The sequence below is a fragment of the Cinclus cinclus genome, chromosome Z (genome assembly GCF_963662255.1).
Source record: "Cinclus cinclus chromosome Z, bCinCin1.1, whole genome shotgun sequence".
Classification (NCBI taxonomy): Eukaryota; Metazoa; Chordata; class Aves; order Passeriformes; family Cinclidae; genus Cinclus; species Cinclus cinclus.
The window spans coordinates 77,336,298-77,623,342 of record NC_085084.1 but is presented as its reverse complement, the minus strand read 5'-3'; the positions used below and the strand labels follow the sequence as shown (position 1 = coordinate 77,623,342).

Below are 287,045 nucleotides of genomic sequence, written 5' to 3'. Positions count from 1 at the left end.
TTTCCTGAGTGACTGCCACAATCTACAGCCAGACCTGCTGGAAGCATTTAACAGCCTCCCCAAAGAGACAGCTCTCCCAGTCAGCTCATCCAGCATCCTCCAGTTTCTCTTCAAGTAAGCAGTCCTCTTCCTATCAGGTTTCCATAAGAGTTGCTTAGTGCTGACCCCTTCAGAGACACTGAGGCTCTGTCCCCATGCATCTCCAGCACCTTGGCAGGTGCTGAAAAACTCTGTTCAGCTCTAGAAACCACTTCCAGCACTGTGTGAAGGATTTCAGACTTTAAAAATTCCATTTCCTACCCACATCTACACCTCTTGGCTGAAAAGTGAGGGGCTTGTTTTGATATGACTCCTCAGACACCAGGAAGGAAAGTGAAAACAAACAGTTCCAAATCTGCTTTCTCCTCCCTTTTGAAACCCTTGTGAAGGATGTTTCTCCCCTTCCTTCTTGCCCCAAGAAATCCCCCTCTCTACAGCATGTCTGCAGGACCTCCAGGTCCATCTTCCTTCTCAAAGGGAAGAGAGAAATGGGCATCTCCCCTCCCACATGTCCTTCCAGCTAGAGGAAGCAGTGCTTTTTGCAGGGAAATTGTGTGACAACTTTGAGATCCTCCTCAGTTTCATGAGGCCTTTCAACACATCTCTCAATTCCTAACCATCCAAGATTGTCCCAAGCTGCTGTGGGTGACAAGAGGATTAAGTGTGCACCTTGGCAAACCTGGCAGCTCTGATGAAGCCACAGCAGATTCCCATGGGCACAGGTTATCCTGCACTGTGGTTGGCATGCAACTTGTTGGGGGGGGGGAGGGGGGGGCAGGTAACAGGGCTCTGCCCAGGATGAGGAAACCTTCAAAGAAACCCCTGCAAGTTTTCTTTGTCCAGCTCCCAAGGTAACTGGTTAATGTGAAAGGGGAGCTTGCACTGAAAGTTCCCAGAATCTTCCAGCATAAACTGGAGTTTCAATTCAGGCACCATTTTTTCAATGGTGGCCAAACATTGGGGCAGGGAAGTAGGAAATCCCCATCTCTGGAAACAGACAGCATCCAGCAGGACTGGGCTCTGTGCAGCCTGCTCTAACATGAAAGCTGGCTCTGTCCTGTGTGGGGAGCAGGGCCAGAGACCCCCCCACAGCCCCCTTCCTGCCACAGGCAGCCTAGATTCCCATGCTTACAGTTCTGACACTGCTCACAGAACTCCTACCACTAAGGGATGATGGCACTCCAAAGTCAAGGCAGGCTTTGACAAGAGAGTACCACAACCCCACCTCTGCACAACCGACACCAACATATAACCCAGTTACCACATCTGAAGCTGGGAAGGGCCAAAGTGCCAGGTGCTGCACAACTGCAAAGCACAGGCTGTCTAGATCCAGGAGGATCACTGCTGTCATTAGGCACCTTGCATACCTCCCTAGCTTGGCAAAGCTTTGACTTGGCCTCATGGAGGAAAAGAACATGGCTGATGACTTTGGATACTGACGTTCTCCATATTCCCACATTACCAACTTCCTCTGTTGTTATGCATGTGGCCAGACACAGAGAAACCCCTCCCTGAACAAAACTCATCTTTGGCTCACAAAACCATTGGCCTAACAGCAGAAAGCTTATTGGGACCATGTCATGGATACCTGTACATCCTGCCAGAAACTGTGTGTGGTTACTGCCCATCATGCACACCAATCAGTGCAAGAAGCCATAAAACGTTGAATTAACTGACTGGAGACAAATGGCTTAAAGACACTTTTGTTCTGAATAAAATGTTCTTCAGCAAAAGCTCATGGTGGTTTGTATCTGAGCTCATTCTCACATCAGAGCAGCACTCCCATTTCCATGGAGAAGGTGGTGCACTCACCAGGCTGCTGGAGAGGCAATGCCCGTCCCATGCAAATACCTAAAGACATCACCAGGTATGTCCTGTAGCAATCCAAATGCCACAAGGGTCATGCACCCCATCTGCCTCCCCAACAGTGCTTACTCTCAGCTCCTGGAGGTACAGCTGCACAGGGTCATAATCCACCACAGGAAAGAGGATATTCATGGCAGAGCTGTTCTTCACCACCCCACGGGAAGTCGATTTCACCGGCCGGTCCACGCTCTCCAGGTGCCGAGGAATCTGGTTTGGATTCAGGTGGATCAGGACATCGTAGAAGTCCAGAGGAGGGCGGAAGACCATCTGCAGGGAGAAACAAACAGTGCTACTCAATACAGGACACAGGCAAGGAGAGGTAATAGAAGTTTCCCAAGTTTGCATTTTGTCTCGTTCTCCTTAGAAAGCAGTAAACCAAAAACAGAATTTAGTGGGATGAAGGTTAGAAGTTTGCCACAGATCCCAGGAAGCCCACCTGAGTAAGTGCTAGTGGGGCGAGCAATTGAGAGAGGGACAAGGAAGTGAGCTGAGATAGATAACTGCACTGCACATGGCAGAGTCTCAGGATGAAGAGGGGAATCAGGAAGCCCACAGGAGCTGAACAACACCCAGGGGACACAAGGAGCTGTTTAACAATGGGATAGCCCCATCTGTCCACCAGGATTTGCTTCAGATGACAACAGCACCTTCCACAAAGCAGAAAGAGGGTGAGAGCAAAACCTCGTTAATGGAGGGGATCAATCCCAGACACATAAATATTTGGACAGGGAGGATCTAGCTGTGGATACAGCTGTATTAAAATGGAAAAAACTTAAAACTATGTGTACATTTTCAAATGGAACAAATGATGCAGAGACATGAACAGAGGCATGGAACACTGCTCATCTTGGCAGTGGAAGAAAACCCACTGCCTGGAACTGGTTTATAGCCAGGCTGGGGAGATCACATATGAAGAACATCAGTGACCAGCACTGAGTCAGTCCTAGCTCTGTTCCACACAGACCCCCTGTCCCACACAGTGACCAAGCCCATGGCCTCCTGTGTATGCCTGGGGAGCAAACCCATGTCTGCATCTTCATGACAGCAGGCATGTGCCCATGGGACCCAAATGCAAACACAAAAAAAAACCAGCTTGCATCACTGTCTTAGATATAGGAGGCAACTGTAGAGGAGGCAACTCCAAACTAAACTCAAAAGGCTTTTCCCTCCTCCCTGCCCCAAGCTCTGCTCTGGAAACAGCATCTCATGTTTATCCCTAAGGAACATCATACACCTGAGGGGAGACTGGCCTGAACCAGAGGGATGCTATGGCAATGAGAAATGATCCCACTGCAATGGAAGGGAGGAAGAAGGAGGATCCAGGCAGCTGAGTCAAGGTGTTGGGAGGCTGCTCTGGCCAGGTGACAACTTGTTTTAGAAGCTAACCATCCCCAGCTCACAATGTGCCTCCTGAATTTCTGTCTTGGGCCAGCACTGTGACTGCAACACACTAGACATCCCTCATTCCTTCATAGCCCTGTAAAACACACTGCTAATGCCTCAAGTACATCCTCACCTCATAATACTTCCAGTAAGTCTGCTTTATTTAAAGAAAATAAAGCAGAACAGAAAGCAGTTCTTTTCATATTTCCTAGGCAGAAAAAAAATTTCCATGTATGTGCTGCTTTCTGGTTTCAGTTTTAGTTTGGGATTTTTTGTCCCTGATGTCAATCTGCCATATCTAACCACTGCTTGGCTTCTTTAGTCCTTTGAGTTTCAATCTCCTGGTTCACTACCTGGTACACCACCAAACTACCCTTCAAAACACATGTATCTCCCTTCAAAGGGCAAATAAATGCACATCTCTCTGGTCCATTGCAGCATTGGATGTTTTAGTTTACTTTAAAAAATGAAATTCCTGAGAAATGGAAGAGAGTTAAAATACAGAGGGCTTTACTCCTCCACTCAAATCAAAATAACATCATCCTAAAGTGCCTGGTACTGTCCTATGAAACACCCTGGGGTTGGTTAGACTTGAGCATACAAGTCAGATTTCCACAGCTACTCCAAAACAGTCTCCCAGAGCAACCATTTGATCCACTCATGGCAATACAACTGGTTTTGGCATGAAAATACTGTGGGTTTGATCATGTCCCAAGAAAACCAGAGAATACAGAACATCCTAGTCACCCCAAGCTGCAGAGCAGAGCTGGGTCCCCCAGAAGCAGGGTGGCACAGAGGGACACCAGCCTCCCTCCTCCCATCCTTGCAGCTCTGCATCCCAGGGCAACCACATAGCCACAGCCTGAAACCTCCTAACACATCCCAGCAACCACCACCAAGGTCCAGTCTGCTCAGCCAGAGCCTGGAAACCCTTGTGCTGCTACCCCAGGGGTTTACCTTCACATCCTGGTCACTGAGTGGGTCCATGAGCTGCTCCTCCAGGGCACGCCGAGACTCCGAGGCGAGCAGGACAAGGCGCTGCAGGATCTGGGGAGGGAAGAAGTCAGAGGGTAAAATTTGGCAGCCTTGGATGTAACAGGGACACCCCTCCCTCATGGGGGTCTAAGAGCTGGCTCCAGCACTAGGAGCGGGGAAGTGCCCCAAGCCAGCAGCCACTAGAGAGAAGGGGACAAAGGGCCCAGCTCACCTGTGCTGAGGGGCGCTCCCGGGTCCACATGGAGCTCCACTGGTCTTTAGGAGTGGCCAGGAACATGATAGGGAGGCGAGAGCGAGCTGCTACAAACTTGTTCTTGATCTCTGTGCAGTCAGAATCTGGGGAGGGCAGGCAGACAGGTGAGATGCTGTGTCCCATGCACAGCCCTCTGACCTCCTAACCCCCATCACAGCCAGGAAAGGGCAGCACAATAGGATTTAGCCTCTCCCACCCTCTGATCCCACAGTCCATGTGAAACCAGAGCTCCTACACCACAGGCTTGTGCCTCACTCCCATTAGATGGATCTTTGCTCTAAATCCACTCAGGTGGGCTCAGGCATGTCACTAAGACTGGTGACATAAGCTGGAAACTCACATCATAAACTAGTGACAGTTTGTATCACACCAAAATATTTTGTCTTTTATTTCCCAAGTGAGGGAAAAAAATCGCTCTTTAGTTCATTAAAAAAAAGTTGGAGAGCACTTTGGAAAATATCAGTTTTTGAAACCCAATTCTCTCCCAAACACCTTTACCTTTTTTATAAATCAGCTTTAAAAGCTGGGTGTAACTATCTCCCCCACCCCATGACTTTGCAGAGTCAAGACAATCCCATGGTCTCTTGTGGCTCCAACCTGCACCCAAAAGACAATCAACAGACAAAACACTAGAGGGCAGGAACAGAGGGCTTCAAAGACAACACCACCCACACTTGCCACAGATTTCAACAAGACCAGAAGCAGCAGAGCATCATCACTGAGATCCACCTCTTCAGAGGCAGGCAGGGAAAAAAAAGAAAACCACACATGGCATAGCCAAACCCATCCTGCAGGCAAATGAAACATGACGGGACAGGAGCTAGGGAGTGGAAAATCTCCTTACCCCCAGTACAAGTTATGATGTCTTCCTGTATCAAAGAGATCTGTAGCCAGGCACTGACCAAGGAGGGCTCAAGAATCTCACGTTGCAGCTCTCCTACCCCCTGCCCTGCTCACCTGTGAGGCCAGTGTTTAGGTTGACAATCAGAGGGTTGTTTTTCCAGTCAAAGGTTGCCAGCAAGTTAAGGAAGCGCAGGAAGCCCACCTGTGGAGAGCTGCAGGCAGGACAAAACAGTTCAACATCAGCATTTGCTGTCCTGGCAGCAAGAAGGGCTGCACTTGGGGGCGACTTAGTAAAGGCCCAACCCACATGCAGCCCAGCAGGGATATCTGCAATGGGAAAGGGAAGTTCCGAACAAAATTTGAGACACTTCCCCTTTTCCAAATCTCCAGGGAAAGTCTTTTCCCCCTTTTCTCTCATTCCTCAGGAAAAAGAAACCAGCAAAATGTAAATCACAGTCCCACCCCACTGCCCAATCTCCTGATGGTCTTCCCACCCAGACTCCTGGGTCTGAAGCAAGGAAGAGGTGGAGAGAGGGCTGCTCCTATCTCTGGTGCAGGTCTGAACACCAGCCAAGTTCCCAGTGCAACTCTTCCCTGGCAACACGACATGTGCACAAAGCCGGATAGCTATGAAGATGGGGATTCTGTTATTTTAGGAGACAGGAAAGCATTCTAGGCATCAGACTGCTGCTGTTCCTGCTACTTTGGGAAAGGAAACTGCATCCCAAGAGCAGAGCAGAGTAACTTTTTAACTCCACACAGAACAAAAACATTTCCTTTAACTTCATTTCACTTCCTCCAGGCCTCGTAACTGTCTGCCAGGGGCCAGCAAAAAATTGGTTCTGTGGGATTATTCACCAACACACTGTTCCATTCAGTTTTCAGGGCCCACCTCCTCATCCTTCCCCTGGAAATCTCCAAATAGAAGGGAGGCTGGAGCTGCCATCACCACAGTAACATCCTTCCTAGGGGACCCAGGAGCCACAGCACAGCCCTCACCCTGCTTCTCCTGGACACCTCCCACAGAACAAGGGGCCTCACCAGTCCTCCAGAAGGCACTAGACAACCTGCAGCTGTGCCACCAGCACCTAAAGGCCACATGGACACTCGCCCCCAGCCTTACCTGCTTCCCCCCTTCCTCTGCAGTGCACAGCGTTGGGAAAGCCACAGCCCTCAGTGCTAAGCATCTTCATCTTTGGCAACTTGCAACAGGACTTGGGAGAGTATTTTGGCAGCACAAAGGCTTCATGCTCCCTGCTGTGAACCCTCCCAACACCTCCTGGCTGAGCAGCACCCCATCCTTCCTCCATGCCAAGTAATGAAAGGCACTAGATCCCCTTTGGGCCACCCTAGGCTCCTCATCCTCACCTGGGTGGTGTGAATGGGGCTGGGTGGAGGAAGAGAAATGCCACAAGGAGGTCCACACACTCTTCAGAGATGCTGTCACTCAGGAGCTGGGCGCTGATCCAACGCTTGGCCAGCCGGGAAGTGCTGCCAAAAACAGGGTGCTGCTGCTGGAGCCTGTGAGGAGGGAGACATGCCACTGCTCAGTCCACACATCCCAGGACCCACAACAGCCTCTTGGCATTTGGCAAGAAAGAAGAGAGGGACAAAAATCTGCAAGGAACACTTACACAGCCTAACAAGCACAGATACTTTCAGTAAGTGCTGAGGTTTTGGGGGCAAGAAGGGAAAATGCTGCCTCATGCTCCTCTCTAACCACACTGCATTTCAGTATTTGTCTCCCTACACCAGTGACCTCAGGGGAACAACTGGTGCCACCCACACCCACATCCCTCCCTTAATCCTTCTGAAGAGCCTCACAAGGTTGGCTGAAGGGCCACTTCCCACATCATCTCCTCTACCCACCATCACCCTCCAGGATCCAAGGGCACCTCCATGCTGTTTTTCAGCCATGTCCCACATTCTGACCCCTCAGGCACCTTCTGCCCACCTACCCATGCAGCGAGCTGGTTAGGTAGGGAAGATGCAATGTTTCCAGCTCCAGCTGCCGAGATTCTTCTGTGTCCTGGTACTTGAGCATCCCTTCTGGAGTGACCACTTCCTTCAAGATCAGGGGCTCCCGGTGGTAAGCCACTTGGAGACGGAAAACGTAGCCATCCTGAGACGGGAGCACAATGCAAAGTCAGGTTTGATGGTGACACAGGCAGTATGATGTGTGTTATGTTGCCCCTCAGGGATACAACAGCACCATCCTGACATCAATGCAATCGCACCATGCTCTTTCCTAGGCCCACCATCCAAATACTGGTTCTGTCCAGTGGGACCACTGCCACAGACCCCCACCTTGGTAAGGTCAGGCCTGGAGAAGGTTCTGGGGACCCCCTTACCTTGTACACATCAGTGTGGGTGACTGCAGGTCTGCAAACCAGCTGGTGCTGCTGCCGGAGGAGCTCAGCCAGCTGGAGGTGGAAAGCAGCCTTGATGCGCTTGATGGCTCCTTTGTCCTGTGGCCACTGGCCACTGCCTTCCATGTGGCAGATGACTGGGGGCAAAGGGATAGCAGGAGGTCAGTGCATGCCACACAGACACAAGGTGTTGCATAGGGGTGTTTGGAACTACAGGTTTACAGCAGGAGAGCAGAAGGAGCCAGGGTTCTGATCCTGCCTGCAGCACACCAACACAGCAATAACAGAGCCAGCATTGCTGCTTGCCTCCATTTCCCTCCACCAGATCAACTCCCACTCACATCTCACCCCACTTACTCTTCAAAGGGGTTATGTAGGCTGGGCAGGGTTTCTCCTCCGAAGGAAGCAGCAAGTGCTTCTTTCTGTTATGGAAGGAATAAATTGGCTTCACAGGAATGGGAGGAAAGACCTGAAAGAGAACAGCCACCCAGCAACTGAGAACAGGGAGCAGAAACCTCTTGGCAATGTGTATCCCCCCCACCCAAACCTCCCACACCAGCAAAGCCCTCCAGTACAGAGGGTTTGGTCAGCTTGTGCACAGCCAGCCCAAAGGATGGAACAGCAAAGAAGAGGCACCATATTGCCCCAAGGGCTCTCAGGAGCCACAAAACCAGAGAGTGACTCATTCCTTCAGTCCTCCCCCACCCCAGCACCCTGCAGGCCCCATGCCCTGGGACACTCACATCTGTGTAGCGGAGGGCTGGATGCACACCCTGCACAGCCGTCACTGTCAGCGGCAGCTCCTTCAGGTTCCAAAGCTTGCGGCTCAGGTCATCGTAGGAGCAGACAACACTGACCATGGCCTCCTCGCCTGTTCCCCATGCCTACAGACACACAGAGAGCCTCTCCATGCACCTCTCCTGCTCCTGCACTCACCTCACCTCCCTTGTGGGCTGGCATCACAACCCAGCTCCAAGGAGCCAGCAAAATGGGGAGGTAAGAAAGAGAGCAAAGACAAGGGCAAAGCTTGTCTGTGACTCCCCAGCAGCCACGGGTATCCCATGGGCAAAAAACAAAATATGTCTTCAGCACAAGACAGCACCAAGAGCTGTACTGCCAGCAGACACTACAGTAAAGGAGAAGCCAAGAACAATATGGCAATAAAGAGATCACACATTGGCAAGGTGAGCCCTGCTACTGTCTCCCCAGCAATTACCATGACACCAACAGAGGCAGCAGTTAACAGAAAACTCCACTGACTACATCCTTAGCCAAGGCAGAGCTGTGGTGCTTGGCAAAAACAAAGACAGAAAACATTCAGAGCATTACAGGAGCACTGCAGAGAGCAGTGGAGAAGCACCAGAAGGGAGAATTAGTGTTGCCCTTGCTGCTTCCACCTCCCCAAATAAGAGTAGAGCAGCCTGAACAGGAAGGACACATTGGTGACACCAAAACACCCAGCTCAGAGGCAGCTGAGAGTCACACAAGGAGCCAGCCTGCCTGGAGTTTTCCAACCTGGGCTCTCTGGTGGAGCAGCAGCACCCTCTGCGGGGTGTGTCATGTATGGCAAACCCATCCTGCTTGGGGCTGCACCCTTCCTCTGCCTTCATCCTGTACATCCTCACATTGCTGGCTCCCCAGGCTGTCTGCATACAGCAGGAGGAGCAGAAACCCCTGTACCCACCACCCTACACTCAACAGCAACTTTCCCCTTTGTTCCTCAAGGACTGGAAACAATGGAAATCCTAAGCACCCCTCAGACTCCAGGAAAATGCATCCCCTTGTCAGACTCAGGGTCTATCAGCCCTGCTAACCCCAGACCAGCCTGAAGGGACACAGCACACAGATCTTCCTGCCTCAGCACACAACAGGCTGTGAAAACCAGCATCTCATCCCAAATCTGAGACCCAACTCCACCCAGACTGCAATTGGTCCAGGCACAGGAGATCCTTTCCATCAAATGTGCATCCCTTTCATCTTAAAAAGTGGAAAGGAAATAATTTCTTCCTCCATCCAACAACCAGGTAAAGAGCAGGCTGTACCGTTGCCTTTTTGGGACTACCTAAAAACAGAGGCCAGACAAAATTAAGGGAATAAAAAGTGGCTGTATTTATTGAAGGGCCTTCAGGTACATTTTCTGCTAGATGAATCTCCCCCAGGGGCTACACCCAAAAAACAGATGATGGGTCATGGTTTTTCATACTTTTAAAAGTTTGGTCCATCTGCATACTGGGGTTAATCTTCCAGTTACAGCTTCAGGTAATGAAGTAATTTACCCCAAGTTTGCTGCCAACCAACGCACTTTTGTTTATACTTTTTAGGACCTGAGACAGTAAGGTCTAGAGAGGAATTGTTTTGTCTGACCAAAATGGGAAGACAGTAGCTAACAGCCTATATGGAGTTTAGAGTAACACACTGAAGAATAGCAGGATTACAAATATATGAAAAATATAAACACTAAAATCCTAAGGAATCAGTACAGAAAGACCAATGAAGTGTGCCAAAGTGCTCACAGCTTATCTCCAGACTTTAATTTCACAAGCTGGAAAGCAGAAGTTGTAAGGAGGGACAGCCTCTAAGATGCACCTTTTCTGCCAGAAAGTGGAGTTTGTTTCAGCTACACGTTCAGATGGAGCACAATGTAGCACTTTGCAATATGCCGGGAAATACCCTTTTCCTGGATTTGCCAGCTGGACCTAAGGGATGGCAGCACAAAATTGTGTGGCCCATGTCCTGCAAGATGCAGTACCTCAGAGGTGCAGCCAGAGTAGCATTGTAGGACACCTCAGGCAGGGGGACAGAGGGGCAAAAGCAGAGAGAATGGGACAGTGGGGTGCTCACAGGGGAAAATGAGGTCTGTGGGATGCTAAAGCAAGAGGATTTCAGCAGTTATGCACTGGCTGCCATGAAAGACTTGGTAGATCTTTACCCTTACTACATTCTCTTGGGAGCCACCCAGCTGCCTCAGTGCCACTCAAATGACCACCCTGCATCCCTTCCCTCACTGGTCTTCCTGGAGAGAGCCCCAACCCCACCAAGGAAGCAATCATACCTCTTTCCCAGTCCTGATCACAGATTCCAGCAGAGCTCCTGTGTAGCAGATGGAGGACTCAGGAATGTCTGCATGGCTGTGTGGGAAAAGACAGAGCATTAGAGCTAGGACACGCCATCCTATTGATCCTATTGACACTGCAAGGGTCAGCCCAATGATGAGTAATCCCTCTCTAAAGGAAGGTCCTGGTGAAAAGACAAATCTCTGTGCATTCCTCCCTGCCCAAGATATCCACTCAAAGTGAACCAGTAACTTGTGCAGCTTCACAGGATACAAAGCCAAAGCACCAATGTGCAGGCTTCCAAGATCCATCCTCCAGTCAGGACAAAGAGGCACAGGCAAACCCTCCTTTCTGTGCAAGAGGGCCCCACTTTTGGCAGATGGTATAAACTGCTGCAGGGACTTTCCAATGCCACAGGGAAGACACAATCCTGTGAACCACTACAAGGTCTCAGAGGATTTCACAAAAATGTCCTGCAAGGTCCAGACTGTCTCTTCCAGCTCTAAGGAGTGTCCTGGCATCCCATTCACATGTAAGGGCACTCCTTGCCCTTTGCATTACATCCACAGAAGCTACAGCTGCAGGTGCTTGCCCTCCCCATCCACTCTTGGGAAGCAGCGCACAACATAAGGACAACTGAAATGACTCCCGGATCTCACAAATCCAAAACAACTCACAACACCCCACAAAGCATGAACCTGACAGCGGGGTCACCAGGGACAGGACACATGGCAGGAACGACACATGGAGTGACCCACAGCTGCTGCTCAGTGCAACCTACAGCTTCAGCAGGTGCCTGATGATCTGCTCAGGAATGAGGCGCTTCTGGCAGACAGTGCTGGCCTCCCACACCACAGCCTCACAGATGCTCCCATCCTGGAACCGACGCAGCTCTGACTTCTCTCCCCAGAAGGTCCGGAACTCCAAGGCCTGTGGAGGGACATTGACCAAGCCAGAGCAGGAACACAGGTCACTTCTGGGCCAGACAAAACCTTCCCAGGATCACTAGCCAGCCTCCCAGCTGTCTTCAACCACAGCACCAGCTTTGCTCTTACTCAGCACAAGCAGGGTGCCCCTTACCTCGGGGTGATCAGCCTGAGGACCCTTCTCCAGCATGCTAGCAGCAAACTCTGGGACAAACAGGAGCCCAAACGTCAGGGGCCCGACATCCTTGTGTTTTGGGGGCTCAGCATCAATTGGCCACTGTGGGAAAATGAGGAACATGAAGCACAAGGAGAGATGAGCTGTCTGGAGCAGCAGCTGCTGGGATACTGGGATGCTAGATCAACCCCCTGCTACATTCTCCCAGACAAGCACAGCCGGGGTAAGTCTCATCTAATAGGTCTCCCCAGTGACAAGAAAAGTTGTCATCACCCTGCCCATTACTGCACCAGGACTTGTGTCCAGACCAAGCAACACAGCTACATCCCACAGCCCAGTGCATGGCCTCAGATTCTGTATTCCCAATAAAGGAGACAAGCCTGTATCCTTCCCCAGTGAGCAAGGATGCCCTCCCTGTGCCCTGTAGTGTCACAATAGACAATGGAGACCCCACAAGCTACAAAGGATGCAATGTCATTGCCAAGCTGCATTACCTCAGGGATCTGGGGCAGGGAGTGAGCCACAAGCTGTGCTCTCTGGGACAGACCACGTGCCAGCAGAGAGACAACGAAGGGCAGGGCTGCAGCCACATAGTTCCCACCCCGATCCATCAGCTCATTCAGCAGCTGCATCTTCTTGCAGGCACCCTGCAGCTTGGAGACATGCTTCAGGCTACAGAGAAGAGAAGATGGTCACCTACCTCTGCCACCAAATCCTTTCTGAGAGAATATGTTAGAGGATGGATAAAATGGGGAACTGTGGGTCCTAGTCCAGGATGGGTGCTACAAGAATGCCTCTGGCACCTTGGTCACTGCTTCCAAGGCTTAAACATTGCTCCCCTCCTCTGGGAGGCTATCTAGACCAGTAAAAGTGGAAGAGCCCAGTACAAGGAGGCACCAGTATGTCTATCTCAGATCTTAGAAGACCCACTTCCCACCAGGTAAGTTCAAATCTAACCCAGACCAAAGCCAGAAGTTGCTCATTTATCTTTGAGCAGGCTCCCTCAGCACTACCCCACCAGCACAGTGAGACTCACTGGAAGACATGGTCAAAGGTCCTGAGCATGGGCTTCGGGGTCATGAGCAGCACCTGAAAGCCATCCACCATCCGGTCATCCAAAATCTCCATAGAGCGCTTGGCTTCAAACTGGACCTGAGCAAGGAGGGAAGGCAGTGCAGGAGCATGAGTGCAAAGGGAGAAGGAAAGCAAATCACTCCAACAGCGCTCACTTGTGTGCCCCCATCAACCAGGGCCAGCCCAGTTCCATGGTCCCAGTTCCATGGATGCTGATCCCAGTCTCTGTCCTTAGCATGAAGCCAAGCAACAAAAAGCTCTCACTGCTGGCCAGACAGTCCCTTCTTGATACCCCTGACATCGAGGTGATTTTTTTTCTCTCCTTGAGAACAGTTACATCTGCTAAACAGCTGACTGGCTTCACCCAAAGGTGCACACAAAGAGGGAAACAACTTCCCCACACAAAGAGGGAAACAACTTCCCCACACCACTCGAGCAACACTGGTGAGACAGTATTACATCTAAATCTCCAAATTCATTTCCAAGCTTCAAAGCTGGAGATGTTAAAAGCTTAGAAAGCCATAATGAATGCCCTCCCTTGGTCCTACGCCCTCCTCAAAAATATCTGACCATTCAGCCTGTCTAAGCTCTCTCCCAAGACAGCACCTGAAGAAGCCACCACAACCTCCTCAGTACCTGGTGGTATTTGCTGGCAGTCATATCAGCACAGAGATTCACCAGTCCAGAGGGATCCACAAAGACCACTTCAAATGCCTGGTGGAAATCATCCAGGACAGGCTGGAAAAGCAAACATTGTCCTTAGTGTTGCAGCACATCACACACACACCAAGACACCCCAAGATTGTTGCCATCTGCCATTCCTGCAACAGCACATCCCTGCCCCAACAAGCAGTGGCAGTACAGAAAAAGGCACAAGACCCCTCAGAGGGCTGCTTACCAGGGAGGGGTCAGCATCCTTGGCTAGACTGATCCCTGTCACACTCAGGTCTGTGGTGGCTGTGGACAAACAGGAAGGAACAAGTCACACCACCATCCACATCTCCCCTCCTGGTGACAGTGGCACAGTTATGTGTCAATACCACCAAGGTCTCACAATGCCAACAGTGCCACAATACAGTGCTGGCTTCCACCTTATGATGGGACTTACCCACCTCTCTGCAAGCTGCAACATCTAGCCCTACTCTGTTGACTCATCCCCTCCTGTCCATCCCACCCACAGGGGCTCAGCACAGTGGCCTCTCGGCCTCTTCCCCCACTGTGTTCAGGCTTTGTGCAGAGACACCAACCTTTCCCTGTCCAGACAGGCCTCTGGAAACTCACCCAGGAACTGCAGCGTGCTCCTCAACACCTGGTACCCACTCATCATCTTGACAATCTTGCGCTTCATCAGCAGGTAGGCAACAAGCATGGAAACCAAGAAGCCACTGAAGCACCCCAAGCCCTGTGAAAAGAGGTACCACAAGCCCATGGCAGCCCACAGGTTAGGATGGGGTCTCCATGAAACCCTAACACAGCTCAAAGCAAAGCCACAAGCCACCACTTCACCCACCAGGACCAAAGCACCACCCTTCTGCCCTAGGATGAAGAGCAGGCCAAAGGCAGGTTACCCACATAAGCTGAGCCCACCTTGGCACAAGACATACCTTGCTCAGCTGCCGCTGGTTCAGCCAAACTTTGAGGAGGGCTAGGCCATCTTTCATGCCTGGGAAGTCTGTGGCTGCATTAGACAAGAAATGCAGGTGGGAGAGCATCACTGTGTCACAGAGGATGGAGTTGTTGTAGTGCGGGGTCGGGGGCTCAGTGGCTCCTGTGTGGGGAGATGATAGCATGCTGGACCCAACCACCAACTGCCTGCTCACAGAAAAGGGCTGCAGAGAACCCACCTGGAGGCATGGTGAGCAGTCTCTGCCTGAAACGAACAGTCCCATGTTCCCCCAGCCCCAGGCCATACCTTCTTTGGGGGCGCTCTGCTCCATGAACCAGGCGGTCCGGACGTTGTTCTTGCTCGGATAGAAGCGGCTGGGTTTGAAGAGACCCGACTCCGGACAAGCATGGAGTCGGACCGTGACCATCTTCTCATCCTTGCCTGTAAGCACACGAGGGGAGATGTACAGGAGGAAGAAATGTCAGAGATTAAACTGGGGAAACACAGAGCACCCCTAGCCTGGGCAAAGGCTAAACCTCCTTCCCAGCATAGCTCCACAGCAATGGAAATCATCTCAGAGCAGAGAGTGACCACATCCGAGCCAAGACACACAGGTCATGTCCCAGTCCCACCTGCCTCCCCACTGCCCAGCCTAGCACCCCAGCTTGCCCTGGCCTTGCCACGCCACATCTGTCCCAGACTCCATCCCGCTGTCTCCTGAGGGCTGTGGGAACAAGCAGCATCTGGCAGCCCATGCATCTGACATCATCTCATCAGGGAAGAAACAGACTGCACACAGGTTCCTGGGGAAGGCAGGAGGATAGTGGGAAACAGGGCTGGGGAGAGCAGGAAGGAAGGGCAGCGCTGGATACAGGTGTGTTTTGTAGGGTTTATAGTGAGGCCAAGCCTGGAGAGCCCAACCAAGCTGCAGAGGAAGACTGGGAAGGGGAGAGACCCTGAGGACTAGACTCTGGGTGAAGAGAGAAAACAGCTGAGAAGCACACAAAATTTATCACCAGTTGTGATGACACCCCCAGACTGATCCCTCTCCAAAGGACCCTTAAATGGTATGAGACCACCATCACCACCCTCCACCCATCACCAGCTACACCCCACACCAGACCAAGGCTCAAGTGCCACCTTGAGGCCTCAGGAGGAGGATGGGCTTCAGATGGTTGCTGTCCATGTAGGCAAACTTCACGCTGCCAAAGAGTTTCTCCTTGGACAAATGCTGGGCAATGTGGGACAGGTACAGGGCTCTCTTCCGGTGGTAGCGTTGATTCAAGTTGTCTTTGTCCTGAAAGATTTCCTGGGAAGAGAGGAACAGGACAATGCCACCTCACCTGCGGGCCAACTTCAGTTCAGCCAAAAGCACCCCACCATCCACAGCTCTCCTTGGCCCCACAGGCAGCCCTCTCTCAGTTCCAAGGAGTTCCAAGCTGGTCAGGAGCTTGCTGCTGGCTCATCAGGCTCCAGGACTGCAGGAGGCAAGAGCAGTCATGGAGCCAAACAGGGTGTGCTTGGTCTCAAGCTTTTCTTACAAGCAAGTCTGGGCAGCAAGGGGAGGTTACCAGCCTCCAAACATCTCCCTCCCTGTAACACAGTCTTGGGAGCTGGGGTAAAAGTGTAATTGGGTACAAAAATAAATGGCCTGTATCTCCCTGACAATATTCAGTCCAGGCAGAGAGAAGGAAGATCCTGATGAGGAACTAAAATAAAACAGCTGCAAGCTCTGACAGAGCAAGAGGCCAGACCAAACTCCCCAACTCTTTGTGGGAATCACTCTGCATATCGAGATGCTGTCACCTCGCTGAGGAGTGGGCAGGGCAGCAGTCACAGAGGACAGGGATCTGGCAGGCCCCAAAGCCATCTAGGAGGTGTCATGGCCAGACTCACCCGTGGCATGGTCACTGCAATGTCCACATTGATCTCTGGCCTAATGCAGGTACCCAGCAGGTAACTGCCCACCACCTTCAGCTCGGCTGGGGGCACAAAGTGGAACCTTCCCTTGACGTTGAATGGCACTTGCAGGAATGGGACCCTCACATCCTTGGAAAGCCAGGCCTGGTCAGTGAGCTGGGAACAGACACGACACACAAAACACTCTGAGCATCAACAATAGCAGATGTGCAAGGACCAAGACCCCGCTCCCCACACAGATGCACCCAGAGCTAAAGACAGTTTCCCCCTATTTTCCTCAAGGGAAAAAAAAAAGCAAGGTATTATTTTTTCAGCCCCTAAGGGAGACAGTTCACAAGTAGCTCTGCTTGCAGAGCAACAGCAGACCCTGCTCCTGCTCCATCCAGGACAGGGGTCTTGCCATATCTCCTATAACCCTGAAACATACTTCAGTTTCTGGAGTCTCTGGGATAGCACCCAACAGGCTGTTAATTTCATGAAGGAAGGCATCAATCTTCTTCTTCTTCGTCTCCTTCAATGTCACCTCCTTCAAAAGCTCTTCAATCTGTAGGGGGAAAGGGGGTCATCAAAGGCAGCTGGAATTGCTCCTGACTTTTACCTGGTCCTCCAGCACCAAACATAAGACTGCTGCAAAGGGCAGCTGGTGAGCTGATGAACACACCAAACTCTCCATAAACCCTGCCTGGAGCTGGCAGTTTCATCAGTTACTGCTATCTTCTGTGAGTGCTAGATTGCAATCATCTCCATCCCAACCAAGGTCGAGGCAAAAAACCCTGACATAATTCACACAAGTACAGGTCTCAGGAAGGCTGTTTGCATGACAGAGAATCATCTGCAGAAAACAACCACACAGTTCCCCACCACAAACCAGCCCCTAGAGATCCTGTCAGTGACACCAGCAAGTGGCTAGGAGATCAAAGCTGTTCCTCATAAAAATCACCAATGTTAGAACCACCTGAAGGATGGGATGCCATCCAGAGGAACCTGGACAAGCTCAAGGAGTGGGCCCATGAGAATCTTGTGAGGTTCAACAAGACCATGTCCAAGGTGTTGAATCTGGCTTGGGGAAGGAACAGACCCAGAGCAGCCCTGCCCAGAAGGACTTGGGGGTGCTGGTGAGTGAGAGGCTGGACATGCCCCAGCCATGGCACTCACAGCCCAGAGAGCCAAATGTGTCCTGAGTTGCACCCAGAGCCCCATGGGCAGCAGGGCAAGGAGAAGATTCTGCCCCTCTGCTCTGCTGAGACCCACCTGGAGCACTGCATCCAGAGCTGGGGTCCAGCACAGGAGGGACAGGGACCTGCTGGAGTGAGCCCAGAGGAGAAACACAAAGCTGATCAGAGGGACGGAGGATCTCTTGTATGAAGAAAGGCTGAAAGTATTGGGATTGTTCAGCCTGGAGAAAACAAGGCTCTGAGGAGAATTATTGGGGCCTTCCAGTACCTAAAAGGGCTACAAGAGGGCTGGAGAAGGACTTTTTATGAGAGCATACAGTGATAGGAAAAGGGGCTTTGAACCGAAAGGGAGTAGGTTTAGATGAAAAATTGGGATGAAACTCTTCCCTGTGAGGATGTTGGGGCACTGGCACAGGTTGCCCAGAGAAGTTGTGAATGCTGCATGTCTCAAAGTGTTCAAGGCCAGGCTGGATGGAGCTCTAAGCAACCTTGTCTAGTGGAAGGTGACCCTGATGGGGGAAGCTGAAACTAGATGATCTTTAAAGGTCCCTTTAGCCCAAACTGCTCTATGATTCTATGATCTAGTTACAGCTGATCTTCACCTAACACAGCCTGATAACCCAGATCATCTCCGAGTCCGCACTCCCCACGCTCCCCCCCTGGGGCAGCGCACGGCCCTCCCTGCTGACCTGCAGGCGGAGCAAGCTGGAGTGGAATAGATCTTCCGTCTCCTTCAGCTGGGTCAGCTCCTCGCTGGTCGGCGGCTTGTAGAGCTCGGCGCGGCTCAGCTTGGCCGGCTGCGGGTCTGCGGCTGTCGGGGCAGTCCTCTTCCCCCGCCGCACCGCGACCCCGGCTCGGGGTTCTGGGCCCTGCTCCGCCTCCTCCGCCGCCTCCGGAGAGCCCTGCGGGGAGAAAACAGCACAGCATAGCATGGCTCGGCTCGGCTCAGCCCCGCGATCCCCCCCGGCCCGGTCCCGCTGCGTCTCACCGCCATGGCCGCCGCCCACGTGGGTCCCCGTCACCACGTGCGGCGCCGCGCGCCCCGCCGAGCGCCGCTCCCTATTGGCCGCCCGCGACAGCGCGGCACCTCCCATTGGCCCCGCCGCCTGTGCCCGCCCACGAGGGGCGTGTCCGCAGCGCCACTCTGCTTCCGCAGCAATGGCGGTCCCGCTAGCAAGGAGCGTGGGCCGCGAGGTTGCCGAAATCACCACCTTTCACCCCAAAACTGCGGCTCTCGGGGCAGCGAGATGGACTTTCGCCTTCAGGCAGGCGAGCGCGGGGCCGTCTGCGCGCCGCAGATCCCGGTTGTGGTACTTGATGATTAATCGGGGTGGTCGTGCTGGATGTGGCCTGCCTAGAGCCTGAGCCGGCCTCGCCCCAGAAACGGACACCGGGAGCCAGGGAAACCCTTCTGGCCTGGAGGAGCGGGCACCAGGAGGCACCATCCTCCTGGCCAGCTTCTGCAGGGACTGGAAGAGACACCAATGGCATCCTACGTGCAGATTACTGGAGTGGGAGGGATATCCCTTTTATATAAATTAGATATACGCGCCTTTACTGAAGAAGCTCTGAACACCGGGTCCGATCAGGTTCGGGTTGTCAGGGCGTTTAAAAGACCATGCCATGTGTGCCTCTGAACAGATTTTGGGCCCAGGTAATTCTCTTTCCATCTCTTTGGATGGCTTTTGTGTAGCTGTAGTCAGTTAACTCACTTTTCTACACCCTCCCAATGAAACAGGGATGCTGTGTCTCCAGTGGGACTGTACTTCTCCAGAGAAACTGCTCTGAGATAGCACCTCTGGAGTCTGTCATCCCCATGCCAGGTTCAAATTCTTGAACCCTGACCACACTCAGCACCACTTTTTTCCTGCACTGTGCAAACACTTACAAGCAGGGTCTCTTCAACAGCAAATGTGTAGGCATGTTATGACAGAGAGTAGAAGATCAGGTATCCATCCTGAAGGAAACCATGGGAGTTCAGAGGGTGAAGTAAGATGAGCTCCAGCCACCTCAGAGGACCCCTAAGCCAGATCAGCCCACTGCTCATAGGCTACTGGGGGCAAACAAGCAGTTTTAGGGTAAAAGCTAAGCTCTGTTAGATGCAGGGGGTGGGAAACAAGCTGTATTCAGAGGATGTTTGCAGCTGATACTCTCTGCCCTGCAGGTCTTTCCTATGTCTGACTTGCCTCAGAGCAGGGCAGGCTCTCACCCGTCCCTGTGCCAGGGCAAGCAGAGTTATGCTGTCCTGCTCAACTGCAGAGCTCATTTCCACACTCTGCAGCATCTCTGCCTGGGACATCAAGGTGCCAAGCTCCTGCTCAAGGCATTTTTTTCTGTTCCCAAAGAAGGCTGGCACCTGACCCACTGCTTGGCTGGGGCAACCACCAGCATTGTTGCCAAGTGCCCCTCAAGCCTCTCATCCTTTTGTCATATTTCATGAGTTCCAAGTAGGGAAATCAGCTGCAAGTGAGGTCTCAGCCTTGTGTCAATTCAGCTACAAGGACTTCTGCAGGTGGGTATTTGGTTCCTGCTTTCAAAGGAGAGTGTCTGGAGACCCGAGCACTGCATTTGTGGAGCACATCCCTCACACAAGCAGCTTGTAGCAGGCATGCAGGTGGTGGCTGTGATGCCTTAAGTTTCGCTTTCATGTTTCTCAGATTCTGTGCTGATTTGGTATGGGAATCTGAACTTCATACTAAGTGTTAGTGAGTTCTCTTCACAGGGTAGTTGGGCAAAACAATCTATTTCCACCCAGAGAATCAAGGGCAGACATTACCCAAAAAAGCATAAATAATGGCAAAGTAAAGGGAGCAGACCAGAAGGATGGGACATCATAACTTGAAGCTGTAATTGGACAAGTAATCCCAATATGTGAATGGACTAAAACTTACAGAAGTGTAAAAATTTGTGACCAGGATCAATCTTGGTTCTGTTCTGGGTGTAGCCATGGTCAGGCTCTTGCACTGCCTGAGATGTATCCTTTTAAGGCCTTTTAATAAATACCTACTTTATTCTTTTAATTCTGTCTTGTCTCTGTTCCAGATAAGCCTCTCACAGGCATCAGTTCTAGGTGTGACAGAAGGTTCCTGGTCCCCTTTACTGCTCATGGCAGTTCCTGCTTGGCTGTTGTATTGCAGCCTCTCTGGATCCCAGCCACCAGCAGCAACTTCCCCAACTCTCTCCAGAGGATCCCAGGAAAGGATTTTTGCTGATTATCACTTCCAAATCATTTTTTCCCTCATCTCAGTGGCCTGGGTCAGATTCCTCAGGCTTAACCCTGAACCTTGAGCTGCACAGACAAACCCCCTTCATCCATCTGCATCCATGTACACACTCCCCTGCATTCCAAAGTTGCCTTCAGAATTGACTTCAAGGTAGTCAATACTTTACCTCCAATCCAGTTTTGCAAGTAATGCCTGAGTGCAGCCTCAGTAATTCCACCAAGTAACAAACAGCTCCTAACTTTGGAGGTCTGTATCTTCCCAAAAAAATCCATTTTCTGTGCTGGAGGAGCTCCTGTTCTTCCCCCTTCCTGACAGCACCAGGACTGCCACACTCAGCTCTGCTCCACCTCCCCAGTGATTCACTGTCAGAGACCTGCAGGTGCTGTGGCCATACCTGCAATGTCAGGCTCCTCTCTTTTTTAAGGGGAGGGTAATTACAGCCTTGTGCAGGATTTTTAGGAAGGCTGGGTAAACCACTTTGGTCATCCCTGTCCCCAAGGACATGTCCTGGTATTGCCTGAGAGGAGCAGGGGAGGAGGGACTCACTCAGGGGCAGATCCAGGGTGAGTTGCTGGAGTGTCCATTATGCAAATCCCCCAGCATCCCCTATACACCCCATCTGATCCTGGGATTATAGTTGTAGAGTAAGAGATCGCAGGCGACCTTGCCCTTGATAAATCACAGTTACACTAATTACCAAAGAAGAGGAACAGCCTTGCCCTTAATGGGTTGCAGCTGTGACTATATAAAGATTAAGTGTGATAAAACTGGCTGGGGGGGGGGAATGGATGGAATCTTGGATGCAGAAGGCCTGGAGAGAGAGGAGCAATGTAGAGAGACTCAAGAACAAAACAAGGAAGAAACTTCCTGCTATAAAAGGTCTACCATGAGGTCAGTCTGGGTCTGAGAGAGTTAGAGCCTGCAGTCATAGCTGAGTTAGGTGAAAGTCTGCATTCAGAGTCTGCAAGCCAGTACTTGCTGTCATAGTCCAGTAGGAAATAGCCAACAGAATCTGCATTTGGACCCTACAGCAGGAGCTTGCTGTAGTTAGAGTCAGGATGGCTAAGCTGTAAAGAAGAATAAACTGGGACTCTTTTCACATTGTTGAATGAGAGTCTGTGTTTTGGCTCATTTCTACCCCTAATGAGAGGTCTGCTGCCATAGGGATGCCATGTAATGCCCAACTGGTGTGGAAGAATGAGTTCAGGGTCTGTTCTGGGGGCATGGGGGGTTAGGGGACTGGGGGTAACAGGACAGGTCAGTTCCTGGATGTGTCACTTCAGGGCAGCCCAGCCAGCTTGGCAGTGGGGAGCAGGACCACTGATGCTTGCCCCAGAACAGGTTCTTTAATAAAGGTGTTTCAGCGCATAGTGAGTCATTAATTACACCCAATCCTACAATGCTTATAGTAGTAATATTAATTTTTTTAAAATTTACTGTATTCTGTAGCATGTGCTGGCCCTTGCAGGCATCATGCACCTCCTCCTATCCTTTCTTGCCCAAAGAGCTACTGCTGAGCTCCTGCTTCTTGTTATGCTTCATACTTGCTGCCCAGAAACACCTGGGGCATTGGAGGAATGTTCCCTGCACTCTGTCCCTAGAAATCTGGAACTTTCTGTCTCAGATGAAGCCATTCCCAGGTGGGTTTTCAATGGTGAGCATCCCCAAACTCAGTGTAACAGCATCGCAGCATGACCTTTTGGAGCTCCAGCTTTCCCAAGATTCACAGACAGCAATGTGGCATCAATGCGCCCCTGGGAAAATTCCACTCTGACAGAGGGACTACTGGGAGCCTGTGGAGCCACATCCTCCGTGCTGTTTCCTGGGAGTAGCACCTAATTACCGCCAGCCCTCAGCCCACCACAGTGGTGACACCCTCCAGCACACAGCTCAAAGTGCACGAGTGCAGCCCCGCACGCACACCTGTGTACGCACACCTGTGTACACACACATCCCTGCTCCCTCGGCTCCTGACTCAGGAATGCTGCCGGCATCACGCGCAGCTGCCAGGAAGAGGCTGCGGTCGACGTGGCTGCCGAGCAGGTTTAGCGGTCACATTGATCCCGACTTGTGCTGTGTCTGCTTAACCCCCGCACCAGCTTGGCCCCTACTGGGGTCTTCCCAAAAATGCCACTGCTGTGGAAATGTTCTGCTTCCCTGGCAGCTGTGGAGAGCTAAACTTGCGGCAAAAACCTTGACACAGCCCTGTAGCTTGGTATCACCTGCAGGTGTCTGCACTTCTGTCTGGCAAAGCCAGTTCCTGTTCAAAACTTCCACCTTCCAAGACTTTTGCACCCATCGCCTAACTCTCTTTGGCCACTCCATGGTCGTGGCTGATTTTTTTTTACCAAGTACTCATCCCAGTGATAACAACTGGACATGACACTTCTCACTGCATGGCAGCTTTCACCCAGATTTGATGGAGTTTCTTGTTTCTTCTGCAGCGTGGGGGCTCTGTCCCACTTCAATAAATCTGCATTTCACAATAGGACTAAGTAGTTCTTCCCTTTGGTTTCTGTAGTGTTTTCAAATATCTTATATTCTCAAGTATTGACACATGACAGCGTAATTTGTAACTCCCAAAAATAACCTGGCACACAGGCTAATGACACACTCCCATAATGTTTGACTGTCCATCCTAGGTATGGCCATATCACAGAAACACATAGCCACTGAGCAATCTTCACAATGGCCAAAAGGTGGAGGACTTAATCAGGGCAAAAGGGTAGGGTAGAGAAGATGTTTGTAGCTTTCACTTTAAAGCATTGAAATTTTAAACAAAAGCTTGAAGGCTTCATCCCGGGGTTCAGGGGTGCTAGATACCTAGCATGTTCCTGGCAGCCAAAAAACAGTAAGGTCCAAAGAGAGCTGGAGCCAGTACACTGCCCATGAAATAGGGTCAGAGGGATACCCAGGGCTCAGGGACCACCCAGGCAAAAAAATGGCGCTGATTAAAACGAGCTTCAATCATCACTCTTTTCTTGGATGGATGATTGTTTGCTAAGTCTCACCTGTTTCATTAAGTCTTAGCCATCTGCACTGGGACATTGAAAGTACTTTGCATCCCGCTGCCACCAGCAGAAGCAGCAGCTTCAGGGCTTTACAAGGGCAAGGCTGAGGTTCACAGGATGGTACAACAGCCACAGCCCTCCTGGGTGGGTCAAATGCTGAAATGGTATGTTAGACCCTGTCTGATGAAAAAAAAAAAGCTTAACCAAACCAATCCATATATATATATATATATCTGGGGTGGAGAGGGAGAGACTGATTTTGACTGTCTGAAGTCAGTCTCTGGCAGCTTTATCTCAAAACTGGTGATCTGAGTTACAGAAAAAGAACTAATGGGAAACCGATATGCTTTGAAATGTACCGGCAGTTTTGCCTCCTCTTAAATTACCAATTTGCCTTTTGCATAGATTGTTTTGTGTGCCTTGTTTTTATTCTCTGGTCACTTTGTTTGCTTTATGCAACAGGCAACAGAGCAAATTTACCTTATTTCCTGTCTGTTGCTGGGTTGGCTTTACACATAGCAACAAGGAGGAGAAACCGTTTTCTTTCCTTTTTTTTTTTTCCTGGCAGTAAAAAACAGCCTGCATCTCTAAAAATCACGTTGGAGACACTGAAGGAGTTCTCTTGCAGTCTTGCTCTGTTTTATCAGACGTGTTGGTATACCTTGCCTGTCCCACCAAAGCACCCCTCGGCAATCTCCCTGCAGTAGAATAGCACTCTGTTTCCAGCCACAACAGAAAAAAATCAGTCTTCAGGGCAGCTCCTGAAACAAGAAGAAGTGGAGAGAGAGTGAGGAACATGCAAATGTGAGTTTTATTTATTTATGGGTTAAATCTCTAAGTGCCAGACCTGGCAATGTGAGTGCTCCCGCTGCCTTTCATCCAAACCTAACTTGCATATTGCTGAATAAATATCAGCAGAGGTGATGATGATGATGATGACAACTTGATTAATTGAAATCTTCAAGCACATCTGACTCAGATTTAACAGCTCTGGCCTTTTTTATTCTTTGGTCCAACCCCCCCCCCCCCCCCCCCCACACACACACATTCCAATGACTTTTCAAGACAGGTATGTTACATCCTCATTCACCTGATGGGGAATAGAGGCAAGGCAGTGGAGGGTTTTGCTGGAATGCAAATTCAGGAATTCAGGAAGAGCATTCAGGAAATCCCCTCACAGTTCTCCATTTTCCTTTTGCTTCACATAGAAACAGAGATTAAGCAACAGTGTTGACTGTGTCTCTGCCACATCCCTCCTAGTTTGTGATTTTTGAGCCCACAGGGGCTGCCTCACCTCCAGATGCAGGTGTTTCAAAGCTGCTCTGTGGAATTTGGCAGCTCAGCTGGGTGGAGGAGAAAGACCAATGTCTTCCACCATGGGGAGGAAGATAGAGAGGCACTGAATCACATTACTAGCCACTCAAAGCTCCACCTAAGATGGTGCTACCAGAAATCAGCTTCAAAGCTCTGTCACTCCAAGAACACCTTGCAAAAGACTTACCCTGTATGTGTTGAATCCTCCTTTTGCACTGAGATGAGTCCCAGCATGTGGTCTCATGGTATGCTTTTGGGCTGGAAAGGAGAAGCACTCTGGCTTTGGACTGGGATTTCTTTCCTGGCCCCTAGAACCCCTGCAGAGCTGCTCTGTGAGCCAGAGCTGTCATCTGCTTAGATGACAGAGACACCTTCTTCCCCAGCAGGGAAGACACCTTTCAGTCCTGCATGAGGGTTCTTCCATCAAAATTAAAACCGGGCATCAGCTTTGGGCAATCTTGGTAAATCTTTTCTGACCTTTAGCCTTGTTTGACCTCAAAGAATAGGAGTTACCTGTCCTGGCTCAGAAACTGGGGAGAGACATGTCCCAAGATGAGTCAGGGGAACACGAGGTGAGGCCAGATGCCTCCTGGAGGTGCTGGCAGCTGCAGAGAGCTGAGGGCTTTGTGCCATCCAACATTCAGGTGAATCCAAAAACCTAGGGATGACAGGCATGCTCCCAGCTGAATGATACCTCATCCCACCCTTCTGTGTGCTGCCAAGCCATGGGCAAAAGACTTCCTTGCCCCCTGGGGGACAAGCCTCTGTCCTGAAAAAGGCTGGTTATCATACCCAAGTTTTGTGCTGGAGATGGATGGCTCTGCTGTCATTTGGGGTTTCTTTTGCCTGCCTTCTACCTGGTGTGGGAGGAAACACAAAAACACAGATCTCACAAGAAGCAGATCTTGCAGTCTGTGTGAGGACAGCAGGAACATCCAGGGAAGAAAGTATGGGCATGGGACAATTTGAACTTGTCTGGCAGACAGTGGGCATCTCACTTTGGGGAATTTCCATTTTGTTTGTTTTTAAATGATCTGTGGAGTTTTATCCGAGACTCATGGAGCTTTTTATGAAAGAAATGGAAACAAAAGGGAAACAATTTTCAGTTGATCATAGCACCACAAGGTCTCAGTGTCCATGGGAGGAACAGCTGTGCAGGCTGGGAATCTTCTGCAACAAAAAGACAGCACATGAAAGGTTATAATACAGCCTGCAAAGTTACAAGTGGCAGAGTGTGATTGGATAGAAAAGGACCATTTATTTTTTTCTCCACTGTGAGGATGAGGGCATCAAAAAAGTTTATCAGGTGGCAGGATCAAAACAAGCCCCAAGGAAGTGATTCTGCACCTGAGCAGATCATTAGATTGGGCAGCTGTTTGGCACAGGATGTTGCAAATGCCTAAAATTCATCTGTCTTCAAAAATAACGATACAAATTAATGGTAGAAAAATTTACCAAAGGCTATTATGTGTAAGAATGCTTCTGGCTCAGGGAGTCTGAGTCACAAAAAAGTGTTGGAGGTCAACGAAATATTTTGGGGAAGTATCACTTGTCCTTACACCCTTCCAAGGGTGGACTTGCATGAAGACAAGTGCTGGGATAGACAGGTCCTTGTGGGCTATTTCTAGATTCCAGAACAGAAAAGCACTCAGCACTGAAACTTGGTGTTGGCCATGACAAGTTTGCTATCTACCTGTGTGAATCTGCCCCAAGACCTCACTGCTGTGCTGTGCAAAGCACCTCCTGAAGATTCAGGGGGGACAGGACACGGGGCTCCCAGCAGGTGGGGAGAGAAGATAGTGCCTATCAGGACCTGTGCAAGCAAGTCCCTGGAGATAAGGCAATGTCTGGGAAATGACTTAGTGCAGTGCCTTGCTAGAGCAGCAGCTGCTGACTCTCAAGCCAAGAAACCAACCCTGAACGTGATGAGATAAAGTGAAGGCAGAGGGAAACCATGACCTGTCAGTGAGAATTTCCAAATTTCCTTTCTCGTTCCTGTGACACAGGAAAATTGGATATAAAGGGAAAATATTCAAAGCAATGAAAACTCAAGCAGGCACAGCTCATCCCAGCTGACCCAGATGCAGCTGCAAGATTGGTCTCTGAAAGCTTATGCAATATCTTCATGGTATTCATGGTCCAGATGCCCTGAGAGCTGTGTGAGGAATGGACTGGCAGGAGCAGAATTCAATGTCAAAAGACAGGAGCACTTTTCAATCTTCTGGGCCATTTTTACAGTTGTGTCTATAAAAGAGACAAGTTCACTGTCCCCAAAACAGCCTTCATGTTTTCAAGCCTTCTATTACCCCCATATTAGTATTTTCCATTGGGTGGCTGTACACTATGCTGTACACCAAGGGCTCTGCAAAGCATTGTCATCCCTCTCTCTGTATGCAAAGCATCTCTGGTGCAGCCGGAGTGCTGATAGAGAGCCTCAAAGTCTAGGGTCTCGCTCAGCAACCACCTCCAATGTCAATAAAATATGACTCAGATAGCCCCATTGCCAAACTAATGACCACAAAACACCTGAAGGATGGGATGCCATCCAGAGGAACCTGGACAAGCTCAAGGAGTGGGCCCATGAGAATCTTGTGAGGTTCAACAAGACCATGTCCAAGGTGTTGGATCTGGCTTGGGGAATGAACAGACCCAGAGCAGCCCTGCCCAGAAGGACTTGGGGGTGCTGGTGAGTGAGAGGCTGGACATGCCCCAGCCATGGCACTCACAGCCCAGAGAGCCAAACGTGTCCTAGGCTGCATCCAGAGCCCTGTGGGCAGCAGGGCAGGGAGGGGATTCTGCCCCTCTGCTCTGCTCTGCTCTGCTGAGTCCCACCTGGAGCACTGCATCCAGAGCTGGGGTCTGAGGTATAAAAAAAGCACAGACTTGTGTGCTGATTTACAGTACAGTGGCTGGGGTAGAGTTAATTTTCTTCACAGTTATGGGGCTGTGTTTTCAGTTTGTGCTGAACACAGTGTTGATAACATAGACATGTTTTTGTTATTGTTGAGCAGTAACAAAGAGCCAAAGCCTTTTCTGCTTCTCATACCACCACACTGGCGAGAAGACTGGGGGTGCAGAGGAGGCTGGGAGTAGACACAGCCAAGACAAGTGACCCCAACAGACCAAAGGGGTATGAAATCATGCTCAGTAGATAAAATGTGGGGGAGAAGGAGGAAGGGTTATTTAGAGTGATGGTTATTTGTCTTCCCAAGTAACCATTATGTGTGATGGCATTCTGCTCTCTTGAAGATGGCTGAACACATGCCCATGGGAAGCAGTGGATTCATTCCTTGTTCTCCTTTGCTTATGTGTGTGGCTTTTGCTTTTCCTATTAAACTGTCTTTATCTCAAGCCACAAGTTTTCTCATTTTTACTGTTCTGATTCTCTGCCCAATACCATCAGGGAGAGTGTCTGCCTGGTGTTTGGCTGCTGGCTGGGGTTAAACCACTACAGTCAGAGAGGTGGTGGACACCCCATCCCTGGAAACATCAAGACCAGGCTGGAAAAGACTCTGAGCAACCTGCTCTAGTTGATGATGTCCATGCTCACTGCTGAACCAGATGACCTTTAAAGGTCCCTCCCAGCTGAAGCCATTCTGATTCCATGATTCAATAAGTGAGAATCCTTTTGTTTTCTCATGCTTTATTTATTAAGGTTTTGGAAATACCTCCATGGATATGGAGGAACAGCCAGGAACTTCACAAGCCCCTATTTTCCAAGAGCCAGATAAAATATTACCCAAATGGCTTTTATTATTTATTAATCATTAGAATATGAGGAGTAACAGCAGGGTAATTTTATTGAGCTCCATTATCAGAACTTTTGCAGGTTTCTAGACAGCAAGTAGATGTGAAAGAAGCATATATGTATAGATATTTAATCTATATGTGAAAATCAGTATGTGGGTGACTGTAAACAAAAGGTTTAGAAAGTTAGGGCAGTAGAGTCAATGGGATAATATTTTCACATGTGAAGAAACCCCACAGAAAAATGCCCTATGGCATTGAAAATTGCTCTGAAAGAAGCAGCTTTATACTGTTACAGGAGAGGCAAGGCACACTGTTTGCAAACCCTTTCTTCTAATTTCTTTTGCTCATAGAGTTCAAGTAAATGAAAATGTGTCTCACTCTAGGGAAAAACTCTGTATTTCTGAAGCTGAGCATGTGTTCTGATGCTTAGGGAAGGATCTGAGTGTTCTGGCAATGCTCACCAGTGCTGCACTTAAAGAAAAAAAAAAAGAGATAAATATATTAAAAATGGATGCTGAGAAGAAAACATGCTTGAGGTAGAGAAAGGCTTTTATCTAAATTTTGTGGCCTTCATGGAATGTGGAATGTTTCTCTTGTTTGCAGAGAGAAAAATTCACTCCTCAGAAGGTCCTTACTGATTCTTCTGGTTCCCATCTTGCATTTTGCATCTGCTCTGTACATTTTTCCTGAGGAGGGAGAAGTTTCCAGGCCTCCACCCTACAGGGTTTTCTGCTTTACCCCACTCTCAAACCGAAGGGTAGCATGAAGAGAGAAATAGCTAAAACTTGCCCTTTTTTGGTTCTTCTTGACCACTGGCAAGTACATCCACAGTTTTTTTAACTTCCCCAGGGCAAAAGCAAAGAAAGGGCCTTTAATTATCTTGGAGATAAGGAGATGCAGGACAAGACTACAGCCAGCTGATCCATTTGAAAGCCTCCCCTGCAGCACCACTGAATGTGTCAAAAACAAGAAGCAAAGCATATTGGTTTCAAGCACTGTGCAAACGAGGGTCCAGATGCAAAGGCTTAGCTCTCATACTCCCTTCCTTCTGCCCCTTCTAGATCCTTGAAATGTCCACACATAGGAAAAACAAACCCATTTGAAATGAAAACCACAACTTATTGTTTGGTACAGCATAAAAGCCTTCTCCATCTTTAAAGTAGGAATTCTGTAGAATGGACTGGCCCTGATGCGCATCCAGACACAAACATGGCTGTTGGCTCTTTTTGCACGGTTCCTGTCCTTGAATTGACAGGTGAAGACTAGAAGAGGTGAAGAACCCATCCTACAGGCCAGGCAGAAGATCTGAGATGTGCTAGATGGGACAAGGAAATGGGATGTGCCAGACCAACTGTGGATTGAGAGCTTCAGGTTGGTGCAGCCAATGGGTTTCCTGCAGGATGGAGAAGCATGAAGTTAATTAATGGAAATCTCACAGCAGGTAAACAAGTCTAGAGGAGATTTACCTGGCCCTGCAGGCAGCTGTAGATGGGGATTGAGATGTTGGCACAACAAAGCATTGAGGGACAGCACCTACAGGGCACAGCCATGCACTACCTTGTCCACATGCCCCAGGGATCCTTTTGCAGGTCTGAGCCCTCCAGCCTCAGTCACAAAAATAAGGCAGGAATACAACTGCGGTTGCCCTAAGGTCTGCAGCAGGGTGCTGATGGAAATGGGGTAACCAGGATGGAGTGGTTGGAGGGGACAGGAATGCAGAGCAGCTGGTGGAGTCAAGAGGAAGATGATCAAACTCCTGAACAGTCCATGCAGGCTCCCATCCCTCCCTTTTCCAAGAGGGTGTGTGAACATTGCTTTCCAACATGGACAATGCTGGGGGGTTCCAGCCTTGTGGGCTCTGTGGTTTTCTACTTTTTTTAAGACCCCAGAGAAGTTCTTTCCAAATTTCTATGGGACAGCAAGCCCCAGGGTGGAGCTGACAGCACTTCTCAGCATGCTCAGGCCAGGCAGGAAGGCTTCTCCAGACTTGTTCACCTGTCTGAGAAATTTGCATTAATTACCCTTCTGGTGGTTCAGGCTCCTGCAGGAAAGTTCAGCCTCTTCCTTTCTACAAATGAGTGCTCAGAGCAGTTTTCAGGATCTGTGCAAGGCTGTTCCCCTGCCCAATTCTGCTTCACACCCACCACAGAGCAGTTTCCAGAGCTCACAGCCTACCAGTGCACACAGCTGAGCGAGACATTGTATATGCCACAAAAGCCTATAAGCAGTTTTTCAGAGGAACATTTCTTTGTTAGGAAGTTGGAGGTGGAGGTGCTAAGGGAGGATCCCTTGCCCCTACCCCTCTCTGGACCTTTTCACCCAAGAGATTCTCTCTACTATTCAGCCACCCAAGCCTGCTGTTCATGCCTTGGGCTTGGTGCTTATGCTGCAGTTTGGTTTTCTTCTTCTGGATCTGTTAATATTTTCTGTGGGAAGGGTTATGAAAAGGCCAAATTCAGCCTCAGCAAAGCAAGGTCCAATTAAACTCATCTGGCCCTGTTTCATAATGGAAAGTCTTCTTGTGGTCAGTTTTCAAGGCCTTGGGCAGCACCTGAGCTGTGCATCTTCATCTGTGCCTTTCTGGGCCTGCATTTTAGTTACTGGCAGAAGGTGAGTGCATTGCTGCTGGAGACCAGCCCATGGAGACCACCCAAGGTATAGCAACGAGTGGCAGCATTGTAAGCTCAGCTGATGGCAGCTGATACCATGCCATTCAGCACAGAACATGCTCTTGGTGTCCCCAAGCCAGGAATGATGTGAGACCAGAGAGCTACCTCGTCCCCCTCACTCACCTTCTGTAAAATGCTGTCCATCCTCATCATGGTTTCTGCAGAAATACAAAGAGCTGCCTGCTCTGAGGGTAAAAGCAGGCACTGGTGAATTGACCAGGTCGCTGCTCTGTGTACTCCAGCTCCTTCACCCTGCTGCCAATGCCTGCCTAACACAGATGACTCATTCCCAGGAAAGGAGATAGCTGTTAGTCTGTCCTTGATGGGCACCCACTCTCAAGGGATTGAGTCGCACAGAGATGACCCTGCAGGCAAGGTGAATGTGAAACACTGGGGATATTGGCTTAGGCTGATGTCTCTTGCAGAGCATACCCCATGCTACCTTATCCCAGTGATGCTGGCCTCCATGCCATCAGCCACACCAGAATGCTGGAGACAGGGATGTCTTGTGCAACAAGAAGAACCTAAAACTCCAGCTCCCAACACAGAAACCATTCCTGGGACTGAACAAAATGGATATCCCAGTAACAGCCCCATCAATAAAGAATTATGTTCCACAGGTTGCTGCTTTGTAGGGGGGTAACAGTCACTTCAGGCTTCAATAGAATCCTGATGGGTACCTTCAGTATTTTCTATGATTCTCTGAGATCATAAATCTCTAAAGATGACAGCACATACCACCACCCCTGTGGGCAGCTGGAGGACTGTGCCTATAGCTGGCAGCTTGAAAAAGCTCAGATATTCTGCACACTGAGCCAGGAATGAAAGTTGTAAGGTGACCTGAACAGCCAGGTACACAGACTCTTGGAAATTCAAACCACTTAGGTCACAGTCACCACATTCCTCAGGCCCTGGAATCACAGCTGAAACAGCATTGTAATGCACTTATAATTTATTCATCAGCTGAATGGGAGCAGCAGGCATTGTGATGGCACTCTTTTATCAAGCCCTTGTGATGGACTTCATCCATTTTAAAAGAGCAAACAGGAGTCAAAAGGCAAAAAAAAAAAGTAAAGCAAATTTTATTCAATTTAAAACAAGCAGAAAAAAGGCCAAATCAAAATAGGGAAAAAGAAAAAGCTTCACTAAAGATATGGTTTTTTCTTCATTTTTCTTCCCCTTTGCTCTGAATCTTCCAAACATTGCCTTACTCTGCTGGTAGCTGCTTTAATGTAGGAGGCTCCTGTTAACCCAGATGCTGCTGACTGATGCTCAAAAGCAACTTTTTATCCCTGTGATGAGTTCTGCCTGAGGATCAGCTTGCCCCATTTTGAGGTGAAAGAGAGCCAGAAGGAGAATTGTGGACAGACTTTTATTCTCAAAGACTGACAATTCCCTTGAGTACTCTAATGCTCTGCTCCCCAGATAGAGGAACCTATATAGGTGTCAATGTGAAGGTGAGGGCACTTGTACAACTGTTCTTTTTTTTTTCTTTTTTTTTTAAATGCGACTCACCCCATGCAGTAATACTGCATTGTTCACTCAGGCAGCAGACCAAGTAATCACACTTTGATTTTCCTCACTAAATGCTCAGGCAGTTTTATGGGGACATCTTTCTTTGGTATCAGGGCATTTGTATCAGGCTGAGATCCATCATGATGGTGGTTGTCTGTTGTCTGGTCTGGGACTGAGGTATTGAGTGTAAATAAAAGAAGTAACCCCAGATGCCTCTGTTACTGGCCCTCCAGGGCAGCAAAACTAGCCTGCAAACCCCAGGTGATGTTTCCCTTCATTGAATGGGCAATGTGTGCTGCTGCTAGAGATTTGCATTCAGCCAGGGCAAAGGAAGGAGACAGAGGAAAGAACCCTGACCCCTCCTTCTATCTTCCATACCCCTATACCCCTTCCATACCCCTAGGTCTTGGCAAGAAAAAACAGGGTAAAATTTGGGTGGTGGGGAGACGTATGAACTCTCTAACAGGAAGAGGAGCTGAGTCCAGAGCTGAACCACATTGACCTAGGAGCACATGAATTTTCACCTTGGGCAGTCTGAAGGACAAATACTTAAATAACTGGTTGGACAAATATATCTTAGGCTGTTAGAACCAACTATGGGGCAGGACAATGGTGAGGTGGACCTCCAGGTGTCCTGCTCTGTTTCAGTACAGTCCAAGGAATAGCTGCTTGCTCTTTGAGCTACAAAGGGCTCCTGGTGGAGCTAAGCAGAACTGTAAGCCAAGCAGAACTCCTACCCCCTGTCTGATCCTCTTCATCACTTTGCCATCTGACTTGCTGGGGGTAAGAATGTGTTAAAATGAGTCCAGAGTCCTCAGGACTCTGCTGATGTTTCACCAAAGCACAGAAGTAGGGAGGAGGCAGGAGGAGAGGAAATGGTGTATATGGCATTTTCTTTTAACTTGTGTGAATCTAGTTCCCCTGGGGAAGGAGCAGGTATCTCATCCTTTGAGCCTCCCAGGAAAGATATTAGATAAAGCAGTGAAAAGTATCACATGAGAGGATTCTGTCCTAAGAATGGAGTCACACAGGCACTCCCACATCTTCCCACCTCTGTCCTCTCTCTCTGACAACTCATGGAGCAGTAACCCTCTAATATGACACCAAGACAGGTTTGCATTTTCAAAGCCTCTGCTGTTGCTAAGCAGAGGAGTTAGCTCTCCGTTTGTCATCCTTTGTGAACACAGCTCACAGGAAGAAAGGAATAAATGAGGAAGAGAGATTTTAAAAACAGCAGATAAGAACAAATCAGAAAGGACTTGGAAGTTCTCAAGTCAGATTTAACCTATTGCACTGGTGGCACCTTAAGGTCCAGTTTACGGCAACAAGTTCTGCTGCTGGGGACTGAATTAATGGTATGTGTAGCCTCCTCCTCTCCCAGTGAGACTTCCCCTTCCTGGAACCCCATGTTCTCACATCAGACTCTATTTCTTGTTCTCTGAGCCCAAAGAACAAACTGATTCATTCAAGTGAAAATAAAAGAAAATAGAAGAACAATACTGTTTGTGACAGAGCACACCCCATGTAAAGCTCTGCTTGCAGGTGAGCAGTGACTATCCGTGGGAGAGTAGCTGAAGGAGGAGAGAAGGCTTCATCCTTTCATTATGATATACCACAAATGATTGGAGGGGAGACATGCTATATGATAAACCAAAAACATTATGCTAGCCTCAGGGCAGCTTGGGTTCAGGGACACCAAGCAGAGCAGCTGAGCCTCCCTAGAAGCACAGGCAGAAATGCAGGCAGGAGCCTTGGAGGGGGCTGCCAGGCTGCAGAGGCTTCAAAATGCTCTGCTGCTTCAACAGCTTCTATTTTCTTTGCATGCTGAATGTTTTGCAGGAAAGAGGGAAAAAAATTGAGGGAAAAAGACCAATATCCTTTCTAAAAGCAGACCCAGAGGAAAACTTGCAGTCTGCTCTCTTGAATACACCAGGGCCTGCTTTACTTTCTGCCTTGCATGATTACATCTTGCATTAACATTCAGGACAGGCAGCAGGTGGAGATAATTCATGAACAACTCCAAACTTTGCTTCTTCTATCTCTTCCAGCATTAGGCGGGTTCAGACAAAGCCTGTGCTGGAGGCTGGAAGCAAGAAAAAGTGTTTTGAGGGCAGTGCAGTACCAAAAGAGCTTGGCTCCCATACATTTTTCTGCAAGCATGAGCAAATCCATGTTTTACCAGCAAGCTGGGATGCCCTGTTAAAGCAGGTCTTTGCTGGCTGGTATCAGCACTGAAGTCACAGCATATGCTATGTACATCAACTAAAGACAATTTAAGAAGCATGCGAATATGTCCATGAATATGTCCTAAGGAGTGCAACAAAGGTGGTGAAAAGGCTGGATGAATGTCTTTTGAGGAGCAGCTGAGAACTTTTGGCTTGTCTACTCTGGAGAAAGGGGGCTCAAGCTAATGCTCTCTACAGATTCCTGAGGAGGAGAAGTGGAGAGGGAAGTACTGAGCTCTTCCTGGTATCCAGTGATGGGACATGTGGGATTGGTTCAGAGATGTGCCAGGAGATGTTTAGACTTGTCATCAGGAATCATTTCTTTGCAGAGTGGATGGACAGACATTGGAATGGGTTTCCTAGTGAGGTGGCTAATGCCCCCAGCCTGTCAGTGTTTAAGGGACATTTGGATAATGCCTTGAACGACATTCTTGAACTTTTGGTCAGCCCTGTATTGTTCAGGCAGTTGAACCGGATGATTTTTATAGTCCCTTCCAACAGAAATAGTCAATTATTTTCTGTTCTATTCTACCGACATAAATAAAAAGGACATGGGATTGAACTTCCACCAGAAAACATGCACAGCATGGTACTGTCCAGCCTCCAAGGAGTTTCTCTGACAGGGTATCATGATCCAGCCCTCCACCCCTGCCCCACCCCCCTGCACTGAGGAAATGAGAGCTGAATTAAGCAGTTTTCAGTAAATGTGAGACTCACTACAAGGGGGTGAAGAGTGAACCACAGCTGCTGACCTGTGCCAGTGGCTGACTTGTCCCTGTAGGGGAACTTTATTTCAGTGTCAGTCAAGCTGCAGGTGGATGAGGGATATTCCTCTGTATTACCCCTGTGGTGCTGAGCAAGAATTCATCCCAGCTTCATGAGAAAATTGATGCCAGTCCCAACAGGGACATTGTCCAGGGTGAGATGGGATTTTGCAAGAGCTGGAGTATTTTATAGCTTGGAGGCAATCACAAGCCCTGGACTGGGTACCACTGACAGTGCTGGGGAACCTTTGGAAAGCTGAATGGGGAGTGACTGTGGGGAAAGCTCAAGAGGATGGAAAAGGGCAAGCAGAGCAGTCTCAGGACAAGGGGGAGGATGCCTTGCTTTTCACTGGGAAATGGCAAATTTGTCCCGGGATCAGCTGGAGCTTGGGGAAAACCCTCTGCTTCCTGCTCATCTCCCTGGGCCAAGGTCTGGAGAAGGAGCCAGAACCAAGGCTGCCAAGTGTCAAGGAGAGACTTCAAGGTCCTCCTTGAAGGAGGGCAGGCTGCCCCAGCTGTATGATCTCCCACCAACACACAGGTCCCTGGCTGTTAGTCCTGTGCCTTTGAGAAAGTCCAAGGCTTTGGAAAATGCAGGAGATTGATCCAGTGGTCACTCATGTCTACAGGGTTGTCACCAGCATGGGAAAGAATGGGAGGTGATGGGGGCAAAGAAGAAGGTTAAAGCCATGTAATGACATAGGGATGATGGGACACATCATCCAACTTGTTTGTCCAAGGAGCAGGCGCCTCTGTGAGGTGGCCTGAGCTCTGCCATGTGCAGAAGGATGAAAGAAATGCCAAGCAGAAATGGGTCATCCTCCTCCTGGACAATTCCTTTATTTTTCTTATTTTTTTATTTATTTTAAAATTAATATTATTTATGTAATTCATCAAATACTCACTAAGGGACAGATGCTTGTTCATGTTTATTGGTTAATATACCTCTACACTTCTGCAAGCATTTTTCACCCTTAGCCAAGCCAGGGAATGGCAGGAAGACTGGAAATGGCATGCTCTGGTGTGACTACATGGCACATCTGTGGAGAATGTGGGAACAACATGTTGGGGTGAAGGATGGCAGCTGCCTGTTCATGTCCTACTGCAGCTTGGGAGCTGCTGCAAGAATTTTACAGGCCCCGGAGTCATGTGAATTCACTCCTCAGAAACCATGCTCTGTACAAAACCATCTGTTTTGTGATCATGAGTGCCTGTCAGTGGGCCAGCCATGCCCTGCTGTACCCACTCATGACTTGTGACTATCTGGGCAGCCTGGATGGATGGACCAATTGTGTGAGGTTCAAAAAGGCCAAGTGCCAGGTCCTGTACCTGGGTCACAACAACTCCTGCTGGGATAACAACAAGCTCCAGGCTGGGGATAGAATGGATGGAAAGCTGCCCAGTGGGAAAGGACCTGGGGACTGCTTGATAGGAGCTGAACATGAGTTTGCCCAGGTGGAGAAGAAGGCCAGTGATATCCAGGCTTGGATCAATAATAATAAAAGCAGCGGGTTAGGGAAATGATCCTTGCCCTGTACTTGGCACTGGTGAGGCATCTCAGGTGCTGTGTCCAGCTCTGGGCCCCTCAGTCCAGGAAGGAGATTGAGGTGCTGAAGCAAGTCCAGAGAAGGGCAAGGAACTGGTGAAGGGTCTGGAATCCATCTCCTGTGAGAGGGAGCTGAGGGTGTTTAGCCTGGAGAAGAGGAAACTCAGGGTGTCTTTATCACTGTCTGCAACTCCTGGCAGGACAGTGTAGCTGGGGGTCAGTCTCTTCTCCCAGGCAACCAGTGACAGGATGAGGGGATGTAGAATCACAGAATAAGCTGAGTTGGCAGGGAGCCACCTGGATCATCAAGTCCAACTTCTGGCCCCGCACAGGGCACCCCAAGAGTCACACTCTGTGCCTGAAAACATTGTCCAAACCCTTCTTGAATTGCATCAAGCTTGGTGTTCTGTCCCTTTCCTTGGGGATCCTGTTCCAGAGCCTGACTACCCTCTGGTGAATAAGCTTTTCCTGATATCCAAACTAACCCTCCCCTGACACAGCTTGATGCCATCCCCTCTGCATCTGTCACTGGGCACCACAGAGCAGAGAGCAGTGCCCGCCGGTCCCCTGCCCCTCATGAGGAAGCTGTACCTGCAGCGAGCTCTGCCCTCAGTCTCCTTCTCCAGGCTGAACAGACCCAGTGCCCTCAGAGCTCCTCACACGGCTTTCCCTCAAGGCCCTTCACCATCCTTGAGGCCCTCCTTTGGACACTCGCTGACGGCTGAATGTCTCGAGCTGTGGAAGGGAAGGCTTATAGGCTGGACATTAGGAAGATTTTCTTCATAGAAAGGTCATTATACATTGCAATGGGCTGCCTGGGGGGCGATGGGAGTCACTGTCTCGGGAGGTGTTTAAGGAAAGACTGCACGTGGCCCGCAGTGGTGGTGCTGGGTCACAGCCTGAACTCGACATTGTCAGAGATCGTTTTCGAAACGGCTTGACGCTGTGATTTTGTGACCCCCACGCTACACCACAACTCTGAGCTCCACTCCCGCTCCACCACGTGACTTCTACCCCACACGGCCGCCGGCGAGAGCGGCCCCTTTAAAGGCACGCGGCGAGGGGCGTGGCGCGCGGCAGAGCGTGCGGCGGGGCGTGGCCTGGGGCGAGGCAGGGCGTGGCCTGGCTGCGAGCCGGGGCACAGCAGCGCGTGCGGCGGGGGCGTGGCCCGGAGCGAGGGGGCGTGGTTAACGAAGCGGCGGGGGCGGGGCCGGCGCGGCGCGCTGAGGTCAGCGCGAGCGGCGCCGTCACAAAAGGAAGTGGCGGCGGCGGGGCCGTCAGCGCGGGGAGGGGCGGGGGCGGCACCGGCACCACCGGCACCGGGACCACCGGGAGCGGCACCGGCAGCGGCACCGGCAGCGAGGAGGCGGCCGCGGCGGGGGCCGCGCCGCGCCATGGCCCAGCAGCAGATGAGCAGCTCGCAGAAGGCTCTGATGCTGGAGCTGAAGTCGCTGCAGGAGGAGCCGGTCGAGGGCTTCCGCATCACCCTGGTCGACGAGTCCGACCTCTATAACTGGGAGGTGGCGATCTTCGGGCCCCCCAATACGCTCTACGAGGGCGGGTACTTCAAGGTACGGGCCTTGCCCCCGCGCCGCGGGCCGCGGTGTGGGGCTCGGCCGGGACCGGGCCTGCGGGAAGGGGGCACGGGCACGGCCTGGGTGGAGGGGGAGCCTCGCCACAGCCGCTGCGCTATTAATCTGCTCCTGTAGCCCCAAAGAGCCTCCTGTAGGAACCTCGGCGCAGGGTGAGAGTTCTCTCCTTCCGCCCCAAGTTGCCCTCTGGGCTCTGCTCTGTGTGTATTTCACAGAATTGTTACGGTTGGAGGGACCTCTGGAGATCATCTAGTCCTGTATTTCCAAATCCTTTCAGTACCTGGAGGGAACTTAGAGGAAAGATGGGGCAAGACTCTTTACAAGAGCATTTAGGGACAGAACAAGGGGGAATGGGCTCAAACTGAAAGAGAATAGGTTTAGTTTAGCTATTAGGACGAAATTGTTCATTGTGAGGGTGTTGAGGCACTGGCACAGGTTGCTCAGAGAAGCTGGAAGTTCAAGGCTAGGTTGGATGGGGCTTGGAGCAGCCTGCTCTAGTGGAGGGTGTCCCTTCCCATGACAGGCGGGTTGGAACTAGATCATCTTCCAGATCTCTTCCAAGCCAAACATTTTATGATTCTGTGATACTTATTTCAGAGACAGGACTTTCTGAGACATCCCTTGATAGCTTCACTCCTTGATGGCTTATTTGAGGTAAAGGCTGTTTTCCTCAGACTCCATGGGCTTCAGGGCTGTTGGGCACAATTATTTTTCTACTTCTGTGTTCTTGCCCTCCGCACTTTAAGATGGTAGCCTTCAAAGGGCTGCAGCAACACATAATGGGTGAAAGTAGATTCAATTCCTTTCTCAGCCTTCCTGTTAATACAAAAAAACTGTTGTGGTTGCTATTTCCACTCTATTTCCACAGCAAGTAAGAAATCTGGCACAGCCACCCCAGAAAAGAACTGAAGGGAATGCACTTAAATTATCAAAACAACTGGAGGAGGAGTTGCACTTTTTTCTTAAAACAAGCAATTTGAAAATCTTTGTGTCTTCAGAAGATGTGTTGCATTAGGCACACTCCTCTACACTTTGTATCTGCTTGATCTCTGGCAAAATATAGTCCCCATGAGCTTGCTTCCCCCAGCAGTTAACTGTTTGGTTGTGGCTCCTGCATCTCCCATTTCATGCCCTTTGGCTTCTTTCAAACTGAAAAAAAATAAAATTGGATGATGTCTTTGCTTGACTGACATGCACCTTCAGTGCTTCTTGGCCTCCACAGGTCAAGGTTTAAGAGCTTTGTTCCACAAAACCAAAATAACCTGTAGCTTGGGGAATAATGGATTTGAGTCATGTTCAGTTTGGCTTCATTGTTTGGAAGGAAAGGAAGGCTTTGGCATAAGACTAGCCTTTTGTAATGTGTTGGCTGGCTTACTCATGTAGGTGTGATAGGTGTATTCTTAGACTCACCTCCATTATTACTTATTCAGGAAGTCGCTCAAGCCTTTGGTTGGTAACAGTGTCATCTTTACATCCAAATGGTCTGGTGACCTCTTCCTGCACTTATATTACTCATCCATTTTTTTTCAAAGAAATCATGGCTGATCGAAATTGGTTGAGTTCTCTGGACTGCATATTTGCAGCTATTCCTGGAAAGAAGCTGAAGCTACCTGAAAAATAATTTGGGTATATGTGTTCACAAGTGTAGATTTAGGCAAGGCTCCCAGTTGCCTTACCTCAGCACTATGATTGAGTTTTGGGGTATTTGATGTCCTTGAACTGCCCTGCCTTTCTTCTAAGTTCTTTTGACCAACCCTGTGATAGTTGTTTTGAGAGTGGGAAGATGAGGTCTCATGATGCTTCCATCCCTCCCCAGCAGTGGTATTCCTTTCAAGTGCTGTGGCTGAAATCTCTCACATGTTGTTTCTGTCTCATTTTTCCTCCATGAGGAGCCTTGCATGGAGCCCTGGATTTTTGTAGTGTCTGATCTTTGGTTATGCATCTTGACTTCCGAGACACTGAAAAAAGAGTGAGTCCTGTGAGAAGTTATATTCTTGGTTCTCTTTGTCTTAGGTCTTCACATGTATTAGACTCTGCTTATGGGATCATTCGGATATAAGAATAATAACCTAACTTTATTTGGTGGGTGGCTTCTGGAATACATTAATTGTACATGCTGCTCTGAACTAGTGCTCATCTTGCATGTGTTTCATTTCCCAGATCTCTTAACTTGATGAAATATTTAGCTTAATCTTGTTTTGTATTTTCAGTTTAGTAAGGTTAGGAAAGTAGGATTAGAAAGATGCAGTTGTGGTACGTAACGTTTTTCAACCTCGTGGCAGTGAGAGTTTGGGAATTGTGTTCCATGCAGGAATTTGAGGGAAAGTGCACAGGTAAGCTAGAGCATAAATATTTCAAGGAAAACTTGTGGTTAAGGTGACTTTAATAAAGAAAGTATTAAGGATGGTTGATTAGGGAATACAGTTGCTTGATTCGTGTTTTGGGAGCTCTTGGAGGTGGTCACATCAACTTTTGGCACCTTGTTTATTCTTGGAGAAATATGACCTTTTTGTCAGGGTTGAACTGGTGGCATAAACTGAAATGAGGGAAGTGATCTCTCTGCCCCTCCTTGAGAGAAGCTGCTGTCTGAAGCTGGTTCAAGAGATTCTGGTTTCAGTTGCAAATCCTGTAGCTCTCCCACCTGATAAATTGAAGCAGAGAACAAGTCCTGTTGAATGTTTGTTTAAATGGTAGGTTGTCAACATGCTGGCTACAATGAAGTCAGGGACTTCTTAAAAATTCAAGCACAGCGTCTAAATATATTTTATCAGCTAATGCAGCATGCTCAGATCTGCTGCAGTGCTTTCAGGGTTTAGGGCAGCAGCCTCCAGGAGCAACAACTATATGAAGAGCAGCTTGTATCAGCAAGGAATCATGCAGCAGCCCCCCCCCACCCATTCATGTGATCAGCTTCAGACGCTTCTTGTCTGAAGTGCAAGTCACATCAACCTTTGTCTTAACTAGTGACAATATTCCCAGTCATGCTGAACAACTTTTTAATGTTTTGAGCAACCTTTTAAGTTCCTGACTGCCATCCTCAAGGAAGGAGGTAACCTATTTCGTACACTGGTCACCTCTCTTCTTGGCTGGCAAGGGATAGTTCGGGGGCAGTGGTAACACTAAGTCCTTCAAAGAGGTTGTAGTAAATTTCTGTCCCTCAGCTGCTGGCAATAAGAAATTGCCAGTGTGACTAAAGTTCTAGCAGAAGCAGTTCTGTTGGGCCACAGGTATTGGACTGCACTAGGAGAACTTGGTCTTGGAACTAGACTAATTCACAGAGTATAAAGGTGCAATATGAGTAAGCCTTATATATCTAAGATGCTGCTTACATCTGATTCACTTGCTCAGGTTTTGGAGTGACTAAGGGAAGATTTTTCTCAGAGTGAAATGCTTCATATACAGGTCACATATAGAGGCAATGCTTCTTTCTTATCTCAGCTGCGAAGGACATGGTGTGATAAGATAGGCCTTTAGATCAGATTTCACAGGGCTATGTGGTGGTCTTGACCTGCTCTGGAAGTGATGGAAATGTGTTTTTCTGGTTTTGCAGGCAGTGCCTGAGCAGTAGAGAACCAGAATGTGCCATAATCTACAGGACTAAGTGTGAGCAGTTCAGCAATACCACCTTTATACCATAGGCATATTTTGTTCATCTGAGAGGGTCCTTTGCTACATGGCAGAAGTTCTTCACCTTTAATTTTGAAGCCAGTACATAAATGGGTGCCACGACAGCAAAGGTTATTATGCTGTAATCTGGGGTTGATAGATGCCAGTTAGGATAGATCTCAACGGCTGAGGGCTGTGCATGGTGAAATCTTTACCATCTCAGCTGACCATTCTTCTCTATCTCAAAATCCAGTATCTTTCTTTAATGCTTGAGCCTTCAGGGCCTGAAGCTTGATGAACCTTTGCCCAATGCTTTGATCAAGCAGTGGATACTTGCAGGACTATTAGAAAGTGTTTCCTGGTGGCTTGCTTGATGTCCTGAATGTTTGCAATTGCACCTTAGCAGTGGAGTTTGTAATGGTTTTGAAAAAGACAGGTCTTCAGATTTTTTTAGTTGCGTGGTGTTCTTGTGCTGGGAGCCAGGATTTCAGGGAAGGTGCAACTGAGAAATTATACAAATAGAAACTTCATTAGCACTGCTGAGAAGCATGATTTGACCAAGTACACTGCATCAAGAAGTGTGTTTAATGAAGACCAAAAGTCAATGTTAAAAACTCCTTCAGAGGTGATTCAGGCTGGGTAAATTAAAATTAATATACCTAGCATGAAAGGAAACAAGAAAAATTAACTACTATTAGAGTTACTATTTTGTAGTTCTTAAGGCAGTTTAGTTCATAAGGAACTTTTCCTACTTGAAGGAGCAAGCCTTGACACATCAGTTGGAAGGGGAGAAAAACACCAAGCATTCTGATTAGTTTTGTCAGGTAATTTAGGGGCTAAATACTTGTCAAGGCATTGTTATCCTTGCTTTTTGTAATTAGTTAGCCTTATGCTGTATCGAGTTCTGTATTGTGTCTCAGTTTCTTCCTGGTGATTTTGTTTCAAAGTAACTTGCAGAATGTGTTAAGATTTCAGAGCAGGAAATAGAGAGCCAGTCAGTTACCCATAACTGAGGGCAAGAATGAGCACCACATTTAAAACTTCAGTATTGTAGTCTATTCCTCATCAAGCTTAGAATTAAGCAAATGTAGAAGTTTTTTTAGAAGTAAGACTTCTTAGAAGTTTTCTAAGAACTTAGAATTATACTACTGGTAGAACATTTAGTTTCACAAAAATATCCTCAATGCCAGGATAAAAATGTGAGATACTCTCAACACAAAAACTTTGCACTGCAAAGTCCTGCAGTTTCTCTCTGTGTATTTGATCTATTTTTTTTCCTTTTCATTGATGCTAATAAGCAGTGGTTTGGTGCAGCAAAGGGACATGAAATTCCATGTCAGAAGAGCCCTGCTTGCTCCAGGTCTGTGTAGCTCCTGCTCAGTCTCAAAAGCCAAGGAGCCTCTAAGTTGTCAGAAGGCAGGGAAGCAAAAGACTTCTTCCAATGCTGGTTCATGGATCAAAAGCACAAATATGATCCCAAACTCTCAGGCCTGTGGAATACCTGATTGTTCCTTACTCTGCTGTTGCATGCAGTTTTTTGGATAGCAGTGCCTCTGGCTGCACAGACTACTCTCCTGTGCTGTAGGCCATTCTGTACATCAGTGTATCATCAGGAGGAGATGGTTGAAATCATGGTGGCAGCACCAGTCTTTTCCCTGGGGCTCCTCTGATCCCAGAAGGACTGTGCGTGCTGAGAAGTGCAGGTAGTGGTTTCCAGTTCTGATACTGCCTTAGCACAGGAGATATGTGCAGTCAGGTCCTGTTATATGGCAAGAGGAGAGCTGTAGCACAGCCCAACTCTTCTATCCTATTAGAATAAAACAGAAAACTTTTCAGATAGGTAAAGTGAGCACTGTTCATTTGCCTGATTTTTGTACAGTGGTCCATGGAAAAGGTAAAATACAGCTTGAGTTTCAGTTTTTTTTCATGTAACAGTGCAAGGAACTATCTCAACTTCTTGTCTGTCTGTTCAAGAGACAGTAACTAAAAGCATGTAGACTTATGTGGTTCATATTATAGGAATTAATCAAAGGTTTTGACTACATAGTGTTAGAAGAGTGGGGGTTTTTAAAACTCATTTTTTTGTGTAAATCTTTTAGATCCATTGTTGTAGTGATATTATGCCAGTGTCTGAGGGTTTTACACATTTGTAACTTTTAAAAAACTTAAGCATGTTTTTACCTTGCTGTTTCTGAAGTCACTCTAATGCTGCCTTGCTATTTTATGTAGTAATATATTTCACACAGGGTACCTTCTTTTTAGTAGCACTTTTGGTACTATACAATGCTTGTTTTGCATCTGGAGGGCAGGGAATACCAGAAAAAAAAACACTTGCAGAACTTTAACTCTGATCTTTGATGTGCAGTTTTGTTGTGTTGTTTATAGCATGTTTATCAGATGTTTGGGCTAATGAATAGTATGAGCTAAATGATGAACTTACATGTAGCTGAATTCAAGTTGGGAATGTCACAGTTACACATTGTCTGCAATGTGGATGGACTAGAGGTGATGTGACTCCTAAATACAGCTATTCTTAGGATTTGGGCTGCACGTGATCAGACGTGTACATACACACAAGCATGTACACAAAACTAGTCAGCTATTTCCAGAATGCTGCTTCATATTTAGGCTTAGTGTTTTTATCCAGCATTATGAGTCAGGGGAATTGCAGTTAATCTTGCTAAGCTTTTGTGGTAGTGACTTGCTGAGAACATCCCATCTCACCAGGCCAATTTGATAATAATAAATTTGGCATTGTGCACCCACCCTTGAAGCACTAGTAGCCAAGAGTAACTAAATTGATTGATTGCCTATTGTCATAGTTACTGAAATATTTTAAATGTGTTTGCCCAAAGTGGCTTACAAAGAGAATAAAAATGACAGCTACTAAATTATGGTGTGTTTATGATATTTTGGAATCTTGCTTGACTTGAAGAAATGTGACCTTGTGACTTCCTGGGTATTCATCTTAAATTGAAGCCTGTACCTGGGGAACAGCAAGAACAGAAAGAGGCTGAATGTTCAGTGGGTGACACTTAAAGGCATCATAGCATTTGTGGTTTAGAAAGAGAAGGCTGCCTGGCAGGTGGGCTGTACCTTACTACCTAAGCTTTTCAATACTAAAAGCTGACATATGTTTCTTTTTGAACTGCTTTGCTGTCTTAAAATTGTACAGGTAATTTAGATATTCAGATAGGTTTTGTTTGAGAAATCCAAGCTGATTACAGTAAGGATATGTTTGCAGTAGCTTTGTGACTCTTCCCTGAGTTATGTATCCTAGTTAAGTGTTTAAAACATATGTTTTAATGTTCATCATAGCAAAATATTTGAAGAAGTTAAGATGCCAAACCCTCTGCCATGGTATTGAAACGGTGCAAGGACCGGTGTTTAATCAGTTGTGTCACTTGGGTCAGTTTTTGAGTGACAGAAGCTTCTCCATTGTGCAAAAATTCTTTTGTTTTAAATTAACCTTCAGACATCTCTGCAGCTAGAAACCTTTTGCTGTCAGACCTAAGTAAAAAGCTGAAATAATATTATTTTTTTGCAGTACCCTTATTTGCCTTGTTAAAACAAAAGCCATGCAATGGAGTAGCTTTGACTTACAATACATTCTCTGAATACACATTTGTTCTTGCATGAAGTCTGCTTGCATAAGCCCCTTATTCATGGATGTAAACCACACTGGTGTGCAGGTGTTTGCTTATCTTGGCTAGAATAACTGTCTGTAAAATCACTCACCTTTATTAAAAGAATGGGCTTCTTATAATGTATTGAAGAAAACTGAATTTCATCTCTGTGGTGCCAGCTACCTCTCTGCAAAAGAGTAACTGGACCCACACTTGGTAGCTGACTACCTTTCAGCAGTGCATTAAGCAGTATAACTTGAGAGGCTGACATCTCTTCTGTACTTTTTAAGTATCTTGTAGCTATTATTTAAATCCCTTCTAATTTGTTATTCATGTGGTAACAAAATGCCCCTACCCAGATGCTTCAGATGGTGTATGGCACTTTTTGTTTAAAGGGGAAAGAGAAAGCCTGGTCTGTTCTTAACCATTCAGTGGGCTCTCTGTCTAACCTAATTTTTTATTGCTGTGTCCATATTTATTCAGAATGCCAAGTAGGAAAGATGTTGAGAAACAAATCTTATTCAAAATTTACTGTTCAATTTCAGTGGATGATGGTGCTGTTTCTTCTCTTGTATAGCTCTCTGAGTGTCAGGTGGCTGTTTCTTGAGTCGACCACAACCATGTTTAAACAATTCTCTGTAGAGAACCTATTACTTTTTTTTTTTAAGCACTTCTCAATGAAGCTAGGCAATTTGTATTGCTGTATTATCTCCATTGGAACATCTAAAAATTAAAATTTTGAGAACAACATACAGTGTGATTTCCGTTTCTCAGTCTCTGCCAGAAACCTGAAAGCTTATGTCCTTCAAAATTTGACTAAAATACTTTCTGTGAAATTTAACTAATTTTCTTTATTTTTCATGCTGGTTGCAGTCTTTGATTTGTGTGGATGAAGCTTGACTGGCTCTGGCCTGAAGTACAACAGTAGTGGCACTACTGGGGAGAACTAGGTTGGTAGGGTAGACTTGATTGAGACTGTGGACATCTGGGCTTTTGAATTTTGAAACATGCTGTATTATCGACTATTTTTTGATAGTGAATATGGTTTTGACCTTCAGAGGTTTATCAGCAGACTCACCAGGGGCTAAAAAGCAGATCTGGAGATCTATTTTAAATTACAGTAATAACTAAGTAGATGGTCTTGTACCCATATCATCCGTAATGTTGCTCCATTTGGAAAGAGATCGGACTTATACTGGCTGCCGCTAAGGAGGGATGGAGTAAGAAGTCTGCTGGTCTTGACCACTTCCTTCTTAGTTTTATGAAATAAGCCTGGATTGTGTTGCTGTTAGAGGTGATACTCCAATTTCACGGATTCAAGGCAGCTTGCTTGATGTTCAGCTTGGATAAATGACTGTTAATTTTTGCCCAACTTGCAGGCTTATCCCACACCTACTAAGAAGTTGTTCACTTTTTTTCACATCTCTAATGTAAGTGATATGCTTGGGCTCTTCAACCAGGGACCAGCTGCAAAAAAATACAGCTAAGTAACTTGGCAGTCAAGAAAAGCTGTGAGAAGCTGTGGTGGGATGGCTGCTATAGGTATGTGGTACCTTCCTCAGCCAGGGAGCTTCCTGTTGGCAGTTGTGGATGTATTCCTGAAAGATGGACTTTGTCAGGTTGGGGTAAGAATCATGAATAACCATCCCAAAGCACAGCATTGCCCATTCCTTTGCCTCATGAAATGTCACATGGGCATGTCTTCAGCACATGCACCACACCTGGGATCTCATCTGCTGTCCAGATAATGGCACATCCTGTGAGATCAGTTCTGTGTGTGCAATGGCAGAAGCACGGAGGAAGGCTCTGGTATGCTTGGCCGCAAAAGATCTGTCATTGTCATGCCACCAGGCCTCTTCATGTGTCTTGGAATCCAAGCCCACCTCAGGCATCTCTTTCTTCAATTCTTCCTAAACTGGAATAACTGTACTTGAGTCACAACTCTAGGCTCACATGAGGTCACCATATGTGACTTGATTGGTGCTCCTGGTGTCTCAGCCTTGTTCCGTTTCCTCTTCTTCCCTGCAGCTGAGCATGTGGATAACTTTCACCTCCTTAGAAACACAGAATGTTAAGGTTGGAACAGACCTCTGAGATCAAGTCCAACCACCAACCCAGTACCACCACCACGTTCACCATTAGACCATATCCAGAAGTGCCACATCCACACTTTTTTGCAAGAGAACAGTCAAGTCTTTTTTGACCTGCCTACATCTAACCTGTACTTCCAAGATGGCTACCGTCTGCTTTTAAAATGAAAATTATTTAAGGAAGAGCATCTAAGTTATACTATAGCAAATCTAGGAAAGCTTTGGCTGGAGGTCCATTCTGTTTGTGTCTTTAACTCTTTTGTCCTCCATTTTTTTTTTGGATTGTGTAGCTTTCTGTTCAGGTTGCATTAGTTCATAGCTGGAGTTATAATTAAGTCTTGGAGGTTTTTTTCTTTCCTTTTCATGCAAAGTACTGAACAATGATTTCTTGCTCTAGGAAAAATGTTGTGCAGAATCAATTAGGTTAGAAGAGATCTGAGATCAAGTCCAACCTGTGACCTGACACCACTGTGTCAACCAGACCCTGGCACTGAGTGCTACATCCAGTCATTCCTTAAATAGCTTCAGGAACAGTGACTCTACCACCTCCCTGAGCAGTCCTTTTCAATGCGTAATCACAATTTCTATGAAGAAATTCTTCCCAATGGCTAACCTAAACCTCCCCTGGTGCAGCAAGACTGTATCCTCTTGTCCTGTTACTGGTTGTCTGGGAGGAGAGCATGACCCACACCTGACTACCCTGCTGTCAGGCAGTTGTGGAGAGCTGTAAGGTCACCCTGAGCCTCCTTTTTTCCAGGCTGAACATCCCAAATTCCCTCAGCTGCTTCTCACAGGGCTTCCCCTGTAGCCCTTCACCAGCTTCACCGACCCATGAACCTGCTCCAGCGCTTCAGTGCCCTTCCTGAACTGAGGGGCCCAGAACTGCACACAACACTTGAAGTGTGGCCTTACCAGTGCCAAGTACAGGGGGAACAAACTGGAACCAACTCAGTGTAACTAGAGGGTTTTTTTAGTATGGTTGTCATCTAAACTCTGTGCTGGATCTCCTTCTAGTAAAAAAAATATATACCATGAAGGAGGTGTTTTATGGAAGAGGAACATAATGATGGTACTAGGAAGGAGTTTTTCTGTTCTCAGAAAATGTTTCATCTTTGTTAAAGTACTTTTGTGTGATGCAGAATTTGTACAACTGTAATAATGCAGAAAAACTAGGGACAGTGATGTTTGGGCTGAGCCTAAAACCTACTTTTAATGCTAGGTTGGTGCATTGCATTTGATTCTTAATTTGTAGATTAGTTGTTATATGATGTCAACTTGAAATATGAGGGTTATGAGAAACCAACTTCTAAGATAAGTTTGTCTATTACTAGATGCTTTTATGGCCAACCAGATACCATCTTCTGCTAGGTAGCAGCCAACAAGCCTGCTTTGGTACATGTTTAGCTGGGCTTTATATGGTGAAACTTTTAAATATTGTTGTGTCACATTTGCTCTGAACACAAATTGCTACTATCTGATGTTAGACTGGGTGAAAGGGATGCACAGTCCAGAATCTGTTTTCTGTTAGGCCCTTTGTGTGGGCAAAGCACGGCTCTTGTCCAGAATAGTCTATAGATGCTACACAAACAGGATGAGAGAGCCACTGAAAAGCTTTGTTCATCATCTGTAGTGACTATAAGAGGTGCTCACGTGAAGGACACTGGGCTGGTATTGAAGGAACCCTGTAGACACACTGGGCATTTTGCAAAATTTTCTTTTTCTTATCTTGTCAAAATGTTCTTTGACAAGAGTAAGAGTAATTTAGTGAATAGAGACTAAGCCTTCTATCTGGTTTATATTCATTATTCTGGATAAATTAACACTTTTATGTAAAATACAAATATCTTATAATAGTATAACTGACTAAATCTGTAGGTAGAAAGTGTTTGCTTTTTATAGATAATTCATGGGAGAGCTTTCTTCCAAAATAAATTGGACATGTATGTTTACAAGTACAGTATTTAATTTTGGAATAGCTGAAGAAATTAAGTGAATATGTTTCAGGCTGCTTAACCACAAAGGCAAAAAGATTTTTTTTTTTTCAATGAGAACTTCTGCTTATTCCTAATTTTTAAAAATAAAAGCCTGAGCAGTTTCTTGAAGCGCCCAACACAGAACCTGATGTACTGACAAGTCACACTCCTCTGCACAGACTTTGTCCATGAGGCAGCTGCGGCAATTCTCTAAGAGCAAAAAATAAAGCTGGGGTTGTGTAACTTAACCTGTGGGAGGAGGGGGACATTCCTGGTGCTGAAGAGAAAGCCATCAAGTCAGGGCCTGAGTATGTAGGCTTGTGAGACGAATGCTATGCAGGCTTCACAAATCTCAGAATGTATTGTGGAGAATCTGGGTAAACTCATTGGAGGAGGCAAAGTAATCCTTTGCCTTGCCTTGTCATTTGAAATGTCAGAGGGACCTGCACTGAGTTTGAAGCCACACTGCTTTTTTTACTTCCCACCTCTGGGATTTCTTTCTTACACTGTATTAATTGCTCCAGCCTCTCGTGCCCTTCCATTACAGCTGCCCCAGGTCTTCTCTCCTGTGCTTTGAAGGGTAGGTTCAAAATAAAGCCTCCTGCCACAGAGAAAACAGCATGTGGGATTTGATGTGAAGTGTGGAAGTGTGAAAGGGCTTGCAGCTCTGCAGCACGGCCAGGGAAACAGCCTGGTGTGGCACGTTGTGGAGCTGGCACGTTCTCAGGGCAAGTTTTGGCTCTAGTCAGTAAAGATAGGGTGACAAACACAACAAAACTCAGAGGCATGTCAGTAATAGATTTCAAACTAAGTGCAATTACCCAGGCTATGCCACAACACTGAGCTTAAAACACATGGGCGGAAAGCCAAATTCTGCACTTAGCAAACACTTTAAATAGAAAACTACAGCACAACTGACATGCAGGTACTTTTCCTTTTATAAGAAAACTGGTGTTTATGACTAGTTTAATTATAAATTCGTTGATAAACACTATTTTATTTATTCTCTAAAATAATGTTTAGTCACAGGTTAATGTGATTACTATGTATAGTTTGAGTTTTAGGTAAAATATAAAGCCTTTATGTTCTCTAATTTTGTTAACCTTGTGCAGATAGGTACAGCAAAAGGAATAATTGGGGTGTATTCCAATGATACTGTGGCAACCATGGCAAATCACCAAGGTCCACACTAATAAACCATTGAGATAATTTTGTAGTGTTTAAATATCTCTGCAATGCAGTAGTGGCACACTTGACCTGTCTCAGACACAGCGACAGGATGGTATTTAACACCAGTTGTGAACTGACCCAGCTTAGAGCTGGTTTTGCAGCCCATGCTTAATCCCACGTTGCCATGGTTCAGCCACCACCTGTATCCGTGATAATGGATGCAAACCCGGTACAGTTGCAGCTGTAAATCTCTTAAGACACAGCAGTGAGGGCTGTGTAGACAAACTTGGGAAACTACTCTGATGTAGCTTCTGATGCTGGTAGTACAAAGATGCTGGTAACTTTTTTTGGTGTTAAAACTTAACCAGACCTAACTTAGTTGTTTCTGTTGTCTCATCCCGTATTTTAAAACGTAAATTCTAATCAAAGCCCATGTTGTGATTGAAGTTGTGAAACCTTCTTGTTTGTGTTTAAGATAGATGGATTGGGGGAAGAGGAGTGCTATGCAGGATCTTACTGCCATACTTTATTGAGAAATTCCTGGAAATTCTATTATATTGTGCTAAGACTTGGCTGCCTGCAGAGCTCAGCTGAATTTGCCATTTGGTTTCATGGCTGTCATGACTGGGAAGTTTAAGAGCTTAAGCCTCACTTAGTTAAAACATCCATATAGTTATGGGGATTATCTACCTGCTAATTGCTTTATGGAGGTTCTGTGACCTTTTTTAGGGAAGATGTGTATTGTTGTGTATTTAAATACCTGGATGAGTTTAAGAAATCTTGTGTCACTTTGTTTCTCTTGGTAACAGAGTTGAAGGAGATTTCAGGTACTGAGTTATTGGAAGTGACAGTATAGGTGCATAAACCTGGTGTGGATATTCTGTGATTGCCTCAGCGCCTTGGAATTTTAGCTATCAGAATTTTTACAGCTTTACAGGAAGCCTCACTGTTGAGAGCATAATTAAAACAAAGCTGTTCCTATGTCAGAAACTTGAGATTCTTAGGACAGAAGAACCCAAAGGCTACTAAAATTAAAGAAACACAAAAGCCAGATTTCAAAAATCACTGTTTCTGGCAACTGATTTCCTAGAAGTTATGGTGAACGGAAGGGAAGCCCAAGATAGATGAGCTGAGGTGCTGGTGTTGATGAAGTGGTTGTCTTGGCAACTGCAGTTACTTAAATATCCTGAGGAAAATAGCAAGGAAATGTTAAGATTGAGAAATGGCAACGGATTGACAGAAGAACCAGGAGCAATGAGCAGCTTGAAGCTTAACACAAGGAGTTGATATGACTACAGTAGCAAGTTGATGTTTTCAGTAGTGAGATTCTTGAGTGTGGTAATCCTGATGGTTCTTCTCTTGTAATAACAATGTGTCTGGCTCCCTACTTGCCGCATGAGGCCAGATCTCTGCAGAGTCACCTTCCAGGGTCTGTTTGCCCCCCAAGAGGTGACTGATGAATGTGGTGTCAATTCAGGTTCTGCTGGTGTGCTTCACGTGGCAGCTCCTCTGCTGATTGTAGCTATACAAGTATTGCAGCAAAATCCCAGTGCAAAATAAACCCCGCATGCAAGCAGGTTCTAGTGTGAGAATTGCATTCCATGTCAGATGAACTGCTGGAGCTGCAATTGTGATAGGGATTGCTCCAGGTCCCTGTAGTGCTTTCTGTAGTGAGAAATTGAGCCACCTTGCTATGTGTGTTTTGCTAGTTGTGATTACACGTGCTGATTTGTGGTTCTGTAGGTAAAAGCTGGTAAGTTTTAATCCTCTGGTTCCCTCATAAAGTACTTAATTCTCCTTCACTTCAGCACAAAAAGCACAGCCCTGAGAAAACCCAACTGAGTAAAACAAGCAGAATTTGAGCCAGTTTTTTCCTGCTGCCACAAGCATATTTGCAACTGCCAGCTATGACAGGTATTTCTACAGGCACTGAATCTTAAGCAGAACACCAGGTGCTCAGAGAAGTTAAAGAAGACTAGGTGTACTCTTTCTGCCTTTTATCTAATCCTTGGTTTCTGAGTGTCTCTTTGTGTTGTAACTTGTGAAAAGTCACAGTTGAAAACTTGATTCAAATGAAAGTGAAAAACTCATAAGCAGTCCCTCTATCTTTTTTTTTTTAACCTCCATATTTAAAAGCTGCCTGGCTCTATTGGTAGTGATCAGGGTACCAGGTGGACTTGATGTTCCTGTGATGCAGGTCTAGCTTGGTGCTCTGGTTATTTCATTCAGTCATTATGACCATCTATTTCTGCTTAGCCACATTTTTCAACACAGGCAAAATCTCTGCTAACTTTCTCTAATAGCAGTGTAGGCCTGTGCTACAGTTAATAGTTGATTTACTTCTGAAGCTTTGCCTAATTGGAGGTTTTCCTTGGCAAGTAATACCAGTTTCTGCAGTACTGAAATGTTAGAAATTATGGTCCCTGGTGTAATGCAGATACTGATGATGTTTTATTTGTGGGTAGCTTTTGCTGAAGAAGCAATAGTGGAAATACCTATTTAGGCTTTCCCCCCTTCCTGGCTTATAAGTTTTTAACCTGTATTACATCTCACTCTGACCCTTCAAGGGTTTTTTACATTGAAAGTGCTAATCTGATACAGGACCTCTTAAGGTATCTGTAACCATCTGACACCAATCAACAGATTAATGTTCACAAATCACTTCTGAAAGTAGTGTGCTATGTTTTCCAGATATTTCCTATCATTGCAAAGAATATTTAATTAAAAAATGAGGGAGTACGAGATGAAACCTGGATCACCTTATGTAATCACTTTGACTTGCGTGCTTATAGTGGTATGCTCTGCTGTTAAGATCCACTATTTCTATCCTTCTATTTTCTCTGCTTTGTCAGCTAAAAGTTCCAAATATGCCTGGTACAATCAAAGCCACCCTTTTGTCAAAATGAAGCTTGTTATAGGCAGCTTCATAAACTAGGCAGTACTATTATATGGAGTAGTCTGAGTTTCTGAAGAGAACATGTTGTAGCTGGCACTTCAGTGGAGATGACTTAGTAATCATAGCTCCTTTGTCTGAATCCTTCTGCCATTTCATGGGGCTAATAGCAAATTAAGCTTTTTGGAGATGTGAGGAAAGCCAGCTGCTAAAAATACTTGGGGTTTGTGCATCGTTAATTATTTTGTTGGAGTCCAAGGTATAAGGTCAAAGTGTTAGCTAAACTCTCCTGAAATTAATAGTCCTGGCACTGGAGCAAGGCTTCTTGTGAACAGTGATCATGATTCTCTGAACCCTTTTACAACAATACAAGGCAAGACTGTTAAGACTTTGGGTTTGGTTTTTTTGGGGTGTTTGTTTGTTTGGGGGTTTTTGTTGTTTGTTTGGTTTTGGGTTTTGGTTTGTTTTCTTTGCTTTAGATGATTTACTGAAATCAGCAGAGAATTGCTTACTTAGGTGATCATGGTGATAGTCTGGGTGTTTTGCTGTGATGATCTGACTCTGAAGGTGTCACATCAACTTCTGCGCCTTAAGTGTGTCAGTTCTAGTTTAATGTGTTGTAAGAGCTTGTGAATATGAATCAGCTAAGGTTTGGCTTGAGTTGCCCTTATTCCAAGATAAATGTAATGCACAGTTGTATAAGCTAGTAAGAGGAGTCTGAACCTGAGCTAGTGAGAACTAGTTTGCTTTTGGTTTTTGTAAACTGATCCTTAGTACTACTTACCAGTCAGTTGCTAGAACAGTGGGCATGGTTTCTGCTGCTCTGTGCTAAGCAAAACAATCAGAAAGAAAAAAATGTATCTGATACAGTGGCTGATTTATACCACAAGGTGTGGCATTCCTTTAATCCTTTTATAAACTGTTTAATCCTAGCTAATGTACTTGTGGATGTCCTTATTACCCATACAACGCCGAATTCATTTTGAACTCTGCTAAACTGTTTGCCTTAATGTTGCTTAGCAATAATTAGTAAAACACAGGTGGTTTGTGTATTAACTCTAGATCAAACCTTCAAAATTTTGTTTGTGCTGACCTGTTAGGCTTTTATGTTGGTAAGATTTCCACTACTGAATGGTGAATGGAAACTCATCCAGATGGGTGCTTGAATCAGCCTCACTGCCAGCCCTTAGCTTGGATCTTTTCTTAATTTTTTCTTTAAAGCCATTGTGTTATGTTTCCACTTGATGTAGCAGGCTTTTAAGAATGTTGGATAGCTTCCTTCCCAAACTGTGGAGCATGCTATAGGAAGCTTCACCTTCACAAAGTTAAGAAAGCATCTGTTCCCTTTTTTATGGGAACTTGAGACAAATTGCTGGATGTCATTCTGCTATTTGCAGTTTAACCATGGTGCTCTTACAGGAGCACACGGGTTATAATAAAGGGTAAAGGAGTAGTGGTAGTTGGTATTCAGATGTTTTAGGTGTAATTATGATGGGATACTGGAGAACCTTTCATTTTGCGATTTTGATTCCACATTCTTCCTTTCTGAGATGTTTGTTCTAGGCAAGTTTGGTTGGTTGTTCAAGGTCAAAGTTCCACTTTAAGTTAAGGAATAAGAGAGTATTCTTAAATAATCCCTGCCATGCTTTTGTAGTAGTATTTTTATCCCATATGTTCTTGCCTTGAAACTGTCACTATTTTGGAGCAATCTGTGGTAAGTAGGGTAAAGAACTAAAATCGTGCAGAGTGCCTGAAGTGCCAACAACTTCAGTATTGAAGGGTGGCATTAAGGGCCAGCCCACTTACTTAGCATGCCCAACATTGGAGTGAGACTTTGAGAGGTTCAGCCATCTCTTGTCTGGGGATAACTGTGTCCTCAGGGCTTTGACTCCTGTAGGAAACTTAATATGTGTCTCTCAGCCAAAAGTACTGGAGATGTATTTAGTTCCCACTTCAGCTTAAAGGGACTAAACACGTATCTTCTGGGGTTTTTTTGAGGTAGTATAGTTATCAGGCTGTGAGTTTATATTGAGGAATCCTTCCTTTCCCTTACTGAAACTTTTGTATTTTGGGCTCTTGGCTGTGTACTGGGTAGAGCCAAAACCCAGCCAGCAGTGAAGGAACTTGCCTCTGTAGCTTAAGGTGCTCAGCTGGAAGGAGGGATTGCTCCTGTTTATCAGCTCACATGCCAGTGTGAAATGTTACTGATCCTGACAGTTTTTTCCAAGCTCTGTGCTATGAGCTGTCAGTCTCCTTTTGTTTTCTGGCTTGGGCTTTTGCATTCCTGTCTGGACAGTGGCCTGATGCCAAGGGGAAGGCTGAAGAGAGCTGTGCTTAATGCCCTTTAGGATAGGTCATCCACCCAGGAGGTGGAGGATGCAAAGTGCTTTTGGGCCAAATGCCCCAATGCCAGCTGATTGGATAAGGTGTCCCAGTTTAGCTGATTTTTTTTTTTTTTTTAAGGAAAATAGGACAGTCATCTGAATGAAGTGTGTGGTAACGTACAGAATTTCAGACTCTGAGTCAGCCTTGTACACACATCTACTAGTAACCTTGAGTTCAGTATTAAATTGTCAGAGCTCAGTGTTCAGGCTGTTTTGGTTTTTTGTCACTTTCGTTGGGCAGGTTAGCAAGCCTCAGAAGGAACAAAATCAGAATCCTGGATCTAGAACCTGGAGTTTTCAAGGGTGCATCCCTAGTTTGCATTGACTCTTGAGATGTTCTTCACAAGCACCAGGCTTGTCATGCTTACCCGTACAATGAGTATAGTGTTAGTCCTGTTCTAGCAGAGTCCAGAAAATCAACGGATAAGCTACTTTTAGGTATCTATTAATTACTCTGTTCTGGATAGTGCTGGATCTTCTTTTCCTTTTTAAACTTCTGTTCTTGTATTTTTGGAGGACACATCTGTAACAGAGGTTGAGAAGGTATACTCAAACAGTTCCTGTATCATGCTCAGTGCCTAGTAATGTATTTATGGCAGAAAGTCTTTCAGTGCAACAGGGAAATTACTTTAAAGTCCATACTTGTAAATACTTTTACAAGCTTTTTTACCATTCTTTTTCTGGTGAAATCTTCTCATTAGTGTGCTGTAGTCAGTTGTCTTGTGGATGAAGTTGTGATTTTAAAGACAGCATTTCACACTGGAAGCAATTTCAGTGTCCTATGATAACATGTACAAGAATGTCAGATCAGTCAGTATTTAATTTGCAAATTAAAAATCTTGCTGTTGTGGCTCTTTGTGTTAAGCTACTGAACTGTAAGGATAATGAACTAGTGATACAGACTTCCATGGTCATTAATCTGATATTGTAATAACTGTGTTTAAAGCTAACTGTTCACAGTAAAAAACAAATGAGCTATGTGTTACCTTAGATATAATTAGATATGCTGCCTGCTATGTTTATTTTGGAGACTGAAGCACAAGCATAAACCCCCCTACAATTCAGGCTGCAATGCCTAGTGCAGAAGTGGTTGTATAGGGAATGTGAGCTCTGCAGTACACACAACTTACTGCACAGTGAGGGTTACTCTGCACTGGATTTGCTGAGATTTTTTGTTTTTCATGCTGATAGGAGAATCACAGCTTTTTAATTCTGATGGCTGTGGTAGTTATGTCTGTGTGAGGAGTATGAGATCTGATGTCCATAGACTTAGTACCCTGAAGAGGTGGACAGCACTGCAGCAAGCATGAAGGAATTTGTGCGTATGTCATTGCTAGGATACTCCTGAGGTCACTTCCCCAGTATCCAACTCCTCAGTTTTTCCTCTGAGGAAGATCAGGGCTCTTGAGCCTAAATTGCTGTCCCACTTGCTGTTAATCTAGGCTGTAGATGGCTAGTGTTCAACCTTTGGGTCTCTGCACACTTTCTATCCTGAAAAGATGACATGGCTTCACTGAGCAGCACTAAACAATAGTTAATTATGTGGATGTCTTCCAGGTACTTGTTTTCAAACTCTTTGAAACATATAAAATATACTGGATCTGCAAAGCTGCCAGTATGTCTGCACTTAGCAGAAGGGCCATTTTGCCAGCAGGAGAAGGTACTTTGTCCTACAGTTTAAATTGACTCAAAGGTTTTTCATTGGTTATCTTCAGTGTGATGTGTGGAGGTTTAGTTCTGGTTTGTTTTTTGGATTTTTTAATACCATCTTTGTAAGTAGTGGTCTGGTGTTAGTTTCAGCATCTGAGTCTTTTTTTGCTTTCATACCTTTATACATGCATTGAATGATGCCTGTTTGGGACGAGGCTAACTAAAAATATTGTGGAGTAACTTGAGCAGCAAACTGTGCTACTCAAATGAGGCTAACTTGTGTATAATGAGAGTGCAGGAGGATGTTTTTGAACTAGTCTCTTTTTACAGGAGGCAGTCAGTGCTGCTGGTGTATTTTAAGGATTTGTTACTGCTTATATCACATATGCTGTGATGATGCTGTGACTTGCTGAGGGCTCTTGAACCTGCAAAGTTAATCCAGCCCACAAATACAATAAGGGGTTTGTGACTACTAATGAGCTGCAAAAATGATGGTTACCATACAGTTTGTTGTATGCAAGTATAAGTGAATTAGAGCCCTCTTGAAAGCCCAGCATACTCTGAGGGGTGGTGACACATGATTTTTGCTGAAACTGAGCCCTGTAAGAGTTGGCTTCTGGTGAGTACTTGTTTCTTCCACTCTTCCAAAAAAGTCAAACATGATATGTTAATGGCATGCTTCATGGAGGTACATGTGCTGCTGAGGCTGTAATTCTAAAGTGTGCATTATAAATCATGTGATTGTGAAGTCTGGCCAAAAATTATTGGCTTGCCTGTCTTTATCACTACAAAAGCAAGCAGGTCACTAATTTAACTTGTTTAAATTATTTTTCCCTGCTGCCATTCCCCTGCCCTACAGCGCCAAAATATTGAGTGATAGAATGGGAAGGAAAACCCTGACTATGTTTTGTCTTTCCAAAGTAGAAAAGTACTGATAGAATATATGTATGCATGCATGTATGCAATATTCAGATTATTGGTGGATAATCTAAAGCCAATAGCTAGCAGTACACAGAACTGCCTCTTGAGTCTTCTACTAGGAAAGGCAAGACAGGCATTTGTAGAGGATTTCAGTAGTAGCCAAAGCTCCTGGTTGGAATTTTTTCTGTGCACACAATCTCATGGTTGTGGAAAGATTCAACTTGGTGATTGGTCTAACATTGTACTGACTGAACTGTTGACACTTGACTCTCTAAATAGACGTCTAAAGGGTGTCTTCTTCTGAAATAAACCATTTAAATTAAAAATGAGGGACGTTCTGGCTAGTTTATTACCTGGCTGCACAGTAATGGCAGGAGGGCTGGGAGGAGGAATGTTGTGACTTGGGCCAGTTTGTTCTTCTCTTCTTGCTTAGAGCTAGTTTGGATGCTAAGTTGTTTTTAAGCAGTACTACAGAGGATTTATACAACCCATATATAAGTGTAAGAGAACAGTTTATACACTTCAGATTTTGTGGTGTTCAAATGCCAGTGACAATGCTTGCCCACCCTGTCATCATTCATCTGGTTATCAGTAGTGTTTGACATAGTAATTCCAATTGCTGCTTTTGTCCCTATTTGACAATACATTGTCGTGTTTGTTTGGGATCCTGAGCTGTTTTGCTGGGTGTGTTCTTATAGTACAGCCTGCTCTTACAGTACCTGTTAGACCTCACTTGTTTAAAATGCTGTAAATCTAAGTGAGCTCTTGGAGTGTTTTGGCATTGAGCTCAGTGCATTGCTGTTTCTCTTAGCAGCTGCTGTGTTACACCTGCTTGTGCACAGGCACAACTGTGCTCATGAGCATCCTCATAGCTGCTGCCCTGAATGTCTGTAGTGGTGCAGAGAAAGCATGGAAGTAGTGAGCAGGCTTGACAGTGAGAAGATACCTGATGTTCAAACATAGATGGGGAAGGAGGGCATCTTCACTAGTGAGAAAAAGCCAAACACAAGCTCAGGTTTTTAGAGATCCTCTGAAGTTAGTTCCATAGAAGTTTGAGGTTGTAGAGTGGATCTTTCTACCATGCTGGACAGCTGTAACAATAAAGTTTACAGGAATGCCACTTCCTCTTTACAATACATTCTTGGAATTGATGTCGCCCTGCTCAACTGAGAAATCCAAGCTGCATCTTTAATGTCCTTTTACAGCTAATTTTCACCTGTGCTCAACATCTAGTACCCCTTGAACTTTCTCAGTGTTCTAATGAGCTCACTGTAACATTTTGTATGGTTCCAAAATGCCTTCTCACTGTTGAAAGGTACTTCATGCTGATCTCCTGGTGTTGGAAAGGTACATTATTTGTAAGTAGAACGGCCTTATTAAGGTTTAGAGCTTGACATGCTTCAATTTTCTCAGACCTAGAGGGAGATTAATAAAGCTCTGGAAGCAGGATGTACCACTGATAGTGGGCACAAAGAATACAAAGTTTCTCAGCCACAAGAATGTTTGACAGAGCTCCCAAGATAAGGAAGAAACTAAGAAAGTCAACAACTGAGAAATCAGCTCCAACCAGATAAAAAGTAATTCTGTCAAGGGAAGATTAGGATCACCAACTCCAACTCAGAGACCACTGGCCTGAGAAACCCACTGACTCAAAAAAGGAGAATTGCTTATTAGCCTGTATGTGCTCTAAGAAGTAAGGAAATCATTTAAGTAAGAGAAGTTAGAATATTAACTAAGGAGGGAACTCTAACTTGTAACCCGTGAACATTAATGTGGGGTTTTTTTGTTTGTTTTTTTTTTTTTTGGCTAAAATGTATAAATAATGAAAGGTTTTGATAGTTGTTGTGCTGGCTTTGTGGATTCACCACCAGCCCCTGTTTCTGTGCAGGACTGTAAATAAATCAAATACCTCAACTCTGTGTGGGGATCAGCCTCTTGTACAGTGGGTGGAATAAACCATTTTGGGACAACAATGCTTCAGCACAGTGAAGCTGACTGCATGGAAAATGAGCTTGAAAGACTCTCCAGATTTGACTTTGGCACTAATATGAGTTTATTTCCACACAGCTGATATTTGAATCAAACTGTTGTATTTTAATTTATTGTCCTTTCCAATACTGATTTATATACTAAATCACAATTGCTTCTGTCTGCTCAGTCCACTATTTTATCCTTGATACTGCCTGGTATAGTTTAATAAAATACTTAAGGCAGCTGAACTTGCTTTGTGTATTTTGATTGGGAGGAGAACAACAAAAGAGAGGCTTTAAATATGGTTTGGTTATCCACTGTAAATTAATATAATTTACCGTTATATAAATTAATATTTATATAATATATAAAATTAATAAAATTTGTGCAAAGAGTTAGTAGCCAATGCAGGTGAGATGCTGAGTGGAAGAGTGGTCACCTGTCTGCCTGAGAGAGACATCAGGACTCACCTGGGGTCTCTGCACAATGTTTTGACTAAGAATATCAGAGTATAGCTTAGTATTCCTGATCTTTAATGTTAGCAGGAAGGTAGTTCTCAGTTAACCTTATCTACGTTAATTTTCCCACAGCCTTTTTTTATTCAGCATTATGACAGTTTGAGAAGTACCAGCTGAACTGTGTACCACATAGAGAAATAATACTGGGATAAATATGTCTCTGAAAGCATCCTCTGAGAGGAATTGAGGAGTCTTAAATGCTGACTTCTGGAGTGTGGGTAGTCAGTTTGGTGTCTTCTCTGAGTTCTTCCTGTACAGACAGCTAAGTGCTTCAAGGCTGTGAAGTGACAGACTAAAATGGCACACATAGTACCTAAAATAAATTAGGATTTTAGACTATTCTAGATTCTTTAGACAAAGTTAATGATCAAATAGGTCGGTTGCTGAAGACTAATAGCTATAAAAACAAATCACAAAATACTACCAAGTAGAAAATAATTAAATTGCAGTGTAGGAAACATTCAATCTGATGCTTTGTGTTTACATTTTGGGCAAAGGATAAATGTGTTAATGAAATTAAGGAGGTTTTCTTGAGTTAGATCAACATGGGGTGGCAAGGTGGTTCCAAGGAAGTGAACTGAATGATCATTTAGCTTGTAATATCATGATACTGCTTGCTCCTCTACTTTCTTATGGTATCTTGTGTGAGTGAGGTGGGTTTTATACTGATGTCTCTGCAAATCTCATGTGGTAAGAGGGTCTGATGATGACCTAATAAAAACATTGCTGAGATGGGAGTGCCCTGGGTCCCCAGAAATACCGGGCTTCTGTGTGTGCAGGTCATGCTCAAGACTGTATAGAGGAACTGCTGCTCTGCCATGTGGACATGGTTTAGCAGTTGTGAAAATGGTGGTTATTAGAGTGGGATTGCAGACATTTTTGTCATAGTACACAACTTGAACCAAGCAGCTGCAGCTGGTTTCCTGGGATACCAGAGCAGAAGCCATGAACAGATTAGATGTTGTTCCCCTTTGCTCTTGGACTCATTGACTGGCTTGTCACTGTTGTCTAATCAACTTACATTGCAGGTTTGTTTGAAGTCTAGCATATTTGGAATGGATTCGCAAAATCAATGATACAATTTATTTTGTAACACATGAAGCTGGAGGCTAGTGATAGTCAAAGGCAAGAATCTTTATTGTTCCGTCTGCTTTCTGTGCTAGGTACAGGGCATCTGCTTGTGTAGCCCTCAAGTGCCTCATTAGGAAGGTTAAGGTTTCTTGGCAATGCTGCATATTAATGTCAATACCTATCATAAAACATATATATATCATAAATTATATAAAATCATAACTTTTCAAGCCTTCTGATATCTTTTTAGTACCTATATGAGTTAAATTATCTTTTACTTTTTATACTTGTGCTGAGAGTTGGCAAGCTCTGACCTGAGCACTTCAAATATCAAGCAGTCCCTTGAAAAGCAATCTTTTTTTAGAGCATTTCTTTTGACATGGTGAATACTAAACAGTAGCCTTCAGAATAAAACGTGCATAGTTTCTGTAACAATATTTTAGGAGATCTCTTCCCATTTGTGGTGGTAATTCCTTGGGATGGAGAGGATAACACCTCTGAGCTTCAAAGCATACCATGCTAATTTGAAACCTTGTTGGGTGTTTTGAATAGTGCACTTTTAGAGAAACAGATCCTTACCCCACTTATAAGCCTGGTTTGGTTTGAACACATATATTTAATGTTGATGTTGATAATGGACTGAAATTAATACACTTTAAAGTCCTTCAGCAGCATGGTGGCTGAGAGGGGAGGAGACTGAGCATAAGGAAATACATAGCTGAAGATACCCTGCTTTGGATCCTCACTGAAATTTTTTTTTCACTTCCTCTCTTTCTAAATTTGAGTTGAAACTAAAACATAAATAATTGATGTTGTAAATGCTGTATGTGAGTTCTGCTACTTCCTGGGATAGTAATGTCTTTGATTGCCCTTCCTAAATTCACATGACAATGGTAAATGTGTCGTTTCCTTCTCCAGCAGGTTTCAGAAAGCACCAACTTTTGCTGACGCCAAAGGTGATAATTAAGTTTCTAAAAAACTCTGAAGAGAGTCCTATTAGAGTACTATTCACGACTATTCTGATAAGTGGGTGCAAAGTGGGAGTTAAAAGGGATTCTCTCATCGTAGTGTTATTTGTTTTGTATTGCTGTGCAGAGGAGAGGAGCTCTGCTGCTACTGCAAAGCATCTTTGTAGCAAGAAGTTTGTATTGATATGTAGGCATTGCTTCTGGGTGTGCTCTTCTGCCCTAGTGTTTTGTAAGAAAAAAAACCCTGGGGGTTTTGTTACTGTACTCCAAGACAGTATGTATGTCAGTTCATAAGAGCAATGTGATTATTTTAATTGAAATTAACAAGTTCATTATTATAAGTACTTGTGTGAACATTAAAGTGGGCACTAGCGATGTTCCTTGTCCATGGGTTTGGCGCATACGAAGAAATGCTGCCATGTCATGCAACCACTTTGTATTTTAAAGTCTGCAAGTTTCTTTGTTCCAGGTGTTTGCCATTATGAAAAGTAAGCTTGTTGGACTTGAGTAGCATGGTGTTATCCACTGCTTCCAGTGTAACAGTTAAAATCCAAGTTGTTTTGGACATCTGCAGGATATTCTGTGTTGCACCAAATCCATCAATATTGGCTATAGAACAGTATAAAGCTGAGCAGGCAGGTGTAATGTTAAAGGTCAGATGTGCTGACATCTTTGGAGACAGTCGTGCTGCTTGGTTTAGCTGTTTGTGTGCCCAGTGCATAAAATGTGTGATGGTATTGGGTGTGGTTTTGTGAGTGTATGTTACACAAGTTACCCAAAACCCTACTTTAGTGTACTTTATAGGAATCTGTGGAGCTTCTCCTAAGATGCATAATTTTGTTCACAGGGCCAGTTCAGTACTGGAGGGATGTGGAGTCAAATTGTCTGAATCTGGAAATGCATCACCCTTTTTGTATAAAGAAGACCCTTGGATCTGATACTTTACTCCTCAGACTGTTGTCAGTGCCACTGAAGGTCACTACTGTTGCGGTGTCTTATGGAGGCAGTTCTGCTCATTTGAAAATGCTTTTCCTTAGAGGCAATAAAAATTGGGTCAAGGTGGGGTAGGAGGGGCTGTGCAGCAGCTCTAGTAAATAATACGGGATGTCCAACAAAAGGGTCTTCGTGGGTGATTTTTCTGGCAAGCTGCTTGGAATGAGTTCATGCAGTTGTCCCACACACCACCACCCTTATATTGCAGGTACTCCTCCTGTGTTTTTCTCAAAGGTCTTTGCAGTATGACATGGGTGCATAACCTGGGATTTTTTTGTGAGCTGTTGTTTGCCAGTATTGCCCCTTGTATGGCTAGATACTTTTAAAACTGAAAACTCATAGCATAAAACTTCTCTTAGGCTAAAATTTCCATCCTGTAGCTGTTCCTGCAGAGAAGAGAAGCTGAGAGCAGTGCAGAGTAAAGGAGCTACAGGAAAACAGCTGACTCTGTTGGTCACCTTGTGGTGTTCTCCCATCCCAGCCAACACTGTGATCTTCCCCCAAATCTGCCAAGACATACAGAGCTCTTAAATGCACATCACTTTATGCGTGTTCCACAGTAGCATCTGCAGAACTCTGTTTTTTTTTTTCCAGGAAGTCAATTCCATGCAGGAGTAAGACTCTAACCAAGTAAAAGTATAGCTCTGTAAGCAACATAAGGGTAAAGAAATTCTTTTTGTCTTCCAGTAATTTTGCAGTATAGTTTTCATCTAGTCATCTAATATAGTGACATAGTTTCCTATATTTATAATTTAAATAATACTTACTGTTTTATATATTATTTTCTAGGCACGGGATACCTCAAAGGTTGTACTCTTTCTGTTTTATTATATCTGGGCCTTCTAAAATAAACCCTGACAATTGGCAATTGCTATAAACATATCGATCATTTGTAGAAGGCTTTTAACTTACTCTGCAAACAGTTGTATAATTTTTGGTAGTATTTGGGAAAATAAGAATCTGCACCAGTTCTGTTAATTACTTGATTTGGTGGAAAGTCTTTTTCACATAGTGGAAAGAGTGTAGGAAAGATAGAGACCTGTGGTTGTCAGACAAATCTTTTGGCTGCTAAAAAGCAAACCTCTGAAGTACACTGACAGAGTCTAGCCTGCAATTGTTGTTGCAAAGTGCTGAAACAGCATTAACTTTTTCTGAAGTTTGTAACATCTGAACCTTGTAACTACAAACAAAAGCTGGCTGTTTCGTTCAGTGCTTGATGCCAGATGCTCCAGTTCTCTAAAGGCTCGTACTGGAAACCTCAATGGTATGTGAGTTGATGCAGCCAAATCACCAAATGCAGTTTTTGATTTTCTTTTGTGCTAGGCTAAAGGAAGTGTTGCATCAGTGTTAATGCTTACGAAAAAAAGTAATGTTACAGAGCCTCCTGAAAGAGTGAAATTACCTTTCCAGTTATGTGTCACATCAATGTGGCTGCAACAAGTCACAAGATTGGAGAAACTCCACAGTTAATGATATCTGCTGGTCTTGCCAGATGGAGTTCAAACAGAACTTTCAGTTGATGTTATCAAAGTTCACACTCTGGAGGCAACAAAACATTCTCCAGTGTTGTTACCTGTGGAAGATACTGCTCTAACGTCACTGTAAAATTGCTCAAAGGATATATTCCTGCAGTGCAAGACTTATACATCCTTGTCTTCTGTGTGCATAGACACAGTTTATATAAAAATAGTGTTCTGCCTGTGTCAATATAAGTTGTTGGAGAAAACTGCTACCAACACTACTCCCTATTCCAGGAAACTTTCAGAATTCTTGAGGTAATGACTGTGGAGGTATACAATTATGAGTACAATTATACAGCCATTCGTTAAACCAAAAAAGTCAAGAGAGAGGGTGGTTTACTGTCTTTCCTAATTCAAGAATGAAGTTACATTAAATGGAACTATGAAGCAAGTCAAAACAGAAGTGGACTTTTTACACAGCATGCAGTTAAAACTGTAGAACTCATTGTCACAGGACGTTGTGCATCTACCTCCCTGCAAAAAAATATTAGCCTGAAAGAGATTAAACAAGTTGTCAGGATACATCTCTGTTCTGTTTTTACAGTAAATGTTGCCTACAAGCTGAAGGGGTCAAGAAGCAAGCTGTTTGGTTCCCTTACTGAGGCCATGTAAAACTTGTGGGTAGAGGACTATTGAGAACATCCTACTTGGTCCCAAGTGTGTGTGTGTGTGGCTTACATGTCGCATTGCTGGTAACTTGACTAGGAGTCATGTGTCTTTAGGCTTTGTGAATGCCAGCAAGGCTCTTAGGTTATCCTCGAGTATCTGCTAATTCATAATCACATCTACTTTATCGCCACTAGAGGCTCCTCCAAGTCATGATTTGGATTCACTTCTGTGGCAGGAAGCAGTTTATACTCTCAAGTAACACACAGATGTCTGAATCTGTCACTATAACACCTCTTTACAATAAAGTGAATTTTTTTTTTTACATCAAAATACAGCTCTTCTCTTGGTACTATTTTGGCTGAATCCAAAACATCTATTTGAACTAGTAGCTGATTATTAACTACTGATCAATCTTAAAGTATCAGCACTGAGAAGTTTGTGTTACTTGCTAGTAGGTGGAAAAAACAGTCACAAAAATATTTAAGGGTGAGGACAAATATATTTTTTTAAAACATGGACACATTTTATCCTAGCCTAGATAAGGCTTTAATTACCATCACAAGTTATTTTATGGTTCACAGGCTTCATTGTGTAACTGGGATAGGTTTACCATGACAGGGCTATACTTATAAAACACTGTTGACTTTTGCTGCAAAATGCTTATTACTGCATTGTAATGTGATAGAGTATGTCAGGTGCACTTTAACAGCCTAGCAACCTGAGGACTTAAGTTTTCAAGAATGAATGTGATCAGACAGGAAGGAGTATCAACACGGCATTGTCCAGCATACTAATATGGATGAATTGTCTGTTCTTGCCCGTCTTAGGGTTTGGTAGGCTTGGCTTATTCCATACACAATGAAATCTAGCACTCAGTATTAGTCTTTTGCAGTTGTGTGGGTATTATTTTTCTTTGGCTGGAATAAGATAACCCAGTTTCCAAACTGACTGTATGGATACTACATCTTCTGTGTGGAAGCATGCTGGAGCATTGTACTTCAGCTATCAGACACAGTGTGCATTCTTATAAGTGGTCTCTGTAGCCACATGTAGTCACGGGTAATTACGTAAGATGATGTTGTTATTGAGAAAGTGGAGGAGCTTTTAGATGAGCCTAAAAGCTTTGTAGGAAGGCAACGTCTTGTTTCTGAGAGGGCTTCAGCATATGAAGTTGCTATGTGGGTACTGGCGTACACATAGTGGAGGATGCTGGGCAGGGGCCAGCTGGTGGACATGTATCAGACTTCACTTGTGCAGGATCAGAGACACTTTTCAGGTGGGTTATACACTGGGTGGGGCTATGCATAGTACAGTTGTATTACTATAGGGTTATACATCTAAACTACCACATTGCTAGTTGGGCCTCCACTCTAGGAGATGGTGCTGCTGATTTAGCTTGGAAGTGGTACAGTCCAGCAGACTTCCCTGCTACTGCTCAGTCTGCCTAGATTTGCTGCCTGTGTCCAGCTCCAAGGCAGGAGGGCTTATGGTCAGTAATGCAGCAGCTGAAAAACAACTGACAAGGCTGCACAAGTGCTTAGTTGGCTTCTGCTTGGCAGCCAGCAGAGATAAGATTTCAGCTGCAGTTCCTGAGTGCTGCCATTCACCTTCCAGAAGTCTGTGTCCCTTATTTAAAGAAAGGATGCTGGTATACCAGCTCAAGAAGAGAGCTGCTGCCTGCCATGCTGGGAAAGCCAAAGTTGTGTAACACTGCAGTGCAGTGCTAGGGTTTACACTTAAAATGCTATAAATATGCCTTTCCCCTTGCTGCTTATGAAAGAGGTGACTGCATCAAGACCTGCCCTGTGTTTTTAGCAGAACATGTGGTGGGCTGTCCCTTGAGGAGAGTTTTCCTCTTGCATCCAGCCTGACTTGCATAGGATAGGAAGTGAATCAAGGCAATTAGTCATTCACTGACTCATGAATGGTACTTGTTTAAAGAATTGGTTAAAAATAGTAAAAACAGGCTGAAGGAAAGGGTGTTCTCACACTGAGCTAGTCTGGACATCTCTTTGCTCAGCAGATACAAATGGTATGGCTTGCTTCACAGAGAAACAAAACAATCTGCTGTGTTTTGGTAAAGATGCAAATGTTGGAATGAATAGGTGACTTCACAGACACTCTAACCAGTGTTACTCAAAATTTGGATGAGTTTTGGTGCAAATTAATCATAGAACTTTAAGAGTTTGGGAAGGACCTTAAACATCATCTAGTCCCAGCCCTACTCCTGTGGCCATGGTCACCTCCCACTAGACCAGGCTGCTCAAAACCTTATCCAGCCTGGCCTTGAACACTTGCAGGGATGGGGCATCTACAGCATCTCTGGGCAACCTCTTCCAGTGTCTCACCACCCTCACAATAAAGAATGTAATATACATTACATTCTAATATACAATTTCAATTTCCCCTCTTTCAGTTTGTGCTCATTACTCTGTCCCATCTACAGGTCCTGATAATGAGTCCCTCTCCAGCTTCTGTATAGGCCCCTTCAGGTGTTGGAGGGTTCCCATGGGATTTCCATACAACCTTCTTTCTGCCAGTCTTCGAAAAGCCCCAGCTTTCTCAGCCTGTATTCATAGGGGAGATGCTTCCATCTCCTTATCTATGTTGGAGTCACCAGAACTGTATGCACTAATCCAAGTGGGAAGTTGTGGGAAATAGAAAAGGTATAAAACTCTCAGAGTAATCAGAGTGGGATGTCACAAGAATAGAGGGGAGAATGACCTGTTGGCCACACTTCTTTGGATTTATCCCAGGATATACTTGGCTTTCTGGGCTGTGAGTTGCTCACTGCTGGCTCACATCTAATTACTCATTGACCATCATCCCCAGTCCTTCTCTGCCAGGCTGCTTTCAGTCACCCACTTCTCTGTGCTGCAATCCAGTTGTAGGACCTCACACTTTGCTTTGCTGAACTTAATGAGGTTTGCACCTCGTGAGTCCCACCTCTCCAGCCTGTCCAGGTCTCTGGATGGCATCTCTTCCCTCTGAAGTGTGACTGCAATACAGAGCTCGGTGTTACCACTGAATTTACTGATGGTGCCATTAATCCCACTGTCAGTCAATCCCACTGATAAGTTACCAGGGTAAGTCTGAATTATATCATGCTGTCTCACAGTCTTTGCCTGTGTAAATGTGCTTCAAGAAAATATTAATTACTTACCCAGTAAAGTTAAATTCCAAAATGTGAGATTGAACAAAATGTTGAAGATGTCATAGGCTAATGCAGTTCTTACTAAAAGAGGCAGTCTTTTGGACCCTGAAGCCTTGCAAGTAGAGAGAGGTGCTCAAAATGACAACCCTCTACAAATATAATTGGAAGACTTCCAGACATGATGCCAGAGATGCCAGTAATGTACCATGATGCTTTGAATAAGCAGTCTCAAATATTCCCACCACTACTCCAGCAAAATTATTGTTTTTAAAAATGGAAAAAGATGGAAAATTGCATTAACTGAGGTGGACAGAAACTGTTTCTAGAATACTTATGCTTATGTGAGAGCTTTACCAGTTCAGGTACTAGCCTGCTCAGTTATATGTGCAGTAGGGTATTTCAAGTCCCAGCTTCTAGTCTGATGCAAAGACCTAAGAGGAGATATATGATTTGGTATAAACTTTATATATGGCATCCCCAAATATCTCTGGCTCCTTCAGCAAATATCAGGCTGAATAGGGAAACTTAAGTTTCACACATTTGGAGTTATTCTTCCTATTTTGTCTAAATGGGGAAGTTGGTGTGTTGTTATATAAATAAGAGCTAAGTCGTGTTTCTGCCTGGAAAACAGTCGCACAGAGTAGCTTCTCTGCATAGCACACACAGAGTGACCTTTATGTCAAGCCTGTGTACAGTCTATGGGCAGCCTGAAGGCATCAGATCCAAGAGCACAGTCTCTGCATGAAGCCTTCAGCCATGGCAGAAATCTAACATCTGGCCTGTCACAGTCTCTAATATATTCCATCTTAATCTTTTTGTCTCCTAAAATCAGGCCAGATCCTGGAATGAGGGTTAAATTGAGGCTGGAATCTGGTAATGTGTCAGCATTCCTGGAATTCCTGGGAAAGTAAACAAACCTCAATATGACATCAGCTTTCTCTCATGGGAATCTGAAATTGGTTTATTGTTTGGCCCCTGTGTCAAAGCTCAGTGAAGCTGTTGAACCAACAGCTTGCCCTGTGAAAGAGGATCAAGTATTTCTGTTTGGTGGTGTGTCTTACATAGCTATTGGTAATGGCCTTTTCAGTGATGAGATAGCAGACATGAGCAAAAGCTGTGTGAGAATGGGTAGGTTATATAATAAATATGTTGTTGTTTCAGATTGCCTCTGTTTCCATCTCAGTATCACTTGCTGAATGCTGCATCTCCTGCACTTGTGGAAATGATAGCATTTTCTGTAGCACCATGAAAAGTCAAACTGACAAAGCAGTGGAAATGGACCTGGCAGTTATCTGAGTGTAGGTGGGCACTCTTGTAATCTGCCCCTTTGCTTTGCTCTGGGTTGGACTTGCCAACAATTTCAGCTTTATGACCATTGCAGATAATATATTACAGATAAATATTTAATAACATCTTACTGTTAAAAGAAGTTCTGGTAAAAGAAAATCTAGTTTGCACCAGAGGAAGTCTTCCATTCAAAACAACAGATGTAGTAGTGCCCCAGATAACTAAATTAGGAAATGTATACAAGATATGATTTAATGTGAAACGAGAATGGGCTGGTGCCTGTCAAACCAGTCTCTGATTTTGTAAGCTGGCCTTACTTCTTGACTCATCATTGCTCTGCTGAATTTTGGCTCTATTTTCTCTTTTGGTTAGATGCTTCATGTCCTTCTCATGAGATCTAATTAATTCTTCACATTCAGATCTTTGATTTAAATTCCTTATGATCAGTCCAGGTAATGTGGAATATAAGAGGTTTTCTGCTGTTACTGTTTATGTGGCCACTGCAGCACCACGGGAGTGTTCAGGACTCACAAGACTTCAGTGACCTGGTCACTCATCTTGGATCAGAGATGTGCTCCTATTCTCTGAAAGCACAGTAGATGTCAAACACTGATAGAGTGCTGCTGGGAAATGAAACAATAACTGAGTTTAAAGTACCAGGGAAGTACCCAGCTCTGCCACAAGAAATTAGTTAGGCCATAAGTCATAAACAGAGCTAAAATAACAGTGTTGGCTCTCACCAAATAGTTGACAGTGTAGTGGGACTGGTTATAATGCTGTTTAACATGTTGTGAGCTGGATGATACTGAGATGCTTTAAGCCTCACTGCTGTGGGAAACTGGCTGCTGGTACTGACTCCTGACCTCTATTGAACATGCTTTCCAGCACATAGTGTTTAGTACTGCACTAATCCAGGCTTAATGTGGAAGAGGAGATTCTGAGAAATGAATTGTATAAGTGTGTGATGCTTCAGAAGCAGGAAAGAGCATTTTGTGGGATTAGATGCAAACACTTAGCCTGGCAGTGGCCTGTAGTTCCTGTTCATAGCTTTCTTGCATGTTCAGTGTGTGGAGCAGTCAGCAGGAGCACAGTGGGGAGCCTGGTTGTGCCCCTTAAGAAGGAAAGTGAGGAGTCCTTGTGATGCCTGCAAGTCTACCAGGGCAGGTGGGTGATCTGTAAGAGACTTTGGTGGTACCTGCACAGAGTCAATAGGAGCTTATCTGTGGGCTGTCTGTAGCAGATAATTACAAACGACAGCAAAATTACAAATAACAGCTCAAACCACTTCCTTTGTATCTGATCTTAAATACAATTTGCTAAAGATCCTTGTCCTCACTAATGCAGAATTTTAGAAGGGCTGGCATTAAGCTTGCGATGTTTTGAAATAAAAATAATCTCTAAATGGCACTTCCAGAAACACCAAGCAGCTGCAGTTTATGCTGGCCACTATAAAAAAGCTTCTGGTATTCCCCATTACCCTCAAATCAGATCAGTTGTGATCCTGGTGACTTTCCAGGAAATGTGTGCACTTCCCCCATGGCATATCTGCGCTGGGCAGGTAGAATGGATTCAGCATTCCTTCCATATCTGCCTAAAACACGGGGATCTCAGTTTTGTCAGTTTGAGATTGGTGTAAAAAATCAGTGTCAGACTCCTGAAGTGTCATTTACAGCTAGGCTGGAGCAAGGACTGAGGCTAGGAGGGAGTGCTGCCTGTGTTAGTCCTACTGGCCATGCTATTGCTGATCCAGACCAGAATCTTCTTGGCCACCTCGGCGCATAGTGGCTCATGTTCAGCCACTGTCAGCCAGCTTCCCATGGTCCTTTCCTGACAGGCAGCTTTCCAACCTCTGCTGCAAGCCTGGAGTGCTCGAGTAGCTGTGACCCTAGTGTAAGTGTTGAGTCAAGTGTGTGGCAAGAGTTCAAGAAACAAAGTTGCTGTAATAGTTACTCCTAGTGACTGAATTAGTGACTAATTCTGTGTTTGGCAGAAATATTAGGCTTATATTTTTCAGTCACACAAGATCTAGTGAGACTGTGTATTTTTCTGGCATGCATAGCAGAACCTGTGCCTTTGTCTTATCAGACTTAAAGAAAATTAACAAACCTGAACTGCAGTCTCTGTTGAAGATGCAGGCAAGCAGTAAAATAGGGAACAAAGTGACTATGCTGGTAGCAATATTCTTAAAATATGTGTATGGTGTAATTTGGAAGCTGAAGTTCTTGTGGCAGCTGTAAGTGTCTGTAAAGGGCTGTGTCTTCTGCCAGGCTGGACTATTTAGAAGAGTTTATTTTTTTTTTTTAGGGACTGTAAGCATGAGTAGTTACAAATTGGGGAAGGGAGGAATGGATTGATTGGCAACTGGTCTTCACCTTCCTGGCTGTTCAGTATGTTCAGTCATGTCAAGGAGCCATGGCATGCAGCTGGCTAAAATCAGCACCAAAATAGGAATATTTCTGTTCTGTTTTAAGCTCAGTTTGAGGAGTCAGGCATGTGGTGAATGCAGTAACTGTTTGGAACTTGCAGGGGGAAACTGAGCTGCATCTGTAGGCCTCCTAAATTAGTTTGTGTGGCTGTAACTGAGCTAACAACAAGCTCCCTGAAAACTCTGCCACTCTCTAGTACCTAGTAGCCTGGCTGAGTTTAGCAGATTTTTTTTTTTTGCTTTGTATCAGTGTAAATGTAGGGTAAAAGTATTCTGTGAGCTCTGTTTTAAATTAGGTTTATTGCTTAATTTGGTGGTTGGTTGTTTGGGTTTTTTTTTGTTGTTGTTGGTTTTGTTTGGGTTTTTTTTTGTTTGTTGTTTTTTTGGTTTTTTTATGTTTAGTATCAGGTTTTCAGTGGGGGAAAAGTGACCTGTAATTATGGCTGCTGCTGCATCTTTGCAAGAAGTCTTGCAGCTTGTCTTGGAAATTCTTGGCTTGCTTAACCCACACAGAAACTCAAATAGCATTCAGTGAGAGCAGAGTAGGCTTGCATAACTTTCCATGGCTTCTCTTGCAGAAGAGGTGATGTAATTTTCTCAGACCTCTTTGTAATGGCCTGGAAAAAGTGTTTGTTTTCACTTTCGAATTCTGGATGATCTCACCGTGGGGACCTGACAGTGGTGCTCTTTTTGTGTGGGAAAAATCCCTGCCTGTAATTCGGTTTTCTGTTTTGGGGGCTTTTGACTCTGAAATCAGGTTTGTAGAGAAGCCTCACTTGCTTTATGTTCCAGTACAGAGTCTGAATGTGCTAAAAACTACAGACTAGTTAGAAATAGCTGATCACCATGTAATGTGACTGCTTTCTTTAAATATGTGACAGATTACAGGGAAGCTAGGTTCTTAGCTGTCTGCATGTGGGAAGGAAAGATTTCTCTTACTTCTCTGGTTGTATTTTCTGTTCCTGGAGCTCAAGAGAATCCTTCATGTGACACAGCACTGTGTTCTACAGTGATAGTTGTTGTAGGCAGGTAGTGCTTTTCTAATAAAGAGCTGTGTTAGTCAAACAGGGTTTAGAAATTTGGAGCAGTCTTTCAGGATCTATAGCTTTTGCGTGAGTCTGCATTGTATGCAGGGGCATACTGGTGCCTCAGGCTCAGCTTCTGGAGTGGTCTTGAGACAAACCTGTCAGGATTATACAATTTGAAAACAAGTGTTGTACTGGGAGGATTGTTTTGGTCACCTGGAAGCTGTGGCTGTGTAGAAGACAGATTTTGCTAAGGCAACTTGTAGGTAGCTCAACCCTGAGTTTTGCTGTCTATTGAATTTTTAATCTCGGTCCTTTTGCTGTTCTATGTCTTAGATCTCACAAAACTGCATGTAAGCACAGGAATGGGCTTTCTTGGGAAAACCCCAGTGTCTGGAGGAGTCTGCAGCTATATGATGCAAGATGCAAGGAGTCTGATGCTATATGATGCAACTCGAGTTAGTGAATGTGCCCTGCCCTGTGTAGATCTCTGCTCTGCTCTGCTCTCAGTGCAGGGTGTCATGTTGTGGTCCCAGGCATGTCCTTGCTTTCAGCAGTGTGTGGTGACAACACTCCCTGCTCTTGGAGCAATGCCATTCATGCAACTGGCCTTAAGCTGTGGGATTGTTTAAGTGCATCATAAATCTCTTGGCTGTGAGTCTGCTGTAACAAATGGCTGTGAGGTGAGGACTCAGTGCTGCTGTAACATGCCCACATACAGTCATTAGTAGGCATCTACAGACTGTCAGGCCATGTGAGCCGATGAATTTCTTTCATAATAGAAAACCTTATTTTCTTCACTACTGGCACATTGACCCTGTAAAATTTGTGTTGTAAGGCAAAAGTATATGCTGATAAGTAAAACTATCCAGGTACGTAACAGTTCTGTAACCCATTTGTTTGGTTGTCTGCTTCTGTGTACTATGGAATAAAACTTAGCAGTTTCTCTTGTTGAACAAGTGGCATGGTTAGGTATTTAAGTGAAAGAGAGCGACCTGGAATTCTGTTCTTACCATGTTGTCCAAGGGTGGCTAGGTTTCCTCCTGAATTTGTCTCAAACCAGGATAAATATGAATCTTGCTTTTGGGATCTCTTCTTGCATCCTCAGTTGCAAATGAGCCTGGCTGTGTTTGAGGGACCAGAAGATGCTTCTCTGGAGATCCCTCGCTGGGCTGACAGTAGGATTTTTTGGTGAGTTGAGCAGTTCCAAGGAAATTGTTAGTGCTCCACAACGCAGCGAGCAATGTGCAAGTCCACCTTCCAGAGAGAAGTATTTTGGACACTTGATCAGTCCATATTCAGACTGCTGTGAACAGCAGCATAGCACAGAGAAGTTTATTTCCAGTGCTGGGATCTCTGCAGCCTTCCCACAACTGGCTCGACTCAGAGTCATATCCCACAGGTGTTGGTTGACCACTACAAGATGTTTGCTGTCGTTGCCCATCAATATTCCTCAAGATGCACTGGTTTATTAAAAAGACACAGATGATATTAAGACTTCAAAAATATCTGTGGTGGCAAAGCATGTAGTATTAGAAACACAGGCTGATGGACCAGATTAACTTTCAAAGAAAGGCAAAATAGCTAGAGCGAGTTATGTAACAATTTTCTTTTTTCATCACAGGAAGAGTAATTTTAAATATTTGTACAGGCTAATATAAAACGGGTCTGTTCAGCTTAGTAAGTGTTTTTTTAGTCTGCTTGTGAACTCAAAAAGACAGCTGTGCTCTCTTGAGTTAAAACTTTTCCAGTATATTTTACCTTGTTTAACAACAGCTGTTGAATAGTGCTTCTTGAATTAGGACATGGTAAATGCATTTTGGCTTGTTTACTGAGCATTACTAGCCCAGGTGTTTTGGTTTTTCTTGTTCAGTTACTGTTTTCCTCATAAGAAATTGCAGAGTTATGCTGTGGCACCGCTTGGGCACTGGTTTATAAAATGAGCAATTAAGTAGCCTTAATTAATTATTTTTTTCCAGTATTTTCACTGTAGTTGTTGTTTGTTGATCTTTTTTATTCTGTTTCATAGCTGAAGTATTCTGCTTTTTTTCAGGCTCACATTAAATTTCCTATCGACTATCCATATTCACCACCTACCTTCAGATTCCTGACCAAAATGTGGCACCCCAACATTTATGAGGTAAGGTGTTTTTTAAATAAACTTTTCTGGAGTGTACGAGAGCTTTCTGCTTCCTTAAAGCCAATATGTGTATGGGTTGCTTTCAGAGAGTAGTCAAGCCTGATACATCAGCAGATGGATCACAGTAGAGCTACACAGCAGGTCCAGCAGAGGAATGATTCTGTGTAGAGGCAATTGGTTCAATATCATCCAGTTCCATAGAGCTGTATTTGAAGGCTGAAGGTCTGTTTTGATTCAGAACTTGACTTTTAGTGGCATTCAGCCAAATCCTAGCTGAACTTTTGGGTATCCTAGAAGAATGTCAACCTGCTAAGGAGCACTGGTTCTATAGTTTTGGGAGCTAAAGGATTTAAAAATGTTCCAGTTAGTGCAGGTCTCTTGCCTTACCACAGGTTTTCTTATGAGAGGTTTGGCAGGCTTCCTTTGAACTCACATGAAAACAACAATATCATTCTCTTCAGTCCTATGAACAAATGAAGGCTCTAGTTGATGGCTGGGGCTTGGAAAGCCCTTCCTGATAAGTTCTTGCTGCTGAATGCCCAGCTTGGAATGGGTGTGTTTCTAATATCATGGTGAGAACTGCACTGAAGGCTAGAAACCTTGCCAAAATTCAGTGCAGAACAGAATAATTATTTTATTAATTATTTTTAATAATTGATATTTAATTATTGACTGATCCAGGGGATTGCCCTAAGTCCGGGGACATCCTCAATTTGGTTATCTGAGGGTTTTCTTATGTGGGTTTGATACTTGGCACAGGATCTATCCTGTAGATAGTGTTGGTGTTTCTCTTTAAGGCTCTATTTCAGTCACATGAAATTTTGATCTATAAATAAAGACAACTTTGAAATCTTCAAATAGTGTACTGTGGATACTGATTCTTAATCTGTAAATCCTCCTGCAGGAGGTGAGTGTCAAGTGGTTACCAAAACAAAATGTACAAAAACAGGCCTTGGAAAGGACCTCTCCCAGTCCTGGTGAGAATGATGAAAAATATACTAGAAACAACTGAAGGTAGCAGGAGGAACTAACCCAAAACTTGATGGGTGTATTTTGGGTTTGCTCATCAAATACTCAAGCTCCCACCTTTGTGCTTTGTGTTCGTAGCAGTACTTATTGTAGCTGAGGGAATCTGAAGCAGCTTGCAGGCTGTTTTGGAAACAACATTTAAGCAGTGAAGATGAGGCCCTGGGATAACTCCAAATGAAACTGAGACTATCTCAGCAACATGTTTGAGGGCTTTTCAAAGGGAGAGGGACAAAAAAAAAAAACCAAACCTCTTAGTGCAAGGAAGATGAAAGAAAGTAGGAGTTTAGAGATCTGCTGGTAGGACCAGATGGAGGGGATGACATTCCAGTTCTGAGCAATGAGATTTGAGCAATGTGTGTTTTTCCTATCTCCATTTTACTTGGGTCATCTAATTGAACTTCGGTAAAACCACATTCACTAGCTCTTTGTTTTTATGACATAACATAAATTATCAGTCCTGATAGAAGTGTAGGATATTTCGCAATGGCAGATGAATACCCCATTCTCCTTGTTTGTCTTTCAAAAAATGCATGTAGGCAAAGGCTTGGCCCCTGACTGTCCTGATTCATAGAACCTTGTGCTGGCCTCATCAGGCCCCATTGTACCTTTACCCTTTCCAACTCTTAATGCAGTGCACTTTCCAAACGTGCAGCGCTGATCATGGCAAGACAAAAACTTCTTAATTCATTGCTTCCCTCTATCTTCATTTTACCAAACATCAGCTTGTCCACAGGCTGCTGGCCTGATTGCTTCAGGAACTTTTCCCAAGTGCTGAGATACTTCCTCTGGGCCACTAGCATTGCATTCTCCCAGGAAAAGGTTAAAGGAGAAACTAACGGAAATTATTAGTAAAAGCAGAGAAGACTGAGCATAATCTAATATTAGTATAATTAACTTCACCTTGGAATGATACTAAAAAAATTCCAAGATTTCACAAGCCTGTTGGGGTCCTAAAAGGGGAAACTGCCTTCTTAAAACAAACTGTTCCAGCAACATAAGTATGTGCCTTGGGATTCAGCAGTTCCAGGTGCTGTCTTGCTGTGTTCTTGACTAAAACCTGCTTCAAAGTGACAAGGGCCTGCTAGATTAGCATACCTGGTGGAAACAGTGCACCACTGAAATCTGGATATGGATCACAGCTCCCCAGGTGAGCTGCTGCTATCTGCAGCTGTGATCACTGGCTTGAGCTTAGAGGCACAGATGCTGTTGCTGTGAGCAGACCTGCCTCTGTGCTCAAGCAGTGTTGGAAGGATGTGAGACTAGGTGTGTGGGAAGCTGCCAGCCTGGAGTCCTGAACAGAACTGATCCTGTCATCAGCCTGTGCCCTGGGCCAGGGTGACAAGGGACAGCATGAGCTGGGGCTGTGCCTGCTGAAGGTGTGGTGCTACCTCTAGGAACTTGATACACCCCACAGCCGGCTGCAAGGGAGAGCAAAGCCCATGGGGCCTGGAGAGGCCAATATCTGCTTGCTGGCCTCAGGCCTTATCTGCACCATCACCCCATCCTGCAGTAAGGCATTGGTACCGTGTGAGTCCCTGGAGTCTGCCTCAGTGGGGGATATCAGCTGAGCTGGATATTGCTCCAGCACTCCTACAAAGCAATTGTCGGAGTTCTGTTGCTGATGGAGAATTGGGTTGACAGCTTTCTTAAATAGGTATTATGGAGCTTTAAATCTATATTCAGGCCATAACACTGGTGAGTAGAAACATATTGAGGATTATGCTTCCATATGCTGCCAGAATATTCTTCATCTTGCATGCTGGAAGGGATTTTCAGTGAAACCTTCAGAGAGCATCTCCTACTTTTTCATCTGGTATTTTGAACAGCTGTGTCCCTAGGGGAGCTGTGTAAGCCTGCCCTACATGATCTGTTCAACACCCTTGTGTCCTGGGAGATGTAATGTTTTTATACCTAAGCTAGTAGATGGTGATTAAACCCTTCAATTCAAAAATTTCCTGTAGCTAGCTCAAGCTACCAGTGGGAAAACAAACTTTATTTAACCCTACTTTGGGTCTCCTGTGATTAAAGTTTGTCACTGATATTAGTACTTGCTATTTGAAGATTAGTTTTGTTTTTATGTTACATTATTACTGTTTCTGTTTACTTCTGTGTATTCTTTAACCCTCTGGATTTTATACTGGGGTTTTTTGCCAGTTTGCAGGCTAACTCTTGGGGATAAAGTAGATCCGGTAAGAATTCAGAACCATCTCCAGCCTTCGCTGGTTTTTACTGGCACTTGAGGGTTCATATCAACAAGGTTAAACTGCTCAGAACACAGCCAGAGTGGCGAATTTGAGTCATCAGGCCTCAGCTTCCTCCCAAGCTATTCTCAGTGCTTTTTTTTGTCTTGCAGAATGGAGATGTATGTATTTCAATTCTTCACCCACCTGTAGATGACCCACAAAGTGGAGAGCTGCCATCAGAGAGGTGGAACCCTACCCAAAATGTCAGGTAACTGAATATGTTGTGCAGTGGTTATTTCAAAGGCCTGTTATCCCTGCAAGACCTGAGGCCTATGTTGGGAGAGGTTTGGGAGGGAATTTAAAGAGGTTAAAGAATTAAAGAATTTAAACCCCACAAGAGGTTTTGTGGGGTTCAGGGCTTGAATGAAGTGAGAACTAGACTCCATCTGAATGTACTGGGCTGCTGTGTCTTAGTACTGGGCTGGCAGTGCAGAACCTTCTGTCCTGTTCACAGAGTTTCATACTCTGAAGGCAAATTATCTCAGATGTTGACACCCTTCTCAGTCACTGTTATCTTCTTCAAAATATCACTAATGGAAAGTATGTGTAATTGGTTCTAGGTGCCCACCAAACTGCTATATTACTCCCCAGTGGGACAGGTGAGAAAAAAATAACACATAAAACAACTTGCATTTTGAGATAAGGCAGTTTACTGAAGCAATAGAAAAAGCTTGTGTGCACATAAGCAAAGGGGGAAAAAAATAATCTCTACTTAACGTTGGTGTGCAATGTTCAGCCACTTTCCTGGTAAGCAGGGTTTTAGCATGTGTAGTGGTTGCTCCAGAATGGAAGCATTGTAATATAACAAATGTCTTCTATTCCTCCTCTCTCTTAGCTTTTGTATCTGAGCTGCTGTTACATGGTGTGGAGTATCCCTTTGGTTAATTTGGACCAGCTGGCCTGGTTGTGTCCCATCCTAGGATCTTGCCAGATCTCAGCCCCTTGATGGGGAAGTGGGGAGTGTTAGAGACAGTGCTGATGCTGTGCCAGCCCTGCTCAGCAGTAGCCAAGACACTGGTGTATTATCAGTACCTTTCTAACTCTGAGTGGAAAGCACTCAGAAAATGAGGGAAAGTGAGCTACAGCTCAGCCAGACTCAATACAATCTCCACCCTTTATTCCATACAATTTGTGTCATGTTTAGATCCCACATAATTTATATGTCTTCCAGCTGTTCCATTGTTTTTATTTCTCATTACTGGAATCCCTTCTTACCCACACATACAACCCAAACTACATCCTTTAACCATCTCTATACCAAACATATATTTTCATTAACCTGTCTTTTCACAGATAGATACTATTCTCCTGTTTCATGGCTTCCTCCCCTCCTCCAGATCCATGACTTATGCTCTACTCCATCAGGATGGGTAGTCAGGACAGGAGATGCACCACACTTGATCACTGAGCACCAGCCTGGCTTGCATCATCATCATCACATTCACCTTGCTCCTCACAAAATTCAGTCTTTGTCAGGTCATGTCATTCCTGCTCCTTTACTTCCTATGACATAAAACTCACACAGATTGTTTTTTCCCCAAGGTTAAATCTCCTTGAGCTACAGACCAGGTCTCCCCATCCTTCCATGTTACCTGCCAAGTACACCTAGGTCTTTGGGCAAAGACAATCCCACAAATGGGTTTGTTTGCCTTTTTCCATGGGAGGAGAAATCCACACTGACTTCCCCAGCCATTTTTCTGTGTGTAGCACAGGGACCTTATGTCCTCCCACAGTCTATGGGCTTAGTTTGGGCAGGAGCAGTGCAGTTAACAGGTTCCCTAGCATTGACCAGCTGAGTGTCTTCTGTAAAATTCGCATCCCAGTGCTTCCATGTCCCATTACCGAAAGCTCTTTAGAGTCTTCAGTATTTCTCAGACTTTCCAGAGGCTTGTGGGTGGTAAGGGATGTGATATATTTTCTCAATGCTTCTTTGCCCAAGAGTTCATGAGGTTATTTTGAAAATTAGTCCCATTGCCTGTTTCAGTTCTCTCCAGGGTATCATGTCACCACAAAATGTCTCTTAAGACCTGAGATCGTGTTCCAAGCAGTGGCATGGTTCACTGGGTTTTTCCAGCCAGTTTGTTGCCTCTGTGATAGTATGTAACTCTTGCCTTGGCAGGTCTGTGGCAAATGGCCCAATGTAATCTGTTTGCCAGGCCTCACCATACTGGAAACCCAGCCACCACCCTCTGTTCCAGGGATATATATCACTAGTGTGGTTCACATGAGGGCAGCACAGTTCACATTTGTGGGTAACCTGTGTGATGGCCTGTATGGTTGGGTCCACCTCTCAGTCATGAGCCCATCTGTGTCTTGCACACCTTCCTAGATGTCCTGAAGTGGCCTGGGACTAGAAATAGCTCACCCTTTTGCTCCCAGCCTTAGTCTGCTTGAGCTATTCCAGTCTTCACAGCCTTACCTACCTGTTCATTATTCTGATGTTCTTCTGCAGCAGATAAGGACCAGAAGAGATCACTTACTAAACACCATCATGGAAAAAAAAGACTAGAATTAGAGATACTGATTAAATTTATTGCCAACAAATTCAGACCAGGATAATGAGAAGTAAAATAAGGCCTTAAAAACACATTCCCGCCCCACGTCTGCCTCCTTTCCAGCTCTACATCCTACCCCAGCAGTGTATGGGGGTAGGGGAATGGGGGTTACAGTCAGTTCCTCACATGTTGTTTCTCCTCTGCTAAGGATGAAGAGTGCTCCCCAGCTCTCCATGGGGTCCCTCCTATGGTGGGTGGTTCTGCATGAACTCTGCCAGCATGAGTCCACCCCTCGGGCAGTAGTCTTCCTCAAACTGCTGCAGTGTGGGTTGCACTTCCACAGGATGCAGTCCTTCAAAGACAGGCTGCTCCAGTGAGAGCTAGTCTCTCCGTGGGTCTCCCACAGGATCACAGCCTCCTCTCAGGCATCTGCCTGCTCCAGCCTGGGCTCCCCCAGGGGCTGCAGGTAGATAGAGATTCTGTGCCCTTCCTGTGCTGGACCCCTGTACCCCAGCCTCACCACTGTCTTGACCACAGGCTGCAGGGCAATCTCTGCTCCAGTACCTGGAGCAGCTCCTGCCCCTCTTTCTGCACTGACCTGGGTGTCTGCAGGTTTGTTCCTCTCACATGTTCTCAGTCTCTGGACTTCTGTGGTCAACTGAAACTTCTTTCTTATTAAGTATGTTACCACAGAGACATGCCCAGCCTTTCCAATTGGCCCAGCCTTGACCAGTGGCACATCTGTCCTTGGAGCTGCCAGGCTGTCCTGGTTTGAAAGACAGGTGTTTGCTAAGGAAAGCAGAAGCTTCCCTTTGGACTGAAAAAAAAAAAAGTGATTCTTCCGATTATTATAATTTTGGAATTAAGAGAGCTCTCAGGCAAAGATATGGGAGTAGGAATAACAGTTCTTTACTAGTATATCTAACAAGACAAACAAGAACAACAGCTATGAAATTACCCACAAACAGAACAGTAACTCAGTCCCAGTGTTTTTTGGCTGCAGGCACCTTTTCCCTGAGCTGCAGTTCCCGGTGCTGGGGGCGGGCGGGTCCCGCAGAGCTGCAGGAGGGCTGGGGGTGATGGCAGCGCTGTCCCAGGGGGAGAGAGAGATGGAGAGAGAGCTCTCCGCTCACGGTGTGGGTCCTGGTGCTCAGCAGAGTGCTGGATGGTGGCAGGTTACAGCGAGAAGAGAGCAGGGCAGGTCCAATGATGGTTTCCCGACGCTGGGATGGCAGGGATGAGACACAGAGGGCGATCGTCCTTCTCGTCCGAACTCCGCGGGGGAAAATGGGCTGAGACCCAGCCTTCCGCTTCCTCTTCTGGCTGTTTGAATCTCACGGGGCTCCCTCTTCCCTCCCCTCCCCTCCCCCTTGTCACCAGGGCCCAGTCAACAGGTATCTTAGCATGACAATGGGGAAAATTCCACAGAGGGAAACTGGGAAAGAACCAACCCCCAACACAGGCTCTGCCAGATATAGAGGAAGCTCCTGGCAGCTTCTCACAGAAGACATCCTTGTAGTCCTGTGGCTACAGAAGCTTGGCCCTGCAAACCCAGTACAGGATGTTTTTGAGTATTCTGACCAGTAGAAGCAACTTTGCAGAGTTCTGCCTTTTGTTTGCCTTCCATTGTTTGTCTCCTGTCCTACTGACTGGTGTTGGGAGCAGCTGGTGGTTTTCTTCCTGATAAAAATACAAAGGATCACTAAGTACCAGAGGCATTCAAGGCCTAACCTGTGCAAGTTTTTTGAAACAGCAGCTGAATTTCCTTCTTGTTACAGGACACTGTCAAATAAGGAATCAACTAGGTGGCAAACCTTCACTCACAGTTAGGAAACAGCTTTGGGCATTAATTACATATATCACGCATACATTTTAAGTATTTCATTATATGCAGCCCTACAGGCTGACATGGAACTTCTCATGGTGCTTGTTCTCTGATTTCTGCTCTCCTTTGCCACAGTCACAGTTTTTGGTGCAAATGGTCTTGAAACATCTTGGGCTTAAGAGTGACAGGTCAAAACATTCCTCAGCAAATGAATGTACCAGTGAATGAAACTAAAACTAGTCCTTCATTTCTATCCTGCTACCACCAACACCAGTTGGGCTGAGTGCCAGCAGAAGCATATCCTGCTGGGGTCCCATCTGGCTTGGGAAGGCTCCATTGTGTCAGACAGGAGGCAGAGGGGCTGAAGGTATAGGAGGGAACTGCTTCTCAGCTGTTGAATTTTGTAAATCCTTCCCAGTGCTGGCTATTTGCTTGGAGATGAGCAGGATTGGAGTATCTGAAGGGGAAAATTCATTCTTCAGCTTTGAGAGTTTACCTGTGCTTCCACCTCTAAGGGTGTCAAGCAGATTCATGTATCTTTTTAAATGCAATCAGTATGGACTTTCCCATCACTAGGAGATAGGTGATGCAGGCATAAGTAAATACAGTAAAACCCAGCAAGATCTGAAGGAATGCAGCTCTGATCTGTTTGGCACAGAATACTGCTTCCTGCATCCCATGGAGCTGAGTGAGTGGTGGCAAGGCTCAGGGTTGAGGCTCTGTTTATTTTAGTTGTTCTTTTCCACATCTCCCCTGTCTCCTGCGCCCTTGAACTGCACAGGCCAGGACTCAGCACAGTGTTCAAGGTACCAGTACCCCTGTATCTCCTGCAGATAGGTGACATACTGTCAATAGCAGCTGGAATTTAAAAAAAAAATGGCAGCTGGAATTTAAAAAAAATGGCAGCTGGAATTTAAAAAAAATGGCAGCTGGAATTTAAAAAAATGGCAGCTGGAATTTAAAAAAATGGCAGCTGGAATTTAAAAAAAATGGCAGCTGGAATTTAAAAAAAATGGCAGCTGGAATTTCAAAAAGAAATGGCATCTGGAATTTAAAAAAATATCCTTTTTCATCAAGGAATATAATAGGATGTTCTAGTTGGGAGCACCAGCCAATCTACATCATGTCTCTTTGAGATGAAATTGGTCTGTCTCCAAGCCCTTCTTATGTTGCTACATAAGAAAAATGTGTCCTTAACAGGTCTGTTTCCTTGAGCCTCTGCTGGCTGCTTTTCCATGCTACAGTGACCTGGTCTGAAGGAGGGACATATCCCTGACAATATCCCAAAGACTCAGCCTGTATCCAGCCCATGCAGTTTGTGTCTAGTGCTGAGGTTTTCAGTCCCACATGGTTGAATTTTTTTAGAGGTTGTAATCTTGTTAGATGCCTGGTGGTGGGAATGCCTTTCTGTTACTGTATCTTGTTCACTGCAACAGGGTTTGAGTTGGAGAACTTTGTCCAGCCCTTAAGATATCAGTAGTGATGGAGCTGATCTAATGTGCTGGATGGGAATGAAAAGCTCAGAGGGCTTCACTTCTAATACGGTTGTCTTGGTGTATTTAAATAGCTTTGCAGTGACTTTGGTGTCTGGAAAAGCAGAAGAAACAGTGTCTCTTCAATGTTGATGGAAGTGTGGTAGAGCAGATGCTAAATCCAGACATGAATTCCTGTCCTCAGCCTTCCCTAGACTTCATTTGCTCTATATGAAAGCTGCTGCATGATGCTGGAGCTGACATGCTGCCCTGTTTGCAGAGAATCAAAGTCTCTTAAATGAATTCTCGAGATGAAGTAGAAAATGATCTCCTATGCTTGTCATTCCAGTCCAATGAGACAGTTTTCTTCCAGAGCTGCTGTTCTCTTTTTGTACAGAATTATGTAATTTAGAAAATTATTTGTGTAGCAGTCTCTTGATAGCTGTGCTGAACAGTCTGTTCAGATACAAGTGTTTATTTTCAAAACCTTTCAGGATACTCAGTATCCAAATGACCAAGCATTTCCTGGAATTGTACCCAGATCTATGGTCTGGTAGATGTGCTCTGAACATGCCCCTGAATCAATGCAAACATGACTGCAGCTCCCAGTCTCCTTTAATCAAGGTCTGCAAACTGCCTGTTAGGCAATGCTTTGTTTCAAGAACTATTCCCTGTCTCTTGTTTGTCCCTTCTACTTGAAAGGGAAGCCTGCTGACAGGACCGCTGGGATGAGTGACGCTGTCGTGGTAGCAGCTACAGCCCGTACCTGGGTGGGGGTATTTGTGCTGGTTGGGCCATGGTGTGAACAGCAAAGCCTGCATCTCTCAAGTGCAAAGGGTTCTAGGAACTGCAGGGGAAAGCTCTGGGGAGAGGATGGTGTTTGCAGCTGGTAAATGCCAGCAGAGTAGGGTACCTGTCTGGAAATCTCTGAAGACTCTATCTGCCTGCCAGCCAATTGTTATATGACTGGCTCATGTTGCTCTGCTGAGTACCAGCAGCTGAATCCCACTGGGCCCTGGCACCTTTCCTGGTCATTGAAAACATCTACACTGTCTTCCCCTTGCTGTGCTAGAGAGCTGCTGCTGCAGTCTGAGTGGGGCATGAGCTGAGGAGAGTCCTGCCCTGACCTCAGCCTCCCACCACCTGTCAGGGCAGGGAAAGAGTAGGTGCAGCCTTTTCTTCTGGCCTTGGGCCATAGTGGTCCTTCTCCCTGTGCAGGGTAGGCAAACAGCTTGGCTTCCTGCTGGAGGCTGCAAGGCACAAGGAACAGCTCACAGCTGGGATTTCCAGCCCCACACCATGTGTGGATAGTGCACACAAGCTGAATTCTGGTCTGACGTGTGCTGCACTGTCCTAAGCACATGCACAGACACAATGGTCTGTAGTCACATGAGGTTTGTGTTTTATCACCTTCCCTACACTAAAGTCCAGGATTTGAGGTTCATAAATACCTGCTCTTGCTTAAAAAACACTGTCCTTGGCTTAAGACTTGGCTTCAAACAAGTTTATGGTTCAATACGTAAGGAAGTTGTGGAAATCCAGAATCCATTAATATCTTAGCTCTGACTCTGCTGTTGTGCTTGCCTCTTTCAGGACTATCTTACTGAGTGTAATCTCTTTGCTTAATGAGCCCAACACATTCTCCCCAGCCAATGTGGATGCATCAGTCATGTTCAGGAAATGGAGGGACAGTAAAGGAAAAGACAAGGAGTACGCTGAAATCATAAGGTAAGCTTTGTCACTTGTGATGCTGGGGCTACCAGCCTTCTGCTGTGAATCCCATCAAGCAGGCTGCTTCCAGAATTTGCTGAAACCAGGTTCTCATAGCAGAATTTAATTTGGAAATTAATTTCAGTGTCTTATTCAAAGTCCATGCTTCAGGTCCCTCCAAAATTTTCAGCACACGGAAGCAGTGCAAACTTCTGGGGCAGGAGGACTAGGCTGACATGTCTTTACATTGTTCTTTTTTCAGACTAATCTGTCATGATGCTCTGCAAAACCTTTTGGCTACTAGTAAATCCCAGTCAGTTCCTGGTTGTCTTTGAGCCCTGCATTGCTTGTGATGTGATGCAAACTGACTGCATCCTACTAATTTCTGTGCTTAATGCATGCATGAATCATAATCTTGTCACTCCAGTTCCAAGGAGCGTCAGCAGGATTTGTCAAGATACAGCAGAGCTGGGTTGGATTAGCTGGAGGCACAGCTCAGTGCTGCCCTTGGAGAAGTCCATGTCTAGTCAGGAGCTGCAGGGGGATGATGTGAGCATGGGCCAGGGCTGCTGTGGTGGGATAGCCCAGCCTGGAGCAGGACTGCTGGCACAAGGCCACATAGCCGTTGTCTCTGCCAGCTGGACAGGCAGGATGTGGCCCTGAATGGGGCCAGCAGGGCTCTGTCTATGCAGAGAATCCTCCAGCTCCTTCATTCCACATGGGGAATGACAGACTGACTAGGCACTGGGTGAATTAAGTGACAGGCTGCCATCTGCTCTTCCCTGCTGGGGCACAGCAGCCAGACCTGCCCCAGGGTGATGGGAAGCACTTGGTTCTGCATGCCCCAGGCTCTGTCCTGGGGTGCTGCCATGTGCACCGGCTGCTCTGACCCTCTAGTGGGACCTGAGAGCTGCCAAAGGCTTGAGAGAATTGCAGTTTCGAGCATGCTGTGTGAGAGTTGTTAGCAGCAGAATCAATAAATAATCCTAGGAAATCCCTGACCATCCCTCCAGTAGCAAATGGAATTTTCTTTGGCCTCTGGCAGGTCTCTAGTGCAGAGCCTCTGGAATAACTGGTTTCATGTGTAGCTGAGAGTGTGTGTGCTGCAAACACCCTTGGTGTGCTCCCAAGCCTGGTGCTGCAGAAACCACATCTGTTTCCCGTGCTGCTCGTGGAGCTTCCTACAAACCTCAGCTCCCCTGCCCCTGAGCTGCCAGGGAGGGCTGGGCAGGGCCTCTGGGGGAGGGCAGGGGAGTTGAGTTACTGGCACACGGCCCTGCTCACATCCCTGCTGTGTCCTTCTCCCCACAGAAAACAGGTTTTGGCTACCAAAGCTGAGGCAGAGAAGGATGGTGTGAAGGTCCCCACTACACTGGCAGAGTACTGCATCAAAACTAAAGTGCCTTCCAATGACAACAGTTCAGATTTGCTTTATGACGACTTGTACGATGACGACATTGATGATGAAGATGAGGAGGAGGAGGATGCCGACTGTTACGATGACGATGATTCTGGCAACGAGGAGTCGTGACCTGCTCCCTCTATGCCCCTGTACTGCCCTGCCGACTCAGGCCAGAAGGGAGCAGTGGTAACCTAGCAGCAGTCCAGCAAAAAAAGTGGGGGGGGAGGGGTGTCAAAAAAAAAACAAACAAAAAAAAAACAAAAAAAAAAAACCACAAAACTTTGTCTCCTGCTGTCTCCTGTTGTATGGATCTGTTTGCTCCTTTTTTATGGACCTCTTAGAGACCCTCCACAGAATGTCTGAATTCTTGCATTCTTAACCCTTTCATCACTGTATTACAATTTCTTTTTAAAAAAGAATCTCCCCTTTTCACTTCTCTACGAAACGCTCACAGCAAAACAGGTTTGCTTGTGTTTAGATTCTTGAATGAAATACAGTCTTGCATTGAGATGTTAAATGTATTTAAAGCTGGAACAAACCCATTGGAAACCAGGTTTTTGGGAGCTCAAAGTGCTGCATTAACTGGGAAGAAAAAAAAATCCCCACGAAGCAAATTGCAAAGGTTTAGCTGCTCCATTTATAATAATAGCGTGTGTACATTCGTTTAGCCTTGTGGTGGTGGCTTTTCCTTTATAAGGTGTGGGGCAGAGAGTGTAAAGCTACTGTGTGTTGAGCTTGATGGGATGTCACTGAAAGGTACAGTATTCCTTTTCAGCCTGCTAAGTTAGGAAATAGTTGGCCCCTGGAGCCCCAGAGGGCATAGTCAGCTTTGTCTCTGGAAAAGGCTTGTGATATGAACCCTAAAATAAACACTTAACACTTCACATCTGTACAACTGAGCCCTGGGTTGCTATTTTTTTTAGTTTTTTTTTTTTAAAGTTTTTTTTGTTTGTTTTTTGGGTTTTTTGAATTTTTTAGTTTTTTTTCAGGCTAGGATAGGGTTGGAAAAGTTCAGTTTAGCTGTTCTGCTGGGATCTGCTGCCAGCTGCCCCTCTCTGGAGGGAGGAGAGCAGATGTGCATCCTGCTGCCCAGCGGTCTGCCATTTGTGCTGGACTTATTTTTGGCAGTGGGACAGACCAGCAGCCTCCTGCCCCGTGCTGGCTGGCAGCCCTTGCTCCCTGCAGCCCCATCCCTCTGCCGTCTGGCGCTTGTGTAGGTCACCTGTGGGCAGGTGTGGCTGTGCTGCAGCCGCACCCGGGGCTCGCTTTGGGGCCCGCGGGGTGTGCGGGCTGCGTCGGTCCCGGCTGGGGCCGGGGTGGGCAGTGCTGCCCGGGACACCCTGGTGTGTGCAGCCCCTCAGCAGAGCAGGCCAGCAGCAGGTTTTCACAGGCTCTTCAGCAGTGTGCTTCAGCTGGTGCCCTCAGTTCAGCCTCCCGCGTGTTTTTGGGAACCCTTGGCAGAGCTTGGGTGCTCTGTCAAGGGCAGGGGGATCCCGCATGTTCCTGTCTCAGAGCCCTCTTCCTCAGGCCCTCAGCGCTCCCCGCGTTGCAGCGTGCTCGTGTTTGGCTGTGGGGCCGTGCCCAGATTCCCCTTTGGCATGATCCCTGGATCACAGACGGGCCTGGCAGTCCCGGGAGCAGATCGGAGATGCTGGCCCTGGTCGGGCGAGACCCTCGGTCCCCACAGGTACAGAGGCATCACCCTGTCCAGAGCCTGCGCCTCCCCTCCGAGTATCTCAGGGTTTTCCATGGTACGTCAGCAGCTGCGGGTTCCTCGGGGGCGCTTCGGTGGGAGCAGGCTTTGTTCTGGATCCGCTCCGTGGCTGTGTCCCGCGGCCGGACTGAGCAAAAGCTCGGAGTGCGCTGCCCGGCCGGAGAGGAGAGGAAAGGAAAGGAGAGGAGAGGAAGGCCCTCCTTCAGGTTACGCCTGAAGTGAGCGAGGCATATCTGTTTCCAAAATCCTTGGCTGGGGATTGCAGGGGCAGTCAGTGAAGGCTGCCCGAGGGCGATTCCTTGTGCCTGGCGCTCCCTCGGCCGCCTGCTCTCCTGCTTGCATGATATTTGGGAAGGCACAGCTGCACCCTCCCGAGATGTCGGCCTATTTACAGCAAGCACTGACTCAGCCCCGGGTGCTTTTTGGAGCCTTCAGTGAGGCTCCCCTGCGTCTAGTGGGGCACCCTCGGCTTCACACCAGCCCTGCGAGGGCAGCGCCAGGGTTAGCGAATGGGCCCCTGATGCTCCGGCTGCAGGACTGTACTCGGGGCCACGCCAAGACAGGGGCACCAACCTGCAGCTTTCAGGCGGGGCCGAAGGAGCAGAGTGTAGCAACGCTGGCTTTGCTGATGACTTGGTTGGAAATGAGGATACTGCATCTTTCAGGATTTCCCTTGTACTTTTGACCGTCTTCACTGTATACTCTCCAGTGACTTGTATTTCCAAGCTTGGTGTTGTAAGATGCATTATTATGACTCTTCTGTTACCCTTTTTTAATGACAAAAAAAGCAACCTCTTTTGAGAGCTCTGACATTAACCAGACTAATTTCTCTTCCCCACTGTCCTGTGCAGTGTCATTGCTTGTTGACTTGCTGGTTTCCTTTTTTTTTTTTTTGAGCTACAGCTGAAGTATGAGGGGATTTTTTTTTAAACTATTTAAGAGATTGCAGAAAAATGTTTACCTGCTCTGTGTATTCTGGGTTTTTCTTAACCCCTTTTCTCCTCTTTCAGTCAATATTAGCGTTTACATTTGCAGCTACATGTCCCTTCAAATGCAGCTTTCAACCATTCTGAAACCAGCAGGGTACACTAGATTTCTTAGTAGTTTTCTTAGCTGAACTCCCAGATATTTTCATTTTTTTTTCAGTATAATTTACCAGAAAGAATTAACTGATGCATTTTTGTGTTGTCTTCTCCTTCAGTAGTTATATTTTGTCTTTTCTGCACATCTGTCTACTAATAAAAATGTGAAATGAAAATATCTCTGTGCTGTTATTTCCATGTTTGAGCTGGTTGCATTGCATGGGTTACTCAAAGCTTTGAATAACAGCTGTTCATGAGTTCATTGCTGCTGTGGTGTCAATAGACATACACAAATATCTATAAGTTTATTGCAAAATAAAGCTGCTGTTTGACAGCTGCCTGCACCTAAGACTAAATAACAAACTTGTTTAGAGAAGGACTTTGGGAAAAGGCCAGACCTTTGCTGTTATATTTAGTCTGCCTAAGTCAGGAAGGGGGAGACCAGTGGTTCATGAATTCATATGACTGGAGCAGGGACACAAGACTCAGGCCAGAGCTGCTGGTGGCCAGTGCCCCAGCAGGGCAGGAGCCCTGTGCTCCTGGAAGGCTTGGACAGGGTGGAGGAGAAGTTTGACCACTGGGCCAGGGAGCAGCTGTGGCAGAGAAATTGAGGTCATGGCTGCCAGATCTCCTGGGTGCCAGCCCTGCCCATCCCGTACTGTTCCCTGCAGGCTGAGGAGGGAAGCAGGGTGTTTGCAGTGTCCCGGCTGCTGCAGTCGAGCTAAAATTAGTAGAACAAGTGTCAGGGAGTTGTACTGGCTGCAGTCGGTATTGATGGCAGCACAGCAACTGCTGAGTCAAATGTGGCTGGGGCCCAAGTGCTTCTGCTGCACAGCTGAGCTGGAGGAAGGGTGATGGCATTTTGGAGCTGCCTTCCCAAAGCAGTCTCCATACTATGGAAAGGGTCCGGGAGGAACAGTGCTGTCTGGGATCTGACCTACTCTTATCTCCTGCCTGACCCTACAGCACCAGGCTGCCCAGAACTGCCAGCAGCTGCTTCCTCCAGCAGCAGTGTGGGACCAAAGGCAGGACAAGGACTCCAGCCCACCCTGCACCAGGTAAGCCCAGGGAGCTGCAAAGGGGGCTTTTCCCTTCTTTCCTTGGTGGCCAAGTGCAGCTGGGCAACCTCACCTCTGCCATCAGGGGAGCAGGGCTTCGAGAAGAAATTGCTGCGGGCAAATCCTGCCGAAATGACAAGGTAGGGGAAGGGACAAACATTTTGTTGATTCTCACAAAGAGAGGAGTCTGCCTGTGTCTGAAAATAACACTTTGCCTGCGGGCAGGACCCCAGAGCAGCTGGGAAGGGGTGGGACCCGAGGCTCTAGGCTGGCATCATCTCTGCCCTGTAGCCTTTCCCCAGATACAGCTGCTTCTGGACTGTGACATGCATACAAAAACTGAGCTACACCTGCGGGGCAGCACTGGGTGTTTATAAACAAGACCACAAGAGAGTGAAGGCAGCTCTGGGAAAGTCTGGCTTTGAAGTGGGTAAATGAGGTGCTGCTGCTGTGAGGGCTCAGCTGCTGCTGCAGTCTTTTACAAGCTGATGGGCCCCAGCCTGCAGAAACATTTTTGCCCTCCCTGACATTCAAGCCCCAAAGCCGATGGCAGTGGGGCAGCAGCTGCCAAAGGCTTGGAGCAGCTGTTGGAGTTCAACCAGCATCAAAACCTGAGTCAGGGCAGAGGAATGCCAGTGTAGTTCTTGTGCTGCTCAGAGGCTGGGAGAGGCCTGGGTGACAAATGGGTCTCACAGAGTCCAGAGCTGGTAACAGAGAAAGTAAAATGGTTCTCAGGGTAGAAAAAGACTTATTTTTCTCTTGTGGATACTGAAAGAAAAAAAGGCCCTTGCCCTGCTGTGTGCATCACATTTACCCACCTCCTCTGCTGCACGGGGACAGGATGATCTGAAGAGTAAGTCTGGGGTAGGAGACTTCCCTCACATCCCTGCCCTTCCTCCCAGTGGATCCCATGGACCGGTTGGGCAAAGCCGGAAAGGGCAGAGCTGTAGCTGTGATCTGTCCTTACCAATCCCAGCTGCTCCCAGGTACTCAAGAGCACCATCCCAGGAGGCACCAAAGGCAGAACAGGCTGCTCGTGGCAGGAGGGAGGGTGCGACCCCGGATCCCATCCCTGCTGTGGGTGCCTGAGAGCTCTCAGCACACTGGTGAAGTCACTGTTGTCACACCCACTCTTAGCTTGATGCTCTTACCCTCCCAGATTGGCTGCTAGTGCAGAAGCAGACTGTAAAATTGCTCCTGGAGCCTTTGAAAATGCAGACAAACACCAGTGGGTACATATGCTCAGATCTTTATTAGGTGGAGGAAGGGCTTATAGAGAAATGAAACTCCTAGAACATTCACCGCACTAGTGCAGGACAAGAAGGATCAGGAGTTGCCTCCAAGGTCTTTGTTTTAAAAAAAGTGGGGAGGGACAGATGTAGTTTCCATCCAGTAGCTCTGGCTTTCCTTGGAAGGTGGCTCAGGGCAAAAAGAGGTACAAGACACAGCTTATAGTTTTATTTAGAAACTTGCTACATAGTTTTTTTTTGCCTCTAATGATGCAAAGGAGGTTCCAGGATACACTGAGCCATCCAAAGTCTCTTGCTAGAGAAAAACACCACCAACAAAAAAACAAACAAAAAAAAAAAAAAATAGAACCCTGTCCTTTTTTATTATTAATAAAAAGTTGAAAAATTAGAAGTTGAGACTGCAGCTCAAGGCCACAGTGAAACTGCCCATAACAGCTTGTCTTCTGCAGCAAGAGGGCAGGAGGGAGGGAGGGAGGAAATGAAAGAAAGGGGAAGGCCCACAAAACTTTTTTTTCCTTTCTTTTATTTTCCCCCTCTAAAATAACAGCTATATTGGGGGTTGGGGGATAAAATCAAACCAAGGACACATTTTGATTTAGGTTTTTGGAAGGGAAGGTCTCCTTATTTGTCTGAATTTAGAACTGCATTAAATAAACGGGCTCCAGCTCCAAAAAAAAAGGCGCAGTTTGTCTTTGTCTTGACAGAGTTACAAAACCCATAGAACTCAAAATATAAAACAAAGAAGGATGCCCTGGTAGAGATGGAAAATGAATAATTAGTTTTCCTATCAAGAAAATAAAACAGGGTGCAAGATGCAGAAAACCACATTTAGGTTCTATTACATTTACAAATACATACATAAATATATTACATATAACAGCAACTCAAAGAGGAAGCAGGCGAGTCACACAGAGGATGGCTGGCTGGCTGCAGTTCTCCCCGCACAGACATTTGGCTGAGCAGTTACTTTTCCTAATAATTCCAAGAATGGGCTTCGGCTTTTATTTTCTTTTTTCTCTTTTGTTTTCTTTTGTTTCCTTCTTCCTCCTCTCCTTTCATTTTCTCCCCCCTCCCTGGTTTCAGATTTAGTTTGTCCAGTATGGAGAAGTGCCATAGGCGGTTTTGGTAGCCTGAGACTTTTGCTGCATGGTGCTGGGTTGGTTGCGTTGGCCAGATCCACCCTAGAAAAGGGAAACAAAGGAGACAGGAGCATCAGCTGCCACAGCACCAGCATTCCTAGGAAGAAAACATTGCCAGGGACAGCCCTGACATCCAGCAGTGCACCAATGCTCCCCCCTGAACAGATCTGTTTCTGTCCTGCACTATCTCTACATCCCACAGTCCAGACCAAGCAACCATGGACACACCAAGAAGGAGCTTGGGGATGCACCATCCCACTGCCTCCCAAGCACAACAGGCTCAAGCACAAGGTAACTGAGGAGCAGGGCCAGGAGCAGGAAAGGAGCTTTCCCTAGGTGAGCCGAGGTGGTACACCAGACAAGCATGTCACACACGTGGAGTACAAAATCATGTCCTATTAGTGGACTCTAAGGCTGAACAGGTTTTTTTCAGGAAATATTTAGTGTTAGGAAAGTAAACGTATGTGCAAGTGAAACCGAACCAGAACTGACATGCAGCCTGCAGGGGATGCTTGATTTTTCCCCAGAATCACAGCACAAGAGCTCACATCCTGCCCTCCTGATGGGACAGCAGCACCTGCATCAGCTTCACACCCCACAAACCATCCCTCCCCAGCCCACAGCAGGATGGATTCTTCACACAATCATGGCCTGGCTGAGGCTGGCAGGGATCTCTTGAGGTATCTTGTCCAACTCCTTTGCTCAAGCAGGATCACCAAAAAGCCAGCTGCCCAGCACCATTCCCAGACAACTTCAAGGATGGAGACTCCACCAGCTTCCTGGTCACCATCCCAGAAAAATATTTTTATATCCCACCATGACCATTTCTTAGTCACCATTCCAAACAAAATATTTTCTCTGATAGGTTCAGAAGGAACCTCCTGTGTTCCAGTTTATGCTCACTGTCTTGCTCCTGTCACTGGAAAGAACCTGGCTCTGCCCTCTTTACATCTTCCCTTTCTATACATTGATGAGATTCCCTCTCAGTGCTCTCCAGGCTGAACTGTCCCAGCTCCCCCAGCCTCTCCTCACAGGAGTCATGATCCAATGTCTTCATCAGTCCTTTACTAGACACTCTCCAACACATCCACATCTCTCCCACAGTGGGTAGCCAAGCACCGGACATGATGCTGCAGCTGTGGCCTCACCAGAGCTGAGCAGAGGGCAGGGATCAGTTCCCCTGACCTGCTGGCAGTGCTGTGCCTGGTGCAGCTCAGGATCCCATTGTCCCTTTTTGCTGCAAAGGCACATTGGTGGCTCATGGTCAATTTGTGCTCACCAGGCCCCCTAGGGCCATTTCTGCTAAGCTGCTTTCCAGCAGATGGACCCTGACACAGATTGATGCACGGGGCTGTTTTCTCCCCAGGGACAGGACGTGGCATTTCCCCTTGCTGAATTTCATGAGGTTCCCTCCCCAAGCTGGTCAACAGGCACTGCTTGCCAAGGACCTTTCCCAGTGAGCAAAGTAAACAAAAGAAGGGAACAACCACCCCAAGACCTTGCTGGGAAGGGGGAGCAATATGCTCTTGGGGATGCTCTAGAGGCAGAAGGGGCTGACTCACCTGCCCATCCTGCTGGAGGTGGTGATGCAGCATCTGGGAATGAGGTTGCTGATGCGCAGGGAGGATATGAAGAAATGGGGCTGGAGCATAACCCGGGGCAGCACCAGGGTTCAGGGGTCCAGTTGATCCAAGAGCAGAAGGCAGGCTGAAGGGAGGTGGAGTGCCAGCGTGGAATCCCTGCTTGTCAAATGTCTGCAGAGGGGGCAATGGGCACAGTGTCAGAGACTGGCATGAGGAGCCTCAGCCAGATCAGAACAAGAGTGGCCCAAACACACAGCACCTGAACTTTTCACCTACCCCATGAGGAAGCCAAGTCACATTGAATACCTGCAAGCACACCAGAGGATGAGTTTCAGCTCCTGTTCTCACTGTATTTCTGCACTAATGGCTCTTGGAACTTTTATTTTCACAGACACTGTGATTGTAATTCCCTGACTTCTTTCTATTCAGAGGGACGTGGGATTGCAGAAGCTTCCTAATCAGTCCCTCCCCCACTGAGTGGGCTCAGCCTAGAATTACTCAACCTATCCAGGGCAGCCCAACAAAAACACAGGAACTTGCAGTAATATTTTCCTCCTGCTGACCAAAGCTTGACCCCCTAAGCACAGAGCTGACAGTTGGCTTCCTACCTGTAAGCATGAATCACAGCCAGACACTGATTTCCCCCACTGAGGGTGCAGGGAGCAGCAAACAGGAGCTGGACATAAACCCAATGCACAGCACAGCTGGTCAAAGCACTTCCTGCTTTGCCTGGGAAGCTGCAGGCTGAGCAATGGCCACAGGGGAGCTTGGAACAGGGATCTTTGGGTGTTAGAGGTGGTCACTACTGCCTGTCCCTCTGATGGAAAACAAAACAGCCTCTCAACTCACCTGCTTTGGGGGCTACTTGGACTAAAAATGCTAACACCCATAACTTCATTTGCACCCAGGACACTGCTGGCATGGTGTAGCATGGGCACTGTGCAGCACAGGGAGCAATGAGCCTCTGTCAGCAGCTGCTGTCAGGAGCTGACACCGCAGAAACACTGGGACAGAGAATGAGACTTCACTCCAGCAGCAGAGCCAGTGTTAGAGATGCTGTGGCCTGCTGACTGGCCAGCCTGGGAGTAGGAGTCATCAGCCTTGGGCCCTGAGGGAGGAGGGTCCAACACTCCTCACCTGAGTCTTGTTATAGACTGAGCCACTGATATCAGGCACACCCGTGTTACTTGAGGTCACAGAAACACCTGGAAAACAGAAATGACACCAACAGTGAGAATGTCACCCCATCAGCCAGCATGATCCCAAGCTTTGCTCCTGGCATCTCTAGCAGCCTCAGGGGATTCATGGCTCTCCATGACCTCAGACCCACAGCACCCCGCATGGGAACAGAAAAAAAGGGCTCAGCTTCTTGTTCCCACTGCACAAGTACACTGGGATAAATCACCCAGGTCCACTCTAAGTCATTAACACTCGGATTCCAACACACTTCACCAGGCAGCAGCTGGCTGTACTGACCACTCACTGAAGCTCACAAAAAGCCAGCTTTCCCCCAGGATCAGAGCTACATTCAGCTCTATTGCAGCATTCAAAAGCTCTCCAGTAGTGCCTTAAGTGATGAGACTCAGCATCTCCTACATATCTGAGCCCCTGTCCCTCCACATCCTACAGAAGAGCCAAGTCTGCAGTGCTCCTCTGCCCTGACAGAATCAGCATCACTGGCTCAGAGACACTTATTCAGTTTTATAGAGGGTGCTCTGATCATATCACTTGAATCAGAAAAAAAACAATGGTTGCTTCGAATCAGAGAACTGAGCTCAAGGGTACTGCTCTAAGGGTACTTGCAATCCTCCTTGGACACTGCTCCTTCCTGGATTGCTTCTCCACTGAAGAGAGTGTGATCACACAGTGTTTCAAATGCATGGCAAATGTTTGGTATTTACTTCAGCATGAGGATGAACCAGTTAGTACTAAGCAGCCCAGCTTCTCAGATCTAACCAGCATGTGCCAAATAAAGTTTTTGTACGAGCTGGATAAATTCTTCAGCTTTTATGGTCACAAAGGAAATATTTCCAGGCACAACATGTTATAAGTGTGTACAGGCAGCAGCTAGACAGCCCAGAGATGTGTGAAGTGCCCTGCTCCTCTCTAATACATGGATGTCTCAGGTGCCTACCAAACTAAAAATCTAGCTATGATTTAGCAGAGGATCATTTCAGCAACAGCATTGAACTGCTTAAGTTTCAAAATTGCAGCACTGTTGAAGGATCACTATATTCTTCAGCAAAGAAAGCTTTACCTTAGATGACAGCTAACCATTTCTCCCATGTGTAATTGGACCCAAGCTGTTCATCAGCTGCACAAAGCTTTTTGCAAAGTTCAGCCATGAGGTTTAGAAGGAACAACTGGGCCATTAGAAAAGCATTTTGTACACAGGAGATGGAAAAACAGCTTGGATCATGACCCTGTTCGGAGCTGACTGTTGTGTTGACTGCACAGCAATGAGAGTTTGCCCTACTAAATCCAAATTCAGAGGAACCTCCAGTCTTAAAGTGTTACCTTTCCCAGGTCCAGTGCCAGCAGATTTGTTTTGTGCTTGAGATGACCCACTGTAGCCTCCTTTGCTGTAATCTCCACCTGCAGTTCCCTGTGTTAAGTCATCGTAGCCTGCCAGTGAGCACAAGACACAAGACGGTGTTAGGGAGTGCGAGGGGCGCCAAGGGTGCTCAGGGGAGCAGGGGCTGAGGGTTTACCTGCACTGTAGCCATGCTGGCCATAGCCACTCGCCTGCTGGAAGGGAGTCGACGCCGTGTTCAGGTTGACTCCGTGTTGTTTAGCAGATGCTGGAGGTACCTGGACAAAGGACAGGAACAAAAGGTGCCATCAGCTGCAATACAGGCTCCCTCTGCCATCTAGTGGGGAAGGCACCTTCCACCTCATGTTGGGAATTCATGGAGTTGGGAGGACTGGGATGGCATGGGACTGCTTACAGCAGTAACTTGCTACAGTGGACTTGTGTCCCAGGATTTCTCCTAGAGCCGCCCCTGTGATCGCAGTGCAGCCCTCCCTCAGAGCAAGGGAGCTGTGTATTTATTTCATATGCTGAATGTAAACAGCAAATTTTTACCCACAATCCTGAGAACCACCACAGAATCAAAGTAAACAAATTCCTGCCTGAGGCTGTTCATAAAATACTATCCTACAGGGCCCTAAACAGCCTCATCTACCCTTCCGCCTGGAGCAACACCTCCTCCCAAATAACCTTCTTCCTCCTGACACTTCCAGCCCTGCTCTCTGACTTAATGAGGTCTCCTCCATCCATCCAGGCTCTCTCACCTCAGTGACTCAGCTTTAGGTCTCCCCTTGACTCTCCAAGGACTAGTAAGGGCTTTCAGGAACAGCAAGCCCTCAAAATGTAGCTGTCAGCTATTTACAGAAACTCACAAAGGGGTCCATGAGTTCTGGCCTTTTAAATTTTTGTTTTCTTCTGAGTGAGACTGCAGCTATTTTCTCACGTTGCATGTTTTTGGAGATCTCCTGCAGGCTGGGGAAGCTGACTCTGTTCTGTTCTAACGAGAATCCACCTGAATACTGACTCCAGCTCTGGGATCCTCAGTATGAGGAAGCTGTGGACCTGTTGGGACAGATCCAGAGGAGGTCATGAAGATCATCACAGGGATGAGCTCTTCTCTCCTATGAGGACAGGCTGAGAATTGGGGCTGCTCATCCTGGAGAAAAGAAGGCTCTAGGGAGACCTTACTGTGACCTTTCAACACTTAAAGGAAGCATATAGGAAAGATGCAAAAAACATTTTACCAGTCAAGGTAGTGACAAGACTAAGGGCAACTGTTTTAAACTGAAAGATGGTAGATTTAGATTAGATGTAAGAAAAATATTCATCACCATGAAGGTGTTGAGCACAGGCACAAGTTGCCCTGACAAGCTAAGGAAGGCCCATCTCTGGAAGTTTTCAAGGTCAGGATGGATAGCATTCTGAGCAAACCGGTCTAGTGGAAGGTGTCCCTGCCCATGGCAGGGGAATGGGAACAACCTTCCAACCCAAACCTTCCTATAATTCCAAGATGTGGAGTGTTTGGATTGGAGAAAGCAAAACTGGAGAGGTACTCAGGGAGGATTACAGTTGAGGCTGTCACACTTACAAACATGGTTGGCCCATATTGGAATGCACTGGGAACACCAGGCATTCCAGCGTAGTAAGGGAGCCCAGTGTAGCTGTACCCCGGGGGCAGGGTAGGGTTCAGGAAGGGCTGCTGAGTCGTGTGGTGAGTCTGTGTCTGGTTCTGCTGCGGCTGGGCCAGCGTGGTCGCAGGAGCAGGAGAGGCAGAATCCCCACGGCCAAATTTTGTTACATCACCTGTGAAAGAAAGAAATTATCAGAAAAGCTATCAAAGATACTGCAAAGGTGGAGAATTCAATGGATTTAAATCTTCTGAATACAAGCAGACAACTACAGAACAGGACACATCCTACACCTGAAAGCTTGCAATTGTTCATGGGAAGCCCTCACCCAGTCTCTGTTCCTGACAGCCACAGGGATATTGCCTGTTCATGGCACAGAACTCTGTGCCATGGCTACTCCATTGATAAAGACAGATGCCAATACTCACCTATCTCACATGGTTTGAGCAGAGTCATTACTATCAGATCATTGCAATCAAACATGCTAAAAGCAGAAGCATGGTAAATAGCCAGAGAGCCAATGGTTGTTGGGTTAAAGTGTGACTCTCCTGGAGGTTAACCTGTTTAGCTAAGCTTCATGGGCTGAAAGCAGGTTAGGATTTACAGGCAGTGATGGGCATATTTTTGCCAATGTCTGTTTATTTGTCAAGCATGACTAGTTAAGATGTCCAGATCCTCACACCACCAAAGTTCTGAAGACAGTAGCTGAAGGCCAGGAAAGCAAGGCTTGCATCGTGGGCCACCTTATTGAAGAAGTAGGAAGGGAAATTCAGTTATTAACCCAAAAACAGCCTCCCAAGAGAAGTGATCATGAAGCAGAAAATTCACAAACACTTGTACTTTCTGGCAGCCTACAGAGCAGCATGTTTACCAAGGAGGCGACATACATCAATGACAATCCCTTCTACCTCACTCCCAACCAGTATTCCTTTTTACTGGTTACCAGGAAGTATGACAGCACTTAATACCATCATTATAGGAACTACAATGCCTATGGCCACAGTTCTAATATGTAATCATGGCAGTGGATGAAAACCACTGGCTGAAATCCTGGATGGCATTAATATCATCTTTGCACAACTACAGCTAAAGAACAAGAGCAGGAACAAGGAAGGGCTTCTTTGACCACAGAAGGGAAAAGCAAGTTGTCTTTAAACAACAGCAGGATGACCTGCACTAAGAAACCAGCATATCTCTCTTTCCATTCTCATCTTTAACTAGCACTCACCTGAGTACGGGTTGTTAGCAAGGCTCCCATCTCTGCCTGTCAAGGTTGCAGGAGCAGGGAATGTAATTCCATAGTAATCCTTGGAAAGAAACACCATTTATTAATAGTTGAAACTGTAACACATCTGGACCAATCTTATGAACTGCATACTAGACAGAGAAGAAAATTCTAGGAGCAAGAACTAAAGGAGGTTTGGGTGGGAACTGACGTTACGTCGTCCACCAGAGCAGAAAATGTACCTAGATCCTTAAGCTAAAAATAAACCTACTTGATAGACACTTTTTTTGTGTTATACACAAATATTTCAGCTCTTAATGGTAAGTTAAAGGCAGTAACTAAATGATTTCCCACACAGCTCCCAGTTCTGAACTGTCATCTTCCAGTGAGACTGCCTGAAAGAGAACTGACTATTGTGGGTCAAAGGCCTTGGGTCAGGCCAGGACTGTAATCACAACATGGATGTAAGTCTAAGGGTTTTGTCCTTGTACCATGCCCTGCTTTCTAAAAGTGAAAATGTCAGCTATGAAAACAGTAAAAAAATTAAAAGAGGGAGAAAAATTGGATGACTGGAAAACTTATTTAAGCTACTCTACAGGTCAGAGTCTCCAAAGTGGGGTGTGTATCATAACCCATAGGGGTACAAGAAAAAATGGACTTGGTACCTTTGATAAATACAGCTTAAGAGAACTTTAAAATAGTGTTTGTTTAACCTTCCTCTCCTTTTAAAATTTTTGGTTTTGTGTGTGTTTTATAACATATATATTAGTACAGGGGTACATGTATATAATTCAGAAATAAAAATATACTGAATGTGAGTGCTCACAAATTTTTTGCTGATAGGGTGCATAAAAAAGGTGGAAACCACTGTCTCAGATCATTTTTCTAGGTCTTCTGCAAGAAGGCAAGCAATACTAGAAAGCTTGCACTCTGAAATGACAGGACATGCTAGCAAAACTGAAGCAGCAGTTTCGGAGAAAAGGCAAGGAGTTTGCCCTTCTCTGGGTGAACTCTACCTGTGGGTCTGGTGATCTGATTTTTCCTCCTAATTTTTATGTTCTACTCCTCACTGCCTTCAATCCAGAAAGAGATAATGCTTTAAGTAGCAATGTATCAATTTCCACACATTTTCAAACACTGGGAAAGTCTCCTCTTTATCATGCTGCAATCTCTGCAAATACCATAGAGCCTCAAATGTTTTCCCAGAGTTGGCAGCACCTTCCACCTTGCTCCACTTCCGTGCATCACTTCCCTGTCTCCTACACTCAATATTTCATGTTCAGTGATGGAGGAATGTGGCAAAGTTTTAGTATTGTAGGTGCTTTCTGTAATTTGTAATAGTGCCATTATATCATTAACCTTTCCTTCCCTGGTAATTCCCCTTGGAGGAACTCCAGCATGAATAACTTTGCAAAACACAACTAAATTCACATTAAAAGTCTTAAAGTCTTAGCAGGTTATTAAAAAGCAGCACACTCACAATCTTATGATGAAAATACCACAAAAAAGAAGATCCAGAGAAGAGATATGAGCACAATTCAGCAGCTATGAACTAACACACTACCATTCCCCCCCCTGTACAAACTGGATAAAATATAATCAAATCTGCATGAGAAGAGGGTGTGATGGGTTGCAATTATTCTCACTGCATCTCAGGCAGGGGAAAACTACATCAGTATTGAATATCTGTACCCTACTTATGCATACACACATTCAAACTAAGAACTCATTAGAAAACACAAATGCAAGGCAGATATGTCTGCAGTTCATGTCTGCCAAAAGGGAAGTATCAGGGAAGACACCAACCTTCAGACATTACAGATATCTCCTGACCTACAAAAGAAAAAGCTCCCTAAAGGCAAAAGTGAAATATCAGAAATAGGCTCAAAAAAGTGAGGCAGAAAAGGATGAAAAAAGTGTAAGTGATGAGACACAATAGATTTAAGTTCCACCCAGCAGCTCACTGGGTACCACATGCACCAGCTGACACATTTATAAGATCTCTGCAACAGATGAACAGAGAAAAAGCATATCTCAATGTAACATGTACCAAAAGAACCCAAACAGCAAAAAAATCCACAGTGAGATTTTACAGCAACAATATGCACATTACTTGAGCTAAATGAAAAAAAAAACCTCAGGAGAAAATCCCATTCTTGCTTTATCAGCAACCACAGGAACCTCTTACTGCAGGAATTTACATAGGAAGCAGTGATGACTCTCACTTGAAACTTTGCCCACTTTCACTTTTCACATGTAAGTGGACTGGCACGTGAAATAGAAATATTCCCACCTGCTTCTGCCCCTCACTTAGATGTTTCTGCATCTAACACTGCCACATTTGCACAAAAAAATCCACAACACAATAAAAAATAAAAACTAAAATCTAGAAAGGGCAAACACTGTATGAATAGTTGATGAAAAATCCTTTGTGACATCTGCACATTTATCTCTAACTACCAACATACCAAGGGTAATTAACTCTGGATACAGGGGTCTGAGAAATGGCTCCAAATATATCCTGCAAGATTTTGCAGAGAGAAGAAAAACTCTTGTACTAGCAAAGCTGCAGGTACCACAGGAAAAAAAATATTAAAATATATATTGACACATAGCATTTAGAAGGACTGAGAGACTAACAATTCTATAAGAGATATAAGAAAACACTATTTAACATGGAAAATTAACATTATATACAAATAATACTGGAGCATGAAATCAGAAAAAAATAGATGCAGGTAAGTAAAGAAATTTTAAAATAAAACCCAAACATAGGCAAACACACAAAACAGATGAAAAGACAATCCTGAAACACATCCCCAGCACAGCCACCGGAAAACTTCTGTCACACTTTCATCTTCTGTAATAGCACAGTAGCCAGGCTTCCCCTGGCAGCAGCCCTGAGAAAGTATGAGCTCTCATTCTCATAGCAGCGCCCACTCCTGGTCTGTGACAAGCACCAAAAAAGCCCTCAGAAGAAAGCAAACAAAAAAACAAAAGTGAAAACAGAAACGGGAAATTCTCTACAAGATGATGATGAAAGGAAAGCCTGGCCATGGGCACATAAAACTGCAAACCTGGCAGCACCCTAAGCACAGCAACCACCACTACCAAGCCAGACGAGGCTCCTGCACAGCGCCCAAAGCTCCACCATGGTTGTACCTGGATGTGCACAGCCCTGCCAGTGGCACAGCACCCTGGCACTGCTGCTACTCATCGTGGCTCCTGCCACCAGCCTCCCGTGTCATCACCTGCGGACCCACGATCTTGCAGATGCCCTGCGCCTCCTCCAGGACATGGCTCCCAGCCACACGCAGCCCTGCCACCTCCAAGAGCCGCCCTGCTTCCCCGACACCCTCCTGCACAGGAACCTCCACCCGCACCAAGCCGCCGCCACCGCCCTACGCATCCTCCAGCACCTCTTCCACACCCTCAGCAGGAGCAGCAGCAGCCAGCACTGGCCCAGCCAGGCTCACAACGACCTCCTCAACAAACTCCAGCACCACATCCACCACCTCGAGCAGTGCCTCCCCGACAACGCCAACGCCACCACGCTCTTCAAAGGACCACGCAACCCGCTGCTCACCATCAACAAGTACTTCAGGGACATCCAGCTCTTCCTCCACGCCCACAACCACAGCGCCTGCGCCTGGGACCACGTCCGCCTCGAAGCTCTTATCTGCTTCCAACACGTGGACAGACTCATACGGCAAATGAAACACCAAACTGTTCTGGACCCCCAGTAAATCTACAGATTGCAAACACCCATCCCCAGCCAGCTTCCATGGCCATGGATTGAGTGGTGACAGCAGCAGCGCAGGCTGGGATCATTCAATACCAGTCAGATCTCTTCTGACCAGAATGATGAGCTGATGGGGAAAGGGATATGACTGTGGTGACACTGGGGTCTGTCTGTGGCACCCAAGCCACAACCACCAGAGAGGAAGGAAGAAGAAATTTCTGTGCTACACACTCATGGATAGCTGTGAGGCACTGGGGATATGGATGGTACTTTTTACCTGTGGAATTATTGTGTTCATCCAGGCTGCAACCTCACCTGATGAACAGGAAGGGGATTATGGACACTGGGGAACTACTGTGGGACTCCTATGCCAATCACTGTTAACCACAGACCTCTGTTTACTTACTTACTTACTTAATTGTTTATTTATCTGGCCATTTATTTATTTATTTATTTATTTATTATTTTGTCAGAAATAAAGATCTTTTGTATAAACAAAAAAGAATGAAGAAGCAAAGCTGTGTCAACTGTGCTTCATGCTTATACCTGACAGACAGACAGTCTCCTCCGGCAGGCAGGGATGAGTCTCCCTCCTGCAGTCCAACTTGCCAACATCTCCTGCTTGGGTTGAAGGCTATGGATAGCAGACCATTCTCAGGGAATGGTGGTCCTGCAGTCCCCAGGCATCTCTTACAGCTGCCAGACCATTAGGGCACCCTTTTACCCCAGATGACATGATGCCTACCCCACACATGATGCCTTCCTCTTCCACCACTATACTCTCCCTTCCAGACCCTCCAGTAATGCCAAGATATGAAAGTCACCTCCAAACCATCAACCCACCACAAACAACCATTCTGCAATGCCACAGCACTGCTTTGGAAAAAACAGGGTGGCATAGACAAGGCTCACCTCAAAGAATCAAGGATAGGACCCATCAAGGTCTGCAAAGATTTGGACAAGGAACGGAAGCCCAGTGCTACCAACTCCACCCAAAAAAGACTAAAAAGAAACTAAAAAGAAACAAAACCTGCATGAGATGTCCAGAACTGCTCACTGCTCTGCTACGGCCATCACAACTGGTACAAGATGCTCATGCCTATGCTTACACCCCAGAGCCCATGAAGTCCTACTGCAGTACACAGAGCACATTGTTCTTGTCCTTCTCCATCCCAACACATCATTAGCAAGCAAAGAGATCCATCACCCAAACACCACCACCCAATATAATCCAATCCAACCAGCACAGCATTCCCCATGAAGGAAACTGCCCACTGTGGTGGTTTGTAAAGGTTTTCTGAAATTTTTACTTGCCCAGACCTGAGCAGTTTCTCTTGTACCTGACAAAGATGCATCAATGTCGGATTTTTAATATTAACACATTGTTACACCAATGAGAAAGTTTATGTGTCTTTGTAAAATACACATGCAAAGACAAAAAACATCTGGAAAACTCTCTTTCCCTTCTGGCCTCTCACAAGGTAACACTGGCCTTGGTTCCCTCCACAGGGCCTGGGCCCAGCAGGCTCTGACATAGGGCTTGGGAAGCTGCTGGGCTCCCTTTTCAGCCAGGGGTCTCGATAGCCAGGGGGAAGAGAGGGCTGTTGCTAAGATCCCAGTCCCCTTGGTGTGGCCAGGGAGCCACAGCTCAGCAGAACCCTGCCCTGCTGCTGGCCTGGAGCAGCTCCGGGTGGCCGGGCCTGCCCTGCCGACCATGCGGCCTGGGGGAGACACAACTGGGCCCCATTCTGGCAAGGGCCCCCATACTAGGCAGGGGGGAGGAAAAACCACCAGGGAAGACCCCCTGCCCGCGGCTGGAATTGAGTACAGCAAACACCAGAAAACAGCCATGGAGCCAGAAAACTCATCACTGGGCTGGGCCCTAGAATCCCAGCCCAGCCCAGGTACAGCCTTGAAAGAGGCTTTAGCCTAAATAGCTCGGACTGCCCCACCTGGAAGAGATCATAGGACCCTCTGCTGCCCGGGAAAGGTATTAGCTCTTTCAATGCCCAGAATAAGACTTTGCAGATACTTTGTTCTCTCTCCTGAGTGAAAGAAGAGGACCAAGATGATGATATAGAAACAGCATAAAAACACTGAGGTAAGACAGTAGGAAGAGTCAGGTCCCAGATGAGGGAAGGAGGACAGTTGTGGACTAAAATTTCTCTCTTTTTTTATGCTATGGAGAAGAGACTCTTGTTTTCCTATAACACATAAGATATGGGGTGGATATGACTGTTTTAACTGTAGATATGAGCAGAAGTGTTTGTGTTAAAGTAAGCAGATACTGAAATTGCTACGTTTGAATAGTGAGAAGACCCCTGATGCTCCCCAGGGATGGAGGAGAAGGAGGAGAAGGAGGAGAAGGAGGAGAAGGAGGAGAAGGAGGAGAAGGAGGAGAAGGAGGAGAAGGAGGAGAAGGAGGAGAAGGAGGAGAAGGAGGAGAAGGAGGAGAAGGAGGAGAAGGAGGAGAAGGAGGAGAAGGAGGAGAAGGAGGAGAAGGAGGAGAAGGAGGAGAAGGAGGAGAAGGAGGAGAAGGAGGAGAAGGAGGAGAAGGAGGAGAAGGAGGAGAAGGAGGAGAAGGAGGAGAAGGAGGAGACCCTCTGTTTTCTAAGATGAAGTGAGCTTTTGTTTGAACTGTTATAATCCTTAAAATGTGCCTCGTAAGTTGATATGGTCCTCAATAACAATTGTGGGAAAACTGTTTGTCGAGGAAGGGATTTTTACACAGTGATCAGACCTCCATTCTCCTGGGCAGCTGATCACTATGACATCAAGGCTATGAGAAAACTGTTTCTTGTGGAGAAATCTCCACAGACAAGAGGGAAGTTTCCCAAGTAAACTGGTGAAAGACTATTTTAGAGATGGTAAACTGACTGAGTTGTTTGCTGTATATTTTCAGTATGAAAGAAATGTGTGGAGGAAGGAAGAGTGGTCTAAAGTTTTATTCGGAGTTTTATTTCTTTTTCTTATAGTTTCTAGAAATAAAGTTTCTCTTTGTACCATTTAAAGTTGAGCCTGTTTTGCCTTCCTCCTAATCCTATCTCACAGCAGGAAAATTTCATACTGGTGAACCAAAATCACTGCATTAAATTGGTGTTTCTGCCTGGTTATGAACTGAAACCAGGACACCCACACATCATCAGCAGCAGCTACTCCTTCACTCTCCAATCACCAACTCAAAAATACCTCCCCAGGTCAGCAGCTATGGCTTCCTCCTGCATGGGACAAACAGGTTGTTTCCTGTGCTCAACCTCCACCACTGCATCACTGCAAGGACATTGCTCTGTGCAAACATTAATGATCACTTCTGTAAGAGACGGTCCAAAGTTTCCCTCATTCGCCTCACAACCGTTGCAAGAAGACCCCCGGTGGACCCCACTCCCTTCAGACAGGAATTCTGGCCTGGTCGGCTTTGGACAGGAGTTCTGGCCTGGTTGAGGTGGATGCTTTCCAATGTTTGCAGGTGCTTGCTGTACTACGGTACACTGCTCGTGTGCAGGTACTAGCTAAAGAACAGTGTGTTGAACCTGCTTCTCGGAGCACCTCACAACACTTGATAAATCTCCCCACCTCTTGGCCAGATGCCACTTGCTTTGCAAAAGGACTATAAAAGGTGACTCTTGGGAGAAATCTTTTGAGATCTCCCCACGGAAGGAAGACGCATCTATTTGCTGGAGACCACAAGGACATCATTCCATCCATTGGTAGCTATTTCCTACCCCCTCTTTCTCTCTCTTTATTTTATCTTTCCCCTTCTATCATGTAACTGTGTTGTTAGCACAAAATAGAAGTGCTCTGCTCTGATTATACTGAAGTATACTGTAGACCCCTGCTGTTCCTTTTGTACCCCAAGATCAAACGAATGATCACAACCCCCACCTGTACTGGCGGATCATGACAACTTCCCACTTAGCTGAATGAGGAAACAAGACCAAATACAGAATCATAGAATCATTAAGGTTGAAAAACACCTCCAACATCATCAAACCAAATATCACTAAGACACATCATGAAGTGCCACATCTACTCAATTTCTGAACACTTCCAGTGATGGTGACTCCACCACTTCTCTAGGGAGCGTGTTCCAGTGCTTGACCACTCCGACACTGAAAAATTTTGCCTAATATCCAACCTGAACCTCCCCTGGCATGACTTGAGGCCGTTTTCCTTTCCTACTGCTAGTTGCTGGGAGAAAAGGCTGACCCTCACATGGTTATAACCTTCTTTTTGATTGTTGTAGAGAGCGATAAGGTTGCTCCGAGCCTCCTTTTCCTGTCACTAAGCTCCCCCAATTATCTCAGCTGCTCCTCATATGATTCACTCTAAAGCCACTTTGCCAGCTCCACCTCCTTCTCTGGACATGCTCCAGCACCTCAGTGCCCTTCTTGCTGTGAGGAAACAAAGCTGAACACAAGATTCCAGGTGTGGCCTCCCCAGTGCCCCCAGCACAGGGGGATGGGCACTGCCCTGCTCCTGCTGGCCACACTATTGCTGACACAAGCCCGGTACCATTGGCCTTCTTGGCCACCTGGGCACACTCCAGCTCATGTCCAGCTGTCCTCAACCAGCACCTCCAGGTCCTTTCCCTCTCAGCAGCTTTCCAGCCACTCTGTCCCAGCCTGGAGCTGCAAGGGGTTGTTGTGACCCAAGGGCAGGACCCGACACTTGGCCTTGTTGAACCTCACACAACTGGCCTCAGCCCACGGATCCAGCCTGTGCACATCCCTCTGCAGAGCCTTCCTGCCCTCCAGCAGATCCACACTCCCACCCAACTTGATGCTGTCCTCAAACTGACTAGAGGAGCTCTTGATTCCCTCATTTAGATCATCAATACAAATAACAGAGCTGGCCCCAGTACAGAGCCCTGGGGAACACCACGGGAGACCAGCTGCCTGCTGCAAGTAATTCCATTCACCAGCATTCTCTGGGCCAGGCCATCAGACAAGTTTTTAATTCAGAGAAGAGAACATCCAAGCCACAAGCAGCTGGAGTCTCCAAGAGAATTCTATGGGATACAGTGTCAAAGACTTTTCTAAAGTCCGGGAAGTCAACATCCCTGGACTTTCTCTCATCCACGAAAAGGGTCATCGTGTTACAGGAGGAGACTGGGTCGGGCAGTTATGCCTTTCACAAACCCATGCTGGCAGGGTCTGATCCCCTGGATCTCCTGTATGTGCCATGTGATAGGCACTCAAGTAGATCTCCATGAGCTTCCCCAGTACCAAGGTCAGGCTGACAGGCTTGTAGCTCCCCGGATTCTACTCTGACCCTTTCTGCAGATAAGCATTACACTGCCCACTCTCCGGTTGCCTGGGTCCACCTTGGTTAGCCAGGACTGCTGGTAAATGATGGGGAGTGGCTTGGTGAGCTTTTCCATCAGCTCTCTTATATATTCAGGTACACAGCAGGACTCCTGTAGATGGAACTTTATACCACTGTCCTCCTAATGCTCCTATCCAGAAGTACTCTGTGATGTTAAGAATGAGGACCTCATTGGTTCTGTCTTTTCTGAGGCAGCTAAAGGAACTAAACCACTCTCAGACATAAACACAAGTGGTGGTAATAACACATGCTGGAATACAGGGAATTCAAACATGAAACAGTAAATGCATTTGTATTACTTTTTGTATTCTGGTGATACAACACCAGAATAAGAAATAGAGAGATTGAGTGATATCCATTCCTGGAGACCTATCTAAAAGCATCACTGGACAAGGACATGTGCAGACCCTTCTGACAGAAACTCCTCTCAGCATCACACTGCAGTTGTGATATCCAGGGCAAAACGGACAACTAAAATTAGTTTTAAAAAATCCTTCATTGTTCAAAAGCAACAACTTAGAGATTTCTTAAAGTCCATCATAGTGGAAGACAAACAGAACAGGGAAGCAAGATACTGCATAAGCTTTATCAGCAAACACTCAGAACTCAGGTGCTTAGACCTCCTCGACTAAAACATGTAAGGAGCTCCTGAAGATCTGGAGAAATAAATCAGTTTGCAACTCTTTCAAAGGCTAAAAAGACACAATTGATTAATAAGAACACAAAGAAAACAAGCATTCAGTAGATAAAAAACAAAAAAAAACCTAATGGAGAATTGTGAGTAGACTTGGGAAGTGTCCCAGGCAGAATGGAAGCTTAGGACAACATTTACCAGGGAAGGCTTCCTGTCAAGGTTCAGAAAGCACCTTGTTACTTGCTGAACACCTTCTCAGAAAAATCTGGGTGCATCCTAATCTAATCCAAGTCCTAGATTTAGCAAATGGCTCATCTCTAAAGAATTATACAGCAGTAAATAAGCCTTTGTAACGTAGTCCTACAAGACTGGACACATTTATTTACACATGTATATAGGAAACAAATTAATATACAAAACCCCAAATTATTAAATATGAAAATGATCAAAGAATTTTGATTAGAAATACCTAAGATACATTACAGATAGTTGTAACTACTTGTAGAGCGTTCTAGTACACCAATACTTTAAAAGCAGGCTTAATAACAAACAACAGAACAATGCAATGAATTTAATGACTTTTGTTCAGCCTCAAGAAATAACCTAGAGATTACTCTGCCCAAGGGAAGAATTTCCATGTACAATAGTAGAAGGTGGGTGATGAAAAACCCTGAAGTTAAACGGCGCAACAGAAATTTTACACGTTAAAATGACTGACTCACATTATAAGCTAGGACAACTCAGCACCAAGAATCAGCTCAGCACCTTAACAGTAACTCAGCAGTTACCGCAAAGTAACTTACCAAGACCACCACTTCCTTATTCCTAAACAAGGCAAATTAGTTGGCAAATCGCCACCAGTGTAATTCTCAGTTGGGAAAAACAAATTAAATAATCCTTAAAACATTTAACTTCAGAGGACTTCAGTGAAATTCATTTCAACAAGCAAAAAAAAAATCAAAATCCAAAAACACCTCAAAATATCACATAAACTTACGAAAAAACGGAAAACAACACAAACCATATGACAACGGAGGCAGAGTAACAGGAACACAGCAAGAAGGGAAATTCAGCAAAACACAAGAGGAATGACAGATACTCCCAGAGAAAAAAGAAAACCACAAAAAATTGACAATATCATCATAAAAGAATAACGAGGCACAAATTGGTTGTCACTCCCAAAGCAACAACAGAAAATACACCAGCAACACCACGAAGAGAAAACAATAAAAAACAGAATCCCCGAACGATGGACACCCCAACAAAACACTGCCCCGAGACCACCACAGCCACCAGCCCAGACTGGAAAGCGCGGGCGGAAACTCCCAGCAATCAGAAAGCGATGAAGGGAAAGCTGCCGCCGTACAAAGCCGCACGCCCGGCAGCACCCCAAGCACAGCCGCCACCGGCACCACCAGCGCTAGCCAGCCAGCCTCACCAGGCTCCTGCCCAGCACCGCCCGACAGCACCCACACCCCCACCATGCCCGCGCCCACAGCCCCACAGCCACGCCTGCCGCACGCAGCCCCGGCGCTCCTGCTCCTCCTCACCGCTCTCGCCACCACCCTCGCCTGCCAGCAGCTCTGGACACACCACGACACCTTCCCCGACGACGCTCTGCGCCTCCTCCAGGACATGGCTCCCAGCCACACACAGCCCTGCCACCTCCAAGAGCCGCCCTGCTTCCCCGACACCCTCCTGCACAGGAACCTCCACCCGCACCAAGCCGCCGCCACCGCCCTACGCATCCTCCAGCACCTCTTCCACACCCTCAGCAGGAGCAGCAGCAGCCAGCACTGGCCCAGCCAGGCTCACAACGACCTCCTCAACAAACTCCAGCACCACATCCACCACCTCGAGCAGTGCCTCCCCGACAACGCCAACGCCACCACGCTCTTCAAAGGACCACGCAACCCGCTGCTCACCATCAACAAGTACTTCAGGGACATCCAGCTCTTCCTCCACGCCCACAACCACAGCGCCTGCGCCTGGGACCACGTCCGCCTCGAAGCTCGCGCCTCTCTACAGCACCTCCACAGCCTCACACGTACCATGCGCCGCTAGCACAAACACCCACACACCAACCCAGCCCCACGCCCCCACACCTGTGCCCCAAACCCACCTCACCCCCCAGCCTGGGACAACGCACACGCCTCTACCCGCTCCACGGCACCCGCAGACTACAACCACTGCGTCTCCATTGATACAGCCTCTGCCAGGGATTCGGACAACGGACTTGCTCTGCTTATTTACAGAACGACCTATTTATTTATTTAATTATTTAATTATTTAATTATTTATTTATTCAACTATCTCTTTATTGATTCACCTATTTATTTTTCTACTCGCTCACTTTCTTATGCCACAGAAAATAAAGACCTATGACAAAAAGGCACTCGCCACCGCCTCTCGTCTCACTAGCGCTGCAGCCACTCTTTGCGCCAGGGCAAAGCCATCTCCGCTCAACACCTGCGCCAAGAAGCCCTGCTGCAAACAGCCCCTGCCCACTCTTCCCAATGGCACCTGCCCAAGCACCATCCCGCAGCAACCCCTTTGGAAAAACACTGCTAGCTTTTGGCCAGCCCCAAAAATGCCAACACCCTAGAGGCTGGAAAGAACCGCTGCGGCTCATCTGCCTTATCCACACCGTGCTCCAGCCATCCAAACCATGCCTCTCTGACTTAGACACAAGGACGTCGTGCGGGACAGCGTCAAACACTTTGCACGATTCCAGGCACGCCACGTCGCTCCCTCTTGCCCCTGTCCAACAGTGCTGTGCAGAGCCCTGACCACACAACATCACCAAAACTGCCACCAATGGCCAGCTTCCACTTTGGAAAGCCATCTTCCCTGTTACCAATCACCTCCTTCTTCTCCATACACATTAGCGCAATTTCCCTTGCCCGGAGAAGCAGCCTCATCGCCTTGCTGGGAACAAAGCTCACACTCGCTGCTCCGTAGTTCCCACGCTCTCCTGCTTTTCCCTTTGTAAAAACAGCGCCTAAATTCCCCTTCTTCCACTTCCCGGGCACTTTGACTGACACACACCAGTTCCCAAAAACGATCCACGCCGGCCTAGCAACTCCATCTGACAATTCCCTCCTCACAGGACTCACAGCTGAATCTCACCAGGACCCGGGCACTTCCACATACTCAGGTTCCCTGCATGGCCTCAACCCTCATCCTATCCTACACCGGCCGTGGGACCTTCTTGCTTCATGCAGGGCTCCCACCGTTTGCCTTGCACGACTTCCGCAGTGCCGCTGCAGCTCACTCACACACAAGGCTGCAACCACCGACTCGTCCCCACAGCCTCTTTTCCCTGAAAGTCTAAAACTTTCAAATCCCACGATCCACTCAAAGGGACAATCCCGCCATGGCCCCAACAGGCCAGCCCTTATCATCCCCACGCAGATCTGAAAATACCACCAATTCCTCTTCACCGCTCCCCACAGTTCGGGCCTTTCTTTCAAGGCATCTGAAACTCCCGGCAAGTCTTCTCGACCCCAGCTCAGGAAGCTCAGCTCCCCCAGCCTTTCTCACAAGCGACGTGCTCTGCTCCCCTCTGCATCCGCACAGCCATCCCCTCCGAGAGCTCCGCACCTCTCATCAACTAGAGAGCGCTGAAGGCGACGCCCTGTCCCAGGGGAGGCCTACGGCAATCCTAAGACACAACTCCGTTGCTTTGACGGACGACACTCTCCTTTCGCTCTCTGGCTGCCTCATCCGCACAAGCAAGGCAAACACAACCGCGCCCTCACTCTGGGGCTGAACACACAGGACCACAGACACCGAGCAAGAAACACACGAGCAGCAAAGCTCTTCCTCTTTTCCTACTCCTTCCTCACTGAGCCTCCTTTCTCACGGCTTGCTGCCCTGACACCTCCGCTTCCAAGACTGCACCTACGGCACCTCCACGCACAAACAACTCCTGGCCTCCAAAGCCCACGCACAGCCCCTTGCACACTGCCACTGCCCCGGGCGTTCACTGCATAACCCGCCTGAGATACCCAGGCCCGGCCCACTTGACATCACTGCACATCCTCAGCAACCACAAAAGGAAAACGGTGGCTAAGATGAAAAGAAAGGCAAGCCACAACGTGAAAGGAAAAATGACCACAGCCACCAGCAGGCCTTTGCAGGTGGAAACCAAGCTTAGGCACAAAGGAGACTTCAGCTGCTCCCTACAGGCCCTAAAGCTGGCGCTGCAGCTGAAAGGGAACAGCCAGCACCCCTCCGAAACACACCTGACCCTGACGCCTCTGAGGCAGCGCTTTCACAACCCCGTTCACCCGCTACTGCCGCTCTTCCACGACACGCCACCGCCACCACAATCCCCAACCACGGACACCCCAACAAAACACTGCCCCGAGACCACCACAGCCACCAGCCCAGACTGGAAAGCGCGGGCGGAAACTCCCAGCAATCAGAAAGCGATGAAGGGAAAGCTGCCGCCGTACAAAGCCGCACGCCCGGCAGCACCCCAAGCACAGCCGCCACCGGCACCACCAGCGCTAGCCAGCCAGCCTCACCAGGCTCCTGCCCAGCACCGCCCGACAGCACCCACACCCCCACCATGCCCGCGCCCACAGCCCCACAGCCACGCCTGCCGCACGCAGCCCCGGCGCTCCTGCTCCTCCTCACCGCTCTCGCCACCACCCTCGCCTGCCAGCAGCTCTGGACACACCACGACACCTTCCCCGACGACGCCCTGCGCCTCCTCCAGGACATGGCTCCCAGCCACACGCAGCCCTGCCACCTCCAAGAGCCGCCCTGCTTCCCCGACACCCTCCTGCACAGGAACCTCCACCCGCACCAAGCCGCCGCCACCGCCCTACGCATCCTCCAGCACCTCTTCCACACCCTCAGCAGGAGCAGCAGCAGCCAGCACTGGCCCAGCCAGGCTCACAACGACCTCCTCAACGAACTCCAGCACCACATCCACCACCTCGAGCAGTGCCTCCCCGACAACGCCAACGCCACCACGCTCTTCAAAGGACCACGCAACCCGCTGCTCACCATCAACAAGTACTTCAGGGACATCCAGCTCTTCCTCCACGCCCACAACCACAGCGCCTGCGCCTGGGACCACGTCCGCCTCGAAGCTCGCGCCTCTCTACAGCACCTCCACAGCCTCACACGCACCATGCGCCGCTAGCACAAACACCCACACACCAACCCAGCCCCACGCCCCCACACCTGCGCCCCAAACCCACCTCACCCCCCAGCCTGGGACAACGCACACGCCTCTACCCGCTCCACGGCACCCGCAGACTACAACCACTGCGTCTCCATTGATACAGCCTCTGCCAGGGATTCGGACAACGGACTTGCTCTGCTTATTCACAGAACGACCTATTTATTTATTTAATTATTTATTTAATTATTTATTCAACTATCTCTTTATTGATTCACCTATTTATTTTTCTACTCGCTCACTTTCTTATGCCACAGAAAATAAAGACCTATGACAAAAAGGCACTCGCCACCGCCTCTCGTCTCACTAGCGCTGCAGCCACTCTTTGCGCCAGGGCAAAGCCATCTCCGCTCAACACCTGCGCCAAGAAGCCCTGCTGCAAACAGCCCCTGCCCACTCTTCCCAATGGCACCTGCCCAAGCACCATCCCGCAGCAACCCCTTTGGAAAAACACTGCTAGCTTTTGGCCAGCCCCAAAAATGCCAACACCCTAGAGGCTGGAAAGAACCGCTGCGGCTCATCTGCCTTATCCACACCGTGCTCCAGCCATCCAAACCATGCCTCTCTGACTTAGACACAAGGACGTCGTGCGGGACAGCGTCAAACACTTTGCACGATTCCAGGCACGCCACGTCGCTCCCTCTTGCCCCTGTCCAACAGTGCTGTGCAGAGCCCTGACCACAGAACATCACCAAAACTGCCACCAATGGCCAGCTTCCACTTTGGAAAGCCATCTTCCCTGTTACCAATCACCTCCTTCTTCTCCATACACATTAGCGCAATTTCCCTTGCCCGGAGAAGCAGCCTCATCGCCTTGCCGGGAACAAAGCTCACACTCGCTGCTCCGTAGTTCCCACGCTCTCCTGCTTTTCCCTTTGTAAAAACAGCGCCTAAATTCCCCTTCTTCCACTTCCCGGGCACTTTGACTGACACACACCAGTTCCCAAAAACGATCCACGCCGGCCTAGCAACTCCATCTGACAATTCCCTCCTCACAGGACTCACAGCTGAATCTCACCAGGACCCGGGCACTTCCACATACTCAGGTTCCCTGCATGGCCTCAACCCTCATCCTATCCTACACCGGCCGTGGGACCTTCTTGCTTCATGCAGGGCTCCCACCGTTTGCCTTGCACGACTTCCGCAGTGCCGCTGCAGCTCACTCACACACAAGGCTGCAACCACCGACTCGTCCCCACAGCCTCTTTTCCCTGAAAGTCTAAAACTTTCAAATCCCACGATCCACTCAAAGGGACAATCCCGCCATGGCCCCAACAGGCCAGCCCTTATCATCCCCACGCAGATCTGAAAATACCACCAATTCCTCTTCACCGCTCCCCACAGTTCGGGCCTTTCTTTCAAGGCATCTGAAACTCCCGGCAAGTCTTCTCGACCCCAGCTCAGGAAGCTCAGCTCCCCTCTGCATCCGCACAGCCATCCCCTCCGAGAGCTCCGCGCCGCTCATCAACTAGAGAGCGCTGAAGGCGACGCCCTGTCCCAGGGGAGGCCTACGGCAATCCTAAGACACAACTCCGTTGCTTTGACGGACGACACTCTCCTTTCGCTCTCTGGCTGCCTCATCCGCACAAGCAAGGCAAACACAACCGCGCCCTCACTCTGGGGCTGAACACACAGGACCACAGACACCGAGCAAGAAACACACGAGCAGCAAAGCTCTTCCTCTTTTCCTACTCCTTCCTCACTGAGCCTCCTTTCTCACGGCTTGCTGCCCTGACACCTCCGCTTCCAAGACTGCACCTACGGCACCTCCACGCACAAACAACTCCTGGCCTCCAAAGCCCACGCACAGCCCCTTGCACACTGCCACTGCCCCGGGCGTTCACTGCATAACCCGCCTGAGATACCCAGGCCCGGCCCACTTGACATCACTGCACATCCTCAGCAACCACAAAAGGAAAACGGTGGCTAAGATGAAAAGAAAGGCAAGCCACAACGTGAAAGGAAAAATGACCACAGCCACCAGCAGGCCTTTGCAGGTGGAAACCAAGCTTAGGCACAAAGGAGACTTCAGCTGCTCCCTACAGGCCCTAAAGCTGGCGCTGCAGCTGAAAGGGAACAGCCAGCACCCCTCCGAAACACACCTGACCCTGACGCCTCTGAGGCAGCGCTTTCACAACCCCGTTCACCCGCTACTGCCGCTCTTCCACGACACGCCACCGCCACCACAATCCCCAACCACGGACACCCCAACAAAACACTGCCCCGAGACCACCACAGCCACCAGCCCAGACTGGAAAGCGCGGGCGGAAACTCCCAGCAATCAGAAAGCGATGAAGGGAAAGCTGCCGCCGTACAAAGCCGCACGCCCGGCAGCACCCCAAGCACAGCCACCACCGGCACCACCAGCGCTAGCCAGCCAGCCTCACCAGGCTCCTGCCCAGCACCGCCCGACAGCACCCACACCCCCACCATGCCCGCGCCCACAGCCCCACAGCCACGCCTGCCGCACGCAGCCCCGGCGCTCCTGCTCCTCCTCACCGCTCTCGCCACCACCCTCGCCTGCCAGCAGCTCTGGACACACCACGACACCTTCCCCGACGACGCCCTGCGCCTCCTCCAGGACATGGCTCCCAGCCACACGCAGCCCTGCCACCTCCAAGAGCCGCCCTGCTTCCCCGACACCCTCCTGCACAGGAACCTCCACCCGCACCAAGCCGCCGCCACCGCCCTACGCATCCTCCAGCACCTCTTCCACACCCTCAGCAGGAGCAGCAGCAGCCAGCACTGGCCCAGCCAGGCTCACAACGACCTCCTCAACGAACTCCAGCACCACATCCACCACCTCGAGCAGTGCCTCCCCGACAACGCCAACGCCACCACGCTCTTCAAAGGACCACGCAACCCGCTGCTCACCATCAACAAGTACTTCAGGGACATCCAGCTCTTCCTCCACGCCCACAACCACAGCGCCTGCGCCTGGGACCACGTCCGCCTCGAAGCTCGCGCCTCTCTACAGCACCTCCACAGCCTCACACGCACCATGCGCCGCTAGCACAAACACCCACACACCAACCCAGCCCCACGCCCCCACACCTGCGCCCCAAACCCACCTCACCCCCCAGCCTGGGACAACGCACACGCCTCTACCCGCTCCACGGCACCCGCAGACTACAACCACTGCGTCTCCATTGATACAGCCTCTGCCAGGGATTCGGACAACGGACTTGCTCTGCTTATTCACAGAACGACCTATTTATTTATTTAATTATTTATTTAATTATTTATTCAACTATCTCTTTATTGATTCACCTATTTATTTTTCTACTCGCTCACTTTCTTATGCCACAGAAAATAAAGACCTATGACAAAAAGGCACTCGCCACCGCCTCTCGTCTCACTAGCGCTGCAGCCACTCTTTGCGCCAGGGCAAAGCCATCTCCGCTCAACACCTGCGCCAAGAAGCCCTGCTGCAAACAGCCCCTGCCCACTCTTCCCAATGGCACCTGCCCAAGCACCATCCCGCAGCAACCCCTTTGGAAAAACACTGCTAGCTTTTGGCCAGCCCCAAAAATGCCAACACCCTAGAGGCTGGAAAGAACCGCTGCGGCTCATCTGCCTTATCCACACCGTGCTCCAGCCATCCAAACCATGCCTCTCTGACTTAGACACAAGGACGTCGTGCGGGACAGCGTCAAACACTTTGCACGATTCCAGGCACGCCACGTCGCTCCCTCTTGCCCCTGTCCAACAGTGCTGTGCAGAGCCCTGACCACAGAACATCACCAAAACTGCCACCAATGGCCAGCTTCCACTTTGGAAAGCCATCTTCCCTGTTACCAATCACCTCCTTCTTCTCCATACACATTAGCGCAATTTCCCTTGCCCGGAGAAGCAGCCTCATCGCCTTGCCGGGAACAAAGCTCACACTCGCTGCTCCGTAGTTCCCACGCTCTCCTGCTTTTCCCTTTGTAAAAACAGCGCCTAAATTCCCCTTCTTCCACTTCCCAGGCACTTTGACTGACACACACCAGTTCCCAAAAACGATCCACGCCGGCCTAGCAACTCCATCTGACAATTCCCTCCTCACAGGACTCACAGCTGAATCTCACCAGGACCCGGGCACTTCCACATACTCAGGTTCCCTGCATGGCCTCAACCCTCATCCTATCCTACACCGGCCGTGGGACCTTCTTGCTTCATGCAGGGCTCCCACCGTTTGCCTTGCACGACTTCCGCAGTGCCGCTGCAGCTCACTCACACACAAGGCTGCAACCACTGACTCGTCCCCACAGCCTCTTTTCCCTGAAAGTCTAAAACTTTCAAATCCCACGATCCACTCAAAGGGACAATCCCGCCATGGCCCCAACAGGCCAGCCCTTATCATCCCCACGCAGATCTGAAAATACCACCAATTCCTCTTCACCGCTCCCCACAGTTCGGGCCTTTCTTTCAAGGCATCTGAAACTCCCGGCAAGTCTTCTCGACCCCAGCTCAGGAAGCTCAGCTCCCCTCTGCATCCGCACAGCCATCCCCTCCGAGAGCTCCGCACCTCTCATCAACTAGAGAGCGCTGAAGGCGACGCCCTGTCCCAGGGGAGGCCTACGGCAATCCTAAGACACAACTCCGTTGCTTTGGCGGACGACACTCTCCTTTCGTTCTCTGGCTGCCTCATCCACACAAGCAAGGCAAACACAACCGCGCCCTCACTCTGGGGCTGAACACACAGGACCACAGACACCGAGCAAGAAACACACGAGCAGCAAAGCTCTTCCTCTTTTCCTACTCCTTCCTCACTGAGCCTCCTTTCTCACGGCTTGCTGCCCTGACACCTCCACTTCCAAGACTGCACCTACGGCACCTCCACGCACAAACAACTCCTGGCCTCCAAAGCCCACGCACAGCCCCTTGCACACTGCCACTGCCCCGGGCGTTCACTGCATAACCCGCCTGAGATACCCAGGCCCGGCCCACTTGACATCACTGCACATCCTCAGCAACCACAAAAGGAAAACGGTGGCTAAGATGAAAAGAAAGGCAAGCCACAACGTGAAAGGAAAAATGACCACAGCCACCAGCAGGCCTTTGCAGGTGGAAACCAAGCTTAGGCACAAAGGAGACTTCAGCTGCTCCCTACAGGCCCTAAAGCTGGCGCTGCAGCTGAAAGGGAACAGCCAGCACCCCTCCGAAACACACCTGACCCTGACGCCTCTGAGGCAGCGCTTTCACAACCCCGTTCACCCGCTACTGCCGCTCTTCCACGACACGCCACCGCCACCACAATCCCCAACCACGGACACCCCAACAAAACACTGCCCCGAGACCACCACAGCCACCAGCCCAGACTGGAAAGCGCGGGCGGAAACTCCCAGCAATCAGAAAGCGATGAAGGGAAAGCTGCCGCCGTACAAAGCCGCACGCCCGGCAGCACCCCAAGCACAGCCACCACCGGCACCACCAGCGCTAGCCAGCCAGCCTCACCAGGCTCCTGCCCAGCACCGCCCGACAGCACCCACACCCCCACCATGCCCGCGCCCACAGCCCCACAGCCACGCCTGCCGCACGCAGCCCCGGCGCTCCTGCTCCTCCTCACCGCTCTCGCCACCACCCTCGCCTGCCAGCAGCTCTGGACACACCACGACACCTTCCCCGACGACGCCCTGCGCCTCCTCCAGGACATGGCTCCCAGCCACACGCAGCCCTGCCACCTCCAAGAGCCGCCCTGCTTCCCCGACACCCTCCTGCACAGGAACCTCCACCCGCACCAAGCCGCCGCCACCGCCCTACGCATCCTCCAGCACCTCTTCCACACCCTCAGCAGGAGCAGCAGCAGCCAGCACTGGCCCAGCCAGGCTCACAACGACCTCCTCAACGAACTCCAGCACCACATCCACCACCTCGAGCAGTGCCTCCCCGACAACGCCAACGCCACCACGCTCTTCAAAGGACCACGCAACCCGCTGCTCACCATCAACAAGTACTTCAGGGACATCCAGCTCTTCCTCCACGCCCACAACCACAGCGCCTGCGCCTGGGACCACGTCCGCCTCGAAGCTCGCGCCTCTCTACAGCACCTCCACAGCCTCACACGCACCATGCGCCGCTAGCACAAACACCCACACACCAACCCAGCCCCACGCCCCCACACCTGCGCCCCAAACCCACCTCACCCCCCAGCCTGGGACAACGCACACGCCTCTACCCGCTCCACGGCACCCGCAGACTACAACCACTGCGTCTCCATTGATACAGCCTCTGCCAGGGATTCGGACAACGGACTTGCTCTGCTTATTCACAGAACGACCTATTTATTTATTTAATTATTTATTTAATTATTTATTCAACTATCTCTTTATTGATTCACCTATTTATTTTTCTACTCGCTCACTTTCTTATGCCACAGAAAATAAAGACCTATGACAAAAAGGCACTCGCCACCGCCTCTCGTCTCACTAGCGCTGCAGCCACTCTTTGCGCCAGGGCAAAGCCATCTCCGCTCAACACCTGCGCCAAGAAGCCCTGCTGCAAACAGCCCCTGCCCACTCTTCCCAATGGCACCTGCCCAAGCACCATCCCGCAGCAACCCCTTTGGAAAAACACTGCTAGCTTTTGGCCAGCCCCAAAAATGCCAACACCCTAGAGGCTGGAAAGAACCGCTGCGGCTCATCTGCCTTATCCACACCGTGCTCCAGCCATCCAAACCATGCCTCTCTGACTTAGACACAAGGACGTCGTGCGGGACAGCGTCAAACACTTTGCACGATTCCAGGCACGCCACGTCGCTCCCTCTTGCCCCTGTCCAACAGTGCTGTGCAGAGCCCTGACCACAGAACATCACCAAAACTGCCACCAATGGCCAGCTTCCACTTTGGAAAGCCATCTTCCCTGTTACCAATCACCTCCTTCTTCTCCATACACATTAGCGCAATTTCCCTTGCCCGGAGAAGCAGCCTCATCGCCTTGCCGGGAACAAAGCTCACACTCGCTGCTCCGTAGTTCCCACGCTCTCCTGCTTTTCCCTTTGTAAAAACAGCGCCTAAATTCCCCTTCTTCCACTTCCCGGGCACTTTGACTGACACACACCAGTTCCCAAAAACGATCCACGCCGGCCTAGCAACTCCATCTGACAATTCCCTCCTCACAGGACTCACAGCTGAATCTCACCAGGACCCGGGCACTTCCACATACTCAGGTTCCCTGCATGGCCTCAACCCTCATCCTATCCTACACCGGCCGTGGGACCTTCTTGCTTCATGCAGGGCTCCCACCGTTTGCCTTGCACGACTTCCGCAGTGCCGCTGCAGCTCACTCACACACAAGGCTGCAACCACCGACTCGTCCCCACAGCCTCTTTTCCCTGAAAGTCTAAAACTTTCAAATCCCACGATCCACTCAAAGGGACAATCCCGCCATGGCCCCAACAGGCCAGCCCTTATCATCCCCACGCAGATCTGAAAATACCACCAATTCCTCTTCACCGCTCCCCACAGTTCGGGCCTTTCTTTCAAGGCATCTGAAACTCCCGGCAAGTCTTCTCGACCCCAGCTCAGGAAGCTCAGCTCCCCCAGCCTTTCTCACAAGCGACGTGCTCTGCTCCCCTCTGCATCCGCACAGCCATCCCCTCCGAGAGCTCCGCACCTCTCATCAACTAGAGAGCGCTGAAGGCGACGCCCTGTCCCAGGGGAGGCCTACGGCAATCCTAAGACACAACTCCGTTGCTTTGACGGACGACACTCTCCTTTCGCTCTCTGGCTGCCTCATCCGCACAAGCAAGGCAAACACAACCGCACCCTCACTCTGGGGCTGAACACACAGGACCACAGACACCGAGCAAGAAACACACGAGCAGCAAAGCTCTTCCTCTTTTCCTACTCCTTCCTCACTGAGCCTCCTTTCTCACGGCTTGCTGCCCTGACACCTCCGCTTCCAAGACTGCACCTACGGCACCTCCACGCACAAACAACTCCTGGCCTCCAAAGCCCACGCACAGCCCCTTGCACACTGCCACTGCCCCGGGCGTTCACTGCATAACCCGCCTGAGATACCCAGGCCCGGCCCACTTGACATCACTGCACATCCTCAGCAACCACAAAAGGAAAACGGTGGCTAAGATGAAAAGAAAGGCAAGCCACAAAGTGAAAGGAAAAATGACCACAGCCACCAGCAGGCCTTTGCAGGTGGAAACCAAGCTTAGGCACAAAGGAGACTTCAGCTGCTCCCTACAGGCCCTAAAGCTGGCGCTGCAGCTGAAAGGGAACAGCCAGCACCCCTCCGAAACACACCTGACCCTGACGCCTCTGAGGCAGCGCTTTCACAACCCCGTTCACCCGCTACTGCCGCTCTTCCACGACACGCCACCGCCACCACAATCCCCAACCACGGACACCCCAACAAAACACTGCCCCGAGACCACCACAGCCACCAGCCCAGACTGGAAAGCGCGGGCGGAAACTCCCAGCAATCAGAAAGCGATGAAGGGAAAGCTGCCGCCGTACAAAGCCGCACGCCCGGCAGCACCCCAAGCACAGCCGCCACCGGCACCACCAGCGCTAGCCAGCCAGCCTCACCAGGCTCCTGCCCAGCACCGCCCGACAGCACCCACACCCCCACCATGCCCGCGCCCACAGCCCCACAGCCACGCCTGCTGCACGCAGCCCCGGCGCTCCTGCTCCTCCTCACCGCTCTCGCCACCACCCTCGCCTGCCAGCAGCTCTGGACACACCACGACACCTTCCCCGACGACGCCCTGCGCCTCCTCCAGGACATGGCTCCCAGCCACACGCAGCCCTGCCACCTCCAAGAGCCGCCCTGCTTCCCCGACACCCTCCTGCACAGGAACCTCCACCCGCACCAAGCCGCCGCCACCGCCCTACGCATCCTCCAGCACCTCTTCCACACCCTCAGCAGGAGCAGCAGCAGCCAGCACTGGCCCAGCCAGGCTCACAACGACCTCCTCAACAAACTCCAGCACCACATCCACCACCTCGAGCAGTGCCTCCCCGACAACGCCAACGTCACCACGCTCTTCAAAGGACCACGCAACCCGCTGCTCACCATCAACAAGTACTTCAGGGACATCCAGCTCTTCCTCCACGCCCACAACCACAGCGCCTGCGCCTGGGACCACGTCCGCCTCGAAGCTCGCGCCTCTCTACAGCACCTCCACAGCCTCACACGCACCATGCGCCGCTAGCACAAACACCCACACACCAACCCAGCCCCACGCCCCCACACCTGCGCCCCAAACCCACCTCACCCCCCAGCCTGGGACAACGCACACGCCTCTACCCGCTCCACGGCACCCGCAGACTACAACCACTGCGTCTCCATTGATACAGCCTCTGCCAGGGATTCGGACAACGGACTTGCTCTGCTTATTTACAGAACGACCTATTTATTTATTTAATTATTTATTTAATTATTTATTCAACTATCTCTTTATTGATTCACCTATTTATTTTTCTACTCGCTCACTTTCTTATGCCACAGAAAATAAAGACCTATGACAAAAAGGCACTCGCCACCGCCTCTCGTCTCACTAGCGCTGCAGCCACTCTTTGCGCCAGGGCAAAGCCATCTCCGCTCAACACCTGCGCCAAGAAGCCCTGCTGCAAACAGCCCCTGCCCACTCTTCCCAATGGCACCTGCCCAAGCACCATCCCGCAGCAACCCCTTTGGAAAAACACTGCTAGCTTTTGGCCAGCCCCAAAAATGCCAACACCCTAGAGGCTGGAAAGAACCGCTGCGGCTCATCTGCCTTATCCACACCGTGCTCCAGCCATCCAAACCATGCCTCTCTGACTTAGACACAAGGACGTCGTGCGGGACAGCGTCAAACACTTTGCACGATTCCAGGCACGCCACGTCGCTCCCTCTTGCCCCTGTCCAACAGTGCTGTGCAGAGCCCTGACCACAGAACATCACCAAAACTGCCACCAATGGCCAGCTTCCACTTTGGAAAGCCATCTTCCCTGTTACCAATCACCTCCTTCTTCTCCATACACATTAGCGCAATTTCCCTTGCCCGGAGAAGCAGCCTCATCGCCTTGCCGGGAACAAAGCTCACACTCGCTGCTCCGTAGTTCCCACGCTCTCCTGCTTTTCCCTTTGTAAAAACAGCGCCTAAATTCCCCTTCTTCCACTTCCCGGGCACTTTGACTGACACACACCAGTTCCCAAAAACGATCCACGCCGGCCTAGCAACTCCATCTGACAATTCCCTCCTCACAGGACTCACAGCTGAATCTCACCAGGACCCGGGCACTTCCACATACTCAGGTTCCCTGCATGGCCTCAACCCTCATCCTATCCTACACCGGCCGTGGGACCTTCTTGCTTCATGCAGGGCTCCCACCGTTTGCCTTGCACGACTTCCGCAGTGCCGCTGCAGCTCACTCACACACAAGGCTGCAACCACCGACTCGTCCCCACAGCCTCTTTTCCCTGAAAGTCTAAAACTTTCAAATCCCACGATCCACTCAAAGGGACAATCCCGCCATGGCCCCAACAGGCCAGCCCTTATCATCCCCACGCAGATCTGAAAATACCACCAATTCCTCTTCACCGCTCCCCACAGTTCGGGCCTTTCTTTCAAGGCATCTGAAACTCCCGGCAAGTCTTCTCGACCCCAGCTCAGGAAGCTCAGCTCCCCCAGCCTTTCTCACAAGCGACGTGCTCTGCTCCCCTCTGCATCCGCACAGCCATCCCCTCCGAGAGCTCCGCACCTCTCATCAACTAGAGAGCGCTGAAGGCGACGCCCTGTCCCAGGGGAGGCCTACGGCAATCCTAAGACACAACTCCGTTGCTTTGACGGACGACACTCTCCTTTCGCTCTCTGGCTGCCTCATCCGCACAAGCAAGGCAAACACAACCGCACCCTCACTCTGGGGCTGAACACACAGGACCACAGACACCGAGCAAGAAACACACGAGCAGCAAAGCTCTTCCTCTTTTCCTACTCCTTCCTCACTGAGCCTCCTTTCTCACGGCTTGCTGCCCTGACACCTCCGCTTCCAAGACTGCACCTACGGCACCTCCACGCACAAACAACTCCTGGCCTCCAAAGCCCACGCACAGCCCCTTGCACACTGCCACTGCCCCGGGCGTTCACTGCATAACCCGCCTGAGATACCCAGGCCCGGCCCACTTGACATCACTGCACATCCTCAGCAACCACAAAAGGAAAACGGTGGCTAAGATGAAAAGAAAGGCAAGCCACAAAGTGAAAGGAAAAATGACCACAGCCACCAGCAGGCCTTTGCAGGTGGAAACCAAGCTTAGGCACAAAGGAGACTTCAGCTGCTCCCTACAGGCCCTAAAGCTGGCGCTGCAGCTGAAAGGGAACAGCCAGCACCCCTCCGAAACACACCTGACCCTGACGCCTCTGAGGCAGCGCTTTCACAACCCCGTTCACCCGCTACTGCCGCTCTTCCACGACACGCCACCGCCACCACAATCCCCAACCACGGACACCCCAACAAAACACTGCCCCGAGACCACCACAGCCACCAGCCCAGACTGGAAAGCGCGGGCGGAAACTCCCAGCAATCAGAAAGCGATGAAGGGAAAGCTGCCGCCGTACAAAGCCGCACGCCCGGCAGCACCCCAAGCACAGCCGCCACCGGCACCACCAGCGCTAGCCAGCCAGCCTCACCAGGCTCCTGCCCAGCACCGCCCGACAGCACCCACACCCCCACCATGCCCGCGCCCACAGCCCCACAGCCACGCCTGCTGCACGCAGCCCCGGCGCTCCTGCTCCTCCTCACCGCTCTCGCCACCACCCTCGCCTGCCAGCAGCTCTGGACACACCACGACACCTTCCCCGACGACGCCCTGCGCCTCCTCCAGGACATGGCTCCCAGCCACACGCAGCCCTGCCACCTCCAAGAGCCGCCCTGCTTCCCCGACACCCTCCTGCACAGGAACCTCCACCCGCACCAAGCCGCCGCCACCGCCCTACGCATCCTCCAGCACCTCTTCCACACCCTCAGCAGGAGCAGCAGCAGCCAGCACTGGCCCAGCCAGGCTCACAACGACCTCCTCAACAAACTCCAGCACCACATCCACCACCTCGAGCAGTGCCTCCCCGACAACGCCAACGTCACCACGCTCTTCAAAGGACCACGCAACCCGCTGCTCACCATCAACAAGTACTTCAGGGACATCCAGCTCTTCCTCCACGCCCACAACCACAGCGCCTGCGCCTGGGACCACGTCCGCCTCGAAGCTCGCGCCTCTCTACAGCACCTCCACAGCCTCACACGCACCATGCGCCGCTAGCACAAACACCCACACACCAACCCAGCCCCACGCCCCCACACCTGCGCCCCAAACCCACCTCACCCCCCAGCCTGGGACAACGCACACGCCTCTACCCGCTCCACGGCACCCGCAGACTACAACCACTGCGTCTCCATTGATACAGCCTCTGCCAGGGATTCGGACAACGGACTTGCTCTGCTTATTTACAGAACGACCTATTTATTTATTTAATTATTTAATTAATTATTTATTCAACTATCTCTTTATTGATTCACCTATTTATTTTTCTACTCGCTCACTTTCTTATGCCACAAACAATAAAGACCTATGACAAAAAGGCACTCGCCACCGCCTCTCGTCTCACTAGCGCTGCAGCCACTCTTTGCGCCAGGGCAAAGCCATCTCCGCTCAACACCTGCGCCAAGAAGCCCTGCTGCAAACAGCCCCTGCCCACTCTTCCCAATGGCACCTGCCCAAGCACCATCCCGCAGCAACCCCTTTGGAAAAACACTGCTAGCTTTTGGCCAGCCCCAAAAATGCCAACACCCTAGAGGCTGGAAAGAACCGCTGCGGCTCATCTGCCTTATCCACACCGTGCTCCAGCCATCCAAACCATGCCTCTCTGACTTAGACACAAGGACGTCGTGCGGGACAGCGTCAAACACTTTGCACGATTCCAGGCACGCCACGTCGCTCCCTCTTGCCCCTGTCCAACAGTGCTGTGCAGAGCCCTGACCACAGAACATCACCAAAACTGCCACCAATGGCCAGCTTCCACTTTGGAAAGCCATCTTCCCTGTTACCAATCACCTCCTTCTTCTCCATACACATTAGCGCAATTTCCCTTGCCCGGAGAAGCAGCCTCATCGCCTTGCCGGGAACAAAGCTCACACTCGCTGCTCCGTAGTTCCCACGCTCTCCTGCTTTTCCCTTTGTAAAAACAGCGCCTAAATTCCCCTTCTTCCACTTCCCGGGCACTTTGACTGACACACACCAGTTCCCAAAAACGATCCACGCCGGCCTAGCAACTCCATCTGACAATTCCCTCCTCACAGGACTCACAGCTGAATCTCACCAGGACCCGGGCACTTCCACATACTCAGGTTCCCTGCATGGCCTCAACCCTCATCCTATCCTACACCGGCCGTGGGACCTTCTTGCTTCATGCAGGGCTCCCACCGTTTGCCTTGCACGACTTCCGCAGTGCCGCTGCAGCTCACTCACACACAAGGCTGCAACCACCGACTCGTCCCCACAGCCTCTTTTCCCTGAAAGTCTAAAACTTTCAAATCCCACGATCCACTCAAAGGGACAATCCCGCCATGGCCCCAACAGGCCAGCCCTTATCATCCCCACGCAGATCTGAAAATACCACCAATTCCTCTTCACCGCTCCCCACAGTTCGGGCCTTTCTTTCAAGGCATCTGAAACTCCCGGCAAGTCTTCTCGACCCCAGCTCAGGAAGCTCAGCTCCCCCAGCCTTTCTCACAAGCGACGTGCTCTGCTCCCCTCTGCATCCGCACAGCCATCCCCTCCGAGAGCTCCGCACCTCTCATCAACTAGAGAGCGCTGAAGGCGACGCCCTGTCCCAGGGGAGGCCTACGGCAATCCTAAGACACAACTCCGTTGCTTTGACGGACGACACTCTCCTTTCGCTCTCTGGCTGCCTCATCCGCACAAGCAAGGCAAACACAACCGCACCCTCACTCTGGGGCTGAACACACAGGACCACAGACACCGAGCAAGAAACACACGAGCAGCAAAGCTCTTCCTCTTTTCCTACTCCTTCCTCACTGAGCCTCCTTTCTCACGGCTTGCTGCCCTGACACCTCCGCTTCCAAGACTGCACCTACGGCACCTCCACGCACAAACAACTCCTGGCCTCCAAAGCCCACGCACAGCCCCTTGCACACTGCCACTGCCCCGGGCGTTCACTGCATAACCCGCCTGAGATACCCAGGCCCGGCCCACTTGACATCACTGCACATCCTCAGCAACCACAAAAGGAAAACGGTGGCTAAGATGAAAAGAAAGGCAAGCCACAAAGTGAAAGGAAAAATGACCACAGCCACCAGCAGGCCTTTGCAGGTGGAAACCAAGCTTAGGCACAAAGGAGACTTCAGCTGCTCCCTACAGGCCCTAAAGCTGGCGCTGCAGCTGAAAGGGAACAGCCAGCACCCCTCCGAAACACACCTGACCCTGACGCCTCTGAGGCAGCGCTTTCACAACCCCGTTCACCCGCTACTGCCGCTCTTCCACGACACGCCACCGCCACCACAATCCCCAACCACGGACACCCCAACAAAACACTGCCCCGAGACCACCACAGCCACCAGCCCAGACTGGAAAGCGCGGGCGGAAACTCCCAGCAATCAGAAAGCGATGAAGGGAAAGCTGCCGCCGTACAAAGCCGCACGCCCGGCAGCACCCCAAGCACAGCCGCCACCGGCACCACCAGCGCTAGCCAGCCAGCCTCACCAGGCTCCTGCCCAGCACCGCCCGACAGCACCCACACCCCCACCATGCCCGCGCCCACAGCCCCACAGCCACGCCTGCCGCACGCAGCCCCGGCGCTCCTGCTCCTCCTCACCGCTCTCGCCACCACCCTCGCCTGCCAGCAGCTCTGGACACACCACGACACCTTCCCCGACGACGCCCTGCGCCTCCTCCAGGACATGGCTCCCAGCCACACGCAGCCCTGCCACCTCCAAGAGCCGCCCTGCTTCCCCGACACCCTCCTGCACAGGAACCTCCACCCGCACCAAGCCGCCGCCACCGCCCTACGCATCCTCCAGCACCTCTTCCACACCCTCAGCAGGAGCAGCAGCAGCCAGCACTGGCCCAGCCAGGCTCACAACGACCTCCTCAACGAACTCCAGCACCACATCCACCACCTCGAGCAGTGCCTCCCCGACAACGCCAACGCCACCACGCTCTTCAAAGGACCACGCAACCCGCTGCTCACCATCAACAAGTACTTCAGGGACATCCAGCTCTTCCTCCACGCCCACAACCACAGCGCCTGCGCCTGGGACCACGTCCGCCTCGAAGCTCGCGCCTCTCTACAGCACCTCCACAGCCTCACACGCACCATGCGCCGCTAGCACAAACACCCACACACCAACCCAGCCCCACGCCCCCACACCTGCGCCCCAAACCCACCTCACCCCCCAGCCTGGGACAACGCACACGCCTCTACCCGCTCCACGGCACCCGCAGACTACAACCACTGCGTCTCCATTGATACAGCCTCTGCCAGGGATTCGGACAACGGACTTGCTCTGCTTATTCACAGAACGACCTATTTATTTATTTAATTATTTATTTAATTATTTATTCAACTATCTCTTTATTGATTCACCTATTTATTTTTCTACTCGCTCACTTTCTTATGCCACAGAAAATAAAGACCTATGACAAAAAGGCACTCGCCACCGCCTCTCGTCTCACTAGCGCTGCAGCCACTCTTTGCGCCAGGGCAAAGCCATCTCCGCTCAACACCTGCGCCAAGAAGCCCTGCTGCAAACAGCCCCTGCCCACTCTTCCCAATGGCACCTGCCCAAGCACCATCCCGCAGCAACCCCTTTGGAAAAACACTGCTAGCTTTTGGCCAGCCCCAAAAATGCCAACACCCTAGAGGCTGGAAAGAACCGCTGCGGCTCATCTGCCTTATCCACACCGTGCTCCAGCCATCCAAACCATGCCTCTCTGACTTAGACACAAGGACGTCGTGCGGGACAGCGTCAAACACTTTGCACGATTCCAGGCACGCCACGTCGCTCCCTCTTGCCCCTGTCCAACAGTGCTGTGCAGAGCCCTGACCACAGAACATCACCAAAACTGCCACCAATGGCCAGCTTCCACTTTGGAAAGCCATCTTCCCTGTTACCAATCACCTCCTTCTTCTCCATACACATTAGCGCAATTTCCCTTGCCCGGAGAAGCAGCCTCATCGCCTTGCCGGGAACAAAGCTCACACTCGCTGCTCCGTAGTTCCCACGCTCTCCTGCTTTTCCCTTTGTAAAAACAGCGCCTAAATTCCCCTTCTTCCACTTCCCGGGCACTTTGACTGACACACACCAGTTCCCAAAAACGATCCACGCCGGCCTAGCAACTCCATCTGACAATTCCCTCCTCACAGGACTCACAGCTGAATCTCACCAGGACCCGGGCACTTCCACATACTCAGGTTCCCTGCATGGCCTCAACCCTCATCCTATCCTACACCGGCCGTGGGACCTTCTTGCTTCATGCAGGGCTCCCACCGTTTGCCTTGCACGACTTCCGCAGTGCCGCTGCAGCTCACTCACACACAAGGCTGCAACCACCGACTCGTCCCCACAGCCTCTTTTCCCTGAAAGTCTAAAACTTTCAAATCCCACGATCCACTCAAAGGGACAATCCCGCCATGGCCCCAACAGGCCAGCCCTTATCATCCCCACGCAGATCTGAAAATACCACCAATTCCTCTTCACCGCTCCCCACAGTTCGGGCCTTTCTTTCAAGGCATCTGAAACTCCCGGCAAGTCTTCTCGACCCCAGCTCAGGAAGCTCAGCTCCCCCAGCCTTTCTCACAAGCGACGTGCTCTGCTCCCCTCTGCATCCGCACAGCCATCCCCTCCGAGAGCTCCGCACCTCTCATCAACTAGAGAGCGCTGAAGGCGACGCCCTGTCCCAGGGGAGGCCTACGGCAATCCTAAGACACAACTCCGTTGCTTTGACGGACGACACTCTCCTTTCGCTCTCTGGCTGCCTCATCCGCACAAGCAAGGCAAACACAACCGCACCCTCACTCTGGGGCTGAACACACAGGACCACAGACACCGAGCAAGAAACACACGAGCAGCAAAGCTCTTCCTCTTTTCCTACTCCTTCCTCACTGAGCCTCCTTTCTCACGGCTTGCTGCCCTGACACCTCCGCTTCCAAGACTGCACCTACGGCACCTCCACGCACAAACAACTCCTGGCCTCCAAAGCCCACGCACAGCCCCTTGCACACTGCCACTGCCCCGGGCGTTCACTGCATAACCCGCCTGAGATACCCAGGCCCGGCCCACTTGACATCACTGCACATCCTCAGCAACCACAAAAGGAAAACGGTGGCTAAGATGAAAAGAAAGGCAAGCCACAAAGTGAAAGGAAAAATGACCACAGCCACCAGCAGGCCTTTGCAGGTGGAAACCAAGCTTAGGCACAAAGGAGACTTCAGCTGCTCCCTACAGGCCCTAAAGCTGGCGCTGCAGCTGAAAGGGAACAGCCAGCACCCCTCCGAAACACACCTGACCCTGACGCCTCTGAGGCAGCGCTTTCACAACCCCGTTCACCCGCTACTGCCGCTCTTCCACGACACGCCACCGCCACCACAATCCCCAACCACGGACACCCCAACAAAACACTGCCCCGAGACCACCACAGCCACCAGCCCAGACTGGAAAGCGCGGGCGGAAACTCCCAGCAATCAGAAAGCGATGAAGGGAAAGCTGCCGCCGTACAAAGCCGCACGCCCGGCAGCACCCCAAGCACAGCCGCCACCGGCACCACCAGCGCTAGCCAGCCAGCCTCACCAGGCTCCTGCCCAGCACCGCCCGACAGCACCCACACCCCCACCATGCCCGCGCCCACAGCCCCACAGCCACGCCTGCTGCACGCAGCCCCGGCGCTCCTGCTCCTCCTCACCGCTCTCGCCACCACCCTCGCCTGCCAGCAGCTCTGGACACACCACGACACCTTCCCCGACGACGCCCTGCGCCTCCTCCAGGACATGGCTCCCAGCCACACGCAGCCCTGCCACCTCCAAGAGCCGCCCTGCTTCCCCGACACCCTCCTGCACAGGAACCTCCACCCGCACCAAGCCGCCGCCACCGCCCTACGCATCCTCCAGCACCTCTTCCACACCCTCAGCAGGAGCAGCAGCAGCCAGCACTGGCCCAGCCAGGCTCACAACGACCTCCTCAACAAACTCCAGCACCACATCCACCACCTCGAGCAGTGCCTCCCCGACAACGCCAACGTCACCACGCTCTTCAAAGGACCACGCAACCCGCTGCTCACCATCAACAAGTACTTCAGGGACATCCAGCTCTTCCTCCACGCCCACAACCACAGCGCCTGCGCCTGGGACCACGTCCGCCTCGAAGCTCGCGCCTCTCTACAGCACCTCCACAGCCTCACACGCACCATGCGCCGCTAGCACAAACACCCACACACCAACCCAGCCCCACGCCCCCACACCTGCGCCCCAAACCCACCTCACCCCCCAGCCTGGGACAACGCACACGCCTCTACCCGCTCCACGGCACCCGCAGACTACAACCACTGCGTCTCCATTGATACAGCCTCTGCCAGGGATTCGGACAACGGACTTGCTCTGCTTATTTACAGAACGACCTATTTATTTATTTAATTATTTATTTAATTATTTATTCAACTATCTCTTTATTGATTCACCTATTTATTTTTCTACTCGCTCACTTTCTTATGCCACAGAAAATAAAGACCTATGACAAAAAGGCACTCGCCACCGCCTCTCGTCTCACTAGCGCTGCAGCCACTCTTTGCGCCAGGGCAAAGCCATCTCCGCTCAACACCTGCGCCAAGAAGCCCTGCTGCAAACAGCCCCTGCCCACTCTTCCCAATGGCACCTGCCCAAGCACCATCCCGCAGCAACCCCTTTGGAAAAACACTGCTAGCTTTTGGCCAGCCCCAAAAATGCCAACACCCTAGAGGCTGGAAAGAACCGCTGCGGCTCATCTGCCTTATCCACACCGTGCTCCAGCCATCCAAACCATGCCTCTCTGACTTAGACACAAGGACGTCGTGCGGGACAGCGTCAAACACTTTGCACGATTCCAGGCACGCCACGTCGCTCCCTCTTGCCCCTGTCCAACAGTGCTGTGCAGAGCCCTGACCACAGAACATCACCAAAACTGCCACCAATGGCCAGCTTCCACTTTGGAAAGCCATCTTCCCTGTTACCAATCACCTCCTTCTTCTCCATACACATTAGCGCAATTTCCCTTGCCCGGAGAAGCAGCCTCATCGCCTTGCCGGGAACAAAGCTCACACTCGCTGCTCCGTAGTTCCCACGCTCTCCTGCTTTTCCCTTTGTAAAAACAGCGCCTAAATTCCCCTTCTTCCACTTCCCGGGCACTTTGACTGACACACACCAGTTCCCAAAAACGATCCACGCCGGCCTAGCAACTCCATCTGACAATTCCCTCCTCACAGGACTCACAGCTGAATCTCACCAGGACCCGGGCACTTCCACATACTCAGGTTCCCTGCATGGCCTCAACCCTCATCCTATCCTACACCGGCCGTGGGACCTTCTTGCTTCATGCAGGGCTCCCACCGTTTGCCTTGCACGACTTCCGCAGTGCCGCTGCAGCTCACTCACACACAAGGCTGCAACCACCGACTCGTCCCCACAGCCTCTTTTCCCTGAAAGTCTAAAACTTTCAAATCCCACGATCCACTCAAAGGGACAATCCCGCCATGGCCCCAACAGGCCAGCCCTTATCATCCCCACGCAGATCTGAAAATACCACCAATTCCTCTTCACCGCTCCCCACAGTTCGGGCCTTTCTTTCAAGGCATCTGAAACTCCCGGCAAGTCTTCTCGACCCCAGCTCAGGAAGCTCAGCTCCCCCAGCCTTTCTCACAAGCGACGTGCTCTGCTCCCCTCTGCATCCGCACAGCCATCCCCTCCGAGAGCTCCGCACCTCTCATCAACTAGAGAGCGCTGAAGGCGACGCCCTGTCCCAGGGGAGGCCTACGGCAATCCTAAGACACAACTCCGTTGCTTTGATGGACGACACTCTCCTTTCGCTCTCTGGCTGCCTCATCCGCACAAGCAAGGCAAACACAACCGCACCCTCACTCTGGGGCTGAACACACAGGACCACAGACACCGAGCAAGAAACACACGAGCAGCAAAGCTCTTCCTCTTTTCCTACTCCTTCCTCACTGAGCCTCCTTTCTCACGGCTTGCTGCCCTGACACCTCCGCTTCCAAGACTGCACCTACGGCACCTCCACGCACAAACAACTCCTGGCCTCCAAAGCCCACGCACAGCCCCTTGCACACTGCCACTGCCCCGGGCGTTCACTGCATAACCCGCCTGAGATACCCAGGCCCGGCCCACTTGACATCACTGCACATCCTCAGCAACCACAAAAGGAAAACGGTGGCTAAGATGAAAAGAAAGGCAAGCCACAAAGTGAAAGGAAAAATGACCACAGCCACCAGCAGGCCTTTGCAGGTGGAAACCAAGCTTAGGCACAAAGGAGACTTCAGCTGCTCCCTACAGGCCCTAAAGCTGGCGCTGCAGCTGAAAGGGAACAGCCAGCACCCCTCCGAAACACACCTGACCCTGACGCCTCTGAGGCAGCGCTTTCACAACCCCGTTCACCCGCTACTGCCGCTCTTCCACGACACGCCACCGCCACCACAATCCCCAACCACGGACACCCCAACAAAACACTGCCCCGAGACCACCACAGCCACCAGCCCAGACTGGAAAGCGCGGGCGGAAACTCCCAGCAATCAGAAAGCGATGAAGGGAAAGCTGCCGCCGTACAAAGCCGCACGCCCGGCAGCACCCCAAGCACAGCCGCCACCGGCACCACCAGCGCTAGCCAGCCAGCCTCACCAGGCTCCTGCCCAGCACCGCCCGACAGCACCCACACCCCCACCATGCCCGCGCCCACAGCCCCACAGCCACGCCTGCTGCACGCAGCCCCGGCGCTCCTGCTCCTCCTCACCGCTCTCGCCACCACCCTCGCCTGCCAGCAGCTCTGGACACACCACGACACCTTCCCCGACGACGCCCTGCGCCTCCTCCAGGACATGGCTCCCAGCCACACGCAGCCCTGCCACCTCCAAGAGCCGCCCTGCTTCCCCGACACCCTCCTGCACAGGAACCTCCACCCGCACCAAGCCGCCGCCACCGCCCTACGCATCCTCCAGCACCTCTTCCACACCCTCAGCAGGAGCAGCAGCAGCCAGCACTGGCCCAGCCAGGCTCACAACGACCTCCTCAACAAACTCCAGCACCACATCCACCACCTCGAGCAGTGCCTCCCCGACAACGCCAACGTCACCACGCTCTTCAAAGGACCACGCAACCCGCTGCTCACCATCAACAAGTACTTCAGGGACATCCAGCTCTTCCTCCACGCCCACAACCACAGCGCCTGCGCCTGGGACCACGTCCGCCTCGAAGCTCGCGCCTCTCTACAGCACCTCCACAGCCTCACACGCACCATGCGCCGCTAGCACAAACACCCACACACCAACCCAGCCCCACGCCCCCACACCTGCGCCCCAAACCCACCTCACCCCCCAGCCTGGGACAACGCACACGCCTCTACCCGCTCCACGGCACCCGCAGACTACAACCACTGCGTCTCCATTGATACAGCCTCTGCCAGGGATTCGGACAACGGACTTGCTCTGCTTATTTACAGAACGACCTATTTATTTATTTAATTATTTAATTAATTATTTATTCAACTATCTCTTTATTGATTCACCTATTTATTTTTCTACTCGCTCACTTTCTTATGCCACAAACAATAAAGACCTATGACAAAAAGGCACTCGCCACCGCCTCTCGTCTCACTAGCGCTGCAGCCACTCTTTGCGCCAGGGCAAAGCCATCTCCGCTCAACACCTGCGCCAAGAAGCCCTGCTGCAAACAGCCCCTGCCCACTCTTCCCAATGGCACCTGCCCAAGCACCATCCCGCAGCAACCCCTTTGGAAAAACACTGCTAGCTTTTGGCCAGCCCCAAAAATGCCAACACCCTAGAGGCTGGAAAGAACCGCTGCGGCTCATCTGCCTTATCCACACCGTGCTCCAGCCATCCAAACCATGCCTCTCTGACTTAGACACAAGGACGTCGTGCGGGACAGCGTCAAACACTTTGCACGATTCCAGGCACGCCACGTCGCTCCCTCTTGCCCCTGTCCAACAGTGCTGTGCAGAGCCCTGACCACAGAACATCACCAAAACTGCCACCAATGGCCAGCTTCCACTTTGGAAAGCCATCTTCCCTGTTACCAATCACCTCCTTCTTCTCCATACACATTAGCGCAATTTCCCTTGCCCGGAGAAGCAGCCTCATCGCCTTGCCGGGAACAAAGCTCACACTCGCTGCTCCGTAGTTCCCACGCTCTCCTGCTTTTCCCTTTGTAAAAACAGCGCCTAAATTCCCCTTCTTCCACTTCCCGGGCACTTTGACTGACACACACCAGTTCCCAAAAACGATCCACGCCGGCCTAGCAACTCCATCTGACAATTCCCTCCTCACAGGACTCACAGCTGAATCTCACCAGGACCCGGGCACTTCCACATACTCAGGTTCCCTGCATGGCCTCAACCCTCATCCTATCCTACACCGGCCGTGGGACCTTCTTGCTTCATGCAGGGCTCCCACCGTTTGCCTTGCACGACTTCCGCAGTGCCGCTGCAGCTCACTCACACACAAGGCTGCAACCACCGACTCGTCCCCACAGCCTCTTTTCCCTGAAAGTCTAAAACTTTCAAATCCCACGATCCACTCAAAGGGACAATCCCGCCATGGCCCCAACAGGCCAGCCCTTATCATCCCCACGCAGATCTGAAAATACCACCAATTCCTCTTCACCGCTCCCCACAGTTCGGGCCTTTCTTTCAAGGCATCTGAAACTCCCGGCAAGTCTTCTCGACCCCAGCTCAGGAAGCTCAGCTCCCCCAGCCTTTCTCACAAGCGACGTGCTCTGCTCCCCTCTGCATCCGCACAGCCATCCCCTCCGAGAGCTCCGCACCTCTCATCAACTAGAGAGCGCTGAAGGCGACGCCCTGTCCCAGGGGAGGCCTACGGCAATCCTAAGACACAACTCCGTTGCTTTGACGGACGACACTCTCCTTTCGCTCTCTGGCTGCCTCATCCGCACAAGCAAGGCAAACACAACCGCACCCTCACTCTGGGGCTGAACACACAGGACCACAGACACCGAGCAAGAAACACACGAGCAGCAAAGCTCTTCCTCTTTTCCTACTCCTTCCTCACTGAGCCTCCTTTCTCACGGCTTGCTGCCCTGACACCTCCGCTTCCAAGACTGCACCTACGGCACCTCCACGCACAAACAACTCCTGGCCTCCAAAGCCCACGCACAGCCCCTTGCACACTGCCACTGCCCCAGGCGTTCACTGCATAACCCGCCTGAGATACCCAGGCCCGGCCCACTTGACATCACTGCACATCCTCAGCAACCACAAAAGGAAAACGGTGGCTAAGATGAAAAGAAAGGCAAGCCACAAAGTGAAAGGAAAAATGACCACAGCCACCAGCAGGCCTTTGCAGGTGGAAACCAAGCTTAGGCACAAAGGAGACTTCAGCTGCTCCCTACAGGCCCTAAAGCTGGCGCTGCAGCTGAAAGGGAACAGCCAGCACCCCTCCGAAACACACCTGACCCTGACGCCTCTGAGGCAGCGCTTTCACAACCCCGTTCACCCGCTACTGCCGCTCTTCCACGACACGCCACCGCCACCACAATCCCCAACCACGGACACCCCAACAAAACACTGCCCCGAGACCACCACAGCCACCAGCCCAGACTGGAAAGCGCGGGCGGAAACTCCCAGCAATCAGAAAGCGATGAAGGGAAAGCTGCCGCCGTACAAAGCCGCACGCCCGGCAGCACCCCAAGCACAGCCGCCACCGGCACCACCAGCGCTAGCCAGCCAGCCTCACCAGGCTCCTGCCCAGCACCGCCCGACAGCACCCACACCCCCACCATGCCCGCGCCCACAGCCCCACAGCCACGCCTGCTGCACGCAGCCCCGGCGCTCCTGCTCCTCCTCACCGCTCTCGCCACCACCCTCGCCTGCCAGCAGCTCTGGACACACCACGACACCTTCCCCGACGACGCCCTGCGCCTCCTCCAGGACATGGCTCCCAGCCACACGCAGCCCTGCCACCTCCAAGAGCCGCCCTGCTTCCCCGACACCCTCCTGCACAGGAACCTCCACCCGCACCAAGCCGCCGCCACCGCCCTACGCATCCTCCAGCACCTCTTCCACACCCTCAGCAGGAGCAGCAGCAGCCAGCACTGGCCCAGCCAGGCTCACAACGACCTCCTCAACAAACTCCAGCACCACATCCACCACCTCGAGCAGTGCCTCCCCGACAACGCCAACGTCACCACGCTCTTCAAAGGACCACGCAACCCGCTGCTCACCATCAACAAGTACTTCAGGGACATCCAGCTCTTCCTCCACGCCCACAACCACAGCGCCTGCGCCTGGGACCACGTCCGCCTCGAAGCTCGCGCCTCTCTACAGCACCTCCACAGCCTCACACGCACCATGCGCCGCTAGCACAAACACCCACACACCAACCCAGCCCCACGCCCCCACACCTGCGCCCCAAACCCACCTCACCCCCCAGCCTGGGACAACGCACACGCCTCTACCCGCTCCACGGCACCCGCAGACTACAACCACTGCGTCTCCATTGATACAGCCTCTGCCAGGGATTCGGACAACGGACTTGCTCTGCTTATTTACAGAACGACCTATTTATTTATTTAATTATTTATTTAATTATTTATTCAACTATCTCTTTATTGATTCACCTATTTATTTTTCTACTCGCTCACTTTCTTATGCCACAGAAAATAAAGACCTATGACAAAAAGGCACTCGCCACCGCCTCTCGTCTCACTAGCGCTGCAGCCACTCTTTGCGCCAGGGCAAAGCCATCTCCGCTCAACACCTGCGCCAAGAAGCCCTGCTGCAAACAGCCCCTGCCCACTCTTCCCAATGGCACCTGCCCAAGCACCATCCCGCAGCAACCCCTTTGGAAAAACACTGCTAGCTTTTGGCCAGCCCCAAAAATGCCAACACCCTAGAGGCTGGAAAGAACCGCTGCGGCTCATCTGCCTTATCCACACCGTGCTCCAGCCATCCAAACCATGCCTCTCTGACTTAGACACAAGGACGTCGTGCGGGACAGCGTCAAACACTTTGCACGATTCCAGGCACGCCACGTCGCTCCCTCTTGCCCCTGTCCAACAGTGCTGTGCAGAGCCCTGACCACAGAACATCACCAAAACTGCCACCAATGGCCAGCTTCCACTTTGGAAAGCCATCTTCCCTGTTACCAATCACCTCCTTCTTCTCCATACACATTAGCGCAATTTCCCTTGCCCGGAGAAGCAGCCTCATCGCCTTGCCGGGAACAAAGCTCACACTCGCTGCTCCGTAGTTCCCACGCTCTCCTGCTTTTCCCTTTGTAAAAACAGCGCCTAAATTCCCCTTCTTCCACTTCCCGGGCACTTTGACTGACACACACCAGTTCCCAAAAACGATCCACGCCGGCCTAGCAACTCCATCTGACAATTCCCTCCTCACAGGACTCACAGCTGAATCTCACCAGGACCCGGGCACTTCCACATACTCAGGTTCCCTGCATGGCCTCAACCCTCATCCTATCCTACACCGGCCGTGGGACCTTCTTGCTTCATGCAGGGCTCCCACCGTTTGCCTTGCACGACTTCCGCAGTGCCGCTGCAGCTCACTCACACACAAGGCTGCAACCACCGACTCGTCCCCACAGCCTCTTTTCCCTGAAAGTCTAAAACTTTCAAATCCCACGATCCACTCAAAGGGACAATCCCGCCATGGCCCCAACAGGCCAGCCCTTATCATCCCCACGCAGATCTGAAAATACCACCAATTCCTCTTCACCGCTCCCCACAGTTCGGGCCTTTCTTTCAAGGCATCTGAAACTCCCGGCAAGTCTTCTCGACCCCAGCTCAGGAAGCTCAGCTCCCCCAGCCTTTCTCACAAGCGACGTGCTCTGCTCCCCTCTGCATCCGCACAGCCATCCCCTCCGAGAGCTCCGCACCTCTCATCAACTAGAGAGCGCTGAAGGCGACGCCCTGTCCCAGGGGAGGCCTACGGCAATCCTAAGACACAACTCCGTTGCTTTGATGGACGACACTCTCCTTTCGCTCTCTGGCTGCCTCATCTGCACAAGCAAGGCAAACACAACCGCACCCTCACTCTGGGGCTGAACACACAGGACCACAGACACCGAGCAAGAAACACACGAGCAGCAAAGCTCTTCCTCTTTTCCTACTCCTTCCTCACTGAGCCTCCTTTCTCACGGCTTGCTGCCCTGACACCTCCGCTTCCAAGACTGCACCTACGGCACCTCCACGCACAAACAACTCCTGGCCTCCAAAGCCTACGCACAGCCCCTTGCACACTGCCACTGCCCCGGGCGTTCACTGCATAACCCGCCTGAGATACCCAGGCCCGGCCCACCTGACATCACTGCACATCCTCAGCAACCACAAAAGGAAAAAGGTGGCTAAGATGAAAAGAAAGGCAAGCCACAAAGTGAAAGGAAAAATGACCACAGCCACCAGCAGGCCTTTGCAGGTGGAAACCAAGCTTAGGCACAAAGGAGACTTCAGCTGCTCCCTACAGGCCCTAAAGCTGGCGCTGCAGCTGAAAGGGAACAGCCAGCACCCCTCCGAAACACACCTGACCCTGACGCCTCTGAGGCAGCGCTTTCACAACCCCGTTCACCCGCTACTGCCGCTCTTCCACGACACGCCACCGCCACCACAATCCCCAACCACGGACACCCCAACAAAACACTGCCCCGAGACCACCACAGCCACCAGCCCAGACTGGAAAGCGCGGGCGGAAACTCCCAGCAATCAGAAAGCGATGAAGGGAAAGCTGCCGCCGTACAAAGCCGCACGCCCGGCAGCACCCCAAGCACAGCCGCCACCGGCACCACCAGCGCTAGCCAGCCAGCCTCACCAGGCTCCTGCCCAGCACCGCCCGACAGCACCCACACCCCCACCATGCCCGCGCCCACAGCCCCACAGCCACGCCTGCCGCACGCAGCCCCGGCGCTCCTGCTCCTCCTCACCGCTCTCGCCACCACCCTCGCCTGCCAGCAGCTCTGGACACACCACGACACCTTCCCCGACGACGCCCTGCGCCTCCTCCAGGACATGGCTCCCAGCCACACGCAGCCCTGCCACCTCCAAGAGCCGCCCTGCTTCCCCGACACCCTCCTGCACAGGAACCTCCACCCGCACCAAGCCGCCGCCACCGCCCTACGCATCCTCCAGCACCTCTTCCACACCCTCAGCAGGAGCAGCAGCAGCCAGCACTGGCCCAGCCAGGCTCACAACGACCTCCTCAACAAACTCCAGCACCACATCCACCACCTCGAGCAGTGCCTCCCCGACAACGCCAACGCCACCACGCTCTTCAAAGGACCACGCAACCCGCTGCTCACCATCAACAAGTACTTCAGGGACATCCAGCTCTTCCTCCACGCCCACAACCACAGCGCCTGCGCCTGGGACCACGTCCGCCTCGAAGCTCGCGCCTCTCTACAGCACCTCCACAGCCTCACACGCACCATGCGCCGCTAGCACAAACACCCACACACCAACCCAGCCCCACGCCCCCACACCTGCGCCCCAAACCCACCTCACCCCCCAGCCTGGGACAACGCACACGCCTCTACCCGCTCCACGGCACCCGCAGACTACAACCACTGCGTCTCCATTGATACAGCCTCTGCCAGGGATTCGGACAACGGACTTGCTCTGCTTATTTACAGAACGACCTATTTATTTATTTAATTATTTAATTAATTATTTATTCAACTATCTCTTTATTGATTCACCTATTTATTTTTCTACTCGCTCACTTTCTTATGCCACAGAAAATAAAGACCTATGACAAAAAGGCACTCGCCACCGCCTCTCGTCTCACTAGCGCTGCAGCCACTCTTTGCGCCAGGGCAAAGCCATCTCCGCTCAACACCTGCGCCAAGAAGCCCTGCTGCAAACAGCCCCTGCCCACTCTTCCCAATGGCACCTGCCCAAGCACCATCCCGCAGCAACCCCTTTGGAAAAACACTGCTAGCTTTTGGCCAGCCCCAAAAATGCCAACACCCTAGAGGCTGGAAAGAACCGCTGCGGCTCATCTGCCTTATCCACACCGTGCTCCAGCCATCCAAACCATGCCTCTCTGACTTAGACACAAGGACGTCGTGCGGGACAGCGTCAAACACTTTGCACGATTCCAGGCACGCCACGTCGCTCCCTCTTGCCCCTGTCCAACAGTGCTGTGCAGAGCCCTGACCACAGAACATCACCAAAACTGCCACCAATGGCCAGCTTCCACTTTGGAAAGCCATCTTCCCTGTTACCAATCACCTCCTTCTTCTCCATACACATTAGCGCAATTTCCCTTGCCCGGAGAAGCAGCCTCATCGCCTTGCCGGGAACAAAGCTCACACTCGCTGCTCCGTAGTTCCCACGCTCTCCTGCTTTTCCCTTTGTAAAAACAGCGCCTAAATTCCCCTTCTTCCACTTCCCGGGCACTTTGACTGACACACACCAGTTCCCAAAAACGATCCACGCCGGCCTAGCAACTCCATCTGACAATTCCCTCCTCACAGGACTCACAGCTGAATCTCACCAGGACCCGGGCACTTCCACATACTCAGGTTCCCTGCATGGCCTCAACCCTCATCCTATCCTACACCGGCCGTGGGACCTTCTTGCTTCATGCAGGGCTCCCACCGTTTGCCTTGCACGACTTCCGCAGTGCCGCTGCAGCTCACTCACACACAAGGCTGCAACCACCGACTCGTCCCCACAGCCTCTTTTCCCTGAAAGTCTAAAACTTTCAAATCCCACGATCCACTCAAAGGGACAATCCCGCCATGGCCCCAACAGGCCAGCCCTTATCATCCCCACGCAGATCTGAAAATACCACCAATTCCTCTTCACCGCTCCCCACAGTTCGGGCCTTTCTTTCAAGGCATCTGAAACTCCCGGCAAGTCTTCTCGACCCCAGCTCAGGAAGCTCAGCTCCCCCAGCCTTTCTCACAAGCGACGTGCTCTGCTCCCCTCTGCATCCGCACAGCCATCCCCTCCGAGAGCTCCGCACCTCTCATCAACTAGAGAGCGCTGAAGGCGACGCCCTGTCCCAGGGGAGGCCTACGGCAATCCTAAGACACAACTCCGTTGCTTTGACGGACGACACTCTCCTTTCGCTCTCTGGCTGCCTCATCCGCACAAGCAAGGCAAACACAACCGCACCCTCACTCTGGGGCTGAACACACAGGACCACAGACACCGAGCAAGAAACACACGAGCAGCAAAGCTCTTCCTCTTTTCCTACTCCTTCCTCACTGAGCCTCCTTTCTCACGGCTTGCTGCCCTGACACCTCCGCTTCCAAGACTGCACCTACGGCACCTCCACGCACAAACAACTCCTGGCCTCCAAAGCCCACGCACAGCCCCTTGCACACTGCCACTGCCCCGGGCGTTCACTGCATAACCCGCCTGAGATACCCAGGCCCGGCCCACCTGACATCACTGCACATCCTCAGCAACCACAAAAGGAAAACGGTGGCTAAGATGAAAAGAAAGGCAAGCCACAAAGTGAAAGGAAAAATGACCACAGCCACCAGCAGGCCTTTGCAGGTGGAAACCAAGCTTAGGCACAAAGGAGACTTCAGCTGCTCCCTACAGGCCCTAAAGCTGGCGCTGCAGCTGAAAGGGAACAGCCAGCACCCCTCCGAAACACACCTGACCCTGACGCCTCTGAGGCAGCGCTTTCACAACCCCGTTCACCCGCTACTGCCGCTCTTCCACGACACGCCACCGCCACCACAATCCCCAACCACGGACACCCCAACAAAACACTGCCCCGAGACCACCACAGCCACCAGCCCAGACTGGAAAGCGCGGGCGGAAACTCCCAGCAATCAGAAAGCGATGAAGGGAAAGCTGCCGCCGTACAAAGCCGCACGCCCGGCGGCACCCCAAGCACAGCCGCCACCGGCACCACCAGCGCTAGCCAGCCAGCCTCACCAGGCTCCTGCCCAGCACCGCCCAACAGCACCCACACCCCCACCATGCCCGCGCCCACAGCCCCACAGCCACGCCTGCCGCACGCAGCCCCGGCGCTCCTGCTCCTCCTCACCGCTCTCGCCACCACCCTCGCCTGCCAGCAGCTCTGGACACACCACGACACCTTCCCCGACGACGCCCTGCGCCTCCTCCAGGACATGGCTCCCAGCCACACGCAGCCCTGCCACCTCCAAGAGCCGCCCTGCTTCCCCGACACCCTCCTGCACAGGAACCTCCACCCGCACCAAGCCGCCGCCACCGCCCTACGCATCCTCCAGCACCTCTTCCACACCCTCAGCAGGAGCAGCAGCAGCCAGCACTGGCCCAGCCAGGCTCACAACGACCTCCTCAACAAACTCCAGCACCACATCCACCACCTCGAGCAGTGCCTCCCCGACAACGCCAACGCCACCACGCTCTTCAAAGGACCACGCAACCCGCTGCTCACCATCAACAAGTACTTCAGGGACATCCAGCTCTTCCTCCACGCCCACAACCACAGCGCCTGCGCCTGGGACCACGTCCGCCTCGAAGCTCGCGCCTCTCTACAGCACCTCCACAGCCTCACACGCACCATGCGCCGCTAGCACAAACACCCACACACCAACCCAGCCCCACGCCCCCACACCTGCGCCCCAAACCCACCTCACCCCCCAGCCTGGGACAACGCACACGCCTCTACCCGCTCCACGGCACCCGCAGACTACAACCACTGCGTCTCCATTGATACAGCCTCTGCCAGGGATTCGGACAACGGACTTGCTCTGCTTATTTACAGAACGACCTATTTATTTATTTAATTATTTAATTAATTATTTATTCAACTATCTCTTTATTGATTCACCTATTTATTTTTCTACTCGCTCACTTTCTTATGCCACAGAAAATAAAGACCTATGACAAAAAGGCACTCGCCACCGCCTCTCGTCTCACTAGCGCTGCAGCCACTCTTTGCGCCAGGGCAAAGCCATCTCCGCTCAACACCTGCGCCAAGAAGCCCTGCTGCAAACAGCCCCTGCCCACTCTTCCCAATGGCACCTGCCCAAGCACCATCCCGCAGCAACCCCTTTGGAAAAACACTGCTAGCTTTTGGCCAGCCCCAAAAATGCCAACACCCTAGAGGCTGGAAAGAACCGCTGCGGCTCATCTGCCTTATCCACACCGTGCTCCAGCCATCCAAACCATGCCTCTCTGACTTAGACACAAGGACGTCGTGCGGGACAGCGTCAAACACTTTGCACGATTCCAGGCACGCCACGTCGCTCCCTCTTGCCCCTGTCCAACAGTGCTGTGCAGAGCCCTGACCACAGAACATCACCAAAACTGCCACCAATGGCCAGCTTCCACTTTGGAAAGCCATCTTCCCTGTTACCAATCACCTCCTTCTTCTCCATACACATTAGCGCAATTTCCCTTGCCCGGAGAAGCAGCCTCATCGCCTTGCCGGGAACAAAGCTCACACTCGCTGCTCCGTAGTTCCCACGCTCTCCTGCTTTTCCCTTTGTAAAAACAGCGCCTAAATTCCCCTTCTTCCACTTCCCGGGCACTTTGACTGACACACACCAGTTCCCAAAAACGATCCACGCCGGCCTAGCAACTCCATCTGACAATTCCCTCCTCACAGGACTCACAGCTGAATCTCACCAGGACCCGGGCACTTCCACATACTCAGGTTCCCTGCATGGCCTCAACCCTCATCCTATCCTACACCGGCCGTGGGACCTTCTTGCTTCATGCAGGGCTCCCACCGTTTGCCTTGCACGACTTCCGCAGTGCCGCTGCAGCTCACTCACACACAAGGCTGCAACCACCGACTCGTCCCCACAGCCTCTTTTCCCTGAAAGTCTAAAACTTTCAAATCCCACGATCCACTCAAAGGGACAATCCCGCCATGGCCCCAACAGGCCAGCCCTTATCATCCCCACGCAGATCTGAAAATACCACCAATTCCTCTTCACCGCTCCCCACAGTTCGGGCCTTTCTTTCAAGGCATCTGAAACTCCCGGCAAGTCTTCTCGACCCCAGCTCAGGAAGCTCAGCTCCCCCAGCCTTTCTCACAAGCGACGTGCTCTGCTCCCCTCTGCATCCGCACAGCCATCCCCTCCGAGAGCTCCGCACCTCTCATCAACTAGAGAGCGCTGAAGGCGACGCCCTGTCCCAGGGGAGGCCTACGGCAATCCTAAGACACAACTCCGTTGCTTTGACGGACGACACTCTCCTTTCGCTCTCTGGCTGCCTCATCCGCACAAGCAAGGCAAACACAACCGCACCCTCACTCTGGGGCTGAACACACAGGACCACAGACACCGAGCAAGAAACACACGAGCAGCAAAGCTCTTCCTCTTTTCCTACTCCTTCCTCACTGAGCCTCCTTTCTCACGGCTTGCTGCCCTGACACCTCCGCTTCCAAGACTGCACCTACGGCACCTCCACGCACAAACAACTCCTGGCCTCCAAAGCCCACGCACAGCCCCTTGCACACTGCCACTGCCCCGGGCGTTCACTGCATAACCCGCCTGAGATACCCAGGCCCGGCCCACTTGACATCACTGCACATCCTCAGCAACCACAAAAGGAAAACGGTGGCTAAGATGAAAAGAAAGGCAAGCCACAAAGTGAAAGGAAAAATGACCACAGCCACCAGCAGGCCTTTGCAGGTGGAAACCAAGCTTAGGCACAAAGGAGACTTCAGCTGCTCCCTACAGGCCCTAAAGCTGGCGCTGCAGCTGAAAGGGAACAGCCAGCACCCCTCCGAAACACACCTGACCCTGACGCCTCTGAGGCAGCGCTTTCACAACCCCGTTCACCCGCTACTGCCGCTCTTCCACGACACGCCACCGCCACCACAATCCCCAACCACGGACACCCCAACAAAACACTGCCCCGAGACCACCACAGCCACCAGCCCAGACTGGAAAGCGCGGGCGGAAACTCCCAGCAATCAGAAAGCGATGAAGGGAAAGCTGCCGCCGTACAAAGCCGCACGCCCGGCAGCACCCCAAGCACAGCCGCCACCGGCACCACCAGCGCTAGCCAGCCAGCCTCACCAGGCTCCTGCCCAGCACCGCCCGACAGCACCCACACCCCCACCATGCCCGCGCCCACAGCCCCACAGCCACGCCTGCCGCACGCAGCCCCGGCGCTCCTGCTCCTCCTCACCGCTCTCGCCACCACCCTCGCCTGCCAGCAGCTCTGGACACACCACGACACCTTCCCCGACGACGCCCTGCGCCTCCTCCAGGACATGGCTCCCAGCCACACGCAGCCCTGCCACCTCCAAGAGCCGCCCTGCTTCCCCGACACCCTCCTGCACAGGAACCTCCACCCGCACCAAGCCGCCGCCACCGCCCTACGCATCCTCCAGCACCTCTTCCACACCCTCAGCAGGAGCAGCAGCAGCCAGCACTGGCCCAGCCAGGCTCACAACGACCTCCTCAACGAACTCCAGCACCACATCCACCACCTCGAGCAGTGCCTCCCCGACAACGCCAACGCCACCACGCTCTTCAAAGGACCACGCAACCCGCTGCTCACCATCAACAAGTACTTCAGGGACATCCAGCTCTTCCTCCACGCCCACAACCACAGCGCCTGCGCCTGGGACCACGTCCGCCTCGAAGCTCGCGCCTCTCTACAGCACCTCCACAGCCTCACACGCACCATGCGCCGCTAGCACAAACACCCACACACCAACCCAGCCCCACGCCCCCACACCTGCGCCCCAAACCCACCTCACCCCCCAGCCTGGGACAACGCACACGCCTCTACCCGCTCCACGGCACCCGCAGACTACAACCACTGCGTCTCCATTGATACAGCCTCTGCCAGGGATTCGGACAACGGACTTGCTCTGCTTATTCACAGAACGACCTATTTATTTATTTAATTATTTATTTAATTATTTATTCAACTATCTCTTTATTGATTCACCTATTTATTTTTCTACTCGCTCACTTTCTTATGCCACAGAAAATAAAGACCTATGACAAAAAGGCACTCGCCACCGCCTCTCGTCTCACTAGCGCTGCAGCCACTCTTTGCGCCAGGGCAAAGCCATCTCCGCTCAACACCTGCGCCAAGAAGCCCTGCTGCAAACAGCCCCTGCCCACTCTTCCCAATGGCACCTGCCCAAGCACCATCCCGCAGCAACCCCTTTGGAAAAACACTGCTAGCTTTTGGCCAGCCCCAAAAATGCCAACACCCTAGAGGCTGGAAAGAACCGCTGCGGCTCATCTGCCTTATCCACACCGTGCTCCAGCCATCCAAACCATGCCTCTCTGACTTAGACACAAGGACGTCGTGCGGGACAGCGTCAAACACTTTGCACGATTCCAGGCACGCCACGTCGCTCCCTCTTGCCCCTGTCCAACAGTGCTGTGCAGAGCCCTGACCACAGAACATCACCAAAACTGCCACCAATGGCCAGCTTCCACTTTGGAAAGCCATCTTCCCTGTTACCAATCACCTCCTTCTTCTCCATACACATTAGCGCAATTTCCCTTGCCCGGAGAAGCAGCCTCATCGCCTTGCCGGGAACAAAGCTCACACTCGCTGCTCCGTAGTTCCCACGCTCTCCTGCTTTTCCCTTTGTAAAAACAGCGCCTAAATTCCCCTTCTTCCACTTCCCGGGCACTTTGACTGACACACACCAGTTCCCAAAAACGATCCACGCCGGCCTAGCAACTCCATCTGACAATTCCCTCCTCACAGGACTCACAGCTGAATCTCACCAGGACCCGGGCACTTCCACATACTCAGGTTCCCTGCATGGCCTCAACCCTCATCCTATCCTACACCGGCCGTGGGACCTTCTTGCTTCATGCAGGGCTCCCACCGTTTGCCTTGCACGACTTCCGCAGTGCCGCTGCAGCTCACTCACACACAAGGCTGCAACCACCGACTCGTCCCCACAGCCTCTTTTCCCTGAAAGTCTAAAACTTTCAAATCCCACGATCCACTCAAAGGGACAATCCCGCCATGGCCCCAACAGGCCAGCCCTTATCATCCCCACGCAGATCTGAAAATACCACCAATTCCTCTTCACCGCTCCCCACAGTTCGGGCCTTTCTTTCAAGGCATCTGAAACTCCCGGCAAGTCTTCTCGACCCCAGCTCAGGAAGCTCAGCTCCCCCAGCCTTTCTCACAAGCGACGTGCTCTGCTCCCCTCTGCATCCGCACAGCCATCCCCTCCGAGAGCTCCGCACCTCTCATCAACTAGAGAGCGCTGAAGGCGACGCCCTGTCCCAGGGGAGGCCTACGGCAATCCTAAGACACAACTCCGTTGCTTTGACGGACGACACTCTCCTTTCGCTCTCTGGCTGCCTCATCCGCACAAGCAAGGCAAACACAACCGCACCCTCACTCTGGGGCTGAACACACAGGACCACAGACACCGAGCAAGAAACACACGAGCAGCAAAGCTCTTCCTCTTTTCCTACTCCTTCCTCACTGAGCCTCCTTTCTCACGGCTTGCTGCCCTGACACCTCCGCTTCCAAGACTGCACCTACGGCACCTCCACGCACAAACAACTCCTGGCCTCCAAAGCCCACGCACAGCCCCTTGCACACTGCCACTGCCCCGGGCGTTCACTGCATAACCCGCCTGAGATACCCAGGCCCGGCCCACTTGACATCACTGCACATCCTCAGCAACCACAAAAGGAAAACGGTGGCTAAGATGAAAAGAAAGGCAAGCCACAAAGTGAAAGGAAAAATGACCACAGCCACCAGCAGGCCTTTGCAGGTGGAAACCAAGCTTAGGCACAAAGGAGACTTCAGCTGCTCCCTACAGGCCCTAAAGCTGGCGCTGCAGCTGAAAGGGAACAGCCAGCACCCCTCCGAAACACACCTGACCCTGACGCCTCTGAGGCAGCGCTTTCACAACCCCGTTCACCCGCTACTGCCGCTCTTCCACGACACGCCACCGCCACCACAATCCCCAACCACGGACACCCCAACAAAACACTGCCCCGAGACCACCACAGCCACCAGCCCAGACTGGAAAGCGCGGGCGGAAACTCCCAGCAATCAGAAAGCGATGAAGGGAAAGCTGCCGCCGTACAAAGCCGCACGCCCGGCAGCACCCCAAGCACAGCCGCCACCGGCACCACCAGCGCTAGCCAGCCAGCCTCACCAGGCTCCTGCCCAGCACCGCCCGACAGCACCCACACCCCCACCATGCCCGCGCCCACAGCCCCACAGCCACGCCTGCTGCACGCAGCCCCGGCGCTCCTGCTCCTCCTCACCGCTCTCGCCACCACCCTCGCCTGCCAGCAGCTCTGGACACACCACGACACCTTCCCCGACGACGCCCTGCGCCTCCTCCAGGACATGGCTCCCAGCCACACGCAGCCCTGCCACCTCCAAGAGCCGCCCTGCTTCCCCGACACCCTCCTGCACAGGAACCTCCACCCGCACCAAGCCGCCGCCACCGCCCTACGCATCCTCCAGCACCTCTTCCACACCCTCAGCAGGAGCAGCAGCAGCCAGCACTGGCCCAGCCAGGCTCACAACGACCTCCTCAACAAACTCCAGCACCACATCCACCACCTCGAGCAGTGCCTCCCCGACAACGCCAACGTCACCACGCTCTTCAAAGGACCACGCAACCCGCTGCTCACCATCAACAAGTACTTCAGGGACATCCAGCTCTTCCTCCACGCCCACAACCACAGCGCCTGCGCCTGGGACCACGTCCGCCTCGAAGCTCGCGCCTCTCTACAGCACCTCCACAGCCTCACACGCACCATGCGCCGCTAGCACAAACACCCACACACCAACCCAGCCCCACGCCCCCACACCTGCGCCCCAAACCCACCTCACCCCCCAGCCTGGGACAACGCACACGCCTCTACCCGCTCCACGGCACCCGCAGACTACAACCACTGCGTCTCCATTGATACAGCCTCTGCCAGGGATTCGGACAACGGACTTGCTCTGCTTATTTACAGAACGACCTATTTATTTATTTAATTATTTATTTAATTATTTATTCAACTATCTCTTTATTGATTCACCTATTTATTTTTCTACTCGCTCACTTTCTTATGCCACAGAAAATAAAGACCTATGACAAAAAGGCACTCGCCACCGCCTCTCGTCTCACTAGCGCTGCAGCCACTCTTTGCGCCAGGGCAAAGCCATCTCCGCTCAACACCTGCGCCAAGAAGCCCTGCTGCAAACAGCCCCTGCCCACTCTTCCCAATGGCACCTGCCCAAGCACCATCCCGCAGCAACCCCTTTGGAAAAACACTGCTAGCTTTTGGCCAGCCCCAAAAATGCCAACACCCTAGAGGCTGGAAAGAACCGCTGCGGCTCATCTGCCTTATCCACACCGTGCTCCAGCCATCCAAACCATGCCTCTCTGACTTAGACACAAGGACGTCGTGCGGGACAGCGTCAAACACTTTGCACGATTCCAGGCACGCCACGTCGCTCCCTCTTGCCCCTGTCCAACAGTGCTGTGCAGAGCCCTGACCACAGAACATCACCAAAACTGCCACCAATGGCCAGCTTCCACTTTGGAAAGCCATCTTCCCTGTTACCAATCACCTCCTTCTTCTCCATACACATTAGCGCAATTTCCCTTGCCCGGAGAAGCAGCCTCATCGCCTTGCCGGGAACAAAGCTCACACTCGCTGCTCCGTAGTTCCCACGCTCTCCTGCTTTTCCCTTTGTAAAAACAGCGCCTAAATTCCCCTTCTTCCACTTCCCGGGCACTTTGACTGACACACACCAGTTCCCAAAAACGATCCACGCCGGCCTAGCAACTCCATCTGACAATTCCCTCCTCACAGGACTCACAGCTGAATCTCACCAGGACCCGGGCACTTCCACATACTCAGGTTCCCTGCATGGCCTCAACCCTCATCCTATCCTACACCGGCCGTGGGACCTTCTTGCTTCATGCAGGGCTCCCACCGTTTGCCTTGCACGACTTCCGCAGTGCCGCTGCAGCTCACTCACACACAAGGCTGCAACCACCGACTCGTCCCCACAGCCTCTTTTCCCTGAAAGTCTAAAACTTTCAAATCCCACGATCCACTCAAAGGGACAATCCCGCCATGGCCCCAACAGGCCAGCCCTTATCATCCCCACGCAGATCTGAAAATACCACCAATTCCTCTTCACCGCTCCCCACAGTTCGGGCCTTTCTTTCAAGGCATCTGAAACTCCCGGCAAGTCTTCTCGACCCCAGCTCAGGAAGCTCAGCTCCCCCAGCCTTTCTCACAAGCGACGTGCTCTGCTCCCCTCTGCATCCGCACAGCCATCCCCTCCGAGAGCTCCGCACCTCTCATCAACTAGAGAGCGCTGAAGGCGACGCCCTGTCCCAGGGGAGGCCTACGGCAATCCTAAGACACAACTCCGTTGCTTTGATGGACGACACTCTCCTTTCGCTCTCTGGCTGCCTCATCCGCACAAGCAAGGCAAACACAACCGCACCCTCACTCTGGGGCTGAACACACAGGACCACAGACACCGAGCAAGAAACACACGAGCAGCAAAGCTCTTCCTCTTTTCCTACTCCTTCCTCACTGAGCCTCCTTTCTCACGGCTTGCTGCCCTGACACCTCCGCTTCCAAGACTGCACCTACGGCACCTCCACGCACAAACAACTCCTGGCCTCCAAAGCCCACGCACAGCCCCTTGCACACTGCCACTGCCCCGGGCGTTCACTGCATAACCCGCCTGAGATACCCAGGCCCGGCCCACTTGACATCACTGCACATCCTCAGCAACCACAAAAGGAAAACGGTGGCTAAGATGAAAAGAAAGGCAAGCCACAAAGTGAAAGGAAAAATGACCACAGCCACCAGCAGGCCTTTGCAGGTGGAAACCAAGCTTAGGCACAAAGGAGACTTCAGCTGCTCCCTACAGGCCCTAAAGCTGGCGCTGCAGCTGAAAGGGAACAGCCAGCACCCCTCCGAAACACACCTGACCCTGACGCCTCTGAGGCAGCGCTTTCACAACCCCGTTCACCCGCTACTGCCGCTCTTCCACGACACGCCACCGCCACCACAATCCCCAACCACGGACACCCCAACAAAACACTGCCCCGAGACCACCACAGCCACCAGCCCAGACTGGAAAGCGCGGGCGGAAACTCCCAGCAATCAGAAAGCGATGAAGGGAAAGCTGCCGCCGTACAAAGCCGCACGCCCGGCAGCACCCCAAGCACAGCCGCCACCGGCACCACCAGCGCTAGCCAGCCAGCCTCACCAGGCTCCTGCCCAGCACCGCCCGACAGCACCCACACCCCCACCATGCCCGCGCCCACAGCCCCACAGCCACGCCTGCTGCACGCAGCCCCGGCGCTCCTGCTCCTCCTCACCGCTCTCGCCACCACCCTCGCCTGCCAGCAGCTCTGGACACACCACGACACCTTCCCCGACGACGCCCTGCGCCTCCTCCAGGACATGGCTCCCAGCCACACGCAGCCCTGCCACCTCCAAGAGCCGCCCTGCTTCCCCGACACCCTCCTGCACAGGAACCTCCACCCGCACCAAGCCGCCGCCACCGCCCTACGCATCCTCCAGCACCTCTTCCACACCCTCAGCAGGAGCAGCAGCAGCCAGCACTGGCCCAGCCAGGCTCACAACGACCTCCTCAACAAACTCCAGCACCACATCCACCACCTCGAGCAGTGCCTCCCCGACAACGCCAACGTCACCACGCTCTTCAAAGGACCACGCAACCCGCTGCTCACCATCAACAAGTACTTCAGGGACATCCAGCTCTTCCTCCACGCCCACAACCACAGCGCCTGCGCCTGGGACCACGTCCGCCTCGAAGCTCGCGCCTCTCTACAGCACCTCCACAGCCTCACACGCACCATGCGCCGCTAGCACAAACACCCACACACCAACCCAGCCCCACGCCCCCACACCTGCGCCCCAAACCCACCTCACCCCCCAGCCTGGGACAACGCACACGCCTCTACCCGCTCCACGGCACCCGCAGACTACAACCACTGCGTCTCCATTGATACAGCCTCTGCCAGGGATTCGGACAACGGACTTGCTCTGCTTATTTACAGAACGACCTATTTATTTATTTAATTATTTAATTAATTATTTATTCAACTATCTCTTTATTGATTCACCTATTTATTTTTCTACTCGCTCACTTTCTTATGCCACAAACAATAAAGACCTATGACAAAAAGGCACTCGCCACCGCCTCTCGTCTCACTAGCGCTGCAGCCACTCTTTGCGCCAGGGCAAAGCCATCTCCGCTCAACACCTGCGCCAAGAAGCCCTGCTGCAAACAGCCCCTGCCCACTCTTCCCAATGGCACCTGCCCAAGCACCATCCCGCAGCAACCCCTTTGGAAAAACACTGCTAGCTTTTGGCCAGCCCCAAAAATGCCAACACCCTAGAGGCTGGAAAGAACCGCTGCGGCTCATCTGCCTTATCCACACCGTGCTCCAGCCATCCAAACCATGCCTCTCTGACTTAGACACAAGGACGTCGTGCGGGACAGCGTCAAACACTTTGCACGATTCCAGGCACGCCACGTCGCTCCCTCTTGCCCCTGTCCAACAGTGCTGTGCAGAGCCCTGACCACAGAACATCACCAAAACTGCCACCAATGGCCAGCTTCCACTTTGGAAAGCCATCTTCCCTGTTACCAATCACCTCCTTCTTCTCCATACACATTAGCGCAATTTCCCTTGCCCGGAGAAGCAGCCTCATCGCCTTGCCGGGAACAAAGCTCACACTCGCTGCTCCGTAGTTCCCACGCTCTCCTGCTTTTCCCTTTGTAAAAACAGCGCCTAAATTCCCCTTCTTCCACTTCCCGGGCACTTTGACTGACACACACCAGTTCCCAAAAACGATCCACGCCGGCCTAGCAACTCCATCTGACAATTCCCTCCTCACAGGACTCACAGCTGAATCTCACCAGGACCCGGGCACTTCCACATACTCAGGTTCCCTGCATGGCCTCAACCCTCATCCTATCCTACACCGGCCGTGGGACCTTCTTGCTTCATGCAGGGCTCCCACCGTTTGCCTTGCACGACTTCCGCAGTGCCGCTGCAGCTCACTCACACACAAGGCTGCAACCACCGACTCGTCCCCACAGCCTCTTTTCCCTGAAAGTCTAAAACTTTCAAATCCCACGATCCACTCAAAGGGACAATCCCGCCATGGCCCCAACAGGCCAGCCCTTATCATCCCCACGCAGATCTGAAAATACCACCAATTCCTCTTCACCGCTCCCCACAGTTCGGGCCTTTCTTTCAAGGCATCTGAAACTCCCGGCAAGTCTTCTCGACCCCAGCTCAGGAAGCTCAGCTCCCCCAGCCTTTCTCACAAGCGACGTGCTCTGCTCCCCTCTGCATCCGCACAGCCATCCCCTCCGAGAGCTCCGCACCTCTCATCAACTAGAGAGCGCTGAAGGCGACGCCCTGTCCCAGGGGAGGCCTACGGCAATCCTAAGACACAACTCCGTTGCTTTGACGGACGACACTCTCCTTTCGCTCTCTGGCTGCCTCATCCGCACAAGCAAGGCAAACACAACCGCACCCTCACTCTGGGGCTGAACACACAGGACCACAGACACCGAGCAAGAAACACACGAGCAGCAAAGCTCTTCCTCTTTTCCTACTCCTTCCTCACTGAGCCTCCTTTCTCACGGCTTGCTGCCCTGACACCTCCGCTTCCAAGACTGCACCTACGGCACCTCCACGCACAAACAACTCCTGGCCTCCAAAGCCCACGCACAGCCCCTTGCACACTGCCACTGCCCCAGGCGTTCACTGCATAACCCGCCTGAGATACCCAGGCCCGGCCCACTTGACATCACTGCACATCCTCAGCAACCACAAAAGGAAAACGGTGGCTAAGATGAAAAGAAAGGCAAGCCACAAAGTGAAAGGAAAAATGACCACAGCCACCAGCAGGCCTTTGCAGGTGGAAACCAAGCTTAGGCACAAAGGAGACTTCAGCTGCTCCCTACAGGCCCTAAAGCTGGCGCTGCAGCTGAAAGGGAACAGCCAGCACCCCTCCGAAACACACCTGACCCTGACGCCTCTGAGGCAGCGCTTTCACAACCCCGTTCACCCGCTACTGCCGCTCTTCCACGACACGCCACCGCCACCACAATCCCCAACCACGGACACCCCAACAAAACACTGCCCCGAGACCACCACAGCCACCAGCCCAGACTGGAAAGCGCGGGCGGAAACTCCCAGCAATCAGAAAGCGATGAAGGGAAAGCTGCCGCCGTACAAAGCCGCACGCCCGGCAGCACCCCAAGCACAGCCGCCACCGGCACCACCAGCGCTAGCCAGCCAGCCTCACCAGGCTCCTGCCCAGCACCGCCCGACAGCACCCACACCCCCACCATGCCCGCGCCCACAGCCCCACAGCCACGCCTGCTGCACGCAGCCCCGGCGCTCCTGCTCCTCCTCACCGCTCTCGCCACCACCCTCGCCTGCCAGCAGCTCTGGACACACCACGACACCTTCCCCGACGACGCCCTGCGCCTCCTCCAGGACATGGCTCCCAGCCACACGCAGCCCTGCCACCTCCAAGAGCCGCCCTGCTTCCCCGACACCCTCCTGCACAGGAACCTCCACCCGCACCAAGCCGCCGCCACCGCCCTACGCATCCTCCAGCACCTCTTCCACACCCTCAGCAGGAGCAGCAGCAGCCAGCACTGGCCCAGCCAGGCTCACAACGACCTCCTCAACAAACTCCAGCACCACATCCACCACCTCGAGCAGTGCCTCCCCGACAACGCCAACGTCACCACGCTCTTCAAAGGACCACGCAACCCGCTGCTCACCATCAACAAGTACTTCAGGGACATCCAGCTCTTCCTCCACGCCCACAACCACAGCGCCTGCGCCTGGGACCACGTCCGCCTCGAAGCTCGCGCCTCTCTACAGCACCTCCACAGCCTCACACGCACCATGCGCCGCTAGCACAAACACCCACACACCAACCCAGCCCCACGCCCCCACACCTGCGCCCCAAACCCACCTCACCCCCCAGCCTGGGACAACGCACACGCCTCTACCCGCTCCACGGCACCCGCAGACTACAACCACTGCGTCTCCATTGATACAGCCTCTGCCAGGGATTCGGACAACGGACTTGCTCTGCTTATTTACAGAACGACCTATTTATTTATTTAATTATTTATTTAATTATTTATTCAACTATCTCTTTATTGATTCACCTATTTATTTTTCTACTCGCTCACTTTCTTATGCCACAGAAAATAAAGACCTATGACAAAAAGGCACTCGCCACCGCCTCTCGTCTCACTAGCGCTGCAGCCACTCTTTGCGCCAGGGCAAAGCCATCTCCGCTCAACACCTGCGCCAAGAAGCCCTGCTGCAAACAGCCCCTGCCCACTCTTCCCAATGGCACCTGCCCAAGCACCATCCCGCAGCAACCCCTTTGGAAAAACACTGCTAGCTTTTGGCCAGCCCCAAAAATGCCAACACCCTAGAGGCTGGAAAGAACCGCTGCGGCTCATCTGCCTTATCCACACCGTGCTCCAGCCATCCAAACCATGCCTCTCTGACTTAGACACAAGGACGTCGTGCGGGACAGCGTCAAACACTTTGCACGATTCCAGGCACGCCACGTCGCTCCCTCTTGCCCCTGTCCAACAGTGCTGTGCAGAGCCCTGACCACAGAACATCACCAAAACTGCCACCAATGGCCAGCTTCCACTTTGGAAAGCCATCTTCCCTGTTACCAATCACCTCCTTCTTCTCCATACACATTAGCGCAATTTCCCTTGCCCGGAGAAGCAGCCTCATCGCCTTGCCGGGAACAAAGCTCACACTCGCTGCTCCGTAGTTCCCACGCTCTCCTGCTTTTCCCTTTGTAAAAACAGCGCCTAAATTCCCCTTCTTCCACTTCCCGGGCACTTTGACTGACACACACCAGTTCCCAAAAACGATCCACGCCGGCCTAGCAACTCCATCTGACAATTCCCTCCTCACAGGACTCACAGCTGAATCTCACCAGGACCCGGGCACTTCCACATACTCAGGTTCCCTGCATGGCCTCAACCCTCATCCTATCCTACACCGGCCGTGGGACCTTCTTGCTTCATGCAGGGCTCCCACCGTTTGCCTTGCACGACTTCCGCAGTGCCGCTGCAGCTCACTCACACACAAGGCTGCAACCACCGACTCGTCCCCACAGCCTCTTTTCCCTGAAAGTCTAAAACTTTCAAATCCCACGATCCACTCAAAGGGACAATCCCGCCATGGCCCCAACAGGCCAGCCCTTATCATCCCCACGCAGATCTGAAAATACCACCAATTCCTCTTCACCGCTCCCCACAGTTCGGGCCTTTCTTTCAAGGCATCTGAAACTCCCGGCAAGTCTTCTCGACCCCAGCTCAGGAAGCTCAGCTCCCCCAGCCTTTCTCACAAGCGACGTGCTCTGCTCCCCTCTGCATCCGCACAGCCATCCCCTCCGAGAGCTCCGCACCTCTCATCAACTAGAGAGCGCTGAAGGCGACGCCCTGTCCCAGGGGAGGCCTACGGCAATCCTAAGACACAACTCCGTTGCTTTGACGGACGACACTCTCCTTTCGCTCTCTGGCTGCCTCATCCACACAAGCAAGGCAAACACAACCGCGCCCTCACTCTGGGGCTGAACACACAGGACCACAGACACCGAGCAAGAAACACACGAGCAGCAAAGCTCTTCCTCTTTTCCTACTCCTTCCTCACTGAGCCTCCTTTCTCACGGCTTGCTGCCCTGACACCTCCGCTTCCAAGACTGCACCTACGGCACCTCCACGCACAAACAACTCCTGGCCTCCAAAGCCCACGCACAGCCCCTTGCACACTGCCACTGCCCCGGGCGTTCACTGCATAACCCGCCTGAGATACCCAGGCCCGGCCCACCTGACATCACTGCACATCCTCAGCAACCACAAAAGGAAAACGGTGGCTAAGATGAAAAGAAAGGCAAGCCACAACGTGAAAGGAAAAATGACCACAGCCACCAGCAGGCCTTTGCAGGTGGAAACCAAGCTTAGGCACAAAGGAGACTTCAGCTGCTCCCTACAGGCCCTAAAGCTGGCGCTGCAGCTGAAAGGGAACAGCCAGCACCCCTCCGAAACACACCTGACCCTGACGCCTCTGAGGCAGCGCTTTCACAACCCCGTTCACCCGCTACTGCCGCTCTTCCACGACACGCCACCGCCACCACAATCCCCAACCACGGACACCCCAACAAAACACTGCCCCGAGACCACCACAGCCACCAGCCCAGACTGGAAAGCGCGGGCGGAAACTCCCAGCAATCAGAAAGCGATGAAGGGAAAGCTGCTGCCGTACAAAGCCGCACGCCCGGCAGCACCCCAAGCACAGCCGCCACCGGCACCACCAGCGCTAGCCAGCCAGCCTCACCAGGCTCCTGCCCAGCACCGCCCGACAGCACCCACACCCCCACCATGCCCGCGCCCACAGCCCCACAGCCATGCCTGCCGCACGCAGCCCCGGCGCTCCTGCTCCTCCTCACCGCTCTCGCCACCACCCTCGCCTGCCAGCAGCTCTGGACACACCACGACACCTTCCCCGACGACGCCCTGCGCCTCCTCCAGGACATGGCTCCCAGCCACACGCAGCCCTGCCACCTCCAAGAGCCGCCCTGCTTCCCCGACACCCTCCTGCACAGGAACCTCCACCCGCACCAAGCCGCCGCCACCGCCCTACGCATCCTCCAGCACCTCTTCCACACCCTCAGCAGGAGCAGCAGCAGCCAGCACTGGCCCAGCCAGGCTCACAACGACCTCCTCAACAAACTCCAGCACCACATCCACCACCTCGAGCAGTGCCTCCCCGACAACGCCAACGCCACCACGCTCTTCAAAGGACCACGCAACCCGCTGCTCACCATCAACAAGTACTTCAGGGACATCCAGCTCTTCCTCCACGCCCACAACCACAGCGCCTGCGCCTGGGACCACGTCCGCCTCGAAGCTCGCGCCTCTCTACAGCACCTCCACAGCCTCACACGCACCATGCGCCGCTAGCACAAACACCCACACACCAACCCAGCCCCACGCCCCCACACCTGCGCCCCAAACCCACCTCACCCCCCAGCCTGGGACAACGCACACGCCTCTACCCGCTCCACGGCACCCGCAGACTACAACCACTGCGTCTCCATTGATACAGCCTCTGCCAGGGATTCGGACAACGGACTTGCTCTGCTTATTTACAGAACGACTTATTTATTTATTTAATTATTTATTTAATTATTTATTTAATTATTTGTTCAACTATCTCTTTATTGATTCACCTATTTATTTTTCTACTCGCTCACTTACTTATGCCACAGAAAAGAAAGACCTACGACAAAAAGGCACTCGCCACCACCTCTCCTCTCACTAGCTTTGTACTAGCATCTCCCTGGGCGAAGTCGTCTCCACTGAACACATACTCTTAAGTCGTGATCCTAACTGGCTCTTGCATATCCCCTCTAACCTCTACTCACTGGCAGCGGATGAAGGAGAATCTTGCATTAACGTTTTTGTAAAAACATCTTTTGTTATTCAATATCATCTTTATAGTTTTGTCTTGGGCTCTTTTTTCCTTAGTATTTTACACCTCCCTTCCTGACTATCGAATCTCTAGGCTTCTGGACAGATAAGGCATGGATCTATTTGAGAAGGTCTTCTAGCAGTCCACAGAGACAATCAGAGTATCAGAGTGCTTCTGCTATGAAGACCGCTAACAAAATTTGGGCTCTTCATCCTGGAGAAGGCTCCAGGATGTCTTTACTGTGGCCTTTCAACATTTCAGTATACCTTACAAAAAAAAAAAAAAAAAATCCAGATTTTGAACTGCATCTCCTGTTACACGCAATGGTCTGCAGGGAATGTCCCTAAACTGAAATAGAGTAGGTTTGTATCAGGCATTTTGATGAAATTCTTTACTATGAGGACTGTGAAGCACTGGAACAAGTCCTAGGGGCAGCCAGATTACTGCATCCCTGAAATATTCAAGACCAGTATGGATGGATCTTTGTTCAATGTGGTCCAGGAGAAGGTTTCCCTTCCCATGGTAGAGGTGCTTGCAACCAGATTACCTCTTCCAACATAAAACTTCAGGACTTATGCTGAAGTTTTGGAGGACTGTGGAACCAAAATGGGAACAGGGAAGACAATGAGGAGGGAGGAGCAGAAGTGTGACGGCACAGAAAGCAATCCCACTCCCATGCCTCCTATGCCGCCTGGGAGATAAAGTTAGAGACGTTTATGAGTGAAACAGTCCAGGAAACCATGAGAGGTGAAGGAAACATGTTCTACAGATTTGGGTTTATTTCATTATCTACTTGCCTGTGGCCTTGATTTATTTGCTAATAAGTTAAACTATTTTCCCCAAGTCAAATCTCTCTTGCCCATGACCATAACCAGTGAGTAATTTCTCCCTGCACTTACCTCACCCTACATGCCTTTCAGGATCTATTTTCTCCCTTGACCAGATGAGGTGGGAAGTGATAGAGAAGCTTGGTAGCCACCATGCATCTAGCTGGTGTTAACACATAACAATATCTGTCTCCTGGCCCTGTAACTTCAAATATTTTGCATTTTGTTGCCACAAAAAGAATTCCACGCATTTCAGCTGACAGTTCTTCGAGTATTGTGACTTTCTCTGGCAAAAGTCTTTATCCATGTTCTCAGCTTTGGCTTTTTTTAAATTCAGGGTCTGCAGTCTGACAGGGCCTTGTCTGAGTCATCCCTGTACTCACCTTTAAACTGACTGGCTGCTCCAAGCTCTACACAGTATACTTAGTACTTATTTGGGCCTTAAATTACGGCATTGTTGGGGGTTGGTTCTCTCCCTTTTCCCTCTGTGGAATTTTCCCCATTGTCATGCTAAGATACCTGTTGACTGGGCCCTGGTGACAAGGGGGAGGGGACGGGAGGGAAGAGGGAAGCCCCGCGAGATTCAAACAGCCAGAAGAGGAAGCGGAAGGCTGGGTCTCGGCCCATTTCCCCCGCGGAGTTCGGAGGAGAAGGACGATCGCCGCCTCCTGCCTCTCTGTCCCATCCCAGCGTCGGGAAACCACCATCGGACCCTGCCCTGCTCTCTTCTCGCTGTGAACTACCACCATCCAGCACTCTGCTGAGCACCAGGACCCACACCGTGAGCGGAGGGCTCTCTCCATCTCTCTCTCCCCCTGGGACAGCGCTGCCACCACCCCCAGCCCTCCTGCAGCTCTGCGGGACCCGCCCGCCCCCAGCACCGGGAACTGCAGCTCAGGGAAAAGGTGCCTGTAGCAAAAAAACACTGGGACTGAGTTACTGTTCTGTTTGTGGGTAATTTCACAGCTGTTGTTGTTGTTCTTGTTTGTCGTGTTAGGTATACTAGTAAAGAACTGTTATTCCTACCCCCATATCTTTGCCTGAGAGCTCTCTTAATTCCAAAATTATAATAATCGGAAGAATCACTTTTTTTTTTTCAGTCCAAAGGGAAGCTTCTGCTTTCCTTAGTAAACACCTGTCTTTCAAACCAGGACAGATTTTGGCCACCCAACATGGGGCCCGAGGGCATTGAGAGAAAAGGGTGAAAAAGGAATAACAGCTCTTGAGTTACCTCAGTTTTGTGTTAGGTGGCATCATGTTGTCCAGCTTACCGTGGTTTGGGCTCCATGTGGCCACAGCTTTATCTCTCCCATTTGCAATCCCTTACTTGAACATGGGTGCTATAACTCAGGCTGCTGTAACTATTATCCAGTTCCTTTTGTGGGCTGATAACGTGAGAAATTAATGGATTTTTAACTTCCTCTGGAAGGTGGGCACATGGATTCAGGGCTATCACACTCTAACTGTATGTTTTTGGGGCTACTTTAATAATGGTACATACTGTGAGGATATGGCACCAGGAAAAATTTTGTCCCAACCCCTTACACAGTTTTTTGGGTCTGCTCCACCAGCTTTTAAAGGATTCAAATCTCTTCTAAGCAGTAATGATGTCATAGAGGGCTGACATTGCTAATAGGCCTTGTAAACCTGTTCTATTTAATATTCCGAGATGAGGGGAGATTGACCTGGATGACAACCCTGATATGTCCCCCAAGAAATAGGGATTCTGCCCCAGAGCCTGGCTCTGCCCCAGAGACTACGGATTCTGCCCCAGAGCCTGACCCTGACCCTGCCCCTACTCCTGCCCCAGAGACTAAGGATTCTGCCCCAGAGCCTGACCATGCCCCTGCCACAGAGACTAAGGATTCTGCCCCAGAGGCTAAGGATGTTGCCCCTGAGCCTGACTCTGCCCCAGAGCTCACCTCAGAAAGGAACCATCCAGAGTGGGTGGGGTTTCTAGTGAAGGAGATGGGCCAAATGCTGAAGGAGTACCTTTCCCCAGCTCTTGAGAAACTCTCCCCCTGCCTTAAAAAGGGAGAACCTGATGGTGCAACAGTGGAACCCACAGATGTTACATCTCGCCAGGTTCCTTCCAGCTGAACTGCAAGGGCACTCACAGCCAGCAGCAGTTGCCCCTGTGGAAACTAGAAAGTCTAAGGTGAAAACAAAGCACCTGGATAATAAGGACCAGAAAACAGGGCCCTCACAACCAGCAGGGGAGCCAGAGGTTGAGATCGTCACAGAGTCCCTGTCATACGAGAGTCTCCGTAATCTACATAAAGATGTTGTACGAAGGGGCCGTGAGGCTTTTACAACGTGGTTACTGCGGGTCTGGGACCTTATGGGTACAGGTGTGCAGCTGGATGGTACTGAGGCAAGGAATTTGGGACCCCTGACCCAGGACTCAGGTGTGGATCACATATTCGTAAGGGAACCAGGCCCCCTTTCCCTCTGGGAGCAGCTTTTAATGAGTGTAAGAGAGAGGTTTGTCCATAGAGAGAGAATGCAGGAGCACCACCATAGAATGCGCTGGAAGACCCTTGAGGAGGGGATCCAACAGCTGAGAGAAGTGGCAATACTGGAGGTACTCTTTGGGTGGGGTGGACAACATGACAATGACCCCGACAAGGTCAGGTGCACAGGGCAGATGTTGTGGAATCTGGCACACCTGGGGCCATCTCAATACACCACATTCATTGCAGCCATTAATGCTGACAACAACCAAGAGACAGTGGGTTCTGTTGCCAATAGGCTCAGAAATTTTGAGAGTACAATGAACGGCCCAATGCAGGCTCAGGTCTCAGCTGTGATTAGGGAACTCAAAGAGGAGATGAGAGAGATGAGGGAGGAGATGAGGAAGGTCAGTGCAGCACCAGTGCGAGTCACAGATCCCAGAGTTAGAGCCCAACGTCCCCCAGCTAGGGATAGAGGATACACCCCACGAGCTGACCTGTGATTCTTTCTGCATGACCATGGGGAAGACATGAGAAGGTGGGATGGGAAACCCACTTCTGCCCTGGCAGCGCGGGTGCGTCAACTCAGGGAGGGAAACACTAACCAAGGGAGCTCCACTAAAGTGAAGGTAGCCTCAACTTCCCATAACCAAGATGCAGGGTATTACAAAAGGGAGGATGGTTTGTCAGATCCCCTTGAGGGAACCTCCAACATGTATGCCCAGGAAGGAAATAATAACCAGTGCTAGAGGGGCCCTGCCTCTAGCCAGGGAGAGGCACGGGAAAACCGGGTCTTTTGGACGGTGTGGATCTGATGGCCTGGCACATCAGAGCCACAAAAACATAGGGCATTAGTTGACACTGGTTCACAGGTCACCCTAATACCATCAGAACATGTGGGGGAAGAGCCTGTTTCTATTGCTGGGGTGACAGGGGGATCACAGGAATTGACTTTGCTGGAGGCTGAGGTGAGCCTGACTGGGAAGGAGTGGCAGAAGCATCCAATTGTGACTGGCCCAGAGGCACCGTGTATTCTAGGCATAGACTTCCTCAGGAATGGCTATTACAAAGACCCAAAGGGACTCAGGTGGGCTTTTGGAATAGCTGCTGTAGAGGCAGAAAACATTAAGCAATTGAACACCTTGCTTGGACTGTCAGAGAACCCATCTGTAGTGGGACTCCTGAAGGTGAAGGAGCAGCAAGTGCCAATTGCCACCTCCACAGTGCACCACCAGCAGTACAGGACAAACCGAGATGCCGTGATCCCCATCCACAAGATGATCCGTGAGCTGGAGGGCCAAGGGGTGGTCAGCAAAACCCACTCACCCTTCAACAGCCCCATCTGGCCTGTGCGCAAGTCTGACGGAGAATGGAGATTGACTGTGGACTATCGTGCATTGAATGAAGTGACTCCACCGCTGAGCGCTGCCGTGCCGGACATGCTGGAACTCCAGTACGAGCTGGAGTCCAAGGCAGCAAAGTGGTACGCCACCACTGACATTGCCAATGCATTTTTCTCCATTCCTCTGGCAGCAGAGTGCAGGCCTCAGTTTGCTTTCACCTGGAGGGTCGTGCAGTACACCTGGAACCGACTGCCCCAGGGGTGGAAACACAGCCCCACCATCTGCCATGGACTGATCCAGGCTGCATTGGAAAAGGGTGAAGCTCCAGAACATCTGCAATACATTGATGACATCATTGTGTGGGGGAACACAGCAATGGAAGTATTTGAGAAAGGAGAGAAGATCATCCAGATTCTGCTGGGAGCCGGTTTTGCCATCAAGAGGAGCAAAGTCAAAGGTCCTGCCTGAGAGATCCAGTTCCTGGGAGTAAAGTGGCAAGACGGGCGGCGCCAAATCCCCACTGAGGTCATCAATAAGATCACCACGATGTCTCCACCAACCAACAAGAAGGAAACACAAGCTTTCCTAGGTGCCATAGGCTTTTGGAGAATGCACATTCCTGAGTACAGCCAGATCGTGAGCCCTCTCTACCTGGTCACCCGGAAGAAGAACGAATTCCACTGGGGCCCTGAGCAGCAGCAAGCCTTTGCCCAGATCAAGCAGGAGATCGCTCATGCTGTAGCCCTCGGCCCAGTCAGGACAGGACCAGAGGTGAAGAATGTGCTCTACTCTGCAGCTGGGAACAAGGGCTTGTCCTGGAGCCTTTGGCAGAAGGTACCTGGTGAGACCCGAGGCCGTCCTCTGGGATTCTGGAGCCGAAGTTACAGAGGGTCTGAAGCCAACTACACCCCAACAGAGAAGGAGATCTTGGCTGCTTATGAAGGAGTTCAAGCTGCCTCAGAGGTGATTGGCACAGAAGCACAGCTCCTCCTGGCACCCCAACTACCAGTGCTGGGGTGGATGTTTAAAGGGAAGGTCCCCTCTACCCACCACGCCACCGATGCCACATGGAGCAAGTGGATCGCCCTCATCACACAGCGCGCCCGTATCGGAAACCCAAATTGCTCTGGGATTTTGGAAATAATTACAAACTGGCCAGAAGGTGAAAATTTTGGTCTGCTTATAAGTGGGCATGAGACCGAGGGGTGGATCTCACCATGGACAGTATTTCCCAGGTTATCCATAACTGTGAGACGTGTGCTGCCATCAAGCAAGCCAAGCGAGTGAAGCCCCTCTGGTATGGGGGGCGGTGGTCCAAATATAAGTATGGGGAGGCCTGGCAGATTGACTACATCACACTGCCTCAGACACGCCAAGGCAAGCGCTACGTGCTGACCATGGTAGAAGCCACCACTGGATGGTTGGAGACCTACCCTGTGCCTCATGCCACTGCACTCAACACCATCCTGGGCCTGGAAAAACAAGTCCTTTGGAGACATGGTACTCCTGAGAGAATTGAGTCAGACAATGGGACTCATTTCAAGAACAGCCTCATAAACACCTGGGCCAGAGAACACGGCATCGAGTGGGTGTACCACATTCCTTATCACGCACCAGCGGCTGGGAAAGTGGAACGGTGCAATGGGCTGCTTAAAACCACCTTGAAGGCACTGGGTGGGGGGACTTTCAAGAACTGGGAGATGAATCTACCAAAGGCCACATGGTTAGTGAACACCTGAGGTTCCACTAACCGAGCAGGCCCTGCCCAGTCTGAGCCCTTGAGAACACCAGATGGGGACAAGGTTCCAGTGGTGCACATGAGAGGTATGCTAGGAAAAACTGTTTGGGTGAACTTTGCCTCCAGCAAAGACAATCCAATTCGTGGGGTGGTCTTTGCTCAAGGGCCAGGTTGTACCTGGTGGGTGATGCAAAGGGATGGAAAGACCAGATGCATACCCCAAGGAGACCTTGTTTTAGGGTGAACTACCTACAATACTGTGCCTGTATCTGTAACTGTATGGATGTCTATAATTTGAAGATTTTAATTTGATTTGGCATGATGGTAGGGGAAAATTCGGGGTGGATAATGTTGAGGGTTAGTTCTCTCCCTTTTCCCTCTGTGGAATTTTCCCCATTGTCATGCTAAGATACCTGTTGACTGGGCCCTGGTGACAAGGGGGAGGGGACGGGAGGGAAGAGGGAAGCCCCGCGAGATTCAAACAGCCAGAAGAGGAAGCGGAAGGCTGGGCCTCGGCCCATTTTCCCCGCGGAGTTCGGAGGAGAAGGACGATCGCCGCCTCCTGCCTCTCTGTCCCATCCCAGTGTCGGGAAACCACTATCGGAGCCTGCCCTGCTGCCTTCTCGCTGTAACCTGCCACCATCCAGCACTCTGCTGAGCACCAGGACCCACACCGTGAGCGGAGGGCTCTCTCCATCTCTCTCTCCCCCTGGGACAGCGCTGCCACCACCCCCAGCCCTCCTGCGGCTCTGCGGGACCTGCCCGCCCCCAGCACCGGGAACTGCAGCTCAGGGAAAAGGTGCCTGCAGCCAAAAAACACTGGGACTGAGTTACTGTTCTGTTTGTGGGTAATTTCATAGCTGTTGTTGTTGTTCTTGTTTGTCTTGTTAGATATACTAGTAAAGAACTGTTATTCCTACCCCCATATCTTTGCCTGAGAGCTCTCTTAATTCCAAAATTATAATAATCAGAAGAATCACTTTTTTTTTTTCAGTCCAAAGGGAAGCTTCTGCTTTCCTTAGCAAACACCTGTCTTTCAAACCAGGACAGGCATTCATCCAGTCTTCCCAGACCACTGCTCAGTGCTCTATTTCTGCCTCTACAGATACACTGCATCCATCTAGTATGCATCTGTTCTCAGCTGCCTAGTACTAAACCTTTTCTCCAAGTTCCTTACCCTACATTTCTGATAGGAAAATTCTTTATCACTTTTCAATCTAGATTGAGGCCCTTTTTGAATCCATCTGAGAGCTCAGTCTGTCTCACATGCCATTTGCATTCTGGATCCAGATAAGGAAAAAAAACTTTGCACACTCTCCCTTCTGCAGCTCACCTACATTTGTTGCCATGATGCATATGCTAAGATCTATACCTATAGGTATAGCACACCTAAAGCCTGTCAGATACACCTACTGGCTACCAACCTGTGTACTTGCTGTTCAACCTTACCTCTTAGTAGAAGAAAGTACTTTAGACTTCAACTAGATGAGACAAAATGTTACCATGTTGCTACAAAAACTAGAAATTTCTCCACTCAGGAGCACAGAGTACACTTGTGTCTATTTAGAGATTTTGCAGCTGAACAAATGCATGATGCAACAGTTGCTCTGTACCAGTTAACACAATCCTTATGCAAATTTAAAAATAAAGAATACAGAACATAAAGAAGATCTCTTAACCACCATTAAATGAACCAATTTATGTAGCACCAATGATCAACAGTGAAGACAAATTGTTTAAAATTAAGTAAGTCATTTACTTACCATTGGCAGTCTGGATTGAAGCATCTGGAGATCATCATAACCATAAATCTGCTTAAAGACAGATAAAAATACAACATCATTATAGTACTTTTTTCTGATGCTGATCAGTTGGGGAACTTTGAATTGAGCTTGACTTAAGCCCAGTCTTATGTCACGTTGTGCTATCATGGGGCACTGTTGCATTTCAAGGAGAGCAGAACTGAAGTTAAAAAGGCTTGTCACTCTGATGTTGTTTCCTAGTGACAAAGTCCTCTGAGGAGTCTGACTGTCCCATCTTCAACACAGTTCTCATAGACGCATCATTCCTGAACTTAGGAAAAATCTCCTGGGCATTCAGATTTGGGAGTAAGAACAACACCCCTCTTGGCTATAATATTGCTTCAAAGAGCATTAAGATTAAAAAGTTGATGACTTGACCACAACACAACCTCCTGGGTATCTCCTCAGATTCAATTTGATATAGAAAAGGTACTCATATTAAGGTTTGAATTCAAAAAACAGATAACCAAAAATAGATTGATGCTGGTTAGACGTCAAAAAGTTATGTGCAGTCTTTCAAACCATAACAGACAGGACACATGGCACATTTTAGTCACTGCTATGGCAAATCCACTCCAGTAACACAAACCTAAAGAAGCCTAAATTTATTCAAAGGGTCTAAAACCTGTTCACACTAAAAACCATTGACACACCCATATTTAGCTGAAACAGCAGCCAGATCAGGTCTGTACCAAAAGCTCTGCAGTTTACAATCAACAGTAAGCATCTACTGAGCATATTTCTGACATTCTTTAGCATTTGGAACAAGAATTCTACGTGCAACATGTGCCACCAGAAATGCCTTGGCATAGACAGTAGCAGGTGTGGAGGGCCCACTTGTGCCAAGGGCTAAGAAATCAAAGACAGAAACAAGGAAACTGCTTACTGGGTAGGCAGGCAGAAGTCCTCCAGGTCCCACAATATACTGGTTATGCAACAAGGGTGGTACACCTTGGGGCAGGTTTGGGGGAGCTTTGCCTGCAGAATCAAAATACAGACACTTTAACAAGCCTTTAGAAAAGAAAAGGCTTCAGCACTGAGACAAGATAGCTCACAAGTTGTGGCAGCTGCACCATCTTAGATTATAAAAAGGGGATTTTGTGATGTTTGATAAACATGCTCAAAATAGCCTGAAGAGTTTAACCATGCCTCAAGGGAGGGAAAACATGGGCTTACTTAAGCCTGAAAACAGTCCTATCAGAAATAGCCTGATTTTGTCATTTAGTTTGTCCCAGAGGATTACAAGAATTACAGAAACTTCTCTTTTTATCATTCCTTTCCTGAAGGCAAATTTAGAAATCATTCTCAATCTGAGAGAACAAATTCTAGCCTTTCATTTCCTGTTCTGCCAACACATTCCTTTTATCACCAGCAACAGACTGGAAAGCACTAAATGTTGCCAGCATGCTTCCTGTGGGTGACTTACTACAGCTAGGAACAGCAAACAGAAGACTGAAATGGTTTCAGCTGCCTTCACGAAGCAGTGCTAGAAAGCAGAACAGTAAAAGAACAATGTACTTTGGCCAGTTATAAGACACTTCACTTACAAGCCATAGAAATGAGAAATACTTCTGTAACTAAGCCAACTAAGCCTAATCCCTAGTAATAAATACATCACTCACTTCACTCTATAAGATTTCCTTGTAGCAGTTCAGGATCATCAGAGAAGAAAGAGAATTTAGCATCACCTCCACTTCAGTGCTAGAAGCCTCCCATCCCTCTTTCTCCATGGACCCTCCTTCGCAAGTGCTACTCACAATGGCCCAGACATTTCTTTCCTTTCTGTAGAAGCGGCAGTAGAGATGTGATATATGCTAATGAGGACACTGCAGTATATTCTGATACTGCCAAATGAATTCAAGTCACAGAAAAGTCTGAAACTAAAGCTTATGTGAATTCATAGTGAGAAGCTGATCACAGCTTGGGATACAAACTGGGTGAATTTGCTAGTCCAAAAAGTCCCAAGTCAGAACTTCTCTGGTGTGTATTTATAAATCTCTTTGGGGATGGAATGTGCTATATAAATGCCATATAACACCCTAACATATATTTCAAATACATAAAACCAGGCAACTTTATTTCATAAGCCAGCAAATACAGCATGCTGGAAATGCCAGTGAAGAGTGCAGACTTCTTAGCGTTGTTATGGCAGGTGAGATGCTCAACTGACAGCCCTGCTGTCTGAAATCCTCTGTGTATCCATGTGATCTGTCAATATTGCCAACCTGAAGACACTAATGGAGCTGCCCGTGTGGTAGCAGCTGGTATAGACACACTGGTAACACTCAGGCCAAGGCTGTTTGTAGTGTTCATACTGCTTGCCATGCTGACAACCGAGGAGGTGGTGCTAGTGGCTGAGGTTGAAGCAGTTGAAAAGGTTGTTGAGGGCTGGAGCGAAGTTGTGTTTTCAATACTAGTGTGCTAGAAAAGGAGACAAAAAGAATGAGGATCACAGAGCCAATAAACCACAGTGGAAGATGCTGGGAAGAAGGGGAAAAACCAAAACAAATCCAACAAAAACTTTTAAAATAACAGCAGCACATGCAAAAGATACACATTATCTATGTACCAAGCAAGCAACTAAGTTGCATGCTTGTGATGTTTTTGTGATTTAAATAAAATTATTGTATGAGAGCTAAACTCAAATTGCTATACCAACACAAAATTGTAATACAGTAACTCAAACATAATGTATTTCATTCTATCACCTGCATTTTTGTCACGTAACCTCTCTAGTGCAGACTGCTAGCAATCCATATTTTAGAGACATTTCAGATTGCCACTTGGAATTTTTTGTTTTGTTTTTTTAATAAACTAGTTACACACAATTTTTTTATTATTTCCTCCTCCCTAGCTGGCCTGACAATTTCCCTCACAGCTTTGTGACTGGCAAGTCTCTGCCATAGCTATTCCTGATCAAATCACAGGTGGTTATCACTTTTCCCCCACTAGAGGGCTTACAGTCCTTCTTCCCTGAGATAAGGCTCTTGTTTTGGTTCTTGGGGTACTGAGACACATCCAACTTTAAGAGATGGTCTAATTATTAGGTAAACTATTTGCCAAGTATTTGTTTTAATACTGACAGGACTTACCACATGTGATGTGCTTGAAGACAACACTGAGACAGGAGACAGACTGCTCTGATGATTAGAAAGAGAGCTGGAAGGAAATCGTGAAGAATTAATAAAACTCATTTTCCCTTTTTAAGAAATACAGATATGCAGTAGGACATTAAGTTAAAGAATAAAAATTCTGGGGGTGTGTGCACACCTCTACAGGCACTTTCTCATTTAATTAGTAACCTACTACCTTTTAATGAAAAAATAAAGTACAGAATCATTATTGCTAATAAGAAACATCTAAAACACCATTGATTTGTATTTTTCAATTTACTGTATTGTTGGAAAAACTATAGTTGCTTCATGAACCAAACAGCAATGACTCCACGATACAAAACTCAAAACCAAAACTCAAAATCAAAACAAGGTTCACACAAGCATAAGCCCTGTTTTTCATTCTATCTCTGCTGCTGCTTACCATGGGGGACAGGTTTCAAGTGAGGCAGTGCTTTGGTTTGACTCACTGTGGTGTTTCTCACATTTTGAGCTGCATAACATTAACTCAACCAATTAGAACTACCAGGTATTTGCCCCATAATTAATCCAGAGAGCTTCAAATGTCTTCCTGAAAGGTGACTGAAAATGGCACTTGAACATTTAAACTGACAAGTTATACCTTGTATTTGAGGTAAGCAACGTAACCCACTGTATACAGTATGCAATAAACTGAACCAACATTGAACAAAGGTAACCAAAATGAAGATATGAAATACATGTATATAGTTTAGTGTTCGAAAAATCCCCTCCTTATTAAATAAGAAGCAGGAGAGATCCTAACAACAAAATTAGTTTAGTGCTCTCTCTGGATATAGCCACAAGAAAGCACAACAGTTTTCATACCAAAGCTAACAGCTACATTACATGACCTAATTTAAAGGCAAACACCTCTGGTAGTTCTTCAAGGCATGGGCCCAGAATAAACTTTCAGTTTCATAGCTTAACTTTCAAAACTTTCCCTTCTGCAGGAATTACAGCAACATCATTTTAGGCATCAAGGGAAAACACAGCTCAGTCCAACATAAGAGTTTTATCCCACTCCCTCACCCACTCTTTCCAGCTCTTTTGATAAGCCTTAATTCACCATCTGACCTATGGTAGAGACACAGACCATGGTCACCTTGGCTCTGCCAAGTCGGACGCACTTAAAACTCAGGCATCCTGATGATGGCTTTGTATCTGCCCAACAGCATAGACCCCCAGCTGAAATTGCCATCCCTTTATACAGTTTTTCAACAAGTCAGTGTAAGAAATGTGACCAGTGTAAAGGGAATAGTTCTTGTTTGACATCTTTACTATTTTTTTCAACAAAAAAATACTAGAGTGTTAAAAGAAAATAAACTATGTCCTAGCTGTGAAACAGGAAAAACCTCCTGATATCCCAAATCAGTTTCTTGTATTAACAAATATAGTAAAAATGTAAGTATCAAAAATATAGCTCAATATAGCTTCAGGATGTCATCTTGATGCCTTTTTTGGACTTACCCAAAACAGAAGCCAAACAAAATCAAGATAATAGAAAGTGGCTGTACTTACTGAAGGGCCTTCATGTACATTAAGAGCAGATAAAGCTCCCCCAGGGGCTACACCCAAGCATCAATGACCAGTCATGAGTTTTCATACTTTTTTAAGTTTGGTCCATTTGTGTATTGGGGGGTTAATCTTTCAATTATAGCTTCAGGTAATTAAGTAATTTACCCCAAATTTTCTCCCCACCAACTGACTTCTGTTTATACATTTCAGGGCCTGAGACAGTAAGATTGAGTTCCAGTTCTAGAGAGGAATTGTTTAGTCTGACCCAACTGTGAAGATAGTAGCTAACACTTTATATGGAGTTTAGAGTTATACACTAAAGGATTGCAGGATTACAAATATATGAAAAATAAAAAAGCTAAAATCCTAAGGCATCAAGCTGACTGAGGATGTAACAGACATTCAGAAATACAGAGAGACAATGAGCTGAATTGTGCTAGATGCACTTCCAGGAACACCAATCTGACATTCTGAAGTATCTTATGGAAATACCTTAGAAAAAGAAAACACACACAGTTTCCCTGTGAAATTATTTCTGGGTTTTAATTTTAAGAAGTACAAATACAAATGAGACTACACTATTTCTAACTGACCATGTAGTAAACTGTTAAAGAATTATTTCAAACATATGACACTGAACAAAACCAGCAGGCACAAAGTAGGAAAAATAAACTAGGGAATCAATTTAGCTGATTTAGCTAAAATGATTGAAGCAAACCTCTTAAGCATAAAGCTGTATATGTATCACAAAGCTTGAGGGCAGCAGCTGTTCTGCCAGTAGGAGGCAGCCCAGAACTTATGCAACCAGAAATAGCCTCTTCTCTTCTGAAACGCTCTCTAATTCTGGTTCACATCAGAAAATGGACCCCTGGTGTTTGACAGCCACATATGGAACCACACTTACACCTGTCCTATCCCCAAACTGACCCCCTCAGTTTATCACAACTCTACTATACCTGCTCAGCTGGGAGAGTGAGCTGCTGGCCAGATCACTGGACTGAGGCAAATTGGCCAATGCCACCACGTGCTGTGATGCTGAAGGCAGAAGCGAGGCTGTGGTGGACACCACACTGGGCAGAGAACCAGATGAAGGTAGTGAGGGGGTAGGCTCTGTCTTGGGTGCTGCAACTGATGAAGTAGCTGCAACAAGTTAAAAAGAGGCATTCAAATGAAAATTCCAGCATATTTGATGTCCCAGCCCAGATGGTAGGAACACAATAGCATTTTCCTCTTGGTCTGTAAAAATCTGACCATTAACAACTGGTTAACCACATCAAGCAATTTGGCTAAGAAGGAAAACTCAAACACAACTGAAACTACCATTTTTTTCCCTTTAAGATCTCTACTTATAATAAATTTACAATTATCACTGCTACACAGGTAGCAAACAACCATCTTCTGCACTTCACCTGCCACTATATGGATTACTAACTTACACTCACAAGTAATTCTAAAATTCCTTCCTTTTGGTTCAGCAAACACAAGTAATTTCTGCATTTTCAAGGCATTATACAACTCTAGTTTCACCAACAGCTCTGTTTCTTTATTCAGACCTACAAATATATTCACACCCCTTTAGGGATCAAGACTGAGATTGCTGGAGTACAGGGGTAGATGCTGACTTTCAGTCAAAAGTGTACTGCAGCAGAATGAAAGGCCAGAATTGAGCACAGTATTAAGCATTTTTTATGGCTAAGGTGTTGTCAAATATTGACTCATTTTACTTAGATAATGAAGTGTTAGGCTTTATCTTACACTTTTCAGGCTACACAGTTTAAAACTTGTTTATAATATCACTATACTGTAATAAAGATGCTTAAAAATTCTACTGTCCAACATGATTCCCAGCTGTTTCACTTATTTCTTCTACAAAAGTAACAAAGAATTAGAGACACTCATTCACCAATCAAATTTGGAAGAGCTGAGCCCTGCCTTCTGTTCACACAACACACCAGGGAACACTACTCAGTGGATCATCACTAACTTGTAATGCATGTGAAGACACTTTTAGACTGGTCACCAGAAAAAAGTCAAATACACACTTGGAAGTTACTTATTATCATTTGTTCACTTTATTGATTTGATTTCCTAGCTAAATGATCAAAGTCAAGTTGTTGGGTTGCAATGCACACAGGAAACAAGAGATCCTGGCCATGGCAGTAAGTATGGCCTCTTAGAGAAGGAAATCCAAGTGACAAACATGGTTATGAAGGCAGCAAGTATATCACCTAACAACTCCTGGTAAAACTCATATAAAAAAGGAGTAAATAACATTTAAAACTCTCAATCTATTAAGAGCAAGATTCCCATCTTGAATTAAAAGTAGACATCCTTAACACAAGGGACAGAATCACCATCTTAAGACCCCCAACAAGCTGCCTGAATGCAATGTGCAAGACAGAAAACCAGAAGAGAAGTAGGATAGTCAGAAGTAAAAAAAACATCAGTCGTACTTCAAATTAAGGACATAAGAAGCTCGAGATCTGGATATTAAAGAAGAAATAGCAAAGAGAACAGATGAACAACTAAGAACATTATAGCACATACAGAAGGGAAGAAGTACTTGTTAAATTTAAGATAAATTCAAAACCATTTGAATGTATAAAACAGACTCAATGGAAGAAGAAAACAAATGTTCTCAAAGGAGAACTGGTTTAGAAGAGACTAGAAGAGTACAGATTACAAAAATACTAGAAATTCTCAATCTTTGTTTTCTGTAGAAAAAAAGGACAGGTTCTGTAGTCAATTTCATAAATTATTAACTCTCTACACTACACTACAGAAGTTGTCATGTTGAAAAGGTGTCTCTGCATACATCAATCTTTTACTTAGCAACTCTTGAAGCATATTCACTCCTGCTCCTTTAAATTAAAATTGGCACTAACAAAAAAAAAAAAAAAAAAAACAAAACACTGTCCCACTACCTGCAGATTTAAAAGGAGGTTAGACCTAAAATTGAGGTCAGAATTCTGAAAGACATTAATTCACACTGCTGTCCTTGAAAACTGCCACAGAGCAGCACAAAGACCAGAAGAGTGAATACTGTACTTGAATTATTTAAACTTCAAGTAGAGAGCTGCAGGCCTGCTACATGTCTATGCTACACTAGAAATGGGCCAAGATGAAGAAACTAATACCTATACCAGAGTCAATACTGAGGTATTGTTTGCAAGGTATCAAGAAACTCAGAACAGGAATGTGTCTCTCACCTTTATTCCCCACAGGTTTCTAACACAACAGAGATATAACCATAAGAGGTGCACTCAAAGAAGGTGACTTCATTTCACTACAGCTAAATGCTACTTGCAGCTTCTCAACTCAGAACTGGAAGATCTGCTAAAAAATTTAATATTTAATTTTTAATTTTTATTTTATATTAAATAATTCTGGCAGGTAAATTTAAAAAGACCAGCAGTAAAGCAGCTTCACTAATTCTAAGGCTGTTTAGGTTTGTAGACTTAATAGACCTGCCTTCATATTTCAATTGTAGTCAAGAAGCCAGGAGATTTTTATGCATGCACAAATAATGTCAAATAGGTCAGCCATAAATTAGTAATGGAGAACAATATAAAACCTTAAACCCAATGTCATTGCTACACTTGTGTGCACAGCAAATAGCAAGGAACAAACAGAAAGTCCTGTGCTCAACCAAGCTTTGAAAACTTACTGTCAAGTGTTGCCTGTGTCCTAACACCACTGTGCCCATTCTGTAAACAAAGAAGAAATGGATTAATAGATCATCTTAGAGGTATATTAAATGTTCAGACTGAATCACACATCGAACATGCTTCATGCAAAGTTCTGTATCCATACTAAATTGAACAACAAGACAGAAAATTAAATTTTTACTGCCTTTAAAATAACTACATCATAAGTTGTCTCAAGTGCAAGGTATCCTGAACACAAAGAAACCCATACACTGCCCATAATACACCCATCAGCAGCAGACCTTCCCATGTACTGTATATAACAAACTTCAGGTTCACACCAATATGAAAGAAGGAATTGCATTAACATATAGGAAATGGTTGTGCTTTTGATCTAATGTAACTCACAATTTTAACTATCCAAGTTACACAGACGCCAATTTTTTTCCATTGAAAGATAAGACTTGAGAAGCACCAGTTGTTTTTTGGATAACGCTGGAGTACAGAAGTGGATAGTCTATGCTTGATCCTCACCAGTACATACGAGCTAGTGCAGAAGACAAGTGTGACTGAGCCAACACATAACAAAGGCCAGAAGTAAATAAACTTACAAACTCTCACAAGTTCCTAATACATTTAATAAACTCAGTTCTTTTAAAACAAACCTACATTCCATATACAAAGAGAGCAGGTGCGTCTGAATCTCCTAAGAGATTCTTTGTCCTATATTACACCTCTCCTTTTGTTTATTAAAATAACATATAAAACTAAGTCCCACTCGTTTTTAAATACAACTGAAAAGTAATGCTGGAGGGGCCAAAAAAAAAAAAAAAAGTGGGATCCATTTGCTAGGTGCCATATAAATTTAGTAGATAATATGCCTTTGTATAAAAACTGTCAAGTTATGGCAAAATACCATAACTAATATTTACGTACAGAGACAGTTCCTTAGCTCCAGAGAAGGAAACTCAAGTAGAATTTTAAGTGTTACTAAAAAAAAGGTCAAAAGACAATTTAAGATGTCGAAACCCACAAAATCAGAGGCTCTTATATCCCAAATACAGTATTACCAAAAATGACTGTACACCAGGGAAAGCAAAAACAAGTAAGAGGATGAGCCTGGGAACCAAAACAGCCACTTAGCTTGGTTAAAGCAATAATGTATCAGGGAATACAAACCAACACAGGTAAGAATATTCCCCCTTTTCAAGCTCCAGTTTCTGTGATGAACTCACCGTAACTGCAACAGCAGTTGGTTCAGACGGAGCCATGGAGCTTTGGTACGCTATCCTGCTATGCACAGAAGTCTGGTCATAGGAGGAAGTTGTTACTGGGCTAGTGCTCTGGGATGAGCTGGTCAGACTGGAAGAGCTGATGGCAGAGGTTGTGTAGGTGGAGTCCTGTACTGTATTGGATATTGGCAAAGAGGTATTCAAAGGATCACTGGAAAATAAAAAATATTTATCATTTTGGTAAGTATTTCAAGTATCTTTGTTAGAATATCAGCTCCTATATAGCTATCTACAACTACCTTAAACACGCAGAAAAATCTACACTATTTAGATTAGAAAATCTAAGGATGTAAAAAAAAATTACTAAATTGCTTTGGCCCTCACTAATCACTACTTCAAAACATCAGCTGCACTAAGAACCATTCACCTTCCCCATGCCATCAAGACAAGAATTTACAAACAAGCACTTTTCAGTCATGTTATTTCCACCTTTTCCAAGGCTAAATTAATGATCATAGTCTTTCTTTTTTAAACAAGCAGAATTGATAAAGTCCAGTATATGATGAATAACCACAATAAGATTCTTTTTATACTAGAATGAATTATGCAAAAAGCTAAAAAATACTTAAAACATGCAGGAATATTTTATTTTCCAGTTAGCTTAAATATCATGTTTAAAACTAGAAGTTACATGAAAGTTCATTTTTATTAATATTCCTGAATTAACTTCAGGAAGCTTTTTACTGATGTCAATTTTTCAATTAGTATGGAATTAAAAATGGTTTACTGGTACACTGGCATTTATCATTGGCTATTTTAGCATTTCAGTAAAAGCTTCTCCATACAGAAAGCTACATAGCTTCTTTCCTCATTTTCTCATCCTGCAGGAGAATCAGATCTGTAACTGGTGACAATCTACTAACACCCATATATGGTACAAAGGTCAACTCTGCTGGATCAGACAGAGAAAAATATGGGTAGTGAAGAACAAACCCCCAAAACACTTCAAAATCAGGTCAATTTGATGTGAGAAAGAAAATCTATAAAGGATAGCTTATTAAATGTTATTTATATTCATGGCATCTCCAGTTTCGCATCTATCCATCCAGGGATATTGTGATTATCATTACAGACGAAATTTATCATTTAAGACACAGTCCACCGAAAACAAGCCATAGTATTTTTCTCTCTCATTACATTGTAACCCTGTCTTGATGTTTTTGGCACAAACTTGACCCCCTTCAAGAACACCTGAGAATGCAGGAGGGCAACTCACACATACTTTACAGATTTTGAATATAAGCTATTGTTGGTCGCCTGGCTGGTACTCTCACTGCTTGAAGTTGATCCAAATTCTGGGATTGCAGGCTCTGATCCAAACTCAAGAGCTCCAAACTGAACATTTAACCCTGTCATGTCTGCTGATCCAGGCATCTCCACAGCAGAGGCAGGAATCTTAAAGGAAGAAAAAAAGCTGTAATTCCTTTGTATGCATCTGCGACCTGAAATTAATCCACTGATTCTGCTCTAATCCAGAGCTGAAGGACTAAACCATATTATTCCACAATAACAAAGTATCATCTGTCTACATCCCTCCCCCATCCTCCAATACTCATATTGTGGCTACTAACTCAATCTAAAATTCACTAAGCAACAGCCATTTTCCATACAGAGCAACCAGCTACGTGCTTGCAAAAGATATCACTACAAGATTTTGGACCTAATAACTATCCAGCTTAGTATTTCCTGCTTCATTAATAAGAAACACACCAAGGTCTTTGCTCTCCTCCTCTCTAGCAATTTATATAAAATATATAACAAATCAAATCATAGAATTATTTAGGTTGGACAAGAACATTAAGATCAAATCCAACTATTAAAGCCAGCACTACCAAACAATATCTCCAAGCACCATGTCTTCACATCTTTTAAACAGTTCCAGGGATGGTAACTCTGTCACTTACCTGGCCTGCCTTCTCTAGTGATTGATAACCCCCTCAGTAGACAATTTTTCCTAATATCCAACCTAAATCTTCTCCAGTACAACTTGAGGCTGTTTTGTCACTCTTGGAAGAAGAGACCAACCTCCACCTGGCTAAACCCTCATTTCTAGAGAGTGATCAGGTTTCCCCTGAGCCTCCCCTTCTCCAGGCTGAGCCCCCGTAGCTCGCTCAGGTGCTCCTCAGACCTGTGCACCAGACCTTCCCCAGCTCTGTTCCCTTCTCTGGACACGCTCCAGCTCCTCAACACTGTCCTTGTGTGAGTGACCCAGAAATGAACACAGGATTTGAGGTGCAGCCTCACCAGTGCCCTGTACAGGGGGGACAGTCACTGCTCTGGTCCTGCAGACCATGCCACTGCTGACACAAATTTTTGTGGTTTTTATGTTTACTAACAACAAGCCACCACTGAATTACTCACCTTGGATGCTGGAGTTATCCTCCTTTTTGGTGGTTTGATCTGTTTCTGCTGGGTTTGATGAACAGTCACTGCCTGGTTATCCATAGAGATAGTGGGGAGCTGTAATATTTTGCTGACAGTTGTAGAGTTGTCTACTGGTGATGGCTCTCGGAGTTTTACCTGGGAGGAAGACGACTCCAGCCCAGGAGGAGGAACAGGAACCACCTGCATTTGTTGCTGCCGCTGGGTCAGCTGGCTCAGAACAGGAGATGGCTCAGGCTGGGATTTAAAGTCTGGTCAGTGTTGGGAAAAAGAGATATCAAAATTAAAGCATTGAACTCTACTCTTCACAGTTCTACTCTTTATGCAAGAATCTGGGTGATGTGTAGTAGTTATGATTATACAAAATTTGCAAGTCTTTTCAGACATCACAGGCGCTTCATAGGATCATTACCACTGTAACACTAATAAGGACAATTGGCACATCTTCCTACTTTAAATAAACAGCTGTGGCCAAGTATTATTTGGTATTTTTTCCCAAAAATATGATAACAAACCTATCTACACAGCCACAATATTACCACACACATGAATCCTCAAAAAGTGCTACGTATTATTTTAATCAAACACTCCAAGTTTCACTGCAATTAACTCTGCTGATATAATGTGATTACTTCCAAGGGGTTAAGTTTCTGCAAGTTAGAGGTATTATGACTTCGGGTTCCCTTACACTGCAAAGAGGAAGATAAGAAAAAATAGAAAGTCTTCTATCATCTCATAATAGCTGAGAGTCAAAGAGAAGTTGGACATGAACAGGTTTTTTCCCCAGTCTTCCCTTTCATAGTTTTCAGATGCTGAAAGCCATGAAGTGACCTAAAGCACTGGTCAACCACCACAGAGACTTCCAGCATTTCCACTATGAAGGGGTTTTTATTCAGTTGGTGAAGTCCATTAGAAAGCATTAAAATGCACAATTTTTTTTTATTTTTTTTTTTTTAGAATTTCTACATGTCAAACATAGTAATTGCTACCAATGGCTGCTTATCTACACAAACATACATACACACACACCAGAGACAAGAGCTATTGTTTTCACAGTGAGGATACTGCTAGGAACAACACTGCAGAAAATAAGTTTCTGTCATTCTCACTGTTGCTACTAATTTTACTCAACTGCATAAAAATTCATACAATTATAAATATACAAAATAAGTAACCTGAATCATTCACGGCACACAAGGGAAAGAATGCTGAGGTGTGATGTGCATTATGAAAAAATTACATAGTACTCATTCAAAATTCATGTAATGATTAGAAGAGAAACTCTGGGAAAAAGAAATTCAAAATACAAGTACACAACTTTACACTCAGCTAAAAGCACCATAGCTACAATGAAAATAAGCATTTTCCAGCCTTTGTTAAAAACAGTCACCAATGAAGTTCCATATAAATATTCAAGCACACTAAAATATGTCATTACCTGGAAGGCTCAATAACTTTAAAGATGTAATGACATTTATGGATAGGCTTAAGCTTAACAAAACTTTATTATATACTCATGATGTGTATTACCAGCAAATAAATGTAACACTTAAAATGTTGTAAGTAATTGTATTACTAGGATTAAATTCTTTAGAAAAAGCCTTTCATTAAAGTAATTTTAAATTATCATTTGCATTAAGAAATCTTACTGGCTAATATAGAGAGAAAGAGAGAAGAAGCTGTGGAAAAGCACTTACCAAACTGACTGAGGACTGAGGATTGAGTACTAGGTGGCTTTAGATCCCAGGATGATGCAGGAACTGTGCTAGTGGTGGCAGAACTGCTATTGGTTTGTTGAGAGGTAAACTGACCCAATCCTGGTGATTTCAATTGGTCCAAGATTTGGGAACCAGTAGAGTTTGCCAATTTAGAGGATCTGAGCTCACCAAAGCCAGAACAAAGAACTGCCGTCTACCAAAAGACAAAAAAGAAGATGAGAAGGAGTGGAGTTAGTACTCTAACTAACTAAACATAATCATAGTGTCAATGTCTACAGCTGCTAACCAGCAGCAGCTAAAATCTTTTCATACCTAGATTACTAACAAATTACCAGTAAAAGCTTTCACTACTCTAACCACAGTAATACTAACTCACTTGAACCCATGCATCATAAAATATCATAGATTTACTAATAGTTGGACTGATTTTTAGAGAATTAACACCTTATCTCACACTCTAAAAACTGACGCAGAAATAGACATGCTTTTACAAGAAGCAATTGAATATATGCTTGGAAATAGCTTTCTGGCCTCAAACTTTTAACTACAAATTATTTTATTCTACATCAGAAAGCAATAAGCACATCTGCTCTCTAATCAAAAATGATATAACTACATCATGTAAACACAGAGATAAGTAACCAGCAAAATGAAAAAAACCAATTTTTTTTTTGAGGGGGAAGGAAGGGACAAAAGGAAAGAATGATATTCTTAATTTTCAGCTTTTTCAATGAATACCAAATACCATTCAATGATCAGCACTGGAAAAGCAGTTTAACCTGAAATATATACTCCTGAACAACATTCAGAAAACATAATATTTAGAAAGTGGTAGATAGTTTTACCAAACTTTGAGGAGAATAAGAGTTTACAGCACTGGAGCTGCCTGTTCCTGATGCCATCTGGGTGCTGTGCTGAGAATTTGTGAATACTAAGGCTTGGCCAAAGGTCTGCTGCTGGGGAGACTCAAATGAGTTGCTTTCTGTCTCTTGGGTAGATGTCACTGGCTTTTGAAGCAGTGTCACCAAATCAATGCTGTAAGACAAAGTGAAATTCGGCTGGAAGGAACACAGTGATTAAACTTCACTGACACTGAGGAAAGCACTAATAATACTAAAGCTGCCATCCCAGTAACAAAGTTATTACTGATTACCAGTATTTTCAAGTGGTTTTTTGTCTGTCACACAAAAGAAAGAGAAGGGAGGTTTTTGTCAGCAAGTAACAAACACAAAACTCCACCCCAATTTAAATAGATGAACTAAAACATTTTCTAACATAATTTGAGGGACATCCACTGGAAGAACAGAACAAAAACATATGAATATACAACCTTTAAGAAAGAAAAATATAAACTACCATCTGACACCATGCAAATCACATCCATATTTTATGGAAAATTTTGCTGCAGTACAGCAGAATCAGGACATTTGGGACATTAGCCTATTAATTTTTCAGATCTCATGCTATCCAACTACTGAAGCCTTTATCAATAAACTTTAACATGGTCTCCAGGAACATGAGACTAATGGAGGAAGCTGATTCCACAAGATCACCAGCAAGGCATATGACAACAAAGGCAAGCAAAGGAAGGCAGCAACTGACATATTTCTGGTTCTTGACCTTAACCCTCTATCAAGAGTAAAGGCTTGTGAAGTTCACCAGGGAATTCACCTTTTTGCCAACGCAAGCATTCATTTAACACATTTGTCAAAACACTACATTCTGAATACTTTCTGCATCTATAAAGGTAGGTTTTCCATTTTCTGGACACTAAAGCTGGAGTTTCCTTTTCAACAGCAAAAATTTTTCTTCCCAGCTACTCTTCTTCCTGCATGTAAGCAGTCCTGATGCAGAAAATGTGTTATGCTCACACATTTGTTAAGTTTGTCTCCACTTTCACAGTCAAAAATATGTGATTCAGGAACTCACAGAAACAACAATTTGCAAGCCAGGCTTTTTTCAATTTTGACACGAGTTTGATGAATCTCTGACAGAGATTTTGTTCAGCATTTTATCTATGCAAGCTACCATTGCTTAATCATGGAGAAGGTTTTTAAAGTATAGGGAAAACATGGAAGAAGATCTTACCTTTGCCCAGGAGTCACATGATTTTCAGTTGGAACAGAAGACGCAGTGAAGACTTTTGTTTCAGAAAGCTGAAAAAAAGAGATGGGGGAAGAGTTTTATACGCTCACACTTCCCTCCTGCAACATCTGCAGAAATTCCATTTTGGTCACGCACTTTCAAGATAAAAGTAAAATCAAACTACCATTATAAACAACTACTGTGAAGCTCTGCTTAAAAAGACAAACACATGTAGCCAAACTTCAGTAAAATCTTCTCCACAGAATCAAGTACCTATTTAATTAGAGGGCTGGGTTAGGAAATCTGACCTACTGAAAACACTCACTAGCATAGAACAGTATACCAATGTAACTGCATCAGCTTGGGAAAGAGTTTAACTTAAATACACTGAATTTACTGAATACAGTAGAAAGCAATTAATGTGACAGCCATTCTTCCATCAATGTGAAGACAATTTATGACACTATAGAGCAACTCTGATAAATCTTGTTGCACAAGGGTAACAAATTGCACTGCTCCCACTTATTCCATGTATCTTTGCATCTGACATTTCAGCTGCCACCACCAGCAGAGGAAGATAAGTACAGGTAAGTACAGTTAACCAGCATTCATGGTTCCTTCTCAGCAGCTCTGTTAGAAGAGGCAGTAAGGTCTTTAACTGAGTGCTCTAACTGCAGGAGCTCGGAAACAGTAACAAAATGAGGGCCATGCTGACACTCAAGTAACAAGTCAGACCACCCACAGAGGAAAGTGGCATTGTTTTCACCATGCTGTTACAATACAGAGAGATACTTGCGCAGGCACCTGGGAAAGTGGAGCTGCTTGGGACTTGGGAGGAAAAGAAGGGGTGCTTTTTGCCGTGTGGTTGAGTTTTTTAATACTTTTTCTTGTTCAGAAAGTAGTAGTTGAACAACTACAACTTACTAGGGCTAATTGGTTTCTATTAACAGAAGTACTTGCAAACCAGAATAGGTCTTAAGCCAGTACAGGTTAACTTTAGGAAGGCAGAGATATGCATGTATAATGTTTGCATTTTAAATGTAATTTTCACAAAATCACCCTTAATTCCTTTGGTAGCCTTGTCTTTGAACACCTTCAGAACGTGCCATTTGATACAGCTCTTCTAGGAAATGACACATTTATAATTGCATACGTTTCTAGCAGTCCAGTTTAAAGGACATCATGGACACAAGCCAATTTCATTTGCCATCCCAAAGGCACCTCTACTGAGAGCATGTGTATTCCTGAACATGGACATCTCATAGGGATCTCCTATGAAACACTCTTGATTTAAGAAAGGCACAGAAGGGCTGACTGGGAGCAAATCATCACTCAGAGGCAGAGTAGAGAGATTTCACATACTCTCTCCAGCACCCTCTTGCAAGGCGCACATGAGGCCATGAAGAAATTGGTGCTACTACAGTTCCTCCCTCCATTTCTTGCCCTTCCCTTGCTGCCAACACACTTTAATCCCTCATTTCTGGATCACTTGTCCTGAGATTAATGCTGACAGCCCACAGCTGTGTATTGACTCTGTACTGACCAAAACAAAGAAAGAACATTCTGCTTAAGTACATTTCAGTTAAAAAGGCTGTTCCCTCCATTGTTGAGCACTTTCCCCATCACATGTTTTATTTTAGCAATGCATACTGTACTTTCTGGGGTATTATGATACTCCTGCATTACATGGCACAAGGTCAGCTAATGGCACAAGCAGCATTCTATGGTCTGTAATCCCTTAGTTAATATTAAATTCTTTGTAATGCCAACAGTTTCTTATACTCACATAACCCAGGTAAAGACTACCCATGGACAAACACCAATGAACCCCAAAAATTAAGCAAATTAAGGACACTGAGATGTTTGTGACAATGCAAATGCACTATTGATGTGTGAGAGTAAATACTCTCTACAGATGAACCAGCATGGAAACAAAAGTCTCTGGCTACCAGCTCAGTTACATTCAGGTTTACACTACAGCCTGTGGCAAACTCACTGCCACAAGGTCCAACCAAGCACTTAATTCAGGACTCTGCAGGGATTATGGCATTTGTCAAAACATGTAGTTTGAGCTGCGGCAGCTGAAAAGTTTTATTGCATGGATGTATTTATTATTTCTCACAAGTAACATTTTCAGCTCCCAATCAAGCCATTATGCTTGCTGCACACTACACTCACAAATCTTTCACTGAGGCTCTGGCATTTTCCCAGAACTGAACGAATGGTTGTGAGCCATTTGTCGGTGTTGGCTTCACAGGGGTATGTCCTCCATCTGCAGTGAAATGCTCGCGCTTTCCAGCTCCTGTTCCTATGATAAAATCATTCTCCAATCACCAAACAGACAACACACTTGCAACTAGCTATCAGCTCCCAAAGGAGTATAGGAATAAGGAGGAGAAGAGGAAAATATACTCCAGCATCCTCACAGAAACTCAACATCAACAAATCAGAAATAAAAAAACCCCTAAACTTATTACTGCTTTGGTATGACACAGTGAAAGTAAAGAAATTAAAATAACTACTCATGCTGCTTCCTGGTAAAGAAACCACTGCTACATACTTTTGTTTAGCTTCCCTTTTTCTAAAAAGGTGTTGCAGTAGTTTCAAATAAAAACTACTACTACCAACACTGTACAGAAAATGTTTGCCATCATCCACTTTCTGGCAATTTGTATTTATTCTATTTGTCTCCTTTGGAATAGTTTCTGTAGTTAAACTTCACTTTATTTAGCCAGGAGGGCTTTTAAGAGCAAAAATCCAGAGCCAACTGAAGTACCTCAGTATTTGTCTAGTACTTCATTGTTCATGTCCTGAGTATCCCTTTAACAAAATACAACCTCCTATTTTCACTGCAAGCAGTTTCCATTCTTTTTAATAGCACCTTGACAACCTATTATACTTGCTCAATATTCACTGCAAAAGATAAGGACCAGACAGGACTATTAGGTCACAAAGACCTAATTCTTCTTGGGTCAATGTTAAATTTCACTCACTTGCTCAGAACTTATATTTGACTAGAGAACACCACATTTAAACAGAAATTCTCTTTAGAAAAACACCTTGTCTTTCCCTGCAGACAGCAAGTATATCAGGTTTCTTGGTTCTTTTAATCAACAGTCATACCACTAGAACTGTTTATTACACACTTAAATGCATGGATGAATCTTCCAGACACAAGTCCATACTACACCTTTGCTAGACTAAAACCAGAGTCCATCATATGCTCCTAAAGTAACCCTTTTAGATTCTCTAAATCAAAATCTCCCTTTCCCAAGGATCTTTGATCAGACATTTCCAGCTATTATAATTTTTCATCTGTAAAACCAATGAGAAATTGGATTTGATACTTAAGAATCAAGTTCAGCAGCATCCACATACAGAAACATAACTCAAGAGTGAATAAGAGATGGGGAAGAGTACCAACAGCCAAAAAAAAATACAAACAGGAGCTTTTCTGATACCACATCAGCTCATGCTTAGCTGTTCTTTTTTCATCATCCACTACAATCCTGAAAACTTTTGACCTGCTGCTTGCCAGACACCAGGCCCTTTTTCTGAAGCTGTGCCTTTATTCCTATAAAATAAATTGATACTTGGCTATATTAAAGTATTTTTCATTGGAACAGGTCAAATCTTGCAGAGGTCCAAATCTCACTGCATGACTGGTTTACTTTCAATTGTTATTCCAATACTTTTTGTATTTCACAAACATTTTATTAAGCAATTATTTTAGTTTTACTTCCCAATCATTGATCAAGGCACTATATGATATCTGGCCCTGGACTGGGGGGGACTAATAGCCCTCTTACTAAAGCCCACATTCAATAGAAGTCCTTCTGTAACAGATTTGCCAAAATTTGCAATATCAATTCCAATACACTAATATGTTTTGTGGTAGAATGAAATTATTTTTAGAACAAATGCTATAATGTGTTTTTCCTATTTTTTTTGGTGCATGTTTTAGGCTAATGTATCTGCATCTTGACATATCATTCACTCTTTCTGAATATTAGCAGACAAAAAAACTTTCTTCTAGGTTATAGGGATATTTCCAGCATCCAAAATTAATAAAAATGAACAATGGGCTAGAGATTTCAAAAATAATTTGCAAGTTATTCAGGTCTAGTAACTAATTAAAACAAATTATACCCCTAGTCAGGGATAGAACACCTCAACACCCTTCCCATATGACAAATGCTGTATTGTACCAGCATCAAACAGGGGTGAGAAGATCCCATAAACTTCCACAATTCTTAGCCCTTAGTTCACTTCTAGCACATACTGAAGAAACTGAGGACAGATTTAAAATATGTCAGCTTTTGATGACATTAACTGATACAGAAAACCTAAGAATTTAAGAGTTTCTTTCAATTTTTTCAGAAGATACATCCCTGTCATTAAGTAAGGATGAAGTCTCCCTATCAGTTACATGAAACATTCATGCATTTCCAGGAATAAAACTGACATTTCACCTTTCAGCAGGAGGCAAAAGAGAGGACTTATATAACTTTTTGTTGCGTCCCCTGCCCAGTTGTCGGGCAGGGGGAAGTTACAAGGTTTGTGAGTGCTGGCCTTTCAGGTGCTTTGCTTCTCACAGAAACCTGTAGTTTCCAGCCGGCATAAAAAGACTGGGAGAGCAGCTCAGACTTTTCCCACAGGCTTTATTATCGTCTGTGAAGGGGTCAGGTAACAAATCCAAAGATGGGGGATCACACATGTAATTTTATAGGGTTTGGGGGGATCACAAGTAAACCAATGGAAAACAGGGTTAACACATTTTGGCCAACTACATTATCTTTCTTTCTTTGGGACAACCAATTATAAAGAACCAAACCTAACCAATAATATTCTAAAAAGATAAGAAGAGCTTGCATTTTTCTAACATGAGTCATTCTAAGGAAGTAGTTTTTCTTATCTCAAAGGAGGTTCCAGGGGGCTGTCGCAGGACTGTCTGCAGAGGGATTCATCTCCTCTACATACTTATTTTCACTCTTCTGAAAATAAACTTGGAATAATGGGTTATTTCAAATATTTGTTTTTGAAAACAACACAAACTCTGAAGAGAATAAATAATCAATTGGTATATCCAACCAGTTGCACTTACATCCTCATTCCAGTCATCTGCTGTCCATTCTTCTATTGAGTTTTTCCATGCTCCTATTATAATAGGGGAAAGAAAGGAAACAGGTACAAGTTAAAGCACAACATTGTGTTTCAATCCTTCTGCTTTACAAGCAATCCTGTTTTCATTATCAATGGAACACAGAGTAAGGAGATGGAGGCTGGAAACATATTTGAAAACATGGTTGGAAGCTCTAGGAAACTGGCCTGCAGAATTAAAACTTTGGGAAGGAAACACCACTACTCTTCCATCCCCCCTGCCCTTAATTTCTGATTTCAGCAATTTCTTAGCCACTGTGGTACTGGACTTAATTTGCATGAATGCACATCTGCAACCAGTGATTAATCCCAAACACTGGAAGAACTTCTTCCTATGAGTACAACAACTGTGAGAGGTTACTCAACCCTCCCCCAGGATGCCCTAGTTTCATGCATAAATTCATACAGAACAAAACAGAACCACAACACCTGCTCCAATACCCACAATCCTACTTTAAACACATTCAATTTCAAGACCCAAGCTATGCCTGTGGAAACTACTTTCCAACCTGTTAACTCACTCTTCAGAGTAGAACAATTCCTTCCCCTGAGAGAACAACTTATTTTAGAACATAAATAATTCTTACTATGGTAGTAGGACAGTCTTTAGATTTCCCCTGTAGCTAAAGAACATTTCCTGTAACTTGTGGAAGAGTGGATTTGGCAAATACTGGAGTATAGTGCAGCATGCAGAAATTGGAAAACCACAGAAAACAATTCTATGGAAGCAAAAACCCAGGTACAGCAGGTACAGACATGCAAAAGCAATAAAGGGACTGAAGGCCTTGACTACCACCAGCAGTATGGGGAAAGTTATCCCAACAACAACCAGAGCCTTTGTGTAAACTGTGCAACCACAAGCAAGGAGAACACCAAAAGGTAGTGCCATCAGCACCTTGGATCAAATACAAAAGCAAAAGGACTGCTGCTTTAGTAGTCTCACTTAACCAGGAACTGTCTGGGACACATTAATCCACAAAAAGCCCCCCAAAGACAGCATCCAAGCCACCTGGTACTAATGCCAGCACTGTATTGGTGATTCCTCTGGACGCCTGTGAGACTGCAGAGGGTTTTGGCAGAGGAGGGTCGAGCAGTGCCAGTCCTGTCAGGCAAACAGGCTGACATGAAGGCTACATACAGTGGGGGGAAGAGATGGGGACTATACCTTGGAATCCAAAACTTTTTGGCAGGTCCTGAGCAAGGTAACATGCGCTCTGCGTGGGCTGTGTGGAGCAATAGAGTTGCCTGAAACATCTCATGCTCACATTTTAACAAACGGCCCCTAACCAGGGCTGATGTTCTACAAATAACTATACTCTGTAATAAAACTAGTACAGTGCCTCAAATTTCTAGAGGAATCCACACGTTTCTACAGAAATTTTGAAAAGGAGGAAAAGCCCAATGAGCAGCAGATTTTAGAGGAACAGTTGATTTCCTTTCCCTTCCCCTGACAAGCACAGAATCCCTTCCCTTAGTATTTCTTCTTTGAAGAAGAAATCGAAGTATTTGCCCTGCTTGTATTTGTCTCCCACAAGCCAGTGCCAAGGCCTGTCTAGAAGACAAGCCTTGCACTGACACCGGAATACTAAAATAGAGCTTGGAGTCTGATAAAATAAACACCAGAAGAGTTCAGATACATCAAGTCAGACTCTCGATTATTTTCCACCACCTTTGGGAGATCAAAACTGTTTGGAATAATACTTGTGATGCTTTTCTGACATTCAGTGTAGACAACTATCTGTTGTTCCCTCTTATAAAAGTAGTTCTGAGGGTTTAATCTTTTAAATACTGTGTACAGCCTTTTATCCTTTTATTAGTTTACCCCAGCTGCCAAGTTTACTAGTGTAATTTACTAACATTCTTCCTTCCCAATTCAATCCTTCCACTCTGTTATTACAGTATTCCTCTCTGCACTAAATCAAGTTTTCTAATGTCTTCCTCCTATTGAAGGGCTTTCTAAGTCAGATCTTGCCACAGGCACATCAATTTTTTAGTCCAAAATCCACCTTGGCATTACTGCAACTCATGCATCCTCTTCCCAATCTTTCCCCCAAGGCTTGCAAAGCATCACAATTCAAGAGTTTCCTGTTTTCCATCAAAATTATGCTTTGTGTTTTCAAGGACCCTTGTCATACAAGCTTCAACCTAGACAGTTATTTGTTACTCTTTCCTCTTTGTAACAAGTTCAGTTTTAGAAAGCTATCAAGCCAATAAAAAGAGAATACACCTTCTGATGAGTCTTCAGCTATGTTCCCCAATTCTCCTCTCTTCCTGTCACACTACTTGATCTTTTACTTTGAATAATCATTGATTTTAGCCCCAAAATAAATTTGACTTGGTCTATGCCAAGCTTATGTACTACTTCTTTCCTTCTGGATTTGCGTTCTTGAAAGACTTGAAGGTTTCCTCAATTTTTTTTTAAAAAATTCTTTTCCTTAAAAAGACTTGAAGGTTTCCTTTTACAGCAGATATTGAGAAAAAAAACTGAACACAAAACTGCCAAAAAACAAAGACCCAAGCACCAGCCTCCTTGTACCTTCCTAGGAACACAACTTCCCTCTTGAAAGTTATTCTATCTTTTTTTTTTTAATTTCTTATCATTCTGTAGTTTCAGAGTAATTAAAAGCTGTTCATACCTAAGATAACAAAGGAAGTATTTCCATGAAACTTACGAAACCCTATCAAAGTAGACATGTGAGTAAATTACTAGAACAAAAAGCCGTTTTTACAACCAACTTTGAGAAGTGAGCACCTCCAATACAATTTATGCATAAGAACTGCTGTGATTTGCACTCATTTTCTCCCACTGCCCTGTACATTACAAAAAGGGTAAGAGAGGAATTACGCTGCTCATGTTTATTTGCTTTTGGAGGAGGATTGGTAATTTTGTTTCTCTTCATGTGTCCCTTCTCTTTGCCTTTCATCTGTACATTATTTCTATATAAAATAGGATGCCGAAAATTAATGCTGTATTATTTGGAATACAATTAGACTTAAACATTATGAACCATTAAAGACTTGCCCTTCAGTCTGTATTTCAGACAACACTAAGACTGTACCTTCACAGAACCAGCTAGCTTTTCTACTGGATTACACAATGGTACACCTAGAAACACTGTTCAAGTTACCATGAGGCCTCTGGTACCTGCAACAATTCAGGGCATGAGGTTCTAGAGCACTTTCAGAGTACACATGACAGAAACTACATTTTGGAAACAAATACAGTATTTATTTTTAATGAAAATACTCATTTCCCCAGCACTAGCAAAAGGAAGAAATACTTAGTAAATAACTCAGAATGTCACAAAGAGTTTATATTTGCATGATGTCTTCAGAAAACATTTTGATTAGCAAAGATCTCATTTCTCTAGGCAGTTACCCAGTTATCTCCTCTTAAATGTAACTGCAGATGAAAAGACACTAGTTTTCCAAGTAGATAGCATGCGCCAATATTGCTTACCTTCTCTTTAGATGAAATAAGAAATGGGACTGAGTAATGAGGAATAAAGAGAGGGATTTCCTTCCTGTACTTACTGTATAAAATCTTACCTGACATCTATAAAGCCCATTGCAAGCTTTATAGCTTTCCATCCACATATAATTCCCACATTCAAAATTTTAGTTAACTCCCCAGTGGGAGCTTAACTGGGTCACTGATTTGTAATTAACAAAAGAGCACTAAATTTAGGGGAGAAAATGTGAAAATTAATATTTGGGATTAAAAAGTCAAATCAGACTCAACTTTATGCCACCTACTTCCAACCCCATACCTTGTCTTCCACTGTCCCTGGCTTCTGTACTGCTTCCATATTGCTTCCCAACAGTCTCTTCTGCTGTAAATTTACCACCCCAACTGCAGTTTCCTCTAAAAACCCTTAAGATGCTTTCCATGACAAGGCTGAAAGTGTTACCCACTTGGACAAAACTGATGATTCAATTTTAAAGCCTATTCTTTCTGAAGCGATTCCTTTCAGCCCAGAGACTTCTTTCAGACATTCCTAGAGCTTGTCTAAAATAGCAAGAACGTAGAAGAAAGCGTTCTTTAGAGAGACATTTCTGCTTTGTCACTTATAGTGCCTTTTTCATTTGAGAGTAAATTAAGATTAGCAACAAACAGGTACTTAACACCCAACAAGAACATTCGCATTTAACTAATTAACTTTAATTTTCCACCAACCAAGTAATTCTGCAGAAACTGCCTTACAATGACACGCACTCATTCATACCTCAAAGATTCATTAATCTGATAAGGCAAGGGAAAACTCACAAATGCCTTCTCACACCTTCTTCCTACAATGCTTCCAAATTTCTGTGCGTGCCTTAAGCCATGTTATTGAAGTCCGGTGTGGTTGTTGGTGACATGTGCACAACAAAAATGTGCTTGGCATCCAAACAGAAATTCCACACATCAAAACTCTGAATTTCCACCATTCTGGCAGCAGCACACCTCTCACAGTGACACATTCATACTGTTATAGAGGGATCTGTTTACCCACACAAGCTACTCTTTTTCCTAGGCAGATTTTTTCCATTACTGAACATTACTGAAGGAGACGCCTACAAGGACAGAGGCTGCTATAACAGAAGGCACATGGAAGCTACTCTGACTTAGCAAGGAGGGTCTCAGAACACTTGAGTTCATTTCCAAAGCAGAGCACAAGTCATACATAGCAACACCCTTACAGCTGCAATCACTAGTAACAAACCAGTGATTCTCTGCCTCTGGTCCAATCTCCTAGCACCTTTCTTGCAGATCTTTACTTAGAAACCTTACAGTTTCTGCAACACTTGTGATAACATACGCTATCCCTCACTAACAGGTAGAAAATAACAACATAAGAATCCCCAAAGGAATTTTTAAGACATTAGGTATCTTCCTTATTTGAAAAACTAATGTGAGTGAATACAAAAGGCGTATTTCTGTTTGTGCTACAGCACCATGTAATTTAAAAAGTTATTTCTTAGAGAAATGCCATATTTGGCAAGAATGCTCCATTAACAACCACTGACACACTCAAAGACAATCTTCCACATTGGTTTAGAAGACAGCTGCTTAATAAGCCTCCCTAAATGTTGAGCCTGCTGTTGTTGTCTTCTCTGGAAAGTAAGTAGCTTGTAAGACATTAAAAAAGCTGCATCTCAAGCAGTTCACAGCAGAGCTCAACAGAGCACACTCTGCCCTTCAGGATCAGTTTCCACACTTGATACCAGAGTAGATGAAAAATCACCTGAGTAGGCTTCACCAATGAAGAGATGAGAAGAGTAACCCATTGCTGCAGTTAAAAAGATATTCACTCAATCGCTCCCAAGTGAGGACAAAAACATACATGACTTTTGCCATTCTAACACAAGTTTCCGTTGCCTTCATCTCCTGTCACAGAACACAGCAGCAAGGTATCTTATTTTTCCCATCACAAATAAGCAGGCCACCTCCTCATTTCTGAATTACCATGAGACCACTGGCATATGGCTCTTTTCCAAACTACGTCAGTCTCTTGGCTTTAACTCGAAGTGTGTACTTCTCACTTGAAACTTCATAAAGAAACACATCTGCCTCAATCTTCAGAGAGGTCAACGGCTTTTTGGCTTCAATTCAAGTGCCTACTTGTGCTTTAGTTAGCAATTTTTCTCTTCAAAAGTTGCAGATCTTGGAACTCTCCTCCATCCAGAGATTCACATCCTTACATTTCTGCACTGTGCAGCTGGGGCTTCCAAAGTCATCCCAGTGTCACTGAGTGAATTCATACTTGTAAACTTTTTATTTTCTTTTTCTTCTTAGACATTCACACCCTATAGCATAAAGCCTGTGGACCAATCAATTCTATGAGGACTTATGCTCCTTAACTACATTAGGTTGACATCTTAAGCAGTATTAAGGTATCTAAACAGTTCTTTACATACAAGGTTCTTTCAGTGACTCTTCTAATTCCTTTGTCTCTCAAGAGTTTGTTAGTACTGTAATAAAAGAATTGCAAAGTGCCTCCCTTCATTCTCACCAGAGAGACACACTCAGGCTCTGAACATCAGCAGCAGTTAAACGTAAAAATCACATAATATCTGTGTCACAAGAGATGCATACAAATTTTCCAGAAGTTAATTGAGCACTAACAGAACTGTTATTTTAGCTGCAATTTGCTACAGGTCTTCATTCCAATCTTTCCACTTCTTGAAGCATCTTACCAGTTCCATCATCTGCATCATTCTGACCAGTCTCCCAGATCTCTGACTTTGTCCCAAAGCCATCAGTGGCAGAAGTCTCCGTATAGTCTGCAGGATTAAATGTCCTAGAGTTTTGAAAGTTAAGAAATGGAAGAGAACACATGGGTCATTGAGTGAGCACAAGTGTCATAATTTTAGCTGAAGTTGTCTTAGATTTAACGTCTTGATTTCCACATAAGTTATCTTGACAGATTTTAGTTTCAAAAAAAAAAAAAATTCTTCTATGAGCAGACAGATAAAAAGGGAGAAAAGAGAAAAAAGTGAAGAGACTGGTAGACAAAATTCTTGCAGAAAAACTGAACCAAATTAATTCCTGAAAAAACAGTTAACAGCATCCCTATTCCTCCCAGTGTTATAAAGCATTAGATCATACATATAACGGTAAGACTCTCTCAACTGGTAAGTTTTTCAGCAGGTGGCTGACTGATAAGTGACCAGTATCATGTCCTTTCAGAGCTCCACTAAGATTATTTCAAAGTGCTCTGCTGACACCAGTGACAAAATACACAGATGCAGCTAAAAGGTGAAAAAGCATTATTGAAGAAAAACCTCTTTTCAGTTCATCATCTGCAAGTATGAACAAGAAGAATTATTAGAGAAGTAGCATAAGACGCCATCATGACGTAACTGTTGTTGCATTTAGTGTCACTAAAGGCAAACTCAGAGTGAAAGTAGCAGAGGCTACATTTCTATAAACCAAGTTATTCCAACAAAATTGAGAGCAAACTTTTAAGCTGCTGAGGAACTTCTTCTGGATCTGCTTTAAGGTCCATATGAGTCCAAACAGCTAAAGCATGAAACCTCAAACAGAAGAAAGATTGGAATTGCCACTTTCCAGTGTTATATGTTCATTGCACATTCTATGTTACACTGAAATAAATCTGTTTAAATTTATCTAAGATTATATGTAGCACACAACTTCCAGACTCCAAGGCACTACATGGCTGCTAATGACAGCAGATACGGCTCTCCAAGTTTGAGATATTAACACTGAGTAGGCATACATTAGGATTCTACAGGTGTGCCTAGTTAGAAACACTAATTTAAGACAAAAATATTCCATTCATTATCTAAGAGATTTCTCCATTTTTTGTATCCATATTGATTTAGCAAACATACAGCAATATGCATACATACAGTGGCAACATCATCAATTAATATTGCCACTGAGTTTGATCCTTGCCAAAATCTGTGCTCTGCATGTATCTTACCCCATGCCTTGGGCTGAAAACCTCCCCGCTCCTCTCCCTCTGCCACGTCCAAACCCTAGGAGAGAAAACACCATTTAACAGCAACAGCAGAGGAGCCACCAGTCACTAGTCTGTCACATTAAAGAATGCCACAGTTGAACAAAACTACCACAGTTGAAGTTAAATACAATTTAATTCCCAAATTCCCACACAGAATTTGCTTCCCTAACACACTCAAATAAGCCTTGATTCATCTAAGACCACGCATTTCAGTTGGATCTGCAATTATTTGCCGTCTTTTCTGTGGCTTACAAAGTAGCTCCAAATGCATTACCTAAAGATTCATCACAAACACTGCTATTGCCAGCTTAGACATTGCTCAGAATTTTGTCTCTACTGTCTCATTCTTGCCTAAGATGCTCTAGAATCCCAGCCTCCCCGAGAATCCTTATCTCTTAAGCAATTCTCTGCCACTCTTTATCTGTGAGGAAAAAGTTGGAATACTCAATTTGTTTCCTTCTCTGACTCAGACCACGTGTTCACCCTCCAGTTCTTTTGCCAATCTCTGATGACACATTCCTTCCGCTTCACCGTTCATTACAGTTGCTGCTAGGAAAACACCCAAATCAAATAACTCAATTTCTTTGTTATCATCCACTAAAATATTAATTTGTTTTAACAAAAACAAGTATTTATTTTCTCAAATTTTGCTTACCAGCCTTAGTTTATGAGCTTCTTGATACACCAAATAGCTTAATTTTTGCACATTGTATATTGTCAACAAGGTATGAAAATGTTTGTGTTATGCAAGAATATATAAAGCAAATGTCTACAAAAAATGTTACCAACTATTTCTTGTATGTAATATATTTCTGCATAATTTCCTTCCCCACCTTTTTATGGGTTTTATGTAAGGCTTATCCAGTTTGTTTGGGTTTTTTTTGAGGAAGGGTAAGAATATTATTTTGTGTTACAAGAACAGAAGGAAGGTCAAGAGCTGCACTCAGAGAACAAAACTAGGCTTATTTTAATGACAAAATTATACGGTAATTATAACTCACCAACAACTGCAAGTTTGCCAGAGCACATGAAAATTATAATCCTAAATCACCAAAACACTAATGTCCATAGATCAGAATTACCCATGACAGGCTGTCCAAAGCTGGGTAAGAATTACTCCTTACTTTCAGAAGACCATCCAAAATGATCAAGAGCAGTACTTCCAGAACAAGGTAACACCAGCTTAACACTACTTTTAATGACTTTCTGTTGCCTGTTTTCACCACTAATTCTTCCTCTTACCCCAGTTTACTGCTGAAGTGTTAAAACACATTTCTGGACCTACTTTTTCAAGACTCCTTAGAAGCATCAAAGTAGAGGAAAGATTCCCATCCAGCAACACACGGTATTTTGTTGGGACAAGAACATAGAATAGCTTAAGTCTGGCACTGACCAGCTCTGTTATCTCTGCATTTTTTTCCCCTCTTTGATCTCTTTTCACAACTGCTTGGAGAGAAGGCAGACATAGGATAGGAAAGAAGCAACAACCTGGCAACCTGGCATTTGCCAAACTTCTTCACCGAGCCCATGTGCTTTTTACCATAAACAGTGCCCCAAACCCCACTGTACCCAGCTGCCTCCAACTCGGCCACTGAACCTTGTTGCTCAGCCTACCTACTCTACTGCTGTCCTCTGCCAAAGTCAGAGCACTCTGGATTACCTTTCTGTCCAGTAAGTTTCTTTAAGAGAAGAAGCAGCTACACAAGTTTACCTGAGGACATGGTAGGGGCCATCACGTAATAAAATTATTTTCAACTGCTATCAATAGAGCATTAAACACCATTTAAGGAAATTGTGCAGAAGCAAGATCAACAGTTTTCTGACAGCCTGAGGTACAAGCCCAAGTGGGAGCTATGAAACACAAAAACAGTCAACCAGAAACAGTTTTGAGTGAGACAGACATCAGGTACAGAGAGATAACTGAAATAGCTGTCATAAAAGAAGAAATTGATTTTAGAAGAGGAGGTAAGTCACCCCAGTAACCCAATTGCAAAAGCCTGAAGGAACAACCTTAGCACACTAAAGAGAAGATGATGTTTTAACAAACCAGGCATACATAAGATACATTCCCATAGTGGGCAATAAACTACTGACCAAAAACGTCAATAAGCAACAGTTTTAGAAATTGCTAAAGAGAAAAAATGCTGCTATTGAAGTTTCATGCAGTCTTACACTACTAGCCAGCAAGGCATTTTTTATACCAGACCACTCTGAAAGATAATTCTGAACTTGAATTTCAAGTGGATTACTTTAACTTCCTAATGCTGTGTCTATGCTTTCTGTCAAAACTGGAATTAAGTTTCACCAAAAATGAAAAAAAACTTTCTAATGAAGGCAAAAGGGAGTACCAAACCAAAATACTAAATCCAAAGTTAAAAAACACATGAAAAATTATGGGACAGTGAATGCTCACCACTGCAATACCACCTAACTCAAGGCATAAAGACCTCATACATCATGGTGACTAGTGCAAGATGCCAGTGGAAAGGGCTAATATTCTCTTTGACACAACCAGATCACTAATATATCCTTAAATTCTCATGCAAAGAAAGCTACTTCTCTCAGCTGTCAAAACTTTAAAATGGCCTTAAAACAGAAGTTACAGTCTTTTAAGACAGTCACAAAACAACTGCAAATGCCCACAGGGCATCAACAAACTCTTTATGCTTTTTAACAGTGACTAAAAGATCAGTGAGCAAATGAAGCTTTCAAAATTCACAGCCGGAACTCAAAATACTGAGCATGCAATCCCATAGTAATTTAAACACATTTAAATTAGAACTACTACAATTGTGGTCTTCTTCACCAGCGATCACAAGCTTTGCTCTTTTGTGCACTTACGGTTTTGGAATTTTCCTTGAGTGAACATCAAACAACTACCAGGAAACAGTGTTTGTTCACTTCTGGATCAGCTCTCCAAACCAGTTCTCACCTTGATAAATGCCAGAAAACCTTTACACCAAGCCACCAAAAAACCCTGCTGTCTACAGTGACCATGTTGCCTGCTTCTTTTTTTTGATAAAGTTAGTTTACCTGTCACCTATCATCTCATACTTTCCAAGTACCTTAACCTAGCTTCCATGATGACCTGCTCCAGAATCTTGCCAGACACAGATGTGAATTCCAGACGTCTAGTTCCCCAGGTCTGCCTTCATTCCCTTTTTAAAATGGAGGTTATGCTTCTCCTTTTTCCATCTGTGGAAACTCAAATGTGATGGATGGTGGCTTAGCCACTTCCTCTTCCAGTTCCCTGGGGACTCACAGATGTATCTTGTCAGGCCCCACGGACAGATGCACCTGCAGATTTCTCAAGGAGTCTCAAAAGTGATCCTCTCCTACAGTGGATGATTATTCATTCTCCCAAAGGCCCTTGCCTTTACCTTCTGTAATTCATATAGCTGGAAATTGTGTGGGAAGAGGCCAAGGCAAAAATGTCATTAAGTACCTCTGACTTCCCCATGTCCCAGTTATCCAGGTCTCATGTTTTCTAACAGAGAGGGCCCACATTTTCCTTTGCCTTCTTTTATCACCAATATTTTTATCTACAATACAACTTTAGCATTCCCAAACAGAACCCTGTCTGCTCAGACAACCTCACCATTCCCTTCCTCCCAGGCTGCATTTATTTGCTTCCTCTTTCTCTGGGCTTTCTTTTTGTGTTTGAATTTGTCCAGGACCTCCTTTTCATCCATGCAGTTGGGGTAGTTTTGTCTTTCTTTTGGTTGGGATGCATTGCTCCCAAGTTTGGATGAAGGAATCCTTAAATACTAACAAGCTTTCCTGGGCCCCTCTACCCTCTGGGGCTCTATCCCATGGCACTCTACCAAGCAGATCCTTGAAGAGGCCAAAGTCTGCTCTCCTGAAGGCCATGGCAATGAGCTTGTTGGGTGTCCTCAATGCTGCCCAAAGATACCAGACTCCACCATTTCACGGTCACTGCAGCCCGGCTGCCCTTGACCTTCACATTCCTCACCAGCCCCACAAGTCAGTTTGCTTCCTAGGCTGCAAGCACACATTGCCAGCTCCTGACAGCTTTTCATCTGTAAGAAGTCCCAGGTCCTTCTCTGCAGGGCTCCTCTCCAGGAGTTCTTCCTCCCAAGTCTGTATTTATGTCTGGGATTGCCCTGACCTGAGTGCAGCATCTTGACCTTAAAGGTTTGGTTAAACCTCATGAGATTCCCATGGGCTCCCTCCTCAAGCTTATCCAGGCCCCTTCAGATGAGATCCCATCCTTCAGGTGTGTCAACTGCACTTCTCAGCTTAATATCACCTGAAAATTTGCTGAGAGTACACTCAATTTCACTATGTCAGTGATGAAGATATTAAAGAGCACTGGTTCCAAGACCCTGAGGTCTTCAAGACCCAAGAGCACTGGTTCCAAGAGCCCTGAGGGAGACCACCTGTCACCAGCCTCCATATGGACAGAGCCATTGATCACAACTAACTGGATGCATCCATCCAGTCAATTCTTTGTCCACCAAATAGTTCGCTTTGCAAATCCCTCTCTCTCTAATGTAGAGATAAGGATGCTGTGTGTGTCCATGTCTAAGGCCTTATGGAAGTCTAGATAGATGATGCCAGCCTTTCCTTGTTGACTGTTGTGATCACTCCATCACAGAAGGACACTGGATTGGTCAGGCATAACTTGCCCTTCATGAAGTCATGATGACCAAAGATGCTCATCCTCTTCCCTGACAGAGGGAAGCCATCAATTCCCACAAGACCAGGTTTCTCAAAGTGTGTCCCCTGGTCAAAGAAATCAAATCTCCTGCTGTGGCACAAGGCCTATAACCACCTGAAGATGCTCCAAATACAACTGGCCCTTTCAACCCCCTTTGTTTTTGACTGGGAGGATGGATAAAAAAACTATCTGCAAAAACTACCTGCTCCAGAATGCCTTATGGTCACACCCAGGGCTCTGTAATCCCCCTTGATGCCATTCAGACTGCTCCTGGCTGTACACTGGTGGCCACATGAAACAAGAGCAGGAAGTAACAGTAAGTGGACTGCAAGAAGCCTGGTAGTCTCAGAGACATCCCTGATAAGAGCCCCCTGGTAAGCAGCACACCTCCCTCAAAAGCACAACATGTCACCAAATGGGGGCCTCTGTGCCTCTCAGAGGAGTTTCCTACTACTGTTACCTGCTGCCTTACTTCTCCTGAATGAATTATCGAAAGGTTAATACTTACACCCAACCGAGGCAGAAAGCAAGTTTTTCTGTTTTCACCAAAACCCACTAGGAGTTCCAAACACTCATCACAAAATAAATTCTCCACTCTGGTACCACCTATGCACGGCAAGAATTGCTCTCCACATTCACAATACTTCTACCCCCAAAGCAAATGCACACTTCATGGCAGCATGAGAAAGGTGTGTAGAAGCACAAGTCAGATGGGACTTGTCCATTAAATTAATAACCTATTCTGCAGAAAATCAAGTCTGCTGAGCTTGTAAACTTAAATCTGCACTGCAACACAGGTGCTTTATTTCAAAACTCAGATTTTTCACTCAGGGTTAAAACTAGAGGAAGTTACTTCAAGGTTAAGAATGGCCTGAAGCAGAGGTGGGAGAAAAGGAAAAGGAAATGCAGACTGGAAGGGCAGGCAACACTAAGTTTTTTGCTCTGACTAGACAGTAACTGAATTGCTCTGACCTCTGCTCTGGCAGTGCAGAACCAGACATCCTCCCAGCAGAACCAAGCCTATAAGCCTTAAGAGGTAAAGAGGCTTAGTACAGAAACCTTGTATTCTAGGTACTCCATACTACAAAAACAAACACCAAAGTTGGATTTAATAATTCAGATTTTTTTCGTCTTTTTTAGTCACTATAAAGCTAAAAGTAATTTGTCGGTTTTATACACTGCATTTACTCTAAAAAGCATTTTTACAAGTCATGATGAAAACTTTCAACTCTAAAATTATACTTAAAATAGGTGACTTGCTACAACTAAACCATGATAATCTAAAAAAAATATGTACAATGTCAGAGTTTCTTAACTAATGCAGAATGAGCCACAGCAAAACTAAACAAACTTCAAATTTTGAATTCCAGAAGGTCTGCTCCACATTCATGTTTTAGAAAAAAGCATCCTCTTTAGTTCTGCCAAACAAAATCCAAGCTATACCCTGTGCCAACTGAGCTAAGCTTTTAAACCAAGGGAATGTTTATACATGCAGTTCTGGATACAGAAACTCAATTTGTTCAAGGACAGCACACTTATGTTAAAAACTATGAAAAGAGATAAAGAATACAAACTGGACTATGAACAGATATCTATGAAAAGGGTAAGCTGTTTTACTTTCCTACAGAGCCAGCAGACAAAACAAAAGTTGGAAATGAAACACAGCATTTTTTCCTTTCATTTTTATATCTATTTTGTAGAAAAAAAATTCCCAGCAGATCCCACATTTATGGCATGCTCATGTTGCTTCAGAATAATGAAGTAAAGAGATAAACAGAAGTGCAAGCAACAAATCTATCTTGTCTTTGCAAACCAGCAGAATTACTATATGTGAGTCTGTAAAAATTTCTATGCTCAATCAAATCCAAAAGCCCACCTGCGTGTTATTCCTTTATAAGCCATGGTCAATTAAATATCTAGGGAAGAGCACACGAACTGAAACCAAAGTGCAGTTTCTCTGGATGCTTTTCTGGTCTTTGACCATTTGTGGCTTTGACTTCCTTGGTCAAAGATAAATTACACAACAAAATCTTTAGTGGTTTTTCTTTTTCTTGCCTGTGGTTCTTTTCAAGGATGAAACTGCCAAGTCTTTTTATGTGTACATTTTCTGCACCACATGATCTTACTGAAAGGAGTTCCTCAGGTTCACTACATGCATGAAGAACCAACTCTAAGTTCAACTTGAAGCTGTAACCTGCTCATCTCATTTAATATTCTCTCTTTTGTACACTTGCTTGGCATGATCAATTGATGCCCCCACAGAAGTTTAAGAGATCTCTACCACACACCAACTCAGTCCTCTCTTGCAAGAAGAAAAATACTAGACTACTTGCTCCTCACACCCCAGTACTGCAGACTTCCCAGTACCTTCAAAAGCCTTTTTTAGCTCTACACCCTTTTTTCTCTGCATCCTTTTCAATATGAAGTAGAGGAACTGGGAGAATCAGACCAGCAATTAAAATTGAAGATGCAAGAACACTAAAACCCAGCAGCATAAAAACAACCTGTGTTTGTAAAGTTCTTCGATTTGTATACTGTAGCTGATTAAAACAAAAATGAGAAAATGTTTCTATAGCTGACAATCCTAAAGACATGCCCATCTGCCTCCATAATTTCTTCAGGAGACTGCACTCTAGACAGTTGCAAGTCCTTGCTATACTGACAAACACAACCCCTTTGATGCAAATACTGCTCATCACCATCACAGTATTTCTTACACTTAAATTAAGCTCATGCAAGAAATTTGGATCTGAAAAGAACCACAGATGAGAAGTCATTCTTAAAACAAGATATTCCCTGACTTCAATATAAACTTTACACTGTTGGTTTAACAAGCAAAGATTTAGCTGAGAGCAATTAGAGCTGTGTCCTGTTACAAATGCTGTGATACATCTTTGCATTCTGTTCATCAGTCAATAACTTCCATGTGCTTCAACTCCCTAATGCCTGCATACCAGCACACAGTGGTGATTTCTCTCTTGTTACCTACTACCCTATAATGATATGAGGAACCTGACACAGTCATTAACGCAAGATCTACTGCCAGATAAAGCTAGTGCCTTACACAGAGAATATAAAATACTTAATATCAGGGCTTTTCCCCCTCAGCAAACAGCACACTACTACCTCTGTGTCAATCCCATTTTTGCTACTTTCAGTTGCTTATCATTTCTTAAAATAACATTTTTGTACAGTGAAGCAGTAATACATATGATGGCCCAGCAAATCTCCTAGAAGGCAGCCAGTAATATAACTCCTGCCTGAGAAGGTAGCTTAAAATAGAAAGACAGTGTGTTGCTCAGATAATTAGCTGACCTCTTATTTCATATCCAGTGCCTAGATTTACACACACACACACACATACACTGCTTGAAGTAAATCTAAAACTGGGTTCTGTGGTGATTACCAGCATTCTGTTTACTTTCAGCTCAAGTATGTTATCTCTCATTTGACTGTTCTGTGTAACAGAAAAGAAAGACTACAAAATGAAATGGCAGGAAGCTTATTATTATTTTTACTAATATCCAAAGAAAGAAAGTCACATATCCCTAAAATTATAAGAATGGCACAGATTTCTAAAACTCCCTGCAGATTTCAAGGGTTTGCACTATAAAATTAATCAGGTATTTCCTGCCATACACACAATTATAATATAATGATCCTGTAGCTGGCTAACAGGTTTACCACAGATACTTCATTAACATATTTTGCTCACATTACAGTCTAAAATATTTGATAGAGATATATAGTGACCAGAAACTCTTTGAAGTTTCTATTTCCTCAGTTAGACAAGTCAGTTTGGTCTGATGATGAAATTTGAGATATAAGATATTCATCCAGAAAATTACAGTTTTGACAACAAAAGCAGTGTACAGTTTGTAAGGTTAAATTAAAAATACACTGCATTTTAAACTAATCTCTAAGTTTCACTGAAACATTTTCTAAAAGTTCTACTTTTATACTTTCATTTGAATATAAAGGATTATTTTATAAAATTATTAACTGCAAGAGTTATATTCTAGCTACTGAAAGTGTAAACTATTAACATACCAATAATTGTAACTGTGAACTATACCACACATTGCCCTGCAGAGGTACTTCTCTGCACACGCCATTGGTTTTTTGCTGCTTCACTGGCACTCCTGCACACAAACCTTTGGAATTTACTTCTTTGCATCTTTGCACACCTTCAAGATGCAGATCTGGAGACAATGAAGTTGGATGCGCCTCTCTTTGAGTGCCTTGTTACCCAACATTCCCAAAAGAAAGAAGTCCTTTGAAGGCAGAATTTTTCTTGAGTCAGACATTACTTACTAACTACATTAGTTCTGCTATATATTTTGTCAATTTAACTTATTTAATACCCTCATCCACCTATAATCTGCACCATACATGGGTTACTCATTTTCATTCCTCCGACTTTAAGAAAAAACAAGCCTCTTTTTACCCAGCCAGTGAAAATCCAAATTGAATACACATTACTTGATTCCACATCCAATACATTATCCCACCTCTTCCAAAGGACAGGACTGGAGCTGTACCTAAGACTCCATCATATTCCTTCTCCACAGTTCTCACCAACACTTCCATGCCAAATTCCTTTTCATAGCAAAAAGTCTCTAAGGTGGCTTGCTCCTTCTCTGGTTGGCTAACAAATGCAGAAGGCAAGCCTGACAACCAGGGCCATCCCATAGAAAAGGTACAAGTATACATCAAATCCTTCCCCAAGAGCCATGCAGATGGAATCTTCTGCTCTCCTGCTGCAAAGGTACATTCTAAGGAACCCTGCGCACACTCCCACTCATAGGAGGCTAGCATGAGTCAGTCTGGGAAAACAGCTCTCCATAGGTAGTGCACAGCAGCCTGCCACACAGGAAACTACCACAGAAGTGATCTCTGTAAATTTTTTTTTAAAGTTGTCCCAAGACCAAGAAATAATAAAGGGTAAGGGAGTGGGATGTACAAGTACAAAGTGGCTGAAGTGTGTATGGAATGAAAGGATAAACAAAAAATGCTTAAGAAGAAGTATTTAAAGAAACAAATGGGACATGCAAGCAGTGCCAGTCCCACACCAATGCTACCATCTCACCTCTCCCACGGCCACGTTTCCCACGGTCTGAAGGCCTCTCTCCTTGATTGTTGTCCACTCCATTCTCTTCAGCTCTAACTGTGGAGAGAAGACATCTTAAGAGAAGCTTTAGAGACTCATACCTGAGACAATACAGCCATTTGCTTAACATGAACCCCTTAAAACAAAAGGCAAAATTTTCAAGTGAACTGGTCAACAGATCTCAATTACCCCTCTTCTTTGAGGCCTGACAAAAGCAAGTTATGTTTCCTTTGTACTGGACAACTACGAAGCAAAATATATGAAGGAGAAGTCCCACAGGAGACAAACCTCTACAAGTGTCATGTTTTGCAGCCTACACTGTTTAATAAGATAGGAAATACAGCTGCCTCATTCTGTGCTTCCTAGACAATACACTGGTTGACAACAATGAAAAAATAAAAGATAACCAGTAACATCGACTCTTCTCCTGTCTGTCCATACTGCATCCCTGTACAAGCACGGAAACAGATTTCTCCTCTGTATTTAAACCAGAGGGATGATGACTGAGTGAAGGTATGGCAAGAGAAAAGCTCTGCAACCTAATTGTTTTGTGGAAAACTCCAGACAAGGTGCTTTGAAATGGCAGGCTACTTAAAAGAGAAAAAAAAAAGAACAAAACTGTCCTCTTGAAACACTCACTGCTGAGACTTTGTACTGCATTTCTCCTAATGGCAACAATAAAACCAACAATGCTTGGACATAAAGGTGGAAAGAAAATACCAAGGTTTGGTAACTATCTGAAATACCACTAATTCCAGTTTACAAAAAGAGACAAACAGCATCTTTCTCCGGTACAAAAAAATATTGCCCTTTGCTTTTATTTTGATGGATCTAATTTATACTTTTCTAAGTCTAGCTCCATGTTTTATTAACATTTTTTCATCTTGACTTTACCCTACAAAAATTCACAACATCTATACTGGCACAATAGTTGAATATCTTCCAATTATGAATAAGATGAGTTGGCTAATACTGTAAATATTTTCCTGCTTATAAGTGGAAAGCTAAACATATTGTACCCATTCTGATTTCTTTTCTCATCTATCAGCATGGCAAACGGCCATTACAGACAATCCACACAGCTTTTGAGAATGCTGACAAAACATGGCTAAAAAAGCAACATGTATCTGATCATGATCTATTGTGACTCTATTTAACGTGGAAACATCAGTTTGCTCTTATACAATATATTATTGCAACTGTAGCAAAGCCTTAAATGTTTCAACTAACAATGAACTTTCTCTGTTGCAGAAACTCACCTTTGGTTGATTTATGTGAGAAATATATTTAGAGATTAATAATCATCCCAGTGTTTTCATTCCCCCTATGAGAAGATGAGAACATCTTCAGGTTCTCCCACTCATAAAAGGAGATGGAGTCAAAGCTGGATAATTTTTTCATTAAAAGAAACAAAAAAGTGTATCAGCTGTGCAGTGACATACTTTCTCTCCAGTCTTACAAAGAGTCAATTCTAAAACTTACATGAAGAACAGCTATTTGTACAAGATCAATTAATCAAACAAGAACAGAGACTTGTATTAAATTGAGTGTCTTTGAACAAGTACAAACCATCCCAAAACCAAGTCACATAGGCAGATCAAGCATACCTGTGGCACAAACAAGTTATGATCCCTTCCATGCTGAGCTATAGTGGGACAGACTTTGTTCCATTAAGCACTCTATCTTAGCTCAATTAGTTCCAGCTGCAAGAAAAGTATTTCAATCTTTAAAAAATTAATTTGTATACATACACTCTCGTCCACGGCTGCCTCCTCTTCCCCGTCTGTTGGAACTTCCCCGTCCACGACTCACTTCTCTGTCCCCTCGTTTCTCTCTGTTCTCTTTGTTTTCTGAACCTTCCTTTCCAAGGCTTTTCTTCTTTCCCCCTACAGTCTCCCAGGAAGTCTATTTGGGTAGAATAGAATTAGATACAAAAGTTAAAAAGGACAAGACATCTCTCAATGCACACTTTCCACCCCACACCCTTCCAGTTCACGGAAAAAACCCAAACATATGTCATATATGCAAACTACACTGATATAAATGGAAACACAGGCTGTATTTTTGCAAAGAGATGAGAATGGAAGGCTTTTTAAAGTCTGATTGTCTTAGGGAATATGTGAATCCCAACTATTTCTGTCTATAATGGACTCTAGTTTAAGAAAGACTGGATACTATCATAACACAGAACATCTGCAAAGCAAGCAACAGTTTTCCTCTCAAATATATACATAAATCTAGCAAGGGAGCATGAACAAAGCTATCTTTCTCTCCAAGGGAAATGAAAAAAAAAAAAGCCCCTTGTAAGTATCACTGAACAAAAGATGGATGAGAATAAGAATCTGGCCTAAGGGGGGGAAAGAAAAACCAAAGGGGAAGAAAGGAAGAAACCCAAGCAGAAAAGAAAAGCTTTCATCCAGGCATACTAGAATTTAAGCCTCAAAAGACAGAATGGCTAAACAACAGCTTGAAAAAACTGATGATTATAAGCCAGACCCTCAACTCTTAACAGCTATAGACCATCAAACATAGCAAAATACAGGAAAAGCTATGTCTAAATAAGACATGGGATCAAGGTCCAAATAACACGCTTCTGTTTTAATATTAAACTCAATCTTTAAAATAAATTCAAGGATGTTATCAGCTCCACAAGAGTATCTGTAGGAGTTCAAAATAAAATTACTAAAACACAGGCCAATAGCTCAGCAAGTCATATATTATGCAATTGCCTGGTTAGTCTATTAAGCCATAGCTGCAAAGCACGTAAGAAGAAAAGGTATTATTTGCAAACCAGTAAGATGGCAGAGAGGTTTACATGTATGTCCCTATTCCTAGGAGCTTACAGCTCAGGTAAAATATTTAATATCAGAATATTTGCACACACAAATAGTTGTGAAGCACTGAAGTATGACATCTGACAGGCACCTGCATCAAACAAAAAGGGTTGTCTATCAGTAATTTAAAGTCCTGTCTTATCTCTTAATTGCACCAACAGCAACTCAGCAGCCCTGTGGAGCCAGGCCATGACCAGCTAGTTCAAGCTGCCTAGAAAGCCAGTGCTATGAAGAAAGCAGGTAACAAAGCAGTTCACAAACTCAGTGTTACAGAGTCTCCTTGGAGAGAATAAGAGCAAAGAGAATGGTTACTCTCATTTTCTGGCATGGCACACCAAGAAGGCTGAAATCACTTTTCAATTCCACCTCCAGTACAGAAGACTAAACCAACTTTGGCAAAGCCTGGCCAGTGCTGATCAGACGTACAAAACCAAACAGATTCACCACCACCACCACCACCTCACCTGTGAGGCAGAAAGCTGCTTCCCCCAGTAAAAATCAGGTAGCTTCACCTACCACAGCCAGCGTAACTGCACTTTAACATTCCTAGTGTTTCACACACCTCACAGGAGGAAAAATGCCTGACGACTGAAAAGCCAAGTCTGTAGAGTTCAGAATGCACTAATTCACTAATGGGCTTGGTGCCAAAACATCTTTGACCATTTCAGGAAACACCCAGAACTGGATAAGGTTGCAAAGCTGAAGAGGAAGCAGCCTCTCCTGAGTGACATTTAAAATAACTTAGGAAGGATCAGTAAAAAGATGACTATGAAAACATCAGATCCATGCTTTCCCAGAATACAGTTTTGAGGGAAGTCTTGAGAAGTCATACATGTTCTTTACAATAGAGGATGGTACTACCTCTGAGCGTGGGGATCCACCACAAACCGTTGAAGCTGCGTCTCTTTTTAAGGGAGATAACTGATTACAGTTTCAGCTGACAGTGCCTGAGGCAACCCAAATGACAGTAGTGGGCCTGACCTTTGAAAATCTGTGACAGAATAATTCTTGTTGGCCTGTTCTTAAATGGAAAGAATAAAAATCTTAAAGGTCTCTTTTGTTCTATCTTCAAAGGTTTAGTAAGTAAAAACACAGCTGAGCATAAAATGGTTTTAAGAAGTCTCAAGCAAAAAAACACGTCCTTCTATACTCATCCACAAGTCTCTAGTTACCCCAAGCCAGGCTGCTACAACTGCTGAAAAAATAAAAAGTCTTTAGAGAGACTAAGTCACACAGAGCTTGTAGATCACATCTTTAAACCCCTAAAGCAAACAAAAAAAAGACTAAGACAAAACTAGCCAAACACCAAATAAACTATAAATACACACTTTAGCTATCACTCCTTGCTCTCCTAAGTCCCTCAGTTGAATGGACAGATTTTTCAAATGAAGTTTAAAAAAAACTTCACGTGCATCAAAGCAGAGTGAGACTAGAAAAAGAGATTCAGAAATCTGCATTCAGAATTTGTAGTACCTCAGCTTACAGCTTCACGTCAAATCCATGGTTAAACTGTTCTCAAGTATAATGGCCTTACAATAAATCCTTCCAAATGGAGGCCCACAAACTTTCAAAAAGAATACATTTCCTCACACCCATCAATTAATACTCCTTCCTCCTTGACTCCTTCAAGTTCTCTGTATTTGTTTCTAAGTTGCATTTTGTCTACAGAGAGCAGTGGGTTAAGAAGGACTTGCCAAAAGAGCAGAATATATCGGTATCACTTGTAGTTGATAAGCGAGTTGAGAAAGCCTCTTCCATGTCATGATCAGTTACAACAAATTGCTAATGTAAGAAAGGATTTAAAATTCTCTATCAACCAGAAAACTACTTTGAACTAAAAAATGGCAAACACAAGTATGAGAGAACACAGCACATTACCAAGACAGATCAAGAGAAGGTGAAAAGCTCTCTTGTACTCCCAGCTTGTCCATATCATATACTTCTGTGTTTAGCAGACCTCAATTCTGATAAAAAATGAAAAGGGGATAGCAAAGAAAGTCCCCTCTGTCAGAACAGTGTGTACCCCAGATTTAGGGTGTGTGAGAGGTTAGTTTCTTCATTAACAATAAGCCAGAGTACACATCCTGAGAAATCACAGGAAATACTGAGTGTTCAGCATCAAGAAAGGAAATCCAGGTTACTTTTCCAACTTGAATCTAATTTAAGGACAAATTGTAAGAAATCCCTCCAACAAAAACTTCAACTGCAATAAAACATATTTTCTTAGTATCTCTTGGGATAAAAAATTTCACTGTGCAACTTTTTAAGCAACCTTACTTGTTGTATACACATAGCTTAGTCTTCTCTTCCTGTTCTTCAATTAAGTCATGCAAATGAGCAACACATTTAAATGAGCAACAGTTAAAGGAGCAACTATTGCTGCATCCTTTCCAGCCATAAGTAGCATTATCAATGCAACTTGCAGATGCAGACACCACCTCCATCTTCAACACCAGCAACCCACACCTACAGAACTTGCATAACTTAAAATATCTGCCTGCCCTTACATTCACAAGGATTGTCCTTTGTGATGGTCTCAGACCTCAGGGTTGTGAAGGGTCTACACTACAAAACCTGCAGCAAGAAAGAGGCCTGTGTCTGAAGGAGCACTTAGTTCTGCAAAAGAGTTAAAACTGCTGTACATAAATGTAAGCATCAGAACTCTGCAAAAGTCCAGCTGAACACCCACATCTTCCAGATTCAGCCTTCTCCAAGGTATGCACACAGTAGAGAAGCTGCTCCAGTTTCCATTTCCTCCAAAACAAACTGGATGGAGACACAGAAATTGAAAGCTTCCAAAACATGACTTTCACAGTGTCCTGCTAGAAGCTGAAAAACACAGCAAACAGAAGGAGTAGTTAAACATGGAAGTAAAACCTTACCGTGTCTGAACTTCCTTCCAGCAGTATGTTGATTGCTCTGTTCACATCCCCATTACAATCATGTAGTGCCACTATGCATTCATCCTGGTTCTTCCCCGTCACTTCCATAAGCTGGCAGCAAAAGTTAGAGATGTTAAAATACCTAAATTACCATCATAAGAAAGTAAGAGCCACTATGACCACAAATTACAACCACCAAGTGCATAACTACCATGTCAAAGTAAACTAATATCCTGAATAAAGTCATCTCAATTTTACAGATCTATTTAGGATTCAGACGAGAGAGGAAGAAGTACAAATTAATTGGTAATCAAGGAAGCATTCTTTCATACATTTTTTGTTCTGTATGCTTGCAGCAAATGCTGCCACATACAGCAATATATGAGTGTAAAGATGTAAAGAACCACAACTGTTTCATTATCATCCTATCTCCTCCACCAAATTTGCCCCTCTTTATCCCAGTGTAAGAAAAGATATATAGCAAGACATGGCAGAGAACATATGCACCCAGAAAGCCATCCCGACTAAGAAATACATTATATTTCAGAAAGACTAGCTAGCTCCCTTGATCCATTTCAGCATAAGGCCACACCAGAATCAGAAGCTGATTAAGGAGTCCTAGCTCTGAATTATACTCCTTTAACTCATGGTGTATATCCTGAAGAGTATGGGACAGAAAAAAAATCTGTCACAGGGCATTCTGCAACTTCATCCAAACAACAAAATCTACATGAGCTAGAAACACATATGTAGAAGGTAAAACATATTCTAAGCAAAACATAATTCATCTCCTTCCCACCAGCACAGCTGTAAGCACTACTGATGAGGGTCCTTCGGCTTCAGAAAGTACAAGATTTCAGTTTCGGCACAGCAACAGAATTAGTTTGTAACAAGAACAACTAAAACATTTAATAATGCTTCAGAGGAAGTTTTAGAGATTAAAAGAAACCAAGAAATCCAATCCTTTGCTGCACTGATGCATTCAAGCTAATTCTTCCCTCCTGGGTGTACTCCTAGGCTCTTCCTGAGTTGTGATGCACTCCCTAGGATAAAATGACCAATAGCCACAACAGAACAGAAACACATATTGTCAGGACTGATTGAATTAATGATCTCAGCTGTAATTAGGTAAAGAAAGCTTGATTATCTAGCACCCAACACTCACCATGGTAGAAGAAAAGGTGTGAGATTTCATTTATACACTGTAATTCTACCATTTTAATGTATACATAGATCTGTGAGGTCAGATTATTTATTTTTTTTAAATAACACCTTGATTCACCTTTAAGCTACCATTAGACTTTTACTTTTCCTGAAAAACTTCCAAGATATTAACAAACTCAGTTTACACAGGTGACATTTTTCTCACTTGTGGACAAGCTGAATGCATTCTTTATTCTGACAATCATTAATCATCAGGAAAATACTAGAGATACACTGAGAAGATACATCAGCACAAACGAGTTTTGGCTTAAGGGTTTGTTACAAATGCACTGATATAATTATACAGCCAGAGCTGTACTACCATGAAATTTCTAGTAAACAGACTTTGCAGAGCACCCTTTTCTAGTTAAACTTACATCCTTCTGAAGAAAGTTTATCTAATCCAGAAACAGATTCGCTAGCTCCAAAATGTAAGCCAGTTCTAGAGCATTGTATTGTGGGGCAAAAACCCTTGTACCGTAAGAAACATACTTGTTTCACTTTATCTTCAAAATCTGCATCATTCTTATCGTAGATCATCTGAGCAAGGCGAATCTGTTCTGCTGTTGCCTGAAAAAAAGAGAATATCCAATAAAGTACACGAAAAGTAACTATATTTTTAGAAGTATACCCTAGTATCCATGCTTTTTTCCAACACGTTCTCAAAAAGAACATGTACAACAAGCACAGAGATGCTGTGGGGAAGGGATCAATATCTTTGCTATTCCTATTTATAGTTTTCAATGTTATTTGGGATAGAAGTAATTTCAACACATTCTAATCTATTTGAAAGACAGTTAAAGGTCACCACACTGATAAGGCCACCATATAATAAATAGAAGGTCCAGAGAAGACTGCATTTTAACATTAATGCTTTTAATTTTGTTTAGGATATACTACTCCAGAGTTGAGAGTTATATTGTAACAAACCAGCAATAGTATCTCTAAATTACCTACATCTCTGATGATCCCTCCTCACATCACCTTCCAGAGCTCTCCCAACAACAACCTGACTGTAGTTTTATAATCACTTTAAACAGACTTGAGTCATGTCTCAAGACTTCACTCACAAACAGCTGCGCTGTCTTTTTGTTTGGTTTTTTTGTTTGTTTGTTTGGGTTTTTTGTTGTTTTGTTTTTTTGTTGTTGTTGTTTTTTTTACAAGCAAATACTGGTCTCTGAAAACTGATAAAGGACCTTGCTATTGATGAAGTACCTGGTGCTTCTGCAATGTTTCTGGATAAAATGCATACTGGTAACTTGCACAAAAGAGAAACTGAAAGAGATGCAGTCAAGTATGATAAATCCAAACACACTATGGCAGGGCCTGAGAGAAAAACAACTGTAACACTGATGTCACATCACACACATCACTCTTCATAGTGTGGCATCTGCAGCCTATGAACTGCACTCCCAAGAAAATACCAAAGAACAGTGTGCACTACAAAATCCTGGACCTCATTTGACTTTTGCTCAAAGAGAAGAGGCTGCTGTTGCATATAGAGCAAGCTGATACTGAAGAGAGCTACAGCCCTTGATGCAGCTGCTGCAGAGGCTCTTCTTTATCAACTGGGACCAGCTCATCTACCAGAATTTTTAATGGAAAGGATTCACCCTGGGCAGCTGGCCAAATCGCACCTTTTGCCATCCACTTCACAGGATACACACGTGAAATTCTGTGCCTCACAAGGTCAGACCTAATCAGGGTCAGACTGTTTGGCTTTTGGAGTTTATCACAAACGCAAGCTCTAGAGGAGATCACCAAGCATAAATGCTGAGACAAGTCTAAGAATTACTCCAACTTACACCACCAGCTGTTTATTTGCTGAAAAGTTACTGCAGCTGTGCCAGTTCCTTGAAGGAAGTGACATCTGTGCTCTGAGACAACACTCCCAGAGAATCAGCGTTTGTAACACAGTTACATACTCCGAGTTACTTCACATTTTCAGTGCCTGGTATGTCACTCCAATGGGTAATAGGGGGAGGGCCTGCTCCGCAACTCCCCAGTTCCACCTGCCACAGCAGCCTCCCTGTCACAGTGTGGTGCTCTGACCAGAGGAACTTCCTCTTGGTGACTGCTGAGAGCTCAGCAGACAGCAGAACCAAAATGTCTGCTGGTTTCAGGAACTTAAGTCTTGTTGATCCATCTTCTAACTCTGATGACAGCCTCCACAGGCACACTGCAACTTTTAAGCAAGTGAAGAGATTTTCTTTGAAGATACCCAGAGCAAAAACATCCAGACAATACATATCTTACAAAAGTCCAGAATCCACTCAGATTTATTTTCTCTGTAAACAAATATATTCTTCAAGCCCTTGTTAGAAGGCATACTAATTTTGAAAAAAATTACAAATGTGTGACAGCATCTTCAGTTTTCCCATGTAAAGCAAAGAGCTTAGAAACTTGTAGATGCAATATCACTCATATTTATGCCAGTGGATTGCACCCAGATTGAACTGAAGATTCAGAAGGAAAAAAGCCAACAACAAAAAACACAAGATAACTACACAAACATCAGTGTCACAAAAAGCTCTGGCCTTTTCTCCAGCAAGAGGTGGTTCTTTATTTTTAAGGCATCATTGTTAGAAAAGATGCTGTAGTACCCTAACCAAGAGTATAATTAGATTTTAATTGTGACTAAGAAAGTAGTAATATTTTAAGACAGCCTGGACTTCACTCAACCTTACAAGACATATTACCTTTTCAGTATAAGTGGAAGAAATTTTAAAGTAAAAACTTCAAACTACCAGAAAACAGAAGTGTGCAATACATAAGGCTAAGTGACAGTAATAGACATAGATCTTACAATTAAATGGCACATTTATGATCCAGAAGCAGTGCAAAAGAAACACTATGTAATTTGTTAAATAATTCAAATGATGATCAATATAATATGACAGTGGTATCTCCACTTGGGAAAATGACACTACTCTATATCCAGAAAAATGAATCGATGGGGTTTAAACAGGTAAATCCACAGACTTCTGCTGATCTGCAAAGACTGACTAAGCAGAAAGGTCCATCTGATATCTCAGCACTAAAATATATGGTGAATTAAAACAACTGCTGTGTATGAAATAACCAGTTTTTCCACTGAAGTAATCAAAGCAGTATCTATTAAGCAACAGGTAGAATAAATGGACAAAATGTAGAAAGAGGTCTTAATGCCTAAAATCAATGAATCCCATAGCTTGGAAAAGTCCTCCAGTGAGACACCATGACCATATTCACCATATTTTTTTTCCCTTTTAACAGCAGGAATTACCCGTGCTCCAACTTGTGCCACTGGCTCCCTGAGAAGAGCTGGTTTCTACCTTTCCAATACCCTTTCATAGGGTACCTGAACGGAATACACACTTGCCTTGTCTTATTGGGGCTGAACAAACCCAGATCCCTGAGCCACCCCTCATTCGTCCTGTGTTTCAGCCTAACAACCATCCTTGCAGCTTTTCACTGGACTTGCTCCCATTTGCCTGTGTCTGCCTTATGCCAGCGAACACAACCAGGTAAAGCACTCCAGTGCTGTCTTGCAAAATGTTGGAAAAGGGGAAGCCACCACTTCCACCAGGCTGCTCACTACACTCCTGAAGACTTTTTTTTTATTATTTTTTAAAATAATACCAAATTCAACTCATCTGTCGAGAGTAATTTTCTAAATCCACACATGAGCATGAATCACCACTATGCCAAGTACTACAACTCAAGGAGATGACAAGGGTTTGAAGTCACATGATTAATACTGTGTAAAACACACCAAGAGGGTGTGGTCTTCATATTGAAGACCAGGCTAAAAAACAAAAGAAGGCAGTATTTCCCTGTAGAGCACCTCTAGATTAATAAACGCTCTGCCAGCAAAGAACTGAGAGAGTTTTGAATGGAGACAAATTTTGAGATGTATCTTTTAAGAGAACACTGAGTTGCAGGAAGCAGAAACATTCTGCACTCTTTGTAACCCAGACTAGCACAGAACCACTGCTGCCAAGAGTCAGTGGCAGTAGGGTGAAACTTAATTTCCATCTAACATACACTGAATATTTTAGTCTGCTAGTGGATGACCATTTCACTTCCTGGGGTCACTGCACAAGAAGTTCAGTGTTTTGTAACTTGCAGAGACACTGAGCCATGCTGTAGAACACAACATGCATCTAATGAAGCTTCTCCTGCCCATTCAAATTTCTCTCTCGACCAGAAATCTTCTAGCATCAGGAGGCTGGAAGTGAGAAGAGCTGAGATCTGAAGATTGTGAGGTCACAGGACAGAAATCTTGACACAGGCACAGAATTCCTCACTGATAGAAGATATTGCTGAAGACCACAAAACTCCTTTAGAGACAACACAGGAATAACTTAACACTGTCCTGCATTACTAAATAATTAAAGCAAGTAATCAAGCACAATCTTCCAAAACTAACAATGTATTTTCATCACATCTTTTTTCAGTTTGTATTGATTCAGGGAAGAAACTTGTATCATTACATTCTCGATTTCAAGTCAAAGAAGTTGGTACAGTAGCACATACCTGTACTACTTGTTTCTGTGGTTGTGTTGGCTGTGTCGCTGAAATTTGCATTTTGTCCCGAGTGCCCCGGGTACGTTCACTGCCCACCGAAGTCATCATATACAGTATATACAAAACAATGTATGTACAAAATACAAAATCTGAAAGAAAAAAAAAAGACCATGAGTTAAGGTGGATACTGACTCAATAACCAAATAACATAAGTGCAGTAGTTTTAACTCCTGCCTTTACTAGTGGTTCAAAGACTCTTGAGAAAGCAGCTTTAATATTGTTTTTGGATTTACCACAGTTTTTTACACTAAAGGGAGAAATGCAGTGGATAGAAAGCCTTTTCATCAGCTGCTTGGGATCTGTGTCAATTCGTACTTCTAAATCTCACCGCTTTTTCCAGTTATTTAACATAAGCCTTTTCTATTGGCTACTCTGATGAAGTTTTAGCTCCATCTGCATCACTCAAACTTCTTTAGCACCTGCTGTCTAGTTTTGATGCCTGCAATTTAACTGCTCTCACACACACATAGAACACTACACAAACATTACACAAAAATAGTATTCGTGAGCTAGATAGTTCCTCTTTTCCCTACTATCAAAACTGCTTTTCCTGCACATACATGGAGGTCCTGGGCAATCCCAACTCTACTTCTCATGTCTCATTTGTAAGAGAAATTATGATGAATATGTTTAAATCCAGCCTCTATATCCAGTACTCATACTTACAGAAACAATTTATAAAACTACCTATTACCCTGCTTTAAACACACTGTGGCTGTATGGCAACAGAGAAACCCTAAAGAAACCCTAAATCCCACACATACATCATTGTTATCCCATCTGTGGCTCTCAGCTTTCTTTTTTTTCCCATTCATTTGTGTTCTCTAGTATCAAAATTACTTGGAAACAAGATATTATTATTTCCCCTCTTTGTACAGCATTTCACACAGGACTATGGTAACTGGAAACAGATCTTTCAAATGGTTAGAATACTCATGTTCAACTGCCTGGTTTCTATCCCCATAAGGCTAGAAAGTAAAACTTTCTAGCAAATTTGTGGAAGTAAGGACAACTTGCAAGAGGTGTACCTGGGCAGAAGGAGATGTGCAAACAAGCAGCAAAGTGCTTTTACTTCAGTCTCATACAAGCGAGCCTCAGCACAAAATTTGCTAGGGCAACAGCTGGCTAGCACCAAGCTCAGCGTACAATAACCACAGAATCACACAATAAGCTCAGCTGGAAGGGAACCATCAGGATCATCAAGTCTGATTCCTGGCCCAGCACAGGACCATTCCCAAAAGTCACACCATGTGTCCGAGACTGTTGTCCAAACACTTATTGTGCTCTGTCAGGCTTGGTGCTGTGACCACCTCTCTGGAGAGCCTGTTCTAGTGCCCAACCTTGTTCACACAGGAGGTGGTTTCTAACACCCAAAGAAAAACACTCATGACACAGCTTCAAGCTATTCCCTCAGGTCTTGTCACTGGTCACCAAAAAGATCAGTGCCTGCCTCTCTGCCACCATCTTCTTCCCCTTACAAGGAAGTTGTAGATGCAATGAAGTCTCCACTCAGTCTCCTTTTTCTTCAGGAAGATGAGTACACACTGCAATCCCATGGACTGGGACCTATTCAACACCCAGCTGAATCACTGGTAGTCACAAGCAAAGCGCATTCAACAATTAAAGCTGCAATGAGATGCCTAAATGCCAATTGATGCTCTGGAACCTCATGTACAATCAAAAGGACAATTAACTACATTATCAACTAAATATCTTCTTTACTTTAGAAGTATATTCTTGTTGATTGAAAATGAAATCTGACATTGAATTTATGTACGTTTCAGCTAAAGTATTCAATAATGCTTTAATGTCTGAGAGGAAAGTATCTTTCCATAAGAAATAGACTTTACCAGGAAATTACTGCAGTTATAAGCTGAATTGGAATACTGTGTTCCTGCAACTTTTTGAACGTACTGAACAAAGCCAATCTAGCTCACAGACCCTTAAAGTAGTCTAAGTGCATTGCGTTCTAAGGTCCAGAATACCCAGACCTTCAGAGCACTGTGTCTGACAAAAAGACCAGACACAGCCAATACAAAAAGTTACCTGAGCTACTGGCACCATGTTCTATGGAATATAGAGCAAAATATAAAGTAGATGTGGAGATGCTCTGGGCAGCAAAATCAACATTTATCATTAACTATCTACTTATGGCCATTCACTGATATGTTAAAGAAGTATGGACATTTTCAGTTGAGTCTGCAGTAGTATTACTTCAGCAATTTGTGTTAAAATCTGTTTGATAAGCTTAGCTGACTGGACTGACAACATCCAAAGACTTCAGCTTATATTGACCAATAATGACCTCTAAGTTAGCTTTTCATTTGGTTGGTATTTTTTGTTTGTTTCTTTTTTCAAGGATCAGACTGCTTACCACAATTTGAACCTAGCTCAATGAGCAATGTAAAAATCCCTGAATATAGCATACAAGAGAACACCAGCTTCTCTGAAAGACAAGCTCATAGTTTTAAGTGTGGTTGTATTGAAACAGTTCATTGTGACTTAAGATTTATTGAGAACATGTAACTCCATTTGGTCTCAATTTGTTAATACTTTATGAATTAACATATTTATTATGGTACCTAAGAAGTTTGATATTTCTGTCAGTGCAATTTTCCCTGACATCACCAAAGCCACTGAAAATACAGTGATTCATATTTTCAACAGGACAGCAGGCCACTTATATTTAAGAGTTTTCTGTGTGTTTGCAAAGCACATGCTGAACTACACCCTACATTTTGGCAGCCAGGCAACCTATGGTTCCTCAAGCAAATTATGTCTCTTCTCCTTTTCCTAGAATGTGTCTGTGCCACCACTGCTTGTGCCACATTTGTTCTTCAGGATGAAAGGGTATTTTAAGAAAAAAGTCAGGCACACAAATGGCTGAAACACTCCTGGGAAATGAAATGGCACAGAAAGATCAGGCTGCTGTGGGAACAGAGCTCAAACAATCTCAACAGCGTAACAGGGTTTTAGAGGAGATCTTCATCCTTCTGATTGTGCGGTACATAAGCAGCACAGTTTGGCAGGTTGGAACCAAAAAAAAAAGAAAAAAAAAGCCCAGCAAAGGCACAAGCAGCAGTAGGGATTTGTACTTGCCTCAGGCGAGTGTGGAACCCCACACTCATTTTGACAGTCTCCAACAAGCCAGTAAGGACACATTACAATCAACCAGACATAACCTAGTCTTCTTAAAAGCACAACTAGCAACCCGATAAAAAGAGAACTTTCAAAATACTGTTGTTTTACTTCTTCTTAAGTTGGCTCCCACTGTCTACCGGCAGTGTCCAGACACAGCAGCTGGAAGGCTGTGCTCCATTTCAGACACTGCACTGAGCAGGGACACTGGGCTGTTGCTTCACACCCAACCACACCTACTGTAGAGTAAGGAAGCAACAGGCTGCAGGGAGCCACTGCCTACAAATTATCACAGTGACAACAGTTTTGAGTGTAAGTGGGATATTATTGATTAATTAAATGGGGCTGAACAAGAATATTTCCTCACTCACAAAGCAGCTTCTTATTCTCTCCAACGTCTTATATTCATCAAGTCTGTTTGGCAGGCTGCTGCCACAGTAATGAGCAGGGTATCACAAACTGATGAACTTAATTTTAACTGCAGATCAAATGAGGAAATAAGATTTGAGACTTTTGGGAGGAAGAAAACTCTTAATTAAAATCTGTTTAATAAAGTTTTAAAATATATTCAGGCAAGCAGATGCTTCAGTTTCCATGTCAGGATCTGGTGCAGTGAGTAAGTCCCTGACCAGCAGTTAATACCTGATTACCTGACTTTGCAGACACTGTAATTCTAATAGGCAACCAAAACAGCTGTATTTGAAGAAATATATAAAACATTAAATGAAACAAGTACTAGTTTCATCACTTCCTTTACATTAGCACAGAGCACTAGTGAAAAAACAGGATAACATATTTCAAAAAAAGAGAGGGCTTCCCAAAACTCTTGTGTAAAGAAGTAGCTGTATTCTCTCATGACAATAATGATGCACAAGATGCCTGTAATCTTTTTTCTTTTTTCACTGATGTAACCTAGTACCCACAGACCAAGGTTGTCTTTACTAATCTAAAAACAAATAAAAAGAAAAACCCAAACAAAACTAAAATTTAAAAAAGGTCTTTATCATTAGTTAGGACTTTATTTTCTTTAATTCCTTTAAAAAGGGAAAGCAACAGAACAATCTAAGATGAAAGCCATCCCAACAATCTTAGATGAAAGCCATCCCAACTCTCAGTCTTTTGTTTATTTTAGTTTTCTGTCTGTACAGCAGGTTTTAGTCCAATGACCTACATCGTAACTGCAGCTCCAATGCGTAAAGATTATTCTAGCTTAGAAAAGCAGTTAGAAAATATTATACTTCAACCCTCCCTAAAACTACCACATTCCCCATGACCAGAGTCATCACCCCTTGTCTTATTCAACATATTTAGTTGCATTTCTGCTTTGGATTTTAAAAGGAAAAGAGAAAGGCAAATAAAGATTAATTGAACACATATCAACAAAAAGGTTTTTAAAGCTATTATAATGTTTTCTGTGATCTGTTGCTCAATCTTCCTTCAGCAAGAACTCTAAGATCTTTAGACTCAATGAAGTCAGAAAACGTACAGATACAGAGAATAAAAATTGACTTGACATGACTGCAAGCCCCCAAGACACAGGAAATCTAATACTGAACTCCCAGGAACAGACCACAACAAGAGCAGCTGACTTTCAAGATTCCCCTAGAAGTTAAATATTCACTCCCATAAGTTGAAAAAAAAATCTGTAGTTTCAATTCCTTTCCTGAGGCAGTCTCAAGAAAGTTGCTTTCTTGATTCTTGAAGAAGGAGCTGTGATCAACCACGGAAAGACCTCTGTGAACACCTAAAAATGTGATTTTTTTAATATTCAAGATACAAAGCTACCACTCAAAGATTTCTCACAATTATAGGGTTGGGAAAAGACTGCAGGACACACCCTCAGGAGGGCATAACTTCTGTATGTGTACAGTGAGCTCAGATTTTACTTCTTCAGCTGCAGAATTATATGAGTACGAGGAAAAAGAACCATGAAAAAAATTATGTCTGCACACCATCGATGTAATGCATTTCCCCCAAGTGCTCTTGTCCAAAGCATCTCACCATCTTTATTGCTGATTGAAACAGGAAGAGTTTGCAAGAGTCAGATGTTCCTCAGGAGCTATGCTGATGTCTCAGTGTCTGTATTGCCCCCAGCAACTACACTGAATGTGAGCTTATAGATCCTGGGAGAATTATGTCTCATCTTACAGTCTTCTATGGTAAATAGGAAAAATATTGACCTGCATCACTGGCAGAACACCAAAGGAGAGAGAAACTTTACTACCTGGTATGCTCTCATGTTTTGCCAAGGAAAGAGTATTGCTGGGAGCAGTCTGAGTACCAGCACAAACACTAACATAAAAACTTCAAGTCATGTTGACAAACTGTAGCCAATAACTGAGTGACTATTCTTACCCACCTTTTGAAAGCCCATCTGAGCTGTTAGTTGAAACAATTATCCTGCAAGGCAAATCTATAATTAGCTAAGAACACATCCTCATCTGCAAAAATCAAAAATTTCTCTTTAATACCAGAAAAAAAGTTTATTTTAAGGATTAGTACTCCTAAACATAAGCTATGCAAAGCAAGACAAAGAAATATACCAGTAGGTCTTATAAATAAATGAAAAGATAGCACTTAGTAGAAGTTTTGGAAGAAAAAGTGCTCCACCTCAAAAGACTGGAGTTAGGCAATAGCTGGTCAGCTATTCAGAGCCCAAAAGCATGATGTGGACAAGGGAGTGAACACAGCATGTTTTGCAGTAGTAGAGCATGTTTCAACCATGAAAGTTAAGAATTATAATTACCATTTTTTACAAAAATCCTCTCAGAATATCTTTTTTTTCCCTATTATCACAGTCCCTATTATCCCTATCTAAGAAATGTGCTTCACATTTCAGTATATACTGGTGATTCTCTAGTTTTAACCAAAATCTGCCAGCTACGCTCAATAAACACCCTGTGGACTTGTCCCCTTAATTTCTTCACAAATATTGAAGCTTCTGAGGCAACATGTACCCTTATTCATACAGAAACACCTGGAGGAAAAAAAATATGCAACTTTAACTAGTATTTAGGAAAAAAAAAAAAAAAAGTAAGACAATCACACCAAAATCAAGTCTGATGGACTTCCACCTAGGGCTTCATCTTTCACAAAGCCAGATCAATCTTCAGGGTTGTAAAAAGACTGGTTAGCAAAAACTTAGCCAGCTCCACTGCTGTTTGTGCTGTTTGCACTTGAGTGACTCTGGACAATCAAAGGCAGTGAATGTCCTAAAACATTCAGAGGACTTGACCTTATGTTTTAGACATCAGTACCTACAAGGAATCAAGTTCTGCTCCCTGAACTAATGTAAATCCCATGTGTGCAAGAACCTGCAAGATGTACTAGTTACCAATAGTCATGATTAACTGTACTGAAACTTCAAGGAACGGAGAGACACAAACTGCACATTGTTTTCCAAGTATCATACTCCAGACTATCCAAACCAGAAAACATAAATTAGACCAATGTTGTTGTCATGAATTAAAAAAAAAAAAAACAAAAAAAAAACAACCAAACCAAGACCAGAATAAGAATTCTCTTTGACAACCAGCCATCATGAGGTTCCTGCGAGGAAGAGGCAACAGCAAGTCCACCTTTCAAGTATATTTGTCTGCTGAGAAGCATTTCAAGGAAAGTTTTGGCCTGTCCAAGTATTCTAAGACCTAGAGGGAAAAATACAGGTTGCTGCAGTCTTGAACTGAAGACCCTCACTTCTTGCCCTCTCTCAGGGAAAAGACTTTCTTATGTCTAACCTCTCTAAGAGCCACCAAAGAAGAAGAGATAGCATTCTCATCACTGGCCACACAACATGCTGTCATGAATTGTCAGCTCCCTCAGTACCTCAGGTCAGGGAATATACAAAGACCACAGTGGGTCAGAGGTGGTGCTTGTACACCCATGAAGATAGTAATTTCCTCTTGTGACAGGAGGAAATGAACCTCAGGAAACAAAAGAAAATACAAGCAAAGTAAATAAAATACATGGTACACCTGCTGTTTATTCCACAACTGCTATATCAAGTGATGAAGAATCATTAGTATCACAAATCTCTTCAAACCTGTTTCTCTGAGTTTGGAACAATCACAAAGGAAAAAAGAAAAAGTAAGGCCCTTGGTGTTTTCTCTATTTAAAGTTTTCCTGAGTAGCATCCAGTGGAAGAGCCACCACTATGTCTACAACTTCCAACAATGCAGCAGCTGGCAAAACTACAGCCTGGGCCTCCCCTTGCAACAGACACTCTGACTGAATTATTCTCTGCATTGACCAGGAGGCTTGGAAAAAACATTAACTAGTATTTAGTAAAGGAAAGGATTATTGCAGCCAGGTGAAAAAGAAAACTGAACTAGCAGGCTTTTCAGGGTTGAAAATCATTATCCTCTGCAGCCAGAACCAACACAGCCCTCCTGAAGTCTCTCAAACAAGTAAAGGATAGCTGAGCACACTTGACAAAAAAAAAAAAAAAAAAAAAAAAAAAAAAAAAGCATTACTTGAGTTTTAGTCCCCCTTTGGGACCTAGCTGTATATTCACTTGAAGTTCAATCCATAGCTTGGGCAGAATCCAAACAGTTTGTTCCATTAAAATCAAGTATCAGCTCACATCTAATACCACACAACTGTGAGCAATCACCAGAAATGGCATGCCTGCTCCCCCACTCCTTAACCACAAAATATCACTCCTTTCCTTCAATCAGGCTAATGATCCTGCAGCTGCAGAGGGAGTTGGTTCAGTTGGTTCACCCAGGAGCAAATTAAATCCTCTAAAACAAAACAGTCAGTTCAACAAGCTTATCCAGTGGAAAACTATGTGGCTGTACAACTGCTGAATCTGACAGGAGGGACAGAGATCCAGTTCACGAGGAAAGGGGGAACTAGCTTTTTAGTAGACATGAACCATTACAGCACAGGCAGAAATGTATTTTGTTCCTCTGGGATTCAGGAGAGCATGACTTGATCCTGGTCAAGCCCACTGCGTGAAATGAAATGAAAAAAAAAAACAACAAAAAAAAAACCTGTGGGCATTTTAAAACAAACAAACAAACAACAACAAAAACTACCAGGAGAGTTTTGAAGTATATATTTGAATATATAATTATCTTGCAGAAAAAAGGCTTTTATCACATTTACTGAGAAACATTTCATGTTCAACCTCTTAGATATCTGTTAGCATCCAGTTAGTAACATGTAGTGAAAAGTATGCTTAAAATTTGGAGGTGCTTCTATCCAAAGAAAAGGAGGGTATAATCAACATCAGAACAGCAACACTAACACAGCTTATGTTAACATAAAATACAGTTTTTTCCCCCAGCTACAGAAGTGTATGTTTGCATTCAGCTTCAGGCATTAAAATAGAGATTCAAACTAGTCCAAAGCAACTTATTCACCCATGTAAGTCTTTAATGATTCTGTATACACAAGTAAATAGTCAATGTTTTTGCCAGTCATCTATGGATTTCACTTCTAAAGGAATAACACACTTAAAATATCCACCCATTCCCTATCAAAAGCCCCACCTTGACAAGGTTTGTTTACTCTGCCAGCTCATTAAAACTCACAGCATCCCCTCTGAGGGGGAAAGGAGGAAATTCAGACAAACCCATTGGGGAAAACAGAGCTGGGTTACTTGGAAGTTCTCTGAATGGCTCTCTCCACTAAAAGAATCACAAGGCAAAGCCTCTTCAGACTGCAGTAATTTGAACAGCTTTCCAGCCTGGATGAGCTCTGGGGTCAGCAAGAAGCCCAGGTGGGCTCAGGGCACACACATACACATGTAGGTAAGAAAATAGCTGCAGAGTACCAACAGCACAATTTATAAATGTTCTCTTCAAAGAATACATGAAAGGACATATCAACTAGGCCACACTCTGCTTAAGACATCAATACTGCAACACAAAAAAATAAAAACTTAATTAGCCAAAGCATCTCAGATAAGACTGAAGTACACCATTGAAGCTGGACAGGGTTGATGACCCTCCTGTACTAACTGTGCCTGATTTGTCTCACTGCTCCCCGCTCTTCTTGTGACAGTGTCAGTAGGACACTTCCAGAACACTTAAAGCTTGGACTGTCAGCACACACACCACTTAGGCTTCCAGTTTGTCAATACCACCAACTGTTAAAACAAACAAAAATAAAATTCACTGGATCACCCTGACTTACCACTACACCTTCATAATCAACAGCTACCTGTACTCAAGATGAGTAATGCATGCAACCAAAAAAAAAAATAAAAATGTTAAATAACAAATGAAAACTTTTAAACCAACTTACTAGGAAAACTAATCCAAAAAAATCTGTTTCAGAAAAAATTAAAAAAAACAGGGAAATACAAGTACTGGGAACTCCTGGCTTTGGCTGTTAAATAGTAGAAATGCATACTTTAGTAACCTGCTCTGATAAAACAGTCCATACCTGAACAGCCACTACAAGGAATTGCCGTTTCCACAGAAAAACAAACCGAGCAATAAGATTCAAGTAGAAACCCAGGCACTCCAAATGACACCAAGAACAAGGTAACACCTGCCAGGACAATACCCAGCAGGGGGAATTCTCTTGGAGCAGGGAGCTCAGAAACAAGGTATCACACAGGAAGCAGCAGTGCACATCAGACATCTCACTGCCAGATCATGAATACACTCCTTGAACAAGCCCTAGCCCCCCAAATCATCACCAAAACACTCTCTCCTGGAACACTTTACAAAGGAATTATTTGAATAGAAACAGATACAAGCAAGAGGACTAAAAATAGCAGAGCAAGAGCAGAGATATTCTCATACTTGCAGAAATACACTCAAAGGCATTAAAAAAAAAGAAAAAGGCTCCTATTTAATTTCACACTAGAAATGACAATGAGGGACAAAGTAGAAAGCGCCACCACACAGAAGTTTTGGATGGCAGGATTAATTCAGAGTTACACCACTCATCAGATCACATTACAACACTCACAGAAAAAAGAAAAAGCAAAAAAATAATCAAGCTGAAATTACAAGTCACGTGTGATGAGCTATATGGAAGGAAATTCACTCTGTAATCAGTAAGGCTGTATCTATACAATGTGACAGCAGATTTTGATTTTAGCTTCAGTTTTGCTAGCAACACCGAACAGCTCAGTATCCTTCCCACAGTTATACAGAGCCCAACCCCTGAACCAGACAGCAAGGGAAGACCACCAGCACAAATCACTCCTTGTGATACATGCATATATTCAGAACACCAAAGAAAGCTAGGTGTCTTGCAGAAAAACACTTCTAGATAAAGCAAAACATTTCAGAACATCTTTCTGTACTTTTGTCCCAGATTATAATATTTCTCAAGATTAATTTTAGGCAGGCATATCCACCAAAATAAAAAAGGGGGTTTTTTTGGTTGTTGTTGTTGTTGGTTTTGTTTGTTTTTCTGGTGTTTTGTTTTGTGTTTGTTTTTTGTTGCTGTTTGTTTGTTTGGGGTTTTTTTGCATTGACATACATGACCGTGAAACTAAAGTTTTAGAAGTAGGGAAAGAAATAATTGCATGTAAGGCAGTGTTGACAATTTCCTTTCTTCGTAATCATTGTACATAACAACTTGATGAAAACTATCAGCCATTTGGCTCAGTTTAGCATTTCAAAGTTAAACACTGTGAGAAGTGGGCAAAATCCTTTTACAAACTTACTGTCCGGTGCTCAGAAACAAATGAAACAGCACCAGGAACTGAAAGCCATCAAAGATCACTTCCACTTCTCTGCCACCTCTGGATTGTTCTTTCCACAGTCACAATAATTTTTACCATTTAGTTTAGCTTTAAACAAGCAGGTTTGACAAGCTTCCTCTATGCTACTCCTCATGTTAACTTGCTTCAGTCAGAAAACTTGATTTTACCCCAAGCTTTCCCACCTGATTTTGAGCATTTCTTTCCTCACAATCACAGCTTCTCAAATTGGTGTAATGTGTAAATTCAGTTAATCCATCATTCTAGAATTCATGTGAGGTCAGGTCTACCTCATGTGCACCAAAATGATACCAAACATGAAAGAGATGAAGGAGTAACTGTCTTTACAACCTAAAACTTAAAAAATGATAGAAAGGAGCAGGCAAATAAAAAGCCCTCTCTGCAGAATTCAATCTAACAGCAGGAATACAGTCATGCAGGTTGTTCTCACCTAGAAGTTAAATCAAAATGAAAATAATTTCTCATTTCTTAGTTTCTTAAATTTTCTGAGGAAGATACCAAAGAGACAAAGTGCTCACATAAGGCATCAAATCACCCACAATTTTACTGCACTTCATACAGTATTTACTTTTTCTCTAAACATAGATGGGGTGGAAAATGACCTGTAAGCTTTTCTAAGACCCATAGCCACCATTCCAGCTCCATCTGTACCTTTTTCTGCAAATCTGGTCTGACTTAAATGTTATTTGTGTTTTCTGTCTCCAGTAGGATGTTGTCACTTCTTTCCAAGCCAAACTAGCCCACAATAAAATTCACAAAAGGGCAAGAGAAATATTTTCTTTTTAAATTCACAAAATCTGAACAAGTATATAAAGCTTTTCTTCAAAACTTCCTTTGTATCATTAAGCCATTAAAAATTCCTTTTCATATTAACGTATTCCCTTATCTTCATAAAGTTAACATTCCTTTTCAACATACTTTTGTAGTCTGAGTTAGTTGAGTACAGCACAGTAATGAATCACAGCCCCCAATTTCACACAGGTATGCCGAGTTCATACACTGTGCAAGGTAATATTAAAATGCCTAAGTATAAAATGTGTTTTTTAAAACATTCCAAGATAGTAGTGATCTGTCCATTTTACCACTGAAAGTCTGAAAGACCAAGAACTCTCCTGCAAGATTAAGGCACTCACTTCTGAAATAAAATGGAGTTGTACTCCATACACATCTTAGCCCCTGAAACATCTTATTTATACAAACTGTACACCTCACCCTCAGTACACACATGAATTCTGAGACTGCACCTGGAATACACTAACTGCTGAATGTGCTAACTGCAGTGTTCAACTCTAGGAACAGCAATAAAACATTACAGGTACTAGCTATAGAGAGCATACTGCACCTATAAAAACTTCCCTAAAAAAACAGTTTGACAACAACAATCTTGAAAACCATTTTAGAAGATGTGTTGTAAACATCAGTTTTCTCCAAGCAAACTAGAAAGCTGTAAATACACCAAAATCAAGTGAAGGATAAGCAAGGAATAACCAAGATAAAATATCACAAGTTCTAAAAATTCCATTACAAACTTAAGCAACAGCTTTTTAAACACAGTAATAATTTTCAGTAATTTATAGAGCCCTGTTTAAAAACTCTAGCACAGGAGGGGGCTGTTAAGCACACTTGCTGAAGAAGCCAACATGACACTGTAAATAAATCCAGAAACCAATGGTAGGCAAGTTTAAAATGCAGAACAGTATGATGCCTTAAATGTGTTCTCAATTTAACACAAGACTGTTTTTTCAAGTTCAATGAGTACACAGTCCAAAATACGTTTTTTTGAAAACTAGTAAGAACCTGAATCAGTAAAGTGAAAATAAAGATTTAAAAGGAAGAATGAAAAAGTACAAGAGACAGCAGTCACCCAAAACTGCAATCAGTAGAAAGTAAATGGCTAAAAGCCTGCTAATTGTCTCACTTCAGAACATTGAAATTTGCCATTCTGCAGGGCTTTAGGATAGTTTATTTGAACATATACAAGCCTCATCTAAGCTGGTACTGTCCTTTTGGTTCCTCCAGTTTGTGATGTCTAATATTAGAAAAACTATACTTACTGACCTTGTTGCTATGCTCTAAAACTCAAAGGAAGGTGTTAGAATGACCTTAGTTATGATATTCAAAAGAACACTGCCCTGAAGTCTGAGTTTTTGAGATTTGTTGGAAGATACTGTGAGCTCACAGCTACATTGTAGGAATTTCTGTGCAGGATCAAATGCAAAGAACAGATAGAATGGGATAAAACAATTCTCAATACACTGCATTTAAACATCATGGAGTACACAAAAAACTGCTGAAAACAGGAACTTGAAAGTGTAGAATTTTTATGTCCATTTATTCATGAAAGTCCATTTGAAGAGTTACAAATACCTCCAACAAAAACATTATGGGCTCCTTTTAGATTTTATTTTGCCAGAAAAAAAAGAACATAAAAGGAAGGAAAAAGCATGTTGAAATTAATTATCTCATTCTAAGAGCCAGAAACATAACTTCCCTTAAAACCATTCTAAAATCTGAAATGTTGTATATAGAACAAATAAAACCCAGAAAATTCCTAGCACACACAGCACCAAAAGCAAGGCCTTCCATATCTGAGATTATGTTACACTTTTATATATATTCTAATATGCAAGTACATTTGAGAACACAAACCTTTGACTGATTTATCAGTTCCTACCAAAATCAAATGAGGAATAAAACAGAGATCAAGGAATGCAGCGATAATAAATAAGAAGAAAAACTAGGATGAACGTTGTTGAATGAAAATTAAAAAAAAAAAAAAATCACTCTTACAAATTAATGTGAACACATTAAAGGCTATAATTTTACTCAGAGGCAACTACAATTCAATTAATGTTTATCTGGAACTCATTTGTTAGCAAACATTTTACTATGACTGAAATGCAAGTTGTTGAACGGTCAGAAGTACACTGATGTCAAACTAAAATTCTCGCTTTACAAACAAGCATTTCTTTAGCTGCACTCCTCTAGAACTTTAGCAAGATATTCAATTGCTGTCAAAGAATTGAAAGTATAAGTTCCAGAAACATGCAATAGTGTTTTGGTTAACCTTAAGCCTCTTGGAGCTGCAATGTTTTGAATGTAATACAGCTGGAAAACATTCCCATAATCTTCTTCAAGATGAGCTTTTGCAGTGCTTTTTTCTTTTAAACTCATCTGAAGCTTAATAGAGATCCTATTTTTTTTTTTAAAGTTAAACTGAGAGGATATTTCCATTTTTCTAAAATTAGAAATTTGGGTGATTTAAAAAAATTTATATATAAAACTTCTGAAAAAGAGAAATGGAGAATACATATTATAGGTCAGTGTTTCAACAAGCTTTGATACATACCTGACACTCAATGCTTGGGAGGTCAATGCACACCAAGTCCTGGGAGAACTAAACATATCACTTCCTCCCAGCTGCTCTTTAAGACTTCAGGAAAGCAGAGCCCTAGACCTCTCTAGCCATAAACACCATACCAGTATAAAATACAACAGAGTTATAATGTCCAAATATGCATTGAGATTAAACTAGCATCCTGTGAAGCTCTATTTTCAGGCTTTGCCATGTTTCCATAATAGTGTCATTAGGTTTTAACTAAGAAAATCAACAATGTTCATATATACATTTTAGCAAAGTTTAACACAGTGTTTGACCTATGCTTACATGAAGTCACTTCACCTACCAGAGAACTTGAGAAGTGAAGTTAAGATTTTTCAGGAAATGTAAAGAGGTGGTAATGTTCTTATTTTACTCAACAGAATGACTAAGTGAATCTACCAAAAGAACTAACTTTCCTCAGAATTACTGAGTGCCAGAAGAGATAGCTTATCCCTTTCAACATTTTTGTTTTAGAAAATAAAAAAAATTATCTTAAAAAAACTTTCAGCCTTTCCAGCATATCTGCTCATATATAAACTTCTGGAGAATACAGCAAATTGTCAGTGCTGCACCACACATAGCCATAAATACAGAACAAAAACACATTTGTAGGAATACCAAAAGTAAGATGCAAAACAACCTCACAGCTTTGCAGTCAGCATTACCAGAGACACAGCCACTACACACTAACAGCAACACCATTTCAAAGGACTGAAACATAGTGTCAAGTAATTCATCGGCAGATATAACAGCCAAAAGGGATGTTGAGAACAGACACCCCTTTCTCTCCCCCAAGTACTCCACCACGGCTGATCATTCCTGGTTTTATTTCATTACTCACTTTTATAAAAGCAGGAATTTGGTTTGTTTGTTAAGACACACCTAATGTTCCCCAGCATTACTGATTCTGCTTATATGAACCAGACTCCAAATAATCTGAACAAACAAATCAAAGTAGTAACCTGTCCTATCAAGACCAAGAATACCAAACTCTCCCCGCTTCTTCCCCCATCCAAAACCTGTCTCCTAACTAGCCCCAAGCCACATCCTATTCCTGCTCCTCCACAAGCAACTCACTCTGTCCTTCTTCCTCTACACACTACCTTAGAACCTGTCTGTTAAGTAAAGTATCATCAAAAGTTCATGCTAACAACTGATCCTAACTTTTCTCCAGTACTGTAAAGCAACTGGAAAAGGAGGAAGGGTTATATGTCAGCTTTTCAATCAGGGTCTGTCAATAAAAGGGACCTACAACCATAAAACCAGTTCCTGGCCCCTCACCACTCCTAAACAAAGTCTCAAGAAGAAAAATGACGCTGACTCCAGTTTCTCAACTCTTTCATTTGTTTTCCCCTACATTCAGTTCCAGCTCCAAACAGCTACCTGCGTTTTTGCTGGGTAGAAAGGCCTTTAGTTACCACAGTCTGGCTAAAATGTTCAAAATCACCTTGTCTTTGCCTGAAAGGCAAGATGCCTCAGTCAATATGTTTTTGTGTTCAATTTTTACTTAAGTACTAAAATAAACTGAAAAGGGATGGTTCTGCAGTTTCTTGCATTATGTTTTATCATATTTTATAGTGGGTGAACAATTTCATAATTAATGAAATACTTGAACATCTTCTCTTGATCAGTTATTTTAATGGATTTGTTTCTTGAGAACAATATAAAAGCTATACATTCTTGCTTCTCTCTCTCTCATGGCCAAAGTTCTCAAAAGCACTCCCCAGAACTAGCAAGGGAGTGAAGTCATTCAAATATTTGGGGTAGGTTTCCTAGCAGAAAGTACACCTCAGTGATATTTCACTTTGGATGACTGTTCTACAAGAGTCATCCTAGCACTTCCCAGACTCAATAACCCTAACTATGAAAGTAATTTTAACCATCTAACTTTATATGAACCTTTCTCTACAGATGTAGAGGTCTTGGGGTTTGGGGGGAAGGCATCTGGACTTCCGAGAGTACGTAAACTAGGCTGGTCCAATTCACTTCTAATTTAGAGCTCATATAATTATGCAAAGTCTGGGCTTTAGCTTCATTAAAAAGTACTTTTAAAAATAATTTTGATGCACACAGCTTCAAAAAATGGATGGCTCAATACACAATAAGAATCTCAGTCTAACCTCTCCTAAATGATGTATTGTACTTTAAGTCATCACGCACAACCCATGCAATTCCTACATAGAACAGACAAAGGACCTGGGCAATTTCATCACTACCAGACAGTCAGGTGTTCAACCTGTTTCTTCTCTCACAGGCTGCTGAATTATTGTTCAATTGCTTTCAATTCAGCTAGAACCAGGACAGTCAATTACTCCTCATTTGCAATCACAGAAACCATTCAAATTTGAAATATGCCTCTTACTGTATTTTCAGAGTACTTTCTCTAAACCAACCCATTTCTTGACCAACCAAGAGTCATGAATTATAGTGAATACCACACCACCCATCCTAAATGCTTAATCCATCTCTTTCTCAAAGGCCAGTAAGGACATATGAGTTGAGTTTGCCTGAAGGACTACAGATATGACTATATCAAGTAGCTGAAAAAAAAGCCTGAGGGGGGATGTGGTGCCTCACCAATATGTCTAAGTACCTGAAGGAAAGGTACAGACAAAGCCAGGCTATTTTCAGCCAATGGGCTGAAACAGGAGGCTCCCTAGGAACAACAGGAAACACTTTTGTGCCCTGAGGGTAAGCAAGCACTGGCACAGCCCAGGTTGCCCAGTGAGGTGACTGAGTCTCCACTGGAGATATTCAAAACACATTCAGACACAGTCCTGGGCTACCTGCTGTAATGGCCCTGCCTGAGCAAATGGAGACTAGAACATCACCAGAAGTCCCTGTCAGCCTAGGGCAGCCTATGATGAAGTGAAGTAAAAAGGAAATAAAGTCCTTTAAACAGAAAAGCTGTTATCAAAAACACCCCACAAGCTTCATTAGAGACAACTCTTAAGCTCTAGCACTTATGCTCCAACAGTAAGATAGAGAAAATCAAAGGAATCTTCAATTAAATCAGAAGTAGGCTAAAACTCCTTGGGACAAAATCCAGAAACATACATTACTACACCAACAAATAAAATGGTAAAGAACAAAAAGTGGAGTACAGGTATGAAGTTGAAATGAGTTTTATACTTGCAGTCATAACAGAGAACTATTCAAAAGAGATAACAAGTGACTTTGTCTAAGATGTAAAGAAGAGTTCCTGGGCATTGCTGCTAATCTGGACATCAAGAAACAGCAAAGAAACCCAACAGGTTGAAGACATGTATCAGAAAATGTTTTCACAAACACTTAGGAAAAAACAAACACTTTTACATATTCATTAACTTAATTTCACCAACCTCATAAGTCTATTCCAATCTTGCTCTACAACAAACTTCAGACAGCTACCCATTGGCAATTGTCCCATTTCAAAACATTCAGAAATTAATTCAGTGGCTAATAAAAGAAAGTGAAGCATAAAACCAGGAAGTGCAGTACTGTTCCTCCTCATCACACTTAGTCACCCGACGTTAACATCACTAACTCAGGTCTCTCTTATGTCAGACTCAAAAATGGATCACAAGTCAGTGATCTCCGGAACGTGTGACTGAAAGCTGAAATAAAAGCAGACACCCACCCCTTGAAGCACAATCCATCAAATGCATGGACCAGATTTTCTTTAATACAATATACTACATACAGCCCAACAGCAATGCAAGATTTGGCACCAGGATTCCTTTCAAATTCCTGTTGCTGACACTGTGTGTAAGACAACATAAGATTCTGAAAATCAAAGAAGAACAGAAGAAAAAATAAATCAGCAATAGCTTTCAAACATGGAAAAACATAGATAATGAAACAGTACAAACCCAAGTGGTGAGGATAAAATAGCCATGATTCAGTTATCATTTAAAAACAAACTGGAACAGGAAGCAAAAAGGTTTCTGAAGCCATATACTTCATTCCATATTACTATACATCCATCACCCTCAAACCACTAAACAAAACAAATTGAGCAGAAACAAATACTGTGTTTTCCTTGCTCAAAAGCCATCTCAATACGGTCTCTAAATTATCATCCTACTTCCAGAAATACTACTTTAGTCGTAAGAAATACGAATGAAATGTTCTAGATTAAACCAATGCTAGATACAATAAAACGGCACAAAGACTTCCTCTCTCCAAAGCTAACAATTAAAAATGTTTAGGAACGTGGTTGCAAGTAGTGAACTCAAATCCTACACCTTCAACCACAGGGCCACTTAACAGACTGAGGTAAGCATTCTTCCCCCCACTAAAACAGTTTTAAAAAGTGCAGCCTGATGATTCAAATCTGGAGGTTAACAAAGTATTTGTGTTTCCTTCATTTAATCATAGATTCACATACTGAATGATTCTGCAACACAAATTCCATTGAACCTGCATCTTCTACAGCAATAAACTGTTATTTCCTGTAGCAGAAAAACAAAACCATAAAGTTCACCATAGAAGTATTACTTCAGGTAAACCTTAAGTCTCAAGAAAGATCAATGCTCTCTCAACACAGGAAACATTTAATTGCTTTTAATGCAAAATGCTACACTCAGCCAGGTTAAGGACTCCTCCAAGCTCATCTGTTGGGAGACTAATTTGAGAAGCCTGGGGAGAGAGGGGCAAAAAGCTTGACAATTTTACCTTCAAAAGAAGCTACATTATTGTGCAGGTTCCACAAAGACAAGTGGACATAAAATAACTTGAATTTCAGTAGTATTCAGAATAGAAACAACCCCATCTAAGAGAGCTGCACAAAGTTGTTAACGTAACCTATTTTACAGGTTTTACAATCTAAAGAGACCATAAGTAAAACAATATGCTCAGCAAAATATTTATGATGTAGTAAAAGCAGGCTGAGCAAGCCATGAGATCTCAGGCATCAGACCATACCACCTCTAAACTGCCTGTCTTCAGTCCCTGTTTACTCCTTGAAGCATTGAGAACTAATGGGGAGAGGAGGGCTGAGGGTACCACACCTGTGGAAGGAACAGCCTTGCAGGAGCCCCAGGCAGATGGAAAGTTCCAACAGACTCCCAGTGCAGATGGCCAAAATCAAAGAGTGCGGACTTTCATGTTAGAGCAAAACAGACAAACCCTTTGTACAGTTTTTGTAAAATGTGAACCTGAAGTAATTGCAAAGGAGGCATTTCACAACCTTTCATCCCAGCTCTCACTTTAATCAATGTAACCTGTTTAGGGAAGTTATATGAAAAACAGTGCAAGTCCAAACTAGGTCTCCTCTGAAAATCACAGAGGACTCAATGGGCTACAAGTAAACAGACTGTATCAAAAATAAACCTAAAATTCACCAAAAAGTCTAGCAGAATAACAACACTACAATGGGTATCAATTGTATTTCCTCTAGCACCTTCCATTCAATAATTCTGAAGCCTAAAAACACAACACAGTTTCTCTAATCTGTATTTTACAAAGGGGACTAGTCACTTGGCTTCCCTTTCAGCAAGCTCATACAAGGCTGTTGCAAAGCACTGAACACGGGTCTTCAGAGTACTGCCCATGTGCTTCAAACAAGTAAGAAACAAAGATGAATAAAAAGATTCACAACAGATGCAAAGTTTTACTCCTAGTCTTTCATAAAGTACCTATTCTAAGTACAGGTACTAAATGTGAGTGAAACTGCAAGTAAACATTACTACTAATAGTAAGACTCTCAGTGATGATTATTAAAAGAGCATTAGCAGTATATGACACATACACATTTCAAGCACTGTTCACCAGCATGCTACTCTGCTATGACCAATATCAACAGGACAACACCAGCAACAAAAAGCATACAAAAAAAATAGCAATTTACAAGGAAATTAATACCTAAAATAAAAGTTCATGGAAGAAATACAGAGCACCAACAATCAACTTCTAGGTCCTAGAACTACAGCTCCAAAAAAAAGAAGAGCCAAACAAACAGAAGCTTAAAAATAACATCTTCTGGTAACAGACAAGTTTGTTTTGTTGGGTTTTCCCCTATCTTCCTTAGATTTTAGCGGCAAGTCTGTAGATTCCACATCCCCTCAAATGATCAAACCATTTTGCAAGTCATGGCACCAGGAGCTTTATGGAGGATGGGCCAAAACAACTCAAGTCAAAATTTCAGAAATGTCACACTTTTTCTTACTATAGACAGTTTTCAAAATCAATACTGATAAAACTACAACTAGAACAAAGTAGAACAAAGCTTGTCCAATTCTCACTCCTCCCCACCTCCAAGATTACCAAGATGGTTGAGGTTATAAACACAGAAGCCAGCTCATTTTCAGGAGTCACACAACATCATTAATCCTGCAGTGATTTAGCCTTTCTTGCTTTAGAGTTACCTAGTATAAGGTTAAAAATAAATTCTTTAAACAAGTTAGGTCAAACCACCACACAGTGATTGGGTCCAGGTATAAATAGTGAGTCAGTCAGGTAGGAATCTAAACACAGATTCCATTAGAGAATGTGATACAACCAAGGGAATTGCTAAAAGGGCCTGGTAAATATTAAGGGAGTAAAAACCAGGAGGCTGAGCTCTTGCCATTTTTTGTGAAGGGCTCTGTCTCAATGGCAAGTCCTCCCCTTCCCTCACATCCAGCTCCAATTTCTCTATTTGGAAAAAAACAGCTGCTCTCAGGCCAGGACAGCCCCTCTTATTCCCCTTCCATAACTATCTATCCTTCACACAGCTCCATAGCACACCCTGAGTTTCTGCTCCACAAGACATCCTACTCCTCTGAACACCCCTGTGTGCTCTGCACATCCACACTCCTGTGCTAACACACTTACAAGAGAAAAGCAAACCAGTCCACCCTGCTCCCAGGTGGCACCCAACAGCAGCGCAGACATTCCAGCACAAGCTTTTAAACCTATTCCACATCAGAGAGTTCAGACCCTTGCCATTAGACTCAAACATCCACCAGGTCCTTTCTACATCCACCATCTTGCAAAGGAATGCCTACCTTCACTTCCCTGTTGCAATTTTCTTCAGCAACAGGAGAAAACACAGAAGAGCATTTTTTTGTTGTTGTTTTTAAAGGCGGCATAAGTCAGACCAATAGCGAAGCCCTGCTGTGACACCCAATTCCAAACAACCACGTACAGCCGATGGCAAGGAAGGACTAAGGTAGAGAAGGTTAACAGAGAGAACGGTTCATTCATTGTCATGTCCTCAAATAACCCACTGCAGTTGCTGAGATGTTATTGTCTGTAGCTGTGACCCCCCCCACCATCAGCGAGGGAATACCCGGGAAGGGGATGAGCAACAACATGGAAGTAAAGCCCTGCGTAAGTCACTGATCGATACTTCATCATTCACTTGTTCGCTTCTCGAGCTGCCACCTCCACTCTGGCCTGACTCCTGCCGCCAGCCCCAGTCTTCATTTGCGGGGTCCAGCTTTCCTCACATCCCCCCGAGCCGGAGGCACCAACCCTCCCGAGGGAAACCCTCGGTGTAGGAGACGAGCACCTCCAAGATGAGATGAGAACCCCTCCTAGAAGGTGGGCCCCCTCCCGCGGATGTCAGGGGCGCAGAGAGAACCCACCTCTCCCGGGGCCAAGCGGGCCCCCCCTCCCCAGCCAGGTGGGCGCTGCCCGCACCCGCGGCCCTGCTGAGCGGGAGAGGAGGGGGGCGGAGGGGGGGACGGCGATCTAGGCCAGGGCGAAGCTTCCCCAGGGCGGCCGCCACGGAAAGTAGGGCAAAGCCGCGTCCCCCCGCAACCCGACGGCGGGCGGCCCGAGCGGACACCGACCGACCCGCGCACCGAGGGACCGCCGTCGGGACAAAGCGGGGCCGGGCCCGCGGGGCCTCGGGGGCGGCTGAGGGGGGCGGGGGCAGAAGCGGCCGCGCGCGGGGACCGTTAGCCGGCGACGGGTGAAGGGGCCACGCGCGCCCCCCGCGCGCACCGTACCTGCCCAGTGCGCTCACAAAGCGGCGGCGGCGGCGCCCGCGACCGTCACGTGACCTCCCTTCCTCCTCCTCCTCCGCCTCCTCCACGCGCGCGCGGGGTCGTTTTTTCCCCCCACGTGACGCGACGCGACGCGGTCGCGCGCAGCCCCGCCCCGCGCCCCTCACGCACCGCCAGCGCGCGCCCATCCACCGGCCCCTTCTTCCGCCTCTGCCTCCCGTCCCCTACCGGTGACCGCGTGAGCGGCGCGCGCGGCGGGGAAAGCCCGCCCCTTCCTCTCGCCCTCACGTGACCGGGGCGCCGTCCCTTTGTCGGCGCGCGCTGCGCCCGCGGGCGCGTGAGGGCCCCCGGAGGGGACAACTCCCCCTATTCCCCCCGCCCCCACTCCCGGGGACCGTGTGAGGGATCCCCTGACAAAGCCCGGTAAAGGACACCCAGAGGTTCGCCCTGCACGGGCCGCGGGAGTTACCCCACGAGTGATCTCCCGCGTAGCTCCCAGTGAGATTCCCCTGAGGAACACTCTCAGGGACGGTGTGAGAGACACCGTGTAAGGGACACCCTGAGAAGCCCCCGTGAGAGATGCCATGAGGGGGCCCTGTGAGGGACCTCTGTGGCTTTAGGAACAGGGCATTTTGGAACCAATTCTGCACTTACATTAGTGTAAACGTCTCCTCCTCTTGCGAGGCTGGACGCAGAGAGGCACCCTGTTGACGTTGGAAAAATCCAGGACAAAACATAGCTGCACTACAGGCAAAGAAGGTCAAGTAAAGTGGTGTGGATTAATGACGACCAGGGAGGGGTTGGTACAGCAGAAGTGTGCTAGAGAACTTGGTGCAGCTTCTGGCAGCCTAAAATCAATGATGATGGGACAGATGGCAAGAAAGGATAGTCAATAATGCTTGACTCCCTGAGATGACGAGTTTTGGATGGTGAGTAAGGAGAGAGGGAAAAAAAAAAGCTTTTTCCATTTAGGCTTTTTCCTGCAGTGAATTCTTTCCATTGTGTACAGCACCTCTGGTTGCCCAAAATGCAGTGGTCCTTACCCTCTGGGTATCATTTCAAGGCCTGGCATGTTAAAGCCAGGCTTACTTGCCTTGTGTGAAAATTGGTCCCTGCTTGGTGCTGAGCAGGCAGGGATGGTGAAGGTGATGTTTAGACTGTTCAGCCCCTGGTGCCACCAGTGATGATGTCCCATGGTCCTTGACCTTTGCTGTGGTCTGACATTCTTTACTGCTGTTTGCTTACCCTCTGTCCCTTGAGCCCATATTCTCCATGTAAGTAGAAAGGGCATGAAATCTGATTTTACCCTAAACAGTATCTGAAAATTAATCAGTGTTTTTCATGCTTCTGCCTTCTCTGCATAGAGTAGACAGATTTAACTACTCTCCATCCTTGACATTTACTGCATAGATGGGCAGGAGCTACAACAGATCCTACCACTGATGAGCTGCAAGATGTCCCTGTTCCCATTTCTTCTCAGTAAAATAGAGGGTCTTTTGAACTAAATTAAATTTCATACCAAACAGTGCATAGGTATTGTTGATTTTCTTGATGCAGCTGTTGATATTCTGTTTTATTACTATTGCAGGGGAACAATTAATTATAGCTGTAAACAAAGTTTCACAAGCTTTGTTACAAACATGTCTGCAGCTCCATAATCTGTGTGGATTTAATCAGTATTATTAGCATTCTTCCATCATGGCTTGGCAATCCTTTGATAATCAAGATGGAAACTTAGTGTGCAGCACAAAACAACAAAGGCTGAGAACTCTTGGGATGCTGTTGTCAGATGGTGTAGTGCCAGCTGGAACGTATCACTGGAAATCACACAGAATCCAGCCCAAGAGCATTTGAAATGGGAGAAAACTAAGCAAGGATACCAGGACCAAAGTGTTGTAGACTGTTTCTGCTGTACACGGAGCAAATATAAATGGGAAAATGGCATACTGCACTGACAAAGCTTCCAGAGGAGAGAGAGAGGTGCCCAGAGAGGTGGTAGAAGTGTTCAAGAAATGACTGGATATGATAATTAGTGCTCTAATTGCTGAGTTGCTGATCAATCAAAGAATAGAGTCACTCTCTGGTGTCTTTTCCAAGCTAAATGATCTTGTGATTCAGTACATCAGACTTGGAGAGAAGACCCTGCACTAAACACTGTGAAGGTTTGACTAGACCTGGCAGGCAAATTCTACCTACTGCCTGTGTCAAGATTCTTATGTGCTATTACAAGGATTTGCAACCTCATCAGTTTTTCAGCTAGTAAAGAAGAGTCTGGTGCAGATGCAAAACCAGATAGCTATTTCAGCTATCTATTTCTAATAGTTTTCTATATCTAGAAAACTATTTCAGCTTACTGCAGGATTGTTTTTCTGTCACTTTCTGCAGATTTCTGAAACAGGCTGCAGTTCACATGCCACTGGCTGGACTCCACTATTCTGGTGCTTTGGCATTCTCCTTGCCTATGGCATTCGTGAGTGGGGAAGACTGCTTGTGTTAAGAATATGGCCCTGTTCCTAGTTCAGGAGTCCGCTCTATTTCTGTGTTGCAGTAAAACCATATCTTCTTGACAAGCTCAGGTGGTACTATCTTCCCTTTTGCTAATGTTCTCTCCCACTTTCCACACTACCAACCCTTCCCCTTCAGGCTCATTGGTCTGACTGAGCTGAAGTTCAGAGCAGTTTTTTGCTATCTATTCTGAAGTTTTTATTTTCTTAGTGCCCTGTTTTTGCCTCTTTATATCACTTGGTCTAACAGAATACTGCTATTTGCTGGAAACTGCTCTCACAGCTCTGACCCTGATGACACCTCTTCAACAGCACTACCTTTTTCCAAAATATATTGCCCTAGCCTCAGAGAGTCAACATAATCCAGGTACACAAGCTCTGCAACGAAGAGGCTCAATATAAAGAAACCAATCTTGACTTTCAGCTTTGAGTTGAGTTTGCAGGGAATGTGTATAGAAGCCCAGAAGATAATGGGGCTAATCTCAAATACTGATAGGTGGGTGGCTGTGGAGCCAACCAAGGATTGTTGGTACTAGCACCAGGGATTGTTAGCAATAACACACTGGGGGAATGAACAGAATGTGGCTAGAGAAGGGGCCACATGGAGTTAGAGTAGCACATTTCTGGGACAAAAATCTTCATTGTGGCTCCTGGAGATAAGCACAACACAGCACAGGCATAGGAGTTAGGTCAAGAAGCAGGCATGGGCTACAGGAGGATATGGAGATCACCAAATACCCTGAAGACTCCAACCCATTTCCACAGTAACTAAGTTACACAGAAAGGGAGAAATCTACCTACACTGCAAGGAAACTCATCTATAAAAATGTACCCCCACAAAGCCTATGTGTGCGTGTATGCCAGGACCCTGCACTCCCCATCAGCTGCATCTGCAATGGAGCCAGGACTGCTGATCTCTCTTTCTCTCTTTGTCCCTTCCCTTGTCCTCCTATTCAATACATCTCTCTCTTTTTCTCTCTTACCTTTGACCTCTCTCCTTGATCCTAAACCCAGTGGCATGTGCTTATAGGAGGTCAGAGACTAACATAAGAGTTTCCATGCAGAGTATTAGTAATTTACTATTTGAACTTCTTAAGATTTTAGGGGGCCTCTGACTTTTGCTGTTTCTTTTGTGCACAAGAATCTGCAAATCTTTGGTGCTCCCTTCTCCTGAAGGGTGGGATGCTTCAACATGATATTCTCCCTAAGTATAGTGGAACAACTGAAAATTTTGGTGGCAAAGTTGAGTTCTCTGAAGAGAACTGTTACAAGGATTTGATAACCAAAGATGTTATCTTTGGGTGTACCTGGAGTTGCTGCTGCATTTAGATGTGGGGTGAAACTTGTGGGGATGCTGCCAAGAAATGGGATGTAATATGTTAGATTGTGTTGTTATGCCTGCACAAGCAGAGCTTCCACAATAGTTGTGCTTGAAAGGGCTGCCATTTACCTTATGGAACCAAGCCCTTCTGCTAGAGATACCATTCATGATGGTGAAGGCAGGAAGTATAATAATGTCATTGCATTCAGCCTTCATAAAGCCCAGGTCATTAAAATTCCTAACATCCATGAGCTGCATTAGTCCATCATGTCTCAGCATCATCCTTTGTGTTGGAATTTGTGTTGGGCTACTTGATCATTCTTTAGAGCCAGTATGTGCCTTGAGATGACCCTCTTCTCCAGATGGTCCCTGCAGACCTTGTAAAACTTGGTTCAAGTTTTCTTACCTTGTAGTTTGACTGTATGAAAAAGGTGATGCATTTTCATGTGACCAGAATGTGAAATTGTTCTGCACAACCACCTTAACCCTACTGTTATTTTCCATTCTTTCAGCCTTTTCCAGAAAACATTTTGTCTGAATTAGTATTTATTTTCAGATTGTTGAGACAGCTCCACATGTATGTCTGAGCCTGATACTGGCTCTGCAGAGCCTTGCTTAAACACCTATTTGGGAAGTATGCTGGCAGGGTTTAACCTGTGTAGTCCATGTTTTTCTAATGGTGAGTGCTGAGTTTCTTATGTCATATTCCCTGATTTCATTGTCTGATGTGCCTACCCACTGTTACCTCTACCAGCCAAACTGTTTCTAAGAATTAGACAGGCTGTAGTTAAACAGACTTGTTTTCCATACAACACTGTTGTTTGGCATTAGCTGTGTATCTAGCCTGGAATTATCTATTTAGTCCTTTATCAGTTTTCCATTATTTTGTCTGTGACGTCAGAGAAAGTAGTCTGCAGATGCCTGGTTGCTTTGTCCCCTACTCTAACAATGTCATGCTTTCTGCCTCTTAAAATTCCCCAAGATAAAATCATCTCCAAGTAGCCAGAAGTTTCCTTGGCCAGCTCTTAAGTAACTTGGTGGGGCAGAGTTGCAGTAGATGATCACTGAAGGTCTTTTAAATATCCTTGCACAGTGTTGCACACTGCTTCTTGCAGCACTTACAGACCATCTGCCTTTATCAGTTGGATTTTAACAAGCCTAGTGGAATCCCAACCCTCCTTATTCCAGGTAATGTAACGGTTCCTGTAATGAATGGTAACAAACTAAGAGTGTTGTAAAGTGGGAGCTGGATTTGCACCATTTGCTGGTTTCCACCAAACTTCATTTTAAGATAAATTACAAGCATTTTTATCCTGTGATACATTTTTGGAGACTGTTTTGAATAGCATGTCCAAGGATATTTGCCAGCTCTGGTTAAATGTCAGCCATCTGTTTCCAGTTTTAAGACAGCTGTTTGTAGATGCAGCAACTGGCAATGGCAAGAATAAAGCAGCAAGCTTGGGAGACCCCAGGGAACTGCAGGCTGAGGAGCCTCCACCCAGCCCTGCCAAGATGATAGTACTGAAAGCATCAAACATTGAGGACAAGAAGGTGACTGGCAGTAGTCTGGATTTACACTGGGGAAGTCATGTCAGGCTGACGTGGTCACCCTCTGTGATGAAACAACCGCCTTGATAAATGAGGGGAGAGGAGAGGGATGTTGCTCTGTTTGAGCAAAGCTTTCAGTGGTGTTTGCTAAAAGAATATCATAGACAAGCTGATGGACTACAGACTAGGTTTAGGGACAGTGAATCTTGAGAACTGCAGAGCTGCTGAGTTTAAGTGGTTGTGATGACTGGCACAAAGTCCAGCTTGAGTCTCATCACTGGTGTTGTGACCTAGGTCCCAGGACAAATACACATTGAAGCTCCAGATGTTTCCCTTCTCTTTAAGCAACAAGTTGAGCAGCCCAGAGCACAGGACTAAAAACTTTCCACAACACCAAATAAACTCCAAGTGCAACAACAACAGCCTACAAGGTAACAGGGACAATAGGATATTTTTGGAGTCAAAGTCTATTTATACTGGTAAAAAGCTGAAGTTGGCTTTCTGCGATTAACAGGAAAAATGCTGCTATAAATACACATAGCAAGTCATCATGACTCCTAGAATTTATTTTCAGGAAGGAAAAAATTCTACATGAACTGGTTTTATCAGGTGGCAAGATCATAAGTTGTCATAGCTTAATAGTGTTCTGCTGTCGTCCTCACTGGCTAGCTGCAGTGTGGTTCCCAACAGCCCTCAGCAGCAGCACACAGGGTGCCACCACAGCACATGAGGAAGTGAATCCTGTTGTCTTAGTACTGACCAATCTTTCCTCACCCTTTTGGCTCCGAGACCTTTCTTGGGGCTCAGATACATGGAGAAATTAGCCAAAATTGCTCCTCAGGTGAATACTTGCCTGTAACGCTGCAGTTATTTGGGATGGAGTTTTACAGCAATAGTGTCACTCTGTCTCCCCAAAGACAATCTTTAGTCACATTCTTTCCAGTTGGCTAGAATTTGTAAAATTTCTGTTCTATAGCTGAGTCTGTGTGCTTCACATTCAACATGCATCAGGCACTGCCGTGGATTTGTAGTGAGAGAGGCAACCCCTGGAACAGGAAAACTTTTGGCAACATGGGAAAAAAACCCACAGGCACTGATTACAGGGGTTACAGATCTTTCTGCTGATACTTCACCATCCCTGGAACATGACCCTCACTCTGTTTATGTCTTTGGCACAAATAGTTCAAGCGATGTCTAGCTGACCTCTTGATTACAGCTCTGCACTTGAGGCTTGTTGCTTCTCTCTCACTTCTCACGGTACACTTCAGTGAAAAGGAAAGAGTAAGACCCTTTGTGCAGGACAGTATTTTGGGGCAGCTGATGCATAGCTCCCAAAAGTCATGTTGGCCACATGGTCCCTTGAGCCTTGTAGGGGGTGAAGCCCTCCTGACATTTGTTCTTCCAGAGGAGGCTTGAGAGGGAGTGAGGAAGCTGGGAGACAAAGCACAGAGATTCTTGTTTTCTAATACACTATGAACTTTCTCGCTTTCAGTCTCTCAAAAATGGACCACCTCTTGCCCAAAAAACATGTCAAGCTCCATCTCTGTGCTCTATGGCATCACTTTATTTATAAATTATTTTACTGGACCTTGAAAGCACCTTGTATTTGAAAGACTATCCTGATCTTTTGTTCAGAAACAGACAGGATGAGTACAGCTATGGCTAGGAAGAACTAACAGAACAGTGTGAAATTATTCTGAGTCCTGTCCTGGTTTGGCTTCCTCCTTGAGCAACAGCGGTGCCACCAGCTGGCAAGAGCTGAGGCTACAAGACACAGAGATCCTAAACAAAATACACCCAAGAAGGGAAGTGATGACAACCAAGCAAACCTGCAGCAGCTGGGCTGGAGCTGGAGGCAGGCAGCAGACTGAGTGTTGAAAGGGGTAATGTTGACTGCCACATGTTTGTAGCATACAGTGAAGGCATAGTTGATAACACCGTAGACCAGCTGCAGGCTCCAGGCCAAGGAGTGCAGTGGATCTCATTTTGGTTCTACAGACAGGAATGACGATTGCCATACATGCACATGCCAAGTAGGGCCAGTGAGAAAGCAGCGAGGGAAACTAGACTGTTGGGTAGAAGGAGTGAAGACTCTGGCCCTGAAACAGTTAAAAATCTCTTTTCCCCCCCTTCCTCCCCCCCCACCAGAAATGGTGAGCTGTCTTCCGTAAGGGAAGAAATCTGCACTGTAAGTGGGAAAACAAGGGCATCTGCAAGACAGGTGATGGGACAAAATAGATGAATACTAAAATTAGCTGCTTGGGGACAATTTAGACTTTCTATTGCTCAGATTTTAGCTGGACATGCATGCAAGAGGAGCTCAATGAATACCAACAGCTTTGGAATTTGTGAGCTCATTTTTGGTCCTGCAAGTCAGGTGACAGGCCCCACACCATCTGAATGCTGTCATCAATGAAGCACCTGAGGCAGGTGGGGGAGTTAGTAACAATGGATGCCAGAGCCCCCTCTAACTCATCATTTTCTGTATGTCTCCAGGGCCAGGTTTTGGTTCTGGTTTTCCTTTGCATCTCTCAAACAGTTTGGTTAGAAGGCTCAGTGGAATGACGGTGTTCCTATGTCTTTTTAAATTCTGCCCTTCCAGCATTCATAAGCATCAGTAATGCCTACTACAAGGAGCATAGATGGTGCAGCTGGAGATGTGGTCTCCCACGTAGCTTAAAAACCTTGACTTACAAAGCTTCAGTCTGTCCATGATCATGGAAAATAGCCTCTCAGGATGAGGCCAAGGGTGAAGACAGGGAGGCAGAAGCTGATTTTAGGCACAAGATTTTAACCTCCAGCATAAAACTTAGACATTAGACATACCTTGTCTGAAAAAATAACTTTTCCACTTACGGGCAATGAAATAGAGCAGCTGTGTGAAGGCCTCACTCTCCTGTGCAGTGAAAATATGTGGAAGTGCTACAGATGCAGTTTTGGGATGCAAGATCTCCCTAAAACCTGTAGTCCTATGCCAGACTGTCCAGCTACATTTACCTGTGCTTTTCAACAATTCTAGGAGGTAGGTCTTAGAAAAACAAAGTGGTTGAGAGGAAACTCTTGCCTTAGAACAGATGAAGGTGATGAGAACAGGAAGGAGATGCTTTGAAGTTTAACAGTCCCAACTCTGCCAATGTCCTATGGAAGTAATGAGTTATTACTACAGCTGTACAGAAAACTAGGGTTTAAGCCATGAAAAAATAAGCTGAGATTCTGCTCTCAGGTTATTAGTCCAATCACTGGTAAAGGAAAAAGAACAGTTCACTTTGTTTTCATTGAATCATGTATGTTCACACAGAGGCTGGACTGTTGCAGTAAGAAACCAAACTTGCTTTTAAACTACCCTGGATTTACTTGCAATGAGATATTGGCAAATAAGGGAAAATACAAGCCAAGCCAACACACTATACAAATACATTTTATTTAGAGATACCCATAGTAAGATGCACAAATACTTTTTGTTCACCAATTTTCAGATCACGTGACTTCAAGTAGTGGAATATAAACAAACTGCAGTTAATTACAATTATCTATGTAACGGGGCAGTAGTAAAAGATTTATTTGTCAGACTACAGCATGGTTAACGATACTCAGATGAGAATGTACTGGTCTAGGTATTTAAAAAGTGCATGGGCATTGCCACATACACTAATATGCTTCTTCAAAGACCAACATCTTTCTGGCATGTGAACACAGTAACCCGGTTAATGCAAGAGGGAAAACAGGCTTGTAATTTAATCTGGAAATGTATCTACTCAAGTTTTCCTCCAAACAGCAAATTATTTGTGACTGACACATGGAAACCAATCTGAAAATCAGTTACATTGTCCATGTAGTCAAGCAACACACATATGACCTAAAATTTAAAATTATCAGTTCCACTCAATGCCTTCACAGCTTTTACACAGTCTTCTTCAAAACAATCTGGAATACTTAATTGTATTTAACAAGCTGGTGGAAGAGCTGTAATCTGAGCTCCACACTCTTGCATTCACAATGAGTTCTTCCACAAGAGAAATCTCAATCTTCAAATTTAAACAAACAAACAAAAAAAAATGTTCCACCTGCAAGGACATCACTGGCTCATGTATTGCTTTATTTATTTTTAATTCCCATGTAAATGGAGGGAAACATAGGAAGCTGCACTGGTCTGAGAGAATAGCTGCATTGGTTTAAAGTTATATTTAAAACACATGGAACCTGGATTCTTTTCTCCAAGGTGTCTCTCAAAACCAAGGAAATTCATTGTGTTCCACTACTCAGTGCAGTCCCATTTTGTTTTCAAATGGGGATAGTGCTGAATAGCGCTTGGGAAAGACCAGCAAGGACTGTTGTGTGGATGACTACATATAAGAGAGCAAGAAACACATTATATCAGTCTTCAGGTAATCCTCCATTGCAAACAAGAGCAACAGAGACTGACTTTGCATTATAGTTGAGGCACATTTTGCATTGATGGATAGAAAAATCTCGGTTTACATAGCAACATTCTGTGGCTTAAAGCACCACCTAACTTCCTGTTAAAGCATTTTTTTAAAAAATAGGAAACAAAAAAACCCTTAATTACTGGTTTTATACTTAAAATTCATAAGCTGCTCCCTCACCTGTTCTACTCAGAGACTCCTTTCTACTTGTGTATATGCAGCTGCTTTCCCCTTGTTCATCTAAGAGATCCTTGTTTCTGTGCACTGTTAGAGTAGACAGATAATTCTGATGCCTCAGGATGGGTCCCTGTACTATGTTCAGGAGTTGAGAAAGTCAGTATGGTTTTGTATGTTTGCAGAATAAATACAAGAAGCACCAGAATAAAAAAAGAGAAAAAGCTACTGAACTGCAATAACCAGTAGGGGAATCAACTCCGTGGAACAGGAGTGACTTTGGAGCAAACCTTTTTGGACTGAAAGGGTTATGGCAGTCCAGGAAGATACCTAGAGCTGAGAAAAATCAATAAGGACGCTGTGAGCAAGGTCTGAGTTCAGCAAACCAATGCCTAAGCCAGTGTAGAAGTTTCAAATGTAGTGGGGCTCTAACAGGTGCCCCAGGCTTTGCAGAACTTGGTATCTGAACTAGTACACCATGAGAGAAGAGGGAACTTGCTCAAGTCCCAAGCAGCAGTGTGACAAGAAGTGAGTGAGGCTGGGACAAGAGACTAAGACTGGAGAAGACAGCATTTTGAACAAGAGGGACAAAATCCACCAGAAGTTACTTACCCAGTTCTTTCCATAACAGCCCCAGTATCACACCGACAATGTGAGAGAAGTCCAGAGCAAGCAGCCAAAGCTGTAAATTTCATCTGGCCTGTTACATCCCTGCACTGCCAACAGCCAGCCAAGTGGAGGACAATACAGACAAGGCTCTTTCACTTCATCATGCCTGCACAAACCATGTGGAGGGCACTGGTGGCAGCTGTGAAGCACATTAGTCACAGATTCACTAATGAAAACAGAGACAAATGCACTGAGAACCTTGAATGTTAAGGAGAAGACTGAGTGATCACTGGGGAAACTCTTTTTTCTGCATGCCATCTGCACATCTCATCTGAAGAGGGATGACCACCAGTTTTGAAAGCTCTGGGAGCAACTAATTTGCAGTGATCTAAGGCATGATGGCACAAACCCTCAAGGCCTACCCTTCAAACATTCCATTGCCAGCTCACCTCTCAGCATAGCCATTGTCATTCTTGCTGGACAAAGTACATTAGACTAACTTTTCTCTTTTGAGCACAGGGCTATTGTTTTGCTCATATCCTTACTCTTTTATAATTCAACCCCCTGAAAAAATAAATCTCTGGAAGAAGCCTTTACATGAGATCAAGTCAGCAACTCACTCTCCTGGTATTGCCCTGAATGAAACCTTTAGTCAAGACTGAGTAGCAGTCGAAGATGTCAGTTCTCTGGCTAAACCAGTACAGATCAGTTTGACAAACACACTGGGTGAAGGCACAGGGCATCTCCTCTTCCTGATCTGCTGACATCCACTGAACAATATGGATGCAAGAGGATTTCAGCTTCTGCAAACCGTGCAGGGGTGGAGTCTCCACTTGCAAGACAGGCTTCCAGCCATGGAAGTTTATGGTGAAAGCACAGAGTGATCTTGCCACACTGGGCTAGAGGTTTTCTTTTTATTATGACTCAGTAATTTGCAGAGTAGGCAGACAGCTTTGAACTGATTGTTACAGGTGAACTAGGAAGAAACGGGAGAAAAGGAAGATGCTAAAGATAGAAAACTATTTAAATCCATTTGTTCTACTCAGAAAACTGACTATCATAAAAACAGCACCTTACCAAATTTAAAGGAACTCTGAAATTAGCATGAAGCAAAAAGAACTCCACAGTAAGTCTGCACTGTGGTACAGAGAAAACAGATAGCACAGAAAACACACAGACCTTACAGTTCCATGACCATATATTAATGTCAATACACTGATGACTAATCATGCTGATTCTAAATACAAAGGTAGCCTCACGGATCAACAGAACCCAGTACTGTAATTCACTTAATTATGCATAGGCATGTCCATGAAGGCCACAACAAGTGAAGATATAAATGTTCCTGTTTTCATGCTTTTATGAGACATAATGCATCAATTGTACTGTCTGCATAAGAGTTAGAAATTCAGCCCAAATTCCAGATGTCAGTTTGAGGTTTGTAAACAAATATATCTTTAGAAAACTAGCCAAATGTAATGTCTTTGTACTGGAAAAAAAAAAAAACAACAAAAAAACACAAACCTTTTTGGAGAGAAGAAACAATTTGCAAGGTAACAGAACACTGAGGCCCATGTGTAGACAGGCTGGTTTCACATGTTATCTGTGATTTCCCACTGTTCCGTTCGCAAGCTGGATCAGTAACTTGGAACAGGTTTATCTTACAGTTAAAAAATGTGCACTGTAATATTTGAAGAGAACTGTTACTACACTGTTTGACAGCTTCTGTGATAGTTCAGGATTCAGCGCTTTTTCTGATACAACTCATGACAGAAACAAGCTGAGAAAGCCTGTTAGATGGGTAGATTTGGAGGAGTTGTTAACAAACATCAGACCTTGGATTCAGAAGAAATGCCATCACGTATCAGCAAGCACCGATTATTTTTTTCCCCTCAAGGCTTTGGGTCTTATTAAAAATATTTGGGAAAAAAACATTAAAAACAGTTCACTGTAGGACATCCTACCTTCAGGCAACAAGTTATGATCATTGCACATTTTAAAACACCCTGTGTATTTTGTGCATTTTATGCACCACCGGCAGTGGGGAAGATCCACCATTTATGTACACATGAACACACAAGCAAGCACTGACGGGTGTCACTGGCAAGACTGATTCCTAGACCAACCAGCACATTGATTTATCTACACCATATCCTAACACAAATGGAACAAGTCACAAGTAACAGTACAAATCTGTTGCAATTTCAACACATATATCTTAGAAAACGACAATGCATGTACCCAGTCCTAATAGAGTGACAAGTTTGAGATAACTTTATAAAGATCAAGGTACCAGAAGAGGAAGGCACATTAACCTCTGGTTGGTCCATTTCAGTACTATTTGGATGAGTCATAGTGATTTATACCCTGAGACTGTGGGAGGCCTTGAAAATTAAAAGAGATGAGGTGAATGGGGAAATAAAAAGTACAAGTTTAGTGAGATTGTAAGATTCAGCACCTGAATTTTCCCTTTTAGTAAGAGAATCTAGAAAAGCCATTCCTAAGAAAACACTGTATTGAGTCCTGAATTTTTTGTCCTGAAGGCAAAAGAATCAATTCAAAAGAATCTTGGACTAAAGACATTTGCACTATGTTGCAAGGGGTTTTGTACACCCTCTCAGTTTCAGTACAGCAACCACAATTTGTATGCAATCAAGTGTTGGTGTTTTTCTGGGTACAGAAACAGTCAGACAGCCCACATTTCCTCAACTCCGCCAACCCCAGCACTCCATTTTAAATCTGTGTGCACTTTCTTAGACCATACTGCTCCCAGCAGGATACTAGTGGGAAAGGCTGTTAGGATATGGGAAGATTCCTTTCTGCAAGAGCATTCTTTTAATTAGCCAAGTACCACAAGGTTTGCATAAAAAACCCAACATCACAAACAAAAGGATACTTAATTTTATCATTGAAAAATAACACAGAGAATCAGGAATGTCAGACATATATACTTGATCTGTCAAAGATGTTTCTGATTAGGCATTTACATATCCCCTCTAGTTTTTAAATTCTTCAGTCCCAAGAGCCATACCAAACACTCTTTGCCTTTCACTATTTCTCTGGTGTTCCTAGCCCATCCTCAACACACAAAGTGCTCGTGTACAGGGGCAAAGGAGAGTACCTCACAGAAGACGGGGCTGTGTTCTTTTACACTCTCCCTTGTCCTGGGGTGTCTACTTTAGAATTTCAAATAAGTTACACTCAGAAATGCATTTTAAGTTGAGATCACACCATGGGCTCAGAATGTGGGGTGGCCTGCAGGATGCACAGGGATTTTCACTAGGCTTTAAGCTAAAAAGTTTGTGCTTGGTAGCTCAGGAGTCCCTGGCTCAGCATGGGCTGGCCAGAGGATCAGCTCCACCTGCATGACACACAAATCTGCAACAGAGTTCCTTAGGAACAAGCTGTACCCCAGTCCAGTAATTCAGTCATAGCAGCAAATGCAAAAGCAGCTAATTAAGAAGGTATTAGACATGTTGGAGAAGTGTGTTTATTGAAAATAAGGGTAACTGACCACTAAAAACAGGTCACCTGCTGCTGAAAGATGCTGCTGCTTTCCCACATGCAGTAACTGATAGCCTATCTGTCCTTGGTTTCTTGCAAACCAAGCAAAAAAGTGACCTCGTGAAGGGTCTAGGCAAGACTGCTTTGTTTCACACCTGTACCAGGTAAGGCACAGCAGTTCAAAAGGTCTGTAAATGCCTCTCAGCAAAGCACCACTCAACATAGCTGAATCATGAATGTGATCTGTTAACTTTGCAGCTGCAAGCTATAGACAAAGCAAGTGCTCAGGTGAAGGAATAGGATGAAATTCTGGAAGAGAATGATCCCCAAGTATCTTAATCCTCTAGATACAAAAAGCTGCCAAAGACCTAAAATTGAGGCAGCAAATATAAACCCGTTAATGCAATTCAGGAGTTCATCTCATGAAGAGAGTCACAAGAGTCACCCACAATATGAGTGTAACTTTTGTGAATAGACTAAGTCCAGCAAGATCACTGGGCACTCTTGCAAAGATCTTAAAAATGGATCTGCAAGGAGAATGAACAACTGAGATAAGGAACATAAGCCTACTATCAACTGTTCTTTGGTAATTTACTCACCTCAAACTAACACCAGCAGCACTGATGAGGGAATCAAACAAATGGACTCGCTTCTTCACTGCAATCCCAGAAAGCACCAGAGGAGAGCACTAGCAAATCTCCCTACAAGACTTGACTGTACAAGGGAGAAACCTGGGGGAATTACAGGAATAAGGTGTTTAGTGAAGAGGGTGAACACAACTCTTATTACTGTGCTCAAACCAACACTGCAAAGTAGCTTCTGATTCCTCAGGAACATCCCATGACCTCACATCCAGCTGTTACTGAGGAGTTGCTACCCAGTATTTACAAGCTAGGTATTACCAAACCCGTAACTGAGTCACTGGTTTGATTACCTGTCATGAATACTGAAAATGTGATACCTAAAAATACCCAAATTAACATAGTAGTCTACTGGAAAGAGCTGAGAAGTAAAATTAACTGCTTCTGAAACTCACTGGTAGTGCCGAAGATGCCACATGACTGAGAAGTCAGTAGCAGCCAGTCTTGTTATGCTCAAAGTTCTCTCCTTCAAGCGCGATAAACCAGAGTACAGACTGCTACTGTGTAATCAGGATCAGTCAAACATATACAAGGGCAACTGCCCAGTTCAGTAGTCCGAGACAGCCTTCAACTTCTACTCAATAAAAATAAAGCAAATTGAAGGTCTTGAGCACAGGTTGACAAAATGCCAGCAAGCCTGTTCCTGCTCAGCAGAGGTCACCTCAGTGGAAAAGGTAAGATGGTCTGCAAATATGCATGTCATTGGGTCTCAGCAGCACAGAGCAAGCTGTTCAAGAAGCTACTGAAGTGCAGTCACCAGACTGAGCTGATTCCATTGCATGGGTTTTCTGGGTTTTGAACAGCAAGGGACCCAACTCACCTCTCTGCAGGGCCTGGACGCTCCCTGCTCTGCAGCCATTCCTGCACTTGGATGGGAAACCCACTCATTTCTAACCATGATCCTGAATTTCAACAGATATCTAACCCAACAGGGCAAGGAAATCAAAGTCAAGAAAAACTCATTTTTTTGCCCAATACTTATCTTTGGACAACTGGCATATCATCATCACCTTTCTGTACCTCAGTTTCTAACAGTGACTGAAACAAAAGTTATGTATGACCAGCCACAGAAATAATCTGAAATGTAGTATCTATATGGCTATAAGCATTTAAAACCACTGAAATTATCTAGCCCAAATTGTTCGTGTGCTTGCAGCACTAGCTGGTTTGGTTCCTAGTTTTTTGTGGGGGTTTTCATACAGCAACAAAGATGGCTCCCTTACCATGAGAAGTTATTTTTGCAAGAAAGTATCCTGAAAGCAGAAAACACAGAAGAATACAAAATAGAATACACAAGCATGTGAGACTTGAGGAATTTTACATCATTGTCCAGATTCATCTGAGAACTGTGCAGAGCCTTCTATGAAAGAAAAAAAGGAGGAAAAGGGCACTCACATTACCAGGCTTTAGGAGCCCATATTGAGGTACTTGTGGAGATCACAGTCAGCACGGAGGGACAGTTTTCAGTGGTGCCTCTTCAGTAACCTAGAGACTGCAGAAAAATCAGCCTCTGTGTTTGAAGGCCATACACATACTCTTTTTTTTCTCCTACCATGGCCTAAAATATGCTTCAATTAATAGATCAACATCAGGGCTAGAATTTCCAGACCAGGAGTCTCCCTTTGGCACTGCTGACACTAAACACCCAGCTATTACCTGTTGGCTTCAGCAGAATTGGAGGACACTCAGGTAGACTAAAGTGTCTAGCATCTTTTCAAAAATTAAGCTAAAAGCTTCAAACCAAATCCAATAAAACAAAAACAAACAAACAAACAAAAAGATAAAAACACAAAACCCCACAAACAAACAAACCAAGCAGAACATGTTCCTTGTGACACAATAATCTTACACAGCAGCTGTAGAAATACAAATCCTGCCATTCTTCTCCAAGACTTGTTTTTTTCATATACTTTCAATTTTCTATGCCCCTAAAATAACCAAAGCAGGTATCCCATGGTATATGATTTTACTTTTCAGAGAAAAGCCTGTCTAGCCATACACCTACATGCTTGAACTGATGTAGTTTAAGCAGCCAGGCCACAATGGGAAGTATTATGAAACAGTGGAAGATGATCCGCTTTGTGAAGCACCTGTGTTAATGCTCAGTGCTAATTATACTTCTGGGACAGGTGCACACCTGGGAGAGAGTTCTTCTCCTGCCAGGACTTCCATTCCAATGAGAGGGACCTGCACTCATTGTAGGATTTCCATCCAGGTCGCTATACCAGCTGGAACTTAAGCCTGATGCTAACTGCTTGGTGTTACTGATGAAGATACTGAGTATGAAGGTGACAGAGACTGAAGATACATGCAGATTAGCCCTGAGCTGTGGGCAGGAACTGCAGTGGTTGCTGTGATCTCCCACAGAGATGGGAGAACAGAGCATGTCTCAGCCTTGTATTTCCTCTCAGTTTCAACCAACTGCCCATTTGGCATCAACACTGTGAGGTACAGGTGCAGTTTGCTCCACCAGTGTCAGGGGAATGGCATGAATTCCAGCAGAGAACATAGGCATCTCTAACAAGCTGAGAGTTTGGTGCCTGCCAAAAGGAGGAACACCTTGGAGTCTTGCATTTTAGCTGAGTATTGGGTAAGACCATCAGCCTGGGAGGCACACACTTCACAGCTGGACCTGAAAGGACATTGGACCTGTTCTCCAGTCCCAGGTGAAGTTGGAGGGAGTCTGACTGCAGAACGCAGCATGGGGTTCTGGAAAAGCCTGAGCCTCTCCTACAGCATATGCTAGCGCAATGTGAGGGAACACCAAGCTACCCTCCTTCAGGAAAAGCTTCTTGCTTGAATTAGTAAAGTCTGAGATGCACCCTTTAATCTTGGAGAAAAAAAAAATAGTTTATTTATTCCACTGGTTCATTTGAGCAGATGGCCAACCAGAACAGCAAAAAGGGGAAAAAAAATTCCACAATCTGGGATAAAAAAGATCCTAGGTTTTACGAAGTTTATGAAGAGCTTATAAGCTACCCTAACAGCATACTTGGAAACCATATTGCATCTGGAGAACAGACAGATTTAGTTCATTTTGAATAACTACCCCCCATTTCCTCTTAGCACCTCTGCAGTCCTCAATGTAATGTCACTCTGCAACAGCCACACTGCAGAACAGCCTATACAAACTCCAGTTGTGCAAGCTGATACCTGGGATGGGCAGTGAAGAAACAGATCAATTTTTGCTCTTAGCACTGCTGAAAACTACCACTTGAACACAAATGCACTTTTAAAGACTCTCGCACTTTGGATTTGATGGGCAATACCCCTACGGAATCCGTTCCTGGGCTCCAGTGAGTACAGCTTAAAATTACCATATCCCTCTACGTATAAACAGTGTCATTAGACTTGTACTTTTAAAAAATACCATCAACCCAGGCCAGGGCCAGGCTCTGCAGATAAAGTAGTAGCTTATATCTTATAAATATTTTTAATCATTTTTAATTACAAGTAGTCCTCGCTCCAGGTAATGTAACTGACACAAAGTACCTGCACACATGCAGCCCCAAGACTTTCACAGAAAGTTCAGGAGCAACCACTCTATAAGAAAGAAATTCTACCTTACAGAAAAGTAGAGGAGGGGGCATATGGCCAAGACAGCCTTAATGGAGGGAAGAATCACTTGGAGTAAAAACAATAGAAAAGGACTTCAAAACCCCTCCAGATAAAGGATCAAGGAAGTTAAATCAAAAAACTAGTTCAAAAAGATGTATAAAACTGTTGAAGACCAACAGAAAACTCTGCCAAAAAATAACTTGCATTTAAACCAGGAATCAATGGCATCACACAATTCTTTTGTTAAAAAAGGAAAAGTGGAAATCTGTGTAAAGATCAGCATCAGAATGAAGAGTTATCATTAGCTCCAGAGACCAGCATAATTCCCATGAAGTCCTGATGGAAGAGGGCCTCCTGCCACAAAGAGTTTCGTTCCAGACGAGTCGTAGCAGTGGGTGTAAACAGCATTTGGGAAGTAATTTATATCAGAAAAATAATTCCTCCAGGTTTCATCGTGGTTCTGTTAAAGGAAAGTTTAGATCATTATTGTTGCCAAATAAACCCAAAACCCTGTTTCACAAAAGCAGAAGGTAGCTTCCAGAACCTAAAAAGGGGTATTTTTTCTTAACAATCCTGAAGCTTCATACAGGTCAACTAAAAGATACCTGAGTTGTTCTAAAGCTTTTTCTGAGAACATTCTTGGTCTAAGAATTGGAACAGGAAGGTGAGGGGGACATTGCACTGATACAAAAGGTAAGGAAGCTAAGTTAAAGTCATTAACTGTTTTATGGTAACATAAAGGAAACCAAACTCAAGTGCTTGCCATGGCATTACCTCAGGAAGCCAGTTTCTAAAACTGCACACAATTAAATTAAAACTCTCTTGCTTTCAACACCACATTAGATTACCATAGCTTTAAAGAAAGACAATTTATTTTCTGTCTGAAAACTATAAGTTAGATTACATTTGAAAATATAAAGACAGAAAATCTAGTTCATTTATGAATCAGTGCATAAGAACAGTGTTCACTACACCTTACACTCAAGCAAATAATCTTCAGTACCCTTTAATGAAGTTTCTGTAGAAAGCAATTCTGCAGCACTTCTTGCTCTACATTATTAGTTACTGGTTACATGAATATTGTTTGACTGAGACACATTTCAGACAACAGGTCCAAAACTAATTGGCTCAAGCTCTGTGCCCCACCTACATAATGCGTCTCCTTCCCCCCCCCATCACAGCTACAGACTACTTACCAGCCAGCCTTTCCCAGTTGTCAATTTCAAAATTTCACTTCCTCCTAATTTCTGCTTCTGTCCATAGCAGGCACGGGAGGGCTTTTCTTCCAGGAACCTCTGGGCTTTGATATCATAAAACAACAAGGACCCTTGCCCTGTTCCCACAGTGATGATATGCTCATAGAAGCTCACTGAGCGGATACCTGTCAAACAGAGAAGGGACAGACAGCACAGTAAGGAAGAGGGATGCTTTGGCTCTGCAGTGCTGTTACTTCATGTCTAGTATTACCTACTAGTATTCTCCACAATAAACAAGCTTTCCCATCAGTACAGAGAAGTGCAGAGAAATCCCACTGATGCCACTGAAACAGCACCTTTGATTAGATGACTGCCCTACTCCTTGAGACCATCAGCCAGTGGTAAGAAGCTTCATCCTCACAAGCCCTCAGGTCTGCCAGATAAGCCAGTTAGGGTGCAGACTACCTTTGCTCTGTCTGCCACAAGCCTTTAAGTGAACACACCAAGAGCAAGTACATGGCAGCAGACAGAGGAAAGAACATCATGCTGTTTTCCTCCAAGAGCTCACACCCTCTCTAATTGTCAACCTGCAGTAAATGACCATCTGAGAAAACTAAGTCCCAGTTGCCACCAACTGCACTGTGCTGATCAACAGGATAGCTGTAAACAAGTGTAACCATAATAATCACCAGTCACTATTAATGAGCCTGATCTGTCTCCACTCAAATATTTGCAAACAAGCACACCTTATTTTTAATAGCTGGCATTTTTAACACTTTACCCAGGAAAGAAAACACAATAGGATTCCTGCCATCTAAACAACATGTTCCACCAGTACATGAGAAGGTACAGTTCAAGCTAAACATGTTAGCACAATTCAGTTATCCCATTACATTGAATAGAAGAGTACATTTTGTTTTCACAAAATCTAAATTTGAAGTCTCAGATAATCAAGGACCCCTTGGAATTAATCTTGGGGAGATTCTATACGTAAGAATTTGCAATCTGAAAAACATCCTGTCATCTCATCTCCATTTATTGTGCAAATGCTGTTTAACCACTCTACTCCAAACAACTCTTCCATGCAAGTTAAACTCCACCACACCTGTACTTCTCCTTCCTTCATGACAGGATGCCAGGTTATAAACCCTAGGGCTTTTTAGGCCCTTTTTAAAGTACCAGTGAATTATAGCACAAACAAGCATTCAAACAGGAGAGGAAACCAGTGAGTTATGCCAGCTACATTCATGTGCCAAGTGTTGTCATCATACCAAGCAGGGCTGAATGTCACAGATCTTGTATCATCCTGGAATATTCCCAGCAGCATATGTGACAGCAGGAAACAGGAGCTGCAGATGCAACCAGGGAGTTTCCCCTTCCCCTCTGCATAAAGTCCTAACAAGCATCATGTCCTCATCCTTCTGCCTCCACCACCGGGTATGACATCCACAGCCATCAGCATTCATGACACACACTTAGAACAAGGCAAGGCCACACTGTCCTGCTCCAGATATGGGGTGAAGTCTTGACTGCAGGCTTAATGGGCGGGAAACCACTGTCCAAGTCTCTCTAGTGAAGCAGATTATGAAATTCATATGAGAGTCTCTGCTCTAATTCAGAGAGCTACAAATGCACTTAAGACAGCTGAAGACCTTCTCCCCACCTCTGTCACACAGATCTGGCCCTGGCCAAGACACACAGAAAGCTTTAAGCCCTCTGCCATCAGCAAGAGCAGTCACTTGGGTAAGATGAGAAAAGGCACAAGAGTGGACTTCCTCTTATTTTTGCTCCAGAAGTGCTGTTGACAAGCCACTCAGAAAGAAACTGCACATAATCATGTGATGGAGTATGAACGCAGATATTAAATGTATTAATAAAAAAGCTATTAAATACAGAACAAATGTGGATCTTTCTCTTACCAAAGAAATTAACTGAAGGAATCCAGGATGTACCCACTACTAAGAAGGATATTTAGAACAGGCTTTCAAAACCAGCATTTCAAATTGTCTCCTAGGGTGCTGAAGTACCTCAGATTAATCATTCCCATCTAACTAAAAGTACAGCCCATACCTAGAACCAATCACAGTAAGCCCAGCCCTCTACCACCTGTGGACCCAGACTATTTAGGTAAATATATTGATCCTCACTCCTATGCTGCAGGAAGGGTCTACAGGTCCCAGAAGGAAAAAAAGATGCAGAGGCATGCCCTACACATGAAGTCTATGCCATACAAGCTCAGTCTGCTGCCTTCAGGACATGAAGAGAAGGGCACACAACATGGCTCTGCAGGCCAGTCATGCAGAGAGGAGTTGCTCTCATGGATCAAGAACTACCATCCAAAGGCATGCACTTCCCTGTACAACTGCTAAGAAAAGCAACACTTATAAGATGTACTAAAAAGCATTCACTGTCTTCCTGTGTAAACAGGGTTACAGCAGAGGAAAGCCAGCCTCAACTCCAGCCTTACTGAGCCACCACCTTTCTCTGATCTGCTTTTGTGTACAACATGAGTGAACTGAAGTTAGAATGGATGTACCACTTTCAGCAGGTGCACCTGGAAACTTAAAGCACATTCAAGTACCACTGAAAAGCACTTGAAATCAGATTTTAGTCCCCAGATCAATAAAGACCGTTTTCTAGAGTACACTCCAAGTCCCAGGGAGATCAATAGAAAGTGGAAATATACATTATCTTGGGAATTACTGTTACTGATGTGGCTCTACCACTACACCAAATAAAAAGATGCACCTATTCTGCAGAAGAAAAAACAGCCCTGAACAAAGGCTTTCTCCAGACATGAACTGGAGAAACCCCTCAAGGTACTCCCTACACACATTATCCCCATAATATGGATGATCACATACTTTAGGCACAACGTTTCAGCCACCAGCCACCACTGGGCACCACACTGCAGTGTCCGGGGCAGGACCTGGACAGAATCCTCACTGACAGCAAGTGAGGACAAATGGTCTTGCTGATAAGATATTCAGGTGACTTCTGACATTATAGATATTTCTCCCATATCTGAAAGCAGCAGACCCTGACACTGATCTAGACACCACTGCTTAATAATTGCATAAATAAAAGTTTCCTAATATTTGCCAACATACGTTCTCCTCTGATAACTTGCCTGATGAAGACATGGAAGCTCAGAGACAAGCTAAGTAAGGACTGCATCTTAATGGTCTGGGATTAATATGGCACTGTGCCTTCTCATGCCTGATAGTGAAGGATATGTAGAGAACTATATGGAACCATGCACTCTGCAAGCCCTCAGGCCTGGCCCTGGTATATATTCAACTGGACATACTGCATCCATATGAGAACAGGAGATAGCACTCAAATAATGTAAAAAAACAGGAGTCTCAGTCATGGCTTTAAAATTACAAAACAAGCTTTACCTCACAGAACAGATTCCCAATAAGGTAGCACAGAGCACACAACATGCCTTTTCTCTAACTGACAGAGAAGAATGCAAGAACAGTATGAATAGTGGTAAAAATACTACATTTGTTTTGAGATGATAAAAAATAGAGTAAGACCCAGTAAAAAATACACAGCAGTAAAATGCACACTTTGAAAGTTCAGTAATACTTCGATAGTTTACAATTGTGTTGCTTCTAAAGGCAGTGATGTTGCCCTTCATTAGATTTCAGAGCTGGCTGCATTTGGTTTGTTGGCTGCTCTAGGTATTCTGTGACAAAAGCAAATCTATACCTATGTTGCTAATTATTTAGCCAACCACTAGAAAAGCTATTCCTCTTCATTAGAACACTTATTACAGTTTTAACAGCTACTTCTGCAAGCAAACAATTTGAAGCACCTTTGACAAGTTTCTTACCACTGCCTCGTTCTTTGGAACAGACGGATTTAACATTGTGAGAAGGCTGCCTCGGATCCAGAAAGGAGACATGTGCCTGCGATCCTACAGCATACACTGACCACTCCTGACCATACGCCAAACACACATTCTCCCTGCAGTATGGCAACTTCGTGGAAAGTAACTGGAAACAGAAAAAATAAAGATCAACCTCTTGCAAGAAAAGGCTAAGGTGTTAACAGAACAATTTTGTAAGCTATGTTCTAGGAAGTTGCAGGAAAATAAAACACAAAATGCAGGTGAAAAATGAGACCCAGAACAAAAAAACCTGAAAGCAATGGGGTGCCTTACCTGAAGCAAACTGAGATAATAAAGGCTGAACCTAAGAAAAAATGGACATTTTGATAATTTTTTTTAGATCTTTCTAAGCTGCTGCTATTTCTTTAGCAGGTGCACAGCAACATCAGCTCTCAGCTGAAAAAGCCTTTTGAACTCACTAGCATACATAAGTCTGGGTGTGATTTGCCATTACACTCAACTAAGTGCAACTTCCTTTATGAATTCTACTGATCAAGAATCCACTGCACTCCATGCAGTGCTTCACTTCAGCTAATCCCTAACTCGCAAGAAGTTAAGAATGCTTCCTGCCCTCTGAATTAAGGGGAGTGAGGAGCTTCTCTCCTCTTCAAGCTCCAAATTTTAGGACACTTCATTTTACATAAAACTATTAAGTGTTTTACAAATGCTGCTGGTCTTCAAATATTTGAAGGAAATGAAGAATAGTGAACAGCCTTAACTGCTTGCAGTTTTTGAAGTTTAACTCCAACAAACAGAAAAGCACCTTTGATAGAGTGTGCTCTGCTTTCCAAAGATGAAAATATCCATCCAGGGACACAGCTCCCAGCTCCTATTAGGAGGAAAATAAAAGAAGAGACTTAGTTTCTGTATTATAGATGTCCTTACAAACTCACACTCTATTCTAAGCAGGCTGCACAGTATGAATTGAACTCCTCCATAATCCTGTAAAGGCACTATCAAGATAATTTTCATTTTATACTGATCTTCATAGAATGCCACAGTACTTCAGATGTTGAGTAGAATCTAAATTAACAAAAGAGTAAATAACAATACCTTTCAAAACCATAAATCTTGCTAGGCAATCAAAAAATTAATTATGAGTACAACTCTAGTACAATCTAGAGTTGACAATTCTCTTCAGCAGGTCCCACACTGATTCTAACCCTGAAGCAAGTTTCAGGCACTACTCTACTGAAAAAGTTACATGAAGTTTCCATCATGGTGGAGTAAATATCAGCTATTGTAAAAAATAAAGCCTACAGGAGCACTGTTTCCGACAGCACACCCACCTTTGCTTCAGACCTTTTCTGTTCCTTGAGGGCAGGGGGAAAAAAAAGTGGTGAAGGACGAATTGCTACACCCACTGTAATAACAGGAGATCAGGATGGGAGTGATCGACATTTATGCATTTACTGTTTGTCAAATACCAACAAAATAAACCCAAAGCAAGTGCTAGTGCCTGCCCTGAGTCAGTCACCTCATTTGTTGAGCAATCCAGAAAGGATTCAGCCATCAAAACAGGAACTGTTAAATGTTAGCTGGTCTTCACAGAGGACAAAGGAAAAGGAAAGCAGAAAGAGCACTCAAAAATGGGAGTCAAGCAGCAAGAGATGTTCTGGTGCTTTATCTGCTTCTTGTATATATTCCTTTACTCCCCTGCTTAGGATGCAAATCTAAAATCAAACCCACAGGAAAACTTCTAAAATGTCTGGAGGTGCTTTGTTTTGTTTTTCTTCCAGACTCCTTCATTCACTTGGGCAGAAGCAGACATAGCAGATTAAAACTACCACCTTACTAGACAAGGATGCAAAAGAATCAGAGAAAAACAAATTAGCTTGCTTCTCTGGTATATTCTATTTAGATTACTTTTTAGTTTTTCTAATTCACAGGGACAGTTTTAAGACTTCTCAACTGCCTTGCTTATCTTACTGACCTTGTTCTTATTGTTGAAAGCCAATGCTCGGACTTTGCAATTATCAGGATTGGTGTTCTCCTTGGGAATATCCTTCAGAGCACTGTGTGTTATGTGGGCATAGACAGGAACTTGAGAGAGATTATGTCTGGCATCACTTTTGGACAACACATCCTCTGTGACTTCCCAGAGACCCATCGAACCATCCCGGGAACCTGATCAAATAGTCCATACATGAATAGTCCATTCCACATATACAGAACTCCTCTTCTCAAAAAAAAAAAAAAAGGATTAATCAATAGGGTCTGGAAAAAAAGGATACCCTTAGTTTAATCTAACAGAACACACTGTTAGTGCCCATATACTGTTATTAACAAAAGGATGATTTTGCTGAGCTGTGAAGTCCAGAATATTATGCACTCACTGTTAACTGTCATATGGTTTCCAAGCAGCTAGACCACCTCATATTGTTTTCAAACTGATTAGGATGAGTCAAAACACACAACCCTGTGCAACAATTATCATTATCTCACATGCAGAATGAACTCAGAAGCGACTGAATACTCTAAATTCAACCTAAGTCTGTCACTCTCAGCCTTGGTAAAACAGTCTGTTAAACCAATGCAAAAGTGCAAAAAACCTCCATAAAATCCTCAGCTGGGTTTATGCCAATTTGGGTTTACTGGATTTCTATCTTATGGCTGAGTGGACAGTCATTTGTGAGCTGAACAGAAATATCTATTTCAAATCACAGTTGTACCACTTTGGATGAAATCTATGAGAAAAATTATTTTGCTAAAACCTGTGCCCCTTCTTCCTTGACGAATAAGGAAGGTTTGCTTTCCTTAGGTTAAGCAAACAAGAACTCATTTTATTTTTCTACTGAATTTTAAGACATTAATCCAAAATATGAATCACTAATGTTAAGAACATTGGATGAAGGAAGCTGAATGCCTTTGGTTTGCTGATCAACACAGGCTTAATCCAAGACTTTATATACATCCCTTCTGGTGTACAGGGAACTCACTTTTGTCTAAGTCAGCTCTGACAGATTTGACAGGTACCTCAACTTCTTCTCTATATCAAGTGAAAGCTTCTGTCAAGGAAATTCATAATGAAGATTCCAAAAAATAACTATATATCTGTATGAGGCTATTAAATTTATCTGCTTTGCTATCTCATAGGGGAGAAGCTGCAAAGACAGTAAAGCAAAATGTCTTGTTGCACTAAGGGTGGTCCAGCACAGCAGAGGTGGCTTTGCCCCCTCACAGATGGATTCAGGCATTTGTCACTATCACCTACCAGAGAAAAATACAAAAAGGAGCATCCTAATAGCACTTGCATCCAGTAGCACAACATCCTGCCACTCCATTACATGCCACTGGTTTTAATTGCACCTAGTCTTGTTTTTTACAGAGGCTGAATACTCAGCAGTAAAATTTCTAAACATCTTGACATACTTTTGGAGGAAGCTGTCCCTTTTAATAGACCTGTCAGAGGAAAAAGTCCATGTATGTTGCTCAGCTGGTTAGCCCTGAAGCCAAGCAAAGTATCATTTGCTACCCTAAGCTCATGCCATCCTGGGAATTATTCATCTCATCTGGAGCTTTTGCTATAACACTACTTGCTATATACTCAATGTCTGGAGCTCAGGTATTTCTGCTTGACACTTTCAGATACAGATGTTATTGAAATATGTAAAATTAAAACCATGTCAGAAGTTAGTCATCATTTCCCCCCTTTTAATTAGGGTCATCAGTGAGTTCTAAAGAATTCAGTTTAGCAACATTGCTTTCAACAAGTTTTCCCTAGTGTCTGAGGTGTGGAGACTGGAACCTCTACATCCTGCCTGCTGCAAGCACCACTGTAGAGAATATGGCAGTAGAGAACAGCCCTGCTCGCACCCCTGACCTTTAGAAAATACTGAATCAACACAGTTCAATCTCACATGCTATGCATTCTATCAGGCCCTTATCTTTCCCCTGGACATCTGTAACCATCTGTGCTGCTCTCTTCAAGCTTACCAGCTTGAATATGGAAGAGTTTCTGTAGATACTTGGGATAAAGACTTACAAGGATCAAGTTTTATATTAAATTCAAAAATTAAATTCCAGGATTAGATTTTTGGGTTTGGGAAAAATATCCTACTAAATTAAACCATCAGTTCAAATATGTGACTTTTATATAAGGCTGTTACGAATTTCTGTCATCTGCTGTTTGACAACTCTGTTGTACTACAGAATAATACACTCTGTCAGCACAGAAAGGCAGTAAACTGCTAAATTAATGCAACAAACATTACTATTTTTGCCTTTACCTAAATAATTCTTTATGAAGTTACACTGATTATCCAGCCAGTTACCAAAAAGTCACTGAGTTTCTCTATTACAGCCTTCTGTATTAACTGCCATAGTGTAAGTGCATATATGCATACACACATATAACTGTACTAAGAGCTTGCAAAACTGAGTTCTCATTAATTATTCTTTTACATGACTTCAGGAAACTGATATGGATCTCAAGCATTCCAAAGTTATTAACCAATAACTAAGAGCCCTCTTGAAATTACTTCTCTTATGTGGAATCTTTTCCCGTAATTCACTGTCTTCGAACATCCCCTTACTAGAAACACAGCAATATTCTAGTACTAGAAAAATCAGATCTGGACTAAGGCCCAAAAACAAAATAAAATTAAGCACTGTACTATGTCCATATAGCCTAGGTAGTTCCAAGTGGTTTCAAATGTTCTGACAGATGTGCTTCCCTAACACTTGTAAAATGTTGTTATCACTATAAGCTTAAAAACAAGGAAACAAGAAAAAAACCTCAAGAGACAAAATATGACTTTACCAGAAACAGCCATAGTATCACTGATCCACGCAATTGAAAATATCCAATCCTTGTGTCCATCCTAAAAGAAGAAAGACAGATTTTTCTGTGCCATTATACTCAAGAGTAGTCTCAAAGCAGAAAAGTATTCTTCAATTCAATTTTTAGTACAAGCTCAGAATGACAGACCTACATGAAAAACGTACAGATAAGATGCCAGTATCAAGCTGGAAAAGTTTACCTAGCAGTAATTTTAACTTTTCTGGTTTTGAACTGTGTAATTAATAAAGAGCAAACAGGTGTTGGAAAAACAGACCTCTGACCAAGGAAAAATTCATGTAAATTCTATAATTTCCCAGAATGCTCATGTTTTCTATTCTGAAAGCAGGACTTTTCTGTAAAGTATCTACCTGTTAGGGCTTTCTTTTCTTTAAACACATATCCTACTATAAAAAGTAACCAAAAAAATCTTATGTTTACAATACATGATCTACAAATTAACGTTTCTATTCTTTAGTGTGTGAAAAATCTATGGGGGTTAAAAAAAAGACCCCAAGACTCTAGTTTTGTTCAAAAGAGCTAAGAAGTCACACAAAGAAAGAGCAAATCATGCCAATCTTCAGGACAAGTCTTGCTGTAGCTGTTTATCTGCTGCTGCAGAATCTCTGACCTGACCTCTGCTGTTGCAGTTAACATCTATGTGAAGTCCTGAATTAAAAGGAGAAATGAGAGACAAATGCTCACAGGACACCACTATATTCTCCAGATTGTTTTTTTTAAAAGACTGGCTGTTTCAAAAAGGCCTCCTAATATTTCAGAAATAAAACCAGTACCACAGTGTATCAAACTGTCACAAGCTACTGGGTTAGAGCTGATCTTCAAAGCCAAGTTCCACCTCTGGGATAATACATGCATTAACTGCACCGGGATAAGGGGAAAATTTTAACAACTTGCAACATAGTTTTAATTTCTCAAAAGAGATTTTTCACTACAGATAGTATCAGAGATCATCACCACAATTAGACTTCAATACTTATGATTTTGTTACATTTTTGGTGCTGAAAAGTAACCTAAAGTATTCCTGAATGAAGGTGAAGAAGAAATCTGATTCAAAGCCCTGAAAATCCACTCACATATTTGAGTACTCAATTATTTTTAAGATACCACAACAGAAATGACAACTCAATCAGAGACGTTTTCAGGCTTTCAGATCTTCATTTCTTACAAGACTCCTAAATATTAATATTGCTCTGATCAAACACACTTCAAAGTAGTAACTTTTAAAGCGACAGAATAAACTTTTCCCAGATACTCCCACTTACATCTCCCACACAGACAGGATCAAGTGTAGGCAGGCGATAAATTGCAAGACTGTTGGGGTTGTCTCCACCTGTGGCCAGGAGGGTCCTCGAGGGGTTGATCTCAATGGCATGAATGCCACATCCCTGCTGGTTCACCATGCCAGGTTCACGATCCTTCAGGATAGGAATCTTGGTAATTTGACCAGTCTGGACATCTACTACAAATAACTGGGGGAAAAAAAACCAACAAAACAACAGACATGTAAGTCATCAAACAGATAAGAAAAACAAGATGGTCAAATATCCTCCCTATTTTGAACTGACATTCTTTTTGAGATGAAATCCACAAATGCTTCAAGGATTGCTGAAAAATGCATCTATTCCTTTTTAAAACAAGTTAAGTAACAATTACAGCGCGTTTACTTCAATCAGCCTATTTCATTTCAATTTCACAGTAATGGAAGAGAGAGGAGAGAAATCTGTCATGGGAGGTTTCCCACTTGAAAGAAAAACCCTTGAATATAAAACCCTTTTTCCTGCTCAGTATGGCAAAACAATAATTTTTTTCAACTTCTACCTACCACAATGAGAAAAAACCCACCTCAAAAGAGCCATTAAGCTCCATGGGACTTAGCACGATTCTCTCACCTCCCACATAACACACTTAACCATAAAGTTTTGGCTTTGTCAGATTGACAGTTCATGAAACTGGAATGCATTTTCTGGTGGTAAACAGAGAATAGTAACTAAATACAGTACTGCCAGTGTGAACATCTGAAAGAAGGATATTTAGCTATATACCTCATCCCACAAAAAGACAAGAAATTAGAGCAATATGTCACTAACACCTTGTCAGAAAACTCTGTTATAAAGCCTTACAACACTTCAAAGAGACATTATGACCAGAGTCAGACATATACAACCACGAGTTTACAGTTTAAACCAGAACAAAGGTCTACATTGCCTGCCAAAGTGCACTTTCATTTGGGAGGTTCATGGGCTGGGTCACTTCACAGATGGGGCTCAGAGGGCAGCTGCACTGACAGTCAAACAGGTCTAACAGAGGAGACAAAGCCCTGTGAAGGAACATGAGTGAAGCAAGGAAATGGAGGATCTGAAGCTGACTTGGCACTAAGCAAAGTCAGTGATCTAGAATTCATAGCCCAGGATTATAATTAAACTCTGCATCATCTTTAGTCTATTCCTTCTATAACCAAGAATGTTGTCTCAAAACCTCTGGAAGTGAACCAAAGATGATAACAGTAACAACAAAAACCCTCAATACAATTTAAAAAATATAGGCCTCAAGGAAGTTGTCAGACATTTGCAGAAGACTAGAAGAGAAATCTAGGGGTTAGAGAGAAGTTATAGATACAACCTGCTTTTGGTGAGCTCTTACAGAGTGTAGATCTGTTCTTTAATAAAAGCATAGGAGAAGATAATTTACCAGCCTATCAAAACCTGATTAAATATGGTATGTTACATTCCAAAGAGAAAGCTGAAATCCATTCATCACTATTTGTGTGCTGTGCCTAGAATTATGCATCACCTTCACCCCACAACTGATTGTAGGCAACAGATGACTCCTACAGAGACAGCATTTTCATGTTTACATTTTTATTTTGTACACACATGTGGTGTATGGCAAGAGCTGAGGTGTAGCTAAGCAGGAAGTAGGCACTCCTCACTCTTCCCAAGCCTTAGAAAGCCTTCACTGCCAGAGACAGCTGGCAAAAACACAAGGCACACAGCAGTGCCTCTGCCCATACCACCTGAAAATCAACACCTGCACTGAAGGATCAGGATCAGTAATTTCCTCACATCCTCCCTTGTCCTTCCCATGTGAGTACATATCCCCCTTCATCCCTAGTATTTCTTTCCAGCAGCAATGCCCAATTCCCTCCCCCATCCTCCTTCAACTACTGAAAAAACCCAAAATCCTAAACAAAATTAACACTTTAGTAGTTAGGATTAAAGCTTGCAAGTGTCAGCTGCCTGTCCTAATGTTGACACCAGGAGTACTAATCAGGAAAACAAATCCACACCTCAGGATGTTCATGGACTCAGAAAAATTGTGTTTCAGTGGTAACAGATTCACACTTGGAAGTGCAGGTCAGCTGGTATGAGGGCTGATATTAAAACCCCTTTGCATTCTCTACACTGACACCCTTGTCATATACCTGTGTTGCTTACTAAAAACTTACTCTAATACAAAATACCTTTACCTAAACTCTAAACTAATGGGACTAAAAAGATAACTTAAACTTTGCACCTATAAGGGACTGGCTATGTTGTTTTGCCTGTAAAGGACAAAGCAGTAACTTCTCCACTTGTTTAGTAAGGAACTTGGCCTCTAGGTAGTTTAGAAACAACCATCACCTCCCTTGAGTAAAATAAGCAACCACTGCCTGCACACAGAGATTCTTACATCATCAAGGGCATCACAGGAAGCAAAAGCTCACACTTGAAAGCTGCACCTCTGGCTGTCCAGAAATCATCCCTATAAATCCAGTACACAGAAGCCAAGATAAGCCACAGTCTATAGACACTTTTATAGCCAAAAAGGGAGAAATGTCAAGAAACAAGAGAAGCACTCAAAGAGTGCAGAAAATTTCAATGCCATTTTAGGAGTTTTAAAGACACCAGAGTAAATAAAATACAACGTATTTTCAAACTGCTGAAATAAGTACATCTGCAAACAACTTCAAGCAGTGTAGACATAAAGAGTCTTAACAAAGTCCTGGTAACAGAACCATACAGTAATTTTCTCAGTCACCTCAAACAGAAATAAGAACTTTTTCCCAGTTACTCATTATATAAAAACTAAATCCCAACCAACAACGTTTTTGCTGGACATAAAAACCCCTCCAAACACTCAAGTGCATGTACTTGTCTCTTGATTTTAAGCTTTGCCCAAAATTCAGCTCTCCCTTCTAGTAAAATATATGCATGTCAGTCTTTAGTACACCAAACAACATCCAGGATTTACCAAATCTGGATTGCTTCGGCCATCTGCCAGAAGTGTAAGGACCACACTTCATCTGTGAGAAACACAGCAGACGCAGCTACCATGCTCTCTGCCAGACAACTGTGTCCTAACAAGGAAATAGGCTGCATGACATGGAAGAGAGAAATCCATCTCTCTTTTTTTAAAGCATTTTAGCTGTACAGCTTGCAACAGTGTTATCACTCAAGGATCAGGAAGACAAGTATGGTTAGGTACTACAGTTGGCACAGCCATGAAACTTCATGATCTTTGCACGTTTGCAGAGATTCAGAGCTGTATACTTATTTTTCTTTTGGCCCTCAGAAGTGGTGAGAAGTCATTTTGGCAAATGGCTTCCCTGTAATTACAATATGGCTGTCCTCTTGGCTGTCCAAACTACCTTGCTTCACTGACGAGGCAGGTTCATTAATCAGCTTGCCAAAAGTAAAGACTGGCAGGGAACAGAGTATCCAAGGATGAGAGTATGAACTGCAAAACCAATCATACTCCTGTATGCAATACTGAGAGCAGAATGGTTTACCAGCTTTTTTAATTTTTTTAATCTGCCTTTCAAGACACAATAATTTAGGGGGAAGAAACACCCAGAAAGCTAACAATCCTATAGAGATAAATTCCCTTCCCATGTATCTTCAACTTTAAAAGCAGTCACTTTAAACAGCAAGACTTAAAGAGGTCTATGAAATGCCATTTCAAGGCAGCACAGACTCTCATGTCTTCAGCTGCTGCCCCTGCACAAAAGCCAGCAGATGAACCAGCAGTTATACCCTTTTAGCTGATTGTACAAATAAATCCAAACAAAAATAAAGGGTGCCATCCTGTTTTTATTACACAAACAGGATGGATGGAGACCTTAAAGGCGCAAATAACATACACGAAAGAGACTGCTCATTCTTCATGCAAGTGCTCACAGCATTGTCACTATGCGCACCAGCTCTTCACACAGTGCTCTCAGAAATCACAGGCATATTCTTGTCACTCATAGTAACTTTTTAAAGAAACCCAATATACACTGACCTGCTAAAAATAGTCACTAAGAAAGAATCAATCACGTTCAAGTTTCACAATTGGCTTAAGCCTCTCTTTTGAGAACCTAGGTGTCTCCTCCTCACCAAGGGTCTCATCACCCTTGTGACAGTAACTAGAGCTGAAAGAGCTGCAAGGTCATATGTATCTGCCTTGGTGAAACTAACCCTACAAGAAAACCAGTCTGCACACAAAGCAGCAAGCTGATCCAGCTGACTCCCTAGCCACATGCACATCAGTGTTAGCCAAAAAGAGCAGGTGGGAACATCCACTTCTACAACAGCACGACTCCAGACTAGCTAAGGCTGGTCACAAGATCTCACCCGCAGCCAAGTTAGAAAATAATTACTTGTTCTCCTTCAGATATGTTTTTTGCTAAGAAAACAACAAAACAAGACAATGCTTATTATGCTATTACATCAATACTATTGCTGGTCACACCTGAGTAGCAGATACTGGTTTTTCCAAGTTCTCAGCCTTAACTTTTATTCAAATCATAAGTATCTTTCTTTGCTACTTGTAAAACACTTGGCATCAGGTTCTTTGTTTTGTAGCAACACAGATTTACTAATATATGCCAAGCCCCAAAGAAACATGGTCACTTTAAACTATCAAACTGGCATCATATGTCTGCTTTCTGCTGAAGTTCAAAATAAAGAAGCATGGTGTGGGTTGCAACAAACCCTTAAAGATTGTCTTGTCCAAGTGCCCAGCAGTAAGCAAGGGCATCAGCTAGACCAGCTTGTTTGGAGCTCTGTCCAACCCATCCTTGCACATTTCCATGGATTGAGCACTCAGCATCTGAATGGGCAACCCATGTTGGTGTGTCACCCTGATGGTAAAACGTAAGAATCTTCCCTGTATCTAGTGTGACTCTGCCCTCTTTTAATTGAAAACCATTGCTTCTTTTCCAGTCACTACAAGCCCTGTTTAATTCATCTGTCCCCATCTTTCTTGTAAGTTCCTCTTAAGCACTGGAAGAACATAGTAAGGTCTCCTCAGAGCCTCCTTTCCTCCAGGCTGAACAATCAAAACTCTCTCCGCTTTTCATTGTAGGAGAGGTGCTCCAGTTCTCCAGCCATCTTGATGGCCTCATCTTGGGACTCGCTCCAATAGTTCCATGTCCCTCCTGTGCTGGACCCCAGCTCTGGATGCAGTGCTCCAGGTGGGTCTCAGCAGAGCAGAGCAGAGGGGCAGAATCCCCTCCCTGCCCTGCTGCCCACGGGGCTCTGGATGCAGCCCAGGACACGTTTGGCTCTCTGGGCTGTGAGTGCCATGGCTGGGGCATGTCCAGCCTCTCACCCACAGCATCCCCAAGTCCTTCTGGGCAGGGCTGCTCCATCTGTTCATGCCCAGCCTGTGCTGATACCAGGGGTCACCCGACCCAAGTGCAGCCCTGCACATGGCCTTGAACTTTATGATGTTCCCAGTGACTCACTCCTCGAGCTTGTCTGGGTCCCCCTGGATGGCATCCCATCCTTCAGGTGTGTCAAAGCACCACTCAGCTTGGTGGTGTCATCAAACTTGCTGAGGGTGCACTTGATCCCTCTATCATGCCATTAATGAAGATATTGAAGAACACTGGTTCCAGCATGGATCCATGAAGAACTCCACTTGTCACTGATGTCCACTGTGACTCCGAGACATAGACCACTACTCTCTGGATATGATTATCCAAACAATGCCTCACCCAACAGTCCATCCATCCAATCAATCTCCCTCCAATTTAGACAGAAGGATGTTGTCAGGAACCTGTCAAAGGCCTTACAAAAGTCCAGATAAATGACATCTGTGACCCTTTCCTTGTCCTCTCCTGCAGTCACTGCATCACAGAAGGCCTCTGGTTTGTCAAGTAGGACCGACCCTTGGTGAAGCCATGCTGGTTGCCTCAATTCACCTCCCTGCTCCCCATGTGCCTTAGCAGAGTTTCTAGGAGGAAACTGGATCCCATGATATTCCCAGGCACAGAGGGGAGGCTGACAAGTCAGTAATTCCTGGAATCCTTCTTTCTACCATTTCTCAAGATACGTACAATGTCTTCCCTTTTCCAGTCACCTAGGACTTAATTTGACTACTATGACTTTTCAAGCATCTTAGGGAACGGCAACTATATCAGCCAACTAACATGCACTAATCTTAGCACAAAACTTACTCATAGGTTATGCAGTAGAGGCAACTCAAGCGTGTAATGGCCTTACACATCCTTCCTGAAAGGGTCCAAAGCAAAACAATCCACAATATAAAGAAAGCACCTGAGAAGCGAGGAGAGGTAAAAGCAGCCAGCAAGCTGGTTGATTTTGAATTCACATTTCCAGAGACAAGACCATGAAATCAGGCACTCCACCTTCCTGCAAAACTCTGAAGCACTACCAGCTAATGGACTTTGATGTTACTGCATTTGTGCAGTGCCAAAATCATATTTATAATTTTTCATTTGCATTTTGCCCTCCATTTTTAATTTCAGGGAGATGGGAGACAGTTAACACATGCTGACAGATGGCAAAGGATGGAGAAGTGACAGACGTCTGCTAAAAGGGCATCCCTAGGACTCACACCATAGCTGGCACAGAAACTAGTAGACATGAGTATCACAGACAGTTGACAGAAAAGTAAATACTCTTGAGACAAGAAACCAACACCTGGCTATTTGGTCACAAGCCACTGAAACACATATGAATGGAGATATCAACTACACACATCAGAGGTTTATTAAGCTGAGTTTCAGTCACTGTTCACTGGAATTTGAGTAAAGCTACAAACCGGAGGAGACTCCTCATTCTCTAGTGTGGTCAGACATGACCTATCATCTCAATGCTTCCTCATGTATGCAAAGCCAGAAGACACATTACCTTGCAAAGTAAGGGGAAATAATTTTTCCCATAGACACTTCACATTCACAGACAGAGGAGGAACTTCCCATTGAATTCTCACCACAGTCCCAGGACTACAAGACAGGGCTGTAATTAGGACATGCACAGAACAGATAAAGGATCTCTTGAAACAAGTTTAAAATCTCTAATAGGAAATGAGAGCTGGTGATTTACACCAGGCAGCCAAGGCAACACAGCAATCTGCTGAAGAGAGAAAAGGTTTCAGCCAGCATTCAGAAACCAACCCATGTATGCCTTGGAAAAGCTGCCTGAGAAATCAGGAAACAGCATCCAGAAAGGAAGTTTTTAAACACAAATACATCCATGAGGCCTGCCTAGAAAAAGAAAAAAAAAAAACAACTATTTTCCAAGCAAATATATTTTCAAGCAACTGGAAACTAATTAGCTACTGTAATTAGGGAACGATTTACAGCTCTTAGGAGTTTTTCCATCTTTAACTTTGCAATTAGGAAAATGATTATATCCTGACCATGTACATGTAACTAAGACAGCAAAAGAAACTAAAAAACTATTACTGAAACTTCTTTTTAGATGCTACTTTATTCTTCATAAATTCCTGAAATAATAAAGAAGAAAAAAAGAAACCATAACACAGGAACCTTGTGTTTTATGTTTTTGTCTGCCATTAACTGGTCTCCTACCTAAGTCTCATGAGTTTCTCTATGAAGCCTGAACAGAGGACTGCAGATTACAGGCCATATATTCTTCTGAGACAGTTTCTTCTATGGATCTTCACAGCATCAGTCTTTGGTTATGTAGATACCTATCAGAACACACCCTAAATGTCTGCAGCCCTTGGAAGTTCCCTGCTCATTCATTTGAATTGGAAAAACATTAAGGAGCCCCTGGCATGCAAGGTCTAGGAAATTCTTGCAAATAGGAATCCTGGCTCTGCAAAGCCCAGGTGAAAAGCCTGGGTGATTTCACTAGAAATTTTAAGTGCCTGAATGCTTGTAATAGTTTCCATAATTTAAAATCTACCAGAAAAAGCATGCATGTTTACAGAACACAAATATCCAAAATATTTGATTTACAGGTGCTCAACTATGAACACCATGGGCCACTGGACAAAAATAAAGTTACTTCACACCCTGGAATAATTTTAAGGATAAAAAGTTACTCCACATAATTAAACAAATTATAATCAAAAAAGAGTAATTGACAGACAGCTCCATATTCTCTTCAATATTTTTAAAGTAACTAGTACTGCCAAGTGACTAAACCCAAACCTCCTCCTCTATGACAAGAACACATTTTTGTTATGTCATTAAGAACAGTGAATCCTCCTGGCACTGCACAGTGAAGGGCAATTTATAAATTAAATGCTAAAAGCACACAGTGCTACAGTCAAGACCTGATTAAAATAACTGCTATAGTTTATATTTTTCTCTTGCATTAACTTTAATTAAAAGTGCAACTCCAAGGCAGCAAACCTCGCTGAAGTCAACCAAGGTGTTTTCAATTTACTCCCAACTTAAATGCCACAACTTCAGCATATGAGAATCAGCAAAGGCATTTTTCTTCAATAAGTCACTCATGCAGGAGATGAGAGAGAAAAATCTCATAATTAGAGTGTAGAGTTTAATGCTTTACCTGTTCAAATGTGAGCACAAAGCAAACAAGGTACAGCTATTACAGCATCATAATTCATATATGATCTTTCACAATGCTGCAGGGACTTCTTTTGCAATCACTTTATTTTACTCAGTGACAGAGGAGGTCCTTCTTTAGCATTAAGTCTGGATGTGGACTTGGTTGTGGCAAATGCAAAGAGAACAACAATACTGCTGAATTCCTCTTCAGCTCCGTGATTGTTTGGTCCCAAACAATTTTCTCCAAGATTGCATTAACAACCCACTTGCCCATTTATGTTTCTCCAGATGTGCTGGAGCTACAGAACACAGCAAAATCGTTGCAACTCTATAAAACACTCAATCATCCTGCTAGAGTAAGCAAGATTTTTGGGACCCTGTGTTTCAGCAGGACTTCGTCTCCCATAAGCAGCTCTAAAACCACAATCAGTGCTGTCTGCTGACTGGCTGAGGAGATGAACATATGTGGAGAAAGTAGGCAGAAAGATTCTATTTTGAGCTTATTGCTGTTAAAAGATTGCTTTGTTTATACAGTTAGGCCCTGCTTCTTAAGAGCTACTGCATAAAAGCCTCCCCCTGTGCAACTGTTGAACAATAACAGAACAGCTCAGAAAGTTACAGCATCAGAAAAGGAAAAAAAAAACCAACCCACTGACCCTTGTTGGTCAGCCCACTGGGTGTGGCTTTGGCACAGAAGATGTTGAGGCAAAGAAGCAGTTGCAGCAACCGATCAGCTCTAAGATTTAAGAACTATCTCATCTATGCATCCATTCCTTGTAACCCTTGATTACCTTCCGTGGCACAATTAACCTGCAGTTCAGGATTTTGGACTAATTCAATCACAACTCCATGCATGAAAGTGCAACCTCAACCAATGAACCTGGGCTACTAACTCTGGTGGAGAGAATATTACCCTAGAAATATGATCTCCTCTGTTTAATCGCACAGGACACCATTTTAATATTCCCCTGAAATGCATCAAAGCATCACTTCAAGAACCTGAGGAATTTTTAGTTTTTGTAGAAGCATGTAAAGATTTATAAATCAAAGAAGCTATTCAAACACTGGAGATAGTTTTAGAGTGAAGAATTACAATGTCAACAAGCAAAGGATAACACTGAAGATCTGGAATTCTTTTTAAGCTCAGAACATTTCTGCCTGGTCTGACAAATATCTGGAGTTTAACCACGGTTTTAGAACAACTTTTAAAAGCCATCAACACAGAATCATATGCAAAACCAAACTGTGTAAGACTGAGTATAATAGAAGCAAGCAACCTTAGCAGCAAGTTCGGCCAAGCACTGACAGCCAGTATTGGAGATGCTAATTTCTGTCCATTATTTCTGTCTGATCTGCAGGACTAAAGGAAAGATCCAATCCCATTGTTGCTCTTCAACCTGCAACCAGATGTAAATCGCTCTGTACAGATTACACAGATGCTTCATAAGCTGCCTCACTGGGGCTTACAGTGTCACATTTTTAGATGAGAACAGATCATTAAGCTTTGCTTTCATTCAAAGTTAATTGGGCGTGATTTTGCCTCCACTCCTAATTCCTAACGTTTTCCACGGCTGTCCACACACTTTGATTAGATAAGCATCATTTGAGGATGGAGGTGGAGTAATTAACAGAGGAAAGGGAAACAGGGAGAGGTGGCACTCACCGTGTTGCATTTTGTCCCACACACCACTTGTCGGTGGTTTAGCCACTGGGAGGCAAACACTTTATTGAGTGTTCCGAGGTGAAATTCCCTCTCCTTCAGGAGGCTGGGAAGCTGCTGGGCTGCGTATCCATGCAACAAGCGGTGGTAGCTGGACTCATTCTGCATCCGGACCTCTCTCCCCTTCACGTAGTACACCAGAGACCTTTTCACCGGCGGGAGCCTTTTCCTTTTGTGCACCGAGTGATCCCAACCGTACTGTGAACAATGAAGTTAGACACTAGATAAAGCAACTAAAACAAACACCACCTTTTCAAATTCAGCTATATTCCCGGCAAAACCCTGAAGCATTTCAAACCACCCACGGAACGCCGAGCACGGAAATTAACTCGGGAATGCTGATAGACACTTTAGCGTCGTGAAATTAAATATCTGCTAAAGGAGTAGCACGGCGGTGATATGACGACAGTCCGTGGCGGTTCGGCACCGTTGGTACGCCAAATGCTCACAGCTTGGAAGGCGTAGGGGTGACACCAGGGCGGCTCCCCGATACTGACCGCGGCGCTCGGCCTCCTCCGACCGGGCCAGAGCCATCCAGCCATCATCGCTACGCGGCAGCGAGCGGCGAAAAAGGGCCGAGCCCAACGGGGCACCGCGAGCCCCGGGACGCGGGGAAAAAGGGGGGGACTGACCCTGGAACCAGGGGCTCCTCCTCCCCGGTGACCCTGGGACTTGGGGGCTCCTCCTCCTCCCCAGTGACCCTGGGACTTGGGGGCTGCCCCTCTTCGGGTGACACTAGGACCGGGGCTGTCCCTCCCGCGGTGACACCGAGATCAGGGGCTCCTCATCCCTGGCAACCACGGGGACCGTAGCTACCCCTCCCCAGGATTCCCGACTCCCCAGGGCACCTTCTTCTTCCGCAACCCCAGGACAGGGTCACCTCCTTCCTCCCGGGGACCGGCACGTCCGCCCAGCCCTGGGAACCAGAGCTTCTCCCCCTTTCCACCACCGGGAACAAGCGCTTCTCACGCACATCCCCTCACCCTTTACCTGCTCCCCCTGGAGTCCCCCGGTCCCCGCGGCGGCAGCCGCCGCCTTCCGCTTCCTGCTAACTGTTTTCCGGGCCATAGTAGAAGGATGAGGAGGATGTGGACAAGGAGCGGCCCCACATGGAGCGAGATGGGGCGATTCGGGGCATATGGAGCCGGACCGGGCCCGAGCTCTGTCCCTCAGGCCCCGCCGGCCGCGCCTCACGGCATTTTGCAGCACCACGGGATTTAGTTGGTTTTTTTTTTTCCCCTCTCCTCCTTTTTACGACAGTCGCTTTGCGGCGGCGGTTCCACCCCGCTCGGGTGCCCCGCTGCCTAGCAACCGGACCGCAAGCTGGCTCCGCCCCTTCTACTGTTGCCATGGCAGCGGAACCAGCGTGGTGAGGGTGTGGCGGCCCCTAGCGGCGGGGCCGGCTCAGTACAAGGTGGGGGTTGGGAATCCCTCCAGGAAACGGAGATTTTCCCAAGTCCTTCGTGTTTGATCTGACTGTCAGCACCCAAGGAAAACCGAGACACTTGTGCTCGACCAGTCTGCCAGACTGGGGAAAGAATCACGGAATCAGTTAAGTTGGAAAAGACCTCTAAGCTCACCCAGTTCAACCTGAGAGGGAACAGCAACCTGACAACCAGACCACGACACTGACTGCTACGACCAGTCTTTCCCCAACAGAACACTGACTCCTCCAACTCCCTGAGCAGCTCTTTCCCAATGTCTAATCACCCATTCTGAGAAGAAATTCTCCCTAATGTCTAACACTGAACAGTCCACTGGATCAGAAGGTGGTTCAACTGAATTTTTCAGGGCCACATGGGAAAACAAAGAACCCTTTGAGGTTTTCCATGCCTTTAGCTGGCAAAAGACTAGAAAATATCCAGGAATGTACAGCAAAAGCATTAGAGGCTCCCTCCTAGGCCTCCATAGTCAAGTATTTTACCCACTGTAAATGTTCTTTGATGGACTCACACCTTGAAGGACATTTTTACAGAATATAATCTTTTATTAAACGTAATAGAAAACTGTGACAGGAGGTGCAAAGATTGGTGGTGATAGTATCTTGCTGCAAAAACATATTCAGAGCAATCAAGATAAACAATCACCATACATAGAGTATAGTTCTTGCAGGTTCAGCCTGATCAGTAAGGCGATCCCAGAAGTTACAGTGGAACCTTCCCTAACTTCTCCCCATTTTTAACTTGCTTTTATACTATTTTTGCACTAGCTTGAGTAACTTTAGTCATACATCATGTTTAGTGTGGGGTGGTGGTACCTTGGAGGTGGGTAACATCAGTGTCACACCTGACGTAGCTTCTAGGATGGAGGTGGGAATTTGTGATCTCGCCACAGTGGCTGGTTCAGCAGCAAGGCATCTCTGTTTCCCCCTTGGTTTTCAGCTGCTATGCAGTTTATCTGCAGCACTAAATTCCTCCTCTTGCCAGGATTTCAACAGAGCCTGGCCCTGGTGTCTCCACTCGACCTTCCCTTCAGTCACCTTTAACATGGATTGTGTGTGGGAAGTTGGGTGTGCTGACCACATCCCATTCAGGGAGTCGTAACTGTGCTTCACCCTCTGTTTTCTGTACTAACTTGTGTTAGAATGCGAATATAAGCCCTCGGTTTTCTCTGATTTTACTCCCAGTCATTTCCCCACACATTCCACCTGGGAAATCACTTATTGCAGGGGAACTAAAGAGATAACACTGTGTTTGCATTTCATTGCATCCCTTTGAGACCCATGTGGAAGGATGAGTGCTTTTTCTGATGTCTACCAGTCTCATACACTTTCTTCTATGATTTCAGAGACAGAGCTTCATGTGATCCAAACCCAGCAATAGTGACTTGCCAGTGGTGTTGCAGAGTAGAGAAACAAGGAAAACATGATATGTAGACAGGCTTTAAGAAAAAACAGCAGCTTCTGACCACCTGGTATCTGATGGTGTTTCAAGTTACATGGAATCAGTACACATTTTCCTGATACAACATGGGGTTTATGACCTTTATTCAGTGTTTTCATACGACCAACCACAAAAACAAGGGTGCTGTGAGAATACAAACTGAAAAAGAAACTATAAAAGAACCTCTCAGGCTTTCCAGTTTCCTTTGAGGATACAAGCAGTAATTCCAGTATGGCCATTTTCGGTCATGATTCAATTCACCATTATTAACTCCCTTCTCCCTAT

At 46.0% G+C, this 287,045-nt stretch overlaps 22 protein-coding genes across 22 annotated transcripts in view; 19 read left to right on the top strand and 3 right to left on the bottom strand.

The window, feature by feature from the left end:
• NOL6 (nucleolar protein 6) overlaps positions 1-18,672 on the bottom strand; it is a 26,187-nt gene extending 7,515 nt beyond the window's left edge. Inside the window, exons 1-25 of the mRNA XM_062513984.1 lie at positions 18,667-18,672; positions 18,368-18,580; positions 16,931-17,047; positions 16,480-16,659; positions 15,724-15,892; positions 14,890-15,024; positions 14,582-14,745; positions 14,259-14,379; positions 13,876-13,934; positions 13,614-13,715; positions 12,940-13,055; positions 12,398-12,575; positions 11,883-12,005; positions 11,584-11,732; positions 10,802-10,877; positions 8,493-8,633; positions 8,107-8,218; positions 7,732-7,886; positions 7,339-7,502; positions 6,749-6,901; positions 5,495-5,592; positions 5,036-5,134; positions 4,496-4,620; positions 4,246-4,335; positions 1,975-2,172 (exon numbers count right to left, since the gene is read on the bottom strand). Coding sequence (XP_062369968.1) covers positions 1,975-2,172; positions 4,246-4,335; positions 4,496-4,620; positions 5,036-5,134; positions 5,495-5,592; positions 6,749-6,901; positions 7,339-7,502; positions 7,732-7,886; positions 8,107-8,218; positions 8,493-8,633; positions 10,802-10,877; positions 11,584-11,732; positions 11,883-12,005; positions 12,398-12,575; positions 12,940-13,055; positions 13,614-13,715; positions 13,876-13,934; positions 14,259-14,379; positions 14,582-14,745; positions 14,890-15,024; positions 15,724-15,892; positions 16,480-16,659; positions 16,931-17,047; positions 18,368-18,580; positions 18,667-18,672 — 3,243 coding nt within the window. The remainder of the gene's footprint in view (positions 1-1,974; positions 2,173-4,245; positions 4,336-4,495; positions 4,621-5,035; positions 5,135-5,494; positions 5,593-6,748; positions 6,902-7,338; positions 7,503-7,731; positions 7,887-8,106; positions 8,219-8,492; positions 8,634-10,801; positions 10,878-11,583; positions 11,733-11,882; positions 12,006-12,397; positions 12,576-12,939; positions 13,056-13,613; positions 13,716-13,875; positions 13,935-14,258; positions 14,380-14,581; positions 14,746-14,889; positions 15,025-15,723; positions 15,893-16,479; positions 16,660-16,930; positions 17,048-18,367; positions 18,581-18,666) is intronic.
• A 20,372-nt stretch (positions 18,673-39,044) lies between these two features.
• On the top strand, positions 39,045-90,342 carry UBE2R2 (ubiquitin conjugating enzyme E2 R2). Its single transcript, XM_062512873.1, has 5 exons — positions 39,045-39,267; positions 77,196-77,282; positions 80,665-80,762; positions 87,940-88,074; positions 89,368-90,342. Exons 1-5 carry the CDS (start codon positions 39,091-39,093, stop codon positions 89,585-89,587), a joined length of 717 nt encoding a protein of 238 aa, XP_062368857.1. The 5' UTR covers positions 39,045-39,090; the 3' UTR covers positions 89,588-90,342.
• Positions 90,343-95,534: 5,192 nt separating this feature from the next.
• UBAP2 (ubiquitin associated protein 2) lies at positions 95,535-244,269 on the bottom strand. Its single transcript, XM_062514000.1, has 28 exons — positions 244,230-244,269; positions 222,053-222,192; positions 218,027-218,104; positions 216,332-216,442; positions 212,367-212,520; positions 210,595-210,672; positions 200,786-200,840; positions 199,536-199,639; positions 193,300-193,352; positions 188,199-188,266; positions 186,956-187,145; positions 186,090-186,303; positions 184,372-184,643; positions 183,233-183,405; positions 181,954-182,161; positions 180,739-180,778; positions 178,028-178,211; positions 175,515-175,581; positions 174,648-174,843; positions 173,309-173,400; positions 172,384-172,431; positions 102,671-102,749; positions 101,403-101,617; positions 99,996-100,095; positions 99,802-99,909; positions 98,422-98,489; positions 97,264-97,455; positions 95,535-95,743 (listed from the first exon to the last, which is right to left on the bottom strand). The coding sequence occupies exons 2-28, from the start codon at positions 222,149-222,151 to the stop codon at positions 95,648-95,650; spliced, it is 3,342 nt and encodes a 1,113-aa protein (XP_062369984.1). The 5' UTR covers positions 222,152-222,192; positions 244,230-244,269; the 3' UTR covers positions 95,535-95,647.
• Positions 105,820-106,413, top strand: LOC134056621 (interferon-like). Its single transcript, XM_062513460.1, has one exon. The coding sequence runs from the start codon at positions 105,820-105,822 to the stop codon at positions 106,411-106,413; it is 594 nt and encodes a 197-aa protein (XP_062369444.1).
• On the top strand, positions 113,851-114,432 carry LOC134056620 (interferon-like). The gene has a single exon (XM_062513459.1). The coding sequence runs from the start codon at positions 113,851-113,853 to the stop codon at positions 114,430-114,432; it is 582 nt and encodes a 193-aa protein (XP_062369443.1).
• Positions 116,945-117,526, top strand: LOC134056619 (interferon-like). The gene has a single exon (XM_062513455.1). It carries the CDS (start codon positions 116,945-116,947, stop codon positions 117,524-117,526), a length of 582 nt encoding a protein of 193 aa, XP_062369439.1.
• On the top strand, positions 119,997-120,578 carry LOC134056618 (interferon-like). The gene has a single exon (XM_062513454.1). The coding sequence runs from the start codon at positions 119,997-119,999 to the stop codon at positions 120,576-120,578; it is 582 nt and encodes a 193-aa protein (XP_062369438.1).
• Positions 123,049-123,630, top strand: LOC134056612 (interferon-like). The gene has a single exon (XM_062513447.1). The coding sequence runs from the start codon at positions 123,049-123,051 to the stop codon at positions 123,628-123,630; it is 582 nt and encodes a 193-aa protein (XP_062369431.1).
• Positions 126,135-126,716, top strand: LOC134056611 (interferon-like). Its single transcript, XM_062513446.1, has one exon. The coding sequence runs from the start codon at positions 126,135-126,137 to the stop codon at positions 126,714-126,716; it is 582 nt and encodes a 193-aa protein (XP_062369430.1).
• Positions 129,221-129,802, top strand: LOC134056610 (interferon-like). Its single transcript, XM_062513444.1, has one exon. The coding sequence runs from the start codon at positions 129,221-129,223 to the stop codon at positions 129,800-129,802; it is 582 nt and encodes a 193-aa protein (XP_062369428.1).
• Positions 132,307-132,888, top strand: LOC134056609 (interferon-like). The gene has a single exon (XM_062513443.1). It carries the CDS (start codon positions 132,307-132,309, stop codon positions 132,886-132,888), a length of 582 nt encoding a protein of 193 aa, XP_062369427.1.
• LOC134056608 (interferon-like) lies at positions 135,393-135,974 on the top strand. The gene has a single exon (XM_062513442.1). The coding sequence runs from the start codon at positions 135,393-135,395 to the stop codon at positions 135,972-135,974; it is 582 nt and encodes a 193-aa protein (XP_062369426.1).
• Positions 138,479-139,060, top strand: LOC134056606 (interferon-like). Its single transcript, XM_062513441.1, has one exon. The coding sequence runs from the start codon at positions 138,479-138,481 to the stop codon at positions 139,058-139,060; it is 582 nt and encodes a 193-aa protein (XP_062369425.1).
• LOC134056605 (interferon-like) lies at positions 141,565-142,146 on the top strand. Its single transcript, XM_062513440.1, has one exon. The coding sequence runs from the start codon at positions 141,565-141,567 to the stop codon at positions 142,144-142,146; it is 582 nt and encodes a 193-aa protein (XP_062369424.1).
• Positions 144,651-145,232, top strand: LOC134056604 (interferon-like). The gene has a single exon (XM_062513439.1). It carries the CDS (start codon positions 144,651-144,653, stop codon positions 145,230-145,232), a length of 582 nt encoding a protein of 193 aa, XP_062369423.1.
• Positions 147,737-148,318, top strand: LOC134056602 (interferon-like). The gene has a single exon (XM_062513437.1). It carries the CDS (start codon positions 147,737-147,739, stop codon positions 148,316-148,318), a length of 582 nt encoding a protein of 193 aa, XP_062369421.1.
• On the top strand, positions 150,823-151,404 carry LOC134056599 (interferon-like). The gene has a single exon (XM_062513433.1). The coding sequence runs from the start codon at positions 150,823-150,825 to the stop codon at positions 151,402-151,404; it is 582 nt and encodes a 193-aa protein (XP_062369417.1).
• On the top strand, positions 153,909-154,490 carry LOC134056596 (interferon-like). The gene has a single exon (XM_062513427.1). The coding sequence runs from the start codon at positions 153,909-153,911 to the stop codon at positions 154,488-154,490; it is 582 nt and encodes a 193-aa protein (XP_062369411.1).
• On the top strand, positions 156,995-157,576 carry LOC134056595 (interferon-like). The gene has a single exon (XM_062513426.1). It carries the CDS (start codon positions 156,995-156,997, stop codon positions 157,574-157,576), a length of 582 nt encoding a protein of 193 aa, XP_062369410.1.
• LOC134056593 (interferon-like) lies at positions 160,081-160,662 on the top strand. Its single transcript, XM_062513424.1, has one exon. It carries the CDS (start codon positions 160,081-160,083, stop codon positions 160,660-160,662), a length of 582 nt encoding a protein of 193 aa, XP_062369408.1.
• LOC134056592 (interferon-like) lies at positions 163,167-163,748 on the top strand. The gene has a single exon (XM_062513423.1). It carries the CDS (start codon positions 163,167-163,169, stop codon positions 163,746-163,748), a length of 582 nt encoding a protein of 193 aa, XP_062369407.1.
• Positions 244,270-261,782: 17,513 nt separating the features above from the next.
• Positions 261,783-285,045, bottom strand: DCAF12 (DDB1 and CUL4 associated factor 12). The gene is made up of 9 exons (XM_062512875.1): positions 284,869-285,045; positions 283,822-284,076; positions 273,667-273,873; positions 272,366-272,426; positions 269,537-269,730; positions 268,367-268,432; positions 267,547-267,709; positions 263,706-263,890; positions 261,783-262,969 (listed from the first exon to the last, which is right to left on the bottom strand). Exons 1-9 carry the CDS (start codon positions 284,944-284,946, stop codon positions 262,811-262,813), a joined length of 1,368 nt encoding a protein of 455 aa, XP_062368859.1. The 5' UTR covers positions 284,947-285,045; the 3' UTR covers positions 261,783-262,810.
• Between the last annotated feature and the right edge of the window lie 2,000 nt (positions 285,046-287,045).

What these genes read in the sequence shown, in the direction of transcription:
- UBE2R2 (XM_062512873.1), top strand. Translation starts at nt 39,091, where the DNA reads ATGGCCCAGCAGCAGATGAGCAGCTCGCAGAAGGCTCTGATGCTGGAG. An exon ending in ACGAGGGCGGGTACTTCAAG is followed by an intron (nt 39,268 to 77,195) that starts GTACGGGCCTTG and finishes GCTTTTTTTCAG; the next exon opens with GCTCACATTAAATTTCCTAT. An exon ending in AACCCTACCCAAAATGTCAG is followed by an intron (nt 80,763 to 87,939) that starts GTAACTGAATAT and finishes TGCCTCTTTCAG; the next exon opens with GACTATCTTACTGAGTGTAA.
- LOC134056621 (XM_062513460.1), top strand. Translation starts at nt 105,820, where the DNA reads ATGGTTGTACCTGGATGTGCACAGCCCTGCCAGTGGCACAGCACCCTG.
- LOC134056620 (XM_062513459.1), top strand. Translation starts at nt 113,851, where the DNA reads ATGCCCGCGCCCACAGCCCCACAGCCACGCCTGCCGCACGCAGCCCCG.
- LOC134056619 (XM_062513455.1), top strand. Translation starts at nt 116,945, where the DNA reads ATGCCCGCGCCCACAGCCCCACAGCCACGCCTGCCGCACGCAGCCCCG.
- LOC134056618 (XM_062513454.1), top strand. Translation starts at nt 119,997, where the DNA reads ATGCCCGCGCCCACAGCCCCACAGCCACGCCTGCCGCACGCAGCCCCG.
- LOC134056612 (XM_062513447.1), top strand. Translation starts at nt 123,049, where the DNA reads ATGCCCGCGCCCACAGCCCCACAGCCACGCCTGCCGCACGCAGCCCCG.
- LOC134056611 (XM_062513446.1), top strand. Translation starts at nt 126,135, where the DNA reads ATGCCCGCGCCCACAGCCCCACAGCCACGCCTGCTGCACGCAGCCCCG.
- LOC134056610 (XM_062513444.1), top strand. Translation starts at nt 129,221, where the DNA reads ATGCCCGCGCCCACAGCCCCACAGCCACGCCTGCTGCACGCAGCCCCG.
- LOC134056609 (XM_062513443.1), top strand. Translation starts at nt 132,307, where the DNA reads ATGCCCGCGCCCACAGCCCCACAGCCACGCCTGCCGCACGCAGCCCCG.
- LOC134056608 (XM_062513442.1), top strand. Translation starts at nt 135,393, where the DNA reads ATGCCCGCGCCCACAGCCCCACAGCCACGCCTGCTGCACGCAGCCCCG.
- LOC134056606 (XM_062513441.1), top strand. Translation starts at nt 138,479, where the DNA reads ATGCCCGCGCCCACAGCCCCACAGCCACGCCTGCTGCACGCAGCCCCG.
- LOC134056605 (XM_062513440.1), top strand. Translation starts at nt 141,565, where the DNA reads ATGCCCGCGCCCACAGCCCCACAGCCACGCCTGCTGCACGCAGCCCCG.
- LOC134056604 (XM_062513439.1), top strand. Translation starts at nt 144,651, where the DNA reads ATGCCCGCGCCCACAGCCCCACAGCCACGCCTGCCGCACGCAGCCCCG.
- LOC134056602 (XM_062513437.1), top strand. Translation starts at nt 147,737, where the DNA reads ATGCCCGCGCCCACAGCCCCACAGCCACGCCTGCCGCACGCAGCCCCG.
- LOC134056599 (XM_062513433.1), top strand. Translation starts at nt 150,823, where the DNA reads ATGCCCGCGCCCACAGCCCCACAGCCACGCCTGCCGCACGCAGCCCCG.
- LOC134056596 (XM_062513427.1), top strand. Translation starts at nt 153,909, where the DNA reads ATGCCCGCGCCCACAGCCCCACAGCCACGCCTGCTGCACGCAGCCCCG.
- LOC134056595 (XM_062513426.1), top strand. Translation starts at nt 156,995, where the DNA reads ATGCCCGCGCCCACAGCCCCACAGCCACGCCTGCTGCACGCAGCCCCG.
- LOC134056593 (XM_062513424.1), top strand. Translation starts at nt 160,081, where the DNA reads ATGCCCGCGCCCACAGCCCCACAGCCACGCCTGCTGCACGCAGCCCCG.
- LOC134056592 (XM_062513423.1), top strand. Translation starts at nt 163,167, where the DNA reads ATGCCCGCGCCCACAGCCCCACAGCCATGCCTGCCGCACGCAGCCCCG.
- UBAP2 (XM_062514000.1), bottom strand. Translation starts at nt 222,151, where the DNA reads ATGATGACTTCGGTGGGCAGTGAACGTACCCGGGGCACTCGGGACAAA. An exon ending in TTATATTCAAAATCTGTAAA is followed by an intron (nt 182,162 to 183,232) that starts GTATGTGTGAGT and finishes TTTATTTTCCAG; the next exon opens with TGATCCTTTGAATACCTCTT. An exon ending in TGCTAACAACCCGTACTCAG is followed by an intron (nt 101,618 to 102,670) that starts GTGAGTGCTAGT and finishes TTTCTTTCACAG; the next exon opens with GTGATGTAACAAAATTTGGC.
- DCAF12 (XM_062512875.1), bottom strand. Translation starts at nt 284,946, where the DNA reads ATGGCCCGGAAAACAGTTAGCAGGAAGCGGAAGGCGGCGGCTGCCGCC. An exon ending in GGGGACTCCAGGGGGAGCAG is followed by an intron (nt 284,077 to 284,868) that starts GTAAAGGGTGAG and finishes CATTGTTCACAG; the next exon opens with TACGGTTGGGATCACTCGGT. An exon ending in CTTTCAACAATAAGAACAAG is followed by an intron (nt 268,433 to 269,536) that starts GTCAGTAAGATA and finishes TCCTCCTAATAG; the next exon opens with GAGCTGGGAGCTGTGTCCCT.